The sequence below is a fragment of the Penicillium concentricum genome (genome assembly GCF_028827145.1).
Source record: "Penicillium concentricum strain IBT 3081 chromosome Unknown utg000001l_segment0_segment0, whole genome shotgun sequence".
Taxonomy (NCBI): domain Eukaryota; kingdom Fungi; phylum Ascomycota; class Eurotiomycetes; order Eurotiales; family Aspergillaceae; genus Penicillium; species Penicillium concentricum.
This window is the reverse complement of record NW_026622754.1, coordinates 6,926,130-7,193,764: the sequence shown is the minus strand read 5'-3', so window position 1 is coordinate 7,193,764 and position 267,635 is coordinate 6,926,130. Positions and strand designations below refer to the sequence as shown.

Here is a 267,635-nt window from a genome sequence, read left to right as displayed (position 1 = left end):
AAACAGCGACCCGGTTGCTCCCCCTCCGAACATATTGTTAGATGGCGGCGCCTGTGAGGTAGTAGGCGTGGTAGATGACGGCGGTGCGACAGGGGTAGTCGAGACCGGTTTCGCACCTCCGAACAAACTGCTGGGTGGGTTGGATGCTGGCGGGGGGCCAGCAGGGGTGGTGGAGTTGTTGCCAAACAGAGCGTTTCCCGCGGGAGCAGGGGTAGCTGTTGGGGCTGCGTTGCCGAACATGCTCTTTGTGCCTGCGCCACCGAACAGTGCATTGCCAGGCTGGCCAGGTGTGGTCGATTCCGTAGGCTTGTTGGGAGTCTGGTTGCCGGCAGCGGCGCCGAAGAGTGAGTTAGGCTGCGTGCCAGTTCCGGATGGAGCCTTGCCGCCGAAGCTGAAGGCCGATGTACCGCCGTTGGTCGCATTGGAAGCGCCTGCATTGCCGAAGGATGGTGTGCTTTGGCCAGTTGCGGGGTTTCCTCCAAACATCGACGGCGATGCGCTGTTGCCGGTGGACGAAGCTCCAACATTACCGAAGAGTCCACCACTGGACGCATTGTTATCCTTATTGGCCCCGAAAGCATTGCCCGCTGTGCCAAAAAGGTTTCCACTAGAGCCGCCAGTAGAGGCCGGTGTGCCGAAAGAGAACGACATGGTTGGTGATCGAGCTAGAGGATTGAAGAGGGAAAAAGCTGGATGGAAGGAAAGCACCAGCGACACACGGAGCAGGGAGGTGGCCTGCAGAATGGATCAAATGATCCAACAATGAGAGAACAGAGCTCTTGATCGAATGGGTTAAGACAATGAGCCTAAGAGTGAAACGAGAAAGGCAGGACAAGAAAGTCGAGACAATAGACAATAATAATTGGAAGGAGTTTGGCAAGCACGCGCTGAAAAGTTGATGCCTGGAATAAAAGGCATTAATAATGCCTGAATAAAGTGGCTAATTTATTGATATCTGGTGCCTAAGGCAGATGTGTTCTGGACTCACATCGATCGCAGGGAAACAAGTCGTCACTGCACACTACACACGGCCCCATTGCATTTTGATTTATTCAATCTCTGTGTGCCCCTTCTTTCATGTTAACACCCTGAATTCAAGTTGCAATCATGTCGGAGGGGCCGTCCGATTTGTCTAGTTCGCATCTAGAGCCCCCCAGTAGGACTACGGAGATTCAAGATCCAGGAGCTGGCGACCATAGTACATAACCCTGGATATACTTTAAATATTTGTTTGGCACTGACATTTTTTTAGTAACTTCTGAAAGCGACGATGAACACTTCTCAGATGCCAGTGAAGGCAATCCCCAACTCCAGTCATTTCCACGATCCGGTCGCACTTCCCCTGTCCCGCGAACGCGAGTCGAGAGGGTTGACAGCAGCACCCAACATGGCGAGATTCCTGGTACAGCAGCATTCGAAAAGAGAGAACAGGATGCAGTTCCCGATGAGATCGAGGTTATTCCAGAAGGCTCACACAGCCAGACGTGTTCGCCTGCGGGGTCAGAGGACCAAACCTTGAGCCCTGAAGACTTGCCGATTCCGCGCACAGTGGTCGAGAAGGTGGACCCAGATGAACCTAGCCATGGCGAAGTCCCCGGCACTTTGGCACGTGAGCAGCGCCTCGCCGATGCTGTGCCCGACGTGGTGACCAAGGCTTCAGATTCCGAGGCCAGCCCGACGCCGCCAGCACTTGACCCTACACCTCCTGAGCTTGATGGCTCTGCAACAGATATTCCTGAGACACGACTCGAGCGGGTGGATACAATACCCGCCGAGGAAGACTTGTCGCCACACCCACAAGCTCATAAAAGCTCAACAAGTGACGCATTACCCGACACGGTAGAAACTGTCCCGGATGTCTCAATATATGATACAGACCTGAAAAACAAAGAACTCTCATTGGAGGATGACATGAACGACGACCACGGATATGAAAAGCAAGAAGCGGGGGATGATTTTGATGAATTTGTAGAAGAGCAAGAAGACATGGGAGATGATGATTTTGGAGATTTCGACGACGGCTTCCAAGAGCCCAGTGCAGAGGAAGCTCCCACAGACGAAACTGCGAAATCTCAGCAAGCCGCACCTCCACCTCTTACTGACTTCGACACATTCAAATCCACCTCCGAACTCCTCGATTCCCTCCAAGACACCCTCAACCTCCTCTTCCCCGCATCCCAAGACCTAAGCTCTCTCACCCCCGTCGAGCCAATCCCAGACTCCGCAGCAATCTTCAGCACCGATCGATCCCTCTCGCTATGGTCTCAGCTCGTGGCACCGCCACCCCTCCAGCCTCAAAATTGGGTGAAATCCCGCATCCGCCGACTATTCCTCGTATCCCTGGGCGTACCCGTTGATCTGGATGAGATCCTTCCAGCCTCCAAACAGAAAAAGCTCATTCTCCCTTCTATTGATCTTGAAGGCAACGGCGCAAAGAGCCCCGGCGATCGCTCCGCTAGTCAAGTCCGCAAGGAAGAAGGCAACGAAAACAACACCGAAAAGGGACAAGCTCCCTCCCGACAGAAGGCTACTCCCCGCCGCGGCGCACCGCCGGCACCGGAAATAGATCTCTCGGCAGTCCGCCGGCTGTGCGCCACTACCGATGCTGCACTGAATGGTCTCACGGACTCGGAGTTGAAGCTGCATGTGCAGGAATTAAACCAAGTTACCCAACGCGCTAGTTCGGTATTGGAGCACTGGCTGAAGCGGCGGGATGGCTTGGTTGGCGAAAAAGAGGCTTTCGAGGGGGTCATTGAGAACCTCGTTAGTCATGTTAGGAGAGTCAGAAAGTAGTCTTTCCTTACTCCGGGCACTTGGTGTACTATCTAAATGCCCAATATAATATATTTTGTATAATCTAATGCCGATACCGGAGGAACTTCTTCCAAGGTTTATCTGCAATATAAGTAAGCGTGTTCTTAGTCTACACTATGAGTTTCATTCAGCATGGAGCTTTGATTTCATTTTAAGTATGCTTTCATTCTGTTCGTGACACCTTGAGATAAACAAAGAGAAAAGCTGGGCGCAACCGCAAGGCCCAGTCCCCCCAACGCCAGAAATGACAGATCATGAGAGAAGATAGAAGAGTTGCATTTGAAGGGCACGCAATAAGGGGTATCTTTCTTTTCAAATGCATGCAAAGATAAACGGAAGACATTGGAAGGCCAAAGTCGTTAGAAGAGGAGAATAAGGTAAGAACTTTTGTTGGAAAACCCGCTGAACTCATTAGTCCAGTTCAATGACCGTGGGTTCTTGTATGCGAACAGCCTGGCTGCGACTAGCATTGGACACATCGTTTCTAGGGCGCGTGGCAACAGGGCCTGGTGTATCTTCGGCCTTACGCTTCGGAGAAAAGTGTTTGTCTGCCACGGGTGAGGTCTCATCAGTGTCATACTTGGGGGTCCAGGTTCCATCAACTTTGATCTGGATTGCTCTGACCCCATAAAGTCGGTTTGTACAGGTGAGCTGGGCATGGATCTCGGCAAGGAACTGATCGACGACCAAGAATTGCGGGCGTGCATCTGCCTTACAGATCGGGCAGCGCCAGTTATCGACCATTGGTGCGGGGCCTGATACAGATTTCCTGGTTATTATGAAAGTGTCACGGTCAAAGCATTCATGGTGGTTGCAGTGACGCGAGCGAACGGGGACATCGAAGATGCGTGCCATGAAGGGGTCCACTAGGTCGATTGTGAGGTTTTCGGTGACAACTGCAAGGTCATCGTCGTTGGTGATAGGAGAAAGCCGCTTTTGGATTGCTGCACGAGAGTCGGCGGCTGAGACGGATTGGACCAGGCTGAGTATCTGGTCAAACTCAGCGATCTCCATGGCCTCCACTCCGAAGACGTATTTGGAGGTCTTGCATTCATCCTGTCCTAGGATCATATCGAGCCGTATGCTGTTCTCGCCGGTTTGAAGGTACTCAGTGATGTCCAAAGGCAGATCTTTTCCGTGATGAACCTTTCGTCGCACATAGAGCTCTGTGCCGTTTACAGTAATGTAAAAGACACTGGGCCAGAAAGTGCCCGAGGTAGACCAGGTCTGCTCCGTCACAGCATCCGGATTGCCAGGAAGACGAATGCATCGCAGGCGAATATTGCGACAACCAGGCCGGAAGGTCCAGACCGAATATTGGCCCTCTTGCCCCGGAGTTATGTGTGGGAATCTGTGGCGCTCGTCATTCGTGAAAGAGAAATTCCAGGTGTAGGTCGGCTGGTCAACGTTGATGACGGTTGGGTATACAACGAAGGTTTCGGGATAGGTAAACAAATCTGTCTCAATGTCATTCCCATGTGAACCATGTTTTACCAGCTTCTTCATAGGATCGCGAAGATCAACCAGATGTAGGCCGAGACGCATTGGATTTGGATTCACCACCATTGGTGCTCTGTAGCCAGGTACTGGGAGGAAAGCAGTGTTAGGTGAATGTTGGAATCGCTGTCTCCGGGGTGCACGTGTGATCGGTGAGGCAGATGGTTGCGAGTTCATCGAATGCTGTCGGTTGAGATGGTTATTAGGCATTTGTGGTAGCATCGGCTGCTGGACCATTTGGTTTGTAGTAGTTGATGTCGCGGATATGGGGGATGGAGCGTGGAGTGACTGCGCTGACTGTGTAGAGGTGAGAGCACTCGATTGGAGGGAGGGGTCGACGGGCACTACTGAAGTCGTGGGCATCATTGCTCGACGCTGCATTTGTTGACCATGTGGAACTTGCGGCGATTGGTGTGTCCGACAAGGTGATACCTGTCCAAGCGCTGCCTGTATGTGCATTTGCATCTGTGGGTTCATATTTGGATTCATATGTGAATTCGCAGGATACCACTGTCCTTGTCTCTGTCCTTGCCCTTGTGGCATAGGGTTGTAATAATGATGTTGTGGGGTATTCTGCACTTGTGAGTTTATGCCAAACTGAAAGGACCCAGCAGGTGGACCAACAAGAGGCCCCTGGGGTGAATTTGAGGTAGATTGCTGCAAAGGTCCACCAAGTGGGCTTAGAGCAGGTGAATGTATGGCAGATTGACTGACACCAGCAACCTCAGATCTGGGATATGGTGACGGCAAACCTGGAGCAGCTTGAGACATGCTTTGAATCTGAGGTCTGGGAGGTGCAGAGCGAGAGGAAGATGGTGTCTGTGGTAGATATTCGGATGAACGTGGGAAGTTGCGATACTCTTGGGCAAAATGACGGTTGATATCCGTCTGAGTCGTCCCGGGGAGGTTAGCCTCCATACACTGCTTAAAAGCTGTAAAATTTTTCCAAAACAATTCCAGCAGAGGTTCGATATCTTTCTCGTTGTGAAGCCGCCGTGCAACACACATAAACATCACCGACATCAAAATCGGAGACGGACAAGCGAGTGCTTCCCAAAGATGAGACACCAACGGGGGATGAGGGGCTTGACGCCAGATATCCTGCCATTCAGTCTCAAGCCGTGATAAAAACTCTGGAATTCCGGACAACACCTGGAGGTACCACTTTGTCTGCATCAACCGCTGTGGAGATTCCGGGAAATGGGCAAACCCAACGGTAGCGGCATCATGCATCATTCTATTATCTTCCAGAAGAAGCTTGAGCCATACCATTCCCATCTCAGGGGCTCTAATTTGACCCAATGTAGTTGGATCAATGCTATATCGGCAGTACAATTGATGCATCACCAAATAGAAAGCGTCCTTACGACTAATGGCCTGGCGTAACAAGTCGATCCGAGGCCTAATAACATTTGTCACCCCCGGCTGAGGATGAGGCAGTGCTCCCATTGTGCGCAAATCGACTACCAAGGCATCCAATTGAGCAGACCATTGTTGCCATGTCTTATGGGAGATGACCGCAGCCTCAACTCCCCCATTTTGTTGGGGACTAGGTCGTGACCCCGAGGCTGTGTGTTCTGTGCTAGCACCTGTACGTGTGCCTGTAGGCGGGGGTGAGTTTGTGGACCAGTCGGGTCCCATTAGAGGGAACTGGGTCACGCTTTGTGACGTGGCGAGCCCGCTGAGAGGAGGTTGGACTGCCATGCGCTCATCATCGCCACGCTGTGCTATGGATAGTGTAGGGGTTGGTGGCAGCGTGTAAGGTCTATTTGAGATGATCGCATCGGCGCCCACGGGACTTGGGTGAGAATTTGTACTGAGAACGGGTGAGGGAAGAGCCGTGGTTCGCGTGTCGGGGATTTTTGTATGAACAGGACCGCGTGAGGGAGGGGTCTCACCAGGCGTGACGGGGGACATTACAAGCTCGCGAGTAAGAGAGTTGGGAGGGACTCGAAGCTCAACGTGAGGATTTCGCGTAGCCGATTTCTCCGGGGCGTTCTGCGGGCCCATCCAGTTCCTCCGGGTGCCGCCTAAAAACAGACTGGCGGTAGTATTAGACTCTTCAATATGATCCACACTATTGTGCGGTCTTGATCTAGGTGATACCATCGAGTGATTGTCGGATGTATGTCAAGTCCCTAAAGTTTACAATTTGAATAAAGGAACCCTTTGGCGCTTAGATATCATAATATAATGATTGGAATAGATCCAAAGCAATGCAGGTACTGAGATTACAAAGAATAATAACATTTTAATTAACCTTGGGAAATATCTACGAAAAATAAATAATATAACATTTTGAATATAACAAATGCAAATGTAGATCGGGTCCATACTAGACGGACACTTGGGGAATGACCGGGTTCATCTGCAGTTGGAATTCAAGTTACCTTAATTACCAGTAATTTAATTGTAATTTAAATGTGCCACCCTCTCTAACCACGGAAAGTGACAAGTCCAGAACTTCTTACGATTGCAAACGTCACTTTTACCTTTTTCTTTTCTATTTTACTGCAATTTTTGATATTGGGTATTATATTGGTATTATAACCTGTGTCCTAATTCAAATTCTTGAAATTCCATAGTATTTTTTATCATATATCTACACTCCGTACTCCCAATATTTGCATCTGCCAAAAAAAAAAAAACCTCGGAGGTTCGTGCTCTCGGAGCCCCGCTAGTTGTTTAACCTACTCTAATCTCAATCTCTCTTTAGCTTCCTCACATTCTCTCCCCTTTTTCTCCCTCCTACCAAATCACATTGCTCTCTTCCAGAGGGATACGCGCGAAATTGCAATCTGCAATTTGCGTACTCGTTCCCAGGCCTTGCCATGTCTTGCGTTTTCTTTTGACTAGAAACACGGAATATTGAGAAATGGTTACCATGGGCCCACCACAGGGTGTTCGTCCCGGCGACATTCTGGAAGTTCTTCGTAAGTGACGTCGTGTGCGACGCCTCGATCTTGGTGACCCTTTTCCAGCTTCTAACACTCCAAACTAGATGAATTTGGCGGGCGCGGAGAAGATGAACTAATCATGTTACCCCGCGACAAGATTGAACTGGTCGAGTTGGATGAAGGATTTGGAGATGCCTGGTATTTGGGCAGAAACATTAGGACGGGACAAACTGGTCTCTTCCCTGCGAGTATGCGCCTCCCCCAGAATCCCCTCACCCCCAACCCCCCGACTATTTCCCCAGCTAATATTTGCGCGCAACCAGACTTTACCAAAGTTGGCCCCCCAAGAAAGACCCTCGCCGAGTCGCCAGTACTTGTAGAGTCGCCGACACAATTAGAATCCCCCACGCCTGATTCATCGTTCGCATCAGTCGGGAGTGGGCAAAGCACCCCTCAAGCGCGTCACACGAGCTCCGATATGCAGTCACCACAAATTGTTTCTCCTTCTCCCACACAGCATCGATCTGCCTCGTCTCCGCTGCCTCGCCCAAGCCTGGCGGCCGATATCCAGCAAGCCTTTCGTGGTTCCATGGACAATCATCTGAACGGCGAAGAAAGTCCGGTCATGAATGAGACATTGAGCGTCATTGACGAGCATATCACGGATATGAATACCCCACGTCACAGCTTGTCCACTCAAGAACACAGGACGATCAATGATTCCGGCAGCGAGTACAGCAGTCATATTGGCCATAGGGCATCTTATATCAATGGACATGAAACCGACGACGAGGAGCAGAATCATCCAACCGAGCAAGAGGTGCGGAAATGGAATCAAGCACAGACTTCAAGGTGCTTGCGCGGGCTCGGCATCGATCCCAAACACTGCGACATCTTTGAGGAACAAGAGATCACCGGTGATGTGCTTCTTGATATGGATCAGGATTTCATTTTTATGAAGGAATTCGATTTTGGAGTCATGGGCAAGCGGCTGAAGACCTGGCACAAGATCAAGGCATTCCAGGAAGATACCAAGGGCTTCAGTCAGCAGCAAGCCCCGAGAGACTCCATCTCCTCCAGCTTCTCAGGGCCTTCCGATGAACGTACATTATCTCGCGCTGGACACACCGGTCCACTTCTTCCTCGGATTCCGACCTTGTCAGAGAAGACTGGCGCTGGTCATCCACGAGCCTCTGCACCGGTGCAACACCCCCGACTGGCCAGCAACAACAGCTCGCCCATGACACCGCATACCCCTCCGTACGGCCATGATTCACCGAGAAGAATTTCTGCTGCATCGATCCGTGATCTCAACCAAGCGCGTCGGCATTCTTCCATTGACGCCACTCAGCGCGGCATGTCTGATTCGGTTTTCGTTGGTCACCATCAAAAGAAGCCCTCATTCGACCGGTCCTGGACCCTCAACTCCGGCCCTCAATCCATGCCCGCTCGGCCAGGAACCTCGGCGGGCATTAGTCCGGGTGGTTTCCGGGGCGGACCGCTGACCGCTGAGTCAGATTCTTACGCCAACTCTTATATCAGCACTCCGGATCAGATTGATGACCTAGATCGGGGTTATTTCTCGGGCACCGAGGTTGACTCGCGCCGAAACCGCCGGGTTCTACAGAAACGAGGGTCCGCCGGAGTCGGTGCAAACAACCACTCGCGAACGTCAAGCTATGCAGAAGATCCATATAAAGTGATATCCCCGGCGAAGCGTCACTCTCGCATTAGCAGCGTGGACTCGATCCGTGAAGCAGCAAATCGTGTCTCCCCCGCGGCCCAGGCCTATCACGGCACGCCACCGAAGAGTCGGCTGCGGAGCTTGAGCACGCGCGTCTCAACGGATAAAAGTCAATCGTCAATCACCGAGAACAAAACTAATAACGGTGGTGGGTTCTTCGCCAACTTCCCTCTGGTCGGCAGCAAAGGTGATTCGGAAAGCTCTTCTTCTCGCGCTTCGCCGTTACTGAAGAATGCTGGGCCCAAGTTCCGCCGAGCCATGGGTCTTCGTGCCATATCCGACGTTGTTGGAAAGAAGATTGACACATCTGCGCCGCCTGACTCACCTCGGGAGTCCGATCCCACCTCTGCTCGCACCGGATCCACAACTCCATCGGCAACGTCCAAGAGTTCGGAACGGCATAGTACAGATGGGTCTGGTAAGGCCGCCACTGACGGACAAGGATTCGTAGTCCGTCCTCGAACCGTCAAGTCCAAGAAGGAGACTAGTGCCTATACTCGGGGTCTTGAGAAGAAGACACCGCGTGAGCAGATGGATGGTTGTGACTATAGTGGATGGATGAAGAAGAGATCCTCCAACTTGATGACCACCTGGAAGCCCCGTCTGTTTGTCCTGCGCGGTCGTCGTCTATCCTATTACTATTCCGAGGACGACACCGAGGAAAGAGGCTTGATCGATATCACCGCTCACCGTGTCCTGCGAGCAGATCAAGATCCTATCATCGCTCTACACGCAACCATCACCGGCTCAACCGCGTTGCCAGCCAATGCCAACAACACCGTGGAGAGTTCTGGCGGCACGAAGCTCACTACTCCCTCGACCATTCAATCGCTGACCAGCAAGGACGGCAGTGGGCCGTTCTTCTTCAAGCTCGTGCCCCCAAAGACAGGCAACTCGCGCACCGTGCAGTTCACAAAACCGGCTACCCACTATTTCCAGGTCGACAATGTCCAGCAGGGTCGTCTGTGGATGGCAGCGTTGATGAAAGCGACCATTGAGCGTGATATGGGACAGGCTGTTGAATCCACCAACAAGCAAAAGACTATTAGTCTGAAACAGGCCCGGCTGATGAACCAGCGGCCGCCGGAGCTGATGCCTGCTTCAGGCAGCACCAAGACCGAGCAGACCATCGATGAGGAAGAGGAAGAGGCAGGTCTCCAAATCCAGGGCTTGAACCTCAGTCAGTCTGATGCCAACTCGTTCGAGGACACAAACGGCAGTCTGGACAATAACAACACAGACAAAGGCCTCGAACGACCTCTGTCTAACCCCTTCGGAGACTTTGACGGCGGCCACTCGTCCTTGCTTCCGGATCCTCTGGCCAAGACGGAATCCAAGTGAATATTCATTTGTGTGTGACCTTGCTTGAACTTATGCGAAGGATACTATATCTTGGTGATTTTTGTTTTTCTTTCTTTTTGCTGGCGTTTTATGTGATATACCCCTCGCTCAGACTTCTTCCCTTTGTTGACTCGGGCCAATTTCGTCATTGCAGGTACGTTGGTCGTCGGGGGATTTATAGTATACGATTGACTTGCTTATGGACACGAAGTTGACTGGAGCTGAGCGTTCTTCCCTATACTAATTGCGTCTGCAAATGTAGATATAATAATTTATACATGGCTGGTTTACACTTATCTCATAACCCTGGATGGAGTTCACCGCCCAATACACCGCCAACTCTTATTACAGGCAGTATGCGGCCACTACACTACACAAGTTCTACGTATATAAACAGCTTACTTTAAATATATTACCTGACAGTAAGATCATTAATTGTGAGATTGTGTATAAAAAATTGACTATGATTTGTCTATCTTGTCTTGAGTAGTTCCCGAGGTCAATCTTGTAGCCGGTGTCACCATCTATATGTGCGCGCTATCTTTATCGATTAGCCATGTCCTCCCTCCCGAGGTCCCTTTGTGTATCTTCTCCTTTCCACCATTCAAGACAACTCTTTTTCAATATGCTGTATAGTTCTTTATGACATTTATCCTTCTTCTGTCATTTTAGATCCCTCATGTCCCTCCGCTGGCTGCTCTCCCGCACCTTTGCGCTCCTTCTTCCACTCACAGTGACCGCCACTGTTTACCTCTATTTCTACCCAGTTTTCAACGGATGCGCCTTTCCTCTACCACAGTCTGCCTCACGGTCGGGTGAGAAGCAGCTATACCATAATTCAGTGATCAACACGCTTATCCAACACCTTGGCGTTTCAACCTCAGACACAAACAGTCAGCCCGCCATCTTCAGACTCCTAGTCCTCGCAGACCCCCAGTTGGAAGGCGACTCCTCACTCCCTTTCCCCGAATATGAATTATACCCCCGCATGCAGACCCACTGGCGCGCCATTCAGGAAGCAATCGGCAATGCCTCCACTTCACCTCTGCTGAACGAGGACGTCCTCTCAAACATCACAACCGGTCTCCATACCCTCGCAACTGAAGATATACCACGCGCCTTCGGCTCAGGCCTGAAACGCCTCGACCTCTTCGGAAACGACTACTACCTCGCACACATCTACCGCACGCTCTTTTGGTGGACCCGGCCGACGCACACAACCGTCCTGGGCGACTTGGTGGGGAGCCAGTGGATCTCCGACGACGAATTCGCCTGGCGCAGACACCGGTACTGGAATCGTGTGTTCCGTGGCGGAGAGCGGGTCGACGACAACATCACCAGAACCGGTGTTACGGGTTGGAGCCAGGGCGAAGGCAGCAATGCGCCGCCATTGGAACCCCTGGGTGTGGATCGAGCTTGGGCCCGGCGCGTGATCAATGTCGCGGGAAACCATGATATTGGATATGCGGGGGACATCAGCGAGGCGCGGATGGAGCGATTTGAGCGTGGGTTTGGCCGTGCGAATTGGGATGTACGGTTCGAACACCCGCCCATCTTGTCCTCGTCTGCACCTGCTGAAGACCAGCTTGTTACCCCTACTCTGCACCTGATTAACCTCAATTCCCTCATGTTCGATACCCCTGCACTTTCTGCGGAGGTCCAGAGCCATACGTATTCTTATCTGAACGAGCTGATCGCCGATCGACTCTCGCCGGTCGAGGACCGGTCGGCGTTTACTTTGCTTTTGACACATCTACCCCTGCACAAGGAAGATGGCGTGTGCACTGACGGGCCATATTTCTCATTCCGTGATTCTGACGACAAGGATGGTCCCAACGGTGTGCCCAGGTGGCTTGACGGTGGTCTCAAGGAGCAGAATCATCTCAGCGATTCACTCAGCGCTAGCGCGATCCTACAGGGCATATTTGGGCTGAGCGGCGACAAGAATGCGCTTGCTGGTGGTCATGGCCGGAACGGGCTAATTCTTACAGGCCATGACCACACAGGCTGTGATACCGTTCATTTCGTCAACCGCACTGGAACAGTCGATAACGACGGCTTGTCTCAGGCCTGGAAGTGGGCTGCGAAGCGCTTCAATAAGAGCCAGCACATCGATGGCCCTTCTGTCCGGGAGGTGACCCTCCGTTCAATGATGGGGGAGTTCGGCGGTAATGCCGGCCTCCTTTCGGCGTGGTTTGATGAGGTCGCCGGCGAGTGGAGCTATGAGATCACTATGTGTCCAGCTGGCGTGCAGCATCTCTGGTGGGCGGTTCATATCCTCGTGCTAGTGACGCTGGGTATAGCTCTGCTTTGGTTCTTATCTTGTGGTGCCCAGTCGAAGACGGCTACTCGGAAAGTCCAATCAGAACAGAAGACTCAGAATGGACAGAAGAAATAATTGGGTTGTAGATTTAAGTTTAATTGTATTAATAGCATGGGATAAATGAGCGGTTTGCATTTGGATACATATTCTGCAATATATATTTTCAACTCTCATCCAGATATCGAACCGTATGATGGCGACCTTCATGAAATTATGCCTTGTTGGACAGTTGTACAGAGATCAAGTACGTTTACAAAGGGTCTATGAAGGGACTACGTAGAGCCATTGGTGGTCATATCAGAGTTCATATATCGGACAAAGAAGAAACAACCAGGACCATGTCCCCTCCGATACAGCTTGCCTAAAACCCTTAGGCCAGCCCTCGAGGTAACGGGCAAGGCGTTGCAAAAGGATGTGATTTTAAAGTAATACTTCCAAGAGCTGCCAGTAAAGGGGGGAGAAAACACCTAGATGGAGGATAAAACCGGCTTTAAAATAAACAGTTGGATTTCGTCAAATGGACACCACCTGTCCAGCTCCCATTTTAATCCTATGGTCTCATATGCACCGCATTCCAGGTCCCAAGCAGATTTGAGGTTTGGTATCGTTCTTTTTCTTTAAAATTCGGGTTTTCTCTCTTTACATGACGACACCGGAGTTGGAGGCAATACGCTAGAAAAGTGTTAGTTTTGGATCGGAGACGTGGAAATGGAAAGGAATCCATTTCCAGGTGGGGTGTATAACGTACGGGCCAGAGCTCAGCAGCTTCCTTTCCGACGGGACCGGTAATGGCGGAACCCTTCATCTCACCCTTGGCGTTGACGATAACTCCTGCGTTGTCCTCGAAGTACAGGAAGATACCGTCGGGGCGGCGCCAGGGCTTGCTCTGACGGACAACCACAGCGGGCATGACCTTCTTGCGGAGCTCGGGCTTTCCCTTCTTGACGGTGGCCATGACCATGTCTCCGACACCAGCGGCGGGAAGACGGTTCAGGCGGGCACCGATACCCTTGACGGAGATGATGTACAGGTTGCGAGCACCGGAGTTGTCGCAGCAGTTCATCACGGCGCCACTGTTTGACGAAAAAAGGACCCGTTAGTGAATTGTTCTAGATCTTGAAGAAGTCGTGTTTCGAATGCTGAAAGTGGATATCCAATTTTCTTTTCCCTTTCTTCCCGCCGATCTTTTCGGATTGTTGCATGGTGTATGTTTTTTCTGAGGGCGTTGATCGACTGGAAATAAATTGTGGGATTCGGCGGGCAAGAAAAGGCGCATTCGAAACAGACTAGACGATAAGAAATTTGTAGACGTACACAGGCAGACCGAGAGTCATCTTGAGCTTGTTGCCGGCGGCACCGCCACGACTGTTTAACCGTTAGCGAATTTCGTTCATGTCGTTTCGTTCTTTTCCCAATCCGAGTCCCATTCTATCCTCGCGAAACAAAGGTGTTGTGTTGCTTGTCCATGCTTGCAAAATTCTGTGTCGGTTCGGAATCGAATGGGGCCACGGACGGAATCGCTGGGAGACTCACCCTCTCTTAGACATGATGGCTGATGATCACGAAACGAAGTTGGGTGAAAAAGGTTGGCGACAAGAGGTCGAACGTCAAGGATCCAAACTGGAGGTGTGCTTTCTCGCTTAGTGGGCAAAGTGCGTAAAATCTTGGCGTTGGGAGGTGATTGGCTGCTTAGCCCCATCTAGTTTGCCCTAATGCTAACCCAATTTGGAGTAGTGGCAAAGTTTAATGCCTGAGGCATCTAAAGTATACTTCTAAGGTTGAAGTGTTGTAATGTTTTGGAGGATTGCATTTCACTGAATAATACATTTGCAACCTTTAAAAAAAAACTAGGCAAAAGGAAAAGCAGATAGCACATGGATGAAGATAAAATATGGGAAATGATTCCTTGAAAGTTCATAAAAGCAACCCGCCATCCCCCAAACGTTTCGAGGTTAAACCTCGAATTGAGTCTGCTATTCCGCCACGAGTAATGCCCCTAAGTGTCAAGCAAGATGCGAGCATGCTGTTAAACCGATAACACCTTTCTGCCATTGTCCGTTGCGCCAGGTCCGATATTGTCGTCTTTGCATCACTGCCGATTACTCCTCTTTCTTGGGTTCTGCCGTGTATTCCACGTTCTCTTCCTTGGTCGCCGTTGCCGCAGTGTCCGCAGTAGGAGCAGAAGTCTCGGCAGTCTTTTCGAGGCTAGAATCGGGGGTCTCTTTTGGAAGGGACTGGGCCCGCATAGGGGAAGCAGTGGAGCCCTCGACCAGAGGCTTTTCCTCAATCGTTGACGCTTGCGCCGGGGCCTGTTCCAAGGTAGTGGGTTCAGCGACAGTAACAGCAGCATCCTCCATGGTAGTATCTTCATCATGAGGAGGATGAGATTGGCGTTGAGAGGTAGCGGAGGCTTCCTGTTCCTCACTTTCCATAGCCATGTTATCAGCATCAGTCATGGGGGTTTCGTCAGCGTGCGAAGCTTCCGGGGCGGCAAAAGGCGCCTCGGGTTCAGTGCGTGGGACATCGGCCATCTTAGCGTCAAGGGCGAAATCCATTTCTCCATCAGCCGCAGATGAGCCATCTTGCGGGGTTGCCATGCCACTATCCAGCCCAGAGTCCGGCTCGAGGTTTCGGTAGTTGACTTGGTTGCGACGACGCATGGCGCCTGGTTGGCGACGAACACCGTTGGCAGCGTTCTCCTCTTCGTCTTCGCTATCACTAAGCTCACCAGCCTTTTCCGTGCGTTGGTCGAATCGTCGTTGTGTGAACCGTTTGTCTTTGTTTTCATCCTCATCGAGGTCATCCATAACGTCATCAGCGTCGTCGTCCATGCCATCCAACATGGGGTTACGCGGCACATCCGTCATTTGGACTGAAGGAGCGAATGCCGTGCGCTTGAGGTTCTCGACAACCTGGTTGCGAATCTTGTCCAGATATTCTCTGGTGTTGGCGTTATCCATGTTGGAGGGGCGAACATCAAGCTGATAATCAGGAGCGAAGTACTAATCTAGTTAGTATGAGTTCGTCTAAAAGAAACAAGAATCTTACCTCATAATAATCATTGTATGGCAGCTCCGATCCCAGGGGTTCTCCGACAAGGATACCGGTCTCATAAGCCCATGTCCGTGCAACGTTGCGCATGGTGTAGCCACCACCGCCAAGAACCAATGTTGGCAGATCAAAGCTCTTGACGAAATTGACACAGTTGGCGTGTCCTCGCATGCTAAGATTGAAGCAGCCCAAGCGATCACCAGACAGACTGTCACCACCACACTGAAGGACCACTGCCTCGGGGCGGTACCACTCCATCACGCTCTTAATGACGGGCTCAAAGATGCTCTTGTACGTGACATCAGTGATGCCATCACGGAGAGGGAAGTTAACTGCGTAGTTCTTGCCCTGCCCAACACCGATGTCGCGAAGCTCACCGGTACCAGGGAAGTACTCGCCGTACTTGTGGAAAGAACAGGTCATGACGCGGTCAGTTGTGTAGAAGGCCTCTTCGACACCATCGCCGTGGTGAACATCAATATCGACGTAGAGTACTCGCTGTTTGAAGCGCAGCAGCTCCAGAATTCCAAGAACGATATCTACATGGATGTTAGCTTCCGAGACAGACATTTGAAGACCGAAGCACGATACCATTGACATAGCAGAAGCCACTTGCTTCGCTCTTCTTGGCGTGGTGAAGACCACCAGCCCAGTTGACGGCAACATCGCATTTGTTGCGGTTCAGTCGCGCAGCGCCTTCCATACTGCCTCCGGCGCTGATTCCGCAGAACTCGAAGAGACCGTCAAACACGGGGCAATCGTCTCCAACGTTATATCGGCTCTGTTCCTTTGCAAAGTGGTCCATGTTGTCGGGTGTGACCTTGGACAGGAAGTCGATGTATTCGTCGGTGTGGAACTGGGTCATTTCATACTTTGAGGCAGGTTTCGCACGCTGGTTTTGTCAGTGGAAGGGTTAAACAGAAAAAATAATAGAAGAGTACTCACGTAGATCTCCATTTTCTTGTAGAGGCCATAGTTCATCACCAAGCTGTGTGTCATGCGTATGCGATGAGGCTTCATGGGGTGGCCCGAGACATAGGCATAGTTGCCCACATCGGAGTCGTAAAAGTAAGCAACTTTCTTGTTTTTAGACCCGAGAAGCCTATCAGAGATAGGTTCCAAAGCCATGTTGCAGAGAGCGACTCAGGATCACTTGGTTGAGAGTGGGAGAAAATAAAGTGAAGTTCAAGAAGTGTAAGTGAGATCCGGGGAATGAAGTAGCGTTAGTTGCAGGCGCAATGCAAATATACTCCCAGGGGGGTAAATAGGCAGCGATGGCACCTATTGTCACCAGATCCCGCAATGCGAAGATTAGGTAGTAGAACTTAATCACAATAGCAAGCCAATGTCATTGTTCATTCAGGCTTTTGAAGAATAGATAGAGGAGAGAGAATCGGCCGCGAGGGAGCGGAAGCCGACCGAAACACACACCGCCTTCGTCAGGCAAAGCTCCCACGGCTTTGCTCATCATCAGTTAACACGTCTTCGACAACCTTGTTATCTTCTCGCTAATATCACATCTGTCGGGGATTTTCGCTATCTTGTATCTTTCTTTGAATACTGTTTCCGCAATACCAAGCTACTAGAGACAAATCGACTTGCTCCGGAGCTTCCAAATAGCGATAGCTTCGCCCTCTTTACTCTCGCTTCATCAAGTCTTGTCGGATATCTCTTAACTATGGATCGCCTTAACCGGATGCTCCAAGCCGCTCAAGGCATGGGGATGGGAGGCGCTGCTCCGGGTGGTGTAAGTTGGATATGACCTCTAATCCCCTTGTTGGGAGGCATTAATGGCAACACTCTAGCCTAGCTTCACCATGTTTATCTACATTGACTAACGAGAGCCGTTTTTAGGATACCCCAAACCTGATTGATAACTCCGAAACTGTCCACATCTCCTCCTTGGCTCTGCTGAAGATGCTACGACATGGCCGCGCCGGTGTTCCGATGGAGGTCATGGGTCTGATGCTGGGCGAGTTCGTTGATGAATACACAGTTCGGGTAGTGGACGTTTTTGCTATGCCCCAGAGTGGCACTGGTGTCAGTGTTGAGGCAGTGGACCCCGTGTTCCAAACTAGAATGATGGAAATGCTCCGACAGACGGGACGGTAAGCCTATCAGCTGATATATCCCAAAGGACTTCCCCATGCTGATAGTTTCGTACAGACCAGAAACCGTCGTTGGATGGTACCACTCGCATCCCGGTTTTGGCTGCTGGCTCTCCTCGGTCGATATCAACACTCAGCAATCCTTTGAGCAGCTCACACCGCGTGCGGTTGCCGTTGTCGTCGATCCTATCCAGTCAGTGAAGGGCAAGGTTGTCATTGACGCATTCCGTCTCATCCAGCCTCAGACGGTAGTCATGGGTCAGGAGCCCCGCCAGACTACATCAAACTTGGGTCACCTCAACAAGCCTTCTATCCAGGCTCTGATCCACGGTCTCAACCGCCACTATTACAGCATTGCGATTGATTACCGTAAGACGGGATTGGAAGAGAACATGTTGATGAACCTTCACAAGCACGTATGGACCGAGGCCTTGGAGATGAATGACTTCCATGAGGAGGGCCAACACAACGTGGACCGCATGAAGCAGCTTGTTCTTCTTGCAGAGGGCTACGAGAAGCGGATCAAGGAAGAGACGGAGCTGAGCAAGGATCAACTGAAAACGAGATACGTTGGCAAGGTCGATCCCAAGAAGCGTATGTTTTTCTCCCCTTTTTTGTGACAACAATCCCCCATAACAGAGACTGACTCTTTACAGACATCGAGGACGTAAGTCAACAGTTGATTGAGGATAACATTGTTGCCGTCTCGCGGCAGATGATTGACAAGGAAGCTTCGGTGGCACGGCAATCATCCAAAGAAGACACAAACGGTGCTGCCATGGAAGTTGATGAAGATCTCTAAAGAGGTAGAAAAGTGTGCCAATCAAACCACTTTAATTATTACTGATTGGTTGGGCTTTATGTTACCAAACCAGACCAACAGATGAATGAAATCTATTCAAATTTTGACGTAACAATAATAAATTCATTGTCAATAAGAATGGCATGTGAGCTATTGTTAAATGTATTTAAGTGTCTATAATTTCATTTCATATGATCTATGCGCCGCGCAATGTATATAAATCGTAACAATATGAACAATATCCACCGAACAATGGGTTATTATGACTCCAACTTGACTGTCTGAAGCGAGTTGCTCAAGGCTTCGGCAATATCAGAGGAGTAGGCTCGCAGGCCATCAAAGGCAGCATCCACGTCATTGAAGTCATGTTTCTCGTGAGTGTCATTTTGAGTGTCGGACCAGCCTCTATCAGGGCCCCAGAGGACATTTTTCTGAGCATCGCGGGTTTCCGTGAGCAAGCGAGTCATCAAAGGTCCATTCTTCTCTACAGATGGCCAGGCATCGAATTCGACCTGAACCAGACCCGGCAAACGTTCCAGGATTTGATGTAATAATTTGCCACAGAAATCGGTATAGTAATCCTTCGATTTGCGAAAGCCCTCGAATGCAGGTTGTGAAGGGTCACACTGCACAAACACTTTCAATGTGCGAACAAGCTCCATGTCATGTAACCCCAAGCCCTGGTTTACAATCCATGACTTTGGGGGTGCAGTCCAGCTTGATCCCACAATCAATTCGATTGTGGTGATCGAAGAGCGGTGGCGTCGAGGCAAAGCCCGGATTGTGGGCATGCGCAAGAAGTCCTGTACGGGGAACACACGGAATATCTGGGTTGAATAGAAGTAGTGAGTGGCTTCGTCGTGGATTTGCCTCGAGACACGGAAAAGGGCGATGCGGTGCGAGGATGGTGCTAGAGGTTTGCTCTTCTTCGCCGAAGATCCAACATTGCCAGTGGGCTTCAATGCGCTTTTCCGGGTCGGCGTGAACAGGACATAATGATAAATGCGTAGGCGGATCTCGGATGGTAGATGGAGGAAAGGGAATCGCAGTGATATCGAAGGTTCGGCGTCTGGTTCAGAGTCGACATCGGAGAGTTGCTCCTCGAAACGGAGCATATTCTTTTTGAACCCCATGATTGGAATGTATGCAGATGAGTTCTATGAGATACGAGCGAGTCTAGATTTGGACAGATAGATCATATTTCTGGTAATCAGATGGTAAAAGAGAAAAAGAAAAATGCTAAAAAGATTTGTGTCCCACGATCGGAGCGCAGCTTCACGGGAAAATCCTTTGCTGCGCTCTTGGTAGTGGGAATGAAGAATATCTTCGTTGGTCTCCCCAGCTAATACAACCCGGCATGCATAGAAGAAATGCTTGATAGGTCAAATTAATGTCTGGGTGAACTTTCTGAAGAAGAAAAGAAAAAAAGAAGAGGATTCGATGGTCAAAGGAGTCGATATATAAACAAAGTGCACGGGTGGTTCGGATGAGCCGCCGTACCGAGTCGCGCCGACTTTTAACGGGAAACTGTCGTTCATCCCATCATTCAGGACAGTTTTGTTCCAAGTCCCAATACACAATGCTGAGTCGTGCAGTCTTGCCTCTGACGAGGCCAAATGTCCTCGCTTCTGCTGTTCGGGTATCAACCCTGTCGGCGCGGCCCTCGCCGTACGCTGCTTACAAGCTTTCCCCGGGTATCCAGCTAAGGGCGAAGTCGAACAAATCCCAGAAGCCGGATACTCCCACACCATCTCAAAAAGACTTCACCGCAGAGCAACCTGAGTTTGATACAAAAGCCGAACCTACACAGCCTTCTGAACCCGTGAGACGTTCTTTCTACCCATTACGGAAAGAAATCCCCTCTGACGTTGTCTTTCTAGGTCGAACAACCCCCACAGACGCCTCTCCCTGATCTGACACAAGGTATTCCATCAACGTTGGCCGCAGAATTGGAAGGTCGTATGAAAAAGGGACCATTGAACCTCACAGAAGACCCCACCCAGTCAGAAGAGTACGGCACAGATGGCAGAGGAGGTGGTGACATCCCCAAAGGCGGATATGAGACATCTATCGACCGCCGCAAGGCCCGCATGGCCAATATAGTATACGCAACCATGTTGCTTGCTGGTCTTGCTGGTATGGGCTACCTGGGTCGCAACTGGGAAACCGAGGAGGAGGAGCGCCAACACCCTGACATCCCATCCGGATGGAGCCCCGGTCTTTGGTACAGCCGTATCAAGGCCCGCACCAGCGATCTCACCAGCTACTACAAGGACCCTGCTTTCCCCAAGCTGCTTCCGGATGAGGACGCCGAGATGCGTCAGCCATACACCCTGGTGCTCAGTCTTGAAGACCTCCTTGTTCACAGCGAATGGACCCGTGAGCACGGATGGCGGGTAGCCAAGCGGCCTGGTGTCGACTACTTCCTCCGCTACCTGAATCAATACTACGAGCTCGTTCTGTTCACCAGTGTGCCCAGTATGATGGCTGACCAAGTCCTACGCAAACTCGACCCTTACCGCATCATCCGCTGGCCCCTGTTCCGCGAGGCGACCCGATACAAGGATGGAGAATACATCAAGGTATGCCAACTTGGTTTTTTTCCTCTCTTCCAGTCATAGGGTGCTAATTGTCTTCCAGGATTTACAATACCTCAACCGTGACCTTTCCAAGGTTATTCTCATCGACACTAAGGAGGAGCACGCCCGCTACCAGCCCGAGAACGCCATTGTTCTGGACAAGTGGACCGGAGATCCGAAAGATAAGACGCTGGTCGCCCTCATCCCCTTTTTGGAGTACCTCGCTGGTATGGGCGTTGAGGACGTGCGTACCGTGCTGAAGTCGTTTGATGGCACTCCAATTCCCGCCGAGTTCGCCAAGCGCGAGAAGGCGATGCGTGAGCGCTTTGAGAAGGAGCTTGCCGAGGAGCAGAAGAAGAAGCCCTCGCGTGGGTTGGGCAACTTTGCTGCTGCACTTGGCTTGAAGTCTTCTGCCACCCTGAACGGCGAGCAGACACCCTCCGAGGGTCTGGCTCAGGGCAAGATGCTTTGGGATCAGATCCGCGAGCGTGGTCAAAAGAACTACGAGATGATCGAGTCGGAGATCCGCGCGAACGGCGAGAAATGGCTCGCTGAGATGGCAGCCGAGGAGGAGAAGGCCCGCCAGGAGCAGATGCAGAGCATGAAGGGCTCCTTCACAGGCATGTTCGGTGCTGGCTCCAAGGATCAGTAATCGGCACGAGCCAATTACTTTTTTCCCTGTCTACCAGATCATCAGGGGTTCGTTCTGATCATTAATGAACGAGTGTAAAATAGCGTTTGGGGATTTGTTTGTTTTTTGTACAAAATTTTAGTCAGAAATTTTAATATGAGAAAGACTGAGATTGAATTGATATCAAGGTCGTTGGGCTTTGGATCCCAGGGTATATTGTTGAAATAAGAATCTAGAAGCGTATCAATGATGTGATCATGTCAGGTTCACATCTTGGAAGACGGAGACATCCCATATTCCTGTCATGTCAAAGGGGAAACCGTCCATCGTTCCAAAAGTATTAGATATCGACATCATGTCGTCGACGATATCATTATTAGTTTGGGTCTCAGGCAGCGATATCGCGGCCGGGTTGACCAGCCCGCTGTCTGCCATTGTGGTTGTGAATGCCTGGTCCATTGTGGCACCAGTTCCAGGAAGCCGGTGCATAATGCGTTCGCAGTGATCCAGACACATGTCTGCTACATCCCAGTCTTCTTCTTCCCGCACACGACGCAAGACTGAGCGCAAGGTCTCGACGTTGGAAAGACAGGATCGTGCAACTTCACTGTCGGTGGTCTCAAATGCACAACGAACCAGCAATGTTGCCGTTGATGTGAGGTGAAAGGCGCTATCTGTCAAAAAAATTAGGGAAAAAAAAGGAATGACCAGAGAGAATGCTTCAACGTACAAGGTAGCCAAAACTCTGTAAAATTACTCTTTCGCAAAGAGGTCATGAATCCAACAATCTCCTCTGCTGACCTTCTGCATTCCGTTTGGAAATAACGTCGTGCCTCGGTATTTTCCGTTTCAGAGTTGTTGACTTCCTGTAAGGTTGTTAGAGATCACTCCTTTCGATTTCCCCCTCTTCGGCTTACATTTAGTTCAACCCGGCTGACAAGCATTTTGACAGCTAAGAAAGCCAGTTGCAAGCTGCTTGCTCCATATATTCGTTCTCCGGTGTGTATTGTGGGGCCTCTCAACCAGTCCGGTAGGGAGTCTTCCCATATATCTAGATCTGTTCGTATTTGTCTGAGCTTCTTGGATGTCTCGCGTGCGGGTTTGTGTTGCAACCCATAGACCAGTGGTAACAGCTCGCCCAAAGTCTCGGTCAACCGGCATAGGTAGATGTGACAGTGTGCTGCTCTCACACGCTCTGTAGTGCGGAGGTTTGATGGGACCAATACGTCCACGGTAGGTAGAGGCACGTCGTATTGGTTTTTGGAAATCTGAGGTGGGACACCATGGCCAAAGCTCCCCCTATTTATTGTCAGGTTTGTTGCAAGCCAGAAGAAAAACGGAATTATCTTACCAGCGATCGTGAATCACAACTCCCCACCATAGACGAATCCGCTGGTTTTTTTCTGCTGGTGAAAGCTTCCAATTGCTAGGATCACGGTTCAAACCAAGGCAATTTGCCAAAGATAACATGCGGCCACAGCTGACGGCGTTGCCAGTCATGGAGAAAATGGGTCGTCCAGTCAGGTCGATGAGGGCAGCGCTGATTGTGTCCAACCCGGGGGCTGAGAATTCCTCATGCAACGCGGCGACAGTCATGTTGATCGCATATCGAACGTCGGGCTTCGGATGACACGCAAGTTTTTGGGTGTGTTTCCAATATACGAGGGACATGGAATAAACTTGACACACTAGTGCAGCTGGTGGGTCGTGTAGGTCTTCGGCGATGTATGATTCCCAAAAGGATTCTCCGTCAAAGATTGGAAAAGAAACGTTAAAACGATCAATGAAGCTAGAGAGGGAGATATTAGTAGGTAGAAAACGGGGGATGGGGAAGTTAACGGTCAACATACAGCCTCACTAGGTCGTGTTTAAACGGCCCGAGTATTTGTTCGAGGACCTCCTTCTGGTTCTCACCAGGAGGTGTTCCTTTCCGCATGCCTTTCCTTCGCCGCGAGATTGTGGTGTAAAGCACTGGTTTCCGTGGATCGCTAGAGTAGATATTGTACGGGTGACTCTTGGGCTCTTCAGATTGACTCGTCCGCTCTGGAGGCATGTGTTTTTCAATGACTTGGGCATCTTCAGCTACCATAGGGCCAACAATGAGAACTGATTCATTCTGGTGATCGTCCATATCTTTCCGCCGCGGATCACTTCCTCGACGTCCACCCGACGAAGTCGTTCCATGGGGGCTGGGCCCATTGATCGGCTGCCGGGGCGGGATATTCTGACCCATGTGGGCTAGTTCATCGGAACTGCGCTTACGCTTCTGCCCAGGCATGGCATCCATCACTGTAGGTCCCGGCCAGGATTTTGAGTCCGAGGCACTCAAGATCGAAGTATCCGCGTTGGCTTCCTCTTGATAGTGACAGTCGGCACCTTGCACGCGGCATAGGAGACAGGATTGACCGGGAATATCAACGGTACATCGAGACTTGCGCTTGCGACACAAGTCACAGGCGCGGACCTTGTGGGAACGATAGGGTCGGGCGCCGGCATTGAATCCGGGAGATGGGAGCTTGGAAGAGGAATTGACTTGGGCTGGTGCAGGTGACATGATGCGCGCGCCCAAGTGTGAGGGAGTTATGCCGATTGCTAATACAGAGGAAGCAAAGGATCGTGATTTGGAGATTTTGGTCGGGGTGTTTTCGGAGTCGGCCGATTAGCGGTTGGACAGAGTGAGGGGTATGAGCACGAGGTCTGCAAGATAGGGAGAAGAGGGCAAGGATCGAATTAGGAGCTCTCAATGGCCAGTGGACTGTATGTCAAACCTACATGCACATCATTGTGTACAAAGTCTCCCCAGATATTAAAATCCGGCGATCTCATTTTCTTATCAAAAATTGCGACTGCGGGCTCCATGGATCCATCATGTGGGGAATGATGACTCATTACACGTGAAATTGCTGACATAGATTCATGCCTCAGGCTCTATCTATTTTTATCTTTGGACTTGGCATGGACAATGCAGGCGATCGGCATGAGTTAGTTCATTACTGGTGTCCCGCATTGCCTCATGGGGCGAGAAAATGCACAGCCACAAGGTCATCTATCTTCTTCTCAACAATGCCTGCGGCGTACTTGATCCGTTGTATGTAGGTACAAAGCGGTGATCATGGAGGATACCTCCCTCTACGAGGACTCTATCGTCCATCAAGCAGACTCTTCTGAATTACCTAGCCTCAACACGTCCTTTGACCGGCTACCACTTAATGTGATTGAGCAGTAAGTTTCTGTCTGATCTGGGAGTCGCAACCTCGTGTTCGTCCGACATGTGGCCTTACTGTCATTGACTGCAATTCTTACTGTTTTAATAGCATACTGTATGCTTCCGATGCCAATACATTTGCATCATTATCTTTGTTAAACAGAAAATGGAAGCATGCGTCCGATTCCGCGGCTTTGTATGTCTATCAGTTGTCAAAATGTCCATCATTTTCCTGGGCTCGCGGGGTTATTTCTGAGGCGGGAAACCTTAGTAAACTTAGGCGCCAATTTGTCAAAGAGGTCAGGCAGAACGCTTTTGATGCATTTTTACGGCCCCGACAAACTCTCGTACGACTAATTTCAAGTTCTATGAGCTCGTCTACGGCGTTCCCACAGGGTGAAGTGTTTCGATTCTCATTTTCAGCAAATGGTCAAATGGTACTTTGCATCAGCTCTTCTCGCATTGCCATACTAGACGTGGCCACCGATCCAGTCGTCGTCAAGCACGAGCTTAAGACTCGAAGGCGGCCACTGGGAGCCACAATCCGCAATGATGGCTCTCTCATTGCTGTTTTGTCTTCTACACATCGAGTTCATATCTACCGGCTCTCTAACGATGAAGCCAAGCATATTCAAGTTATCACACTGAATGACGCTCCCAGGGACATCAAATTCTCTCCAGCAGGTAGTGTGCTAGCCTTAGCCTTTGAGGATAGTATTGAGGTATACGCTGTGGGTGAAGAGGCTTTGCCAACCGACCGTCGGGCGGTGCGTTGTCTCCGTGTCGATGCACTTTCATTTTCCCCCGATGGAGCGATGCTTCTTGGCTTTATGGCTGAAGGGATCGTCACCATCACTCCTCCTTTCTATACTGAGACCGGAACCGACGCTTCACCCGAAGAACTCGAGATGCGAATGTGGACAACACAAATTCTCTTTCCTGAAACAATCGGTTGTCGTATCACTCACGCCTCTCTTATTGCTGGTCATGAGCAAGGTGATGACCACTGGGTTATGGGATATGACAAACAATTGGGGGCGTTTAGGGCGCTTCAATTAAACAATGATGCGGGAATCGTTTATTTTGCCAGTCCATTCTTCACAGACGAGTCTCGGGAAATGCGGCCAAGCATGAGACCGGCCACGGATGATGAGGGGGAGCTTTCTGCTTTGGGGTTCCAAGATTCAGAACTATGGATATATGGGATGCCTGGCCTGGGCACTAGTGAAATCACTGGTACCCAGATTGGTGGTGGTCATCATTATGGAGGTTGCGCGCCTCGCGACAATCTGGCACAGCTTCAGAAGATCGTTCAACAACCTAAAATCTTGATCCGGGGGCGACGGGTGAGTGACATGCACGGGATCACATCCGCTCATTGGGTACACTCGGACCCAAGACGCCGCCGGAGACTCGTCGCGGTAGCGCCTGGTGGTGTGCGCCCACAGGTCTTTGGCGAAGAAGATATCCCTGTCGACGGTGGTCGAATCCTTCTACTTGATTTTGAGCGCTCTACCATGAACGGCGAAACGCTTGAGCTTGATATTGAAGTCGGAGAAATGCCACCCAAGATTCTTATGGAGCCGGACTCCTCCTTGGCCACGGAAGTTGAGCTTGAAAGAAGGCGAACACGACTACATCGTGGCGATACTGCTACGACATTCGCAGACCTTGGTCATTCAGCGATTACTCGACAATCCCGAGCTCTGCCGCTTCACTTCCGCCGTAACAGTCTTGCAGTTCCTACCTCGCCAAGCGAGAATTCTCGAGGCGATGTACTTGACCTTCCATATGACAATACGCAGCCTCGTTCCAGTGAAGTTCTCCATCGAGCTGCCACTGCGGCTGCATCAACCCGGGGGCGATACGACCCTCGATATCGTAATTCCCCCAACCGTCGACACATTCCCCATGAGAGCGACGCCGATAATTGGGTGCCACCACCCCCTCCTTACAAACGTGAGACAGTGGACCCGTTGCCGGATGATCTACAGAGAATGCTTCTCTCTCCAGTTAATGTCGCCAATTCTACCCTTCAGTCTGAAAGAGAAGAAACAGCTCGTGTCGCGCAGCAACCAATCCGCCCACGCCCACAATCTGTCAATTTACAGAGACTAGCTCCTATGACTGACGCCAGGCGCAGGGGAAATTCCATTGGCAGAGATTTTAGCCCAGAACAATTGGTTCACCAAGATTCGTTCACAAACAACTTCTCACCAGAACACCATGGATCTGCTTCACATCCAGCTACAACAGGATCTCTAGCACATCACCACCCAGCGATCCAACCTACCACGCCTACATTTGCTGTGTATCCCGCCGAACTGCCTCCGCAAGAAACCAGCATGCCTCTCCCATACTTGAGGGCCTCGGCGCTGGGCGATGCACTTGGAGATGCCTACTTCCCATACTCTGTATCATCACCAAACCTTCTCCACATCCCACAGCCATATGAAGATGGGCAGGCCACTGCAGCAGATGATGAGCATGAGATACCTCAGAGACAGCGGTCTTTCCACAGGCGGGTTTCAACCGAACCCACTAGCTTACCGCCACCAACAAACGAGGAATGGCGCCGGCGCATTCAGGATTGGAACGATAACACAATTAAGGAGCGAGGTCGTAAGCGAAGGGGGAAGTGCCATGTCATGTAGCTTTCTGTGCCATATGTCCAATTCTCTATTTAGGATAACTGTCAAATTATTAAAACAAGTCTTTGTTTTTAGCATAATGGCCATGTGTCGTTTGCTCGGGTTAAATAATATACCTTACAAGACGCCATCAAGTGGCGCTGTGTATCACACTACCTAACTACCATCTATATTGCTCTGTATTTGGTCCCATGACGGGTAGCAGTTCTCATATACCGAGTGGTATCACATTGAATATGCCTGTTCTTTCGAGCCAGTGAAAACACCCAACTGTCAGCATCGTCTCAAAGCCTTGGAGCCTATACTTCCTATGTAGCCACTGCCTCTTGATAGCATCTCTCTGGGAGTCATTTTGAGCCCAGATCCCCACTTTTTGGTGGAAATGGGACCGCATGTCGTCGTTTCCCATATGACGCACTGCCACTCCTAGATATACAGAGCCTTGGGAGGAAAATACCTGGGTTGACCAGTTGCTAGCTCTCAACTGCATGTTTCCTTTCTATTTTGAATCTACTATAGCTGGAGCACAGCTACTCTTGAACATGTCTTTTTACAGGACCATTAATCGCAGCGGAACAATAGTTTTGAATTGACTGAGGCGACAAGACAGTCAAAAATCAACAAATGAGGTTATGCTTTGTGGGGTATCACTGAAACAACAAAAAATGATCCGCTCGGTATGCTGGATCTGTACAAACAAAATCAAGGAACCCCACACAACGCCCGGAACATGGCATGCATGTTCATCCCAGTTTTAATATCTCCTTGTACCACGTCCCATATTTCATATCCCTCAATGATCAGTAGATCATGCACCAAAAACGGAGTTTACCCGGTTGAAGAAAGGAAACGCTGGGAGGACGGATGAATCGATGGAAGAAGTCACGGGTCCTGGAAAACCCTAATGGTCAGCGAATGGAACCCGAAGTGATGACGACCATAACATACCATAGTTTCCAGCTTTCTCAGAAAGAATTTCTGTTTTTGTTTTGTTTGTTCCTCATCAAGGGCTTTTTGTTGCTGCCCAAGGAGGATGAATGTGGAAAATAATTCCGGTCGACATGTCTGTCCGGAAGAGATCTATTCCAAGGTCTGAAGGGAGGACAGACGTTGATAAAGATTGACGAACACAGGAAGTGGGTTTCCAGCGAAGGTACAAAAGATGATGTCCATGGTCTTCTAGGAGCAAATACCTAGTTCAAGGCCCGTGAAAAGAAAAGAAGAAGCCGGAAGACAGGCTGAATTGGCTCATGAGCATGTTGTTGAGCAGCCTTGTGATTTGGAAATCGCGCCGAAACCGCACAAAGTACAAAAGCATTAGTGATGGTTCATCTTCCAGTGTGGTCCTGCCTGACAAGCCTTGGAAGGAAAATAAGACGATTAAATCAAAATTGGATTGATGAATGACTCCTGATTTTGTTGGATTGGAGTGGAAGCATGATTGAAGTCGAAATTCCGATTGATTGTCATCACGTTCTTGATCCAGCAAAGGCTTGTCTCATAGTCTAATGGAGAATAGCTCAATTCAAGCTGATTGGTAGATGTGGGGTGATGGTAAATTGAGGTCGAATTGTTCTGTTTTCTCTCAATGTTCGTCCAACTGAAGCTGTCCCGTAAGCTCAGTGGATGTCTTTCTTTTTTTCGTTTTTAATCCTTGCAATCAAGGCCTGGAAATGACCAATGCAAAAGATGGCAAGTTGTGTTCACGGCACAGAATGTTGAATGGACAAGCAGAGCATATTGCCGCCTCAAACCACCATCAAGCTGATGAGCCAGCCGAGATCTCCCCAGATATCATGAGAGAAGTGTAGAGTTGGCATGTAGATTTAGTCGATGGTGTGCCGAGCTTGCTAGTGTAGAAGATAAAGGATATCCGATGCAAAGAATGGGAAGTTTTGTCCAGTCAGATCCTCCCCCCAGAGGCCTTTTGGAAAAACTGACGCTGTTTCCATGTCGGTTGAACGATTGATGCAAATCAGAATGACCTCGGGGTCAAGTTGTTGGAATATGGAACCAAGCAGGTTTAGTGATTGTTTTCTTGCAAAGATATGTTCGAATGAATGAACTCAGCCAGGACCTCGTTACCAAGAGGCTGTGGCGAGAAATGAAGTTGTATCCATAGATGTTGAAGTCACCGAGGCAGTACATGGAACAGTGTTCACAGAGTCGGTGTGAACCCAGCAGGGTTGGATTGAAGACCTGCGAAAGACGATCAAGAGGGCGTGAAGAGCACGATCGCGCCATAGTCTGTCCGTTTGATTGTTGATACAGACGAGGACAAGATGATCGACTGAAAGATGCAGTCGACTCGCCATGGAGAATGATTGACCGATGCGACTTTTGCTTTTGGGGATAATGGTCGCGGCCCTGGACTGGGACTCAATTGGACAATGAGGCGCAGAGAGGGAATATCTTGCAAGGGTGGCCGTGGTCGAGGCCCGAAGAACAGAAATCGAATGGGCAAGCCCAGAGCCCAGACAACAAAAAATCGAAGCAAAGCGGCGTGAGATAGGAACGGCGCAAGGGAGATCTTTCACCTGAGGTGAAATGTGAGAGAAAAGTGAGAGCAGATCTTTTTTTGGATTTTCTGTTATGTATTGTGTGTTTTCTGTACTCTGTTCTGTTCCTTTTTTTTTTTTTTTTTTTTTAATGCCTAGAGTAAATATTGTCAGTGGTGGTGTCTCAAGAGGGGCTCGGAGTTTACTTACATGTTGGCCAGTCAACTCAATCTCCAAGCCCAACCCCCACAAAAAGCTTCCGAGGACGCTTGACGCGGCCCCAACACACAGCATTATACCAGCAAGCAAAAGCGCTGCAGGACAGCCAAGAAGGACCTAAACAACCCTCCGAAGAGAGGAGTTCTTTCAAGGTGTCCCACTCAGACACTTTTGTTGCTGATACATGTCCCACCTCCATCGAAGCATCTAGGCATGATGCCGTCGACGGCGACGACCGCGGTGGGACCGCTGGGGAAGAGCGTTGTCATCGGGCGAAGTCGTACCACAGTCCGTAGGAGGATCAATGCCCACATCTGCGAACAAGGGAGCCGGAGAAAGAGGACCACTCTGCGAATCACCCTGCTCCGCCAAACGACCAGGAACAAAAACCGGAGCCGAAGCCGACAAAGACGTCGAGCTCGGAGGCATCGCAAGAGAAGCACTGGAAGCGTAAGAGGCTAAAACATTTGAATGTTGAAGTTCCTTACTTTCCTGTCGTGCTCTCTTTGCATCGCGACGTCTCTTTGCTTGCGATGGACGGTTTTTCCTTTTGAAGTACGCCGGGGTGGAATCGGGACGCTCATCTTCCGCACCGTTGCCAATCGGACTCCCAGCCGGAGCCGGAGAATCTTCATGGTCGGAGGCGTAGAGATCAGTCGAGTTCCAGGGGTGCCGAGAGACCATGTTTGCGCGAGCGTCATCCGTAGTGCTAGCCGGCTCGGTGGTATTGCGCGCCGATTCTGGGTCCAATGGCTGCTCGTCTCCCAGACCTTTGGTGATCCGGTGGACCCAGATACCTCCGGATTGAGAGAGAACAGACACATGAGACACAGACTCGGGACGATTGTCTGCAGCCATCACCCAAGAAAGAATTTCTTCGTCCGTTTCCGTTGGGCCTCCGATCAGAATATCCATCTTCTTGTCAAAAGAAGATGAATCCTCCTCAACCACAAATTGCACACGTGCAATCTGTGGTTGGCCCTCGAGAACCTTCAGAATCCACTCAATCAAGGTATCAAGTCCGGAGAACAATTGCCGTGAGTAAGCAATCAAGGCCCAGGGGACTTGAACGAAACACCAAACACCGACGAACAGCAACGTGGCAACGAAGCCTTGCCCAGGCTTGGGTCTAGGCGAGTGGAAGTCGACAAATTCCTCGGGATCAGAAGATGTCACTCTGTCACCTGCCCAAAGCGAGACTGGGATGGGTACCAGGAACGGGGTTGGAAACCAGGGCGGCATATCGTCGACCAGTCCAGGCTGGACGATGACATCCGTTCCAAGGTTAAGAACCAGAAAGTCCGTCGAGTTTGCATACCCATGGCCAACGTGAGAACGCGACTCCCATGCAGGATGCTCGCGCTGGGAAGCGTGCCCGCGCCCGGAGGCGGCGGTGTTCACCAGGTCACAGAAGGCCCAAGACTCCATCGTCAGCTGGAATGTACCAGACAGACGCCGCATGAACGACTGCTCTGGAGCAGTGAACCCTGGGATGGGGAACCACTGACTCCAGAGAGTCATGCTCACGAAGATCCCCAAGAAGGGGGATCAACATGTTTTTTTTTTTTTTTTTTTTTTTTTTCTGTACAGGGAAGAGACAATGGCGTTAGCAGGTGTGTCAATACGAGTCAACAGAAGGAATCTGAGATAAAAGGGGGACTTGATCCAAGACTGTTATTTACTAAAAATAAAAATGAAAAACAAACGCCGGCGAGGCCGGGGGCGCGGGGGGGAGTAAGAAAAGTCACAGCGCAGGAGGCGCTGTTGAAAACTGTATTGGTAACTTGAGAGAGAAGAGAGAGAGAGAAGAAAGAAAGAGAAAAGTGAGAGAAGAAGAGAATTTATAGGAGACCCTGGGTCCCAAAAGGGAAGGTACACAAATGGAAGGAACGATGGGCACATTGTTTCTCGACCATTGAACTGCAGGCAGGTGCGATTGCCAAAAAGAGATAGGTATTTTCCCTTGTTCGGTCCATTGAGCATTCAATCTACAATGGCAGGAGCTACCGGAAATGGACCAAACGACCATTCAGACTTAAATTTGGTAACCAGGCCAAGAGTCCACTGCAGGATCTAGTTTTAGTAGTTGGCTTTGTGGATTTCAGCTTTTATTCCTATATTCCAGAGCTTGCAAGTAGTGGCTTCAGTTTTGTGCCCCAGCACGCGCACTAGCATATAAGAGATACCTAAGATATAAGACATATCTAGACACATACATTGTATGCAGCTGGAGTCTGTCTAGTCAAGAGTTTCCCACCTTTGGTGACATATGTCGCATGACTCTACAGCTCTGTATTCGGTGGATTGCCAGACATGGGAAACTTTCTCAAATCCTCGGTTTTTTGCCATAGGTAATCCAATACACTCAGGTTTTTGGCTGTCTAATCTCTCACTTTAGATGGTATTCTGCTTGCCAGATTTGATGCCGGCTACCTTCCACCTTATGTGAATGGTATACTGCAATGGCAAATTCTTCGTCATTGGAATAGCCATTGCGTTGATGTGTCTCCGCGGGGGTTCGCACTGTCACCCCTGATGAGAAAATCAGACTCATTGGGAGCATGTATCGTTACTAACTGAGTCGACCAACCATGCAGCCCTTGCCAGTCATCAGTACGGCAACGGTCCAATTATCCGGTTTATCCATCACCATCTCCAGATCGACAATACCCTGTGACAATGACGGCCCCAGTTGTCTGTTACCATTGTGCCCACAATCGATTACCAATCCGAAAAACCCTGTCTGCCCTCAGCGAGTCCATCACAATGACCGAGGTGAAAATCTCACCTGTCTATTTGACGGCCGAAATGACCCTCCTGGGGCCCTCCAAGCCCATGTCAGGCGAGAACACGGTAAGATGGATTGAGATTCAACCTTGAGGATTGACGAGCTCTTCGTCCGACACGACCCGGAGTCCAAATTCCTGGGCTCGCGAAGGAGAATTCTACTGTGAAATTTGCAGCTTGGCATATCAATGATGACACCTGCAGGCAGCATATCCTGAGTGAACAGCACGCGAAACCGATATCTACAACCTCGACCGAGACGACGCCTGCCTACACATCTTAGAGAAGCTAGGCAAGATTGAAGCCCCACAGCCCACCCTGAGTTAAACAAAATGGTCGGCCGTCCTAAATGACTGGCTATAACATATAGGTCGAATCCTCCCGACCAAGTATTGTTCCAAGCCGGATAAGCCAAAATCTAGAATAATACGTCCCAAACAAGTTTTTCGAAGCAACACAACCACAGCATATCTGGGGTGCGTTTGAGATCACCAAACCATTGATATTGCGTGGAACTGGCCCCAGTCAAATGGCCATGGTATCAAAGTGATTATCGAATCCTATTATACGAGGCAGCATCTCCCAGTTGATCATCTCAGTCCCCATGGCCAGCCGCACAGCGAGGTCGATTCTTTCTGCACATTCGGCACTACTTTCTAATTGCACTGACCAGCTCCAAAGGAAGATAAATATATCAGCGTCATGGTTGGTCTTTTCTGTCCTGTGTCTGAGGGTGGCGAGGGGAAGCTCAACAGTGTCGACCCTCTACAGCAAGCTAACATCAACCTCGATTAACTTAACAATGAGCTGGCCATTTTCTCTATTTTATGACGGTATCAGGCGTGGGAACAGTGTGTTGAAGGGTAGTAAATGTCTTAAAGCTACTCTTGTCGATGAATACATGTAAGAGATGTCCCTATACAAGGATGATTTGATGAAGAGAGCTGTAGTAGACTACTCTCATACCTCCTACCATTATTTGAGCACACTTCGAACATTCTGTTACTCCTTCGATATTTTATGTTCGCTAATTTCCTTAAGCCTATTGGTCTCCATCATTCCCATTTCGTATAATGACATTGATTGTGCTTCTTGTTTCTCTTTGTTCTTCTTTGTTCCTATGTCCTGATGGCTAAAACTAGTATATAAGCATACTCGTTGCACTGCATTGTACTATCAAAAGCATCAACAAACTCTCAATGAAATTGACCTGTTGGTTAAGCGCTTCACATATACCCTCCACCTCAGCTAGTTTGGTGAGCTTAGAAACAACTTCATCGTAATGGCTCCCAAGTACCCCGAGTTTGAGCCACGGGGGAATAGCTTACGACGATGGATGGAGCGTGCCGATGAGCCCGGGTGCCCTATTTCTCGGACTGAACTTACTCTCTCAAACATGGATCCTGACGTCTGGTATGTCCTTTGCCACCCGGATCCCCTTACAGACGAGTGGGTGTACTGGGCTAATACTTTGGGGCTAACAGTTGATGGCCCAGAAAGCATACGGGAATCTATCTATCGATTTCAGTCAGTGGTTAAAGCCAAAAATGAGGCTACATTTTGGATTGGGCGAACGGGACCAGGTGTGATATTCATAGATAATATCAGGAAAGCAGATGATCCCACAAATTTTTACATGTCCGAGTTTACCAAGGCTTTATATGAGTCGCATTTTCCATTGAAAAGCCTGAAGTATGCTTTTGTTACTACTGTTGTTCAAAAGAAAACCATGCCCTTTCTTCGAGATCATATTTACCTATCCCGGCAGGGGCTTGAGTTTCCGCCCAAGGAGCCGCAAACTTGGGAGTCTCCTTCGCCGGAGTGTTGCGGTATTCTTGGTACTCCCATTGGTAAAGGTGTCGGGGCCTTTGTCTTGTGTGCATATGGTAAGGGTGTCAAACGGATTCCACGCATTGTGTCATTTCATACCGGCGAAGATCGGTGTGAATGTAACCTTCGGTTTGATATTGAAGATGTCTGAGTAACTCATTAGACATTACTGACATTGTTATTAGAGTGTTTCCATTGGTGTTCTACATGTAGTTATGACAGAAATGAATCTTGAAGTTTTCAAGTCAAAAAGACACTTCAATCCAACGTAGTTTTTGTTGTAGATATCTCATATAAAAGAACGAAAACTGATCCGACTTTCTATACCATCTGGCAATGAAAATATTGACATTATAACCTTGGATTCAAGTATAGACTCCCGCGGTCAATACCGAACTTTCGAATTGGGATTATTGTGCCCATAAATATTTTTCCGTGTGGTCCTCGGTACCTTATACCCTTGGCTGCTGCCTATTAGTCTTTGTTTTGTTTCCTTTGATGGGTATTTTATTTTCCTCTTTTTTTTTCTTTTGCTCCTTCTCTGGTGATTGAATTGTATACTGAACTTGTTCGTTCAGGTCACCTGGGCACCTACACTTGAATTGGCCAATAAAGTACAAATTTATTCTCGGTGACAAGCTTTTAACTAAACCCACAGAGCCGATAGCGAAGCGACGTAAGCTATTTTTGGGCTTTTCTCATCAATAGCGATACAACCTTGTAGTGATTGGCGGAGAGTGTTTAGACATTGAATCAAAAACATAGCCAATGGGGCGGTCGCGGTCGTTCCACGTATAGAGACAACGCATCAGATGCACATCCCGAGGTATCGAGACTTGTAGATTTGGTTAAAGTTTTCTCTTTTTCTTTCATATCCCCCTCTCTTCGTCTATCTCATTTCATCTAGTGTTAGTCCATCTCACACGAGGCATCTACGGTTCAGATCGCGGAGGCTCTCTTCTCCACCATGCACTGACCCACCTCTTACAATCCAAACTGCCTTCGCAACTGCGATTCCCCGATATTAAGCCTTCTTTCTTTTATTCACAATGGGGCTCTCCAACGCAGCCGTCATTGTCATCGTTCTCGTCGCCTGTCTCGCAGCAACTGCATTGGGAGCATCGCTCTTTAAGCACTACAAGCCCGCCGATGGAGAGACCCCGTTCAGTCCGGGCTACGAGCAGAAGCTCTACATGGCCGAAGTGCGAGCTCGAGGTTTTGATAGTCTGAGTCGGATATCCTGGGGTGGAAGAGACCTAGAGTCACATTGTACGTTCTGGTGATTTCTTGATCTGATAATTTCGCTAACTTTTATTGATGATTAGATCCTCCAGCGGGGCCGAGCTACTATCGTCCCCACACTTACACCGAAGACACCACAAGAGACACAGGGAGCTCGTAGCTTCTCTTTTTCTTTTTTTCACGAATTACATGGATATCTGCCGGAATGGCACGGGCGTTACTTACACAAGGGGAACACTGGCGTTACTTACACAAGGGGAACACTGGCGTTACACGGATTACGGCGAGTTACAGCAATGGAGGACTTCTCAGGGAAAAAAGCACTGAGATGGGAATGATCTCGCCTGGTTTCACGGGCCCATGTTTCGGGGTATTCTTATTCGGTCGGCCATGGTGGTTTTGACAATTTTTTGTCTTGAAAATAAGACTTTTTATGGTACGGGGGCCTGGATCTTTGTGCAACTCATCTCAAAATGATTACCTTACAGCCGATTTGCTTGCATCTGTATCTGATTTTCACATTAGTATTGCTCTAATCAAATCAAAAAAAATTGAAAAATGAAGCTATTGTCCACGGGTGTGATCTGGGGATAACTCCGAGCTTCAGCTAATGACGTCAAGACTCCCCCAAACCTATATATATACCCTCAAATTCATCAAAGGCATGTTCCGATCAGTCACTCACTCCAATTCGGGGTGAATCGCACAGGACGATACATGGCAGATCAGGGTGGCCTCCCTCCACCGGCAGGTCCGCTGTCTCGCGCCCTGTGGAATTTCTCATCGCTGTGGTTCATCGTTCCTCAAGGAACGGGTATAATAGCCGTGATACTCTATCGATTGAGATACCAATTCAACGGGCTAAAAACCCTCGCCACGATCGTATGGATCTACACCATTGTCCAGCTCGGTTTGTTCCTCATCCTCTACCTCTTGCGCATATTCCTACACCCAAGACATGTCCTACACCAGCTGCGGAACAAAACGGTCGAAACATCCTGCCTCTGCTGCATCTCCATCGCCTTCACCTCCATCCTCCAGATGGCCGCCCTCAAATACGGAGACACAGCCGGGCTGGCCATCTACATCCTCTGGTGGATAAACACCGGCATGGCCGTACTCGCCTGTATGGTGATACCATTTGTCCATCTCAAGATGCAGCAGTCGGGCGAACGACACATGCAAGCTGACACGTTGATGCCATTTCTTGCGGCTTTGACGTCTGCCGCAGGTGGTGGGGTTATATGTCGCGTCATGCCTATCAGCCCCCGTCTCCAGGTCCCTGCTATCATTGTCTCCTACCTCGAACTTGGGGTCGGCCTTGCCCTTGTTGCTGCGTTCGATACCATTATACTCGCTCAGTACTTCGGTCGCACATTCCAGACAACGGACATGGTGTATCAGGATATGATTATGTGCGGCCCGTGCGGACAAGCTTCGGTCGCGCTCCAGGCCTTGGGCGAGGCTGTTCAGGCCGGTAGCTTTGCGGCGTATGACCGCGGCCAGCTGCTGACTGCAAAGGCGGCTGATCCCTTTGCTTTTATCAGCCATTTCATGGGTCTTCTTATCTGGGGGTATGGTATCTTTTGGTGGTTCTTTGCTATCCTAAGTATTTGTTATACCCTATACACTCAACCTGGGGGCTTGAAACAGTCACGGTTCACCATGTCTGTGTGGTCTGTGGTCTTTCCATGGGTGCGTATGCTGGTTTCTCTGGTTGTCTTGAGAGGTTTTCTAACAATCCTTCGATTTCTCCAGGGTACTTTCACCAATGCTGCTGTTGAATTTGGGAGGCTTATGAATTCTCCTGCATTCGATGTATTTTCCACTGCCCTTTTACTGCTGCTCGTAATCGGGTGGATAATCATACAGATCTTGACACTGAAGGGCATAGTGACAGGGCGAGTATTTGGCCTGGATCACGGATGGAGAAAACGATATGATGACCGACGGCCTGCGGTCATCAAAGAAGCGTGAACCTTAAAACATCCCCATGACTGCGCTTGGGTTCGCGAACCTCACAATATCACCATGGGATATGGCAGAATTCATGTTCCACTCCACACATCTTCTATCACAGGACACTGGTTTGCATTATTATAAACGCCGTTACTCATAACTCCCGGGGCCGGTCTTTCCGAAATCCGAGCTTCCGCTGACATCATCGCCAGCTTGGCCCCGGGGCCGGACAAGCCCGCAAGTCGGACGAACTTTTGACCGTTAGTCCGGCTTTCGGGGCTACAAGTGTGTTTTATCTTGTGATCACCAAGGCTTAAAGCTCTTTCGGCCACGCTTGGTCATGTTTTGTGAGGTAATTTACATCTAAGCCGGGATTTCATCATATGGGGTGGCTATGGATATGTACTTACTCCTGAGGAGTTGAGGCTGTGAATTGACCGACCCCAATCGGGCACACGGCTCGGAAAACCCAGACGCCGAACATTAAAACGGCGATCCACAAATCCGATAGTCAATGTAACTTATAGAGTATAGAGTAAATAGTGGATAAGGACCACTTGTGCCCTAAAATATTACTTCCATGGCCTCGCAAAAAGGATTTGTAGATGCCTAGCCTCAAGACTTGTAAAACACGGCATGTAAGAACTATATACTATGTGTTAATGTGCCAGGCAGCCAAGATATGTGTCTGTTTACACCTAAATTGCCCGTATTCGTACTAGTTTTAGTTTGCAGATTCGCTGGACCCAGTTGCCCTGGCTCGTGCACGTTTATACGAGTACGGCCGTAGGGCCAAGGCTGACTAGCTATTTATTATAAAACCTTTGAGACTTTCTAGCTCTTAGCTCTCAGCCTTTTATCTTTCTGATTCTGTGTTTGTCTTGACCCCTCAAATCTGGAGACGCGACAATATGTACGACTTCGCCATGGAATCCCCGGACAGTATGCCAAACTATGATAGCGACACAACAAGCGAAGAACGGTATGTAAGAATACTTCTGGGACAAAAGAAGAGGACATATCAATTCTTTCATTCTACTGAGAATTATGTCTAATTTGTCGCCAGACCATCATCTCAACCCGTCAACACCAAAATCCAGGCCAAATTCCAAATAGCTCGGCCGCCCCCGAAATCAAGTCAACTACTTCGACTCAGCCCCAAACTACTCCTTCAAATCCAACAATTATCTCCAAATCATCGACCAGTGCCTGTACTAGAGATATGGCAGCCACCACTCCGGAAATCGAAATTGACAAAAGGTTTCCCTCAACGCCCAAAGCTTGGCACAAAGGATATCTATGCAACACTCAATGAGCCATATATCACCAATAAACAGCAAGAGGGACAAAGACATCCCCAAGAGCAAGATACACAGTCAAACAGTACCCAAGACAAAGATATCGTGGCTGCAATGTGCCAACCGCTAAGCAACAACAACAACCCCACATCATCAATCCACTTCCGCGACGCAAATTGCATCTGGCAAGCCAGCGCCAGCTCAGCAGGACCTGAGAAAAGCACTTGCTACAGATTTGTCATTAAAAAGGAGGAAACTACAGCCGCCCCCGAACAGGGCCGGATGATTATGCAGTGGGAGAAACGGGCAATCTCTACAGATGGAAATGGGGCTTCCGGGTCTCTAGATAACGAACACTTCGTTCTTGTGGCGATTGACCGCAAGGCACGCCGGAAGAGCCGTATTGCTACGATGACTCCAGGTGGGCTCGATATTACGGTGAGGAAGAGCTCGATCTTGGATCATCTTCGGACTTGTTTGGCGTTGACGGAGCCTATTTCTGAGGGCTCGGCGGATTTAGAGACTTGGTTGTACACTCTGGTGTTGACGTTGGGTGTTTCGGTGGCTTCTCAAGAAGGGTGGTTGGGTTGATTGTTTTTAATCAGGGGAAAATGCATCTACCATAAACAGTTTCTACATTCCATTCAAATGTTCTATTCACTGCGGTATTGTAGCCATAAACAGACATTGATTTAGCTACGTACTATTGAAGGGGGAAAAGGATGAGAAAGATGAGAAGAGGGTGAAATTGAGGGGGAGTTTATACTCGCAGGTGGAGACGTTGCACCTTCCCAAATACGCATAGGACAGATACATGTAGGAAGGAGCCTTCTCGATGCCGTCCCACCCCACTTTTAGGTAACTACCAAGTAGTCAACCCCTCCTCGAGCGCTTTGATCTGCAATGCCAATAGGCGCGAGTAGTACCTGCAAAGAGCGAGGTTCCCGCCCATGAACCAGAATCCAGGGTGACCACTCCGCCTCCAGATAGTCCGCATCTCACCTTCCTTATCAAGTCCCCAGATATCGCCAACCCTGTCGGCGACCTTGTCACCAAAGACCACACGAGTGTCAGTTCTCATATTCTGATACCCTGTGGCGAACACGATTTCATCGGCTTCAAGCTCGGAACCATCCGCAAATCGGAGTCCATGAGGAAGAACTTGGCTAATTTCCTGGCCATGCTTCACCTTGATCTTCCCATCGATGATGAGCTGGCTTGCACCGACGTCAATGTAGTACCCGCCTCCGCGCTGGAAGTACTTCATCAATAGACCGCTGTCCGATGGTCCCCTATCGACCTTGAAGCCTGCCTTTTCCAGCCCTTCAATGGTCTTTGCGTCGTTTTGATTTATAAGTTTATTAACTTTGACCTGTTGCGCTTTGAATAGACGCAATGGAATGCTCGACAGATAAAGATCGGCGTCTTCAGTTGGGGGACCGGTCCCATCATAGAGCCCTTTGAAGGCAATTTTCAAGGTAGAGTCAGACGATATCACACAGGTAGAGCTTCGCTGCACCATGGTCACATCGTATCCTTTCTCGACAAAGTCCTGGGCGATATCGTTTGCCGAGTTACAAGATCCAACGACAATGGCCTTTTTCCCCTTTAACTCGGAATCCGCACCGGGATACTCCGAGCTGTGACACATGCGATCTCCCTTGAAATCCTCCATGCCTTTGAAAATGGGCAGGTCTTTCTTGCCAGAGTGGCCGGTAGCTTGGATGACGTGACGTGGGTGCAAGGTGCGCGTCTCAGTTCCGTTGGCTGTCTTACGCTCGAGAACAACCGTCCATTGCTTCTTGTCCTCATCCCAGGATGATGACTTGATCTCAGTTTGGGTCCAAACATTGAGTTCTCGGAACTTCACGTAGGTTTCGAAGAACTCCGCCAGCTTATCTTTTGGTGTATAGATGGGCCAGTCAGGCGGGAAGGGTAGGTATGGCATGTGATCGTACCAGACTGGGTCATGGAGAACGAGCTGGTGATATCGCTGACGCCAGTTGTCTCCGATTCTCTCTTCTCTGTCGATGACGAGGGTGTCGACCTCGAGCATCTTGAGACGCGCTGCGGCAGTCAAGCCACCCTGGCCAGCACCTTCATTCGTCAAGTCAGATTTCATACTTCTAGAGGGAAACACTTCGTCGGCACATACCAACTATCAATACTGCCGGTTCCTTTCCATCGAAGTTGATCTCATCAGTACGTCGATCTTTCCAGTTCTTTCGTCCTTGCTGCTCGCCATTCTGGACACCAACCGGCCTCTCTGTGTTCTCTTCGTGACCCTTTAACTCAATCATGGAAGTGAAGACGGTGAAAATGTACCAGTTGCCATCCTGTTCCGCCAACCGCATAATACCATTTCCCTGTCCATTCTCGGTAGTGACCTTGAGGGAAAATTCTATTCCAAAAACATCACCAAAGGAATCAATGGGGGCCTTGTGCGGGGATTTGACGTCAGACGATCGGTCGATTTCGATTTTGCTGGGTGGTGTCTCAGTGACAAACGCAGCGATGGCTGGGCTCCCCTCGAGGGTGCGGAAGTCCCACGAATAGCACAAGTGGTCGCGCCAGTAGCAATTCTCGAGGAATAGTGGCGCAACTGCTGCCTTGTCTCTAGCTGAGAGACCCAGATTTAGCTGGTTGACTATCTTGTCTGCAATAGCGTCTGGGTCTAGGGGAGTATCCGATTCGGACATGGTCTTGGGGAATTGACCGAGCTCGATGTTGCAGGAACCTGGCACGACTCGCTCTCGCGATGGCGGTAGCTTATTGGATTTTTCCATGATGATTCGGGTCATTTTGTTTGCAATTGAGGGTATTGGGGCCTGAGAAAAGGTACAGAGATGCAATGGAAAACCCCCTTGGTTCTTATTTCACAACCCCGCATTTTCACCGACATAGCAACTGCCTGCATTAGTTTACGCCTTTGAAGTCGACAACTGAATTCTGTAATTTGCATAGAACGGGTTAGCTCTAGTTTACCCAGGCCCACTATGTTAATTCCCGGGGTCCTAATATATTAACAGGCACATATCACTTCGATGATTCATCTAGAGCTCCCTCCTTTATGGCATTCAATTACCATAAAATTCGATTGGTGTATATTGATGTGTAGAATTCAGTTCAATTTTGAACCAAACAGCCTATTTTAATCCGGAAACCTGGAGTTGAGATTAAACCAACTTACTTGAACAAAAGCGATCCGTCCATGGTATGACATGTATGATTGTTGTCAACTTTTTCCTATAATAGATATTCGCTTGTTGTGTACCTGTCGCGACAACCAGCGGTGTGATATATATACAACTTGAGTTATTTACCCGACACGCAATGCCATACCCCAACATGTTTTCTATTCGCTAAATTGTTACTTAAAGCTGTTAAAGATGTTCCTATCCCCACTTGCCACAGAATTACTAAAATAATGCTTAAAAAGGTAGGTATTACAGCTCGAAAAATTGTATGATTGCTTTCGTTGTAAAGATATGGAGAATATCTTAATAGAAATATTTTGCATAATAGTAGGCCACATTACATCAACTAGCATCATTGGTCTAGTGGTAGAATTCGTCGTTGCCATCGACGAGGCCCGTGTTCGATTCACGGATGATGCACAACAATTAATTTTTTTGTTTTTTTGGCTCTTAAGCTAATAGCATCTGAATGTGATTTCTGCATTCACTTTTTGTGCAGAATCCAAGTAAGTTAAACGGTCGCGTCACGTCGCGCGAGTTTTCTAAATTGGCCCACAGATCATCTGACCCCGGGGGCCCTATCTCCCTCTAGGGCTGGTTCTTTTGATAGATCAGCTTCAGAATTTCAGTTTTTGATTTGTGCCTGTTATTCTCGCTCTGCTAGAGAATGAACCACGTCCCAGAAAACCAATAAAAATGTTCATACCATGACTACAGGATCTCAACATGAACGATACAATTACTATCCATAGAAGCGATCGTGTTTTCTGATTATACATAATTACATATTCTATTTCTATTCGAGCATCGATTTAATTAGTAGTATATATTATGACCTAATGTGGGTATACTCCCCAGTTGACCCAAAGCACCACAAATGAACCTACTTCAACCACCGAGGAGAGGCTGGAAGATGTCATGCGTAAGCCCCGAGTAGCATATGACGAGACAAAGACGCACGCAGTGTTTTATCATCCCACTGTGACCATGGAGTGCTTCAACTATATCGAAGAGCGAGTTTGAGCCTTTTTACATCTGGAGTAGTCCACCTTCCTATGTATGGCTTTACAACACCTACAGGTAGGTACACGAAGGAGGAAGCCGCATTCCTGGCTATCTTCCTTCGGCAGTTCAGAATGTTGAATGAGGACGCCGTGGGCGATAATGCCGAGAAAAAGTGTTTGTTTGGCGAAGTCAGGGGCAAGGGAACTGTTATGTTTTTTGTTCAAGGTTTCAGCAAATGTTCCGGGAAGTCGTTCAGACTAGCACCCAACGATTCTTCATGTTATGTTCTCAACCACCACCAGAGCTCTGACATGGTAGGAATCTATGTTTTGCCTGATAAAAGTCGACATCCTTACATATGTTTGAAATACTCCTATAAAGGCAAATGGTCTCAAGCGGAGCTTGAGGCGTGATATATTGCCAAAATCGGACAGGGGCCCCGTTTAAATGTGTTATCCCATATAGGAGCAGCCTGATAAGGTTTCCATTTTGGATTGGAGTTTCTACCCGAGGGAATAATTTCCTGCAGAAGCATAATGGCCTTATTTCTTCAACTATTTGAAGAAAATCTTATCAAATACTTATTTTCCTAATTTACATTGGCATAATTAAAGCTTAAAAGATAAATCTATACTTGGAAATGAAATGTAGGACAAAACCGATATCGGAATTTAGTCTACGGGCATCACAAAATCCTCAATTTAATATATGGTACCATTCTATTCTACTGGACAATTTAACAAGCACGCTTAGTAGCCCCAAGGTTCCCCGTGTTTGAAAGGCGGGAAAAGTTTTGTGCCACTCTCTTGACACCTCCTTTAAACCATTCTGTCAATTGCTGGTCACACACGTTGACCATAATATTCCTACTGCATCGATCATGTCTTATATAACCTGAAATCCTCATGAGTCGGGCCCGCCGTCACCTCCTAGGCGCTTGCCTCGGGGCTTTCCTGTTACTCCTGCTTTACCGCTATCATCGCACAAACGACGTTCTCTCGACCCCTCCACATGATACACAAGTCATTCTGAATGGTCGAATCAACCCAAAATATCTATGGAGAAAGCTGCCTGTACGATATCCAGTTGTTGAATTTCAGCCATTACCTGTCGCCACACTGCCCCAGACGCTACCCAAGGTCCAACCAGCAGATTTCAAAGTATCCCATCTCATTTTGGACCGCCAAACTAGCAGACAGTCGGCCGCAAAACAAGCATTTGAACGATGTTGGAAGTCATATCAGTCGATTGCTTGGGGTGCAGATGAGCTTGCGCCTCTAAGTGGTAGCCCTGAAAATAAGTTGGGGGGATGGGGTGCTACGCTAGTTGACAACCTTGACACACTGTGGATTATGGGAATGCACGATGAGTTCAAAAAGGCCGTGACTTTGGTCACACATATCAAATTTGAAACTACACAGTCGCCCGAAATCAATACTCACGATGTCAACATCCATTTACTTGGAGGCCTACTGGCAGCATTTGATCTCAGCGGCGATCAGAAACTGCTGGAAAAGTCCATAGAGCTGGGCGATATGCTTTACGCTGCCTTTGATACCCCGAACAGAATGCCCATCATACATTGGAATACACATAAAGCTGCCCGCCAAGAGGAGCAGCTTGCAGAGGAGAGTGTACTCGGCGCAGAGCTAGGGTCGTTCACATTGGAATTCACAAGGCTATCTCAGATCACCGGTGACCTAAAATACTTCGACGCGGCTCATCGGGTGATGAAATTGTTTGACAGACAGCAGGACGCTACCAAACTGGCAGGTCTGTGGCCTGTCTCCGCGAATGCCAGAGAAGAACTTTTCGACGACGATGTCTTCACACTGGGCGCCGAAGCAAGCTCTATGTACAAGTCGCTAACCCTAGCATACGCTTTGCTAGGAGGCCTCGAGCCCATGTATCGCAAGATGTACGAAAATGCCACGCTCACAGCCGCCGTATACAATCTATTCCGACCAATGAATCTCGAGGGCAAGGGCGTGCTCGTTTCTGGTACTGTTCGAGTGGCAATAACAGATAATGGAAATTCGCAAACATACCTAGAGGCACAAATGCAGTACCGATCTTGTTTTGCAGGGGGTATGTTTGCACTAGGAGGCGCACTGCTCAACATCCCCACCCACCAAGAAATCGCCCACAAGTTGGTCGATGGATGCATATGGGCTCACCGGGTCATACCACTGGGGATTATGCCCGAAACCTTTGATGTGGTTCCGTGTGCATCGCAGACAAACTGTCCATGGAGCGAGTGGCTCTGGAAGCAGGAGGTCTGGAAAAAGGCGAACAGCCTCGAGCCAGAACCAAATCCAAATCTCAACGTTGATACTTTCATTAGAGACCACCGTTTGCCCAAAGGGATTATCGGAATCCCGGACACTGCTTATAACTTGCGCCCGGACGCGATCGAGAGTATGTTTACTCTATACCGCGTCAGTGGCCGTGAGGATCTGCTCGATGCAGCTTGGGATATGTTCCAGGCAATGCAAGGTGCGACGCAGACGAAGAATGGCAACGCGGCCATCTTTGCCGTCACAGATGAGGGTAGTGGACTGACCCCCAAAGACTCGATGGACAGCATGTGGATGTCGCAGACCCTCAAATATTTCTATCTCATATTTAGCTCTCCAGACCTGACCAGTTTGGATGAGTTTGTTTTCAATGCTGGAGGACACCCGCTGAAACGCCCGAAGGCATCATGACAAGGGCAGTTCAAGGAAGCGTATTTCCTTTGTACCATTACCGCTCTTTTCCCCTTTGAGATATTCGCCTTTCTGGTCTGAAGGCTCGAAGACTGGATTATTCATATTGTATCATACATAGTGTTTTATTATGTACAAAACAAGGTGTTGTGGTTGGCTAGAGCCACCCCAAATTCTTTGTCTCTAACCAATGAAATCGGCCTGGGAAATTCTAGCTAGGGATATCTTCGATATTAGAATCTGGTAACCATTTTTACAACTGGTATTCATGTAAAATCTAGTAACAATGATCAGGAAAATTGGATAAAGGGTCCTCACCAAATTCATATCCTTCATTATCTTCAGCCCACTCCTGGGGCTTCATCCTCTCCGCAGGAATTCCAGTCTTTTTGAAATGATCCAGGAGAACCATTACAACAGCGGTGTTATTCATATCTTCTGCCCATGATAGCGGCGTGCTCCCCTGTTCATCGTAGGAGTTGGGGTCGACTCCCTCAGCAGCGAGCAACAGCTTAACCACGTCTGCATACCCACCATGCGCAGCCAATGCCAACGGTGTGAGTCCTTGGCGGTCTTTAGGATCTGGATCAACATCGGTGGCAAGAAGCACCTTGACCGCTGCCACATTTCCTTTTTTGGCAGCAAATGATAAAGCCGTCTGGTCGTTGCCAAAGTTCGGCCAATCTGGCTCAAATTCGTCTCTAGCAATGATCGACTTGACAACGGCATCACCCGCACGTTCCATTGCATGCGTGAGCGGCGTATAGCCGTTGCGATCTTTGCTGCTTGCATTGAAACCTGGTATGGAGAGTGGTAATCTGACCGCTCCCTCATGGTTTTTGGCAACCGCCCATGCCAGTGGCGACATCTCCGCATTATCGAGGATTTCTGGATCGACCTCTTCCACAGCAAGCAGTAGTTTCATTATACCGACATGTCCGTTCTGTGCCGCTAGCGCAAGCGGTGTGAGGCCTCGGTAGCCCCTGCAGTGCGGATCGATACCGTCTTGAGCGAGAAGCAGCGCGAGAAGTCCCTCATGGCCCTGCGCAGCGGCTTGCATCAGCGGTATTCGGCGGTAAGTGTCCTCGTAGTCCGGATTGACATCGGCTGTAGTCAGAAGGATTTTAGCCACCGCCTCATGACCGTCATATGCCGCCAGATGCAATGGTGTTTGACCAAGTCTGTCCCTGGCCATAGGATTGGCGCCTGCTTGCAGCGCTTTTTGAAAAGTAGTCTCTCTCCCGTGTTTTGCAGCCCAGAATAACGCCGTGCTTAGAGGTCGTTTCGCATCGACTTGATAAAGGTGGGGGAATGAGGAGATTGCATATTGCGGTTGTTGTTTGAGCGAAAGCATATATATCTGCGTGTGACTTGAGATTGCCTGCTACCAGCAGTAGTAGCTCGTTGGATAGATCTGGCAACATTGTTTCGAATTTGTGTGTGACCTGTATGAGTTAGACGTGAACAGGTGTGAACAGACGTGGACACGCGACGCGATTTCCCGTGATGTTCCTAACTTTTGCCTGAGGCTCCCAGAATGGGATGTACAATATCAAATCCTGGTAGTGTTGAAATGTATGTTGTACATAAGTCCTCTACACCATACAAATATGTGGCGCAATTCGGGCTCTTCTTCTGTGCTAGTTCAAGTAACTAGGGGCTTAGCGTGGGATTGATGCATAGTGGCACATAATGACGCATGTTGACTCATGAACTCAGAAAGATAAAATGGATGAGATTGGTCTAGAAGCAATAGGCACCGAATGTATTTTACGTGAATATACAACATGACCATTATCGAATCTACAAGGCTGCGACCAGCCCACCAACTCACACCGACATCAACCCCCCTATCCATCCTCGACGCAACAGTCGCGCGCTTCTCTTCAACAGGAGGAATTTGGATTTTCGATCAGCCTATAGACTTGGATCAAAATACCCTGATCGATAATCTACGAATTTCCTTCATTGAAACTCTATCAAAATTCCCTCAATGGGCAGGCCAACTCCAATGGGCACCCGTCAACCCCCAAGGACCCCACACAGAGCGTTTCAATCGTCCATTGATTGTATACGGGACCGATACCGACCCGGGTGTTGAATGGACAGTAATGACGCACCCCCTCCGGGCAGATGAAATTGTTCCCACGGCGGAGGAAAGGGCTTCATCGACCACCGGTTCTCAGCCCGGAGCATGGGCAGGCGATGACTTCAACCAAAGTCTCTTCGTATCATCCAACCCACTGGCATTGGCCAATCTGCGCGACTATGTCGGTCTGCCAGGCATGCAGGTCCAAATCAGTCTTCTCCAGGAAGGAGGCTACGTCATCGGAATCAAACTCGCGCACAGTCTAGCGGACGCACAGTCTCTAATGGTATTCGTGCATCTATGGGCATACAACAGCAAAAAGCGATTCGGAAACCACCCCGAATCCCCGCTAATGGGTGAGCCCGTATTCGATCCCGCGTTGCTGGACAGCTGCGCCGCGGGCGATATCGATAGCGCCGAGCCAGATCAAACCCTCGTGAACACAGCGCGCAAACTGCCCTTGCATCGGTATAGTTGGTGGGATTACACCGACGAGGGCTACCCGTCATTTCTAATACCGATGACAGAGAACTCAAAGCCGCCGCTCGCAGAAATCGACAAAGGAGTTTCGCCCTCAGAACCAGCGCCCTGGCTTTCATGGGATTTTTCCAAAGCAGTCAAATACACACAGTTACACTTCACAGGCGCAGAGCTAAGAGAATTCCAAGCTGTGGCCCTCGATACCCCAGGGAGTCGACGTGATATCTCTCGACTGGACGCTCTACTCGCACACCTGTGGGTAGCCATTACGCGAGCACGGGGGTACGCCGACTCTTCAAGACCCGTATATATGGATTTAAGCCTCGGCGTACGACCACGTGTCTCGCCCGCTCTCCCTGATACCTTCATCGGATCGCCGCTGTTCCTAACTCATGTCGGTGGACCCGCTTCCTCGATATGTCGGGAAATATTAGGCGAGACAGCGAGTCGGATCCGAGAGACGATGAAGGGATTTACGGCCGATGCTGTGGGTGCGATGCTGCATGATGCTGCGCATGAGGTGTCGCCACAGCGGCTGTGGCAGGCGTTCTTGGGGTCTGAGCACACGCTTGTTACCTCGTGGTTGCGGCTGCAGTTATATGAGGTGGACTTTGTGGGCGGGACTAAGCCACGTTATGTGCATGCAATTATGCCTAAGATGGATGGGTGTGTTCAGGTGATGGATAGTGGTGTTCAGGATGGGGGGATGGATGTTGCACTTTATCTTGATGAGGTAGCTACGGGGCGGTTGCTTGACCGTTCTCGAGTTTGAATGAACGCATCTATAATGTTCATTTTAGTGGACCACGGCAGTCTCTAACCGCTAGTGCGCCATAACGGATTTTGCCTGTAAATTACTGTCTAATACTAGTATTTTCTACATCTGGATACACTAATGTCACACTAATTCTCTTTATAAGTTCAAAATCTGATTCCAATTCCCGATAATCGAATTATTGATGATTAAATTCTCTATGCTCTGATTAGCGATGCCTCATTTCTTAATACCCGAATTCTCGAAAGACTGAATTATATATAGAATAGGAAACCGACGGTGAGCCAGGCTAAAATTTACTATGGGAAAATCTGTTATGGCGCACTGGCGGTTGGAGATTGCCGCTGCCGTATAGTGAACTGAAAGTAGCTATATTATATTCACTGAGCCAGAACTCCCAAATGCAAATAGTACATATTCAAACTTTGTACAGAATAATTAAAGATAGATATGGAGAGTAGCAATACCTAAGCACTCATTGAAAGCGCCCGATGCCGTGATGTCCGTTTCCGACAATCGGCATCTCGACTCTTGCGCCCCATTCGGCCAAGAGACAAGCTTTCAAGAGTCTCGGGCTTACCACCCCAGAGCTTAGTTTTACCATTCCGCCTTTGCTGAATTGGTGGAATCCAGAAATGCGTGACTACCGCGCCAAGAACCATGCAGGCGCTGAAAACAAGGAGCACAATGCCGTGCTTGCGGGTTGATTCGTTGCCTGGCCCTGAGCCAAAGTGGTAGTATGCCGAGAAGATTTGTACAAGGATAGAGCCCAGTTTTCCCGCCCCAGCGCTGATGCCGTGGCATGTTGCGCGGTATCGGGTCGGAAAGATCTCGGCGGGGATCATATAGGTTGTTGCATTGGGGCCTGTGGGTAGTTGGTTAGAATGACTTGATGCGTTTTGTCCTGGGTTCGACTCACCAAAGTTGAACATGATTTGCCCAACAATATACAATGCCACCACAGCAGGAGGGCCGGAATAAAGACTGACGAACATGGTTCCCAGCGCGATAAACAGAGCTGCCAGGGCAAGGAACATGTACTTCTGCAATGCAACACGATCCAGTTTATGGGCAAAGATAATGAGCAGTATGCCACCGACGAAACTTCCGATATTGAGCACAATCAGCCCGCGCACAGAGGTATCCATGAACATTTGGAAGATATTGGCATTCGGTGTATCGTCGGTCATCCAGGTCGGTGCTGCCTCCGAGATATGAAGTGCGCCCCACGTCTTAGCTAAGAACTGAGGGCTCGACAATCCAATACCGTAGAAGCCAAAATCAAGGAGGAGCCATGCGAGAGAGCAACCAGCCAAGCTGCGCCAGTTCCCTTCTGTCCAGAAGTACCGCACGATGTCGGTACGTGCCAACCGCCAGTGAGAGTTGAGGGTAGGCGGGGGTAAGTGGGTGTACTCATCATCGTCATCATTATCAGTGATTGAACTGCTAGCAATGGATGAAATTGGAGGTAGTTGAATCGCGCCACCGGCACTGCATGTAGCGGTGTTTCCCCAGCTCACAGAATCAAGCATACCGGGCGTATCACTGAAAAGCGTCGTTGCATCAAACTCCGCAGTGATGGGATCGTCCACGATATCGACTAGGTAGCGAGGGCTCTCTGGGATGGCGAACCGGAAAAGAGTAGCGACTGCACCGGGCACGACTCCAATGGCGATCACCCAGCGCCACATTATATCAACAGTGCGGGTGATGTCTTCACCGGGACTGCTATTACCCCGAGCCACCGCGATCACAATCAGTGCGACAATGTTACCTGCGATCTGACCGAGTGGCTGCATAAAGAAGACGGTGGCCATCATGCGGGCTCGATGCTTGGTAGGGGCAAATCTGACATTTCAAGGTTAGTCTCTCCCACGATTGAAGATCTCAAGATCGATCGACCTACTCCGACGTGATCACTGCGCTGAGTGGATAATCCGCACCCACTCCGATACCGACACAGATTCTCCACCAAATAAGCCATGCATAGACATTCATGCTGCCGTCCACGCCTGTCGAGGACATGACCACCCCCAGGGTGGCTGTAATGAGGAGGACCAATTCAACACCGTACATCTTCTTCCGCCCATTCTTATCGGCCAAAAATCCAAATGCTACCTGCCCCAGCAGGGTTCCACCAAGTGTTGCGATATTGATGCATGTGAGTCGTAATGAGGAAGTGTCGTCTCTCCAGTAGACATAGGAGATCATCGGTAGGGCCATGTTACTGGCAAATAACTATTTCCAGTATTAGCAATTGCCGTATATGCGTCGAGTACAAAGTTTCAATATGTTGCACCTGGAGCGTGGGCTAACGCACTGTGTAACCATCGAGGAAGAAGCCAAGACCGGCGACCAGCACGACAATCCATTGGAAGCCCTGCCGGTCGACAGTCTCATAGATCTGTCGCATGCGCACATATCGATCCTGCAATTGAACTGTTAACAATCTTGCATGCCATGCTTCTCGGGAACTTCATACCTGCTCGTGGTCAAAATCCCGCGCACGGTCGGTTTTATACAACCGGGCATGGAACTTGCCCATAGTGAATATTATAACGTTGAAAGATGAAAATTTGAATGTTCTACATTTTGTAGAATATCAGAAGAGGTACCATAGGTAATAGATTAGAGGGGCAACCTTGGAATAAACCTTGTAACTGAAGGTTACAATGTCCGTGATCTCTGCACGCGCTAATGCGGGACTAAGCGGCCGAGCGAGCCAAAGCTTTGGCGTTGTTGACTCCACGTGCGGCGTCTGCTGTGCTTGACTTGTCGACATCCCTATGACCCACGAGCCACGAGCAGCCCACGAGGGTTAATTGTCCGTTTATAAGACATCTGGAACCTTGGGAAATTATATTTTTTCTTAATTTTATGGCTCTACCAATGAGCCATTTTATTTCTAATTAATCAGCCCATTTCTAAGTTTGAATCAATTGATTTCACGTGGGACACAATTCTATGCCTCAAAAGTAACGCCCGGGTATATTGGTATTATGTGCATGATATCTAGCCCCCGATTTGTCCATATTAACTCCATGCAAGATTCATAAGATAATTGATTATATCTGTCCACCCTGGTGAACTATTCACCCAATAGTCAGGTCGTATGATAACATCTGACAAAATGCTGCGCAGTCTAGAAAAGGAATAAGCGATAGTCCACGGAGAGACTCAAGTGTGCACTGACCAGCATCGTCAAGAAACTGGATCGTAAAATTTCTCATTTGAGATAGAATATCGAAGTTCGGATTTAGATCAATCATGGCCGGCCGGCCGGCCTTCTTCGGAGGTTTAATTGCCGCAATACAGTTTACTAGCCAAGCTATTAGCAACGTCACCGTGACAGGGGAATATGGGCCCGGATAGAAATGAACTCACAGGGGATGGAAACGTATCGTTTGAGCTCCCTCCGTTGCGAGTTGGCAAAGTACAACATCACACGTTTCCCGTTATATCCACGGAGGATGCGAAGATTTTGGCTGATGCACTCTTCACCTCGGCCTTTGGACTTGGCCTCGGCCATTCCGCCGATAAACACCAACTTGGAGCCGAGCAGGAGTTCTTGGAATCGTACACAATCTGCGAGTGTCAGCGAATGTTTACTTCCCAAGGTTCATTCGGTCGCGTACCATCCCAGTGATCAAATTTATATGATAGCTGCGTCATAAATATCGTGTTTGCCGTTTGGACCGTTTGCTGATCCATAAAGGACACGCGAAGAGGGTAATCGTCGCCTGATTTGGGGTGCTCTAGGTGAGGAACTGGCAGTTTTGTATTGGAGACTATACATGATTTGAATGATCAGCATGTTATCTGGAGATATGGGAGACAACTCACAGGCGTGGACAAAAGGTGTTTGCTGGCCTAGTCCTCCCCCGAGTTCGAGACATCTCAATGCGCCCGTTGAGTCCTTGCAGATATCAATGAATTTGTATTTCAGCTTGAATAGCTGGCCATTTTTGACAAAGGAACTATTAACAAGTCAGCGCATTCTTGCCTAGAGGAAGCTTTCTCGGAACAGACATTTGCACGGAAGGAGTCAGCTCGAGCCGCACGACATCATCGTAGAACTGCCAGGATTGCTTCCTCGAGCTGGACCCTGGAGATGTCGCAGGGCTCGGGAAGAGGATACTCGTTGACGCAGACGACACGGTGGAGGCAGATATGGTGCTTTGACGTCGATCTACCCACTCCTGGAAATCTCGAGGAGAGAAAGAGTTCATTCCGAGTGTTTTATAGAGCTAAGGTGGTGAGGGTACGACGATCGGGCGGATCCCGTCAGAAAAAGATCGGCCAGGAACTGAAGGTGGCATTGATAGAATAAAAGTAAATATACATATGTACTTGAGATAGTATTAAACAGAATATATCGTAAAATAATGTGGGGGGTGGAACGTGCTAAAATGGCTGGCTATCAGATCACCGCAGGTTCCACTCCCATCTTTCCCATGTGGTTTGTCAAATTGGATCTCCAGGGCTGTTTGATGGATTTTATGACCTGAATTTATATGTTTTACGTTTGCTTCTGCCACTCTAGATCTCTGATTTGTTCTCCGACTCACTAGGTACCATGTGTATATTATATACCATATGTACCATATGTAGATTATGTAGGCATTTTATTATTATTTTACAATCCCTTATTGATGAACCATTCTACTGGAACATTGGAAGCTAATTTCATCTTGCCCTTCTGGAATTTATCTAGAAATGGAAATGCCGATCAACATTATAGTTCCGATGGCTGCAGCCCTGGAGACCGATGCGGGTCGCGTAACTCGGCCCATAGCAAAAGCCATGCCAATACCGAGCTTTTACCATATATGAAGGTCACAAAATACTGCAGAAATTGAAAAGACAGCCATGGAGGTAATAGCTCCTTTCACGTCATTATTCGGAACCAAACTTTCAATTTTCCCCTTTTAGCCCTCGAAGGGCCATGGACGATCCCCTACCGGCTGAGCGGCTTTCTGATTATCTTGGCCACTGCTTGATATAGGTTTATATGATGTTTGGTCAATATACACACTGCTGGGACATTAGCTGACATTGTTCCTAGGATTATGATCAGTATTATATTGACCAGAATATTATTAGAATCGGCCTACACAAAATGAAGTGAATGGAATTGGATGGAAGATGGCCATGTTTCCCAGTTGAGGTTGACAGCACCGACTTGATCTCAGAATTGAGTCTGCCCGGGTCAGAGCAAACGAAAGTGACATGATAATGCGTCACATTCCCCTAAATAGCTTGAGAAAAAAAATATCAGGTCTTTGGCAATTGGTTGAGTTTTGCCCATCACTTATGGAAGTAAAATTGTTCGGGGACCTCGTTAGATTGCGTTGAAATTTCTTTTATACCTTTACAAAATGCTCTTAAGATTCATCTCACTTCTCTCTAAGCTATACTCAAATTATGCCTTTGGCTGTCATTAGTATGTGTTAGAGGTATTTCCGAGGTTAGCTTTCCAAGGTTGTTTACCGGAGCTCTTAGTGTATCTAATATACGTAACTTCAGTGACCCGATAATCACACACCTTTACTTTGCGGAGTAGGTACATGGTCAATTCATAGTAGGCTGTGATGCTACATATAAAAGTGAGCTCAACACTAGTCATCAACTCTCCCTTGTCATCACCCCGATACTTCATTCATCAAGCTTCTAACCTGACCAGGCGTCTATCCATGCGTTAAGGAAGCATATCTTTCAATCATCCAACTTATCTTTGACAACTTCTTTACATCTACTCCTACAACTCGCAACATTCTACCCACCCCAACAGTATCCCTTTTAGCATTCAAGCTACATCCATCGAGCGCCGCGATCTCTACTCCGTCATATCCAAGACGAAATCTCCTGAATTGAGGCCAGTACCAAGACTAATTCACGCATAGCTACACTGACTACAGCAAAAATGCTTGTCTCCGACACAGGAGAGCCCGGACCTCCATTTGAGGGCGAGCCCGTTCATTTAAACCCGACTCCAGTTATCGAGGCCCCAGCTCCAGCTCAATTTGGCCTGGGGTACTTTGGTCCTACGTCCGTTGGTCCTGTTTCTTACGGTCCTTTCCTATACAGACCGCCGCCGGTTTACCCCGTTTGGTTTGACCCTTATCCGTCGGGCCCTCCTCCCCCATATGGCCCGCCGATCGTAGATTCGTCGCTTCCTGGCTCTCAATTCTTTGTTCCAGCTCCTTTGAACACTGCTTGTACCAGTCCAAATCCTTTCATGGCATCCTTTTTCCCTGGCAAGCCTGATGATATTCCAGAGAGTGAATCCCGTGAGTGCCTTGTTGCGTATCGCAAATACATGAACTGGCTTCACACGGTGTATTACTCGTCGAATTCACCCAACGCCTTTGTGCAAGCATGGAAACAAGCACTCAAAGAGATGAAGGAGACCTTTGGACGCCCACATATCCCCACAGTCTTCCTCCTCAATCAGTTCCTTGCTGCGGCCAGCGTGAACCCTAACACCATTCCATGGGTCGAGTCGCTCATGTTTGAGAAAGGTTCTCTCCCGGCCTCGATACTCGATGAAGCCTTTGACGATTTCCTGGAGTTTGAGTCACATCGACTGGAAAACCAAACGTCAACCCTGAGTAGTCTAGATACTGCTGTTACAAACATGAAGCAGATTAAAAGTTTTCCCAAGCAATATTGCCCTTTCCATCAGCGTCTGACCAAACATCCCGTTGAGGAATGTTTCCGAAACCCGCAGAACACGAAGCGTAAGAGAAAGTGGAGACGAAAACAGGCACGACTGGCAGCGGCTCTTGAGGCCGAGAAAGAGAGGCTTAGGAGCTCTCAGATGAACTGACTGTCGGAGAGGTAACTGTGCTTTAAACGGTGAGACTTAATTTCTAGTGTGCTTATGAGGAGGCTAAATTTCTTTGTTCTATTGAGTGGAATTCGGGCTCATTCTTTCCTTCTTCGCGTTCACTATTCGCATGTTCTCACAAAGATGTTATGTCCTTGCGCTGCACATGCTTTGAAAAACATCAATGTTCACGTCCAATGGGTGCCTGATGGATCAGGTTGTGAATGGCTACATAACTACAGCCAGGCTCTTACACCCTTTCCCCCCTTGTCTTTTCTGCCTCGTACAGACTGGTGCTATGCCCTTCTTGATATGCGGTTGGAACTCGACATTGATCACCTTCCCCATATCTTTATCTTGTACCAATTCCTTGCTGCTGTCACTGCCGATCCCGAGCCTCACGAGTGGATTGAGTCCCTTGATGTTTCAATGGACAAGCCTGCGGGAGACTTGGTGATGGATGAGGTATACCAGAGCAGGTATACCAGAGCTTTCTCATATCTGAAGCCCGTCGACTCAAATACACTCTGTTGTGGGATTCCAAAAATTCTGGAGCCAGTGTTTCCACCACTGAAGTGGGACTGAAGCATTACTGTCCCCTTCACCACTGCGTAATCACCCATGGGATTCACAATTGCTCGCTCCTCTGAATGAATCTGTGGAAATCAAGACAAACGGCCAGGATAAGTAGGAGAGAAATGACTACGACAAGGAAAATAACAAGGAGATGGATTAGAACAAGCACATGGGTGAGTACACAAAATGATAAGCTTTTTATCTATGAAGATATTGCCTTGCCATTCATTCCCCAATGACATAATTCTAGTTCGTATTGCACATGTTACAATCATCAACCTTCACTGTGCAGCAGCTTGTCAGCATAGAGGAACCATATATGTTGATTCCGTTTCCTTCATTTATCATAACTACCCGTAACGTCTTGGCCCCAGTCCCCCAGCTCTATATGGCTGCAGGAAATCATACCTATACTCTAAGAAACCTGACATAAAATCATATCCATGATTTGCTAGAATTGATTGACTAGTGAATAACAAGACCATGAAACGCCACGATCGAAGAGTTACACTGCATTTCATGAATGGACAACAAACTTCAAGGTGGTTTTTTGCCTTGATGGCCCACGCGTAGCCCATGGGAACGAGGCAAGGGTTGATGCATTTCAACCCAACCACCCCGGTGTAGGATTTGAGATTGATCTAAATACGAGAAGTAAAAAGAAACTGGGGAGGTAGCAAGCTTAAAACAGAGAGATATCATACTTAACTTTAAATTGGACAGTTGCCGCACGTTGGTTGAAAAGCACGATGGTCAACAAATTCCTACGGGCCGATTCATTCCCAGGTGCAAGAATTAAGACGTTTTAATTGCCACCAGAAATCATTATCTCACTTCGAATATTCTAATTTTGGCTTTGGCGTTTGCCCATTCGGTGGGATTTGTTCTGTTCAGCCTTAGATTGAGGCTGAACAAACCGCCTCATTTCTCAGCATTAGTGACGACTCTATTCTAGGGATCGTGGAGAAATATCAGCTAAGCATTGCATTCTATGCAGCCCTATGTTGTAAATGTTGTTCAGTTCAAGAAATATCGTGGACTTATATGTGAGACAGCTACACCGTATGCACCTTCAGCCCTTAAGCTCCCACCAATGAGATGGGGGACAGGTTTGAAATCAAACCTGAGTGAGACCCCAGTCTATTTCTTTATTTCCGTATGCAAGGTGAATTTATAATAATCAAGGGATTTCCACTTTGGTTTCCCGATGGACCTTAGCGTCAGGCGGCTGTCCGGGGCTTACAGGTTTGAGGATGAACTGTATCTGAGACTTGCAGAGACAAGACCAATCACCATATTAGACTCTTTTAGAATCAAGTGTCGTTGCTAGGGCTGTGCATCCAGATTTTGAGTACAACTATATAAATACCCTAGATCGCATCTTGTAACACTCCGTACAATAGAACATTCTATCCCATTTTATCATCTGTTCAATCTATCAAAATGAAGTCCTTCTTCTCCATAGTTCTTTTCGTTGCCGTGGCCATTGCTCAGAGAGCTGCGATCGGACTCCCCGCCGAGGATCAGAGAATCAATTCCGGCAAGGAAGTCGTCGTCCAAGTACAGCGCCCTGTAAGTCCCAGAGTCCGAGCTACGTATTCAAACTTCGTCACCGCAATCTGTCTTACTAATATATTCTTCAGAACTCTCTGAGTCCGTCTAAGGAGATGGGCATAGCAATCGGACTCTCCTCATGTAAATCCTCGCCTTGTAGAGAGGCAGACGAGGTTCTTGGAACAGTTCTATACAACGGGCCTTTCAACCCGCAGTACCACGAGTCTAGCCTGCCCCCGTATGAGAACTTCACGGTCACTATGCCGACCTCGGCTACTCTTGGCAGAAGCCAGATTAATGTCGCTCATGCAGCTCTGATTGGTGTAAGTAGAATTCTTACATTTGCTGGAATTCAAGTAAGCTGATTGTTGAATTACAGGCTGGTCCTTCTGCATTCTTGGAGTCTCTCAACCAGACTGTCTTCATTGTCTAGATTGGTGACAGATCCAGAACCTGAAGTCGGCTTTGTGCTTGCTTCGTATATTTGCTTTTTCGTTCTTGTTGTAAATCGCTCCATGTTGTGAAACTTCTATAATTTGTGCATGTGCCATGAGATAAATTTGTTGATAGATATTTGGATATTGTGCTCAGTCTAGCAGATTTAATCCTGTTTATATTTAGATATTTTCAATAATAGATATTTTGTTAAAGATATGAAGTGCTCTTTGGAATTCATGGAGATATAGGAATCGCGGAGTGCATAGTGGATTTACCACCGTTAAGCATATAGCATCAGCCTCATTTATAACCGAGACTCTGATAGAATTATTTAAGATTAATGTATTATGCACAGAGTACGAAGAACGGAACTACTATCTCGGAGGGAAAGTTGGACTGTGAAATGGAGATTTTCTGAGTTTCTTTGTTCCATTTTCCCCTTCAGTCTCTTATTGAACTCTTCGCTGAGACAGGAAATTATTGGTTTATTTCTTCCGAGTCTTATTGATATCTCTATCGGGCCATCTATAGACCTCGCCCGTTCATATACTCTTTGTCCCGACTTCGACGTGAATAAGACTACAATCTCAATAAGCGTCATGGGCAACTACTGGAATTCTCCCCCAGAAAGGAGATCTCTCTCTACGATCCCACAGAAAGTTCCCACGTCGTTACTCGTTATTCTGTCACGATGGACAAACCTTTCTCTCGCGACTACCACCCGGTCCCCAAAGCAGATACTGATGGGGACAGCGATGCCACCATCACAAACAGACCTCCCCGCCGGGGCTTGCAGCAATTTTTGAAGCGAAATCTCGCCGCAATCACCATCACTGGTCTACTCATGGTCCTGTTGCTCCTGTTGATGGCCGTAATCACAGCCATCGCCGTGGAACCCTTCCGCAAAGTCCTTGTCGTAAAAGGACCATCCTCTGACTCTCTCGCATACCCCGAGTCACTTGAAGGCAAACGACAGTGCCTGACACCAGCTCCAAGAGTGAGATATTCGTGCGGTAACTCAACCAAGGAAGCTGAAGCTCTCGGCTGCGCCTACGATCCTCTTGCTGGCTGCTGGCTGCACAAAGAATGTCCACATGACTTCACGCACGAGTTCGCGCATTTCAACGACGGCAAACCGTTTGTCTATTTCTATGATGAGGCTGCCACACAGCAGATGAAAGACTACACTGAACTCGGTAACAACCCGGACTTCTATTGGACTGCTGTCCGTGAGCATCTAGTCCATTGTCTATATCTTCTTCGACGAGGACACGATGTCCACATGCGTGGTGCTCGTTTGGATAATATGCTTGGGGATCTGGAGCATGTTGATCACTGTACCAACATGCTGGCTAATTGGCTGCGGAGACCGGATCCCGCGTTGGAAGAGATAGGGACGCAGGGACAGACTCATTGCTTTATGTCTTGTGCTTGATTCTTGGGTGTATAATTATAGTCCTGGGTCTTCGAATTGAGGAGGTATAGGGGCCAATAACTCCTTTCTTAGACAGTTGTTTTATCTAAATATAGATTGACCGCGGTTTTCCGAAATTTCCCACTATTCTGTTATAGATTCTCTTAATTTAACATATACTCAAACTCCAATAGTACCCGAGGGTAAAAACAGGTAAAAAGCAGCTATAGAACCATGGAAGGAAAAGTGTCCATGTTTCTAATCTCCGACTCCGAGCTACTATGTCCGCAACCCCGGAAACAGCTTCTACCTTCTACAAAAGCCCTCAATATATTTCCAAATCTCTTACCAAAAAGCAATCCCATAATGGCTCCCAAACGTGTCGCGATAGTCACCAGCAGCACCCGCAGCCCCCGCCTCAACCCCACGATAACGCAGTATGTCTATGACGTCCTCACCTCCGACCCGACAATTCCAACAAACCACAACGGAACAACCGACACAGATCCTCGCCACATAACCTTCGAAATCCTCGACCTAGCAAAGCAATCCCTACCCCTCTACGACGAATCTGTCATCCCCGCCAGCCTACCAGCAGCAGACCCCACTCCGCACTACAGTAAAGCGCACACGCGGGCGTGGTCCGCGGTAGTGCGGCAGTACGATGCCTTTATCTTCGTCACGCCGCAGTATAACTGGAGTATCCCGGCGAGTTTGAAGAACGCGCTTGACTATCTCTTCTTTGAGTGGAAGGGGAAGCCGGCGGGGATTGTTTCGTATGGAGGGCGGGGTGGAGGGAAGGCGGCGGATCATCTGCGTGGTATTTTGACGGGTTTGCGGATGAGGGTTGTTGGTACTGCGCCTGCATTGCCGGTTAAGTTTACTGGGTTGCCTGTTGGGGTGGTACCGGAGGTGGAAGAGATGGTGCAGTTGGATGAGAGGGATCTTGTCGGGTGGAGGGAGGCTGGGTTTGAAGGGATGATGCGGAATTTGGGAATGGAATTGGTTTGTGAATTGGATAAGGAATGATTTTTTCTTTGTGTTATATAGAGAATAATGTACAGATGCAGAATCCTAAGATTGTATGTATTAATATTCATGTTTTATGTACCTTGATATGCTATATGCTATATGATGTGTAGAGATTATGTACTAATTTTTTTCAAAACATCAATCATCTCAGTCAGTGCTGAGGATGTCCTCGCGCGTGATCCCACTGCGTTCACACATGGCACGGAAGATGCCATCTGCCTTATCCCATAGCACAGCCGGTGCATCCATCTCAGCAATCCGACCCTTATCCATAACGCAGATGCGATCGTAGTGGATAATCGTGCGCAAGCGATGTGCAATACACAACAAAGTCTTCCCTTCGAAGCCCTGAGTCATAGTGTGCTGGATCTTCTGATCTGTCTCGAAGTCAACGGAAGAGGTAGCTTCGTCGCAGACAATGATACGTGCATCGCGGACCAGCGCCCGAGCAAGAGCCATCAGTTGCCGCTGGCCTAGAGAAAAGTTCAGGCCCTCATCATCGACAGGCGATTCAAGGGTGAGCTTGTTTATTGGGCGCGCTTTGACGTCACTGCCTGAGACTGGAGTTGTGGATCCGGTGGCTGGCCCGCTTTGCAGTTCCTCCCCTTCGAGTTCTTGCTCTTGGCCGATGAGGTAGGCCCTGCGCAGTGCAGACCATAGTTCGAGGTCATTGTGTTCGTTGAACGGATCAATATTCGAGCGGATCGTGCCCTTGAATAAGGCTGGGTCTTGGGGGATGATGGCAAGGCGGGAGCGAAGGTCATGGAGGCCGACGGTGGAAATGTCGATGTCGTCAATCTTGATGCTACCCCCTGATAGCTCGGTTAAACGGAATAGTGCGGACATGATACTGGATTTGCCAGCACCGGTGCGCCCGACAATACCAATGCGCTCGCCTCCTCGGACGTCCATGGTGAGGCCCTGCAGGACGAGTGGAAGCCCAGCCCGATAGCGCATCTCCACACTGCTGAACTCAATGTGACCTTTCTCGGGCCAGCTAGCTGGTACCTCAGCCTGGTGCAAAGGCGCCTCCTCTTCTAATTGAGTACCGTAGTAGTGAACACGTTCTGTAGCGTTCATGTTGTTTTCAACCTCGGCCAGCTGACGAACCGTGAACTGGAGCATCTGTGCGATAGACAGGATATAAGATAGTACCAATCCAGAAATACTGGGAGAGACATTGAACCGAGAAGTGACGACTAGAACACCGACCACGAAAACCATTACGGTCGCCACGGCATCGAGTCGGACACTGAGCCAACGCTGATTGGAGAAAGTGAGGAAATAGGCCCCGTTCATCACATCGATCGAGTCTCGGATAGTGCGGCGGAATTGGTTCTCTACGCCATATGCTCGAATGCATGCAGTGCCGGTGATGGCTTCGCCAAACTTGGCATACACCATTGAGCGCAAGACGGCCTCGTGGCGCTTCATCTCGCGAGCGGATGCTCTGTAATAGTTCGAAGCTAGAAGGAACAGTATAACCAGTGGGACAAGTGCGATGACAAACTGAAGGGGGTTAGCTCCCAATATGAAAACCAAAGAAACCCCAAGGGAAAGAGCACTCACATAATAGAAGAACACGATGACCAAGACCATGACAGAGATAATCATAGTCATCGTCAGGGCGTAGATACGCATTGCGTCCGAGAGTTCATTGTCCATCACCTGGATATCCTTCGAGAAGCGGTTGGTGATTCGTCCAAGCGGCGTAGTATCGAAGAAACTCATAGGCGCTCGGAGCACACGAGACATCGCACGCTGAAGCATAGTCCTGCTAGAATTCGTACCGCAGGTGGTCATATAAGTCGAGAAAGTGAACATCAGGAGAACAACACCGCCACCCAGGCCAGCATAAATTCCAATATATTGGCCAGTCGACAGCCCCGGGTACTTGTTAGAGGTCCAGTAGGACAGCCACAGACTAGTCCAGATGTTGGCGACATTCGTAATGGCGAGCAAGATGATTACCACAATGGCATTGAGATAACTGCCGGAGGCTCGGATATATGCCTTCCAGACACTCCAACCGACGGAAGCGGTAGCCTTTTCTTCTTGCTGCATCAGGGCTCCGGCGGGTTTTGCTGGGGCGGCCTTCTTGGGGCTTGGCTCCTTTTCATCTATTTCATCCACGACTTCGCCGACCGCCTCTTCCTCTTCCTCTTGCATATCCTCCTGTCGAGAAGTAGACATCAACCGCTTGAAAACCTCGTTGTCGCGTATCAGGTTGTCGAATGTATCAATCGCATCGATCCGTCCCTCGTCCATGACAATAATTCGATCACATCGGCTGAGAACATGGAGTTGATGCGTCGCCAAGATTCGGCAGCGATCTTTGAGCAAACCACAGATTGCCTTGTCCATGATGTGACGACCGACATGTGCATCGACAGCTGACAAAGGATCATCCATGAGCACCATTTCCGCATTGAAATATATGGCTCGAGCGATATTCAGACGCTGTTTCTGTCCACCAGACACTGTGATACCTCGTTCTCCGATCTCGGTCTGGTCTCCATTCGGTAGGATCTCAAGATCTGGGGTCAGAGCGCATGCCTCAAGCACTTTCTCATACCAAGTCTCATCATACTCCTTCCCAAATAAAATATTGTTACGCACGGTGGTGTTTTGGATCCAGGCGTACTGGGGACAGAATGCACGCGAGGTGCTCAGACGTACAGTACCATCAGTCACACGCATATCTCCCGCCAGAGCCGAGAGTAAGGAACTCTTGCCACAACCGACTGTTCCAATAACGGCTAGCAGTTCATGTCGGCCAACTTCAAAGGTCATGTCTTTTAGTTTAAATGGCTCCGTGGGAGTCTTATCGGCGTTATCGTCCTTAGTCGTTGACTTCTCTGTTGGCCCAGGGAGTGCAGCTGCCTTCTTCTCTGCTTTTGCTGCGTCCTTTTCGTTTGTCGGAAGGCGTTCCCAGGTAAACGAAGCATGCTCCATCTCGATTGCATTTTCCATGTTTTCATCCCGCTCGATATCTTCCTTTTGTTCTTCGGCGACCAAGAACTCCTGGATTCGACTGAAAGCAGTCCAAGCATCGGTCACCTGGCCGATAACCATGGGCAGCATGTTCAACGGCATCCGCAGGGAATTGAACAACGCCAACGAAGAGAAAATCGGCGCAGGGTCCAAGTCATGATTTGATAGCGCATAGGTAACGAAAGCCAGCATCGAGGCGAAAACGGGAATAGACATCGCCACACAAAGAATGCCATTTCGGATGGCAAGCAAGGTCTGGATGGATCGAATTTCTCGTCCACGGATCTCTTTCAGACGGCCGAGGAAACTGCTTTCCCAACCGAAGTACTTGACGAAGCGCACAGCTTGCAGAATTTCCTGGGTGAGAGACACACGCTGGTCTGTAATCGTGTTGATATTCTTCCGTCGGTTGATCAAGGATCGCACAGCGAAAGTCAAAAAAGGTATTCCGATTACCAGCAGTGCGTACCCAGACAAGCAACTGTAACCAATGTTGATCAAGAGAAGGACGAGTGTCACTATGATGGAGATGGGCGCTGTCCAAATCATATGGAACATGCCACAAGCCAGGTTAATTCGGTCCACGTCAATGCTCATGAGAGCAGTGATACGACCATTGTTCCATCCGCGGCCGTCGCCTGCAACGCCACCAGGTGCAGGCAGCGCAGCATCGGGCTTCTGCTGCTTCCCTTTCTCTTCGGGCTTTAAGAGAGCCTCTTTAGTTGCCTCCAGGGCTTTGACTTCTTCTGGGGAAGCCTGCCCTCCTGCCTTAGCACGGCCAGATAAACTCATAGCCTTGTTGAAGATGTGAGAAATAAGCACTGCTCGAATCTGCCCACCGACCACTTGACCCCGATACAGGAACTGATTCGTGCATAAGCTCTGCAGTGCCTGCATACAGGTGATACCAACGACGAAACCCATGCCCTTGCCGATATGAGGCGCTGGCTGGCCAGCCTTTTGTGCGACCCAAGCCTCCGTCGCGAAAGATATCAGGTACCGAGTCAAATACGGCGCAAAGACCAGCAATAGCGAACTGAAAAACTGACAGATGCCGCCAAGTAGAAATTCAAATCTGAACGTGTCGTACAACGCCCAGACAAGCGGGTGGTTAATGCCGCTCTCGGTGCGCTTTTCCAATGCGGCATCTAATCGACCGGACAATACGTCAACGGTCCGGTCGGGATTGACAGTCCAAATATCCTGCAATTCGAGTGGACGTAGATAACCAACTTTCATCAATGGGGCCATCCATTGGAAAGAAATCACACTGAAAAATGAAGCGCCATGTTCACGCGACACAGATCGCTCTGTTGGTACAGGAGGTATCTTTCGCATTCGCAGTGGATTAAGTCTGCGATACCATTTTTTCTTTGGAGGCTGCACGTCCAAATCTGAGGTCTTGGCTTCGGATGATCTCGAGGTATTGGTCTCGAGTTTATCATCCACCACTACTTCACGTAGCGGTTCGGGCGCGGACATGGCGCAGGAGTATATATTGTATCCAAACTAGCCAGAAATTTGAAAAAAAAAGAAGAAATCTAGGCGTAATAGAATGGATGTAGGGAGATGAACGCGGAAAGCGGAGATAACGGATCGGGGATTAGGGAGGAGACAGGATTTAATTGACTATATGGAGTAAAAACGGACTCACGGAAGCCGCTTTATATGTATCCACCTAGCTGGGCTAAGCTTCACAGGCTCGGACTTGAGTCTGTCAAAAAAATTCAAAAGTCGGAGATAAATCTAAAAAAGGACATTCGCTTATGGCTTAGAATTTCATCTAAGAACCCTGTATAGTCTAGTCGGCAATCGGCATCACGGGCTTCGTGATTCCGTTCGCCGACATTTTGGATTAGTAATGTTTATATGGGCCCCCAAGTAGAGGAGCGAGTGAGGATAGAGGGGCTTTATTATTGATACCCGAGGTACCTTGACTTCCAATACCAAATTGTTATGATCTATTCTTTGCTATGACATACAAGTTTTGACCTCGAAGAAAAGAAAAAAAAAAGTAAAGGCATTCCATCATCACATCGTGGGATAACAAGCAGATCTAAGACAGTTGGATGCTAGGGACATTCCGGTCGTCTCAACTTGTGTCCAATGGGGATCTCAAGCCAGCCCGAACCCGGAGGATATCAGGTGATATTGCATGGCTTATTGCAGATGGATCCCCCACGCGGCTTCTGGGGTTGCGGCTGCGATATGTGGACCTAAGGAAGTCCCGCTCTTCATAGTTGCATCTAGTTCTCAAGATCAATCTTGACCTTCTTCTCCGGGGGAGGGATAACCTGGTCCTCGGATGCGCCCTTGAGGTTGGGGAGGTCTGTCACGGCCTCCTTGATGATATCAAGAGCCTTTTGGATCTCCTCCTCCGTGATGACCAGCGGAGGAGCAAGGCGAATGATGTTCTGGTGGGTGGGTTTGGCCTAGAGAATATAAGAGTCAGCGACCTCCGAGACAAACTTAGGGAGTAGGGACTCGGATACATACGAGCAAACCCTTCTCCTTCATCAACATGCACAAATCCCAAGCGGTATGTCCATTTGTCTTTGACTCATCAATAACGATGGCATTGAGCAGGCCCTTTCCACGCACTGTTTGGATAAGCGGGCTCTTGATAGCCAACAGCCCATCCCGGAACAAGTGGCCGAGCTTCTCCGCACGCTCAACCATGTGCTCCTCGCGCACGACTTCGAGCGCGCGAATAGCAACGGCACAGCCAAGTGGGTTTCCGCCGTAGGTCGAACCATGGGTACCAGGCTCGACCGTGAGCATGACGTCCTTGCTACCCAGCACGCAAGAAACCGGGTACATACCACCCGAAATAGCCTTGCCAAGTAAGACAAGATCGGGCTTGATTCCGCTCCACTCGTGGCATAGCAGCTTACCCGTGCGCGCGATACCGGTCTGGATCTCATCGCAGATCAGCAACACATTGTGCTTGTCGCAAAGTGCCCGGGCCTCCTGCAGGTAGTCTGGGTCGGGAACAACAATGCCTGCCTCACCCTGGATAGGCTCGACGAGGAAAGCGGCCAGGTTGGGACCGGCTGCCTCGAACGCCTCGCGCAGAGCTGCCTTATCATTGTAGGCGATGGGCTTGTCGGTTCCTGGGATCGTGCATCCGATACCGGGCAGATAAGGGCCGTAGTGCTCGCGTGACTCGGGGTCGGAAGATAGGGAAATGGCGGCGAACTAATGCAAGGGTCAGAATCAGCCACTGATGTACCTCCATGGGTGTAACAAAGAGGGGTCACAATCCACTTACTGTACGTCCATGGAAGTTATTCTCTGCACTCAAGATAACGGCTTTATTTTCCGGAATGCCCTTGACCTTGTATCCCCATTTACGGGCAATTTTGATACCTGTCTCGACAGCCTCGGCGCCGGTGTTCATGGGCATCACCATGTCAAAGCCAAAGTATTCGGTAACGAACTTGGCAAAGCGAGGGAAAACGTCATTGTAGAACGCACGGGAGCTCAGAGTTACTCGTGAAGCTTGGTCTACCAGTGCAGCAATCAATTTGGGGTGGCAGTGGCCTTGGTTCACAGCGGAGTAGGCAGAGAGGAAGTCAAGGTAATGACGGCCTTCGGGGTCCCAGACCGAAGTACCCTGAGCCCGGGCAAAGACAACAGGGAGAGGGTGGTAATTATGGGCAGCATATTGCTTCTCGGACTCAATAGCCTCTGCAGAAGAGGCAGCATGGTAGTGGGAGAAAGGCCCGGTAGACATGATTGCGGGGAGAGGGGAAAGTTGGAGAGGTAAACGGGGATCGACAATGGGGTAAAGAAGAAGAGAAGAGATATATGAGAAACTTGAAGAAATTCAAAAGCAAAAGAATGGAGAGAAGTTATATAAGTAAGGGGAATTTTCTCCTTTGTACGCTATGCCGTTAAGTGTTAGACTTGAGACCGAATGTCCGCTAAGTACAGGTCGTGCCGATGCTGTTCCCTATGCGCAGGATTACCCTACAGGGCTCCATTAGCTTGGATAACCACGATTTCTGATTCGTTCATTGACTAATATATGCTCTAGGATCATCTTCAGCCTCGTAACTATTGGTCTAATTTAAATAAAAGAGACCGGGGAAGAAATTCACGTCATACTTCGGTTATTGAAGGAGCTGAAAAATAGATTTTCAATCTTGGAAATATATAGAGAAAACAAATACTGCTGAAATGAGTACATACATGTATGTATCAATTATAATGGAAACAATAAGCCAAAAAAAAAAAAAAAAAAGGAGATCAAAGTGTGAAGGAATGCTAGGTCCAATCGAGTAGGTCGAGCCTCGGAGTTGGGGAGGAACATCTTCCGCTTTCTCCTTTGTCCTTTATGCACTTTATGAGGTCAGCCTTTTTGAGCGCCATGTACAAGGGAATGAATGAATATTCTGAATATTCTTAATATTCTTACCCTTAATCATGTCTAAGCCAACTTCTCCGCGCCGCGCGCCTCAAATCCCCCCAACTCAAAACATACTCCTCTTCCTCGTCGCCTTCCGTCTCCTCAATGCGTTTGCAGTTCGGACCTTTTTCCAGCCAGATGAATACTTCCAGTCATTAGAGCCAGCCTGGCAGATCGCGTTCGGTCAGAGCCAAGGCGCCTGGGTGACATGGGTGGGTGAATGCGATCGCGTCAACACATAGCTTTAGCTAACCTCAATATCGCGCTAGGAATGGCGGCACCAACTCCGATCCTCACTACATCCTCTCTTCTTTGCCGCTATCTATAAAGCCGCTGACTTCCTCGCCTCCGCCCTCAGCGTATCTCCCGCCACACGCGCAGAGCTCCTGATTGCCGCTCCAAAGACAGCGCAGGCCGTTGTGGCGGCAATCGGTGATTTCTACACATGGAAGCTCGCAGCTCGCGTCTATGGAAATGATTCCCGTGGATCATGGACAACGGTATGTGATTATATGTCGGGTGCTTGGGATTTCTCTGGGTTGGCAGAAAAGAGCGCATGTTAATTGTTCAACAGTTGGCCGCAACCGTCCTAAATCCCTGGCAATGGTTCTGCTCAACTAGGACGCTGTCAAACTGCCTTGAGACAACAATAACCATTGTCGCGTTGGAACTATGGCCATGGCAATGGTCGGTAGGCTCTACAGCCGGCGAGGGCCGCGACAAAAACACTGGCAATCAAATGAGGGGCACGGACCGGGATCGAAGTGTGATTCTTAGGTATTACTGGACCTCCAACTTTATGACAACAGCCACTGACGCTGCTCGCAGCCTCCACAAATGCCTGCCGCTGGCGGCGCTCGCATGTATACTGCGTCCGACCAACATTATCATTTGGGCAACACTGGCTGGCCTCGCTTGGCTTCGGACCTCTTGGCCCCAGCGCAAAGTCCTCATTTTCGAGGTTATAGTTTGCGGGTAAGCAATACGACCTCCTGATCAGGAACCAGCTGACCTTTTGATCTGATAGATCGGCAATACTCGCGGTGTCTTCCGTTGCGGACCGTCTTTTCTATGGAATTTGGACCTTCCCACCGCTTAGGTTCCTATACTTCAACATCGCGCAGTCACTGGCTGTCTTCTATGGCAGCAATGACTGGCATTACTATGTCTCGCAGGGTTATCCGCTTCTACTCACCACTATGTTGCCTGCTGCTCTTTTTGGTTTATACAGAACCTTAACGACTAGGAATTCCACGGTGGGAAACAGTTTGCAGGCGGCAATCCGAGCGCAGTTGGCGACAGTCTGCCTTGTGATGCCATTCGTCCTCTCTTTGATCTCTCATAAGGAAGTGCGTTTCCTCTATCCATTGCTGCCATGCCTGCACATCTTAGCTGCGCCGCCTTTAGTGCAGTTCTTTTACCCAGCCATCTATTCGCAGGCATACCTGCGTCATACTCCCCGCAGGTTGATTCTCATCTTTCTCGTGCTTGTCAACGTGGCCATTGCACTGTACACATCTCGCTATCATGCATCAGGAACATTGGAGGTTATCTCCTATCTCCGTCAGCAGCACCAAGCACACTCGGCGCCAACAACAAAAAAAAAAACAGAATCCACCTCCGAAACCGGAATCTCTGCTGGCTTTTTGATGCCCTGTCACAGCACACCCTGGCGCTCTCATCTCGTCTACCCGACCATTAAGGCTTGGGCCCTTTCTTGCGAGCCACCCATCGATCTCAATGCAACCCAGAAAGCCGTTTATCGAGACGAAGCAGACCAATTCTACGACGACCCATCCCAATTCCTACGCCAAAACATGGCTGGCGGCCTCCGTCACCTCCCTCGCCGACCCAGCTACATCTCTTCCGCATACTATTCTGTATCAGGCAAAACCCTGAACGCGGCCCCACAGCATGAATGGCCCGACTACCTCATTTTCTTCGCCCAGCTTGAGCCAACCCTCTACACCCTGCTACGCGGCTCCCATTACGGCGAGTGCTATCGCACCTTCAACACCCACTGGCACGACGACTGGCGCCGTCGTGGCGACATCGTAGTCTGGTGCCTGGACACGGCAGAGCAGGACGCCTGGCGCTCCGAGACCCAACGCCAAGTGCAGCAAAGCCGAGATAAACAGTTTGATCGTATCGTGGAAGCATTCAAGAACGAAGGGCGCAAGCAAAAAAAGCAGGGATGGATGGGCTTTCACGTTTCTTCGATTCCTTGGTCCGCATCGCCTCCTTCATTGTTTGCGTCATGGCGACATTCAGTGCAGTCTCTTTTCTCTTCAAAATCATCAATCTATTGGCCTTGGCGTCCCCCCACTCGTTGGGAGGCCTTTGTAGCGAAGTTGTCATTCTGGAAGCGGAAGCCAGGTTGGCTTCCTTTCTGGATATCGGATTGGCTTCCCGGGTTGCCGCCTTGGTTGGGCGGAGCTAAAAGGAGGCCTACAGAAGCAGAGTTGTGGTCCTGAGATCGCCGACTCCTGGCTTCTTTGGTCTCCAGCCATTTTTGGTCATATATGTGGTGCGAGTATTTTTCTTGCCTCTCACGTTTCCTTACTTTTTACATTTTGTGCTTACACTTTGAACATATAGCCCTAGATTTACAGTACGATAATCTGTCTTGATTCACCAGTAATATACTATCAGTTCGGAACTCATCTTTAACAATAAACCACATGTATGCACTGTATTTTGACTCGCTAAACGGAAATCAAAGAAATTCTGCGATGAACAAAGGAAAAATGACGAGGGAATGTGATGAAAAAAAAATTTAAACAAAAATTCAACGAATGGCAAACGGACAATGAAAATGCGCCGGACATGCACAACCATAACACGTCTAGTCAATCTTCTACATCGAGATCAGTATAAAAGTCAAAGTGAAAATCAAAATCAATGTCCATGTCAATATCCATATTCACATTTCTCGGCCATCTATCTACTTATTATCCAAGACCGATGTCATCAAACTCAACCATAGCGAGCACTCAGACTAGCAAATGCATCAGGGCTATGGCGACCATTCTGCAGCCCGCTCACATCAACGCTTGGCTGACTCATGTGTGACCGTTGAAACGCCGAGTTCGTGGGCGGCGGGCCTGAAAAGGGGGACTGGCCTCCAGCAAATGGAGAGCTGTTCGCTCCAGCAAAGGGGGGACTGCTCATTCCCGAAAATGGGGAGTTGTTCGTTCCCAAGGCCGGAGTAGTTCCGGACGCGGTTCCGCCCCCGGGTTGGCCGTTCATGCCCCCAATTCCAAGCCCTGAGGATTGCTGCTGATATGGGTTGATGCCTGCTTGCGCAGCAAGGCCGGATCCGCTTCCTGTGGGGGCGGTGCCAAAGAATGGGTTGTTGGTGGCGGCCTGGGCGTTGGTGGTAGGTTGCTGAGGCTGGAAATTTGTGGCTTGCTGGGCCTGAGGCATGGAGGTGTATGGGTTTGATGGTTGAGAGTAGGGGTTCATCGTGGGGAGTTGGGGCTGCTGCTGTTGTTGTTGCTGCGGTTGTTGGTATTGTTGGTTTTGCTGGGGTTGTTGGTTTTGCTGTTGTTGCTGCGGTTGTTGATGTTGCTGAGGTTGCTCCGGGATGGATGTCATATTAGACTGCACAGGACCCATATTGTACAATGAAAGAATGCTGTTTTTGTCCATTCCAGTGGGCTGGGGCATGAGCTGCTGTGCCTGCTGGAGTTGGTTGGGATAGCCGCCTGCGTTATGTGCTGTGTTCGGCGCCAGCCCTTGCTGGAATGGGTTGTAAGCTCCCGGACCATTTGATTGTTGTTGCTGCTGCTGCTGCTGCTGCTGCTGCTGTTGCGGCTGCTGCTGCTGCTGCTGTTGGAAAGAAGCAGTTGGTCCAAATAACGAGGCGGAGGACATGACCGGCATGGTATTTGCATGGTGAGGGAATCCGGGGCCTCCTGGGTTCGTTCCAAACGGTGTCATTTGCTGCTGTTGCGGCTGCATGGGTTGATTTTGCGGCGCAGTGTTGAAGAAAGGGTTCGTTTGCGGCGAATTGGGGTTGGGATATGTCTGACTGGCCAAGCCACCCTGCGGCTGCGGGGTTGCCTGGTTGAATGGATTGTAGCTGTTGTCCATCGGCTGAGGCGATGTAACATAGGGAGACTGCGAGAATGTCGATGTTATCGGGGGCGTATAGGACTGTTGATATATAGAGTGCTGCATGGAGCTTGTCTGGTTCGGGTATCCACCAGTAGAGTGGGGGAACAAGGGCTGGGAAACCTGCAGGCCCTGGAAAGATGATTCTAAAGGCTGTGTAGATGCCGGCTTCGGGTTTAGCTGATCGAATGGGTTGTACGAAGCGGTCTGCAGTTGCTGGGTTTGCGACTGAGGCACAGGATTTGAGACTGCCCGGTCAAATGGATTGTTGGAAACCTCAGGGAATGTGTTGTCGGTTTTGATGGGGAATGGGTTTTTAGACGTCTCAGGCTTCGAGATTACTATGCGTGCAGATGCAGCAGTGCTGGTCCCGACCGGAGTCCTGGATCTTGATGCAGGGTTGTTGTTCCCCTCGCCCAACCTGACCAGTGTTTCGACCGCTCGATCCAGGTCCTCATGGAGTCCCTTGAGAACCATCTCGTTTCGTCGGTCATTGGTGAATCCCATCTCCTGCAATGCCGCCATTTTAGACTCGAGAGATGCCTTTGTCATATCGGTGACAGGCGCACCAAGCCCTGTCGTCCTCCTAGATGGCAGTGGCGGTGGTGACCAGGCTCTGTCGTCCGAGGTCGGCGAAGTCATCTTGGACTTGCCACCAAATCGACGGAGGTTCGAGGCAGAGGTTGACGACCGTAAACCAAACTTGAAGAATCTTCCAGTCTTGGGCGGAGGTGGAGGAGGAGAACCCTCTGGAGATATGTTATAGTCATTCTTTCTTGACTCCACGGGGGATAGAGCCCTAGGGTTGGAGTAACTCGAATCCTCCCTGCTCGGGGGCTTTGGCTTCCCATTTTCCAACGAGCGGTGCTGATACTTCTGCCGGATAAACCGTTCCATGCATGCATCGGCCTCATCAATGTCGGTGGGGATTGGTGGCCTGATACCCCGTGGGTTGTTCATTTTGTTCATAAGGATGTTACCGTGCGATTTCATGTTCTGATAAAGCCCACTTTGTCAGCTCGCGGCTTTTGCCATTGTGTCCTGGATTGTGCTCACATCAACTTGCTCTGATGTCCAGGTGTCCATGCTTAAAGATTTAATCTTGGAAATATGTGTGCCCAGCTTTCGGTGGAGTGCGGCGCAACGCATGCAAAGGAAGATGCCCATCTGTCGGAGACGAACAGTCAGTTTGTGGATTCGCTCGAAGGTATAGAAAGCAGTGACATACATTCCAGCTTGCCCATCCTATTCAAATAAGAATTAGTGTGGTCAACAATAAGGATGTCTTGGAACGAACCTGGGGTTAAGGCATCGCAATCGGCACATCGGTCATTGCCAGGAACGGTCCGGATCAGCTCCGCCAGGGTCTTTTCATTCCGCGCCTGCTGGCGCTTGCTGATGCCGGTAGGCATGATGCAAAAAAAATAATTACAAGAATAAATAAACAAAAGGAGTGGCAGTAATACAAGAAAGTGGAATAGGGGAAGAATTCTGGTTCCCGGGGCGGAGAAAGGATCGATTGACGTCCGAGGGGCAGATCATTCCAATTGAGACATACATGTACACTATTGAAGTATAGTACTCTGTAGAGTCAAGATGTGAAGAATTTAGTTCAAGTATTCTAATGGTTGAGTTGGATTGAGTTAACAAGCTCATTCTGCTACATAGTATATCGTTCATTCCGTGTTTCTTTCAGCATAGCTGTCTCTATAGGTTCTTCTAGAACAGTTCTAAAAAGTCTTAAGGCATTTATAGCCGAGCCTAGGCTCATACGGTGTTCGTCCGAAAGTCAACAGATTGTGTATATTAATAATACTAAAAAAAATTTAAATGGCATGTCCGGACAGCAATGACTCGCATCTACCAATGCGCCTAAAGGCCGAAGCCTTTTCGGAGCCGTCGAGAAGTCATAATGTTACCCAATATCTTCTAGTACGCCAATATGACCAACCATCCTATGAACGAGGAATTGGCGGTTGATTATGCGTTCGAATAAGTGTAAAGAAGAAAAGTTCCTCATTTGCGCGGAAATTTTCGATACAAAAAGGCCCGGTCATGTGATGGCGCTAGTCAAATCACGTGTCATGCAGCTTAAGATAAAAAGCTTTTCACTTCACACTTTTTCTTCTTCTTTAACCATTCGTGTGTTGAAGACTCAAGAATCCAATCCTTTAATGTCGGGGATTGTGGAGGACTTGGATCCAACATACAGATATGTAAACTTCAAACCACATAACCCGCGTGGTGCCTACCTGTGGCACTGCCGTCTCTTGGGTGATTTTATAATCGTTCGTTCGTGGAATATCAAAACCAAACAGTTTTTAGCAGAGCTGCGTCTACTCCACCCTGGTGTTCATATCTATTGAACAGCAGGACTTATTTACGACGGACATTTCCAACAAATAATGGAAATATATATATTTTTCGAATTTATTATTATCATTTTATTAGCATTATATTCCTCGTTCTAAATCATTAGCCAATATGTCTGCAATAATTTATCAGGTGACACAATCCTTACCCCAGGGCCTTCGTCTGATACGCCAATGCTACAAACAACCCATACGCAAGCCTATATTTCTGTGCAAGATAAATATGATATTTCTAATAACTGAGAACAGTCTCTAGGATATCGTAAATGCGTACCGATGCTTCAGCATATCTGCCACGTATCAAGATGTCACACTAAGTTCGAACATCCCCATTTCTGTCTTGAGGAGAGCTTATCTCGGCATGTCTGAGATCCTGTTAGAGCTATCAAAGCCTACATTTTTCCCTTTATTGGAGCTATCAGGCGGAACGATTTGGATGAATGGACTGTGCAGAAACGATCGCTCATTTTCAATATGAATCGGCTTGCCCAGTTCTCTAATATTCCCCACAACATCTTTGGCCGAGCACGTTTCGACAATGCAGCAGACTATTTCGAAGAGCTTGCTCATTAACATTTATATCATCTCAAGCTACTTGTTTATATACTTATTCCCTCCACACTGCTTATACGACAGCTGCTCTCGCAGAGTAGTAATTGATACATGTAAAAATGGGCATCTAAGGAACCACAGACTCCAGGGTATACGTACCTAGTTAGGTAATATCCATGGATATAGGTAATCAGATGGCTAGAACCATGGGTAATAAGATCGAGACCATTCAAAACGTTTAATTTTGCCAAGAGATCTGGAACTCATAAATAATGTAGCTTATCTTATATTGAATCCAATAATATAAATGTACAGAGTATCTAGACCCTGATTATTACCGAGCAAAACCTGGGAGACCGTTTGGATCAGGTAAGCATGTCGGAAGTGAGCCGGAGTGGGTCAATATTGACCAAAGAGCGCCTGGCTGTTAATAATACCTTTCCGAGGTCCACGGGTACCTTTTTACTCACGCCTCTGTCTGTCAATGTACGGGAGTATTGCTCAATAGGTATGATCTCCTAGGAGTATCCCCTAGGATTATACCTACAGAAAAAGACAACAGTTGACAAAAGTGAAAGTCTGGGGATGTATAGCGTTGTACCGGAATGCGGAGATCAGACGAAAACGCCGAGGCAATAGCATATGTGGCCCCCTTGATTGGCTGTGATTCCATCAGCTTCTGTACGATGTACCGAAGTATTGGCTCAGGGTTGTACTGCATAGAGAAGAACAGGAGAAGTACAAATCCCCCCGGTTCTTCCCTTCTCCCTTTGTACTCCTACCTTTACTTTCCTTTCCCTGAGTGATACCCATTAAGACTTCTTGTCTCACACACTCTCTATCCTATCACAATGGCTTCGGCTGCCAGATCTGCTTCTCGGGCCTTCCTGCGCTCAACCCCGACCTCCTCTTTTCCGTCCTGCTGCACGCAGCACCCGTTTCGCCATCCCCGCCAATGGTCTCCGCGCCTCTGGTCGTCGCGGATATGCTTCAGAAGCTGGCTCTGAGAAGTCTGGCTCATCCTTCGGCCTCTGGGCTCTTGGTCTCGGTGCCCTCGGTGCCGCAGGTGGAGCGTATCTCTACCTGAACGGCGACTCCTCCCCCAAGGGGCCCTTCGTCCCCACCAAGGCCGATTACCAGAAGGTGTACGACGCTGTCGCTCGCCGTCTGGCCGACGAGACCGACTATGATGACGGCAGCTATGGTCCCGTAAGTGCAGTCACCTCCCAAGCTCTGCTCGATGTTGTAATCCAAGGTCAAATTGCTAATCTAGACGTTTGTGTTGCTCAATAGGTCCTCGTTCGTCTCGCATGGCACGCAAGTGGTACCTATGACAAGGAGACCGGCACTGGAGGCAGCAACGGTGCCACTATGAGATTCGCCCCGGAGTCCGATCACGGCGCCAACGCCGGTCTGAAGACTGCCCGCGACTTCCTCGAGCCCATCAAGGCTCAATTCCCCTGGATCACTTACTCTGATCTGTGGACTCTCGGTGGTGCCTGCGCCATCCAGGAGCTGGGTGGTCCTTCCATCCCCTGGAGACCCGGCCGTGAGGACAGAGACGTCGCTGCCTGCACTCCTGACGGCCGCCTGCCTGACGCCGCTAAGGACCAGCGTCACATCCGCGATATCTTCTCCCGCATGGGCTTTGATGACCGCGAGATGGTTGCACTGATCGGCGCCCATGCCCTAGGCCGCTGCCACACCGATCGTTCCGGCTTCGACGGCCCCTGGAACTTCAGCCCTACTGTTTTCACCAATGAGTTCTTCCGACTTCTTGCTGAGGAGAAGTGGGTCCAGAAGAAGTGGAACGGCCCAACTCAGTTCACCGACAAGACCACCGGCACTCTCATGATGTTGCCCACTGATATGGCTCTTGTCAAGGATAAGGGCTTCAAGAAGCACGTCGAGCGCTATGCCAAGGACAGCGATGCCTTCTTCAAGGAGTTCTCCGATGTCTTTGTCAAGCTCCTCGAGCTCGGTGTGCCCTTCAAGACTGACGACCGCATCGTCTTCAAGACTTCTGATTCTGAGTAAGGGGATTGCTCAAAAAGTGCCTCATATTCCCGTCTCCTTTCATTTACCTGTCTTGATATCCGAGTCATAACTCACTAAGATTCTGTTTCTTTTGCCAATGGAATGTTAGATTTCCTTCCATTTTTGTATTCCAGCTATGTTGTAGGTTCTTGCCCTGGGTAGGATGTGGCATTAGCATGGCTCACATGCGGCCGTCAGGCGAAGTTTGGCAGAGCTGCATCGCTTCTAGCCCTGGAGAGAATCCCCATTCAGATCATGGATATTGTAAATAAAAAAAAACCACTTTCATGACCAGCGAGAAATTAAAAGAGAGAAAAGAGCCAACGCCTAACATCAACAGTATGGGTTCGGAAGGCCCTCTCCCAAAGTGGCGTGCAAAGGCGACCCGCCATTTTTAAATCCTACAAAAATTTCGTTATTGAGAAACAAAGCCCACCCCGCTTTGTAACACCCCTGCTACCCCAGATTATCATCATTGCCTGGAATTTACACGGTTGGGCCTCTCCGCTAGACTTCGAGGCGTCACTCTTACAGGCTGGTGCGCACCTCCGACTGGTCGCTCGAGGACTCGGCGCGGGACACAAAAACCGCGCAACCACCCAGATACGACGAACAGACATTGAACAGAAAAGAGAAAATACATTTATCGACATGACGAGAACGGTGCACGCTGTGGACCTCTATGACGTCCTGTCTTTGCCGTTCACGGGGTCTTCGTCAACGGTCCTCTCCAAGCAGCAGATTAAGATCGCATACCATAAAGCATTGCTGAAACACCACCCTGACAAGGCTGGTGCTGTCGCAAGGGAAACAGCGCTAAATCGCTCGACTGACTCTACGTCCATATCTACTCCGAACCCTCTCTTTGCCAAATCTGATGGCAACTCGTCACAACAACTGTATACCATCGACCAGATCACCACCGCCTACAAGACCCTATCGGACCCCGTCCTCAGCGCCGAATATAATCGATCTCTGCGTCTGGATAGGCTGAAGGTCGCGGACCGAGAGAAGACTGGCGATGTGTTCCATACCGGCTTGGAGATTGTGGATTTGGAGGATCTTGCGTGCGAGGAGGCGGAAGGCGGCAACGGCGACTGCTGGTATCGTGGATGTCGGTGCGGTGATGAGCGTGGGTTTTTGGTCAATGAGGAGGACTTGGAGAGGGAGGCTGAGCATGGCGAAATCATTATCGGCTGTCGCGGGTGCAGTCTCTGGCTGAAGATTCTGTTTGCCGTTGAGGCAGATGAAGGATGAAGAGATGGCTTGTCAGGTCATCCTTTTCTTGGCAATCATATCTGCTCTAGCATACCGTTCAAGCTCGTGTCCGACTATGCAGCTCATGTCTTGTCGCTGTGCGATAAATGGCATCCCGTGGCCCCATGTCTAGGTTAGTCTATGTCTCGTCTAGGGACTAGACTCGATGGTTCAGACAGGGTACAGGCCCGGACGTTCATTCTTCTTCTATTGTGAGCTTTATTTTTCCTGAGCTCGGTTTTTCTTTTGCAGATTGGGTTGCCACCAGTCTCTTCTGGGCTGTGCATACCAACCTCGTCGGACCTGGTGTAAACCAAGAGCGCACACCAAGTGGTATACTCTATTTCTCACTCTGGTTGAGACCAAACTCGAGCACCCTCACCGAAGTCCAACTCCGGCCTCTTGTCTTCGAACTGGGCCTGGCTCAAACTCATGCATCCAATGATGAGACCGAATACTGTACCATAGAGCTACTTGTCAACGTTGAGTCCTACGTCTAGATGAAAGATATACTTTCTGTGTATATATTTGTATTTTAGCTTGTGTTTTAAACATTGTTAAAGCGCGCAAAAAACGATTTTCAATCACATGGTGAGTGAGCATTGTGACTATATATATTCCGAACATCCCCAAAATAACTACACCTGATAACTTGGTATTTGAGTTGACATCGGGATAATTCTCCATTTCAAAAAAGGATCCAATAGTCGTTAGCTGAACTAAAATAATGTTTACGCCGTACATATTCCCTGGCGTGGGCCATATTGTTGATTGTGCAGAGGGGCTGATGACATATGCGGAGGCAGCAAAACACAACCTCACATCTTTCCCTCCTCTTCCACCCTCCAGTTCGCACTCATTCCCCTCCCAACATCACCATGTCTGTCGTTGAGATCTCATCGAAGGAGCAATTCTCATCGCTCCTCACCTCCTCCCGTCTTGTCGTCGCCGACTGTAAGTATTTGCCGCGCGATCCTGCCCCGCCGAGACTCTGTCTTCCGCTCCGAACCACTAGAGCTGTCGCTGACCTTGACCTGATACCTGAATAGTCTACGCTGACTGGTGTGGACCATGCAAAGCTATTGCACCTGCGTATAACTCGCTGGCGACCCAGCTCTCCCGCCCGAATCACATCACATTCACCAAGATCAATGTCGACCACCAACAAGAGCTCGCGAAAGCCTACGGTGTCACAGCGTATGTGCAATTCATCCAAACATCTACAACCTAGCCGAACCCGCGCGTTCAATTCTACAATCCTCACTTAGATTACTGACAAAGACACGATACCTAGAATGCCGACCTTTATCGTTTTCAAGAATGGCCGCGTGAACCAAACAGTGAAGGGTGCCAACCCTACACAGCTGAACCAAATCGTCCAGAAGCTTGCATCCGAGGCAAGCCAGTCGGACGACGCAGCAGGATCCGGCGAAGGAAGCAGCTCCGGCGAGCTCTGGCTTGGTGGCACAGTGGCCAAGGGCTACAGCGATATCACAGATCAGGTTGACGTGAAGGGTTTGGAGTTGCTGAACCGGGATACGGATACAGCAGAGCCCCGTGCTCTTTTCAACACCTCGAAGCCATCCGGACTAGCAGCAAAGGGCAAGGGCAAGGCCGCTGGCCAGGCCGATTGGACTGAGAGCGACACTGACGAGCAGCTGATGCTGTACATTCCATTCAATTCGACACTGAAGGTCCACTCACTTCAGATTACCTCTCTTCCTCCTGCGGATGCCGATGCCGATGACGACGAGACACCAATGCGCCCTAGGAACTTGCACATCTACAAGAATACCTCCCATGTACTTGGATTCGATGAGGCGGATGGTATTCCCCCCGTGCAGAAGGTGGAGATCCAGTCTGGTGATTGGGATGCGAAGACTGGCACTGCGACGGTCGCCCTGCGATTTGTTAATTTCCAGAATGTGACATCGCTGGTTGTGTTCTTCGTTGATGGGGATGGAGACAGCGAGAAGCTGCGCGTTGATCGCATTCGCGTTATTGGCGAGGCAGGCGCAAACCGATCTATGGGCAAGCTAGAGAAGATTGGTGATGAGCCTGGCGAGTAAACAACATAGACTCTGGAGAAAACAAGCCTAAACGCTATGGAGTTAAGAACTGTGAGATTTTCCTGTCTTATGCGACTGAGTTCTCAACAACAGAGAGAGCTTGGGCCGATCAATAGTGTCGAATTTATGCCAAGTGAGAGTACAGTTCAATGTCTAATAAAAGAGCCAGTGGGCTGCAAAAAAAAGTGTAAAGATTGGTGTATTCCATTCGTTCTATCACTATGAAGATACTCAAGAGTATATAAATAAAAGTATGTTTGACTCCTACCAGAGGGTCTCATCCTTGTGAAATCAGAAAGACCCATAAAGGTAAGAATCAATGTGCAATTCCCTTCGTCTGTGGCGCAACTGACACCTGGGGTACATCACTGAAAGCCAGACTAATGGCCGTAGATGTCCAGGCAACACGGGTTATCGAGTTGCGCCGCCGCACGAAGAAGAAAAGAAAGAAGAGGAATGGTGCTGGTTGAGATTTCCTTTTATGCTGAGTCCCGGAGATTTTGTTTTTCCGGTTGACTTTTTACGGAAGGTTCCAAGGTTTTCGGCACACACAGAAACCTTACGTAATCCATATGCGAGGAACCAATTTTTCTCGTCTGATGACTTTCCCTTCTTTTTCTTTCTTTTTCTTCCATAAACATGGTCGATGATGAGAAATATGGATTCTATGATAGGAAGAGACTGACTCCTTATGGAGTGTGATCTTAAATTTACCATTCCTGAGGCCCTTTGCTGTTTATATCTGGTTTATTTGAGGGCTCGACCTGCAACTACCTTGGTAGTGGCGAGCTTCAATATCCACTGGTTGCTTTCCAACCCTCAAGTTGGGATTGCGTTCTAGTTTTCAAACCTTGCAATTAGAGTTAGTAATGCATTTATGAGCACATTCATCTCAAATTAATATACGAAGCATCAATTCCTGCCCCTTAGCCCGTCCTAGATAGACGAAATATCCCAGTGGAGACCTAAGCCCTAAGGACAGGACCTTGGGAGACAAAATGTCAGCCGAAAGCTCGCTGTGAATACAAAAACAACATCCACCTGAGAAGCAATGAGACAATGTGACGCAAGCTTCAAAATACCACGGAGCCCCCATGTTAGGGCCGAAGGCTGGTACGCGGAGCCGTGACAATATCAAATTCGGCCCGGGTGCCACGCCGGACCGACCGGCGACCGGCGACCGGATGCACCCGACATCCTCGCCTTCTCACAACGCACACACCATACCTAGCGAGGTAATAAAGAGGACATAACAATCAGCTGTATTCCAGGATGGACATGGTGATTCCATTCGCGGGCCGCAGATGGGGTTGGAGCTCTTGGCACTCTATGTGTTTACGCGAGGTAATTTGCTTCGTCTCGTTGGCCATTTGCAGTAGGAGTAAACAGGCACTTAGCCGAGATCGCATCTCTTGTTTTTCCCCCCTCCCCACTCTATATCCATCTCCACTGTAGGTTCGGTATTTTCAAGTGGCGGAGAATGGGCTTCTGCAGAACCATTGGGCCACCTAGCCCAGGCGCACCAGATGAAGACTTGGCGTGGATGCGTTAATCTGTGTTAATCTGTGCTTTCGTGGTTGTTTCATGAATTAATATCCAATGTGGTGCTTGGAGACATTGTATGATGTATGGCATGATCGCTGTCTCAAGATTCGGGTTCGTCGGACTCCACGGTGATTTCCTCAACCCAAGATTGCTGATGAGGTTCCCTTGTTTTGTGTGGGTAGAAGATGGATACAATATTTTATGGTGGGCGCATGTGTGTGGATTTGGCATGGAGAGGCTTGTACTAACTGGATTGAGAACAACAGTAAGTCGCGTTGTTTGTTGTAGCGAGTCTTCCAAGGTACCTATACCGGTACCATGTCTTGATCAATGTTCCGTATAAGGTATTAAGACCCGCTCTAGCCCACATCGAGACGAGCACCATCCAGTGTTTTGCTGCGAACAACACACGCAGTTCAGATTGTGTACCCACTGTCGGAGACGTGTATTTCGCTCTCGCTTTTGACTGGACAGACTTAGGCCGGCCAGGTGCAACAGAAAAGACAAAGCAAGACAAGAAATCGGCTTGTCAGTGAATCGCTGGGAGGTTTGCTGGTCAGGTTTCATCTCAGCTTAGGCTGTGGTCTCAGCTCGAGAATCCAGAACCAGCTCCAAAGCCATTGCTGACGCTGCGTTGGACTCTACACACAAATTGGACCGTAAGCGACAGCCAGCGCATGCAGAGCACAGTGGTCTTGTCTCTCAGCCCAGAGTCATGGTTATCAGCTGAACTGAAAAAAAAAAAAAACAGTGAAATCCGTTACGTACCAAATACTGCGCGGGAAGAATGATGTGCTCGTGTTGGCACGGGCTGGGTTTAACGTTGGAAAAGAGCCACTTTCTTAGTCTGAGCCGCGGGATAAATACAATGAGAAATGGAACCTGCCGTCGATCCTGATAGCCCAGGGACTAATGTACATACATAGTCGCCAAAGCGGACCTCCCCGAGCTGGACATGCCTACCAATAGTAGTTACGTTCTGCATATATACTCCGCATGATTTACACGCTACGGACATCTATTTGCAGCTGTGGCCAGCGGGATTGGTGTGTACTCCGTACGGGGGAATTGGAATACGCGGATGGAGGTGTAGCCGCGCCCGTGAAAGGTGGGGACGGATGTTCACTACGGGATATAGCGCGGTGTAGAAAGTTTGCGAACCTATATGGTCATATTCGGAAAGTATGACATCTTTTCGCATGATAGGCGTTTCCTCGGGAATATGTACCCCAGAGATACACGAAAACATGCAAGATTAGATCAGATAGCGGTCGGGGGAATCACATCATTCCGGACCTCGGGAGTCTTTGCACGCTCCCCATTCGTACCAGAGATCCAGGTCCGAAAAGATACGATGATCCAAATTATTTTCCGACCCACCAGACCTCATCGGGAATCCCCCGGTAAAACTATATATTGTATAATTTATGTTGGAGTAATGGTATCTGGGCCAAGAACACTAAATTCCTTGTGATATTGGGGTCAAATGGGGACGGGTTCCAAAATTTGAAAGGGATTCGAAACCCAGCTATCTGGTTGGCGAGGGAAAAGTGCGCTCTAACGCGTATTCCCTCGGGCTGGGCAATCTACATATCTCCGCATTCATATATTTTCTTGAATCCTTCGATCGCACCTCGCTAGTTCCAATTGGTTCAATTTGTCTAATTTGTGGACTAAAGCCGATCTATGCCCTCAGTAGAAAGTGGAGATAGTGTTCGCACACCATTCCCCATTCTGTATGTTATACGGAGAGTTGAAGCTTTACAAAACTCTATGGCTGAAGATTGGAGAATGGAATATTAAGAACATCAAGAACCTTTCACTGGCCATACTTTAGCACTTTACCTGATATAGCGTTAGTGATAACCTTCCAAGGTTGGAGATAGTCGAGGAACCATAGGAAATTGAAGATAACCCCAAGAGTGGACCATAAGCTTGATGCACAGCAGATCTTACCTGAAACGAACCCCTTTCCCACGTTCTTCCAGCCACGTTCGCATTGGCCTTTATAGTTCGGTAGTTACGGTGTACCTCATTCCCAGGGACACGTGCCCTGAAGAGTTCGAAAGAGCTCCAAAGAGCAAGTTGCGAGCGATACGGCTGATCACTTGGAAGGTTAACTCAGTTTGAGATCGGATCAGGGTCTGGATACCATACTAGGTCTAGTGTCTCGGGTCCCATAGCCAGTTATACAAGGTCCTCGAACTGGCAAATTTGGTTCTTCCGGAGTATTTTAGCGGATACCGAACATGAAACACCTCGCTAACGGTTGAAGTTGTTGAATTGCCTTCAAAATAGGGTTTTTAATATATGTTTACAACTCAGTACCATGTTATTGCGGGGCCGTGTAAAATTCCTGATCAGGAAAATGACGATTTACCCGCGAACAAGGACGGTGCGCTCTCAACCATGGTGCAACTATGGGTTAATCGGGTTCTCCCCCCGCACTTTTGCTCGCTTGGAGTGTCGATGTAACATGGAGGTTTTGCGCTCCGAGACACATGTGAGAACCTTGGAAGCATTTTTTTTCGTCTATCGTTTGGAAGTAGGAGTGGCGTTCCGTGCGCAAAACCCAACAATATGGGTGGTGGCAGTGTCACCGGCCAACACTTTTGGTAGATAACTATATCTCGTGGCAAAGTGTATGATTGTTATATTAAAATCAGGTGCGGTCGGATAAGAGAGCCGAATTGAAACCACACGCGTGATGTCCGATATGGGCAGACTTAGTCTGAGATGGCGAGATTGTGAAATATCACTATGCCGTCGAGGCGTAGAAAGACCTCATGCTTCACCCGATTCGGAATCCGTCCGCCTAGAACTAATTTTATGTTATTATTAGCTTTCTCTAACATTCTACTCATTCTAGCAAATTACCATAACAGGCCATATTGAGGCCAGTGCTCTCCCAAAACGGAAGCAAGTCCAGAAGAGTGAGGTACACCGCAAAGTACAAAGTATAGGCTCCGCTCAAAATGCGACCATCGACAATAATCTCACGCCTCCAAAAAATTTGGACCCATTCTTGAAACTCGAAACTCGGCCAAAAAAGAAAAAAAAAGCCAAGAGCCAAGAACCCGGCGTACACTAGCGTCCAAGCAGCCTCAAAAACGCGTGTTCCCTACCCGTTCCGCCTAGATACCGGTGATTTGGACTGTGTTTCAGATTTTAGCCTTGCCAACGTGCGGAAGTTCCCGACAAGTTATCCTAGACATAGAGGCAATTAATTGCGAATCTAAAACAGAAACCAAATTCCCAATGTACTTTTTACATTTCTTGTCCCCACAAGTCCATTCCCGAGCTTGGGAGGACTGAAGATCTACGTCAGAAAGTCTCGCTTCTTTTCGAACACTTTCCATCGAGTTTGCTATCGGATTTACCTTCTTTTTTTCTTCTTTCTCCTGTACAATTAGCGCCAAGGATCAATTCGTTCATTTAGCGTCCACAAGCCAACGGTGATAATCCGGGGTCATTGCGTCCTGGAAACCTGAATTGGGAAATCTGGAATTGGAATTGTTTCCTTATATTCTCAAGCCCAAGGCTGGTACCCGCGCTGGTTTCGGGGCGTTGATAGCCCTACTCCGTAGCGGTAGAGGCGGTAGAGGCTGGATCTGCCCACTGAGGACCCATTTACAGATATGACATGAGAACTGGGGCTTCGAATTGAAAGCTTTTTTTCTTTTTTCCTTTCTCTTCATGGCATGATTATGCAATTCTTTCGCTTTACCCACAAACGTACGATGTGCTATGTATGTCTATGGCACGGAGTACGGAGTACTGAGTGCACTCCGAGTACTGAGTGCACTCCACACAAAAATCTTTTTTGCCTTTATCTGAAGCCTCGGTGGTCCCATGTGGATGGCCTCGAATAGTCAACAAATTAATCCCTGTAAGCCCTGCCAAGAACCGTTGACAGATACACAAGCGCAGAACAGAGGGCCGTGAATTCCTTGCGGATCTCTCCACATCTCTTTGTGACATTTACGAAATATTCAGTCTCATATGGTCTGATCTGTCCAAAGCCCGAATCCTTGTGGCGTCCGTTTGGGAAATTGTATTTTCTTTGCCTTGTGGATTGCAAATTGTGGGTTTGGATGTGTAGAATATGTGTGCGGTGAATCCTTGGTGGACCAAGACGTTTCGCTCAAGCCCACTGATGCATGGGAGATCCCAACGGTACTCCCGTACCTATCGCGACATGTAAATTTGAACCCTTGCTTCGGGCTCTCGGTCTCGGTCCCTGGGGTAAAACTAATTTGATGCTATGCATATATCGCGTCCGGGGTCAACCATGACAGATAGACAGGTCAACTTCTAATAGGGCTTAAAACTCGGATATGGGCATGAGGATCGCCAAACGGTTTCGCGCATCGCAGACGGGAGCTCTCATAAAGGTATCCCCATAGTTAGCCGCCAGCAGCTGATGATTCGTCGGGGAACTGGGAGGACGATCGCTTCCTAGACCAAGCACAGGTTTTTTTCCAAATCGCACGGTCGATTATTCGATTGCTAGCCCATTGGCTTGGGATTGGCATTTACAGATCGACTACGATCAATTGCCTCTTTGTTTTCCCTTTTTTTCTTTGACAAAGAAGAGGGTAATCTGTATATCGTACTTCGTACGCTTCATCCACTCGAGTCTCCATTCGAGAGCCACTTGGGTCCGGCTTCGCTGAAGGGCCTTCCGCGGCCTTTAGTTGGAAACTAGGAACTGCCCGCCCGCCTCCATCCCCATTTGCTCCACTCTTGTTAAAAACTGGTGTTGAGGCTAGAAGGGCCGTTAGTAAAAGCTGCCTGGAAGTAGCTTGTTTTATCCCGTGTGCAGTCTTGAGTTTTTTTTCTGGACTTTTCTCGGTCGAAGCTATTAGGGTAAAGAGCTATTGAAGGAATCCCGACGATCAGGAAAAGGTAGACTTCAATCTGATAGTGCTGGCTTTTTGCTTTTGCTTATGGCTTCTGGCTACTGTTTTCTCCCATTGTTCTCTAAGCGTCGATAGCAAGCCCGTGGGCCTCGCAAAAGCAAAAAAAAAAAGGTCGATTCGTCTGTGCGACAACGGTGGCGGTAAGGATTTGGACCATCACAAAGTAAATGGCGAAAAAGCCAAGGCGAAATTTTGAGATATTCAGTTACTAAGCTTAATAAAAAAAAATGTGGACAAGGTAATTAGCTTCAATATTAGAAAGTGGACATTAGAATTTCTCGAAGAAGGACCTGACAGCCTTCCATGCATGACCCCTGTCCAATTCCACGGGAAGTATCTAAACCCAGCAAGGAAACACTCGAGGCCCGGAGAACCGGGGATCTCCAGTGTAAACGGAGGACTTGACTGGGGGCTATCTTTGTAGAGTGGGACGGTAATGAATATCGATTAGAGACTCCCCAATTTCCCCAAGTCCACATTGGTATGATTTAATATGTTTCTGATTGGCAACGGATAAAGACCAGTCTCCGCTGGCGCTGATGCGAGCGGATTAGTAGCCAATTAGAGGGACACACTATCTTTAGAAGCGGCCAATTACGCATTGAGATGCTCCGGGTCCCCGACATCATTGTGTACCGGGATATTACTTTTACTTTTTCTGTTCTGGACTCGAGGGAGAAAAAAAAAAAACACTTAAAAGATTTCGATGATTTGGAAGAGAGAATTTGGAAGATTTGCATGGTTTTAGTGGATAGTGCATTTCTAATGTAGAGTACCACGACCTGGTAAGAATAGAACTGGACCTTGCTTGCGTGGCCACTTGCTGTATGTCATTGGGCTGTGCTAGTCGATATGTCGGATTATGCATCTGTTTGTGCTTCCAAGGTACCTTGGAGGATGAGATGGATCACAGATACATATTTTGGAAGTAATAGTAATCAGGGTATGTTTTATCGCACGACTAAGCACACTCTTTCCCCCGGATCTACAGGTCAGTTCAGTGAGACAAAAAAGCGCTATCACATCACCCTGCAATCGGAACACATCACTTAGCGACCATGGCTAGAACCTTGACCCAATAAGATGCATCATAGGTGAGACCAATAAGCATACCGCTAAATATACTGGAATTTGGGGCAAAACAAGCACACTTATTAGCTTTAGTATCCCTAATCATACTTTGGATAGTCTGGGGGACATCTCCAATCAATTGATTTAGGCAACCCGGAACCACCATCCGGTAAACCCTCGACTTGAGCTTCAAAGGAAACTGCATCAACTGCGTCAACTGCATCTGAGCCTTGCCTTTTCCTGAGAGCCAAGTACCCAATAAGCGTGTTGGATGTACCTGTGCGATTTTTGCCCCCCCACAGCTGGTTCCTGCAGTAGGCCGCACAAGTGAACTGGAATTTCGCAGCCTATTTCGGCTTGCATATATAATTTTCTTTTTATGGCATCTGGTCTGGATATTGAAATCTGATGCCATTGACGTGTACAATGTGGGATTTGTTTGTATGGGCCATGGCATGGCCCTTGCAGCGACCGGGAAGAAACACGCTGTTGACTTACGATATAGGACCCATGTGGCAACAAACTGTAAATATGCGAACTCTAGAGAATGAGAACTAACGTTATACTCCATATGATCTTTAATATGAAATTTGAGACCAATAGAGGTTAAGGGCAATTATGTTTTTTGCGGTGATCACCGAGGTATGGGCTGGATCATATGAATGTACAAATGTACAGAACAGCCAATGCCGACCGTTTTACGATCGAAGCCATAATGTTGCACGGTGGTCGCCACCGTTGATAGCCTGATCGGCAAGTCCTGAGCGACTTGGGATGTGCCCAAATCGGTAACTGATTGGCCCTTTGTTGATCATTAGGAAAAGAGGTCTGTATTTTTTCAAATTAGCTAAGGTATAGTGTACTCCGGGTGGTATGCGGTACCAGACGGGATGCGTGGGCCCTAATACTTCCGGGCTATTGGTCCCCGAAAAAGCAATGAAAAAGAAGAGTTTCTGGCATCGAGCCTTCTTATTTGTCCGACATGGCGATAAGACTAAATGAGCAATTGATTGTCGCTGTCACCATCACATAGTCCAATGGTCGTGCACCTCGTGGCCACACCTCAATTTTTAGATATCGCAATGATAATTTTTTTGACCTTTTATAAGAATTTTCAGATGTTACTACTGTCAAGTTATTAATGTATATACTTATAAACATAATTATTCCATATTACCATAACGCCATACTCCATTTGGGAAGGTACTTTTGAGTAAATAATATTAAAGGTCTCCACTAAAGTTAGGTCACTCACTAAACTCCTCAATCAATGCGATTGGTCTCTTCTGACGGGACTGAGCACTTGATGTGCACCCAGTGTCTTTCCCAATCCCGCCCCGGACTGGGTCTATTATTTTTATATTATATATTATATTTCTTGAGACAAATTTAAATAAATAATAAAAAAAAAAAAAAAAAGCACCCGGTTCCTGGCCCACACCTAAACTAGTGACCCGGCAAGTAGAAAATAGTAGTAGATCACTCATTTATCCACCGCAACCTGCTATCTTTCCCTGGTCTCTCTTATTTTATTTTCCCCGCTGTCTATTTTTCTTATACTCACACTCTCTCTTTTTTTTTTTTTGTTTGACTTATTTTGACTATTTGGGGTTTGGTTCCAGGATCCTTCTATATCACTCTCCTTCCTCTTGTCTCCCGGTTCCCAGAACCTGTCCTTCCTTTTTTCGAAACACATTCATTACACCTAATTGCTCCATTCATTCATTCGGACTCGAACTATAATCCTACTAATCTACAACGGGAACTTCAATTCGGATTCAATCTCATACAGGTATGTATATCTATCTATTATGCACTCGTTTATTCTAACTGGTATAGCACAACTCACAATGGACTCGACATACACTATGGCACCGACCTCGGTGCAAGGGCAACCATTCGCATACTACCACGACTCACAGAGACAAAGTCACTACCAGTCAGACCTCCCGTATTACAACCAAATGCAGTATGAGCAACCACTCTACTCTCCCCAGCCCATGATGAACATGCACCAGATGGCAACCACCAATGCCTTCCGGGGAGCTACCATGAGCTTGACGCCAATTGCTTCTCCCCAACCCTCGCAAATGAAGCCCACCATCATCGTGCAACAGGGATCTCCCGCCTTGATGCCTTTGGACACTCGCTTTATTGGTCACGACCTGTACTCGTTCCCATCGACTCCTCCTCTATCTGCCTCGGGAAGCACCATCAGCAGTCCCCCGTCTGCCCATGGCGCGCTACCAACCCCGATTCATGACACCTTCTTCACCTTCGACAAGGTGGAGGGCGTCAAGGAAGGATGCGAGACCGATGTTCACCAGGAAATTCTAGCCACCCCAGAGTGGGCGCGCTCTGACTCGCCTCCGATGACGCCTGGTAAGTTTTATAGATCACACTTTTGATATGAAATGTGGATATTGGGAAGCAAGGGCGAAAGGCTAATTATCATGCAGTCTTCATCCACCCTCCTTCTCTCGCTCACATCCATTCCTCAGACCTTCTGTCTGCAACTTCATGCCCCTCGCTTTCCCCATCCCCCTCACCCGTGCCTACCGACATTCTTGCCTCCCAGTCTCTTGGGTCTAGCCAGTCTTTCTGTGATCCCCGCCAGCTCACCGTTGAGCCGTGTGTCAATGTTCACGCACATGACCTCCCTCCTTTACCGAATCTCTCATGTGAGGAGGAGGAACCTCGCGCCGTTGTTGGCAGTGCGTCTGTGACGCTTCCCGTCAACGAGAACCCGTCTCCTTCCTTCAGCACCTCGACCCAGGATCCTCTGAGCTCGCTGCCGACCTTTGACAGCTTCTCAGATCTCGATTCTGATGATGAGCTGAACCGTCTGGTGGAATTCCACCCTGCCGCCAATGCTATCTACATGGGCGACAAGCGCCAGCGTATGCACGCCTACCCAGTTGAGGACGATGGATTCCTGAGTGAGCACAGCCTCGAAGACTCGGATGACTCCGAGACTTTCATGCCCAATGGTATGCCATCATTCGAGTGGACCCAGACGGCCCAGCCTCAGATTGAGAGCGAGGAGGAACATATCGAGGAGCCCAAGACCAAGAAGCGTAGCAACCGCAAGTCCCGAAAGATGGCCGCTGACGAAGAGGCTGAAGCAAAGGCGCTGGCCGCCTGCGAGTCCTCCGGCGACTGCTGCTCTGATGACGGATCGGTTGATGACTCAGAGTCTGCTCCCATCTCGGTCAACCGCCGGGGTCGCAAGCAGTCTTTGACTGAGGATCCCTCCAAGACCTTTGTCTGCACTCTGTGCTCCCGTCGCTTCCGTCGCCAGGAGCACCTTAAGCGCCACTACCGCTCTCTCCACACTCAGGACAAGCCTTTCGAGTGCAACGAGTGCGGCAAGAAGTTCTCCCGCAGTGACAACCTCGCTCAGCACGCCCGCACCCACGGCGGTGGCTCCATTGTCATGGGCATTTTGGACGCAAGCGATGCCGGTTCTGTCTCATTCGATGATCAACATGACGCTGGTGCACTTGGCCAAGTCATGTACGAGGCTGCCCGATCGACTGAAGTCACCAGTGCTCCCTCCGTGGATCGCCGAACGGCGAAGAAGCGCAAGCGTGACTTGTCCTAAGGGACTTTGCGTTTCATGATTTTTCTTTTACGAGACCAAGAGACTTCCTACTGCATATATAATACATACATTCTTCGGTCGGAGTCTTTCATTGGAAGCTCGATCATATTGGTCTTTGGGTTTGGCGTCCGGGCATTTATACTGGTGTCGGGAAACTGGATCATCGGTGCACAGCAACTTGGGTTCCCTTTTTTTATTTTATCTCCAGCGTTTTGACATATCGCACGGGGACACATACACTGGCATAACCTCGAATGGTTCTTTTTTGGCGAAGGCACATGGGCGCAGAAGAGTCCAGGGAGAAAAAAAAAACGAAATATAAAACGAATGGCATCTGTCTTCGGCAGTGCCTGGGGATGGTGTGGAATTCTTTCCTTTGTCACCTTGTTTTTCTCTTTTTCTCTTTCCTTTCTTTTGTTTGTTCTCTCCAATCTCTCCTGGACCAGCATATTCGGCGTGAGCAATGTGCCTCACACTTTTTTGAACCTTTCGGTTTCCATTCGTGTACCTGTTTACTTCACTTCTCTGTGACTTTTTTTACTCTTCGTTTTTTTTTTCTTCTACCGTTTCGTTCATGCTTTTTTTTTCTGTCTATTCGATGTAATATTTTTGGTACCTTTTTTTTTTGCTTTTTATCTGCTTCTTTGTGCTGGTCACATTCGTGTATAAGTTAATTGACCCCCATTTTTTCCCTCACCATTTCATACCCTCTTGTATTGCATCGCCTCTTTGTGTTGGTTACAGGTCACATCTCTAGATGTTGATTTATATGCATCAAATTACAAGCATAATCCTACTACTCTCTTTCCTGGTAACCCTTATCATGATAAAAGTAGAAAATTAGGGCTTTTGGTCTGTTTTCTACTACGAGCTTGATAGACAGCCCTACCATAATGTTATAGGCTGTATAATATCTATGTAAATATCCCGTGACCGTTGTACTCCATGATCTTATCGGTCTATCGATTGTCGATAAACTCACCCGGGCAAAGGTGGGGACTGTAAAAAGTACCCCCCATCAACCCGCACCCATCCAAATCTGCGAAAACTTGGACTTCAGTGGGCATACAGTTGCCATGTCTTCACCTTCAGCCCCAGGGCTCAACGTGATCGCCTTGATCTCCGGCGGAAAAGATTCCCTCTACTCGATCCTCCACTGCATCCGCAACGGCCACAAAGTGGTCGCGTTAGCCAACCTCTACCCAGAACCGCAGAACAGGAATCCAAAATCCGAAGATGACGAAGAAGAAGACATCGATAGCTTCATGTACCAAACTATCGGTCACAGCATAATCCCTCTCTACGAAACAGCCCTCCAAATACCCCTCTACCGTCAACCCATCACAGGCGGCGCAGTCGACACATCCCGCATCTACGGAACCAAAACAACCGACAAAGACGAGACCGAATCTCTCGTCCCGCTCCTCACCCGCATAAAACAAGCCCATCCAGAAGCAAACGCTGTCTCTGCAGGCGCCATCCTCTCTACATATCAGCGCACGCGAATCGAGAATGTCGCTAACCGCCTGGGTCTCGTACCCCTCGCTTGGCTATGGATGTATCCATCCCTCCCCGCACACGCTGCCAGATTGGCAGATACTCTGGCAATACGCCAGGCGGGGCTCTTGGAGGATATGGCAGCAGCCAGATGTGATGCTCGCATTATCAAGGTCGCCTCCGGTGGTCTGGACGAGGGCTTCCTATGGGAGAATGTGTCTGGTGCTGGGAGTGGCGGCCGCATGATGCGAAGATGTCTTGTTAAGGCTATGAGTCGGTTTGCGGCTGCGGAAGATATTCGTGGTGCGGTACTGGGCGAGGGTGGGGAGTATGAGACGCTTGCGCTGGATGGGCCTGGTTTCTTGTGGAAGCAGAGGATTGAGGTTGGTAGTCGGGAGGAAAGGGTTGGGGAAGGGGGTGTTGCGTTTGTTAGGTTGAGGGGTGCTAGGTGTACGGCTAAGAGTTCGTGGGAGATTGGCGATGGGGTTGCGCCGAGTGATATTAGGAGGCCCGGACTGTTAGATGCAGTTTTTGAGGGTGTGTTGGGATCTGCATTGGATCTTTCCGAGTCATTTGATGATTCGAACTGGCGCGCGATGACGAGTACTGCTCGATCGCCAGATTGGCCTGTCTGTGAGCCTTTTCATCGGCTGTCTGGTTCTACGTGGACTATTTCGAATATTGTTGCCCCCGAGGCTGGTCCTGGGGCAGGAGAGCAGATGAAAGCGATTTCAGATAAGGTTGAGAAAGTGCTCAAGTCCTTTGCCCACCCCAAGTCGGGTGCCCGATCAACGGACGACATTGTTTTCGCTACGGTGCTGTTAAATTCAATGGCCGACTTTGGATCAATGAACGATATCTACGTCTCGCTATTCAAGAAACCCAACCCTCCCGCACGAGTTACAGTGGCATGTGGAGACCGACTCCCGTCCAACGTCAAGGTGATGGTCACATTTGTGGTCGACCTGGGTGCGAGGGACCGGCGCCAGGGCCTGCATGTTCAATCCAGGTCGTATTGGGCCCCCGCAAATATTGGACCGTATTCCCAAGCCCTGTCAGTTCCACTGCAGAACGCTAGCAAGCTCGTGTACATTGCTGGCCAGATTCCTCTAGATCCAGCTTCTATGGACTTGGCGCAAATGGAGGGGCCAGGTTCGTGGCTTGAAAACTACCGTCTTCGAGCTGTACTGTCCCTTCAGCACCTCTGGAGAATTGGTGAAGCCATGCAGGTAAACTGGTGGCTCGGTGCGGTGGCCTTCTTGGCTCGTGGAGAACACGCTAATACCCAGGCGCAAGTCGCATGGCGCCTCTGGGAAAGAATGCATGCTTTGCCTGACAATGAAGATGAGGATGATGACGATGGGCCACAGCTGGATGCGTGGGATATCAAATATGGCCGCCAGGCAGAGGAGCTGAACGATGCCCTTGTGCCGGGTCTGCCCAAGTTTACTGCTCTCGTCGAGTCTCACACCTGCATTCCGCCATTCTTGGCTGTTCAAGTGGACGAACTACCACGAGGAAGTGATATTGAATGGCAAGGGCTAGGAGGCCGGTGTGAACAGGTCAAGCTGGACATTAAAGGAGGGACCTCTTCCACCACCATGGACAATCATTACAAGTATACCAATATCGAGATCGACGCGGGTTCGTCGGACGATACCTTGAAGCAAATATTGAGATCAGTGAAAGAGGCTCACTGTCGAGATTCCAGTCTGTCCCAGGCTGTATTATACATCACACATGCAGTGCCTGAAGCCTTGTGGCCAGGACAGGTTGTGCCATGCAGATCCGTATGGGGGCGAGAAGGACGAAGGTTGAGTGCAGGTGTGGTCCTGCAGCAGCTTAGTTAGGAACTATTTAACAAAGAATAAAGCAACTGGATTTGACCAAATATCAAAATAAATAATATTTAGAGACCAGAGACCGTTGAATGTCGATGTCATGCTCTGTACATCGATGTACGGCGCACTGTCCGCTCGCATGTGATAGGCAAAATCCCTTCCGCATTCAGGAAAGATAGCAACAGTGTCATTCTCCCTCTGCCACGTTTTCAATATTTCCCGACATCGAACATAAACGGGACTAAATTGTTAGGTATTCTACTTTCCTCCCGGGAGTTCTCTTGTCCTCCCATACACTGTACATCACTATCCCACCGCGACATGACGTACTCATCGACATAAGCATGGCGCCATGAGTTCGCCGTGGAAAGAAGAACAAGAAGCGACGCCTCGCAGCAGCATACCTCTGACCCCCGAAGCGCTCGCCGAAGACGTCCGATTATTCAATCGCTCCCCCCATCCATATCACAGAAGCCAGCGCCTCGGATCATGCACTCCCTCCGAGCACGGCGACCGTCTCCACCCGCTCTCCTCCTACTCCAAATCCTCGCGAACAACCAGCGACAGTGGCACAGAGGCAGACGATGAAAGTACCGGTGTTTTAAGGGGACTACCTGCCCCGCCACCCCACCCTCGAAAAGGCCTACGATCTGGTGGAGTTGGTCCCACTGACCTCGATTCCTGGCTACCTGGCATGCAACCATGGCCGTCATTTGTGCGGCCTATGTTGCGACCATCGCGGCGGAGCTCGGAGGAGGAACTTGAGGAAGAGGCCTTTGAGGAGAGACTGCGGTTTAGACGCGAGAGACGGGTGGAAGTCCTCCGGCGGCTGATGGAGGCTGCGCTTCTACTCTCTGTGGGTGGTGTGGTCTTATACCAAGACGGGGCGCGCTTCTTGGCTTGGGAATGGCGAAAGGGTATGTGGGAAACTGGCCTTGCTACCAAGAAAGTGAACTGCGCTGATTGATTTGCAGAGATTGCCGCTCATGGCCTCGTGGTCTTGGGTCTTTATGCCACCTATCCGCTCGTTGTTCGTGCATCGCAGGGCCGAAGCTGGCGCATCTGGCGCATCTGGTCTACAAAACGGACATACTTCTCATTACCCTCGAGTTTCGATCCAGCTCCCCTTCTCTATCCGATTCTTATCCCCATCTTCGTTTCGTTGTCGCTGTCCAACCATATTCCGCCACTTATCATGCCTAATATCATACTCAGCCTGTCCTCTTTACCGGCGCCTGTTATACCATTCCAGAACCGGACCAATGGATTCAATACCCTCCACTGGATGATCTCTATGATTCCCATTGTCGTTTCAGAGCATTTCTCCTTGGATCACACAGTGCCCAAACCACTGACGCTTCGCGGGCTCGACGCGGAATTTTTAATCCTTATTTTCCCTTTGCATCAAGCGTTGATACCCACTTTAGACTTTTTGTTGACGACCAGCATTCTTCCCGCTGAGCTGCAGCTTTTGACAACTGCTTTGATCAACTTGTACTTGTTTGCGGCCTCCCCTCAGATGGAGATACTCAAAGCCTTGTTATGGCTTGGAGGCATGTGTTTGTTTGCTTCTTGTCGACATATACTGCGTTGGGAGGTTTCTTTGGCCAGAATCCCTAGCTGGAAATTCCGCCGCGCCCCGCATGGCTCGCACTTTTTCCGCAAGTTCTTGAACATGATGGACCATCGACTTTGCGAGAAGTTGAGTAGAACGGGGCACGTTCCATCGGACGATGCTTCATCGGACAGTGATGGGCGCAATGGGTTCCCGTTTTCAAGGCCGCGCAAGACGAAGACTATGCGGGAGAATCGCTCTTCCCACCCGCCCGCAGAGCCGGCATCTGCAGTTGACAAGATCACGACGGAAGAGATATTCGAGCAGCATGCTCGCAACGTGCATCGAAGACGCCATACCATATCTACATTCGATGAAGTTGTTCGAGAGGAACGTGTCCGCACTACCCCCGGTGGTAGACGCAAGAAAATGATGGGTCCTGGCTTAGCCTCTTTCCTCTCGCTCACTTCAGCCCAGGCGCAGGTCCGCAAATGGCTGTACGCCTTTTACGTCTATGTTTTGTCCCTGATTATCATACTTGGACCTATCCGAAAGTACGTAGCAGAGCACGCACTGCAAGGCCAGGATCCGTTTGGCTGGGCTATCGGCTACTTGTTGGGAAATTTCTCAAAGATTCGCTTTTGGGTCCTTATGTTGAACCTTGAGTACTGGATTGAACTGCCGCCACGCCCTGATGCCGATATTCTGAGTGCGTCCTGCTTCCTTGGATCGGTGGAACATATTCGCCAGGTTACCTTTGGGGCCGCCATCACCCGTCTATTACTCAGTGGCTACTGTGCGTTGGTACTACTGACAGGCCTGGCCATTGTTGTTAAGCTCACCTTTGTTGCCGAGGTTGATACACGCCGCAAGATCTTCCACGGCATGATGGTGCTTATGTTCCTTCCTGCTATATTTGTGGATCCAGCCTTCTGCGCCATGGCGCTAGCGTTGGTTCTCTCCATCTTCCTTCTATTGGACCTGTTCCGCGCGTCTCAGCTACCTCCGATTTCCCGGCCACTCACCTATTTCCTTGCCCCGTATGTTGACGGCCGTGATCACCGTGGCCCGGTTATCATCTCCCACATCTTCTTGTTAATTGGATGTTCGATACCCCTTTGGCTGTCACTTTCCGATCTTCCTCGGACTGGCCTGGGTCCCTGGGCTGGTTGGGAGATCGCGTCACGAGATGTGAGCATGGCCAGCGGAGTTATCTGTGTAGGCATGGGCGATGCGGCCGCATCCCTTGTTGGCCGACGGTACGGTCGGCTTAAATGGTTCTGGGGTGGCGGCAAATCACTTGAAGGCAGCATCGCTTTTGTCGCAGCTGTGACCTGCGGACTGATCGCGGTTCGTGCCTGGTTGGTGCTCGGTGGTTGGCCCGTGTCTGGGGTCGAGTCAGCCAAAGGGACAGTTTTCTCCGCTCACTTCTGGGCCTGGACTTTGCTCAAGGCGGTTCTGGCGGCAGCTGGAACGAGCGCCACCGAGGCGATCCTCACTGGCTGTAACGACAACGTTGTGGTGCCAGTGGTGTTATGGTTGCTTGTGCGGGGTCTTGGCGTTTGATTTGCCACGTTGATGTGTATACATGCGCGACTTGTTTGCTTTTTATTTCCTGACTTTTTTTTTTCCTTTTTGCTCGGAGGTTTGCGCTTGATTATCTGCCTATCATATTCTGCGGCATTTGTATAGTATAGTGGGGTACATAGCCTGAGGATGCATAGATTGACCTCGACTACTCAACTAGAGACCGTTTTTGGATGCCTATACTAGCGGCGCGTTATTGCATATCTGCCTTGCCTTAGCTTTCCCCCTTTTCTCTCAATTCGACCAACCGCTGCGCCATGACTGGGACTCATAGGCTGCAGATAAGCTTCCGTCACCATACAGTTTCATCGGGGTCTGTGATCAGTCACCTTGCAACTTGAAAGTACAGGCAGATACGGGAATATTGAAGAATACATATGACCTTGACAGAGCCTAGACACTATATATTGAGTCATACCCCACAGAATACGTATATTCCTCACAAATTTCCTATTGTAACTGGGAATACTGGAGATCTCTCGGTATCTGTGCCGATCTCGGCCTTATCTAATCGATAAGCACATGACCTATATCTTTCTGATTTGGACTTCTGTTCGCAGGTTGCTGTTTTGAATTAAGGGTTGTATCCTAAATTTCTCATAATTTTGATCCCTTTGCATCTATCATTTGTCTATCTCTCCCTTGCTTTAGATTTCCAATCTTGGAAGGGTTCCCCATACGTTTTCATCTTATCGTTCCAGATCTCCCTTCTGACCGCCTTACGCGATCATCGCCGCTTGTCACTCGTTATCGTTGGGTCACACCCCCCAATCGTGGAGTATCCTTGGGTCTTGGGGCCCTCTTCCCGCGTCCACCATCACATCATCTCGCTCTTTCATGAGAACCCTCATTTCGCCCCCCTAGATCTTTGGTTCTCTATTATAATCGAATCTCCAACCTTCCCCCCTCATTTGGTTATTCTGCATCAACACCTCTCACCGCTTTAAGTGTTTTGGATCAACGTTTGTTTGCATCCTTGAAGTACATCCTCTACATCGACATCATATCTTATAATCTACCCGACCTCGCCGATCTCGTTCCACGGCACCCCTTTACAATACCTTCCCAGACCCATTCTCCCGGTGGTTCCTCGACCCTTCCAGGCTTCCCGGAAGCAGCGTCATCCTTTACATAGCTCCCCTGATGGGCCTCTCGACTCGAACGTTTACATTGCTGCTGAGGTAGTTGTGGTTGCTGGGGTGTGACTCGACCTTCATTCCCCCCAGCGCGAGTCTACCAGAGACAAAACGGGCATTGGCGTGCCCACCGCCGTTATGGCGACTCATAACTCAAGGAGATCGCGTGAGCCCTCTCGTCCAGAAATGTCGATCGGTCGCTATACGCGGCTCGATGAGATTGGGCGAGGTAGTTTCGCGACGGTCTATCAAGGTGTTCATACAGTGAGTCGTGCCTTATCTTCATGTGTTGAGTGATGGATGCTAATCGGTTGCTATCACACAGAAAACAAAAACCTACGTAGCAATCAAGTCCGTGAACTTGTCGAAGCTCAACAAAAAGCTCAAGGAGAACCTTTCGTCCGAGATCGATATCCTCAAGGGTCTGCAGCATCCACATATCGTTGCCCTAATCGACTGCCATGAATCAACATCTCACATTCACTTGGTTATGGAATACTGTGCGTTGGGGGATCTGTCGCTGTTCATCAAGCGCCGAGATACTCTTGGATCACATAAGTACACTCGGGATATGATTGCCAAATATCCAAATGCACCCGGCGCCTCGCTCAATGAGGTGGTTACCCGGCATTTTCTCAAACAACTGTCAAGTGCACTGAAATTCCTTCGTGACCGAAACCTGATCCATCGAGATATCAAACCACAGAACCTTTTGCTGTGTCCCTCGCCTTCGTCTTATCGGAATGGGGGTGCTCAGGTCATTCCCTATAAAGGCAGCGACGGTTCTTACGAGCCCATGGCAGGGCTCGAGTCCCTCCCCATGCTCAAAATCGCAGATTTCGGCTTCGCTCGATCTCTACCCGCCACATCACTAGCAGAGACCCTCTGTGGATCTCCACTGTACATGGCGCCTGAGATTCTTCGGTATGAAAAGTATGATGCCAAGGCCGATTTGTGGTCTGTAGGTACTGTGCTCTACGAGATGGTGGTGGGCCGACCCCCGTTCCGGGCCACAAATCATGTCGAGTTGCTGCGAAAGATTGAGAAGGGAGAAGACCGAATCCGCTTTCCTGAAGATAATCCCGCTTCAGACGACATCAAACGGCTAATTCGAGGTCTTCTAAAACGGAACCCAGTGGAGCGATTAAATTTCCCTGAATTCTTCAACAACAGTGTGATAAATGATCCGATTCCTGGCCTGCTGGCGGAGGACGCTCCAGGGCCACCACAATCGTCCCAGCCGAGGCAGCTTGTCACAAAGACCGAAGAATCTCCTTATGATACTGTACCTGAGGACAAATTTGCATATCCTCTCGGTCAAAGACCTATTGTAACGCGTCCAAAATCAGGAACGCCGCCGACCGCTACGCATATGCGCCGTGTGGGAAGCGCTGACCGGCCTGTTCCAGGCATTTCCAGAGAGCAACAACCGGGAGGTACACCACCTCAACGGCCTGCTCCTGTTAGCCTTGCCACTGCTCCGGGACGTCAGGAGCTCATCGATCGCAACGCAACTACCGCAGCTATGGATCGGCAGAGAAATCGAAATACCTACACTGGCTCTCCCAAAGTAAGTGAGTCAACAGTCCGTGCCCAAGAGGCACGAGATCGCGCTGCACAAGAAGTGGCATTTGAGAGGGACTATGTTGTGGTTGAAAAGCGGGCCGTGGAGGTCAACGCCTTTGCAGATGAACTAGCCCATAGCCCACGCCTTCAAGGTGGGCTTTCTCGTCCAGGGCAAACTGGCGCCGGAAGCCGTCGGGCAACAACGCAGGGTCTACCTACGGTGTCACCATCTTCTCCTCATGCCAATGCGGCTAAAGCCATGCAGGTTGTTTCGGGTCGTTCGCGAGCAGATTCCACACACCAGCGCCAACATTCCTACGAGCGACGTTACGGGCAAAGTCCTACGTCGGCGACCTCGGCAATCTCGAAAGCACTCAATATGGCCAGCGGTCGCCTGTTTGGAATGGGCTTCTCTCCTCCACTTGCCATCACCAAAGGCGGGCGATCTCCGCCTCTAGCCTATAACCCTTTCCCCGCCTATCCTGCTGCACATGCTAGTCTTTTGATCACCGGAGATGGATCCAAACCCAATGCAACTGTCGATGAAGATTGCAGAGCAGTCCAGGAAATCGAGGAATGTGCTACGCGTAGTGACGTCGTTTTCGGATTTGCTGAGGTGAAATACAAGCAGCTTATCCCGCTAGCACCTTCCGCACCGACTGACCCATCTGCGAGACCCACGGACACAAACATTAAACCAGACTCTGCCGATCCCGATGATGGCTTGACAGTCGATGCTATTGTTACGTTATCGGAAGAAGCTTTGGTACTATATGTCAAGGCTTTGTCTTTGCTTGCAAAATCAATGGATATCGCTGGAGCTTGGTGGTCGCGTAAGAACCGTGAAGAGGCCTATGGAGAATCTCCTACCAAAGACAGCATGAGCGCAGCTGCCGGTACCCGGATCAACTACGTTGTGCAATGGGTGCGCAGTCGGTTCAACGAGGTTATCGAAAAAGCCGAATTTGTGCGCATGAAGCTCATCGAGGGGCAACGGCGATTGCCGCCAGATCATCCTAGCCATCCGGATAACCATTCTATTGGCTCCACCGCCGGGTCAAGCTCAACCGCCGATGTAGTGGTGAGCCCTGGCGTAACAGCAGAGAGGCTAATGTACGACCGCGCCCTTGAGATGAGCCGGGCGGCTGCCATTAATGAATTGACTGGTGAGGATCTTGCCAACTGTGAGATTACATATGTCACTGCGATTCGCATGCTCGAAGCTGTGCTTGAGGATGACGGTACGCGGTCTATGCCAGGCAGCAATATCGAACGGCAGAGTGGTTCGCAACCTGGTGACAAGGTTATCCTAGACGAGCTGCAGGTGGAGGATCGGCAGGTCGTTATGAAACGTGAGTCTTATCTAAATTCACCCACCAAACCTATCCAAAACTCACACCTTGATTCAGTTGTATCCAGCATGCGTGGCCGCCTCGCATCTGTCCGGAAGAAGGTAGCTGTTCTATCCAGGCGATCCTCGGTGCCGACTCCGGTGGGTAGTGCGGGCAAGACACCTACATCTACCATTTCTCCTGTTGCATATTGCACGGGGGTGACACCGCCTAGATGAGCACTTTGTTCCCCAATCTCCGTCAAATCTATCCGGATTATTACGATATTGTTCAATCCAGTAGCGTCGTGATTATTTAGCCTTATATGTATAAGGCTTGACTCGCGACGCTAAAAATTGACTCTGTTTCCCGTCCTTTTATATAAAGGTAACCCCAGGCTCGCCGCTAGCCTCTAGGGCCATGTTAATCTTACCTTTTGCCATTTATCTGCCACTTATTTCTCTACGGAGATCTAATTTCTTCGTTCATATTTGTCGATCTATCTTTCCTCACGTTTTGCCATATATCCCACAGCACGAGACCAGGGGAGTTCTTATTCATGTTCTTTCTTGTCATGCCATGTCTTATTGCTTTCTTATTCCTTTACCTTTTTATTTTCTCTTTTTCGGATTGGCGTTTGACCCGGGGACCCGCGGTATACAGATTGGCACTGAGTTTCTTTTTGGGCTGGGGACACACCCGGTCACGGCGTTGGGCTCCAAAGATTCGATTATATGCAGATACTGCCAGATGTATTGTACATAGAGAAATTGAGGAAACTCATTTACAAACAAGCCACACAGTACCCCTGGTGGAGTAGGGTATCATTGAAGTATCAAACTCCAACTTGGCAAAGATCTACCTAAACGCAAATAACCCTCAAGATGGCGTGCTTGACTATGTGTCATAGCTTCACATCTTCTTCATTTAAACCTGAGATTTTGCTTGGCTTTTTCTTAGACATATATTCCCTATTCACATTTGAACATGCTTTGCTGACACGTGAGCCTAAATCAGTGACTTAACCTTTTGATGTACTCCTTTCTCATATGTCTCGAACAACCAACGGAATGATACCCAGGTAGATTTATTATGGACGTTTACCGTAGTTTTAACACGGCCCGGCCCCGATATATGGTTTCTCGGCAGCCCACTAAGCCCCGGAGTCCCCGGTATCCGAGGCTTTTCTTTCCTTTTTTTTATATATTGCGCCATGAGGGTGAATATAGGCGCCATGAATCATGTGTTGTTTCCTGTTTTCCAAGACAAATGTGTGTGTCTAATTGGGTTGCCAACTTCATGTAACGTTAGATAGTATATTCGGCCCGGCTAGGCGATGGTGCGTGATGGTGCAATTCGTTGCCTTCCCTAAAGCTTCTGGAATTACTCTAAACAGGTGGGCCGAATTTTACGGGAAAAAGCCACAAACTCAGCTAGGACCTTTGCCTCCATCTGGTGATGCCTCGCTTGCAATTTGATTTTGATTTCCAAGGGTAGTATAAGACTCTGCCCAGCCGCAAGGACCTATGGCATCACATTTAGTGCCAGCACCTCATTTTTACGCCGTCGATAGCCGTGCGAAATTTGCCTCTTGAAATCTTAACTGAATACAAATACTCGTCGATCAGTTCCACGTGTGAGTAGTGGTTTGATCTGTATTACCAACATAATGGCTGAACGGGTTGACCCTCTTGTCGAGGCTTCCAACAAGTCACCGGCACTTGATACAAAGCCAGCGGGAGATGATGGCATCCGGAGAGCGGATGGTATCTCGGGATTGTGTATGTATATCCTTATGAGGGTCGAGTGATGAATGACACTAATCGTTCCACCTTCAGATGAAGGAAATGTTTTCGAGACGACACCCGACAGCCGTCGTCAGATTGGAATTTTCAGCGCTTCTCTCCTCATCTTTAACCGGGTTATTGGCACGGGTATCTTTGCCACACCGAGCACTATCCTTGAATTGACTGGCAGTGTCGGTCTCTCATTGTTCATGTGGGTTATCGGCACTGTAATTGCACTGGCTGGGACGGCAGTGTACTTAGAATGGGGTACTGCAATTCCAAAGTATGTTATTGAACAACGAAAATATCAAAGGGAAAATATGACTGACCTGGCTGTGTATAGAAATGGAGGCGAGAAGAACTACCTCGAGTACGTTTATAAAAAGCCCAAGTTCCTGGCCACCGCCATGTTCGCCGCCTATGCCGTGTTACTCGGATGGGCAGCAAGTAACAGTGTTGTCTTCGGTCAATATATCCTCAACGCAGCAGATGTTGAGGTCGGACGGTGGAACCAGCGTGGAATTGGCCTGGCCTGTCTCACTGCCGCCTTCCTCATCCACTCCGTTGCCCTGAAATGGGGTATCCTTCTTCAGAATGTGCTTGGTGTTATCAAGTTGATTATTGTCTTGTTCATCATTGTTTCTGGTTGGGTGGCACTTGGTGGCCATACAAAGGCCGAGACGCCGCACAACTTCACTAATGCCTTTGAGGGCACCAAGGGAAGTGGATATGGCATTGTCATGGCGTTGTACAACGTTATCTGGTCCTTTATTGGCTATTCGAATGCCAACTATGTAAGGACATGAACAATCTGAGTTTCGTCTCTTGATCATATTGCTAATTATATTTACAGGCCTTGAGCGAGACAAAAAACCCAGCCCGCACGTTGAAGATTGCAGCCCCCATTGCTATCATATCTGTTGGAATTTTGTATATGTTTGTCAATATTGCCTATTTCGCCGCTGTATCGAAACAAGATATGCTCGAGTCTGGCAGCATTGTGGCCGCCGTATTCTTCAGAAACATGTTCGGCACACAGGCTGAAAAGGTCATGTCGGTCTTTGTGGCTCTCTCTGCATTCGGCAATGTGTTATCCGTCATCTTCTCACAAGGGCGAAGTATGTATTCTCACTTCTCGCTTGCACCTTTGAACTGTATACTAATATGATCTCGATACAGTTGTTCAAGAGCTCGGCCGTGAAGGTGTCTTGCCCTTCTCCAAGATCTGGGCCAGCAACTGGCCTTTCCACTCGCCAGCCGCTGGCCTGCTTGAGCACTATATCGTCTCGGCCATTATCATGCTTGCACCCCCTCCCGGTGACGCATACAACTTCCTCCTTAAGTATGTTATTCCAAAGGCACGAGCAAGATCATTACTGACCAACTGTCCCAGCCTCATATCTTACCCCCTCTCAATTGTCAACTTCTTCGTGGCTGCTGGCCTCGTTCATATCTACCTCACCAAAGAGAAAAACTACCCCAACTGGGCGCCTGGAATCCATGCTACCCTACCTGTCACCATCTTCTTCATGCTGTCGAATCTGTACCTCGCGATTGCGCCCTATGTGCCGCCCAGCGGTGGCCAGAATGTGTACGAAGAGCTGCCGTACTATCTACACTGTGTGGTAGCCCTGGCACTTTTCGCAGCCGGAGCAATCTACTACGTTGTTTGGGCGGTGTTGATGCCTCGGATTGGCGGGTACGTGCTCATCAAGGAGTCCGTTGTGGATGCCGACGGATGGTCTCGCAGTGTTTTTACGCGACTGCCACAGGCTCAAGCAGTGCACTCTTAAGAGATAATGGGTGAGATAAAAATGGGATTGCTTTGATTTCAGATCCTTATGTACTCGGGGGATAGATTTTGTCATGGTGACTTGGAAGAGATTCCCACCAGACGCTACTAGTAATAGGTAATAGTGGAATAGAACCATTGTCATTGTCATTATTGAAGAGACCTCATTATCAACTCCCCTGTCATGCTGTGACATCAGAGCAATGAACCGCGGTGCTGTATGTTCCAGTCTTCTATGGTAGCCCACCCAAGAGAATCGATTGAAACTGTCATGAGCCCCTCAAACTTGCTGGTATATTGTCTTGCAAGATAACAGCATAAAAGCCATTCCAATCAGTTGTCTGTCATATAGAATTTAGACATCCACTGGGTGAACTTGCGTGTTGAAGAAAAGAAAAGAAGAAGAAGAAAAAAAAAGATGAAAAGTAGGAGAACCACTTCTATTCACCGCCTTCGCATCTGCCGGACTCTGAGCTCATGTTTTTCTGTTTTGACCGTGTATCAAGTCCGTGGTTCAATTGTTCTCACGTTTTGGTTCTATTTTAATTATTTAATACTAATACCTCTTTATTTCTCTTTCTCTTTTTTTCTTTCCTTTTCTCCCGGTAATCGGGTTCGTGGAGCTGATGCGCCGCTTCTCCACGCGTGTGCTTCTGCAGCAAGCAAAGCCACCGCTTCTTTCCGCCAGATCCCCCTCCCCCTCTTTGTTTCAGCTCGCTCTCCTCAAGCTTCAGTCCCTAGATCAATTCAACGTCGCTCTCCTTCTCCGCTATCACAGACCTCTAAACGATACTGTTCCTACCGCAGAATGTGCAGCTCCCGCCGCGAGACCTCCGGGTCAACAAACGTCCAGGGCCGTGAGGTCCTACCTACAAATGTTAAACCTCAGCATTATGATCTTACACTCGAACCCAACTTTGAGAATTTCACATACGAGGGAACAGTTACCATCGAGTACGTCATTTGTGCACAATCACACATATCGGTCACTGACATCTACTTCTAGCCTCGATGTGAACGAAGACACCGATTTCATCACCCTCAATTCCAACGAGATTGAAATTCACAGCGCAATTGTTTCAGCTAAGGGCTCGGTGGTGGACTCCAAGCCCGAAATCTCCCTCAACAAGGATGACCAGACCGCAACCATCAAGTTCGGCCAGGCTATCTCCGCGGGGTCAGATGCCCAGGTGAAGCTCACTTTCACTGGTATTCTCAATGATAACATGGCCGGATTCTACCGATCATCATACAAGGAGAATGGCGAGACTAAGTACATTGCATCCTCTCAGATGGAGCCCACGGATGCCCGTCGGGCCTTCCCTTGTTTCGACGAGCCTGCTCTCAAAGCCAAGTTCACCGTGACTTTGGTTGCAGATAAGAGCATGACTTGTTTGAGCAATATGGATGTTGAGACCGAGACTGAGATCCAGGGTGGTGCGAAGAAGGCTGTGAAATTCACCACTTCGCCCCTCATGTCCACCTATCTCGTTGCTTTCATTGTCGGAAAGCTGAACTACATCGAGACAAAGAACTTCCGGGTTCCCATCCGTGTGTACGCCACCCCCGACCAGGATATCGAGCACGGCCGTTTCTCATTGGAGCTTGCTGCCAAGACTCTAGCCTTTTACGAGAAGGCCTTTGACAATGATTTCCCTCTGCCAAAGATGGACATGGTCGCCGTGCCTGATTTCAGCGCCGGAGCCATGGAGAACTGGGGTCTGATCACATACCGTATTGTCGATGTGTTGCTGGATGAAAAGAACAGTGGCGCGTCTCGAAAGGAGCGTATCGCCGAAACCGTCCAGCACGAGTTGGCCCACCAATGGTTCGGAAACTTGGTTACCATGGACTTCTGGGATGGACTCTGGCTCAACGAGGGTTTCGCAACCTGGATGTCGTGGTACTCTTGCAACGTCTTCTACCCAGAGTGGAAGGTTTGGCAGACTTACGTTATCGACAACTTGCAGAGTGCTCTTTCCCTTGACTCGCTCCGCAGTAGTCACCCCATTGAGGTGCCTGTTAAGCGCGCCGATGAGATCAACCAGATCTTCGATGCTATCTCATACTCCAAGGGTTCATCTGTTTTGCGCATGATCTCCAAGTACCTGGGCGAAGATGTCTTCCTCCAGGGTGTCCGCAACTACATCAAGAAGCACGCCTACGGTAACACCGAGACCGGTGATCTGTGGGCTGCTCTTGCTGATGCTAGCGGAAAGCCCGTGCAGTCGGTCATGGATATCTGGACAAAGAACGTCGGCTTCCCTGTCCTCAGTGTCACTGAGAACAAGGAAAACTCTTCCATTCACGTGAAGCAGAACCGTTTCCTGCGCACCGGTGACGTTCGTCCCGAGGAAGATCAGACCCTCTTCCCTGTGATGCTCGGCCTGCGCACAGAGAAGGGTGTTGACGAAGACACTATGCTGACGGAGCGCGAGCGTGACTTCCCCGTTCCTGACCTGGACTTCTTCAAACTCAACGCTGACCACTCTGCCATCTTCCGCACATCGTACAGCCCCGAGCGCCTTAAGAAGCTCGGACAGGCTGCTCGTGAGGGCCGCCTGAGTGTTGAGGACCGTGCCGGTATGATTGCCGACTCAGGTGCCCTCGCTGCTTCTGGTTTCCAGCGCACGTCTGGTATGCTTTCCTTGCTCCAGGGCCTCGACACCGAGTCAGAGTTTGTCGTGTGGAACGAGATCCTGACCCGTATCGGCACCCTGCGTGCTGCTTGGCTCTTCGAGGACGACAAGACAAAGGACGCCCTCAAGGCCTTCCAGCGTTCGCTGGTTGGCCCCAAGGCCCACGAGATCGGCTGGGAGTTCCCCGAGAATGACGACCACATTCTGCAACAGTTCAAGGCCCTTATGTTCGGCTCTGCCGGTATGGCCGAGGACCCGATTGTCGTAAAGGCCGCCTTGGACATGTTCGCCCGCTTCGCTGCTGGCGACCTCTCCGCCATTCACCCCAACATCCGCGGTAGCGTTTTCACCATCGCCCTGAAGCACGGCGGTGTCAAGGAGTACGAAGTCGTCCTGGACCGGTTCCGCCACGCCCAGACTTCGGACGAGAAGACCACTGCCCTGCGCTGCCTCGGTGCCTCGGAGGATCCCAAGCTTATTTCCCGCACTCTTGGCCTTGCCATGAACGAGGAGGTCAAGAGCCAGGATATTTATATGCCTCTTGGCGGTCTCCGCAGCCACCCAGCTGGTATCGAGGGCCGCTGGAACTGGCTCAAGTCCAACTGGGATGACATCTACAAGCGTCTTCCTCCCGGTCTTGGCATGCTGGGCACTGTTGTCCAGCTGACCACTGCCAGTTTCTGCACTGAGGCACAGTTGAAGGACGTCGAGGAGTTCTTCGCCTCCAAGGACACTAAGGTTAGTGACTTCACCATGCCCTCCCCGAGTTTTCGTCTCAAATTCATATTTTTGTAATATTTACTAACTCGGATCTTTCTTTGCAGGGCTTCGACCGTGCCGTTGAGCAGAGCCTTGACTCCATCCGCGCCAAGGTCAACTGGCTCAAGCGTGACCGCGATGATGTCGAGCAGTGGCTGAGCAGCAACAGCTATCTCCAGAGCAAGCTGTAAATCTAGAAAAAAAAAACTTGTTTGAACAATGTTCCTAGATCCCCTGGAACGCCAGGATTCTTTGTCTTTCAGGGCTCGCAGCGAACTTTCCTTCGACTGCACATTATTTTTACGTTGTGATCTACAGAAAGCACGCGGGATGTGCTTATTTGAGCTAAAATCATACTCTACTCAATTATTCAATATCCTGTAAAGAGCTCGTATGGACTAGCTGGATACATATACACCGGATTTTAGCCCGCGCGACATGGCTTTCCCTTTCCGTTTTAGTGCTCACCCATTGCCGCTTTTTGCTCACTGAGTAAAGCTGAGCAGCCTGATCCCACTCACTGAGCACGACCTGATTAATATATAAGCTCAAGGACTTGCTCACTCGGCGTCACCTGAGCAGCCTGAGCAAAGTGGGAGAGCAGCTAAGTCAGCAGGTCACCTCAATAAAATGCACCACACTAGCCCCATCTAAATGCAGCCAGCCGTTCACCCAGCACTCTTGACCGTTGTTCCTCAACGAAAGGCTGGTGTCATCAATTTGGCGGTCGATATCCACCCTCCATTTTTGGTTCTATAATATCTAGGAATATCTCAGAAAACCCCGGTTGAATGGTTTGTAAATCTAGTGTAGTGTTTTATTCTGATCTTTTTTTTTTGGTTGATTTTCTAATGGACTATCGCTCCTGCTGCCTGTCGCTTACTCCTAGGAGCTTAAGTGCTGGTACCTAGTCGCGAGAGCTGTGACTGTTAACGCTGAGAGTTTAAGTATATAAAAGAAACACTGATCCCTCCTAGAGTGAATATATCTAAGTTTCAAGTATTTCTCCTTAAGGGTCTTATAAAGACTGCTTATAAGTTTAAGCAACTGTCGGCATTCTGGGTCTGTATCTTTCCAGCCCCTCAGCTAGAGCAAAAGCCTACCTATTATACAGATTTTCTGATACTATAAAGCAAACCGTTTCCTATATATTACTGAGCTCTGAATTTGTTATATATGGCTAAGACCTAATGGGAAGATGTAAGTGACTCTCACTATTGTACCAGGGGGAGCGCGAGAATTTGTAGGGGGGCCTATGGCTGACTGAATTTAGTAGCATAAAATCCACTGATATTTGAGAGAGAAAAGATCCTAGCTTGATTTCTCGGTCTGATTACACGTACTAAAACCCACTTTTCTTGTATATGCTCTTTTTGTCATTTACTGTACCCAGACGTAAATAGTGTGCTTCCCTCGATTGAGCTGGACCAACGATAGCCCCTTCCACGCAAGTGTGCCTGATCCGCGACGCCCGTTCTTCTCTATTATTGCCAGACATCGACATATGAGCACCTGTAATTTCAGTGTTACATGAAACAGGTATGATCCTGTATGATACCTTTATCGTATGGTTTCGTTGCGGCTTATTCCTCATGGCCTAGTTAGTTAGTTATGATATCTATTATGAATCATGAAGCATACAGGATGGATGGAGACATGATCTGCGCAGGACCCACTTGGTGTATATGGGTTTCCCTGAACGCGAGGAAGCTACTTTTCGTGCTTCCTCGCGCTACGTCTTGTATCTAGAGTCGACTATGGCTTTTCTTAATATTTATTATTCATCTGGAAGACGCTCCGATCCTCATCTAGGTATACGTGAGACCCTCACACACAATACATCAGTTCCTAGGAGACACTACAGTTGCAACGTCTTGCTATAACTTATTAGATTATGCGCGCTCCTAGGAGCGTTCAATTTGAAAATTTCTAGCTGAGGTGATGAGAAATAACTTTAACAAGTTGGGTCTGTTGAGGTTTATGCATGTTTTTACGGCAAAGAAGCTTCCGCCTGGAGATTTGGATTTTCGTTCTAGGGATTCACTACTAATGGGAAGGGTAAAGGTCCTCCCTCCCAGGAACAGGCAGTAAGCAATGTCAAAGGGTGGTGCTTTTCCCGTCAACAACTTACGTCATTGGTATTTCTCGAACAGATATTTGACCGAGGCAATTGAACAACTCGCATGGTCTGTCCACAGCATGAACAGTAAGATTCTTTTAAATTCTATTTTCTCCACGTGTAAAATGGCAAAGATGAATTTGTAATAATAATCACAACAACAACTGCTGGCTATGATCTTGCAATTGTAGGGCTACCACGAGACAAGAAAATATTTAGTTCCTGATTGAAGCTGATGGGCAACAACAATTCTGACCATGTATTCAATCTTAGTATTCGACAAAACAAAAACCTTCAAATGTATGTATGGATGTACCGTTGTAAGATCAAGCTACTAAGCCTAATTGGGACATACCTATTTAGATCTCGGGGCCATTCAGCTTCTTACCTAGGTAGCTTCTAGAATTCTTCTCCTTGTAAGCCTCATTTCTTGTTAAGACCTCATTATTTTCCCATCCGACTAGCCCTCCAAGTCAAGCTATATCATGCCGTCAAAATTCAACTTTCGACAAAAAGTCTTCGATCTCCTTTTCGGGGCTCATCGCAATGAACTCCAGCAGGTGTCTAACATGGTACAAGACTTTCTGGATGGCCGCATGACTCGTGACGAACTCGAAGAAAAGTACAGTGACTCACGCAAAAAACCTCCCAAGCTGCCAACTCTCGCGGTCAGTGACCTTAGTACGAAGCAAGTCGAGAAGATGCTTCATCTACAACCAACCGAAGACGATGAGCTTGCACATGTCCCTCCCATCCCGACCCCGGCGGAACTTAAGAGTGTCTTGTTAAAAGTTGATGCCGCTCGTTCGGAAAGTCCACTCAATGAAGCCAGCATTCGCTGGACGCTCGATTTGCTACTCGTTTATGCTCACGCTATCGCCACTTCTGGTCAACCAGACGCCGGTCAACGGATTGGTATACAGACAGAAAGGCACTGGGTGTTTGAACCGGTCAGACATGAGCAGAAGAAGTTTGCTCTTGTTGGAAAACCAGACTATGCAGTCTGGTATGGCAAAGTCGATGACACAGCGGTAAACATCGTCGTCGTCGAAGCGAAGTCGATCGGTTCTGCAGGTAAAGGCATTCCCCAATGCCTTGGCTACATGGGTGAGTACCTCATGATATAATCGATGGCACACTATCTAGAATCTAACTGGCTTAAAGGCATGGTTCACCGACTTCGACAGCGCGAGAAGAAGAAAAACTGTACTGTGTACGGTATGGCGACTGATGCGCAAGCATTCTTCTTTCTCAAGATCGACGAAAAGTCAAAGGTTAGTTTGCTTATCTTCTAGCTAATTGCGTTATTCTAATTCTCGGTTAGTGGTCCATGGTTTCGGCTGTAGCTCTTACTGGCAAATTCAACCATGTTCTTGGCATGCTGGTATATCTTCTGCGAAAGGCGAGTGAGGCGTCTCCCACACACTCCAAGCAATCTTCCGCCCAGTCACACACCAAGGAAAGATCTGGGGGGTCTCTATATGCAACTCAGGACTATGAAATGGGGAATACGTAATTGGACACAGACTTCCAGTTCCTCTTCTCCTTGCGCTTGTTTTTGCTTTTACAAAAAGATGAGACTTGCATTTCTCCCAAAAAGAGAAGTCGATCTGTTTTGAGAGTCTACATCATGATGACCTTATTATTTTATTGTTTTCGCCCTAGTACCTTCGCTGGTAATTCGTATCCCCCTTTTCATACACATCCGCATGCACAATTCTGCACATCTCCACGTCTTCCGGTATTCCCAGCTCCTGTGCCATGTCCCTCATCCCCGTCCGGCTCCCTATGACAGCACATGTTCAATCCTGATGGTCTTGGCCGGGTGGATCGATCACGATCCTAGGTAATGGTGTCTGCTGAGGGCTGGGCTGGGTGGCTACCCAAACTCGACCGTAGTAGGCCAACCTTGGGTATACTGGGGGTACACTGACTAACTAGGAGGATTGGCAGCAGGCAGAATATACTCTTGTTGCTTATCGGCCAAGGTAGTAGCCTTTATCAGAATACCTCCTCGGTGATTTCAAGAAAATCATTGGCGTTGATAAGGATATCATGTTCCCCTAGTCCTGGGTATCGCTAAATTTATAGCTCGACTAGATATTAGATACCTTAAGGAAATCATCATAGCTATCTACTTAGTGCGTTATCGTCTTCTAGCGGCCATATTATAAAATACACTTCCTAATATAGGGGCAATCGATAAAAAGGATGGATTGTTTAGAAGGTTTTTTAATTACTGGCATATAGGTGAAAAGTGATCCACTTGTCACGTGACAAATTCGGCCTTTATTTTCGGGCGGTAAGATAAGCATGTCTATGCGCTCACTGAGCGCAGTCTGAGTACTCAGTGAGCAAGACCTAAGTGCTGACTAAGCAAACCTGAGTGCTCACGAAGCAATCACCCTGTACTATGAAATACTCAGTGAGCAGGACCCTGAGCGCCCTCATAAAGCGGCGGCACCCTGATCGGGAAATTCGTATCCGCGGCCTAAAATCTGGTACATACAGGTACATATGTAGGTATCTGCCCTGATTACAACAACTAACTACATACATTGATGAGCAATACACAAGTAGATTTTGAGGCAAATGGCATAAAAGCCTCCTGGGGTCATGAATGGTGTATTTGATTTTTAGCAAAACACACCTCATCTGGGCCATCCTGGCCGTCAAACGTACACTGAAACACCATAAGGAAAAAGAGGGGTGGTATCAATGGGAGATAATACAGAAAGAAGAGAGGCATAGCAGAGACAGAGAGAGGCCTATGCCCATCCTCCCTTGCCTCCGAACCCAGAACTGTCCTCGATCTTCTTGCCACTAAGACCGCGTGTGGGCTTGGACTGCGCCGCTTCGTGCTTGCGCAGTTCCTCAGGGACACGCGAGATAGGTGATTTGATCAGCATTTGTTTGAGATCGTACCTATAGAAGCGTTAGTAAATCGAGACTGCGACAAAGTGTAAAAGGGAGAGGAACGGGTGTAACATACATAACATCGCTATCCTCACTACCCAGGAAGGTGATAGCAACACCACTCTTTCCAGCACGACCAGTACGACCGACACGATGAGTGTAACTTTCGATCGAGGTCGCCATATTGAAGTTGATGACCAGTGATACATCTGGCACATCGATACCTCTTCCTGCAAGGTCAGTTGCGACGAGAACGTCGGTTGAGCCGTTGCGCACGGAGGCAAGCGCGGCTTCACGCTGTTCTTGAGATTTGGATCCGTGTAGAGTAGCTGAGGAGAAACCCATTTGTTTGATCTCGCGACCGATAACGTCACAGTTTCGCTTGATGTTGACGAACACAATAATCGGAGGACGGAACTCGCCCGATTGCAGAATTTCGCCAAGGCGCTTCTTGCGCTTGTCTTCGCCGGAGATCATCTCCACACGCTGTTCTACCGTGTCGACGGCTTCACCAACGCCACCAATGGTGATAATGGCTGGTCGGCGGAGGTACTTGCGAGCAATGCGCTCGACGGCTGCAGGCATAGTGGCTGTGTACATCATGGTCTGGCGGTACTTGTGTTGGCTCATCGCGCTTGAATCTTCAGCTTCCTCCGTATCGGGCTTTTGGTTCGTGACGGGGAGGGCATCCAGGATCTTGTTCACAGGCTCTTCGAAGCCAAGATCGATCATGCGATCTGCTTCGTCCATGATAACGTAGCAGCACTGGCTGAGGACCAGCATGCGACGCTCGATACAGTCGACGAGACGGCCAGGGGTGGCAATAATAATTTCGGCGCCTTCGCGCAGGCTGTATGCTTGCTCTTCAAGCGAGTGGCCACCGACAATACTGACCACGTTGAATCCAAGGGGCTGTGTAAACTTTCTGGCTTCAAGCTCGATCTGCTGTGCTAATTCACGTGTGGGTGCTAGGACAATAGCATATGGACCGTCGTTTTTGAGAGACGGATTCTCGTCAAGCCGCGGTAGCGTCGAGATGTAGACTAAAAGAGGGAGTAGGAATGCGGCCGTTTTACCGGAACCTGTCACGGCGACACCAATCAGGTCACGCGACTGCATAGCAATGGGGATTGCCGCGCGCTGAATAGCAGTTGGGTCCTTATATCCGACACGGTCGATAAGCTCCAACAAGCGCTTCGGCAATAGACTCTCCTCCCATGAACGCATGGGATTGGGCACGCTGCCGCCCTTGGTGGCAATGTTGAAATCTTCCTTGAAGATACGCCAGTCTCGCTCGCGCATGAGGTCTAAGCGCTTCTCACTCCAATGCTTGTCAATCTGCGTGCGGGTACTGTCCTCGCGTCGCCGGCGTTCCATCTCCATAATTTCTTTGGCTCGTGCGCTACCAGCCTCGTGGTCGCGGGTCACTAACGCCTCTGCGTATTTGCGCGCTACGTCATCGGCGACATCGTCGCCAAAGCCTGCCAAACGGCCCCGGCCAAAGAAGTGAGCTTCATGTCGGTGCTGGTATAGAGGATTGTAGTCGCCGCTTGTATCTTCCTCGGTATTCCACTCGAAGTTGAACTTGCGGTCTGCAGTACGTTTGCGCTTCTTATTTGCCGAGAAGTTTGACGTCTGTTCGGCTCCCATGTATCGGTGCTTGGTCAGCGTAGCTAGCGCTGCCGCTTCATCTTCTTCCGTTAGACGCTTTTCGCCTTTAGTCTTAGGTTGGGGTGGCGGCATATCCTGGTCGCGAATGTTCTGATTTTGCTGTCGACCTCCCTTCCGCATACCGCCAGGTCCAGTTGGGGGTCCGTCGCGCATCGATCGCGGTCCGGTGGGTACATTACGGACCCCAGATTCCCGGATATCGCGAGGCTCTTGAGGCCTGCCCAACGATGGTTCAGATGTGAAACCGTTGCGATCAGCGCCATTGGTGCGGGCCTTGGCTTGCCGCTCTGCCTCAACCTCTTGAGCCCGTTTCTCCAGCGCTAGTTTCTCTCGTTGGGCTTTGGATAGGAATTTAGGCTGTAAGGAGGAATGTAAGTAAAAGCCACGGAATCCTGCTTCATACATTTCATCATCCCCAGAGGAGGACAAGCTTACCTTTGCCGTTGCTGCATCTGCTTCTTTCTTCTTGCGTATCAACTCCTCTACACTCAACGGAGTGACAGCCGGTTTCTTTGCGCCCCATCCCAGCTTCTGCTTCTTCTGGGTCTCAGCAGGGGGAGGGGGTGGCACATCGTCGGGAGGAGGTGGAGGGGCGATACTGTCTGGCGGCGGTGGAGGAGCGGACAAGTCTTCTGGGGGAGGTGGAGGCGGGCTGGGCGGGCGCTCGATCGGATCTGGGGGAGGCGGAAGAAAAGCCTCAGAGCCGTTGGCCATGACTTGTGTATGTGAGAGAAATAAGGGCTAATGAAACCACCGGACTAGAGACGAGAAGGGAGATATCCAATTTCTACGGAAGATGATAAGAGCCAAACGCGTGGTCACGTGTATACTATCACGTGCATTATCTATTCACTATCTGCATGTGATCACCGCCGATAATGCGGGCCCGCTGTACGCCGTAGACTCAACTACATAGACCAAAAGGATAATACATATGTAGCAACTACAACATAAAAGTAAACATACTGAGAAATCTAGTTGCTGAGTGCAAGTCTAATAAGTCTACCAACACTGGGAGACGAATCAGTTTGAATCAATTTGAATTAATTTTCAGTGGTAAGACAAGCCACGTTAGAATACAATTGGTCCCGAAGGATCCAATCTCGAATTGGTCATAAGCCTGTCTCGAGCCCCAAGAAGGGACTAGACACCGGTATATCTGACAAAGTGAGAAGAAGCTGTCTTTAATCTGGGTCAAAATCGCTAGAAGGGAAGATTGCCCAGCACGGGCAACGGGGATGATACTACATGAAAAAGGAACTCACCCACCCAGGGAAATCAAGATGCCAGGGTAAGTAACGAAGACAAAAAACACCGAAAGAAAAGACACCAGCAGAACATCCAGAAACGAACCATTCGTGAACAAACGTATCCATACTTGCAGTCATCGGCTTTAGGGGACGGGCACATGACTCTTGCGTTTCAAGCGGCTGTACCGTTTGCTGCGGTCTGTTGGTAGTAGGCATACGCTTGTGCGGCCGCGGCGTCATCCGGTGTGGGCTGAATGTGAGGAATTGAAGCAAACTGTCCGTCTGCAGGGGTGGGAGGCACCGCCACAGTCCCGCCAGTCCGAGCAGAAGCGACAGACGAAGGGCCGTAGATTTCTCGATCTAGCGTCATGTATTCCTTCGCGGCATCCTTGGTGCCCCTTTCGAGAAGGTATGTCATGTAAATTTGCACAAGTTCCTTGACAGCGTCGACTTGCAGAACGCTCTTGGACCGGATGTCAGCAATGACCTGCTTGATACGTTCATACTGAACTGATTCGGTAGCCGCGCTAGTGGGTTGCTCAATTTCAAAGACGAGATAGCTGCCCCAGAAGGGCCGGCTGTCGAGGTAGTAATGCTGGTTCTCGTGGAAAACCTTACGAGCCTCGTCAGGGCTGCCCTTGATCTTCCACAAAAGGCGGGCCCACTCGGCAACAAGAGCAGCCTTTGTGGCCATTTCGCACTCTGGCGAATCCAATTGTGTCTTGTAGACTTCGATGGCCGCCTCAAGGCCCCCATGACGACGACACAGATTGGCGAGTGAGACAATGGTTTCGACATGGCTGGGGAGGTACATCAAAATGGCGCTATGGATATCCTTCGCCACATCCACGCGGTTTGACACCTCTTCGAAGTAGGCGTAGCGGAGTCGGACAGTGGGATTGGCAATCGGGACGTAGAGATACGAGGCACGCTGGTAGATGATGCGCACCTCTTCTTCCTTGTCAGGCTGAGCAGCCATCCAGCGAGCATATCGCAGCCAGAACTCATCGTAATGGGCACAAGTAACCAGGCACCGCTCATACAGGAACTGAGCCCGGGAGAAGGAACCCTCAGCTTCCTCGAAGTCAAGATACTTCTTCCAGTTCGTCAGCTGGCCTTCATCGAGCTCAGTGACATGGAAGTAGGGGCGCTTGATCTCCGATTCAAAAGTCCAGCGCTTGGTCGTTTCTGTTTGAGTGTTCGTGAAAATTTCTAGGTGGTAACTGTCCACGCGAAGTCGGAGATCCCGCTCGATCTCAGCTTCGGCCTTAGCGCCAGGAGCAGGCTGGGACGATGCAGCTTCGATCTCAGCGCGGAACGCGGCCATGATCTCTGTTGGGGCGAGCTCGGACAAAGGGCGGGTCTGCGCACTCTGACGGTACCGTTCGAAGTAGCGAGCATACTGGTGCATGGGGATGTGGATGACACGCCCAAGAATGGCAAAAATCTTATCGTGGGCCTCAACACGCTCCTCGAACTCAATGTACTTATCCCAGAAGGGATGGGAGAGGAAGTCAAGACCAACACTGCTTGCACCCCGTTCGAAAAGCCTGGGGGGTATTAAAGTTAGCAAGTTGCGGACACATGGGCTTGATGGCTGGGATAGGAGTGGTAAGAGACAGGAAAGGGATAATGAAGATGGCAAACACGAGCAGTAAACTCTGTCCGTTTGTGAAAACCCAAGTAATCAAATGAGTGCGGTGGATGAAGCGAAGGGATAGGTAGGCATCCGGTGCTCCGTAAAGGGCCATCGAACGAGAATATTCCTTGGCCTTCAATGCAAGAAAGTGGTGATTCGGCCAATCAGAGGAGAAATGCAGCCTGGGTGAGCTATGGGTGAGAAGTAAACTCCACTTAGGTCAAGGAAGTAAAGCAGCGAGCGGTCTCTCACCCATCAACAATGAGACCGACTGGATACCGAAATATCCAGGAAACACATGTGACCGGCATCACGAGAACTTTCGCGGGCTGCGTCGGTAACGGTTATAGGGAAAGGGAAGATGACCATTTCTACTCTCACTTACTCTCGAATGATGTCGGCATCGTGTGAAGTCTCCGCCTTGAACGAACAATAGTTGGTCCAAAGATCAACGGACGGCGAGATGCTAGCAATGCCTCGTTCATAGACCTAGAGCGACAAGATTAGAACAAAGCCATGGAAAAGAAGAGGGTGGTGCCCAAGGAGTGTGTATGCATACCATCTCAGCGGCCTCAGTGCCGGTGATGGAGAACTCTTGGTCGGCATACTTCTTCCAGTATCCAAAGAGTAAAGGGAACTTGGAGAGGAAGCGGTCATAGACTGCGCGGATGGTTGTGATGGCCTGGGGGCTGGAATTGCGATTGATTCCACCCTCGAGACCCTCGGCGGCGCGAACCAGCTTCTCCCAGGTTTCAAAGTTGTCGGGATCATCAAGCTGTAAAAGATAAACACGTCAGTCAATGGGGCGCACGTTTGTAAATGCGTCTGAAACACGTACCAGCTCGGCCTCGAGATTTCTAATCTCCGCATTCTCCTCTTCGGAGCCTCCGTACTGATAGTCGGCCATGGTCGCAGTGCTGAGGATGCGCGCGAGAAGTTGAGACCCCAGAATAAAACAATAGGTATGAAATTGTAAGTATTAATAAAATGGCAGCGATGGTAACAATGAAGATTGCGAGGGGAAGAAATTCTTGGGGCTGAAACAAGACTGAAAAGCCGAAGATAGGAAGTCTGGTGCCTGAGGCGAGCATCTTTGGTTAACTATGCAGCCACTGCCGGGGCTGGAGGGCGGTGTGGGCCAAGGCGGTGGGTGTATGTAATGACTAAGCTGGACTTTGGCGGGCCGAGCGGCCCCGGGGTACTTAAGACGCCACGGCAGAATAAACTACACACCTTAGGAATAAGGCGCCAATGCTAGTTTATGCTGTGACACCTGAGGCATCATTTCAAGGCCTTGGCGTGAGCCCGGGCGGTATCAACTTTTTGACCAGAACATTCACAAGCAACTCCGCAAACACCTGTGCACACAGGACCAAACACCATCCTAGATCCATCATGTCGGTTGCGAATCAGTCAGGCAAATTGTTGGAGAATCTCCCTCAACGTCTGGTGAATTTCTTCGCTCGGTATCCTCCACAAACCCACTCCGCAGCTGTCCGCCGCCCTGCCCCTGCGAACGGAGAGGGCTATGTACCAACGAAGGTAGAATCCCCGTATACACCAGACCGTGATGCCAAGGGTGCACCCGGAGAGAAAAAGCATGGCTGGACTCCTTCACGCGCACTCCTCGTGACTAGTGACGCAATCCGCAACCCATTTCTTCCACACAAGCGATACGGCAAATGGGAGGCACCGAGATATGGTTTGCGGCAGCAGGCCGATCTGATGAAGCTGGCCATCAAATACAATGTGGGGGCGCTTCTTCCTCCTAGTCGCAAATCACCTGAATTTAAGGAGACACGGCGCGCAGAGCGTGGTTTGCAGGTCAAGGGAACTGGTGTTGGCCATAAGGTCAAGGGTCACAAATGGGAGCGCACCATGGAATCGCGTCTCGAGGATCGCCGCAAGGCAATGGAGGGAATGCCGGAGATGGTCCGTATGTGGAAGCAGGTTAGTAATCGATTGGTCCTTCCCGTTGAAGTTATGGGAATAATGCTGACTCGGCGCAACAGAGAGGTCACGGCCGTGGCTGGAGACAATGGCCCAAGCGGTAATCGGGATGCCCCACCGCTACACATCACAGCATCACCTTTCCGTTCTTTATTTTGGCCAGTTTGTTCATTCCGGCTTTTCAGTGCTCTGTCGATTCCTACGCGAACCGGGATCGGCAATACTTGTACGAGCCATTGCAGGAGCTTGGGACGGAGTTTTGTCTTTGAAGTATACTATCAACCCCATCTGTACAATACAATCTACGGTCACATCGCCCAATGGTACCTAAGAAAATCATTTACATATATCCGGCCGGTTTATCACTCATCATCCTCAGCACCAATAAGAAACCAACATACTCTCGGCTAAACATGTTCAATCTTGCGAGCAATCCCCACGCCCAACAAGCAGCTAGGATGAGGGGTACACCCAAGAAACACCCCTGGAATAGCCAATAATAGTAGTCACAAACAATGAAGGGCCTAAGCACCCTACGAAGATCATCGTGCTGATCAATTCAAAGCTCAACACTATTTGGAATACTATAGTTGCACTACTATTCCAGGCCCCCTTTCGCATAGTATGAGCTTGGCGTGTCCTGCTCGATTTTTTGTGACAGCATTAGCACTTGAGTCAGATATGCATGGATTGTTTAGTGCATTTGACTCGACTTGTGCCTACATGTTTTCAGCCCAAGGCACAAGGAACTGCAAACTAAATTAGGCGCTCTCTTCGTATATGAATAGCAATAAAATCGAGTGTGTAAGCTGACAATGTGATGAAACTGAACGTAGTGCTTTAGCTTTAGCAGAATCCTGGAAACCTATGCAGGTTTGGTTACGCATTGTGTATCAGGGGGCGCTACTGGAACGTGTGAGATAAAATAAAAGAAGCAACTTCACAGGCAAATGGTTGTTACAAGTCTACAGCTAACAATCTGATTGTGTACTATAACATAGGAGTTTATTATTAGTTCCAATAGTACTCATCATCTTGTCGGCTGATGTAAATATATCTCACCGACGAGGCCCAGGGATGACCATGTCCGTAAAAGGTATAGGCAGTTCTCATATTATGCATGTAGTGCATGAACGTCACGATGTAGTAGTGGGGTCGCTATACGGGATGTAGATCATCGTGTATATAGTGCCGAATAGTGCGTGTGATAGGATGAGAACAATCAGCCGGCGTGATGAGGTTTGTTATGGGACCGATTATTGCCACGTCCCATATATCCCCGGCACGTGTGAGGGGAACTCTCATCTGCAGACCATCTCTCTTCATCACTTCACACATCTCGAATAGTTGAAAGCAACCTATAAAAGCTATCTACCAGACTTTGGGAATGTGCTTTTTTTCTAAACCTCCGATAGCCTATCCCTTTGAAGCGGACTGGGAATCATACCCGGGCTAGTTGATTTGTTGGCATCGGTAACCTCCGATGAGAATATAGCTATCTTATATGTGGTAAGGGCCCCCTCTTTCTCCAAATCCATTTGATATTGTATAGTCGCACAACTATACAGTCTATTTCTGGATATCTCTATTCATGGTTTGCTGATTATTGTGCTAGAAATATATACAGAAAGTCCGCTCTTTCACAATTTGCCACCTTGATTTCAAACAAAGTGCAACAAATTCTGGAGTGCATTTGTGCAAAGTTGAACTTCAGCAATGGCAGAATCAACCTTTCAGGGGTCTGTCCATCCCAGCTATAGTCAAGGTTATTCCGCCGATGTGGACATAATCCGAGAGCAAGAGTACCCTCTGCTAAATGGTACAAGTGCCCATTGCTATCACTCAATCCTCACTAACCACTGTTCTATTAGGAACAACATACCTAGACTATGCGGGGACAACACCGTATGCCAAGTCCATGATCGAGTCTTTCTCGCGTGATCTTACATCCAATCTGTTTGGAAACCCTCATTCGATGTCTGTATCATCGCAGCTTTCTACGCAAAGAACAGAAGATGTTCGAGTCCGTGTATTGCGATTTTTTAATGCGGACCCGGATGAGTTCGACCTTGTCTTTGTGGCAAACGCAACTGCTGGCATTAAGCTAGTCGCAGACTCACTCCGGGACTCCGACCATCGAGGATTTTGGTATGGCTACCACATTGATGCCCATACCAGCCTCGTCGGGGTACGAGAGCTGGCCGAAATGGGCTATCAGTGTTTTCAGAATGATGATGAGATGGAGGCTGAGATTTCAAAGTTGGCCGGCAACCAGTCAAAGGCGCCCAGACTACTTGCATACCCAGCCCAATCCAATATGAACGGCCGACGCCTGCCAATTCGATGGTGTGAGCAGGTCCGATCCGCAACAAAGGGAAGTGGAGCAAATGTATACACTCTGCTTGACGCTGCGTCGCTGGTATCAACCGCTCCACTTGATCTAGGTCCGTCTTCATCTGCCCCGGACTTCACTGTCCTCAGCTTCTACAAAATCTTCGGCTTTCCAGATTTGGGTGCTTTGATTGTTCGCAAAAGTGCTGCACGGGCCTTTGAGCGACGAAAGTATTTTGGCGGAGGCACCGTCGACATGGTCCTAGCCACTGGGGTGCAATGGCATGCGAAAAAGGAAACCTCAATCCATGAGCGGCTGGAGGATGGTACTCTCCCATTCCATAGCATCATAGCTCTGGACACGGCCTTGGACACACACAAGCGCTTATTTGGTTCCATGGCGAACATTTCGGCACACGCTGGGTTCCTCGCCAAGCAAGTCTATGATAGGCTGTCTTCATTGGCGCATTTCAATGAGAGAAAAGTGTGTCAGATTTATCATTCGCACACCTCGGCATATGGCAATCCAAGTACCCAAGGCCCGATTATTGCGTTCAATCTTTGCAATAGTCGCGGCGAATGGGTTCCTAAATCCGAGGTGGAAAAGTTGGCTACGGTGCAAGATCTGCAGATACGCACTGGGTCTGTTTGCAATCCAGGAGGAACTGCCTCGTCGCTTGGGTGGACTGGTCCCGAGCTTCGCCGGCATTACTCTGCGGGATTACGTTGTGGTGATAACCATGATGTTCTCGGAGGACGACCAACAGGAATTCTTCGTGTCAGTATCGGTGCCACGACAAACATGAAGGATATAGACTCCTTGATAAACTTCATAGAGGAGTTTTACGTGGAGAAGAGTCCACCTATAGTCGCTTTGGACCCTCTAACAGAAGACAACGAGGTCGTTGCTCCTCATTTCTATGTTGAAAGCTTAGCAGTGTTCCCAATCAAGAGTTGCGGTGCTTTCAAGATACCCGAGGGAAAGCGCTGGGAAGTGAAGAAAGAGGGACTGGCTTGGGACAGAGAATGGTGTTTGATTCATCAAGGGACTGGTGCAGCCCTGAATCAGAAAAGGTACGTTGTGCCCAAACAAAGTATCCAAATTCCCAAATTAACGGTAGTAGATATCCTCGTATGTGTCTCATACGACCCTCGATTGAGATTGAAAGAGGAGTTCTCCGTATTACTTGCGGTGCAATCGCCGCACCCGATCAAGTCAGCCTTGAGATTTCACTTGGCTGGGAGGACACGAGTCTAATCTCCACATCCTTCTGTCCAAGCTCGACCAAAAAGCCTACAACAGTCTGCGGCGACCGAATTTCTCTCCATGCCTACACGTCCCCGGTAGTCTCTGCGTTCTTTTCAGACTTCCTAGGAGTGCCCTGTACTCTCGCGCGGTTCCCTACACAGACAGCCAGCCGGTACTCACGCATGCAACGGACGCCGAATACGTGGAGAAACCGTTTTCGCAAGCTGATCATGCCAGGATCATTCCCACCTGACTTCCCTCTCCCGGCACGTGAGGGTGGCCAGACACAAATCACGTTATCCAACGAGTCGCCTATTCTAATTGTCTCGCGTTCATCTGTCAACCAACTGAATGAGACAATCAAAGCAACCACCAAACACGGCCGCAGTAAGACTGTTGCCGCAGACGTATTCCGGGGTAACATTATCGTTGCTGAACGACTTGCTCGACGTGGCGATGTGGAACAACCGTATGCGGAGGACCGGTGGTCATCCCTTCGGATTGGACCAGACCAACTTCGGTTCGATGCCCTCGATGCATGCCAGCGATGTCAAATGGTCTGTATAGATCAATTCACCGGCGTCCGGCGTGATGAGCCATTCTCAACGCTTGCCAAGACGCGAAACATTGGCGGGAAGGTCTCGTTTGGCAAATATTCTGCACTTTCTCCGGAAGAACTAGAGGGTCCTGACTCGGAACTACCTGATCGCAGGACGATGATGGTAGGAGATGTGGTTGTGCCATCATATCAAGATGATTGAGATTTTGAATGTTTTCTCTTTTGGCATTTGTGGGATTTCAATCGTATTTTTGGATGGAGTTCGGTGTCTGATAGTACCATTAACATACACACTCTGTATATAGCTGTACGTACATAGTACCAAATGGACCAGGTTGTGACTTGTCTATAGTTTGACTAAGAACACTAGAAGCTCTGCTCCGGAATATTGAGTCTTCTAGTTACTAATGTGATTGACTGTTTCCGTTTGCCTCTGTTGATACAAGGTAAATTCTTCGCCTATTGTTTTTGAGGGATTTGCCAAATATATAGAAGTCTTAGCCTCGACTTTCAAAGGTTTCCGAATAGAAATTTTGATTTTGATAAACGCAAAAGTGATATTCATGCTAGTTCCTACTAAACAACATCAACAGCTGCAGCTGCAGCTTTGTTCTGGGCTTTGGCGAAAGGCGCTGCAAAGCCATAGGTCTCGTAGCCTTTAGAATAGTCTTTGCCTTTCTCACGCTCTAGGAGATATATATCAGGAACCCGGGCCGTCAAGCAATTGAAGAGTTCAAATTTTAAAGAATAACTCACCATGCTCAGGTGGAAACATCTCCATTCGATGCTTGTAATATTGCTCCCTAAGATCCTCCCCGTCACTCCTGGAGTGAAAGGTAGCGTAAAGGCTTGACCGACTCTTATCGGTCCTATTCTCAGCCGACCGATGGGCAAGATGTGACCCAAAGATTAACATATCACCCATCTCAAGTGGGACAGAAGTCCATTCATGCGCGTGCTCCCATTCAGGCTTGATTCGCCCAGCTTCCGCAAATTCAACTTTCATCTTGTGTGACCCGCGGACAACCTCCAGACACCCGTTCTCAGGAGTCGCGGCATCAATGGCTATGTTGGCGGTAACATGTTCGATGCGGCCGATGTGGTCGTAAGCTGGTGCATCTAGGTGCGCTTGGAAGCCGTTTCCCTGGGGCTTTTTATAGTTGATCTTCTCCTTGAACAGGAGCATATCCTACAGTTAAGAGGGTGTTAGCATCATCTCCTAATAGAGCTTCAGTTTTGGGGACCGAGGGAAGATACATCGCCTGAGACTGCCTTCAGAATCTCGGCCAGCTGCTCGCCGCAAACCAATGACTTAAACTCGGGGTGGTAGTCAATGAACCTTTCTGTGCGCATCAACTGGCGTTCGCCGTTGATGTTGATTTCGTCGTAGGGCATCCATTTGCCCTTGATACGAGGCCATGCCTGGACTTCTTGCATCCACCGCTTGAGTTCTGTGGGGTCGACGAGCTTATGCTCGTTGGCGCGTAGGAGGAGGTAACCATTCTTGTGATAAGAAGCTATTTGTTCAGGTGTAAGAGGTGACATCTTTGAGTAATCGGATCCGAAATACAGAATTAAGCAGATAATATAATGATTTGATTCAAGAAATCTGACCGAAGCGAAATGTAGTAACCATCGAGCTTTTAATAGTTTCGAAAAGCGTCACATCTTTAGAATGCGGAGCCATCCCGATAACTCGGCCCTCAATTCCACTATGGGTACTCAACCCTGCGGCATTTCTCAATAAGGTCTGTTACATGGGAATTGGGTGAAGGGGTCCGTCCCGAAGCCAGACAGAAACCCTTGGGATACAGCACAGACCAACGGGCTTCGTGCCGAAGATGAATGTGATTCGCTCGAATCTTGGGGGATATCATGAGTTATCAGAGGAGGTTTAGCTTAGAACCTCATTAAATGCACGTGAATAGACGGACTTCCTGCCTTGCGAAATATCGCCAATGCTACCCATGCACAACCTTGGAAGGACTTTAAGTATGTCATCAAGACACTACTACGTAACCAAGGAATCTATTTAAGACGAGAGACTATTTCTTGAAAACAACCAAAAAAAAACTTCAAAATGAACTTGAATATGACATTCCCCCAGACTGAGCAAACTCTCACCTCGGTCGAGGAAGATACCCGAGCAACCATAAAAACATTGTTCCAATTTCTGCACGTACAGGGCCAGGGTGACTATCTCGGCGAGCAAGTAACTCAACTAGAGCACTCGCTACAGTGTGCATATCTTGCTACACAGTCTCCCAAATACAGAAATGACCCCGAAGTTATCCTGGCTGCACTTTTGCACGATGTCGGACGATTCATCCCCGCGACCGAGAAGATGGAGAAAATGATCACACCTGACGGCCAGTATATTGGAAGACAAAGTCATGAGGCTCTGGGAGCGTCTTACCTGCGTCAGATTGGGTTCAGTGAGAAGGTGTGCAAGTTAGTTGGTGCGCATGTAATGGCTAAGCGTTATTTGGTCGCGACAGATCAAGGCTATTATGATGCATTGAGTGAGACCAGTAAAAAGACATTGAAGTTCCAGGTAGGTCATCTTTCACTTCTTTTTTACTCATACTTGAAGTATATTAACGGCGATTAGGGTGGCGGGTACAATACTGAGCAGGTTCTGGAGGCGCAACAGGATCCTTTGCTTGAGGCAAAGCTTTCTGTCAGACGATGGGATGATCTCGCGAAAAAGCCGAATTTTAAAGTCCCTCTTTTGGAAGCGTATGAGGAACTTGCATATCAATGTCTTATTGGTGAGTGGGATCGCATCATTCCAAGCCTGGAATATAGATACTGAGCACTAATCTAGACTCCCGGTCAAAAGTTTCGTTACATTCGAAAGAATATATAGCCTGCCAACACAGCCCACAGTTGTAATTTGTGGTAATGGCTGAAGTTGAAGATTACGTGATCTTATGCTCAACTGATCAATCTGATATTTGCCTATCTCGATGCCTCTGGGCAAAGAGGTCCCATCGATGTATTATAATGTAGCCACCACTCGTCAATATCAGGAAAGTTGGTTTGGAAGTCAAAGCTTGCCATATTTTCCATCCAAACTGCATCAAATACTGGGGGCTGTTCCTGAGCAGGAGAAGGACGATACATTGTTTCGTGGACTGCGTGATTGGAGGCCTGGCATATACCCAACAGCCGTTCCAATCCTTCGCTGATGACTACAAGGAGATGGTGCTTATGCATAGATCGGGTGACGTCCCGAAGGGCAGCCACAGTCTCAGTGACCAGGGAAATGATCTTGCCCGTATCAATTCTGATCATGAATGCATACTTCGTGGCAACTTTGAGGAGGAAAACAACGGCGAAGGCGAGCATAGTATCGAAATATAAAGGAAGCCCATTCAGGAACGATCGAAATTCGGCATCACAGACGATCATCCGAAGGATTGACATAGCCGACAATACGCCGGCATTGGCGATCTCCTCCAACTCAGGCGACATGTATTGAGGTGAACTCTCTGATACCGGTACACCACGAAAGGCGTGCGAGCAAAGGTATAACTTTGCAAATTGAAAGTGAAAACCAACACCCTTTTGCGGATAATTTCCGACATTCTGATTCTCCTTGAAGCTTTCGTTCCAATCTGCAAACCACGTATCCAAAGAAATGGAGCATCGACGCAGGTGAGGTAGGGTCTGAGGCGCAATAGGCGTGTCGACGTCAACTCCGAAGGTGTCAAACACTCGACCCAGGATTGACCATTCTTTGACCTGACTGATTAATCTAGCATCGTCTTCTGTGGCGTGTGCAGTTTCTAGTATTCGACTAGCCGACTCGATTATGAACCCTTCTCTGGACATAGGAGGTCGACCATAAGCGATCGAAAAGTGGTGGTCGCATACATAGACGAGATAGTATAGTCGAGCTTGAAGATAGCCATCGCGGTCTCCTTTGAGGGCTTTGTAGATACCGCTATGAAGATTTATGTCCGATGCAATGCGAACAGCTAGTTCTGTTAGCTTCGTCTCGCCAGAAGATTGGAGGCACATACCATTTCCGATCAAGGCCCAAGAAATTTCATGCAGCCAAAACGCACCAACACACAGGCCACGGATGTCATCTTCATTCACATTTCTTGAGAAAGTTTGGGCTGCGACAAGGTTCTTATATTCACCGTAGCAGGCTTCAAAGAGATGGCCGAGGGATTGAGAGTGCAAAGCAGCCACGGTACAAACAGCCGCCGTTAACAGTGGAGATGCGATTCGAACCGAGTCCAAACTAATATGGTCACCAAGAATGCGGTAGAGGAAATGATCAAGTCTGAGATGATATGTTTCGAATAATGCAACGGCTTGGCGTAAAGAGATAAGCCCCGTGGATATCAAATCTGGACGACGTGCAGTTGATAAATTGTTCGATAGACCTGTCTTCCCACCTTCTGAGACGCAAGAGGCTGGGATGGAAGCTGGGCCGCCCCGGGGATCCATTATCACTTCCCATATCTGTGGTGGCTCATGGTTCTCTTTGGACTGAGATGATTGACTTGAGACAGAGGTTTCCTCCCTGATAACTTCTTCATTAATAGCTTCAGCCGGTGAGCTCAAAGAATCATCTTGTATTTCAGGAGCAGCTTGCACAGCTTGCAGCTCGGGTATGTCAACTTTGGCAGCAATCTTTGCAACGGCTTCTTCTAACCGCCGCATCTTTTGTACCACAGCGCCTTTCCATCTGGACGCTATCAGGAAATGCCAGTGGACGAGATTTGTCGTACTTACGTGACATCGTCTTCCAGTAATGTCTGCAGGCTTCGGTTCACGTTGCAGGGGAGGCCTCTCTTCTTACACCGCGAGCATGGCATTTGACCCTCCCGCATATGACATTTGACCTTCCCCGCATGTCAGTTATTTGCTTCGTTATCTCCGGCAATAAAACCTCACTTTTTGCTTTCGACATGCTACACAAGCAGTAATCTTGCGAGTGATATCGGGGGGCTTTCGATCGCCGAATGATTCTCGCAAGGCACTTACGGCCGGCGGAGAGGCTAGTTCGATGTCCATATGTTCAAGGCTGAAAGTTGCAACAGTAATCTGAAGTTATTCAAATTTGCAGTGCTTATCAAATATTAATCCCCAGTAACCTCAAACCAGAATTAACACAATGAGCATGACCTTTCCTGAATAATGCGGACTTCGCACCGAAGAGATACGGGGACACCCGCAAAGCCCCACGTGGGGGGAACGTCAATCCGGACTGGTCTCCTGTAGGTATCCCCCGTGGTAGATTTGGCGTTTCTCATTGCATCTTCTCAGGTATGACAATCCGTATACAGAAAGGCTGTCCCCGAAATACTAATGTCTTTGAGGACAATGGTATAATGTATCTCTAAGTTCACCATCTGAAAAGATGTATATCTCCCGAAATCTCGGTTTGTTTTCTTTCGATAATTTCTTTAATCCCAAGAATCATTTGATTTGCTTCAATGGCATCTCTGGGAGCCAAATTGAGATTTGTGGTCACTGCGGGCGTTGGATTCTTCGCGGATGGCTATCTCAACCTAACGATTGGACTTGGTGACTGGCTTCAATTGATGTAACAAAACCGAAGGCTAATACTGTACAGTGGTACCAATTCTGGGTTACTTATACTTCCAAGATGGCAAGGTCCCGCCAGTTGACAGCGACATCATGAAAGGTAGCCTGAGTTTGGGCATGGTTGTTGGCCAGCTTCTTTTCGGGGTTCTGAGTGACGTTTTGGGTCGCCACACTATATATGGCAAAGAGCTCCTCCTAACTATATTTGGAACCCTGATGGTAGTCTTGTTGCCTTGGAACTGGATGTCGGCCCAGTCTGTGACCGCATGGATTGCAATATTTCGTGTTGTGACCGGGGTAGGAATTGGGGCCGGTAAGTCATGTGCCTTTGGCATAGAGATATAACGGTTCTAATCCGAGGAAGACTATCCATTATCTTCATCTTTATCGGCAGAAAAGTCACCATTTGGCTCCCGTGCTATCCAAGTGTTGACTGTCTTTTCAAATATCGGCCTCGGTAATATTGCAGCCAGCATCGTGTTTCTGATCTTGCTCAAGACATTCGAGGGGTCGATAGCCAACAATCCGAGCCATCTCGAATGGGTCTGGCGTTTGCTATTGGGCATTGGAATTGTGCCGGCGGTATTCACTCTTTATGCCCGCTTGACGATCACAGAGACATTGCCCTACAAGCAATGTGAGACCACCCGCAGTGTTGTATTTTGAAGACAGCTAATGCTCTTCAGACATCTGTGATGATGCCGTTGGGCAGAAACGGACGTTCCAGCAGCAGTGGGAAGACTTTCGCGAGTATTTCGGTCACTGGAAACATGCCAAACTCCTGTTCGCGACGGCGGCCTCCTGGTTTTTGTTGTAAGTCAGAATGACCTTGGAAAAGAAAAATCCCCCAAACTAATACACATAGCGATATCGCATACTATGGTATCAATCTCAACCAAAGCATTATCCTAGCAAGAATCGGTTATGCTAATGGAACAACACCATGGAGGACCCTGTACAACACCGCTGTGGGTAACATAATCATACAGGCCGCAGGCTATCTCCTCGGAGTTTACGTCGGCATCTTCCTTCCTGATCGTATTGGTCGTGTACGCCAACAATTTTGGACCTGTATCATGGTGTGCATCCTTTATGCCATATGGGCTGGAGTCAGCACACAGAGCGCGCACACTCCAACAGCTGGTTTGATGATTATCTTTGCACTCTCGCAATTTTTGCTGACGGTTGGACCTAATTGCACGACGTTCCTGATTCCCGCAGAAGTGTTCCCAACGCGCGTTCGAGGCACATCACACGGAATATCTGCTGCAGCTGGAAAATGCGGTGCAATTGTGACTTCATTTGCTTTCGGTACTATTGAAGATGTAATGGGCTTGGAGGGTATTCTTGGTTTGTTCTCAGGGATCATGCTGCTCACTGCTCTTGTAACTTTGCTGATACCCGAGGCCAAGAATAAAACTCTTGAGGGTATTGAAAAAGGTGAGCTCTAGTTGAACAGAGCAAGCGAAGCTGTCGCCAAGCTTCCACACTCTGGCTATGTTACCTATACCAACGTTGATGTAGTGAGCAGGGGGGTGTATGCAGCGAAGACCAGCTTGGGTGGTGACAAAAAAAATGGCAAATTATCGACACAGGCAGGTTAAGCAATTGTAGTCTCACCGTCTTATGTCAAGGAACAGTCATGATTGCAAGTAAGCGACGTCAATTTCAATGCTCCGTCCCATCGTTCCTTCATAACGGCAATGATATCATCCGATTTTATCAGTTGAAGCCTATATGCCTCGCAGTAATGCAAATGGAATTCCTCCTAGACTCGAAGATCGCCAAGTAATGGCCCCATAGGTCTCGAACCTTGCATGGTTTGTTTGTCTGTGATGTTTGTACAGTTTGCAAAATGTCGTCAGGAAATGCCAGCTCCAGGGCTTCCCGAGGTCCTGCAACTCCGACATATCCGAAACTCCGAGAATATCCCTGATACCATGGAAGTTTTGAGAATATTATCTGCAGCATTCTCAATGCAGTAGATATATCCAACAAAGTCCTCTCTCTGGAGTATAAATCGACATCGGCATACAGTACATAAGATTGATATTAGTCTGTTTTGATTGGCTCGATGGTCAACCCCGCTTATGGACCCGCTTAATATGATCAACATCACCTGATGACCTCAGTAGGGTCAAGCAACATCTTGTATTTTGCATTTCGCAACATATTAACCCTTGTCTTTGACTAACCTCTTGAGGATAATTTATGACATGGCGGACCGTTTACACTCTCGCGAAGGGTCCGAAACTTCCCTCAACAATGCATCCATTGCTTCCCCGCGATCCAGCACCGAGTCCCGCTCTCCCTCTACACGAAACCAACTCCGCGTTTCCCACATACCACCAGCAAACCACCAGCACAGACAAAGCTTGAGCGAGTCACTTCGCGGCCCACCCGGTTCTCCCCGTGCACGCCGACAGCCATCTCTCCCACAGTCTGCCATCCAGAGCCTTATCGACAATCCCCCGCCACCGAAGAATAGTGACCCTGCCTTTATTGGTCGTGATTGGAGAGAGATCTCAATTGGCGAGCTGGTTAGCCCAGATGATTTGAAGTTTGTGGAGCTTGATACGGGCATCGAAGAGGCGACGAACGTGAGTACATCACAAAAGCAACACTCCCTGTCATTGGACTAACATACTCGTCCAACTAGATCTTGATTGATTCGGGTGCGGCCGTGCTGTTAATCCGCGAGACCTCTGAAGCCACTTCTGCCGTCGGCACATTTGACTATGCCGATCTCAACTCCTATCTCCTGTTGGCAGCGGGCCTGACACACCCCGACGAAGCGCACCGAGCGTCATATGAAGAGCTAGCCAAGAAAGCTCACGACGGCGTGCCTATTCCGCTAAGAGATGTCAAGAAGTTTGGTATGGAGAAGGAGCCGCTGATAAACTTGCCGACGTCAGCCAATGTCTTGACCGCAGTTGAGATCTTTGGTGGTGGTGTTCACCGGGTTGTGGTGGTCAATGAGTCAAATGACCAAGAAGTGGTTGGGATCTTCAGCCAGTTCCGACTGGTCAAATTCCTCTGGGAAAATGGTCGCAGCTTCCCCATCATTGAAGAGCTCTACCCAAAGGCTCTGCGTGAGCTGGGGATTGGATCCCATGAAGTGATCTCCATCAAGTAAGTTATTTTGGTGTTTTTTTGAAGAACAGTCTAACCGCCAATTTGTCATTTACAGTGGTGATAAACCCCTCTCAGATGCTCTTCATGTGATGAACAATGAGGGTATGTCCTCAATCGTAGTTGTTGATAGCTACTTGAACGTGCTTGGGAATATCTCCACAGCGGATGTTAAGGTATGTGACGAGAGCCACCTTGGCTGGCAAGATTTACTCACAATTTCGCAGCTTTTGACCCGATCATCTTCATTGCCACTTCTCCAAAACACCTGCACTCACTTCATCTCAGTCATACTGTCTACACGGGGGGTGATTGAGGGCAAAGACTCATTCCCGGTCTTCCACGTCAATCCTGCATCGACCCTGGCTCACACAGTCGCAAAGATCGTGGCAACTCGATCACATCGGTAAGTACTACACACTTTGGATCTAAGCAGAAGATGTACTGACTGCTGCTTTAGGCTTTGGGTCACCGATCCATTATCTCCAACCTCATCAGGACCGCCAACTCCATCGCATTCTTCAGTACACATTCCTCTTTCCAACAGCGTCAGCCCGCCTACCGGATTGTATACTGGACCTTCACCACCACCATCTCCTTCTGCACAGCCCTCTCAATACACCCCTCACCTACCGGCTCCTAACCTCCCCTACACATACCCAGCTCCAGGCGTGTCGGTGCCAGTGCCATCCCCCATATCGCATTCTGCTCCCTCGTCAACCCAAGACGGAGCCCGGCTGTCCGGTCGCCTAGTCGGAGTAGTCAGCTTGACTGACATCCTGAATTTGCATGCCCGAGCCAGCGGGCTAAACCCAGCTGACCCCGCTGAGTCACGTAGCCGCCGCCGCCGCAGTAGTTCCTCGAGCCAGAGTGTCCGCCGCAGTGGTGACATTGGCCGGGAGCTTTTCAGCCGTGGCATGTAAAAGCATAAACTGCGTTTCGCACTTGGGCTCTATTGCAGAGCATATTCTCAGTACACTTGTATTTTGAAAACCCCAACATACGCACTCGCTCTGTCCGACGTGCTTGGGTCTGTTAGAAGCCCAGCCAGTCATGAATATTTGTCAGTTCATCAGTCATACAAATAGGACGCAAGCGGATGGACCTCTAGGCTTGGCCAGCCTCTCGTTATCGTCTTTCGCAGCGGATATGATTTCCATCGTGGATTAGCATTACCAAATAACGTTGGAACTTCAATTGAATATATCCCTACGTAGCAGTCACTCGCGTACATCCCGGGTGGACCCTGTGATTTGTTGCCTCTGAATTCCGCGTCTCTACCTTACCAAATGAACCAGATCTATACATCCACAACAAGCTAAGATCGACCATTATCGGACAAGACCGAACCCACGTCTCCCCGCTAATCAGACAAACCCAAGTCCGGGCAAAAGCCGAATATTCACCTAATTCGCATGGTGCTCCACAAAAAGAAAACTGTAAAATAGCACCCTAATCCCACACTCCAACCCTCCTCCCGGAGAAACATATCCAGAATCCACAAACCAGTCTTATTGTGTCCCATCCAACACCGTCCAGCGGCGCAAGCACCACACACGCAATGCTATCCACTCCAGCACATCCAGGACCACACTCAGTCCTCGTATTCTGTCATTTAGATAGGCATTTTGCGTGGAATTGGGTTTGAGCCTGATTCAGGTAGTGGCGTTGATCAGCTGCAGGGTTTCCTAAATGTTATTGTGTTGTGCGTAGATTTGGTGTAAGCTGGTTCATTTCTGCGATTTGGCTTCCTGCCTCTCACTGGCTCGTCATCTTTTTCGCTAACACTCATGTTTGCACGGTGTCATGTGCGGCATCGCCGGATTAAGTATGTCGGCGGGTTTTGATTTTGGCTGTTTTGGAATAGAAAGATATTGCTTACTGAAATTATGCTTGTTGGATTTGAAGATAGTTTTCTATGCATGTCACGAGGATATTGTTCTACTCGACTACGAATAAGATCTAGAATAAAACGATAATCTTTAAAGAGAAATATTGAGCTTAGACCAAGATCACCCTGTAAAATCTGGGGAAGGTCAATCCCACGAACCCACACTTGTTCCCCACCTTGCCCATCTAGCCGGGTCTCGTATTGAGCCACTTTTGCTCCACCGTACCGAGAGACCAGACTAGACGCTGATCATCGACATACCCCTTGGGGAATTTCGGGGTGCATTGGGGATTGTGATTGGGTACTGTAGGGTTTTCTCAATTAGGAAAGTCTTGAAAGGTAGTTTAGAGAGGACGTTGCTCAGGTTTAGGTTTAGTTTCATTTTGAATAAGTCGAGAATATTGAGGTATAGACGGAGCACATAAGGAATAACAGAAGTAATCGACAGACGAAGATAGCGCCATTTGACCCAGTGCATTTCCAAATCGACCGACCTGGACTCCATGGCCTGATCGGTCTTACTAAATGGTGGATGCCTGGTCAGGCCACCATTAGAAAATACCTCAAATGCAGGTACGCATGCCCTAAGTCTAAAAAGGAGTTAGTCAAAAACAGAACTCGCCAATTATCCCCTATCAAAGTCTATATCCATCGCCATCACTATCACTATCCATGGACCTATCACCGACCTGAGAACTCACCCACATACTAATCAAAAAATCTGACAGGCCACCCACTGAACCCCCAAGCCACAAACCCCGCGTTGAAATCGATAAGTAAAATGGAAAAAGAAAAAAAAAACCTTGGGAGAACCGCCACCAATCACCCCTCCGCAAGTGTGCACGGGGCAGCATTGCAGTCTCAACCGCAACCAACTATAAAACTCCAATCGTTAACCCACCTGGGCAAGCATTTGGAACCCGTGGGTGGATGCTGGACCTAGCCCCGTTAGATCTGCACGGGGATCCCCTACTCCACCACGAGTTAGAGTTCTGTTGAAGGAAGACTTTTATCTTGCAGGGTTTGTGTGCCGACAATACCCATCTCTCAACCGCTGGTACGTTTCCCTCGGACTTGTCTCTCGGCCGTGGTAGAGGTGTCGATGGACTCTATACTTTTCATGGGTCAGTGCGGGCGCTAGTTTGCTGTTGGCCAATTAAATTGGCTTCCGAGGCTGATCAAGCTGCAACCTTAACCCCGCAATCTGGGATCCTGCAGGTCACTTTTCTTTTTCTTACAAATGGCTACTTTCGGGGTTTGCTGAGTTGCTGGGTTATTAATTTTAGTGTGTGAATATAGATTATATCTATACATGTTGCTCTACTTACTATTTGTAATAGCATTGCTAGGGGCTAGTAGGATATCAATATGTTGCATTGATAGAAAAAAAGAAATAAGATAGGTCGATCCTGCACGATCGCCGTTGATCCGTAATCCCGAGAACGCTTCAGCAGGGGTGGAAAGACACCAATTCCGCGGCGCACGGGGCACTTCAATCTTAATTTACTTTCCCTTAACGCCAAATTTGAAATCTACATGAGGAATCGGATCATTTACACCAGTCGGCTCAATTTGTAACTAGGCTAAGAAAGACTACATGGTCAGTACCAGTCGGAGACAATCCTGAGGTAACACACGAGATTGAGACCGAGATACGAGATTAGGGAAATTTAAAAGACCACAAAGGGAAAGCAGAGTTCCCCCTGCACCCAAGAGAAGATAACAAAAGTACATGTTTCCATTATCACGCAAGGCCTGGCCTGGGATCTACTGAAGGCTCTAGGGTTATGACATAGCACCGTTCACCCGCGGATGGTCACAGCCTGACAAAATGAAGACCGGGGTTTCCACGGTTGAAGATGGTCTGCTCGCTGGCACTAGATTAGGTACTTGGTCCATGAGGAACTACGTGGGTGAGTTGGGGCCTCAAATACTTCATAGCCCTGAGAGTCGTGTATTTTTTTAATGTGGGATGAACCTACGTAGGTAGGGCTAGAGACTTTTTGTCATGGGTGAACCTTTGTTGTGGAGTACTACTAAATGCGGTATTTTGAACGGGGAAGTGTGTGAACCCAATGGTTGAAATTTAATGCTCGAAGCTAAATACTAAAAATCATACTAGGGAAGAGAAAGGTAAAAATTCTTATGTCATGTCTGGACTCGGGAAAGCTATAGCTACAGCTCAGACAAGCTACAGCTACAGCTATAGCTGGTGGTGGAGCATAGAGTCTGAGACCCGATTTATCCCATAGGAAATGACGTACCAATAATCGCGCAGTGGGTTCTGAGAAAGGGACGCAATTTTTAGAGGGATTGAGGAATGCCGGATTAGGACACGGACATGGCGATGGTTGTTTGCGGATTGATGCAACGTTAACTCCACCAAGGTAAAAGCTTAATATGGAAATTGGAAAAGAACCTTGGGAAATGGATAGTAAATTCAAATAGTGAATTTGTTTCATCTTATTGTACATTAAAGGGAAATAAAGTAAAAATTAAATGATATATTCATCTGATACTCACAAACATTTTCAACCCTGACCCCTGTTCAGGATATTCAAATGAGAGCTAAATATGAGAAATAAATAAGATATGATACAGGAGCAAATGTGCAAAAGCCAACCCCATATATAGACGAAATGAAGATAAAGATCAAAAACAGCCAACAGCTACCTGGGTATATCAGGTATCATAGATCATAAGAGGCATGATAGACAGATGAGGCTAACAAGAGACGCTGGTGAAATCATCAATAGCGATAAAATCATCAAAGCCAAAAGGTTGATCACGATCGGATAGTGGAACAGTCGAGTTACCCAAGTGGGAAGCGAACTGGCTGAAATCCGTGAAATCAGGATCCATCCCCTCATGCGAGACCATAATGCCATCACCCCCGACCTTCCCAACCGGCGATATGGTAGTATGCACGGTGGCAGTTGTCGGCGACATCGGGGTGTTGGGAGTGGGGCAGAAGTCCGGAGTAGAGTGAGTGCCCGCCGACAGGGCCTCAATCTTAGGAGAGCCCATACTAGAGGGGGCAAGCTGGGAGTGGGAGAGGTGCGTGCTCTGCGTAAGGAGATGGAGGTCGTGGAAGTTATTCGAGGGCTGGGATTGGCCGCGCGAGTGACCATGGGTAGGGCCGTGGCCGGTGGGGCCCGACATGGATGCTGAGGGAAGCGGTGGAGCCTGGTGCTGCATAGGCAACTCCGGTGCGGACGCAAGGCGATCTCTGAACTGATGCATTTGGACTGCGGTGTCGTTCATCTGGGCCTGCTGCATCATTTGTTGCTGCCACATTTGCACGGCATGCGTGTCTGTGGGGGTTTGCCCAGGGGTTGGGTTTTGCTGCTGCATCGGGGCCCATGCGGGTACTTGGGAGTTCCAGGCTGGGGTTGAGACTTGTTGGTTCATGTAGGCTGGGACTTGTCCTGACGAGTCTCCTGAGGCTGAGAACATGCTGGAGTACGGCGTCTCGGAACCGTCCATGCAGCCCACGTAGGGCTGGGTGCTTTGGTCGTATGATGCCGTGGGCGATAGTACGTAGCTATCACTTGTTGGCATTGGGCTTGCCATTGAGCCTTGACCCTGGGAGAAGGAAGAGCGGATATTGGACAAGTCCAAGCTCATCTTGCGGGGACCACGATTGGCTGCTGGGCGCGGGGTCATGTGGCTGGCTCGCCGGCTGTGGATGGAAGATGCATTGAATTGCGTGCGAGCTGCAAAGGCGGCCAGTAGATGGTTTGTGAATTGCTTTTCGATTTCGTTGTTCTGATGTTGCAGCATAAGAATGCGCTTTTCTTGGTACCGCTCATCGACCTCTTCATACATGGCTTCTTTATCAACAATCTCCTTGGTGATGTGGAAAGCCTTGCCCGTACGCTTCTTATGCAACATAGAAGCCCGGTTCGCTGATTCCAGGCGAGCATCTAAGCTGCGATCCTTTCGCCGGGATGCAGCAATAAAGGCTCTGGGAGATTGTTAGTCAGGTCACTATTGTTTTCCCTATGTAATTCACATACCTCTCTTGGTTCTCCTCCCGCGAACGGGGGATAGGTGTGATATCTTGGTCTAGATCTGACAGAGGCATATTGGATAATATGCTTAAATGTTATGTCAGAGAATTTACAAGGGGGGAAAAGGTAAGATTAAATACTAAAAAAGATGAGGGGAATCAAAAAACTTAACAAGCTCGAGTCCAGAACCAAGGAACCGAGCCGATCACAGTTTGGGCTGCAAAACTTACGGCCGGTCCATGGTTTGCCCACTCCTTCCAGGCTCTAGAGCGCCACCGAAATATGGTGCCACTGGATCTCTAGGGATACTATTTCCAGGTTCCTAAGGCATACATATTGTTATCATTAATTTCAGATTAGGGCTAGAGGTCTAGACCATTGAGCAGTTAAGTGGGGAGGCGTTACTCTCTACTCCAGATCCCGAATGTATTCCCGATGTTACTCTATCGAGCCTGCAGATCATCTTCCTGAAGCGTTAGACCCCCCCCCCTTTCTTTTTCTTCTCTCTTCTGTGAGAAGTCTTCGGTAGCACACAGGAGAATGGTACCACGTGATAGCCGGATTGGTGAGGTTCTAGAGCTACCTATAGACCATACCACATGTTACCCAGTTCCGACATGAATTGCAAGGAAGATAGTCAAAGATCCTCTAGATCTATAGACAAGGTTACTGCACATCGGCTATGCAGTATTTTGGATACTCGATCGTCGATCGTCACATATTAGTGGGACCGATCGCTTAATACAACAGGTACATTATTATTGTCGCCTATCCAAAGGGACCACCTGGCGTAGGACCTGGATGTAGCTCTCGATCTGTCGGGTACATAGTATGCCTATCCTATTGCACAATCTGTACTACGTACGAACCGAAGAATAACCTGCAGGCAGCCAGGCAGTTATGATTATAAATAGTTCTTTAGCACTACGTAGAGTCCAAAAAAGGAGGTAGAGAGCGGTATTGAAGGAGACTGAGCTCCCGAACTATCGACATAAGGTAGGCACACGAGATTGATAGCCTAAGACATCTAGCACACTTTCCATCTCAAGAATATACGAAATCATGCCAAGTGACCATGGCAAGCACTAATAGCTGACACCGCATAATACACGATACAACATATGGGATCAACTGCCAGCTCAAATCCGTCTCCAAGTCCTTCAAATCCTCCTTCCTCTTTTGACCTCGGGATATATACCTGATATAGCTCTATCTCCCATGGAAAAACAACGCCATATTCAACATGGGGATTTGCCCTCGGTCTAAGCCACTAATCTCACCCGGCCGAGACTCGGCGATTTCGAGTTCAAATACCAACGCCACTGAATATTCCGATATCAGATTTATTCACATAAACCCCCAGCCTATTTTGTCCTAGAGACCTCGTATTGATTGAGACCAGGTGGAGACTGATCAGGCCGATCACCAAAATCCATCCCATCTCACATTCTCAGTATCTGCCTAGATCGGTAACACCCCAGATTCCACCAAAAAAGTTAAATTGGTCGATCTCTCGGAGAATCGTTGGCGTCCAGCATAGAAACCCCCACACTCACAGCCACAGTGCCCAATATCCATAAACCCACACTATAGTTCATGGTTCATACACACTTCCGCTCCGACAAGTGTGGGAAACTCGCACCGAGGTCTGCAGGCGGAGTTCCTTGTGTCCGGAGCTCCAGTCGTTACTTGGTTAGGACGGGAAGGTCACTCTGGGAGGGGTGATGCTATTAGAGTATGGCAAGGAACATCGGCCTCTCTCTCTTTCGCTTGGAGAGGACGGGGATTGGTTCATTGATTCGTTCCTGGCTACTTTCGTATCTGTATCATTGCGAATCAATCCATATCAGTCCTCTCATCGCGAGAGCAAAACAATTGCAAATGAAATCTTGTTTATAAACAGCATGAATAGGTAAAAGACGCTAAGTTCTCAATGAGTGCAAAGCCAAGGGAAAAGGACATCAAAATCAGAGAAGAGCCAAATCCGCCGATGATACTGCGCTGGAGAGTAGCCAGCATCAATACAATAAGAGCCACGGCTCAACGGGAGTGGATGCTAGATGGTCTGGGGCAAGCTCTCATCCAAACAGATCCGGAGGGAAATCTCGGACACAAACAAAAACAAAATAAAGTTCTGCGATCGGCGTTCGCTTAGGCGATGCCCAGCGGTGGCACCATCCCCTGTTCCTCGTGGGCCTCGCCGCCAAGCTTGTAAGACACCTTGAACCGAATTTTCACCGAGTTGCCCTTGCCAACATCAATTCCGTCCATGAGCATCTCCTGTTGGACCCCATTTTGCTGCTGGGGTGCAATGTCTCGGCCTGATTGCGGCCGAAGCTGTAGCGTATAGGACTAATTAATTGTCAGTAAACTCAGCTAGAAGCAGTATGGCAAATGGCTTACCTTTTCCACAGCGACCTGGAAATGAAGATCTCCAATAGGCTGGCTGGTTGTGTTTGAGAAGATGGCTACAACGTGGATTTGGCGCGGTTGGTTCGGAACCCGGCGCGCAGCAAACTCAACACGGAGCTGGGAGTTGAGGACTTGAATCTTATTGGTTGATGGAAGTGCATTACTCGCTGGCAATGAGGATGCAAAGTCCCACTCATCATCTTCCACTAGAGCTTCCCTTTGCGCCGGTTGCGGGGAAGGACCCGTGCCTCCAACCAGGTCAAGCAATGATGACGAAGCGGGAGCATGTTGGCTTTGCGCCGGTGGTAGGAAGGGACTGGATGTGGCCCGTGGGCTGGCAGAGACGAGCGATGCAAATGGGTCAGCCGCAGGTGGCGGAGGAGTCGCTTTGGATTGGACCTGGGGCGAGACCCCCATGACAGGTGTGGGAGATTGGGAAACAGGTCGTGAACTGTTAAAAGAAGCAAGGATATCATAATTGGGTTTGAAGGCTGTTGGTGCCTGCTGAGGTTGTGATGGAGCAGGCGGTGTTGAGCTTGCTGACATGGACGGGAAATTCACTTTGATATTGGTCAGTGCTGGTGCTTTGGGGAATATGGTGCCGCGATACATACCGGAAGATCCTAGAGAGATACCACCTCCGGGAGAGGGACCTTGCTCACCTAATGAAAGGCCGAGCAGGTCATTCTCCAAGGAATTACCACCCTGGGATGGGCCGGCCTCGTTACCGTTGGAGCTGGGTTCAGGCTCCGGGTCGAAATCGATAAGAGAGAGCTCGTTGTTTGCGTTTGTTGAGACTCCGGTCGTGGTTCCCAGCGTACCCTTGGGAATCTGAGATGCAGCATCCAGATCACCCTTCTTGACCAGCTTATACCGCTCGATTGTGCGGTGTATGCTGTCGTTTATCTCCAATAGCTTGTGCACGGCCTCGGGATCATCCGATTCCTCCTCGCACATTTTCTGGATTTTGGGGTGAGCGCTTTGCAAAGCACCCGCAAGTTCCTGGTAAAAGCGTCAGAGACCAATCGACTGGCGAACAAACACGCGGGATATTTGATATCATTTACCTCGAAAACATCGCCTTCGATGAGAGCTTCCCCGGGCTGTTGATTCTGCAGCATCTCTTCCAAAATCTTGGCCTTTTGTTGCACCTTAACAACCTCCTCCGCGGCCTTTGCTCGATAGTCAGTTTTATGCCGATTGTCGAATCCTGCCATAACCTTCATGAGCCGGTTCGCTTCCTGTAGATCGGCGGGAGTGCCTCTCCGAATCAACTCTTGGAGTTTGGCAGATTGCGCTTCCTTCTCTTCCTCTTCCATCTCATCGGCTGAGCGGAGATTCTAGGCAACGTTAATTTGACTCCGAAAACGATACCATGTGAGGGTCACATACATCACTTGGGTTCAAAACCGCGGCATCTTCTCGGCGGACCTCCGGGAACATATACCCCTTGTAAAGCAACAGACGATGCATATCCCGAATGAAGCCTAGGTCATCCTTGTATCGCGACGTCTGGCAGATAGTTTGGCGCCACTCCTCGATCGACTCCAAAATGCGGTGCTGGACCCTGGAGGATCGTATGGGTGGTCGCTCGGGGAATCTGCGGACCAATTCATTCAAGAATTCCTTTGTGCCGATCTGTAGATGGAACGGATATCCGCAGTTTTTGACGACAATATCGAGTAGCTAAGACCGTGGTTGTCAGTCTCCCCCGCGTCAGCTGTCATTTGAGCTCCCACGTACCGCCAACGCTAACAATGCGACATTCTGATTTCGGGAATTGATGAGATGAACGATATCGAATGCAGCTTCTCGGGGCCTAAGAAGTGAATTTATGAGTGTGCGCCATACAACATGGGTGGTTCCCACTCACGCATTGCCTTTCTTGGAGTTGATTAGATCCGCAACTTCGAGGTTCAGGGCCAGGTTCGGCTCGTAGTTTTGAGGATCGCAGGCATTTCCTGTGAATGATCAAAGCATCAGTATGAATTATTTTTTGTTACATTCATTCCAACACTATACTCACGAATTGCCCGCTGCAACGGCGAAGCGCCTGGCTCAGCGTAGACACCGAAGCGGTCCCTAGCCGCCATTCGTGCAGATGCAGCCTCCAGGATGACGGTGGACTGGAAAACAAGAGAGAAAAGGGTATTAATCGGATAAAGAGGGAGGTACTGGAAAGCACAAGGATCCAGAGGAGATGTGTACAGTCGCGGACGGGGGAGGCGGCGGGCGGAGAACCCGTTTAGCCTGCACGTGTGGCGCTTATGCTTGGCCTTGGGTCTTCTTTTTTTCAATCGCTGCGTTTACCACTACGGAATACTACAAAAAGCCTCAGGGTATTCTCGTATATTATTTTTAGATTTCGATCACATCATCCACCATGGTTCGCCACAAAAAAGATAACTTCGCGCGAGGAGGCAAGAAATTCAACAACCCCCGCCCCCGAGTGCCCCGCGGTGATGAAGAAGAAGTTGATGGCGCGACCTCCTCGAGGCCTCCTTACAAGGCTGCCTGCTGGGATATGGGACACTGCGATCCTAAGCGATGCTCAGGAAAGCGATTGATGAAGCTCGGTCTGATGCGGGAGCTTCACATTGGCCAACGGCACCCTGGCGTGATCGTGTCGTATGTTTCGCACCGCTTTTTTTGGTTTCCTTGGCTTGCATACTAACGATTTACTAGTCCAAATGCCAAGCGAATTATCTCTCCTGCGGACAAGGATATTATGGAGCAGCACGGTGCTGCCGTGGTGGAATGCTCGTGGATGCGAGTCAAGGAAGTGCCCTGGTCGCGGATCGGCGGAAAATGTGAACGACTTCGTATGTGATAAGAATTGGACAACGACGAGCTGGATCCATGAGATGCTAACTATCTTGATATATAGTTCCCTACCTTATCGCCGCCAACACGGTTAACTACGGCAAACCATGGCGTCTGAACTGCGTCGAAGCGCTCGCCGCTTGCTTCGCAATCTGCCGTCGCTTGGAATGGGCAGAAGATCTACTCAGGCATTTCAGTTACGGGCCCTCTTTCTTGGAAATCAACAAGGAACTTCTAGCACGCTACGCGGCCTGCGAAACAGAAGAGGATGTAAAGAGGACAGAAGAGGAATGGTTAACCAAGATTGAACGCGAATATGAAGACAGCCGCATCGATGGAGGTGATGATGTCTGGACCAAAGGCAACACCAATCGCTTGCCCGCGCGAACTTCAGACGACGAGGACGAGGAAAGTGGAGACGAAGAAGATGACGATAAGGATCCATTCGCGATTTCCGATGATTCTGAAGACGAAGAACAAATGGCCGAAATCCGCCGCAAGATTCTCAATTCTAAATCATTCAAGAATCCGGAAGAAGAGGAAAAGCAGCAGCCGGAGAAGATTTCTCGACCGGAGCAGCTGTATGTCGACTCGGATGCTGAGTCCGGCTCAGGAGGAAGCGAGGACGAGGCATTCGATAATATTATCAATGCGACGACGGTCACTGATCGCACTGGAATCAAAGCAATTCAGCAGCGTAAAGCAATTGAGACGCTGTCGGGCTCGTTCTCTCGGGCGGAGATTTCTGCCCCGAAGAAAGCGTGAAAGTGAGGTCCTATTGAACATCGATTGCCTTCCCACTCAATGCGCTCAAAATATATCACCATTTTCGGGAGTATATTGGGTGTTATCTCTTACAACGCCCACAGACAGCTCTAATGCTTGCGACCACTGCCCTAGCAGGTGCAGTTGATTCGTTCAATTTGAGTCTGCTATTCTGCTACCAGTATTAGCCCTCGCGGTCTCGTCATTAGGGACCATTTTTCTGAAAGTGCGTCTCAACAGCATTACCAAGTTTCCTTTTACTAGGCCATGTGACCTATGCAACTATATCCCTTGGTTAGGGCAAATATGTTTACATGCTCTATGTGTTATGACTCACGTCTCATTTTGTACTCAATATACTGGAAAGCGAAACAAATCGGGTATCATCCATGGATGACATCAAATTTACTATTTTTCTTCCAGGGTTTAGTGCCTATAGTTATAGTTTGGTCCCAAAGGACATAGTCTTACGCAGGCCAAATATGGAATCGGAGCAAGATCAAGGTAACCATGTAACCTCTGTCCTTCACTCACAGGAATCGTCCACCTTACAGATACGTATCATCACTCACAATACCTATCTTTCAAATACCCCCTTTGACGTCTCTCTCATCAACTCATTCAAGCCCATACAATAACAAAGATTGCTCACTGGAGCTGTCCATCAAACAGCGAACGCCGGCGACAGGTCAGCCCATATCAACGAAATGGACGCGAGTGTCATCCTTGGGCTCAAAGTACAAAACACAAAGATGGCATGCGACGTCGAAAAGCAGAACCAAAACATGGACTGCTTGTTCCTCGAAGAACCCAAATAGATAGAATCTGCAATTAATGCGCAGCACATGATCAATGATTTTAGACTGTCGTGGAATTCCACGCCGTCATATCATGCCGATATGCTCAAGGGGCCCCAGGAACAGAATGTATGGTTGAGGCAAACGATTAAGGAACAGGAAAAGATCATCATTAACCTCGCACAACGCCACGAAGAAGTCGCGGGCCAGCTTGAGCAACATACGGCAAAGGTTGTGTGCATGCTCAAGGAACAGACAAAGAAGATTGCCGACCTCGAGCCTGAAAAAGGAGAGCTAGTTCATGATCTCAAGGAGCAGACCAGAATAGCGTCTGTGCTGGAAAAGCGAGATACAAAGATGAAGAAAGTCTTCGGTGACACTGCCAGCATAATGTTCTTAGAGTTCGAGTATCAGGAAGAACTGATCAGCAAGATGGCACCAAACGACGGGGAGTATTTTCAGCCAACCCACGAGACCTTAGTGGATTTGGTTGAAAACATTGAACAATGGACAGCAGACGACGAATGTTCAGATATGATGTTCGAACTTGAAGATGAGCCGCAATTCGAACAGCTATATGCGGAGCTGTTGTCTCGATTTGATGAACAATCATGCCAGCTCAAAATACAGGCAATGAAGCTCAACAGACAGAAAAGCTTGATTGACGAACAAACGAGTACTATCTCCGAGCTCGAGGCGCAGAAACAAAAAATTGCTGGCGATCTCGAGGAACAAAATGGAAAGCTGGCTTTGATCCTTGAATATTCACAAGGAAATGGTGTGAAAGCTGTTGAACATTGGACCCTCTCATGATTGTTTGCTTGCACAGCAGATTGTTTGCAAGATATCAGGGTATAGATACCCTGCTTTTTACTAGATTGATCAACATTATCTTCCTCCCCTTCGTCAGTGGCCGTAAGAAAAGGCACCTCTCATCTCCTCGGCCGGATACTGGTATATAGAACCGAGCAGCATGAATTCAATTGAGGAACCGTAGGTATGACCAGTAGTCGGAATTTTCTCGCACTCAAACATACCCGGAATACCTGATTCGAACAAAGATGAAAGATTTGCAGGTTAGCAACCTGCCCGAGTCAATGAAGAATCTGAATTCAAGCGAGATTATAATCTATTTCCCCCTCACTTCACTGCACTCTCATCTATGGCCCTCCATATCTACACCCATCAAGTCTCATTGGCTCTCGTTCATGAATGTATATTAAACAACAAAGAATTAGGTTACACGCCATTCACATCACTCTCATCTCGACAGTCAATTGGCTAGCCAGGTTGCGGAAAGATATATTTAGATTTTGCCCAACCATTTTACAATCACATTGTATCCTAAAATTAAGGATCCAAGATCAAATTCTTCTCACTGCCGTTGCTGCCGGCAGAAACTGACGCTATGGTGCCGGTGGCATCGCGGACAATCGACTGCATGATGTTTGGGCCAAGAATGCGTTAACGAGTGTGAGGAAGCGTGGCGGATGAACGGGTTTGCATCAGTATAGACCGGACGGGTGGAAGTTCGACTGGGTCGGTACTTCCGCTTGGGAGCGTATCTAAAGGCGTTTTGACGTTGAGATGATGATGGGCTGGGTAGCAAGGGTAAAATCGTCGAAGGCATGTTGGAGGAACGAATCTCTTTGCCTGGTATAGATTAGGATTAGTCTCGCTCTGTAAATGTCCACAGATATTTAAATGCCTACCTGCTCACTTCTCGGGCTTCGTGCTGAATGTAAATAGATTATACAACCTGGTTTATCGACTTAAGATATTAAGTCGATTGAGCTCTGTGTTTTCTATGCCAGGGTAATCATAATAAGAAGTCTTGATGGGATGCCTAGGAAACGCAAGACCTAGAATATGCAAGGGCTAAAATAAATCCATTTTTCGAATTGAAGCTGATATGCAAGGCATAAATACAACTTTGTATACATGTCTAAGATCTCAGGCCAAAGAGACCTGATCAAATAACCCGTTCCGTGTTTAATCCTAGTAGTTCCCAGGAGATATACGGGGCTATTAGAGATGCCTACTACAGAGGCTTTATGGGGTGCATTTTCTCTTTCAGTCTATTCTTTATGTACCTGTTCTAGATCGAAGGGGCACCTTAATACGAGAGGCTAGACAAAGAAAAAGGCATCGGCCTACATAGTTTAACATAAGGAAATTATAGGCGAGACACTACTCAATAACACTATGAGTATCTTGGAGCCCGTCTAGTGGCATAGATGTTCAAAAAAACGAACAATTGTCCATTGTAAGCTATATAGACTGAAGTTTTGAATATATGTGTCGGTCTAATGTATATGAATATTGAATAGTCATATATTATTCAAGACATCATTCACTTATAAAATTCCAGGCTCTATAAAAGCACTAAATTCCGCGATGGCGGGGCAAAAGTCCGTCGTCATAGATATCATAGATACTAAGTATCTCACGCAGCAATCCTCTTCTACACGACCCTTTTAACTTAAAAATAGGTCTAATAAAAGGCCAATATTCTATCCAAGTTGAGTTCGCACACGTGGCGGGTGTAGTTCACCTTCACCGGGGCGGAAACGCTTTCCACTTTTCCCACAATCCCGCAACCCACTTTCAACCACCACCCTTGGAATACCCTTGAAAAATAGTCCAAAATGCCCGATAAAGACTCCAGCACACCCCGTGTCTTCCTCTACCGACACGGTATGTTTCAGAGCGTCAATTATTCTCTTTCCGTCTAACTAGATTCTAGGGCAGACGGAATGGTCCAAAAACGGACGGTACACCGGTATCACTGAACTTGAACTTACCCAAGATGGTGTGGACCAGGTCAATGCATCTGGCAAGATGATTGTCGGATCTGGCAAGCTGATTGACCCGGCCAAACTTGCACATGTCTATATCAGTCCTCGCCGGCGGGCTATGCAGACCTTTGAGATTGCTTTCTCTGATGCCGATAAGCAAGCGCTTAACGATGCCAAGAAGGTCTCTGAGACTGACAGACTGGCCGAATGGGACTACGGTTTGTATGAAGGTCTGTTGACTAAGGAAATCCGGGCCTTGAGAAAGGACCATGGTCTGGATACCGAGAGCGAGTGGGATATCTGGAGAGACGGTTGCGAAAATGGAGAGTAAGTCTTTTCTTATAAGGAACCTTTCTTGAATTTATGTCCAGTCACCTACGATCAAGTACATCTGACCAGGTCAATATAGGTCTGCACAACAGGTGACGGACCGTCTTGATAATCTCATTCAAGAAATTCGCACTTTGCACAAGGACAACATGCACGGAGAGAATCCTTCTGATATCCTGCTGGTTGCACACGGACATTTGCTTCGTGCCTTTACCAAGCGCTGGCTGGGATATCCTATGGAGTTCCCTCTTTCTCTGATGCTCGACCCTGGTGCCGTTGGCGTCCTCAGGTAATTCTCTTTTATCCCACTTTACTGGGGCCTGAAAGTTGACCTTTTTCCTATTTGCAGTTACCAGCATCATAGCATTGATGAGCCTGCTATGTTGGTTGGATACGGATACCCGTTGCAGGATTGATCTGAGATGTCTGGATAGTGTACATTTCAATAAAGTTCACATGACCACTAAATATAGTCATGGTATATGGTGACTAACTTATCATCGAGGGATCTATTTATGCATCTTCTTATTGTTTATGCCCTAGATAGAAACCATGTACGTAGTACCTACCTAGGTAGGTAGTGAATCAGATAAGCATGAGATCATGGAGAATGCTGCAGAGAGAATTTGATTTTCCCACGCGGCTGGAAAAGACAACGTCATATAATTCAAGAGCCTCCAAAATCTTCTCTCAACCCACATGGAGGCTGTGCTTCAGATCACCCGGGAAAAATAAATACCAGTTCATCCAGTTCATCCAGTTCATCCAGTTCATCCAGTTCAAGTTCGTCAGAAGCTCAGCCCTACTGCCAAGCCATCCCCCGCAACGGGGTGCTCCGTTCGCCTGACCAGACCAACTGATATGGCCCTGCCCCTGTCAGCCACCTAAATGCTGTGTCTTCACTCCAAATATGACATCAATACGAGAGAGCCTTCAAGGGCAGACAAGATCAGGTGGGAATAGAGGCTCTTGGCTAATGGGCACCGGATGGCACTAACACTAGATCGTCAACTAACGCGAGCTGCTCCGTATATGATCGTCGTCTCCCCTAATGAGTTTCATTTATTTCTTTGCGTCTTTGCTGACATGTGCTTTTCGGGGATTTTCCTCGGTACTGCTTCTATTACTATTTTATCATAGAAACGCTTCAACTTTCATATTGGAAGTCAAGTCGGCGCCGATACCATGCCGCACCACAAACAAGACGAGTTGTCGGTCGCTGATGCCAGAAAGGAGGTTCATGAGGCATCAACTTCCGCATCTCCACCACCAGCACAAGAAAAACGTGGCTTAGCCTTGATAAATTTCTTCTCATCCTTCCTCGGCCCTAAGAACCCGCTCGCGCATCCAGCAGACCCACGCAAACACACGGTGTGGTTGCTAAACAATACAGCGTACCAGCCCGTAAATGAGGAGACAGACGAGATTCAGCTGTGCTGGCACGCCGAGGTAGTCGCCTGCATTTTTGAAACAGAAGGCCGGAAAGACGTGGGCAACCTCGTCGCTGCGATCGCAGACTACATCGGGCTGGATGGCGAGCTGGGCGGCGACGACGAAGCACGCCAGCGCATTACAGAGCGCGTTCAGCCCTTCCTCAACCAGGTCTCGCCAGCGCGCACGGTTACACTGCAGGTACCCATATCTCGGCCGGCGCAGTCGCACGGACTCGGTCCATCCGATCGCAACGGCATCGTCAGCCAGACGGTCGATATGGGCCGAGTGGGGATCTACGATGGAGAGGTTTTGCGGCCGCGACTGCAGCATTTCGGTGACGAGGCTGTGTCGATGAGCACGACTTTTGCTGCGCCCGAGGGCTGGTTGGTCGTCTCGGATATTGACGATACTATCAAACACACTAAGACGCTTGATCCGACGGGAGTTATTCGTACGACGTTCGCGGATATCCCTGCGCCAATATCTGGTATGCCGGAGCTTTACAGATATATCCATGCTGAGTTTTGTCCTGCGTGGTTTTATCTCTCCGCGTCACCTTATAATCTTTATCCTTTCCTGCACGACTTCCTAGATGAACACTACTGCCCGGGTACGCTGGTGCTGCGCGATTACTCGTGGATGGATATCACGGGGCTTATCAAGTCGTTCACCGAGAAGACGCAGGAATACAAGGTTGATCGGATGGAGAAGATTCGGCGGTGGTTCCCGCGTCGGAGGGTGCTTTGTATTGGGGACTCGACGCAGAAGGATCCGGAGGCTTATGCGGAGATGTATAGTCGGTATCCCGACTGGATTCATGCTATCATTATTCGCAAGGTTACGGATGTGGCACATATGGAAGAGAAGAATGAACCAGAGAGGTTCGAGAAGGCGTTTGAGTATGTGCCGTCGCATATTTGGACGGTCTTTGAGGATCCGGAGGAGTTGTATGATTTTGTTGATGGACTGGGTATGGAGGACCAGGCTTTATAGATGTAATAATCTGTACATATGTAGTTGGATTGACCATCTCGTTAATAATATTTTGAACTCAAACATCTTGTTCCTTCCTCGATCTTTGATGCGAAAGTGGATATATAAAGTTGATAAATAAAAAAAGTCATCGCCTGGATTGACCGGCGATCAGAACGGTACGTCGGGTCCAGGCGATACGGAAGGCAGGCAAACATCAAAGGATAGCAGGCTGGGGGGTAAGAAATACACTGCAAGCTACCAACTCGCTAGACTAAGATGTCCACCGTACCTTGAAGGGCCAGGGCAAGTGACGATCTATAAGACTCGTGACGATAAGGTCTTGATTTTGTTATTCCATCACACTATCCGCCTTCCATGAACTACAGACTCTATATACTATATTATCATGTCAGACCAAGTCTAATAGGAGGACAAGATCAAATTGCTACTCATTGCAAGGGAATTGATCGGGATGATCAAGTGGCGATGTTGACCTAAGCTCTACTACATACGTCAAGATTAGGAAATGGCCTCCGATCTATAGTGAGATGGCAAAAGAGAAGACCCTACTTCTAAGGCGACAGATTTCTTACAACTCATTGGAGAGACTTAAAGTTCTAATTAAGAAGATGCATCAAGATCCCAACAACACCATGCAGTCAGACATACCACCCACGCAACCCATCGTGGAACGCGGGTCCCCAAAGCATCCATCGGCGCCCTCAATACGCACACCAGAAGCCATGAGGCAGCCCTCTGAACCCTCTAAACGCACATCAGAAGCAACAAGAGGCACTCCAGAAGCCACAAAACGCACCTCGGGAGCCAAGAAGCCCACTTCACATGCCCCAAAGCCTACCTCATCAACGCTGAACGACTCACCCTTCACGCCACTGTCTATGCGAGCACTCTACTACGCCCCAGATGTATTAGAAAAGGATGCACCCGACGGAATCCCAGAAGGAGAAATCAGCGATGCTACCTCAGCCGACACAAACACAAGTGTTATCCGCCAGAAAGGAACAAACCTTGTCTTCGACTCTGGCTTCCCAACTCCGCAGCCCTCTCCTCAGCAATACCTGCTGAAGATCATGACAACCGCCTTCTGTCACGACGAGATCCGTCTCGCTGAACTCCTCAACCCTCCAAAGGCCGCGCCACAGATCCCACTCCACAGTCTCTGCGGAACAGTCATCAGCACGCCGCGCGAAGACGACGAACAGGAAGAAGGCCCAAAGTTCAAGATCGGCGATGTAGTCTTCGGTGTGATTAGTTATACGCGTGACGGCGGAGCCGCAGACTATGCAGTTGCGACTGAGCGCGAGTTAGCGCTGAAACCAGACAATATCACTGTTGCTGGGGCTGCAGCTCTGGCGTTACCGGCGTTGACGGCTTGGCAGGCGCTTTTTCGGTATGCGGGGCTTGACCCGGACGTGCCTGGTGGCATGAACGAGGGCGATGATGCGTTTGGGAATGAGATGGGGCGATGGCTTTGGCAGCGCCAACGCCGTGATACTGTAATCGGCAGCAAGGATTATGGCTACGGACACCGGAAAAGCACGGTCGTTGGTGCTGGAGGCGGTGCTGGAGGTGGGAACGGCGGCTTGCTAACTGATACTACCAGTGGTGCGGGCAACGGAGCTGGGAACGGCCGTTGGATTTGGCAGTGGAATCGCGGCGGCAACACTCTCAATGACAATACCAGTGGCACCGTCGGTGCCAGTGGTGCTGACATTGACAACATCCCTCCCGCTGCCAGAGCAGCTAATACCCCTACCAATGCTAAGAATGTGCGTCGCGAGAGCCTAATCAGTCTCGTCAGCGGTAACCCCAGTGGCAAGAAAACCGTTCCTCGCGCTGCCAGCACAGTTGACCCTAATCCCAAAAGCACTGTCCGCCGCAACAGTTTGATCACCCTGATCAAAGGCACCACCGACGCTCCATCCACTCGTGGAGCCAGCACAGTCGATCCCACTGCTGGTGCTGATACTAATAGCAATTCCCGCCGCGCCAGCCTGGTCAATTTGGTCCGTGGCAGCCCTGGTACTGGACGTCGCAGCAGTCTTATAGGAAGCATAATTGGCAGCACGGATTCTAACGGCAACGGGACGCAAAAATTGCCCAAGATCCGAGTGCTCGTCACCAACGCTCGCGACAACGACATCGGCCGCGTCGCGGTGCAGATCCTGCGAGCAGATTCGCTCTTCCCCACCCCCGTCCGGCCGTGGATCTGTGTAACCTGCACGCAAGTCGAAGCCGATATCATCGAGAAGGACTGGGAAGTGGACGAGATAGTTATCATCCCGCACCTCCCATCGCCAGACGAATGTAATATCGAGAAGGTGTTCCGCGCGCGCCGCTGGCAGCCGGTTGATATCGTGCTCGACTGTGCCGGCGGCGAAGTATTCCGGGCTGCTCATGCCGCTGGTGTGGTTAAGGACTACGGTGCTGTGTTGACAGTTGTAGATGGGCAGGTTGCGCAGCAGTCTCCACTTGTTCCTGAGAACGATGTGCTGGGTGAGAAGAAGCGTGGGATTAAGAGCCGGTTTGTGCCTGTTAATCCTGACGGGTTGGCTATGGAGCGGATTGCGGAGTTGGTGGAGGAGAATCTGGTCTGCGGGAGGGAGATTACTGTCGTTGATCTTGCGCGTGCGGCGGATCTTTTGTCTGCTGGAGCTGCTGGGACGGCGGGGAGTCGTCGTGGTGGAATGGTGGTTGTTAGGGTTAATAGTATTGCTAGTACTTAGATTGTCATGTTTATGCATTTTAATAGATATCAAAAATGCCGAGGAAAGCAACCTAGTGTATCAATTTGAAAATATTGCGCCACGATCACTTACTTAGTAGGCCACCATTTGCGCAATGCAACAAGTTCAAGAAAAGAAGAGAATAAAACAAAGGGTGAAGTAAATCAAAGTTGATGAGATATCCCATACAAGAATAAGTTTTGACCCGACGATTGCATATGAAAAAGAAAGAAAGCGACGCTCTGCCCCCCAGATCACTACATGAACAGAAGAAACCCGATATTTTGTGGTCGAGGTGCAAGGCAAGAGGGTGAGAGAAGGTGAGAGAAGGCGAGAAAGAAGAAGTCGTGAACAAAAGACAATGTATTACGCGGTACCTCCGTTAAAGTAAAGAATCAAGTCTGGTAAAAACGCTCAAGCATGCGGCGACAATCTGTTCGTTGATTAGCATAGGAAGTGGTTAACGTAGGGGTGTAGCTTACCTCCATCTGAAGCTCTTTGTCCTTGTTTCGATTGATCTCCTCATTGACCACTTGAGCCAAATTAGCTCCAATCGCCTGCGAACCTCCAGCTTTCCGGGCAAACGGCCATTGCGAATACTCGGCCAGCAATTCATCCACCTGCGCGAAAGCTCTCTCGCGAGCCTCATGGCTCATGGTGACCAAAGCGTTCTCGAGGACATTGGCAGCGTATGCGGCACAGACCATGGTGATTGAACGAAGGTATCGGTATTCGGCGTCTTCGGGGAGCCACGGGCTAGGAGGTATAATCACAGTGCGGTTGCTGCAGATGTTGCGTACCCGTCGGTGGAGGTCTTCTTTCGCGCCACCGTCGGCCACGGGATGCGTCGCCATATCGAAGAGAAGGAAGTTGCGCTTTTCGGTTCGTAGAATACCCTTGTCCACAAGACCCTTCGCCAGTCGTTCCCGTACCTGCTTCAATTGATATCCGATCTTCATCAAATTCCAGGTTTCACCTACAAACCGTCCCGTCAGTAAGCACGTCGCGACCCAAATTTCTCCTTCGGGCTGATCTCACCACTCAGCAAATCAATCCATGAGTTGACACTCATCTTCTCGCTTGACTTCATCATCTTCAGTGTCTCGTCCAGCAAGACCTCCCCAGTCAGTGTATCGTCGACGACCTCGATGATGCGGTCGGCCAGGGGGAAACGTCGCCGCGACGAATCCTTCTGCATGCTTATACGGCCGCGGAGCGCGAGCTCAATTACGATACACCCTCGCAGGGCATAGGAGATGTTCTCGTTCCAGAAAGACAGATAGCCCTGTTGCGGCGCGGGGAGGTCAGCGATCGGAACCACGAATCGGCCAATCGGACATAAGATAATATCCATTAAGACTCACCTGTTTATCCTTCAGGCCCAACAGCAAGATATCCTCCATCAGAGTCAATTTGGGCTGCTTGCCCCGTTCCTCGTTTTCGCTGATGTCGCGGGGGTCAAACGCGATCTTGTGGCCATTCTCTGCATTGGTAAACGACGTCTCCGGCCCACGGTTATCCATTGCAGAACCATTTCGGGAGACTGGCGATGACACTCGGCTGTCATCTTGTTCGTCTGCCCCAGCGACTCGACCGGCGCCTCTGCGGCGAGTCAAGCCCCCGGCTGCTGAGGCCATGAGATCGGGTTGGGTGGGGGATCAAAAAGGGATCGAGAGAGATATGGCCGGGTATGACCAAAGGCTTCCGATCTATATGCCGGTGGTTTGAATGATCTGGATGGTGCGATGTTGAGAGAGACCGTGAAGACCGAGAGTCTGTGGTTGAAGTGGGACTTTCGGTGTCAGGGGAAACCAGGGACCGAGTGGGCTAGCCAAAAAGATAAAGTGTCGGTTATATTCAATTTAACCCGCCTAAATACCAGAGGAATAGGCGACTGCAATGGAGTTGTGAAAAGGGTGAAGGTCAAAGCAAGTTCGTTCGGTGAGGTGGCTCTTTGAGTATTTGCGGGTGCGTAAACGCCCATTAAAGGACATCGGGATGGTAATCTCACAGTTATGATTCTATTTTATGGCTCTAATCTTTTTTTAAATTAGCAATCTAGATTACTTGGCGTATATCTACGATCTTTTACTTCCATTCGATATGCTTATGTACGTTGTTTTTTGTCTATGTTGACTTTTAAAAGATATAGCAAAGCTAGCTCTACCTACATCTACGTACGATCATATGATATACAGAGGTAACTATGTATCTAAATACATACATGTGTATGTATCTATTGAAAGTCGCCCGATGGATCATTAAGCTGGGAACATATCAAAAATAACATATACCAAAAATGTCCAGACGCATTCGGTGATTATCACCACGTGGTAGCAATACTGCTTCAAAATTGCATGAATTGCACTCAAATGATATACACGATATAGGAAAGAAAAGCCACTGGCATGTATTCAGCATACAAAATAGCATGTCGGTTGAGCGTCACTGTGTCCAGCAAACCCCACAGATGCCAACATCCTGATTCTTTTTCTATCCGATTCTCCAACCGATCCCAAGTTTTCAAATTAAATATTTAGTGGGCTGTAAAGAAGTCAGCAAATGTCAAGGAAGAAGAGGTGGTATGGGATTCACGTACCATCGGGCTGGGCCATGATGTACTCGACGGCCTTCTCAACTATGCGTAATATTCATGTCAGCTCTGGTTGACGAGATATAAGGGCATCAAGTCCTAACGTACCACTGTGGATCTGATCGGCCTCCTTGTCGGGGATCTCAATGCTGAACTCCTGTTATAACAGTTAGATATCCATCATACAATATACAATTGATGCTTTTCCGAGGGAAACAGGGCGCGTACCTCCTCAATGGCCATCACAACCTCGACGGTGTCCAGGCTGTCCAGACCAAGGTCGTTCGAGAAGTGGGAAGCGCCGTTAATCTGTAGGTCAAACGGGTTTAGTTGATGAATGTTTTCGGTCGCCTCTCCTATAGGGTATAGCGATATGAAGGTCACGACGGTCCATCCGACAGATAATCACTGACCTTGCTGGCATCGGAGACCTAAACATGACACAAATTCAGTTAGTATTTGGCTTTTCGTCTATAACCGATAGATCGCGAGATTCCCCGGGAAAACAACATGACGCACCTTGTCGAAGTTCTTGAGCAGGTTGACTATGCGGCCCTCGGCCTCGGTCTTGCTCAGGCCGGCAGGGGCGGAGTAGAGGCGGACACCCTGAACGAAGCAGGGAGTGAATTGAGGGACCTGGGCAGCAATGGGGGAGCTGCGGATGTGGAAGGGAGCCGGGGTCTTGATGACACGGGGGGCGGAAGCCTTCAAGGAACGAGCAATGGCGGAGCGGAACATGATGAAATAGATTGATCGGACTAGCGCAAAGGCTGAAAAGATCTAAAGTATTAAAAAGAAATGGTGGAGAGTAAAAGGGTAGAGATTGGGGGAAGACGGTTGCCGCAGAAGAGGAAAGATGTGAGGTCGCGCCCAGCAAAATCCTGCGGGCCAATCAACGCCGACAGAAAGGAATGACCTAAGCCCGAAACCTGCAAACCACCACAACCTAAGACTTGCTCCCCTACCATCTCCAATTGAACCTCGACTCCCCATCCCTCCAACTCACTCTCCTCTCCAAAACCATGGCCGCCACCCGCTCGGTCGCGAGGCTAATCGCCTACCGTCGGCCGACCCCCTTCGGTTTGCTGGGCTCGACCGCAAACTTCTCTTCCTCGACGTACCGCGCAGCAAGCCCAGCGGGACCCCCTCAGGCCGGGTTCCGCCTGCCCCCGCCCAAGCGCTGGGATCAGGACTCCGAGTCCGCCTTGGACAAGGCCAGCAAATACTTCCTCATGGCTGAGATCTTCCGCGGCATGTACGTGGTGCTCGAGCAGTTTTTCAGACCACCGTAAGTCCTTGTCCCACACCTTGCCGGCGATGCGGATCGCAGTCCAAAATCAATGGCGTCGAATTATATCATCTAATTGTGTTGCCATCTTCTAGTTACACCATCTTCTATCCCTTCGAGAAGGGACCTATCTCCCCCCGTTTCCGTGGCGAACACGCTCTCCGCCGCTACCCCACTGGTGAGGAGCGCTGCATTGCTTGCAAGCTCTGTGAGGCCATCTGCCCGGCCCAGGCTATTACCATTGAGGCCGAAGAGCGTGAGGACGGAAGCCGCCGGACGACCCGTTACGATATTGATATGACCAAGTGCATTTACTGTGGATACTGCCAGGAAAGCTGCCCTGTGGATGCCATCGTTGAGAGTGAGTCCAACACCCTCCGGTCACATCTCAATTGCCATTCAGACCAGATTACTAATACTTTGTCTTTCAGCTTCTAACGCCGAGTATGCCACTGAGACCCGCGAGGAGCTTCTGTACAACAAGGAGAAGCTTCTCTCCAACGGTGACAAGTGGGAGCCTGAGATTGCTGCTGCTGCTCGCGCAGATGCTCCCTACCGATAATCTATTTTCCTCCAATCTGATTGGTATCTTCAGGCAAATCCACATCTATCCCAGATGTGTGGACACGAAGATGCTGGTCGCAATACCCATCCATTCAAGAGGCACTACTAGTGCCTTGAAAAACAAGAAAGATTTTAAGCCCCATCACATCACTGTACATAACTTGCCCTCGACTGTGTTATCATCTTGTACTAGTCAATTCCTAAAGGAGATGTCTTTCCCTGGAACACTGGCTCCCTTGTCTCTTTTTATTTCCTATGTTGTGGAATCTAGCAGCTCTTTTCTTCTGGTTGAGATTCAATCCAAAACACATAAATTCAATCAATCCGGTCTTATATCTGCGCGGAACACTTTTCCGCTAACCGCATACATATAGTACATATTGAGATCTAGAGGTTTACATAGGCATAAAGACACAAGAAACACATATACAGCTCGATAAGAAAATGATATTGTATTCACAGATAAATCAAATCGCTACCGATGCTGTCATGCATAGACATAAATTGACAGACCAAGCTGCCAAAGACACAAACGTAAACACCAGGCACCTTGATCTCCGGACGGATATTTCCCAGTTCAAAGTCTCAAAACACTTTTTTTAGTTGGTTCAGGGGCTTCCGTGTGCAATCTTGTTTCAGAGATGTAAACATCCAAGAGACAAAGACACGTTTCAAGGGTATGCAGAGAAAAGAAAAAGAAGAATCTAAAAGAAGACGGGTTGATGTAAAAGCAAGCGAGAAACGAAATGAAATTAAGCCGCTGGATAGAAGCTTGTTTATTTCTTCTTGCCACCACCCTTGAAGCTGCCCTCGAATCCAGGACGAGCAGCCTTCTTCTTTCCACCGCTGCTGGACTTCTTCTTGCCACCCTTGGTGCCCTTCTCGTCCCGACGCTTGCGAAGGTTCTCATCGCGCTTGGTCTGGCGCTCGCCCTTGAATTTGGCGACGGCGTCCATGCGGTCTCCCCACTCGCGCTCGGACTTCTTCTTCGCTGTCTCCTTGCGCTTGAGGGCCTTCTTCAGCAGAGAGGTATCGTCGCGGACACGCTCGCCGTGAGCACGCTTCTTGGCATTCAACCACATGTCCTTTTCTTCAATATCGGCACGCTTAGTAGGGTCCATCTCTTCGAGGCGGGCTTTCTTGGCCTCGGCGACCTTGAGCTGGGAACCCGGGTCACGGGCACCGCCGGTCTTCGGCTTATCGCGCACGCTGGTACCGGTGGCATCAGTCTGCTGGCCGTCTGCGAACATCACACGGCCGAAGGAGAAGTTGTTGCTAGCGGAGCTGACGGACTCGGCAGGGGAGCGGGGGGATGCCAAGAGAGATCCAGAGCCACCGGGCGAGAAGCGGCGGGCCATAGCCTCATCGGTCTTCTTTTCTTCCTCAACCTTGGCCTTTTGACGCAATTCTTGCTTGTGTGCTTTTCTTTGCTCGGCCTTTTGTCGGCGGGCTTCGATCAACTCTTGACGGTTGCGTGCAGGCTTGCCATTGAGTCCATCTGCATGGCGCTTAGCCCGAAGCTCATCTAGACGCTTCTGTAGACGCTGCTTCAGCTCTTCGGGTGTGTGCTTGAGAGGCTTGGGCTCTGAGGGTTTGGCTTCGGTGGAGGCGGAGGGAGGAACGATGGAGGAAGTGGAGGAGGTGCCGGATTGGGGATTTGAGGCATCGAAGGTAGGAGAGTCGGTGGTAGATGGGGCAGAAGAAGGGGTTTCCTGTTCAATGTTGAACTCAACGGAGAAGCCTTCCTCAACAACACCGTCATCCTCTTGGTCGTCATCCTCTTCATCCTCGGACACTTCAGTGTCCTTGGTTGCCTTGCCGTTAGGCTTGGGTGCAGATTTTTCAGAATCCTCAGTTGGGGTAGTCGATGGCTTTTTGCCCTGCTGAGATTTTTCCTTCCGGGCAGCATCCTTAGCCTTCTTTTTCTCCATCTGGGCGGCCTTCTTCTGGGCCTTCTTTTCTTCCTTTTGCTTTTTCCGTGCCTCAGCCTCTGCTGCCTTGGCAGCGTCTGGCTTATCAGTCTTCTCGACCTGCTTTTGCTTCTTGATGTTGGTGGTTCCGCGTTGCAGTCCTTCCTTAGGGGTCTCTGTGCCCAACTCTCCGTCGGACGAGTCGGACTCGAGGGTGCCGTCCTCCCGCTTTCGCTTGCGTGCGTTTTCATCCATCACGTCTTTGGCGGTCTTAGCGGCTTCGGGGTTCAGCTTCGCCCGCTTCGCCTCGCGTGCTTGTTCTTTGGTTTGCTTTTTGCGTTGCCATTGATCCTAAAAATTGAGGATGATGGTCAGACAGAGATCTTCGGAATGAACGATAAAAGCAAGAACACAAGATTGACCCCAATCCCAACGCAGCCAACTTATCAGATGCAACAAGGGCTACCTACACTTGTATCTTCTTCGCCATAATAGTATTTAGCGGGGATCAAAGACAGCAGACCGTCAAATGCCTGCGCATGGCTGCGCAGCCGTTCCTTGGGGGCAGTCAGCTCGCAATCCTTGCGGGGCATTCTCCGAGTGCACAAACCTCGATATCATCCATGATCTTTTCCCGTAAACAGAAATTGTAATCTGGAGGGTAAAGCTCGACAATCAAGCGCAACGAAAAATTTGGGGGGAGGAAATCTTGGCGCTACAATTGTCTCCGCTTCGGCTGGTTCACCGCCTTCACAAAACAATTTTGCTAGGTTGGTCTGTGCGTTGGATAGAGAGGTTACCTGGAGGTCGGTTGATTGTTCCCTCGACCTTATGCTTTCTATTCATTCCTTTTGATTGTGCTCTATTCTACGTTTCTCCTTTATTGATTCCTTGATTATATTCATTGCTTTAATTCCATTCATGAAGATATGCTCAATGACAAACAAAGTGGACATGCTTTTCATCTCTATATCAAAACTGATCCACGAGGCCAGTCCTAGCATCTAGTCCCGGGCATTCCTCGCTTTTGATACTCGTCACATTCCCATATGGCCAAGGATCTGTCCAAATAAGGTCGAATCTGAAACAGTCAGCGCCAGAAGAAAACATAAGGCAAACAAACGACCTTCTATCGAAGACAGTCGCGAGTCGAAGATTCCATGGGACAACTGTCTCCCAGGCATATTTCTCCAAGTGCGAAACTCATCCTAACAAGCCAAAGACACATGAAAATACAATCACCTACCGCTCATCCGGATATTCAATAGGCTCAAGAGCACCAAGCTCCTCCTCAATCCCACCCATTTTCGAATGCCGCCATGCAATCAAAATGTTGCCCGGTCCATCGTAGGACCTGATCGCCTTTGCCACGCATCTCACTTGGTTCCGCTTGCAATGTGTGTCAACTGTGAGACCGAGATCGTTGGCAAGGGGTAGAACGGTTTCAAATGAACGTCCATGCGCGCCATCTACATACAGAAAGCATATTGTCAGCCATTTCTATGAAACCCAACACCCCCCCCCCTCGTTCCCGTACTGTGGTATTGGCTTGCTGTCGCGTCTTGTTGCAAACCTACCCTTTTTCACACGAGGTGCCATAATATGCCCGATGCCGTACACTGAGCCTTGACCGAAAACATGCCTCAGACACTGTGCCCGTTTGACCCCGTCTGAGCTTAGACCATGCTCGTTTGGATCCTGGGGCTTCTCGCCGTGTCGAATTATATAGACCGTTGGGTGTGGTTTAGCAGATGCAATGCCGAGACAAAAACACAGAGCTGAGAGAGCCGACTGCATTAACATTTTTAGCACATGGACTAACTATAGCCCACTTATACAAGTAAGCTCGTAATAGCTAATGTCTGGACAACGAAGCAGTGAAGAATCCAGAAGAATGATCCCTAGGAACGATTATAAAAGTGCGAAAAAAGCAAAACCTCCATGAAAACTGGCCCATGCCGATCGGGTGCCCTTGACTCGAGTTATAAGTGCAGGACAACCATGATCCAACTCCTGTTATGGAGTCTCACACCGAAGAGAAAAATAGGGCTGATACATTAAAAAAAGCAAAAAGTGGATCAGCAGGTTACAAGTAACATTCCAATGATCATCCGGCAGCAGGGGCGCCAGGGCTGAAAGGGGCATAAACTGCTGGAGCTCAGATGGGCAGTTGACAAACTAGTCTCTATGTGCAGGTGGGCGTTCGTTCGATGTGCTATAACTCGGCGGTTTGATTGGTCTAGCATGTTCTGCATGTCCACTGCACTCCGTCGATCAGCTCGGGTAGGGGATGACCTAGGAGATCTGAAGTGATGTTAATAGAGATCAAAATGTCCACTGGTTTAAATTAAAAGCATATGTCAAATATACTATGTAGTTTAAAAACGTATAAATCAAGGTCTAATGACGAGCAAGACCGTGTGTTCGGAGTATATCGCGGACGTGATTCGGACTCTTGCACTTGGCAGTCAGCGCCTACGCTGTACAACGTAGGATATACATGAGAACCCTGGGGATGGATCAAGCTACTGTCATCCGATCAAGTCCCATGTTATGTATAGCCCAATGTTTAAACTAGTCATGCGTCGATCATAATCGATCATCCAACACACCAGAAATGAGACCACCCGAGTGGTTCACGGGTTCAACAGGTGGTCTGTGGTCAAGTTCTTCATGAGAAAAGGTGATTTGATGACGATCTCTTTTGCCAGTATTCATTGCAGACAATATGTATATATCATATTCTGTAATTCTTGATCGCACGTTCTTTGACATATATATATTAGTGACATCCCCGAAGTCAAATTATATATAAATGATTTACATAGGTTGTTACCTCCCGATTCACCATCATGTGAAGGTCACTTGAACATGTCATCATTATGATTTCAATGCAATTTGACTGTTTTGGGGATATGGATTAGGTATCTTTAGGCAAATGGTATGTGGGCCAATGTTGGATCGATATTATTAGGTGATACTACGGAGTACTCCGTACAGCTATATATTATTAGATTTATTCTGATGTCAATAGTCACTTCGGGCCACAGTTCGGAGTAGCAAACTCCCAAGTGTCGGAAATAAGGGCTTAGTGTAGGCAGCCACGTAAATTGCCCCAATACAGGAATGCCGAGACTGTAGCGGGGAAAGGATATTCTGGAAGATCTGTGGAAGCCGAGGGATCCGTGTAATCTATTTTGGATCATGTAATGTATAAACTGGAGGCTGAGTCTGATATAGCCACAGTTAAATACAGTAAATTAGGTATGTTGCAGTGTGGCGGTGTTAATCGGGCTGAGTGGGGGATTCGATTTCACGTTCGAACTAGTAATAACACGGTAAAAACAAAGATGTACAAGGCTGAAAGGCTGACGCTTTCTCTAAGGCTGCGCCCCTCGTTCCGTAAGTTTTCGCTTGCCATGTGGGGTTCTTTCCGTCAGCCCTGTGGTTACTCCGTACACTTGGAGTTACCTCTTATAAAAGGTTGCCCCCTCACTTCACATCTCTTCTTCACTTACTCTCTCTTCCATCTTCCATCTTCTACCAAGCCAATTCATATTACATCATGTCCGGCTACGATCAATACAACCAGGGCCACGGCCAGCAAGGTTACGGCCAGCAAGGTTACGGCCAACAGCAAGGCTACGGTGGTCAACAAGGCTACGGTGGTCAGCAGGGTTACGACCAACAGCAACAGTACGGCCAGCAGCAGGGTTATGGTGGCCAGCAGGGCTATGGCCAGCAGCAGGGTGGTTCTTCCGATTACTACGCCGGTCAGCAACACCAGCAGCAGGGCTACGGCCAGCAGCAGGGTGGTTCATCCGACTACTACGCCGGCCAGCAACACCAGCAGCAAGGCTACGGCCAGCACGACCAGAACCGCCAGGGGTATGTAGTTTCTTCACCTTTCACTTCGTTAATCATGTACTGACAGACCATAGTGGCTACGAACAGCAGCAGGGTGCCCCCGGTGAGGCCCAGGAGGGCGAGCGTGGTCTTGCCGGTGCCCTCGCCGGCGGTGCTGCCGGTGGCTTCGCTGGTCACAAGGTCAACCACGGTTTCCTCGGAACAATCGGTGGTGCCATCATTGGTAGCATCGCTGAAGACGCCGTCAAGAAGCACCGCAACAGCAACAGCCAGTCTCCTCCTCAGTACGGTGGCCCCCCTCCCAACGGTCAATATGGCGGCCCTCCTTCCAACAACGGCAGCAGCCCCTCCATGATGGATCAGCTCGGTGGCTTCTTCAAGAAATAGAGGGTTTCTGAACTTTCCTCTTACGTTTTCTGCCTGATGACACGGTTTTCATGAATTTCTTTCTTTGCTCTTTTTATCGCAACGGGTCGGCCTGCATTTTTTTCTCTTCCGCCAGATCGGTTTTATTTTTCATGGGGTTTTTTCTTCGCCCTCGAGAGGCTTGTACCATGACAGAGCTGCGTTGATATCGGAATTCACCTTTATGTGATCTGACCATAATTTTCAGAATCGCAACGTGATTACCTTGCTGAAATTTTCCTTGTAGAAAGCAGTAAACTAAACCGTAAACCGTAAATCATAATGATAATAGTCACTGCTGTGAAGTAGTGTAGCAGGCGGAGAGGCCAAAAACATCACCCCAAGTGGAATAGCGTAAGGCCTCAGGCAGCAACTGCCAAGCCCGACAAAAGTTCGAGCGGACAAGTCCCTAGTAACCTCCTTGCCAGACAACATCTGCAATTTAGCATTCCCAAAATGATTATACGGAAGCTTTGTATGCGCCAGAGTGAGTGTGGTCCAATTGCTGCTATCATCTCCAATGCCCCTGCTAACAAGATCCCACAGGCCGCCAGCTCCTTGCTCTGAGCCGACGAGCCCCGGTTTCGAGTCGCTTCCAGTCGACATTGCCCGAAACTCCAGTCGAGACATTGCAGACATCTATCAGAGATGAGATCTCCCGTCCAGATAACCCTCTCCTTGAGATGGTGCAGGCGCAATATGAGGCCAGCACACCCGCACAACAAGAATTCACATCAGACGAGCCGCAAAGTGAGCCGCGAATCCCCTCTCGGAGATTCCTGCAAGGAACCAACTAACTTTATCTTTCTTTTCTTCCCCCAGGAAGCAATTTCAAAAAGCTCGGCACAACCGTGAAATCCTCCTACAACCCCGAAGATGTCATCCGCAATCCCCCCAAGCCATCCCAGATCTCCCTGGAAATGCTGCTCGCAGCAGGAACCCACCTGGGTCACTCGACCTCGCGCTGGAATCCACAGAATTCGCGATACATCTTCGGTATCCGCGAGGGTGTCCACATCATCTCCCTGGACATAACAGCCGCGCACCTCCGCCGCGCCGCAAAAGTAGTTGAGGAAGTTGCCGCACGCGGCGGACTAATTCTCTTCGCCGGTACGCGGAAGGGCCAGAAGCGGGCCGTTGTTAAGGCTGCGTCACTGGCAAAGGGCTACCACATCTTCGAGCGGTGGATTCCGGGCTCTCTGACGAACGGCGAGCAGATTCTCGGACACTGTGAAACAAAGGTTGTCAACGCGCTGGACGAGGAATTGCCCAACTTCAAGGCCGATCTTGCTGATCGCCCGTCGCTCAAGCCCGATTTGGTTATTTGTCTTAACCCCCTTGAGAATGTTGTCTTGCTGCATGAGTGTGGCCTTAACAATGTTCCTACTATCGGTGTTATTGATACCGATGCGGATCCTACGCGTGTTACCTACCCGATTCCCTCGAACGATGATAGTCTGCGCGCTACTTGCCTTATTGCGGGAATTCTTGGTCGCGCTGGTGAGGCGGGTCAGATGCGTCGGTTGAAGATGGCACAGGAGGGTCGGACTTCTTACACTCCTATCACAGCTCAGGAGCTGCGTCTTGATCCGTTCACGGGCATGGCTCCTGGTGGTGAGGGGCAGAAGAAGTAGGGGGATGCGTTTCGTGTCTTCTGTCTTCTGAGTGCATTTTGCTTTTCCTTTTAGTATCCGGTCGATTGCATTGAAACGACGGGACTCTGTACTGTATAGATGATTCCAGGTCTTGGTGTTGAGATATGTATTAACAACTTTGAGTCAATTTTGGTTCTTTTTTTACTTGATTCCAGCTTGTGAGGGGACGATACACCAGTAACAGTTTCTCTAGGGCAAAAGCCTCGAGTGATCTTCGGTACATGTAGTTGGGCCAAAGATGGCCCTTGATAACCACCAAGCTAAATTATGTTCCGTTAGCAAACTGTATGAAAGGCATCACTTTGCCGGCCCTATAACCCGATCAAAATTGTTCTACTTCAGAATAGAAAACTAGTAGATATCATAAAGGCAGGGTATGATATTCTACTATTTCTGAGTTTACTTAAGAAGAGACCGGTATAGTTAGTTGGAAAATTCCGATCAATCTACAACCCTAAGACATTTACCCTGCCACCTTTACCCTGCGACCCTGCGACCCTGCGACCCTGCGACCCTATACGATGCTGACTTTTTCCACCACATCCCGAGGCCACTTATCATTAATAGTAGCCACTATAGCAGTGGCAAACCCCTGCTTCGGGCACTTCATCTAATTTACGATCTGATTTGGTAGGGGAGGATTAGTTTCATCTCTCTTTCTAGATTTCCTCTATTTTGTTAAAACTCCGATTGTACTATGTGCTATTCTTGATGGAAACACTGATCTCCTAGAGGTTGGTCTCAGGCTTGGGTTTAAAACATCATAAGTCATAAATATCTTAAAGTCTGCTAGTAGAAGTAGCATTCTTTGGAATGCCAAACTTCGAAAGATCCTCGGTACTCTTCCCATCAATTGCCAATTCCGCAAGAGCACGACCAAAGGCCGGTGCGAATTTGAACGCATGGGCAGCCCCCAGACCAACAATAATATCTTGGTGCTTTTCTAATGGGCTGATGATGAACTGTCGATCCGGAGTGATAGAGTATTGGCAAGTGATAGTGCGAAGCGGTTGACGGCCCTCGTCGGGCACGAAATTGCCCATAAACGAACAAAGCTGCTCAAGCAACTGCGGCGAGTGTACATAAGTACGTTGCTCAGGTGTCATGAAATTGTTTGAAGTATCGCGGGCAACCTTGATAGTCGGCTCGCCAAAAGATGGGAACCCATAGAAACAGGGATCGCCGCCCCAAATCCATACGGGAAAGCGGCTGGGTTCCCAGGCTTGTTCATCCGTCGGCTTGAAGTATGTTACTTGCTCCTGCATCACCGTCAAGGGAATGTGTTCGCCAAGGGGAGCAAGTAGCTTGTTGGTCCATGCGTCGGTGGCAAGGATGACTTTGGCTGCGTGGAATTGTCCCATGGATGTTTCGATCACGACACCCGTGCCTGATTTCTTCGGCGTCACGCGGTCCACTCGTGTGTGCTCCTTCAAAATTGCACCCTTTGTTCTTGCTAGACTTTGCATAGCTAGGACTGTCTTGGCCGCATGAGCAATGCCGGTGTCGGCCGTATATACCGTCTCGACAGTATCCGGGATATTGAACTGAGGCCAACGCTTGTTGACTTCCTTGGAATGCAGAACCTCATATGGCACATTTTTGGCGGCGAGGCTTGTCGTGAAGTCAACTCGTGGAGGGTTTGCACCCTTAGGGAAGAACATAACACCACCGGTTATCGTTAGCAACTTTTGGTCTGTAGCCTTTTCCAGGTCGGCCCAGTCCCGGTAGGCGGATTTGGCTAGGGAGACGTATTGAGGTGCTGCGTTTGCTGTTCTGACAATCCGCGATGTATCGTGGGAGGCTCCGTTCACATGGCCCAGCTCGAATTGCTCGAATGCGACCACTTTCTTGCCTCTTAAAGCGGCTTGGTACGCAGCCGCGCTTCCAAGCACTCCAAGTCCGACAACCGCAACGTCGAAATGTTCCATTGTGTATAGTTGTGTTCCGAGTGACGTTCCTGCTAGATCAACTCATGGGGATGATTTCCATTTATACTCTCGGTGATCTATAACCGGGTATGACGGGGACGGGCCGCTCACGTGCCATTGCCCCTCCCCAAAGATATTAGAGAGCCAGCTTGCATGGAGGTGGGCCCGGGGTTGACGGATTGAATATTAGAATGTTGGAAGGGGATAGGTGGGTCGAGGCAGCATTTTCTCCGTTTATTTACACATAAATACCGTGATCAGACCTCTGAATTGTGATATCAACGCTTTCTTATCTATTTCGTACATGTTATGAGATCTATCGCTTTGAAAGGAAACGGAAAGCAACGAGCTTCACAGTCTCGGTACCATCCACCTCGGTAAACTCGCGGAATCGCTCAAACCCGCATTTCACCAGTACCTTCTGACTTCCACTATTGCTTGCTTCTGTGATAGCGATAAGGTGTCCATCCACTACACCTTCTCCAATGACCATTTCTTTATCAACACTGACCTCCCGCTCTGATCGAGGTAATTCTGACCAAAACCGGAGCCAGGCCGTCAAGAACTCCGTCGCGAAGCCTTTTCCCCAAGCGTCCGTCCGAAGCATATATCCAGCTTCAGGCCACCCATGTCTTCCAGGATAAAGATGGCAGCCACCAATACCGATAAACTCGCCCGTTTCCTTCAGGCAGATGGCGAAATTGGCGGTGATAAGATCGTTTGGTGGTAGGAACGGATCCAGTTTGGATTTGGTCTTCTCAATGCTTTCGTCGATGCACCTAGCACTCGTCCATTTCATGACTTCTTCTTGTGTGCGCAGGATGTGTAACGCTTCTAAGTCGGTTGGTTGGAGGGCGCGGAGGAGTAAGCGATCCGTTGTTATTGCTGGTCGCTCGCTATTTGCGGGAAGCGGGACTGTGGGCAAGAATGCCTTCACAGTTACAAATTCCTCCTTTGTGGCCATGGTGATACTTGCTTTCGCTGATATCCTAGGAAGTGCCTGTGGTGCGGGTGACTCACTGAAAACCCTGGAATCCAATCTGACATTCAAAGTCCACCAGTGTGACAAATTCACCTCGGCCCCCGGGTCCGAAGACCCACTTGGTCTAACGATCTATGAACTGGGACTCCATATCACATATCGTAGATTATAATACTTGCTAAGTCTTATCACAGTTTATATCTTCAAATTCAAATTGTAGGCTGTTGCATATTATGGGGCTATTATGTATATGTCTCGCAAGACCTTTAGTTTGTCGAAATGGATCAGAAAGGCCCTAGATCCAAGATCTGGAATCGAAATAGTATAATGCGTTAAGATTACACCTAGAATATGAGGACCTGTGGGATTGACGCCGAAAATGACCGCTTTTGAGGTCAGAAACGGCTGCCTTTCCACCCGTAACTTTGGGACGTCCAGCCGCCCCTTGACCGCCCACTGCACTCTAACACAGTGGCACTATTCTGCACTCGCCCAGCAATGTAAGTCATCCTCCGGTCCTGATGTTGAGCAAAGCGATTACGAGCTCGGTGATTTATGGCCTTGGTGATAATTCTTTTTACTTGTCTATTCGGGTGCAATTCAGAACGTATCAATAGATTGATTGTAGATCCAGGGTCCAGTAGACGAAGCTTCATATCTGATGTTCTTTGATAGCCAACTTTTCCAAGATTAAAAGGTTAAAATTTTCCTTTTTTTCAATCTCACACAACTTGACCTCTTTGTCATTTTTCCCCATCATATTCTCATTTTCTCTAGTTAAAATTGACTCAACATTAAAGTTCATGTTACGAGGCTTCCATCCATTCTCTAATGCTTGTCTGATGGCCAGTCGCGATACGTCAGCGAAGGCATCTTTCCAACTTGCAATAAAGTCTTCTGCTTCTTCTTGGGAGCTAAAAGCCTCATAGCAGGCTTTTGTTCCTTTGATCGCTTTTTCTGCACTCCTATTCTAATTAGATATCAACTTTACTTACGAAAGGAATGAAACTTACTTCCAGTCGGTGAAAATGCCAGTAGCCCTGCCACCAGCTACAGCCCAATGTTTGCTTATACTCACTGGCATAGTATCTCGCTTGGCGGAAATTTTGATGGGCATATCGAAGTCTTTGATTCCTCTTTGAAACATTCCATTGCAAGCGGCCTCGAGTGTTTTCAACTTTTCATGATCAGCGCCTTCGCATCCTGTCACTCTTGGATGTGCTTGGCTCCTAGACAGATAAGATATCAGCGAAAAAAGCGCCACTTTCCAGATTTGATCACATTTACCAAGAACAATATATAGCAGGTTTGTCAACACGACCTTTATAAACCGCATAGTAAGATGCTTGTGGGGCCATGGCTGAATTAAGTTATTGTGAAGAACTGATATGCGAGGGTTTCGATTTCAAGTCAGCCAAGAAAATAAAATGGGATTAAGAGTTAGTATTTATACCTCAAAAGCAGCGTGGGAGAGGGGAGGGCCAGTCCCTGGGTAGCCGGCATAGGGTCCTAACTGCCAACTCATAAATGAGCTGGTGTGCCAGAGCGTTAGTGCTTAGTCGAAGCCAGAGGGGAAGAGAGCACCCGAACGGCGTCCAATCAAGAAGTTACAGCATTGAATAGTCCATAAATTACGGTGGCGTAGTTCTAGCACTGCCCTCTAGCCTCGAGTAGTTGGCTGTCCTTACTGCACACTGGACTCGCGTCGGATTCATAATGCTGAATGTATCCGTAGATGGGGACAGCGTATTCAGAACAGTAATCAATATTCAATAAAATTGTAGTCGACTCTAGATAGAAGACGTAGTGCGAGGAAGCAAAAGAAAGGCACCATGTGGGTTCCGCAGATCATATCTCCAAACATCCTGTATGCTTCATGTATATCACTGAAACAGGCTGGAATGATTCCTGTAGGAGACTTGGGGCTGCCTGGGTATTAGAAAATGGGCGTTGCTGTTTGGCCAATAATTTCAATAAACACGCCAGTTCTTTCACTGCGTTCACCAAGAAGCCGTTGAGAAGGCCCTGGACTTATAGGCTATGGCCTTAGGAAAAATGACTGCGGTTTTGGGGCCAGTATCTAGACAAGCCAGTGGTCCAGTGACGCACGTCCAATGCCGAGGAGCTATAGTGGGAGAGCTATGGTTCCATAGACAAGGGCCCAGAGCAGCCGATCTGGGTCCAAGTACTTCGGGCTGTGTATTTGAGTCCAAGCTGGACGTACGTCCACAGCTCTAGGTCTAGCTGGGCTCCAGGTCCATTGACTGACGGCCGCGACAGCCCATTTACTGTAGTGGCTCAAAACTTTCTGACTACGCTCTTCAAGAGATTGAAATCCTGTGAGTTTAGTCTCCTATAATTTATATATACTATAGCTAGTCTGTTTTAATTGCTATCTGTTTGTCAACAATCTTTTCATTCGTCGACGAGCTATGTAACGTGAAACAGTTGGCATCTCTGTTTCCGGAGTTCAGAGTAACACTAGTTCAAAAAATAAGACCCAGTCACGTTAATAGCTGCCAATCACCATCCAACACGAACGCGGGAATCTGACCAATACACGGTTCTCATACTACCGATAACATTGACACGAATCACCCTTCGCCACGTCGCGCAGTACCGGAGTACTTTTCGTTCTATGATGAACGGCACAGGGAGATAGACGTCCTAAAACAATTGAATCGCGACCTTTAAACAAGATTAATATGGGCTCTGTCATCTCTACAGTACGGTAGCAGTCCTGGGAGGGTCCATGTCAGTTTCCCCAAGTGACGGACTTCCTTGGGACTTGGCAACGAACGGGAATCGCAGTGGATAACAGAGGCCAAAGCTATAGAGAAACAAGTAGCTTACTAGGATATGTTCTCTATGGCGTCATTACAGCCTTCTTTTAGATGCAAAAGAGATTCAGACAATCAGGCACTTACCGCCATTGGCCGAATAAAACGTAGTTACCCCCCTTCGATGAGCCCCGCATACATCACGTGTATCTCCTAATGCCCTAATACACCCCAGTGTTTGCTGCGTGAAATCGTTTAATCCTCTGTCGTCAATTGACTTTCTGCCACATATTCAAAATCAGCTAGTTAAATGACTAAATAGTTGAGTGTTTATATAAGTTTTTCGGTAAACGTTCAGTGTCTACCGTTAGACTATGTCGAGCTTCTCATGGGGTGGCAAGAAGATGTCAACAGTGAGGTCGTTCCAGATCGAGTATCTCAGAGGGACTATACATGAAATGCAACGACCACGAACTTCCATCCAAGAGGAACTGGCTTTGAGGGAATCTTCTTGATAGGAAACAAAGTACAGAAATGATTGCTTCACTACGACTCTTTACTCCAACTTGGGATAATTGATGACCCTCATTGGCCATATAGGCATCAATCAACTTGTTCTGCTGATTTACGAACGCTGTGAAAGAATGGTGGGAAAGAATACTCAGCAATCCCTACAACTATATCCATTCAAAATGTTGGAATCGACTCAGATATCAAAGCCTAACAAGCTCCAAGCTTCTATAATAAAACCATAAAGATTTAATCGACACCATCCTCATTTGGAATTGGAAGACCCATTGTCTCAAGCTTGCTTATACTTTTAGTCCTCCTTTTGCGGTTGAGTTTTTCCCAATCGGCGTAAAAGGCTAAGTCCGCAATTGCGAGTTCGAAAAACGGATATTAGGGATTCTGACGAATATTCGTATTCGCAACAGCCCTAATGATCATAAGGGCTACGGCCAAGCAAACTTATGCCGGTGATTATCCTAAGTCTATGGCCGAAAAGAATAAAAAATAATTCATTCACCCATTCTCAAAAAGAAGTAGGGTGCTTATTGAATATTATTGGTCACTCAATAGCCTCCACTCCAAATCACGCGCAGTTACGAATACCCAGGCACCAAGTCAACTGCAATATTGTCACGTGCAGCATCCTAAGCCAGACATAATAAGTGAAAAGAGAAACCAAATCATGCTCAGTGAGCAAGAGCATGAGCTGTTAAATCCTCACTCCACCAGTGGCGGAATCATCAATCTCAGACTCTACGCTGGTCCCACTGGGAAAATAGGGAACGTCATAAGGGTTGAATTTCGGGTCGATGTGAGGTTTTTGAGGACCACGGCCGGCCCCATCTTGACGATCAAGCGTCTTTCGTAGTTCGTCAAGGGAGAGACAAGCCATGGATGGACTGAGGTCGGTTTCGATGTCAATAATAGTTGAGGTGCCTCCCGCTGTCGAGTCCGCGAAGCCCATCCGCTTACCGACACTGGTAGCGATATCGTTTCTTAAATCCCTCCTGACGGTGTCGATCATGCGAAACAGAACACCCTGTTGATGCTGAAAGCGCGTCGCGGCATTCTGTTCGTCCGTGCGGACATCAGGGAACCGCCAATTCAGGTAGAGCTTTTGGTGAGAAGGGGGGCTCGCATAGCCTCTCGGATGGCAAGAAATGAACAGGTGGCAGAGATAGCAGGCTGGCTTGCTGCATCCAATGTACCTGTCCCTCTCGTCGAGGAATCTGCCGCCCGTCTGCTCAAAGTGATCGAGAATTAAAAGTTCCGCATGCACGCGCGTTTTGCCTTTACAGAGATCCTTGGACAGCACCCGGTCCAGTTCCTTCTCCGAGTATATTTTTTGCAACTGCCGTAGGAATATATCTTGCTTCGCCGGATCAGAGAAAATACGATGACTAATGTTCTGAATATTGCAGGTTCGGGCCAAAAGAGGGATTAGGTTATCCCGTGACCCCCCTATCGTCTCGATGCGCAAGCCTCGCGATAACTCTAAGCGAAGCCTGATAGTGGCCTCAATTAGTCGCTTACACTGAGCCACGTGTTTCCCCAGTTTGTAGAGCAGCTTATGGAGCCGCTCGAAGTTGCGGGATAGCTGAAGGCTCCCGGTGGTGTGATGCAAGGCCCTGAACACCTCCCGGTCCCTGTAGCTGGAGAGGGCCAGACTTGGCATGTCGCTTTCCTGAAGCTGCATACTGCTCTTTGAAAGGTGCGTTGCAATCCAGTTGCGGAGGTTGATGATGCTGTCATGATCTGCTCGTGGTGGTAACGCTTCATCAGCTTTGATGTCCAGCAAGAGCTGCTCTCCTTACAGACAGGGCTGCGTACCTTTCAACTCAGACTCGGCATTCAACCGTTCCATCACCGACGAGACCAATTTGTTCACCTGCTGATAGTACTCGAATATTTTGGGAGCGTTGAGGTCCAGCACGTAGGCAGTCAAAATTTTCATCACCTCTCGGCCCTCATTCGTGTCCAGTCGAACCGTAGGATTATCGATGATCCATGAAAGAATCATGCAAACTTTCTCCAGAAGAGTAACCACCGCCGTATCAATGCCATTGTTGGCAGCCAGCAGAACCACTATCGCATCGGGGGCCTCTTCTAGGGCCGCCGCGGTGACATAGCCAGGCTTCTTCCGGTACGCACATATATAGGCGATGGCATCCACAAAGGATCGATAGCATCTGGGGGCAGTCAGCCCCGGGCCTTCGGGGGATATATCACCGGGCTTGATTCGATCCCCTCGGACTTCGCTTAAAGTGTGGAGCAAGCAGAGAGGCTCATAGAGCAACCGCATTCTCTTAGGCTGATGGGAGATCAGCGAAGCCTCCGAATATCCCCCGCTCATTTCGTCTTGCTCGAGAAAGTTTGCAAAATGATTATCACAGATATACCAAGTGTTCTTTGTCTTTGAGTTTGCCCGCCGCGAGCTTGATATATAATCTAAAGCTCATCCTCTCAGCCCCGTTGCGTTTTTTTCTGACTCACTGCGCTCTGGTAATCTCATCATTTATCTTTGCTGCCCAACGCTAGCCATTACTTTGTTTCTCTTTCGCTCCCTTTTTTTGCTTTCCAATTGTTTCCCCCCCGGTCATTTTTCTGCGGCTACCAATATGTATCCCTTTCTTTCGGTTTCTCTCACTCGCTACATGACGCAAGCCAGATTGAAGCCATGTCACACTGCGTCGATCGTCATGCAAGCCTTGGAGCTGGAATTACCGCGGCTGCTGGCACCAGACTTGCCCTCCAATTGTTGATGTTAGTACGCTGTACACAGATATACTTCTGCTGCAGTGTCAAGGTTGGGAGTTCATGTTAGCCATGCATGCGTATCTTTGTACTTATGCGGAATAAAATGAACTTGTGTCTGCCACGGAAAACAGCTGACGGGTATGGCCGACCCTGCATGGACAACACATTTTCAAAAATATGACACGTCACGCTCTACATCACTTCCTCGTATACTTCTTTCGAGGGCCTGTAAATGGATGAATGAGACGCCACGTCTACAGGCTAGAGCCTTACGGTGAGTCACAGTTGGGAGATTTGCCATGTTGTACTGGTTTCATGCTTTTGTAGGAACAATCTCAAAATAAAGGGAGTTGGGGGACCATACATGGAGTTCAATAATTCTCCAACTTCGAAAACCTAAGATACTGCTTTGCCATCAGTCCGAAGCATTAGCATGGCCAGTCGACGAGACAACAGTCAACCCACCAGTTCCGAGGGCAAGTCTAATGACCATCTGTCTCCCATCTGCATCCAAACTAACGCCACATGGTTTATAGATCTTCTCATCGGCACCCTTCTCTTTCAAATATCAGTTATCTCGTCCCTCGCCAGCTCTGAAATGTCGCGCAAGGAGACTGAGGTTAGCCCGCTAGTTCAGTCATCTCTCGCCGGCGGTTAGGCTCACGCAGTTACAGGATTATTGCAACCATTCTTTTCAAACGTTTAACTGGACGGAAATAAAGCGTTCTCTCAAAATCGCTGAAGACCCACAAACAGTTATCGGAGAAGAAAGCGGTGCCCGGAATCTCATAGTCGCCCTACTAGGGCAGACCTATAGACTCTGCCCTGAGCCGGAAAGACTTCCACTTCTATGGAACCTCGCCGACATATTCTCTCCAATTGCTCCCGGAAACGCCCATCGTGGCAGCCATGTAATGACGAGTGTGGAAACATCCTTATCGAGACCCCCCAGTCCAGGTCACTCGCAACCTGGACGAACTACTGCTCATGCAGTTGCTCTCCATCGATATACCTCCGCGTTGCATGAGAGGGGCCAGAGAGAAAGCAAGAGACTTGAGCGAATTGAGGAGCAGACAATCACACTGGATCCGCCTTTGTTCAAGGTAATTGTCCAGTATGGGAATGTCACTTGCTCTGGCATGGCTCGAACAAAGAAAGAGGCTGCGCACTTGGGCGCCAAGGAAATTTGCCGCCAATTGAATGAAACCATATGACTAGACTGAATAGCGAAGAGGGAGATGCTCAATGGCAGTCTGACAACGAGTCTAGTAGACAAGGAATCGCACACTCAGCAACGTTCTGTAGCAGTGGGAAAGCAGCAGATATCACAGAAAGAGCATGAGGTCAAAAAGAGCGTATATTTAATAAATCGATCAATCTGGCTGATGCCTGTAGGAGGTGTCTGTCTTTGTCCGAAACATAGAGAATGAGGCACCAGTAATGACTGAGCGCCCTAAAAAGCAGGCATCCGGGCTGATACAGAAGAGGAAGCAGAGGCTATTTGCAGAAAGGTTCTCGATAAGCAGCCTATTTCACAAAGATCGCGTATTGTGCTTACTCGACCTCCCAGCTCTCACGATTTCTCTGCGTTGCATTTTCCCCACTACAATAGAGAATAATTGAAAGGCTGAAGCTCAGCTCAATGATCAGAGATAGGGAGTAGACAATCTGGTATATGATTCTAGGTATGTATGAATCAAGGATCTTATGGACAATTGGCCGACTCATTACTAAAAGTAAAGGCCATGTTGATTGGCAGCCTCTCTAGCTACCAGGCATATGAATCATCAAAAATGAATTGAGATAGATAAGCAAACGTGCGTGTTGGACTTTCATTGGAGGAAATCTGCTCTATTTGAAAGCAAAAAAAAAAAAGTAAAGTTGATTTATCTCCCACAATTATCTCTCTCTCTCCCCCACCCTGAACTACGCTATTTTCCTTTTTTACTTTTTGAAATATTCAGGAACTGCGGACCCATCAATCTACAGCATGGTACTCAACGATAGGGAGAAGTGGCCGATACAGGAACGAGCCTACCAAGTGGAAATGTTACGAGCTAGTCTTCAGCAAAACATTATTGTCTCGGTAAGATTGGGAAACATTCCGTGGAAATGATTGGACAATAATGCTAAATAGGCAATCCAGATGGGCACCGGGACTGGAAAAACTCTCATGTTGGTCTTTTAGATGGGTTGACCTCCTTCTCAAAGCACTGACCGATGCTCCAGAGCGGTCCTTCGAATCCGGGAAGCCCTGAACATTAATCCAGATAAGGTAATGCAGTTTTTTATCCCCTCTTCCATTGCCTCTAGCATTCGTGCGGAGGTGGGGGCTCACCCAAAATATAGCTTGTCTGGTTTCTCTGCCCTACTATTGCGCTGTGTGAGCAGCAAGTCAATGTTCTCCGGTCCCACCTTCCCTACAGCCGCCCTCGATCCTTCACTGGCAAGGATCAAGTCGACCACTGGGGAGAAAAGGCCGTTTGGGATGCCGCCCTGTTCGGCGTGCGAGTCGCAGTCTCAACCTATCAGGTCCTGTTGGATGCCCTAACGCACGGGTTCACGAGAATTGATCAATTTTCATTGCTGGTATTTGACGAAGGTAAATGGGAATATGTAAAACCTCGGCTGTTTAGATATTAATTGCCATCGCAACTAGCTCATCATTGCACTGGAAACAGCCCGGCGAACAGAATCATGAAAAACTTCTACCATCCCTACAAACAGACGATCCCGAACATCTTACCTCGGATCCTAGGTTTGTCGGCCTCTCCAGCCCATTCGGATGTTTCTAGCCTCGAGTAGGTCTACAATTGAGAGTGAGAGGGTGTGAAAGGGGGAAGCGCTAATAGCCCATATAACAGGAAGCTAGAGAGTGATCTCGACAGCAGGTGCATGGGCCCAAATCGATACTATCAGCAGCTGTTGGATTCAACCAATCGTTCTGAGGTGTGTATTTATCGTTTCTTAGATGATGATGGACTCCGCATTAGTGCCGAACCCCGGCTATTGAGTTGGCTGCGTGGCATTATCGATCACGCAGAGAGGTATCATCATCAGTCAAGGACCGCGCAGCTTCGCCAATTTGTCCAAACTTCTGAAGCCCTTTATCACGAGCTCGGCAAGTGGGCGGCGACTGAGTACATGTCCACATCCATCAGGCACTTCAAAGAGCACCAACGCTCGCATGCCGAGACAGAGTGGTGCACTAATGCTGTCAAAGACTTCACTATGAAGACGCTCTGCGAGCTCGGCCCGCTGGAGCGGCATCCCATATCGCCTACTACACCTGCTGATCTCTCCCCAAAATGCCGGGGGCTTCTTGAAACCCTGTCCCGACTGGTGAATCGAGACTTTCGGGGGCTGATATTTGTGGTTCGACGAGCGACCGTGATGATACTAAAGTCACTGATCGAGAATCATCCCGATACCAAAGACAATTTCCGCTGCGGCGCTTTCGTCGGCATGTCAAAAATGCACGGCCTGACAGACCTTGGGAAGTGGCACGATAACATCCGTGCGCAGGAAGAGACACTGACCAAGTTCCGTATGAAAGAACTGGATTTAATCATCACCACTAATGCACTGGAAGAGGGAATCGACATCCCAGCCTGCAATACTATCATCAGCTTCGACCGACCTCTCAGTCTCAGGTCCTTCATCCAAAGACGCGGAAGAGCTCGCCAAAAACAATCCACCTTCATAATTTTCGCTAATAACAAGCAGGAAGAGGAAGAGTTGAGGAAACTGATAGAATTAGAAGACAGGCTGGTGCAGACCTACCGAGATGGCACACGAGCTGTTCCCAACCCACCGTGTGAGGCAGACTCTTATTTGTCACTAGAGGTGAAAGATACAGGGTATGTATGGCTGCAAAAAAAGAAAAAAAGAGCATGAAAGGATGTTTTATCTAATATATGATAGCGCTCGACTGGGCATGCTGGATGCTGTGAGCCATTTGAACACCTTTTGTGCAAAACTGCTGCGACAGCCATATGTCATCAATCGGCCCCTATATCATTACCAGGAGAGTCCTGATGGCCGGGTTCGAGCCACAGTCCTCTTACCTAGTGCTCTCCATCCATCTCTTCAAGAAATTGAGGGCTTGTACTGGTGGTCCAGTAGAAAACATGCGAGAGCCGACACTGCACTGCAAGCATATCAGGCTTTGCGGGCGGCAGGCTTGGTGAATGACCATCTACTACCATCTAAGCCCTCCGACCTCATCAAACCGGCCTTACTTTCTTGCAAAGCCTTCCATCTTCTACCGGAACCATTCAATCCTTGGGCTGAGGCGGCTGCTCAGTGGGATACCAGCGGGGGGAGCCTGTACGCCCATCGTCTGGAGATCCAAATCCCGGGAAGGAACAGTCTCGAGCTGAGGATGATCATCCCTCAGCAGATCCACAAGCAGACCAGGTTTCCCCTATTCTTGCATGACGAGACCACCATCATTGTCCGCCTGTGGCCAGGCTCACTAGTTGCCACTGACCAACAGAATATCTTGCTCTACCGTCGGGTCACGCATCTGATCCTCCAGTCTGTGCATGGGTATCTGCTACAGACTCAGGATCGAAAAGACTTTGTTACCCTTTTCGTTCCAGATGCTGCACCTGCTGCGATGCAACTTTTCCTGGAGACATGCTCTGGCAGGCTTCCCCTCAACGAGGCTTTGAAGAGCGAAAAACACACGCGGGAACCAGGCCTACTGCGTAGCCCTACGTGGCCTTCCTACCCGTGGATCATAAATTCATGGCACTTGGAACTCCCATGCAGCCTCCAACGCCTTCGGGCACACATTTACCCTCTACCCCGGAGGCGAAACTTTCTATCTCGCTGCCCTCCCGGAGGTTCGAAACCGGGAAATCCGGCGACAGGCCATAAAGGCCGGAAGGCGTTCTCAGAGGGCCAGGAGCTTACCATGGATCGACTACCCCTTCCATGGGCCCTGGCGGCTCTGTATATTCCCAGTATTACCCATGAGATTGGTATATGTCTGGTTGCCGAACGACTACGGGAGCAAGTCTTATCAGGCATGGCCTTCCGCCGGATGGGTCTCCTTTCCCTGGCAATTAGACCAACCTGCTCCGAGAGACCTGATCGGTTCCGGTCGTTGGCCTTTGTGGGGGCCACCTTTCTGAAATTCATCACCAGCGAGCAATTGTTTCTGCACCACCCCACCTGGCATCAAGGCCTACTATCTAAGCTCAAGGAAACTGTTGTCTCAGACCAGGGGTTGGCCCAGGCAGCCAGGATGTGCAGGCTGGGGGAATTCCTCATCACCAGACGATTCAACGGCCGGAAATGGAAGCCCGCATGGATTTCCAGTTTTCTGTCACCGCCGGGCTCCATGGAGCCACGGAAGATCAGCGCTAGAACGCTGGCCGAGATGGTAAGAGCAATTGTGGGCGCGGCCTATATGGACGGCGGCAGCAAGCAAGCGGCGACCTGTGCCGCGACTCTTGTGCCGGCAATCAAGACTTGGTATGCCGCAGCACTGAGTGACGGTAGCTTTGAGCAAACTCGGCCAAGGCCCGTGATATCGTACTTTTCAACGCTGGACGAGATGGAACAATTGCTAGGGTACACATTTACGGATCGCAGCCTGCTGGTGGAAGCATTGACGCATCCTTCCCACTATGCATCCGGAATGCCTCGGACCGCTGCCTACGGGCGGTTGTCCTTCCTGGGGGATGCTGTGCTCGAACTTGTGGTGACCCAGACTCTACTCCACGCTCCTAATCGGACTCTGGATGTGGACCGTTTGCAAAGTCTGCGAACCGCCGTGACTAATAATATGTTCTTGATGTTTCTATGTTTGATGTTCCACATGGAAGTTGAAACCCATGTCGGAGATGCTACCCAGCCAACCCTCAGCCGTGCGGAGGAGACTCTGGACGAGGTTTATCTGTGGACCTGTCTGCGTTCACACAGCATTGAGCTTACCACTGCCTTGGCCAAATTTCGATCGACGTCCCGGCGCAACTGCTGGAGGATTCAACTGGCTTTTCTGAGGAAGACGCAATACCCTTGGGCTGAGCTAGCCGCGATGGGCGGGCACGCTGTCCTGGGTGATATTGTAAAAAGCGTGTTGGGGGCGGTGTTCCTGGATTCTCAAGCCAACCTGCGGGACTGCCGGCATCTGGCCGACAGGATGGGGATTCTCCCTCGTGTCAAGCAATTTCTTCGCGATGGCGTAGTCACAGACCATCCCAAAATCCTCTTACAGAAGCTGCATCCGAGAACAAAGATCTTCTACCAAGGCTATACCATACCCGCGCCAGACAAGCCCTTCTGCTGTGCAGTCTGGGTGGACGACGAGAAATTGGTTGATATTCAGGGATGCCCCAATCGAAATGTTGCCATGGTCTCTGCCTCTCAGGTTGTAGCACAACTTCTACAAGAAAGACTCAAGGCCCGGTGAGATTTGATGGACATATAGATCGATATTGAAAAAGCTACTGAATACCTAGCCCAATTAAGATTCAGGGTGCAGAGGTATTACAGTAGATTGCTCAACAACGATGAAATGTTCCAAAAAGCTGGATGCATCGATGTAACAGATAGAATATCGAGGAAAATTCTGATCTTGAATGGTGCTGTAGAGAATATCAGGGATAGCTAGTCTACTGTAGGCAAGGCCTTACTGGGAAGTAGGAAAACACTGGAGAATAGCGCCTTATTGGCCGAACTGGATGAAAAGACGACTGACCTATCAAGAACTCCTACTATCCATCCCCTATGCTAGTGACAGACGAATCTGGAGCAGGTCGATAACGATACACTGGAACAACATACATGAGGTTGTACAACCAAAGCGGAAATTGCATCAAATCAGAACCTTTGCAATCAATAAATTTATTTGCCATGATCTCGGCCCGAGCCGCGATGTAGGATGAATCGAATACCGCTCTGATGAGCCTACGATAGGAACTTGTAGTGATACGAGCCAAAGTGGCTGTGGTGGCTGAGATGATGAAAACGGACGCTTAGGGAAGGGCAACAACTGATGCTGATGATAGAATAAAGCAGTCAAGTTTCGAACTAGTCTCAAGTCACCAGGCGTCTTTAGCTCTGAGACTTATGGCTTAGCGTCCAGCTTATAAATAAGCTCAATCGTTTGTGATTTGAACTTTTAGGAGGGCAAATTATCCTACCACCAATTTGCAAGATGAGGAAATATACCCTATAGTCCAATAATACTGGATCAGTAGATGAGATTATGACACTGTATGATTATGAGCGAGTTTATGCAGACGCAGGCCATCCTTAACCTCGTAATAAGGCAGCGCTTTCTTCTCGCCACTGATAAATACCATAATTTAGTGACCTCAAAGACACATCCACTGTAAACGGCCCGGAGACCTATAATAATAATTGTGTTACTGCGCCCAGAAACAGGAAGCTGCAGGCAGATCTGCGATACTAGGGGCTATGTAATGCAACGTTAGATTGACCTAGATATAGGAAAGCGTACCGAGCCGACAGTGCTGGTGATTTAGACTCAACATATCCACAACGTTATATCGGTTTAAGAGAGTGCGGTTCCGCATAGTGAAAGTAAGAAGACTCTAGGAGTCACGCGTAAGGCCGACCGTATATACGGCATTTCTCCCATTGGATCAAAGCGTTTCATATTCAAAAAGGTCCACAGACTACCTTACTACGCCTCGCCAGAAGAGGGCCATAGCGAAGCGATCGTCTCTAAAGCGCTACTTAGCGTGAGGATCAGCGTCTAGTCGGGTGAGGCATTATACGCAACTCTAGGGCCGAAAAAAATATAAAGGAAAACTCATATATAGTGAAAAGACGGCTAAAGACTCTTGGGATATGGTGACTGCCGGGCACTCATAAAATAAAGAAACCGGCTAGAAATCAAGGAACAAGCAAGGAGGAGAATTTGAAGGTGATTCGAATTCTAGTTTTGCCATATTGGTGGGATTGTAGCTTCTTTTATAGACGACGACGGAGGCCCGGAAGATGTAATCCTTCTTCTACTAAGAGTAATCAATCTCAAACAGAGTCTGCAATCCAACCCATTACAGTCGAGGATACTAGACGATACCAGTTTCATAGTCCACAATAAGTTATAGCTCACTAGCAAAAATTCCTATAGTTGCGGTCTTATATTGACCATAAGATGTAGTATCGACTAAGGTTTAGGGCGTGTGCGACATTTTCGCTATTAGCCCAGATAGCCAAGCTGTGATTTCGAGTTTTTACTAATTAGGTGGAGAGAGATCGGAGAGATCGAAAATAACGACAACTAGGTGTTTAGCTAGGCAACTAGAGACCATTTTATAAAGCCGGGACTATATAGTGCAACCTTAGGTAGTGCGGTAGTAAAGGGATATAAGCGTCGAGGGTATACTAGCACATTATAGATTTAAGGGAGGCCCGTATAAATAAGAGACGAAAAGGCGCACTAGCAGAGGGAGACTTAGATATCCTCGTAGTATGGTGATCAGTCACTCCCCTAGGCAAGGAATAGGATCATCGACACGAAAGAACAGGATGCTATATCATCCCAGTGGTTACGCTTCTAGGTGACAGGCATTGCAAGCTGGATATCGGATCAAGCGGCATCTCTGGTAAAAATGAAAGGTGCAGTGCGTCGGCCTGAAAGCAAATGTACAGTGGTCGGTGGGGGCCAGAGTAAAAAAAAGGGAGTGGCGATGAGTGCAAGAGAGAGAGGCAGAATAATAGAAAGTGAGAGAAAGGGAGGAGGAGCAGCGAAGACGGGGGCCTTTTATGTCGGCGGCATTGAAGGTAGGTTACATGACAGCCCATCCCTTGCGCCTGCCAGGCGGCTATAATATCTCACGGTTCCATAAGAATGTTTAAAAATGAACTTAGATTCCAATAGAGCACTTATGCCAACGTTTGAGTTTTGAAAAAGTTCGAAATCTATCACCACTATGACCTGATCTAAAACCAAAGATAAAGGTTTCCGGCACAGGTTACATCCGCAATTAGATCATTTTCGCTCTATATTTCGAGATTCTTCGAATGTTGACCTTCCCCAACACACCACTTTTACGACTTCAAGGGTTCTTTGTCATATTGTATTTCTTTTTCATCTTCTCCTTTGCTTCATTGTTTCAATTTTAGTTAATCGCATTGATCGGGGTTTCTTTGTACTTCTAGCCTCGCCTCGGTCCTAGTTATATAAAAGGCAGCTAGTCAACATTGAATCCCGTGGAAGAGACATACAATACCAATAAGTCTACAAGTCAGCATTTTTACAGACTCTTCTCTATTACTTCATCGTACTAGAGCTTTCGCTACCACAGAGCAAGATGGCCGACAATTACGTTCAGTGGATAATTAGGGGACGAATCCAACAGAAATGGATCGAAAACCGTACAGCGGGTTGCTTGTACCCCATTTCCACATTCACTTTGACGCCCAGACACCAGGACTATACTGTCGACCGCAAATCTGTGAAGCTAGATGCGAAATTGCTAACTGCCCTTAACATGGACAACGCGAATTCCACCTATCGAAAGATCAGCATCACGCAGCGTGACGAAGGTCCACCGGTGTGGTGGATTGGACGCACTGGCCCAGGAGTGATTTTCATTGATGATATCTTTAGATCTAAGAGAAGCGAGGATCCATACATTTCCGAGTTTACCAAGGTAGCCTACGAGATGGATTTCCCCCTGGATAGCCTGAAGAGTGTATTTGTTTCCAATGTCAACGAAAAGAACACCCCATCGTGTGTTAGAGAGGTGTACAAAGCCCGCGAAGGAGTACGTTATCCATCCAGCGCAGAGCAGACCTGGAAGCCTTCCTCGTCTGAGTTCCATGCTCTGCTAGGCATCGGAATAGGCAAACTCATTGCAGCATTTGTTCTGTGTGCGTGGGGTCAAGGGAGAAAGCGAATTGCTAGGATCGTTACTTTCCACATTGGCGCCGACGTTCACAAGCTGTACATGCGGTTTGATCTGGAGGAGATGTAAGAATGTTCTCAGCCTACTTTTGCTAAACTTGTGATTGAATTGTTTTATGCTTAGTTTAAGGTGAATAGATATGATACATTGATTGCGAGAGTTTGATTAGTATAATGAATCCCCCGGTAGGTTTATTTTTTAGGGAGTAGTATCTATATTGTAGAGAATTCTTGCAAACCAAAGTATATACGAAGGACACGGCGAATATAATAATAATAGTTCTAATTAAAGCACCAAACATCGAGAATTCACTGGTGGCTACCCAACTACCACACCACTGGGTAGGTGGGTGCCCGGGTGAGATATGGGGGAAAACTACTCGGGTTGCAATTACATTAACACCGCATGGGACAGTGGAAGTTTTGACATATGAATACAGCTCTAGCTCATTGGAGGTGTCATTTTTGGGCAGAATCTTGTCGGGGGTATCATCATTATTTACAAAGGAACCACCCTTTCCTCTCGGAAATACAGATACAGCAGGCCGTATTGAAATGGCCCGCTTATACTTAGCGATTTATACCCGTAGACTCTCCATCGATGTACGGAGTACGGAGTATAGCAGCAAAGTGCACGAAGCCGCAGACTTGCATGAAGTCGATAGCCTCGAACAGCCACCAACCGCACTTCGGTCTCGTGTGGGGAAGGATAACCCTGGCCTAGCTTTGAAATGGCTAGAATTAACCACAATGTATGGTAGTTTTCACCATGTTATTCTTCAATAAATATTTGTATCCTTGAACCATTGCCGCCTCCACCTCTTCCCATACCTCCACTCGAACCATGCCAAGCCAAGACAGGCCATACATAGTCCACCAATTAAGGTGAACATCCATCCCGGCTCCGTTGCATTCAAGCAACTTTAGAGGAAAGCAAGCCCGGCACCCGCAAGTGAGCACCGGACGATATTGTTTGCTGCCTGCGCAGCAACCGGGGACATGGCGTTCAGGTCTGTTAGGCAGATACTTGCATTAAAAGTGATCGTTATGGCGAACCCTATTTTAAATTGTAGAACGAGGGGAACAGCTATATGCTATATGTTTAAGGCTTCTATAAGTATCTGTCACGATTGATACTTTATAAAGCTGGGTAGATTACTTACAGATCTGGACTGTAATGCCCATCCATATCCAGCAGTGGAGATCCCTGTTGCGCAGATGAAGTACCATGTACTCCTGAAACGAGCTTTTTCAATGGGGAACGCACTTAGATCGTCGCCGTGGGTAGTATCTATTACCAGATTATGGGCAAAGGCTGTGAGGCGGTAGTCACGGTTCATGATTTTATTCTAGCCAAATAGCAGTTAGGTAACATTTACATTTTCTTCTAGTCAGAGAAAAGAAAGACAATGATACCAGAGCAGTATGCGCCAATACAGGACCCGATACCGAAGGGTAGATAAACCAACCCTGCCTTGAGCTGTGAGAGTTTATAGATGTCAATAAAAAGTGTTGACAGGGAGCCTTGAAGACAGCCGAAGTTCATGTAATAGACACCATATATGGCAGCGATGAGAAGACTGTCCCTGGATGCGAGGATCTTCAGAGTCGCGACAGGGTTCGGAATCCGGAAATTGCGGGGGTGTTCTCTTCCTCGTTAAGGGCTGGCAGGGGGATGTGATTTCTCGACTGGTGGTAGCGGAAGATTGGGCGATAGAGAACTGAACCATTTCGCGAACCATTCCCGACAATAGAACGGGCTGTTTCGGGTAGGAAAAGAGCGATGAGCAAGATACAGATCCCCGAGGCTATACAGGAACCCAGAAGATCCAGCCCAGAAGATCCAGCGCCACCCGGGAGCTTCACTCAAGGCTCCTCCGAGGATTGGGCCAATCGCAGTTGCAATATTGAGACTGTAAGACAGAAGAGTTATGGTGTGACTTTGAGATGCCTAATAATGGCGAGCTGGCTGAGGTTACTAGCACTGGATTATCTCATGGGTGATTCGCCTCGAAGAGAAAATTGATTATAGATTAGAAGACGACGAGAAAGTATTGAGAAAACTAGCCAGCTTGTCTTGTCATACATCTTAGCGTTTCTCTTTCTCCCCCCTCCCTCTTATGCTTATTCCCCGACAATTGATCTTTTCGTCTACATACCCTTGTTTCTGATTGAAGTTTTACTTGGGATGTAAATTTCAATTAGACATTCCTGCACGATCGAGATGCGTAAACTAAACCAAAGCATTCTTGTAGAATATATTCGATCGCCGGTCACCACTTTTCCCCGAGGCAAATCCCAAGAATAGACGAACTTCCCCGGCCGCAGTCTTATAAATGGCCAGTCCTTCAGGTTCACGGAACGATAGTGTTGATCCAGCTTTTGTAATGAGGGGACCTTGGACGACAGATCCAGTATTCATGTTGACCGCGGTCACATCCGAATTGACCTTACCGTCGGTCACATCATACGAGTTGCCGTATAAGAGATAGATATACTGGCCATACGCCGCATACCCCTGGAATGTATCCGATGCTGTATCCAACGAAGGATGCTTGAAATTCGCGAGAGGCTTAGAGAAATCCCCATCCGTTGCCTCATCCAAGTTGAACACATAAATGTGTTTACCGTCACTGAGGTTGGCGCGGACAATGAGACGGTTGCTCGCAGGATCAATGGAGCAGGTATGCTCTGTAGCACTAGTAATAGGGGCGAATTTCTTAAGCGACGAGGACGATGACGAGAGCGTAGTTCCGCTAACGAACTTGAACCGAGCAAGTTTCTTGCCATATCCATTCGAATTGGCCTCTACTTCTGTCCATAGGTAGGATGATGAGCCGACTGCTTGAACACCGAAGGAGACGCCGTGACCAAAACTCTTTAAATGCATGTGTCCCACGTAGTCGCCGTTAAAGTCAAGTTGGGTAATGCATAGGTCACCTGAAGTCTCGGAGGAACCATCGCGTCGCTGGGTGACAAAAAGTCGGCGATTGGTATTGTCAAATGCGAAGCCTTGCTGGACAGTCACATCATGCAGGGACTTGCCACGGAAGACGTCGTATGATGGCTTTGACAGATCAAAGCGCTGGGACGTAGGAATCGTCGCTTGCACAGGCTGGATATTGAACACCAGAACAACCAATAAAACTATAAGAGCAGCTGGCTTAAAAGCCCATGTCCAATGTTGGGCAGAAATCATGGCGAGAGTCAGATTTATGAGAAAGGCTTAGACGATAAGCGGGCCAGCCAGTACTTGCAGTATTTATAGAGAGGGGCGCCGGAGGAAGAACGGAAGGCCGAGTAGATCTTTCTCAAAATAGCATCTTGGCCCCCTCGTACTTCATATTAGGTCTGACTATGCAAGAACCTAAATACAAATCTGGCTTGAAACCAGGGGCATTGTTGAACATGAAATTTTGACTCCGAGGTCCCTTTCTGTCTAGGTAACTGCCAGCCTAAATTGCTAGTTATCTGTTCAGGTAGCTCATTGTTGTGGGAGACAAGAAGAATATATTTCTATCTACCTAACTAGCGGAGCTAAGGCCGAAGAAGATGATCATAGCCCGCAACAATTCCCCGCTAAATAATCCGACCAACATCGTCGTTGGTGAAAGATTAAATGACGAAGCGAGAATGCATCCGTCGTAGTCTGATCTGCCATAAAACACAAAGAACGCAAATAACGCGCCGAAAACAATTGCAGAAACGGAAGTCACAAGTAAAGCTGTCCGGTCCCAGATATTGACAATGATTAAATGTAGATGAACGGTTGCCCTAGGTATCATCGGACCGTCCTAGAATTGTCAGTTGACCGATTGTCGTAGGCCGACTTGACTGTTTTGGTCTGTTAGGGACCAGTTTAGTCAGACTCTTCGGTTGCTTGATCTACGAGGGATTGGGGAGACTCGCTGGTTTGTGAATGATTGTCCATGGATTCCATTCCATCATTTGGTTTGAGGTCACCAAGGTGATCGAGATCGTCAAGGCCGTCCAGGTCGTGCTCGCTGTTGATTTCATCTTCGATGGCCTCATCTGATTGTTCAAGGGTCTCTTGGGCAGTGAGCATCGAACTAGTTGTATTTGTGGAAGTCGCCAGCTCATCGTTGTCGTTGTCGTTGTCGTCTGGGACGGCGGTGGTGAGCCCAGTCGCGGTGGCTGGCACGACGGCCTGCGGAGGAACTGAGTCGACCTGTTGCGTGGGAGCCTATTTCTTTGACCATGGCAGAGGGACTTCATCTAGCACCAATTGAAGTGAGGCCTTGAGGTAGTCATCGTCCTCTGCGTTGATTCGCTTGATGATGTCGGCATATTGCACATCGTAGGCAGCTTGGCATTTAGCCAGATCTTTCTCCATTTGTATCGTGTGGCTGAACCACAGAGTGTGTTTGGGTTTCAGGTTATAATCGATCCACAGATAGTTGGTTCTCGTGTCCTCATAGGCTTCTCGAATCATCCTAATGTGGTTTGCTTTGGTTGCAATCCGATCGATAGCGTCACAAGTTTTCAAGAGGCCATCTTTGTACTTTCCGAGGCCATGCCTGATGTGCCAAGTCGGAAACCTCGTCGGCACTATAGCGGCCCTCAGCCGCCTTGACGGGCCTTCATCTAGCTCGACCTTTTGGCGCTTGGTGGCCATTGTGGTTACAGGCGAGAAAAGACGTGAAGGCAGTATAACAACGTGAAATGGGAGAATTGAGTGAACAGTGCTAGTGAGACTGTAGATTGAACGTAAATGATGTGTGAGTGTATTGGTGAATTGATATTTGGGTTAGCGGTAAGAGTACAAGTGAAACACAAGTGAAGTCGAAGGAAGGATAGTGGGTTAGTTATCAAACTGGCGTGGGTTGCTTATGAAGAAGGCAAGTTGAGCCTCTTGGTGATGCTGTCTCTCGTACCTTTGATCTTCATATACCTCAATCAACTGCCGGGGGTGGATTGGCGCATGTGCTGATCTCCAGATGTCCCAGGACCTCACTTGCGACGGATGTACTTCCCTGTCGCAATGGGCTCGCGAGCCATGTAGATCCAGCGTCTTGAAACTTTCCAGATGGCGCTTTACAGCATGTTGATACGACCAAAACTGCAGAGATATAAGTCGGGTATCATGTGTTGATCATAAGGGAGCTGATATTGTAGAGAAAACTAAACAGTATGAAAAGACATGGAGACCGCAATCTCAAATGCCGGAAATGACCATCATTCCGGCATATACAACGAAAACCCGAATATCATACCCATCGCTGCAATTCACAATTGTTCTGGTTTCTATCCAAGGAAATATCCCAATCCGTATCTCATTAAGGCATATGATCTTCATAAAATCATGAGAAGCACCTCGCGCAAAAAACAAAAACAAAGAGTCAATAGAAAGCAAAATCAAACGACATAAGGTGCAGGTCTGCGGCTAGAGCTGCGATGACGCGAGTGCGAGCCAGATCCATGACCACGACGACTGGAGTGACTACGTCTCCGCACAGTCGTAGTCTCCTTAACAACAGTCCGCTCGTTATCATGCGAGTGGTGCAAGAACAGCGCAAGCAGTGCAGTCCAGAAGAAGAATGCCGTCTCCATGATACCAATTGCGAAGGAGGCCTTCAACATGGCACAAGTCTTGTTGATGTCCAGCGATAGCGGATTATCTGTGCGCTGGCCGTAGGACCCGAATGGACCCAGGGAGATCCAGACGGAGCCGCCATGCCAGCTGGCACAGTCGGCTTTGGCAATGAAGCGGAGCTGGTAGACGGCTGCAATGAATGCGCCGAAGAAGAGCATATCCACAAACGCCACGAAGATTGCAGATCGCCTTGTTGTTGAGAAGCGGATTAGCGTGTCGAGGGCCCAGAAGATGGCGATTACGCTGACGATAAACAGGACCAGGATATAAGGTGGTGTCAACTCGTTTGCTTTGAGGTAGCCATTAACGAAGTAGGCCTGGGGTTAGAAAGATCTTGATTAGCGGAGAACTCGGAGGGGTATTGCTGATCGGACTGGATAACAATGGAGTGACATACCAGCATGCCAATGATTGGGATCAGGAAGACGATCTCAACCAGGCGGTTGAATATGAAGAACACACTGCCAATCATCTTGTCGACTTTTTAGAGATAGATTGGGTTTGAGATCTCTGGAATGTGCCACTGTCCCGATGTGCTTTGGTATGTCAGATGTACAGTCCAAGATCGTCAGGCTACACGAGCTTGCAAAGAAAGCACAGGCAGTTGGAATTACAGTGCAGTATGCACGGGGTAGAAGATGCAGAAGAATACAAAAGATAAAGTAAAAGAAAAAAAGGAAAATAGCACAAATAAGAGAGGGGGAAATTAGAAAAAAAAAAAGATATCCAGCGTCATCTTGGGCCGAGGAGGCTGGGCGACTCACAATGCACGATGTAGGTGGCTGGGGTAACCCGAGTCCTCCTGGTTAGTCTCGATGCTTTTTATATATATTGATTAGTCTAGGCACTTGCATGAGCCGTCACATTTTAATCAATGTCTTGCATTTGACCCTTTAGACTGATGGGTTAGGGCATGTAATCGTTGTCAAGCCAACCACATCTAAGTGGGGATTGTAGTACTCCGTACTGGACTTGACTTTATTGTAATTGTAAGTAAAGAGTATAAACTATTATTTCTGCTATTTCTGCTTAAAGAGATAAAGAATTAAATCTACGCTGGATCTCAGGGGCAAAAATGCATATTTTCTTTTTCAACGCCAATACGCTCATAATCATACTAGTACAGAGTTGTATCGCCAGCCACCGCAATAATGCATCGCTTATCATAAGCAAATAACTCCGGGCAATTACCGCTCTGGACTAGACTACAATCATCCATAACGCATCCCATCATTTATCTTTAGAGCGCTCGACCGGGCATATCCGTCAACGGACGCCCAGGACCCGCCATCGCGTCAGAACCATATACTCCCGTGTCAGCCGTCAGCGGCTGTGTCTGGGACACATATGCATTACTGGAGTCATATTGAGGCGCATGGTGACCGGCACCGGAATTCTGCCCCATAGTATGACCATGTCGCATCTCATACCCATTGGTAACGTCGTCCTCGCTGGATGACCAAGCACCGCCATCAGGGTCATGGTCGTGTGGGCGGCGATTGTACATGTTGGATGCATATGGGTCGGAGGACTGAAGGTAGGTCGAAGCGATTGGTCTGGTATGTTCCGAGCTGGGGAGATCCGGCGGGTCCATGCGCTCGTCTTCTTGATTGCGGAGCGCCGTCGAGCTTTCGCCTTTGGAGCCCATGAATCGAACGGTATCAGGTCCTGCAGGGTCAGTCCCCCAGGTTCGGATTGGGTAGGCGCGACCCTTGCGCCAGGCTTCGGTGATCGGTGGGAAATACTGGCGGTATGCGACAAAGCCGCAGACGATGCCAAGCATTGACCCCGTGATCACGTCAAAGGGGTGGTGGCGCGCGTCCATAATACGCGATACGGCCACCAGGGCTGCTGCTAGTAGAGGAATCATGACGAGCAGGGCCTTCCAGGCCTCACCGCGATTGTCCATAATGTGCAGCTTTCCACCTAACCAGAGGGATATGTAAACGAGACCGGCGAAGGAGGCTATTGAAAGGACGGTGTTAGTAATAGGAAAGACCTGGCGAATAGTAAAGGGGTATACACACAGCTACTGTGGCCTAGATGAATTAGGGTTAGCTTTTGCGACTCTCAAGAGCAAGTTTGTTCATACCGGACGGCCACGACCGAAATCCATCAGTCAATAAGGCGGGGTCACCTGTACATATCGTTGAGTTCGACAATCCTGGGAACAGGTCCTTGCTACCAGGGCGTGGTTGACAACGATCGATGAGATCGGGTCTGGGCTTGCCACATGCGGTCTTCAGCGCCTGTGTGATGACAAACGCGAGTCCCTGCGCCAGCAAGAGTCCCAAAACACCACAATTGAGCTCCCAAAGTCTGTCCTTCCAGCGATGGGGACCTCTCAGCTTCCGCTTCCCAGACGCCGCATCCTGTGGCTTATGGTGCGAAAACAAGCCATCGAGGATCAAGGTATAAACGATAATGAGGGCAAGTGGGAACGCAGCGGAGATGCAGAGGGCGTAAGCCATGGGGATTCGTTCGTGTACGGCATAAGGATATTGGATAGAGATGTTGTTGAGGGAGAAGTGTTGGTGGAAGGGCTCGATCGTGTTGAGAACTGAGAAGCCGATAGCGCATGCACTGTTGGAGTTAGTACGGCATAAATAAGGGGGGATTGACGTCCGTACATAATGATCACATAGTCAAAGATGTAGCTGTAGAATTGTTAGTTCCAGAGATTCGCGGGGGAAACTGGGGAAACACACGAGATAACAACACGCGGTCGGAGTCGCCGCTTGGAGAAAGGGAGTTTCGCAGGGATTTCCATGACTTCAGTACTTCCCCCAAGAAATTAGAAAGGGAGAAGATCTAAAGCTGGGGAAAAGGGAAATAAACATCTCTGCCTAGTGAAAGGCATTGCTTGGCATCGGCATATTAATAGCACTTGGCGCATGCACCTTCTAGGGTATCTGATTGGCTTCCCTCCGGTCTACCTATAAGTCCTATAAGTATTCCATACAATATACATATAAAAGGAAATAGGTAAAACCTGTAGGAGTAGCATGTAGGACATGTGGAATTCACATTCGTACTAGTAAATGATGAAAGCAAATGCCAATTTTCAATTGGATTTTGTAGATCTCGTACTTGAATAGCGGTCTAGATAAATATCCAAAAACAAGACCAGAATCAAATTAACGGAGCAATTTGTCATCGAAGTTCGATATGGGGTAGTGGTTAACCTAGCGGATTTTCATCTCTTTATAGAGACTGTCCTCCGCGGCCCCGGGTTCGATTCCCGGTATCGAAGTATCTTTTTTGTGTTTGATTTTTTTTGTATTCTTATTGCCAAAGTATGAAGGGTGAGCAAGGACTAGATGCACAGTTGAAGCAGCTTGAATGCAGTCTGGATTGGAATCCCATCCTCGCCTGGATGCAACAAATGAGGTTTAGGCTTGAATCCATCCCAGAACATGTTAATACGAATTAACTGGGGTTCTCAACGGACTCGTGCTAATTGAAATATCAAACTGAAGGAGTGAATTATACTAATACACAGGCCGAAGGAATGTTGACGCTATGTGCATCCATTACAGCATCAGCCAGATATGGCAATGTTTTCCAATCCACATCGGGCAGAGTCAGCTTTCGAGAAAGATTACTTCCCTATGCATAATGGACAAAGAAAATCAAGTATAAAAGACCAAGAAGATACGTGTCGACGTAAAAGAGACATGAATGGAAGTTTACAAGCCATAGGATATGGCCCTAGAAATCACATGTCCATAGTTGCAAACTGCCAAATTGCACAGAGGTTCCTCATTTAGCAAGTAGTGATGTACAGACCGAGACTAAAAGGAGTGTTAGCTGATATACAGACAAAATGGAAAATCGAAGGGAAAACCTACGGAGATGGGTTCCAGTCCTCGAAGAAGTTGAAGTTGGTGCTGCCAGCATTCTTCATCTCATAGGCGACAGCCTGGCCAGCCGGGCAAGAGAACGTAGAGACAAGGTATGAGTTGCCAGGGGAGACGGTGATGATGCCGAGATCCTGGGATACCGACGGCATGTTACCGAAGTTTGTCGAGGAATCGGCAGTAGAAGAGAGCTTGGCGAAGTCAATCTTTCCATCACCGCTAAAGCTGTAAGACGAGGTCTCGAGATCCTCAAGCTTAGGGAAGAGGAAGATCAGGCTGCAAGTCTTGCCGGCGTCGGCGTTCGGGATATCGAAGTTGAATAGGCTCGACTTAGTCGAGCTCACAGTACCATTGAACCCAGTTCCTGCGGTAGTACTAGGCGAGGAAGAGTCGACAGGGATGATAAGGTGAGGGATCTCGTAGTTACCGGAGAGATCGGTGGGACAAGCACCTCCAGAGGTACCAGTGGCCGAGGGCTTGGAAGTGGCAGAGGTAGCAGGGACGGATGCGCTGGCAGAACCGGTTGAAGGAGGGCCACCACCGGCGGAGATAGGAGGCACACTAACAGAGATGCCACCACCTCCGCCGCCAGAGGGAGGCACACTCGCTGAGGCACCAGGCTGCGAAGCGCTACCACCGCCACCGCCTGGAGTAGATTGTGTGCCAGACGGCTTGGTACCACCGCCGCCAGGAGCAGGCGCACTAGGAGAGGCACCGGGCTGTGAAGCACCACCGCCGCCGGGAGCGGGTTGTGTACCAGAAGGCTTAGTACCACCACCGCCACCAGGAGCAGGCGCACTAGGGGAGGCACCAGGCTGTGAAGCACCACCACCGCCGCCGGGGGCAGGCGCACTAGGAGAAAGGCCGGGCTGCGAAGCACCACCGCCGCCGCCAGGAGCAGGCACAACAGGAGAGGGGCCGGGTTGTGGAGCACCGCCGCCGCCGCCAGGAGCAGGCCCTGGACCAGAAGGCTTGGTTCCAGTACCGCCAGATGGGGCTGGCACGCTAGCAGAGGGCTGTGGCGCACCACCGCCGCCGCCAACAACACCCCCACCCCCACCACCAGGGGCTCCAGGGGCTCCAGGGGCACCGGAGGTAGGGCAGCTACAATCAGTGACAGTGATAGTGACGGTTTGAGTGCCGGGTGCGGGAGCAGGTGCAGGAGCAGGGCCAGGACCACCGCCTCCAGTGCCAGGACCCCCAGCGCCAGGACCCCCAGCGCCAGGACCCCCAGCTCCAGGGCCACCACCTCCAGTGCCAGGACCAGCGGGACCGGGGCCTCCAGTGCCAGGACCCCCAGCACCGGGACTAACAGGGCCAGGACCACCAGCGCCAGGACCAGGACCAGGGCCAGCAGCAGGGCTGGACTGAGGAACTGGAGCAGGCGATGTGCTAGAAGCGGGTGGTACACCAGCCGGGGATGAGGCACCATTGCCGCCACCAGTGCCCGTGTTCGAGCAAGCGTCGGCAGACAATTGAACATTCACACAGCCAGTGACGTCAAGCTTGTTAGGTGTAGTGTAGACATTCAGGCCACCATTTTGGCCGGTGGCACAGGCAACGAAGTCGGGGCTGTTGTGGTACTCGAGTTTACCCTGTGAGTTGACAGAGAAACCGGGTGTAGCAGACACACCCTCGTCACACTGCAGTTGAGTGGTGGGAGCTGTCATACAGTCAGATATACATTCTTTGGTAATTGATATAGAGGGAAGTAGTTGGTTTACTTACGGGTGAGGATGCATCCACGGCCGCTGGAGTCGGTGATGGCGCCATTGAAGTCAATGCAGTACTGTGCTGGCTGTAGACTATTGTCGCCAATGCGGTTCTGGCCATCACCTAGCTGGCCAAGTTTGCCGGCAGCACCGCCGGAAGAGGTAAGGCGGAAGCAGCAGCTATCACTACGGCCAACAAGGGCGTTGGAGCCAGCAGCGAAGGCAGCGAGGGTAATGAACTTTCTCATAGCTGCTGTTCAGCGAATGCGGATGTGTTTATCAATTAGCGAATGAACACAGCGCCCTTTTAGGAAGATCGTGAACAATTGGATGGCCTGATATCCACCGCTATAGTTGTGGTGGCAGATATGGCTTTAGTTGAGGAGAATGTTTTGGGGAAGAGTAAATCTTTATAAGAAGCGGTGGGTTAAAGCTCTAAACGAATCATGAAGAGATATAACAGGCACACATCGGCAAAAGTCCCCGAGATGAAAACATAAAGAGACAATGGACACTGCATGTTGTCAGCCATTCATGCTGTTAAGCATGGGTGAGACCTCCGATGGACCAACTGTCCTGGTGTCGGAGAGTAGACAGTAGTAGGTCCGAACCAGCCGGAACGAGATGCGTAGCAACCTGCACAACGTCATCTTGAACAGCGCTCCAATTCATTGAGATGTGGATTAAGATGGAGTATGAGAATGTGTTTGTTTCTCCACTTAAAACCAGTATCTGAATGATGAACAATGGTGACTGGCTGAGTATGAGAGGGATGTGGGCTTACTTTCCATGGTCCAGGCAACCTGATTGAAAGTGGCAACGTACATTTTCCCATGGATCATTACCTCTTGAGTCCTCCGAGAGGCTGAAATCGTCCAACATTGGATGATACGGACTCTAAGTCCCATTGATACTACCAGGTAGTTGGGAGAATACGGGGCAAGATACTAATATTGCAGTTTTAAATCCAATAAATATTGTCCATATATAATCAGCCAATTGTGCGTTCTTGGATACTTTGTATCTAGTGTAATATAGCTACAAACCCCGAACTTGAACCATCACATTGAGTATATTATAAAGTATAAGAAACTAGAAATAAGATTTGATAGGGCTAGATGCCATCGTAATTGACAACGGGATCTATGACTAGAGTCTCTTGTAGGCTGTGTATATGACATACATAGTACATTGTATCCTTCAGGTCATAGGGTTGAGGTAAAATTGTGACATATAAAAATGGTTGCTATGTATGTTTTACTATGTTATACAAGGCGGACTGTGTAACACATGGGTAGAGGCGCAGCACAAAGCATCAAGTTCATAAGTATGATAAAAGACGAAAAAAAGAAACAAAGAGATTGGATCGGATTGTGTGAAGTTGAAAATTAATCATCATTGTACAATGGAAGTGCCCAGGTGGAAGTGGAACCCGAACCGGCCAACAACAGTGTTCGACTATTTTTATATTTAATGGCACATTTATACGATCTCCTTTGGATTTATTACCCACGTCATGCCTGATATTTGCACTATTATACACATCGCGCCGTACAAAGTATGATGTACAACTGAGTTTACTCAGCAGTGGATATGCGTAAGATCCTACGGCGATGCGTGTCTATATTAAAGCATCTGATCTAGGTGATCATCGTAAAATAAGGCCCCCAATCGGAGATTCTAGAGTTATAGTCCTTCCATATGAGAAACATATGTTGTATAACATATGTTGTACAATATAGTCCATAGACTGATGGTATTGATAGGGTAAAGATCCCTGGAGGAGCTGACACAGAGGCAGTGTCCCTGTGAAAGGGCAAAGTAAGAAAGTGCATAGAATCAGGAAGCCTTATTACATATGCAACCCGATCAATCAATCGCAAATATGCATCGCTCATACCAGAACCGATCGCCTTGAATTTAATATTATGACATGAATTTGGATATGCAGGATAAGTTTAGGATCAAAATATCGAACTTACAATACAATATTTAGCAAGGCAATGCTTTCTTTGACCCCGTATTTATTACTATGCACTATAGCTTACGGGGTGGGTTTCTTTGCCGTTAAGCCGATCGCCTTCACCCGTTAGTATTGTAGGTCAAGTTGAACTCGACATACCACGTCGATCTCAATATGGGCACGGCCGGATAGCAAAAGTGGGGCTCAACAAACTATTATATTGTCGGGATGACGAAAGGCTATACATAAGATCAATTGACATATCATGCGTCATAATGTCGAGGGTTCCAAATCCAAGTAGACCCATGCCGAGACCGGTCATTAATTACTACCACTACTACATAGACAGAAATGCAGTATCCGACTCAGCAAAGAAATTGTTCCAGTCCACTGTTCCCGAGTCCACATTGTCATCGAATACCTGCCAGAGGTCACCTAGAGCGGGCAATGTGGGGTCCATTAGGAAGTCATCGATGTTCCTGTCTGTCGGATATACCATGCTTGTAGGCGCCGTCGAGGTGCAGGCAAGTCCCGGCGAAGCCTCGGCGTCTTGAGAAGTGGATTGTGTTGTTGTATTTTCTTCAACGGCCGAACCCGAAACACTGTGCTGGCGAAGAGTCGTCTTGAAGGTTTCAAGCAATCGTCCTGCTAAAGGGGATTCCTCTTTGGCCGTTTCTAAGATTGAAAATGCTCCCAAAATTTCCGTCAGGTCCTTTTCCTGCGAATGACCACTCCCACAAAAGTCTATGAGAAGAACAATGATCGCCACGCAGACGCAATGTAGCAAGCCTGAAAGTTTCAGCCGCGCTGAGATGAAGGGGATCATCTCTAGCGAGAGTTGGCGTTCAGTTCGGACCACCATTCGGGCTGCTTCCAGACATGCCTTCCGTGAGTAATCATATGCAGAATCCTTAGACGCTCGTGACAAGTAAGGCAAGTGAAGCCTGCACCTTTGAGCATGAAGCAGGAAATTGAGGATGTATCGTTGTATGATTATTCCCGGGGATTTCCGAGGATCGGATTCTGGCAGCTCGTCCGACCTATAGGCCAACGACAACGAGAAAAACGAGGGTAGACTCTGGGCGAATTCGCAAATTTTGCCGTCAATCTGTTTAGTGTGCTCATAGTCCGGGCTTCCTGGATCGGAAATACCAAATGGAGCACAGTCTGTGATTTCGCGGCAAAACTCGCCCAATCGAATCCGTTGGAGACAGTAGGACATCGATGTAGGTTGGGTAAGTGGCTTTCCAACCCCAACCATCCCGTCTGAAATATCTTCATCATTCGCGTTGCAAGGTTTGTTGGTCATCATATGGCGTGGATCAATTGAATATGTGCCCTTTTGTGGACCGGACATTTGCGACATCTGCCTGTTATCCAATGAACTCACATTCTTGAAAGAAGGCGAGAGAGGAAGAGGTAACTTACCAATCAGTCGCCACGAGATACCACCACACTCTTCTACATATCTCTGCTTTTGCAGAGGACGGTGGAGGCACGTCTAGGTTGGAATTATAGGGATGGTCGATCCGATGCAAGGATAGTTCTCTTCCAACTGAGATGGCAGTGGAAATCATATGCCGAGTTTGGGATGTAAACCCCACGATATTAGCAGTCACAAATCCTATAATGATCATCGCTTGGATATCCTCTATTGACTCGAAGTGTCTGTAACGCGAGTAATCAATCACATCTATCGCAAGTCTCATCCACTGAGTAGACTGCCCAACTGCTTCCTCAACAGTCGTAAAGATGGGGTTGCACATGTCGCGTTCAGTCCAGAAGGACGTGGTACTGGCAAGAATGCTGAGGAGCAATGAAACATACCCAATCTTGACCGGCTTGCTTTCTCTCAGGTCACAATAGAGTTCATCTACCATGTTACGCACTGAGGGGACATGAATCACATGCTGGAGGAAGGTGATCTCTGTGATGTATTTTTCCATAAGTATTTTCGCTTCGTCGTGGAGTGGCAGCCAGATACATCTTTTCGCCGAGTTGGCTTGATGTGCCATTGGTCCAGATCCCACTGCAGTGCGAATGGGGCAAGTTCTGAATTCAATTTCATGCTTCAAAAGATTACCCTGAACATTTTTTGTCAGCAGTCGATTTCCCATAATTTGGATCCGATCAAATTAGGCCTACCGTAGAGCCCGATGATGTGATCTCGCTTTCCAGCAAAGTCACAGCCTCTGAAGATGACTGTCCTTCATGAATCACGTATGATTGATTTGATTGTCGAGCAGGGGTAGAAGGAAGCGACGAAGCCTGGGTAGTAGCTTGTCCCAGGGGACTAGACGCTGGTGCATTTGTGATTATCTCTTCCAGCCTCCGCAAGCGGGCCAGTACACCTGTATTGTCATTACTAGACAATTCATCAGACTGATACTGAGGACTGTCAGGCAATGTTGTAGTAGGATATAGTTGACAAGCCATGCCTCGACTGGTGCAGTTGGAGCAAGGAAATAGCCGACTACACTTCAGCTTCCTCGATCGACAGAAGTGGCAAGATACAGGCCGCGAGCGTGACGATCTTACACGCTTTTTCTCAACTCGATACATTTTTCCCCTGGGTATTATTTGACGCAGTGTGTATTCAGCTCTGGGAGTTTCTTGGGGGCAAAATGGGGGTTGATGAAGTTGACCAATCAAAGGCCGGCGAATCCGCGGAAGTTCCGCGGTCTCCGTGGATTCCTACTATGTGAACCATGTGAGAGACACGAGGTATATAAGAACCTCTTTTCACTAAAGAACTCATAATAACCCATCAGATTGGCTTTCTTCTTCTCTTTCTCCTTTGATCCAAGAATATTCTTATATCATTTTTGCTAATATGGACTCCATAATTGCTCAGATTCAAGCCATCGCCGAAAACACTGATGAAGCCGGCCGGTTGGACATCATTCAGTCTCTCAAACAAGTGAAAAATGAACTTCAATCTCCGAAAGATGCAATCATGGAGCTTGCAGTACCGGTTGGTGGTCCTATACTACAATCATTCGGGGTTACCCAAAGTGCTGACAGCTGTAGGGGTTAACGAATGCAATGCTCCGAATTGGTGCAGATATGGGACTCTTTCGCTCCCTCACGAGAAGTGATGTATCCTTGACTATCATGCAAATTGCGGAGATAACAGGAGCGTCTCCTCCACTCCTAGGTAATGAGCTTTGAGACGACCATACTTATTTCAAATTCTAAAACAACTGTTCTGTCCAGAGAGAATTCTTCGTTACCTAGCCACAGAAGACGTGATCAAGGAAAGCGGAGTCAATGAGTACACTGCAAACAGCATCACTCATGTTTTGGCTGACTCCAAGGGCGAGGCCTTGATATACCACGGGTAAGCTATATAGTTTCCTCCGCCTCTGACCTAGCCATCCGCCTGGTAAACATCCCTACTGACCTAGCTTCCTTGATAAAATCTTAGATTCGACACAATTGGACCTGTCGTGCAAGCAATGCCTGCCTTCTTTGCTGAAAACAGCTATCAAGATGTCACTGTCAATACGAACACTCCGTTCCAGAAAGCCCACAACACCAAACTCACATCATTCGAGTGGCTTGTCCAGCAGCCAAAGCACTTTGAAAACCTGCAAAAGATTATGACTGCACTTCAAGGATCAGAATGGACGGAGGGATTTGACCTTTTCATCAATGATGCCCATAAGGTTCCATTCAAAGTTTCATCCGCTGCCCCGGAGGAACCCTTCTTCGTCGACGTTGGTGGCGGCCATGGCCATCAATGTATTGAGCTCGGAAAGAAGTATCCCAATCTTCTAGGTCATCTTGTCCTCCAGGACTTGCCAGAGGCAGTGAAGAATCTCGCCCCCATTGATGGCGTGAGGACTGAGGCTTATGACTTTTTCCAAACGCAGCCTATCATTGGTCTGTCTCCATCTATCAGTCTGATACAAGATCTTATCAAATGCTGACATTTCATTTGATTAAGGTGCCAAATTCTACTATCTCCGCAGAATAATGCATGACTGGCCTGATGACAAAGCCGCAAAGATCCTCCGCAATGTTCGCGCCGCCATGAGCCCCGACTCGCGGATCTTGATTGACGATGCCGTGTTGCCGGATACTGGCGCTAACTGGCGATCAGCCATGGCCGATCTTGTCATGATGACATTTGCTGGTAAAGAACGGACCAAGCATCAATGGGAGTCACTTGCAGAAAGCGCGGGCTTGCGCGTGGAACAGATTCATACTTATGTTGCTTCAACTTATACCGCTGTTCTCGTTTTGGCTGCTCAATGACCCAAACATGGCCATGGGCTGGAATTTCGGCGTATCTAACAGAATATAAGGTCGCTCTCTTCTCTTTATTTGTATCCTGCTATTACTCCGTACTTATGGATGCGGGGGCCGTCGCACAGCAACAGAGTTGTGCATACCTAGCATCTTGGACTCGTAAAATGCAGCTAAAATACCCAGTCTCATAAACAGACAAACATTAGGAGCTGTTGAACTTATTCAATCCATTAATGCTCCTGCCAGGCCGTTTGAATATAAATTTAATCTCTCAGCATATCACCCGAGGACAAACCAGACTGGTACCTAAAGGAAGTCAAAAGCATTAACGAAGGTGCACAAAGGTTATTAGAGAGCTACAGCGGACTTGAAGTTCTCCCACATGTTCTCTCGTTGGTACATGGTCTACCTTTCCCGAGTGGACAGATCACCATACACTAAGAGACTACAGCGCGATGAAGCCTTCAAAATCTACCACTACGCCTGCATCGGACAAATTCGTTTCCTATCCTTCAATCTCTCAAGCCTCCCATTCTACAACAAAGTCCTAGATCGCCTACGCTCAGACACGACAGCCGGCTTCCTCGATGCAGGCTGCTGCCTTGGCCAAGAACTTCGCTTCCTGGCCAACCGAGAAATTCCAGATTCGCAGCTCTTTGACTGCGATATTGAGCAGGTCTTTGTGGATCTCGGATACCGGCTCTTTCGAGATCGGGGGCACCTGGACGCTACCTTTGTCGTGGGGGATATGGCTGCTGTCTCGGGACAAGATGGTGCGTGTCATCTGGAAGGCAGGCTTGGTGGCAAGATTAATATTGTCTTTGCTAGTTCACTGTTCCACTTATGGGATTATGAGACGCAGGTCCGAGCTGCTGTGCGGTTGGTAAGGTTGTGTTGTAGTCAAACTGGGGTTATGATCACCGGTCGACAGATGGGGGGTGTATTGGCGGGACATCATGAACTGAAGGGGATCGAGGATGGGGCTATGCAGTATCGCCACAATATCGAGTCTATGAAGGGATTTTGGTGGGATGTTGGCGAAGCGACGGCAACGCGGTGGACACTAGAGGCGGGCTTTTACTTTGCCGAGGAGCTCGAGCAGACGAAGAACTCACCTTCGGCTGATTCGAACCTTCGCATGATTTGGTGGTGTGCGACGCGGTTGTGAATGCGTGGATCGGCATTCAACACGGGCTCGAAAGATGTGGCGGACTGTGCTCTGTACATGCGTGGGAAATGGCAAATATAAGTCAAGTGCATTTCTGCTCTCCATTTCCTATATATATTGGATGTTGTAGATACATTGATCGCAGAGATCCCGTGATATATCTGTATGGGTAATGTTCTTCGCTAACCACCTAAACTCAAAACGCCTTGCTCGCCGAGTAGATGACATGAAAGGGAAAAGGCGCTGGGGAAAAGGACAAAATCAAACGAGTGAAAGAAAGGACTAAAGCCCCCAAAACTAATGCTAATACAGGTCGTGAATCATGCTCATGCTGAGTGATATATTATGAGGAGCTTCTTCTGGTAAGGTTCATTCAATGATTGCTTGCAGGGGTAATCGAATCATTGAGGTTGGCTGGGTGGTGGAGCATGGCGGGTTGTAGTCGTCGATTCTGCTGACACCATTCGGATTCCCGACGTCTGCTCTGTCGGGGTTGGAGGTTCATCATTATTGATACTCTGGAACTGCGACTGAGTTGGCGTCACGGGAGACACAGTCATGGGGCTGGGTAAATTGACGTGGATCGAAGGCAAACGATTGATGGTTGGTAGCTGTCGCTCGTGTTCATTCTGCTCCGTAATAGGACTTTGGTACGCAGGGGCATCACCCCAGTCCAGGTGCTCATAATCGGGAGGTGGAGGAATGTTGAGCGTCCCGAGATCTCCGTCGTCAGTTTGTGATACTGGTCGGCTCGAACCGCGTGTCGTGGTTGGAGTTAACCCTAGTGGTTCAAGCTCGGTAGCAGGATTGGATTCGGTCATAATCGACGAAGAAATGGACTGTCCTCGAGAGTTGACGTTGGATAGTTCGAAAGAGGCCGCGGTGGAGCTAACAGCGTCACTTTGCAACAGCGGTCGGCGATCCGAATCGTGCGAGTCAGAATTGTGCGAGTCGGCTCGAAGCCGTGACCCATCATGGCGAACACGTCCGAGTTCAGCATAGCTAACACTAGCGATGCGTCGGTCTCGCTCTCTCGACTGATGCTCGGCTAGGACCGCGGTTACGTTGACTGCACTGTTGGTTCCTGCACGGCGACGTTGCGTTCGGGCGCGAGTTTCGGCATTCAGACGTTCTAGACGAGCGGCATCCCCACGCGCCTCGGCCTCTCGTCGCTCCCGACGGCGTGCCTCGCGATCGGCTAGTTCCTGGCGGCGCTGCAGGCGAATCTGGTACAAAGAGTCCATTTGTTCCTCGCGGCGAGTTTCCTGTTCTTCCGCAGTCTCGGGATATTCCACGACCATATCCATTCCACCCCGTTCACCCTCCCGGGCGATGACTTGTTCGGTCGGCTTTGGGCTGAGGGAATAGGGGGGTAGGGTCATAATAGAACGAATCGATGTATCGCGGCGGACGCCAGTATTGGTTTGCATCTCTGGTGCTGTGCTAGCTCCACGATAAGAGGTATCTTGGCCACCTTGATTTGGGACCTCACCGTATGAGGCGCTCCCTGTGCCCCATTGTTTCCATTTCTGCTTGAGGAATTTCCCCGGAAGGTATTTCGGTTCGTAGTTACGTTGTCGTAACTGTCGGGATAGGAAGTAGGCGCCCACTCCGACTGCAATAGCAAATATAATGCTCACAGCACACTAAGTCGAGTCAGCACAGGGGAAGAAGGTTAGAAGGAGGGGAGATACATACAATAATAAATATGTGATTCTTGTTCGTTTTGTCATCTTGACGTTTCTGTGGAATGTACATGTTGGACAGGTTGCCCTAGAGATACTTAAACGAAGGCATGGAATAAAATCCCCGGATTTCAAAAGAGTCGAGGAATGTGAAAAAAGGACAAAGCGCGTCAGCCTTGGATACTCAGGTGGCTGGCCGGCTATTATTATACGCCAAGCAATGAAACGCTGGCGTGAGTGGAGGCTGGTCGTTTGGGCTCTCCTTCAATCAAAATCAGGTTTATTTGGAGACTTGTCGATCTCTGTCTGCAATTGTCTGCCAATCACTTTCTTCTCATCCTCGTTTTAAATCGTTTCCACAGCGATCGTTTTGCCGAGAGATCCTGTTTGGACCCTTCCACTCTGAAATCTCAAATCTCCAAAAATTTATGCATTATTGACTTCACTATTGACTTTCGATCGTGGGAGATCAACTGCACGAGTCCCTTTGCAGCAAGGGAAGACGTTCAACAAAAATAGATACGCCCTTGCGTTCGGGAACAACCGGTATGAGATCGGTGAGACATCTGGAATATCAACCTTGGAATCGCGAATCGTCAAATCTCCACCGTTAGGGCTCATTAGGATCCGTTTGTGATGTCAAAATAAAATCACCCTAACCTCAGCCCGAATCGTGGGATGGAAATTCGGGGAATCCTGAGATTGAAATGTTGCTTCCTTTCAGCCCTCCTTACCATCTCTGAAACACCCCCTTCTTTACAGCTCGGCTCCACTAGCTTGTCTCGGTGGTTATCCGACAAACCGTCAAATTCCCCTTGTTTTGTGGATCGATGCCATCTCGCATCGTCTACCTCGGGAATACAGACACGGATGACAGCGGATATCCCCTTTAGTGCGCCCTCTTGCTGCTTGACTTGGTCCCGTCGCAGCCGATGCCCGCCACACAGAGGAGATATGATAACATGTGTTATCGAGTGTGAATCTCATGATACTTTGACCTTGTCCTCAACCTCATATGTGTCGCTTAGTCCAGAGCATGGCGTGATACTGGAAGTATGAAAAGACGCTAGCTCCCGAGGTCTACATCAGCATAGCATACGGAGTAATAGTAGAACGACATTATTCGGGAGCATTGTACTCCGTAATGCTTCTGTCGACAGAGTTTCTCGACAATCATTGGACCCTCATCTTATTTCCCTCGATATTTCTGAATGGATGTAGTGCTTGCGGTGGCTAGTGAGGCGCAGTAAATGATAGGCAAAGAACGTCTGATAGGGTGAGAGCCCAACGTGGCCTAGGGGGTGGCGAATCATTGCCCTAGAGGCCCTAGTAATTTTTCAGCCTCAAGTTTCACTTCTTTATTGTGAAATGGCCGTTGTCCTGTATGGTATCTAGCAGAGATGCCGCGGTAAATCCCCCCAATGAAAGAGCCGTCTCGCTCTCGACCATATCATACTTTGGTTTAACCTAAGTGTAGATAAATAGTGTGCTTTCCGGGCACGCCGCAGAGCACGCGAATTCTTAGCCTAAGCTTCATGTCCGACGTGTTAGCAAACGATGGATTTTATACTCCGTAGGTGTGCATAGGATGGAAGTCCTGGCAAGGCAGCTTGTCGAGACAAGACAATGCTAAGTGCAGACAACACGGTTGTTAGCCCGCCCCATTCCCTCCTACCTTTTGAGCTAGCCAGAATTATATGGACACACTTGTCTCCTAAGCATGGCTAAGCCCCCCGCCAGATATATTGGAGATCATGGGGGCAGAGAAAGTCCCTGCACGTCAGGTCCAAAGTATGTTTTTCTTCCATGCCCCCCTGCCCATGGATTTTAACTTCGTGGATGTAGAATGGGAACTCCCAATGTCGGTGATGACGACCCCTCGTCCACTATAATTCGAGCTACTACTGCCAAGTATAAGGCAACCCGTATGTGCTATAGTCCTGCATAGTATACGCGTCATGCCGTTCCAGTAAAGTTGATCACGATGTCTACTGTGGGCCCGCTAGACCGAACAAAGTGTGAATTTCTCATTAGTGTTGATGGCGATATGGAACTACGGCAGTTGTTATTAACAGCCGGAGTATCTAACAAACTAAATGCTCGGCGCAATTAAGATCAAATTGAAGTGTGATTATGATTCCTGACTTGGCCCTCGGTTGACCATTGTCGTACAGACACCAACTTTGATAGACCGCCACTTATCAATCTTGGTAAAGGTTCTAGGCATCACTTTACTTGAAAGGTAATCCTGGGTGGTGCGTCAATCTCGCCTATTCAGATATATATTGAGATCGACATATACTCTGGCTAAGGAATGTGCCACACTCGGGCCAATTGAGCGTATGGCTGTCGGATGGTTTTGTTTTGAGGTATGATGGCGTAAGATAAGACACGCGGAAGATAATTTCTCTCATTTGCTACTTTTGGATATTGCTAGACAATGGCATGTGAGTGAATCAGGAAATGGATTGTGGTATACTGGACCTTTGGTATATCCTAACCTGTTGCCTGAATACATACAAACGCTACAGAAAGGGTTCCAAAGAAAGTGAGATCAAATACTTCACACGAAGCTCGATAGGAGTCCTGGGAGATCGGATATTTGACTTGGCCAAGAGAGAATAGATCGAGCTGCTAGGATCTGGTCATCTTATGTCGTTTCAATGCTTTATCGCCGCGTGATAATATTCCCTTTCTCTGGCAAGGGTCCATTTCTAACAGCAAGAGCCTATTGAAGCCATCAAATCAAATAATTCTGTGCAACAATGTTCAAAATCCTACGCGTAGGGGCGTCTGTTGTGCGTGGTGAGGTTCTTCAGCCTCAGGATTCGGGGTTGAAAAGCCCACGATTAACGTCGTCATATGATCTATGAAAAGAAATTCCCTGTACTTTTTTTTTTTTTTGTTAACAAAAGTCTTACTTATCGTCTCGTGGCAGTATATGAATATCAAATGGTTAGTATTGACCAATAAAATAAATGCAAGGATGACCCGATGTTGACCCAATGGCCGAGGCTCATGCGTCCCCCTTGACTGAGCGAGAATATCGCAGGTCAGATTTCTCAACCCTCAAATATTCAGCCTTTCGATTACCCAAATGGATTTTTACATAATGTTCAGCTCAAAGTTGCCCCGCACAAAGAGGCCAAGATCGACACAGGTTGGAATTGGATCACCTGGAGACACGGCATGATCGTGCCGTTCCGCGGAGGCTTAGATCGACATTGGTATATACTGTTGTCGATATTGACGCGCAGCTTGTTCTAAACTGTGATCGACATCTCCGTTTAAATCAGGTAGCCGGCCCAATGGGGTCAAAGCTATCATCGCCGAGAAACCTGAGGTCATCGCCACGTTGCATCACAGGGTCTTGTCACCCTGCCCTACCTAATGCCATGAGGTTGGTACCAATTCAACAAAGGACCTTCAGCGATAGTATATATTATGGTCCCTATCGCAGACTAAAATGTCGATAACAGCTTCAAAACCCCTTGGCAGCCTTGTGGATCTTGATACGGCTTTCTTATTGGACTTTTGCGCCAATCATTTCAAGACCTCAGCCCACTTGAATTCTTCTTCGGACCCCTGAAGGCACTAATATCGCGCAAAATGGCAACATTGAACTTTGATCTGAAAAACAACACCGGGTCTAACACGGTCTACGCATACATCACAGGCCAGGCGCTTGATAATCACAATGCGCTTTTCCTCTTGCGATCCGATGGCAAGACGGCTTACTACCCGACCTCACCATCATCCACTATGACCAACCTAAGCCAGGAATGTGCGATTCCGCTGGGTGCACCTGGCAGTACCACCACCATCACTATTCCGCATCTTGCAGGCGCGCGGCTGTGGTTCGCGCAAGAGAAGAAATTGACATTCTATCTGAATCCTGGCCCTGCCCTTGTTGAGCCTTCGGTATCCAACCCCGCAGACCCTAACTATAATTTGACCTGGGCCTTTTGCGAATTCACCTGGAATAATGACCAGCTTTATGCGAATCTCAGCTACGTCGACTTCGTGTCCATGCCTATCGCCATGACCCTAACCAACAAAGCCGGTGCAACTCAGACCGTCAAGGGTCTGCCAGCCAATGGTCTCGACCAAGTCTGCGATGCTCTCAGGGCGCAGAACAATAAGGATAAGGCCGGCTGGGACAAGCTCATAATCCAGCGAAACGGGGTCAACTTGCGAGCCGTTTCTCCAAACACGGGAAGAACCCTCAATAATTCTTTGTTCAACAATTACTACGAGGGCTATGTGAATGATGTCTGGTCTTACTATGCAAACAGCACCAACAATACTTTGACCGTCAATACGCAGGCTAGCGCCGGTGATGTCACAGCCAAAGTCGCCTCCAATCTCTTGTCCTTCTCAGTTCCAGGTATTTCTTACACCAAGCCGTCTACTGGAGACATCTTCAGCAACAGCTCTGGGTCCTTTGCCGTTTCTGGGAATGGCACCAAAGACGCCATTACAGCTCGTCTCGCGGCTGCGTTCAATCGCTCAACCCTGTTGATAAATAGCAACCAGCCGAATGGGGAGTCGGTCTCAAACTACTACAAGAACCCTGTGACAAACCACTACTCGCGCATCTGTCATGCTGTGAGCCTTGATGCCCGGGGCTATGCATTCCCCTATGATGACGTTGCGCCTAACAATGGCCCCGATCAGTCTGGCAGTGTTTATGATGGCAACCCAAAGCTCTTGACAGTCACTATTGGCAGCGGCTCTAGTAAGTCTCTCAAGAAGTCCGCCATAGAAGAGGTTGTTACCCCAGTCCAGCAACCCGTTCCACAGAGCAAGGAGAGCGAAAAGAAGCCGAGCCGCTTCCATGAGCTGAGGAGGTTTGTGGATAAGCTGTCGCGCAGGAAGAGCGACACCTGAGATACATAGGTTTGCCTCACTGCTCTTTGGTCATGTTGTCGTATATTGTACATGCTACTGTATATACGTCCTTTTCGGTTATTCTCTCCTTTGAAATTGTTGGAAATAGCTCAATATGATTTTATATTTCTCCCTCTATGAGTAAGGTACTTGCAAATTGAATGACGGCCTGCATCATTGCGAAGAGCCAGTCCCCTCTCATTCCCTAGCATACTTCTTGATGTACGCTACCACTTGATCCGGCATAGCCAACCAGGGCGTGTGGCCTGTTTTAATTTTCTCGGTTTCAATCTGTGCCCCTCTTCGTCGTGCTCGCTCCACCAGCACATGCTGAACCGGCAACGGAGTCGCGCGATCTTCCTCGGTCAAAAGATATACAGATGGAATGTTCATGTACGCAGTACCAGTAGCGGGGGAATTCTGAGTCGCCCAAGAATGTGGCTTGAGAAGCTTAGCCCACTCCGCACCATCGACAACATCATGGAAAAACAGCACGAGTGGATCACTGGCAGTTACAGTCCCCTTCTCTTCCTGGAATAAATGTCAGCGGTCACATGGACATTTTGCAAGTTACAAATAGAAATGGGCGGACAACTTACATCGCGCACATACCACGGCGGGGGCATCCCACCAAATGCGCCGATCAAACTCTCACCAATGCCAGGAAGGAAAGCGGCGATGAAAATGAGTTTCACGACACCGCCATTTTGGTCGGCTGCTTCACGCTCTGACTTGCTCAGTCCATCTAACGCGCTACTCACCGGCAACCCGGCCCAGCTGTGCGCGATGATGACGATGTCATGGCCAGCATCTGCCTCCTGTTGAGTGATAGATCTCACGGCCTCGATATCTGGTTGAAGGTCGACAACTCCGCTGGCTTGCTGGATGGAGGGAAATGCGACAGTGTGGCAGCTATAGTCGGCGAGTTCCTTGATGATTGGGTCGAAGATGGTGGGCGGGTACCACGCGCCCGCCGCGAAAATCAGAGTTGGCTTTGACATTGTCACCCCGGTTGATGTGAAAGCTATATGGATTGGTTGTGGGCGCTTGCTTTATACAATATAAGCTTGTAAGGCCGAGAGGTTGCAGGGGGTGTAATATCGATGCGGGACTTGGGTTTAGTCAATTTAATTTTACCGCTTTTCTCTTCCTCTGGATTAAGACATCTCTGGATATTATCCACATCGGTGTTCTCTATTACACTGCTGATTACCCAGAGTAGTGACATATTTACGTGGTGTTGCGGATCTACTCAGTTATATTGTCATGACACAAATTGCAATGATATTGACCAATAGGTACAAGAAGCAGAGAAAAGAATTCGAAAATGTACATCTCGCGACTGATGATCACCGAAAAAAAAAACCTGGAAAACAATCTAAGCACCCACTTCCTCAGGGTCACTAAGCAAGGCATGCAGCTTGCCACCGTTCATTTTGGCCAGGTCCTGATACGGCCCATCCTCTACGACAGCTCCCTGGTCAAGAACAACGACATGATTCGCGATCTCGATCATTTCCTTTGCATGCGTGATAATGATAACGGTAAGCCCATGACGCACAGCAACCAGCTGCTGCACTGTCTGCCGCACTATCTCCGCACCCGCGGGATCCAAGCTGGACGTAGCTTCATCGAGAATCAGTATTTGAGGTTGACGCAAAAGAGCCCGTGCAATGACCACACGCTGTTTCTGGCCACCGGAAAGGCCAACTCCGCCATCTCCGATCACAGTATTGTATCCACGAGGGAGAGAGGAGATGAAATCATCAATCCCTGCTCCTTGAGCGGCAGTGCGGACACAATGAGATGAGGCTAAAGGCGAGTTCTGATCTAGCCCGTAACTGATATTTTCATGAATGGTGCCGGGGAAAATAGTTGGTTGTTGCGATACGATGGAGATCTGTGAGCGGAGGGTAGGAACATGCAGCCGAAGTATGTCTGCCCCGCCTAGTGTCACTGTGGGTTGTCCAGTTTGGGTGGCTGGAGCTTCGTAGAGCGATAATAACAGCGACGCGATTGTGGATTTTCCCGACCCGGATCGTCCTACGAGTGCCGTGCAAGAGTTGCGTGGGATGAATATCGAGACATTATTCAAAACCATTGTGTTTGGCCGAGAAGGGTATCGGAAATTCACGTTGGTGAGCTTGATTGGGGTGAGACTTGAAACTGTCAAACTACCCAGGTGCTCGTGGGATCCATCTTGTGGGAGCTTTGCAAGGCGAATAAGCTGCGTCGCTATCTCGCGAGAGGTGTTGATTTGGGGAACTATCAAATGGGTTAGTAGAATATTTCGAATTGGTCCAGGGCTCACTAACTCCATGAGAGAATCTGGGCAGCATATCCGATGCTGAAAAGTAGCATCGAGAATACCATCATCACGTCGTTCACGTTGAACTCGCGAGACGCTGCGAGCACCGCTCCATAATAGAAGATCAAAGCTGTTCAAGATAAGTCAGAACGACGACAAACCAGTTAAAGAACCAGCGAGCTTACCTGTAGAAAATATGACTGTTGATTCTACCATACCGAAAAGCATGCCTGTATAGATGGCACGTTTCAACCCCAGCAACAAGCATTGCGCGATGGCATTGGCTTGTTTGCGATGGAAGTGACCTTCCAATGTCAATGTTCTGACAGTACGAATCTCCGAAAAGGTCTCAGTAAAGACATCGGCAGCGATACCGTTCGCATCGTTGCATCTTCTCTCCCATAATCCATTTATTCCCTCGAAGCCTCGAGTGATGATATAAATGACAGGCCCACAGGAAAGAGCAACGAGTGTCAACTTCCAGCAAACAATCAAGCTCCAGATAATTGCCATGACGGTGATTGCAGCAGCAACAACCACAAAACCGGCGAAACGGCCTAGCAGGTTTCGCATATCTTCTCCATTCTGATCGAGAGACGATGTGAGCCTGAGAGATCCGTTGCCATCTCTCTCAAACCAGGCCCGTGGTTGATCGAGAATGCGTTGGAAGGCATTTTTCCTAAAGGAATCCATCCAAGCCTCGCCACAAATTTCTAGGAAATAATGCATGAAAAAGGACGCGAGGCCATCTCCGAAAGACACCCCTAGTACGGCAAGTGACCATGTCATTGTCAGGTGTTCACTGTTGTTTCCAGCATAGAAGGTTCCAAACAGGTGCGATAGACAATATGAAAAGATCGGAGTAGCGCTTGCATGGGCCAGTGCTGCTGCGAATCCTAGGAAGAGGATGATTCGCTGTCTGAGCGTCAAAGTCGACAGAATGGTGCCCATAATTTGAGAGAGGGGAGTCATTCGTTCTTTCGGTGTGGGCGGTTCTTTTGATTTCTTACGGCGGCCATGTGATCTCCGGCTGTGCTTCGTCTCTGTGGGATCTTTCGGGGTGTGTTCGCTGAGCCATGGATCCGACTTCAAGCCATAATCATCAATATGAACCATTTCGACTTCTTCCGCGGGAAGTTGGATAGTTGTGTCTTTCAAATCCCGTTGGGCACCAGGTCCTTGTGCCATGAAAGAAATACGTTGGTTTCGATCTTGCAAGGGAGATCCAGGGGCCTCCCCATTTCCGACCACATATTCCGAATTCCTTCTCGTCATTAAGTTCAGTGAGCCGGAGCCAAAGTTTGCCGGGATGTGGCCTTGTGCCGAGGATTGCCTCGTCCGACGATGTCCGAGGAAAGCTGATTGAGGTCTTAATGTGTCCAAGCTCTCCGATGATGAGCTCTCCCACGGAATGTCCATATTGTCCAGACCCCTCTTATTTTGGGTCTTGGTTTCCACAGAACTGTCGATTTTCGTATGGAAATACTTTTCGCTTCCCGGACTGGCCTCGATAGCATATCGGTAGCCAGATTTCACAATTGAGCCTTGTTCGAGGATGTACAGGAAATCCTGTTCCATGATTTGTGATATATCATGAGTTATGATGATTGTAGTCTTTCCTTTCCGCCACTCACGGATTGCTTTCATTACTGCAACTCGGTTGGTGTGATCAAGAGCGCTGGTGGGTTCATCCAGGATCAGAATTGGGGTGTCACGTAATTTCGCTCTAGCAATTGCAACTCGCTGCCTTTGACCACCGCTCAAAAAGCTTCCACCGGGGCCAACACAGGTGTCGAGTCCTTTGGGGAGACCATAGATTGTAGACTCAAGCATGGCCAACTCGATGGGATCTTTGACATCTTGCTTGGTGACAGTTGCATGGTCCTGGCGACCGAAGGCGATGTTCATGAGCACAGACTCATTGAAGAGAACACTCTTTTGCTCCAGAAGAGTGATATTGTTGCGGATCCAGTTGATGTCGAGTTTTTGCATTGGATTGCGGTCAATCAGGATCTCGCCCGAGGTTGGCAAGTAGAACCGCATCAGCAGTTGGCTGAGGGTACTTTTGCCAGAACCGCTTTTCCCTATAACAAACGTCGTTTCTCCAGCGGGGAAGAAAAAGCTCGACGGGTTGAGAACACATTGATCAGGCTGACTAGGATAAGAGAATGATACCTCCATGAATGTTAGTTTGTGTGGATAAAACCTAAAGATGAATTTAAATTCACGTTTTTGACCTCGATATCACCTTCACAGTGTTCCGGATACCGAGTTCCGTTTACCTCGCTCACAATCTTGTCTTCTCTCCGGCTCTGTATTATTGCTTTCAAGGCGGCACCAGCGATCTTTCCTTTTTCCATAACAATCATCTGCGGCAAGACCTGCTCGATAGACTGAGCTGCGGTTAGACAGGCCCAGAAAGTTCTGAGAACTTCTCCCGATGTGAGTTTACCAGAACGTGCAAGCGAACTGCCATACCAAAATCCCTGGACAAACATCCCGAACATCATCCATCGGATGATAGCAATTTGCAGAGAATTCAACCAAGCTTGTCGAAGATAGTGCGTGGCAGATCTCTCAATGCGCTCAGCAAAGTTCCGATGCTCGAAGGCCTGTCCATTGAGGCATTTGACCGTATCGATATTTGTGATAGCATTGTTGGCAACCTTGGAAGCCTCAGTGAGCTCAGCCTGCTGTGCTGTAATGCTAAATCTCATCTTGGAAGAAAGATATCCGATAACTGCCGAGAATATGGGAATTCCCGCAAGAGTTACCAGAGAGAGGCTCCATGATGTATAGAAGCCCAGCCCCAGTGAAGCCAATGAACGGCACGAGTATTGCAGTACAAGTCCGAGTGGCTGCGATGTCGCCATCTGCATTTCATGGATATGTCTGAAAATCATGTCATGTTAGATATATACTTCGACGAGTATAGTGGCAAACTCACGCTTGAATTCCTGACAACAAAGCCCCGGAGCCTTCGCTTTTGGTCTCAAACCACTCAACGTCGCGTTTCAATAACTCTAGGAACACTTGGCTGCGAATAACGGAGGCCTGCATTTCCCCAAATGCCACAAACAGAGCATAGTATGCACCGTTCAAAAACCAGCCAGCTACTCCCAGTCCAATCATTCCCAAACAACTTGTGATCACTTGGCCATGAAGCCCTTTGGCATCAGTCTTATCAGCACCGAAAGAGTTGAACGAGTCGAACACATTGCCAAGGAAGATTGCAAGTGCCGGCGTAACAAGACTAGCAACCAGGGCGAAGATAGACCCGAATATGAGAGTCGGCAGGTGTCTTCGAGTCGTGAATCCGAACAGCGATTTCCAGCCCGGATTGTCCCCGGAGATATTTTCTTTGTTGGTACTGTCGGTACTGTCCTGATCAGAAGTCTTGCGTCTGAGCAACATTTTGGCGAAAAGCTTGAACGTCACATCGAAGGACTGATATGACTTGCGGAGATTTTTATTGCCACCCTATAGTAGCATAGCAGTGAAGCAAGAGGGAAGATGATAAAGATCGACATGAAATAGTCATCATGGGCTATTTTAGGGTCATTTCACAAATTTAATCAACAAAAAAAGAACAATACTAAGAAATACCCCAATGGGGTAACATTGAGAGGGGTGCAGAACAAAGACACCCATGCTCCAACATTGTTGAAAGGCACTTGGGATGAATGTAACATTCATGAGCCTCAGCCTTGAGACAGCAATCACAGTCTTGAGTCCCGATGGATGATTTCTAACAGCCAAAGAAACCTAAGGCTAGATGGTGGACTTACTGAATGTTTGATGCGCGATGGCCGCAATCACCCATAATGAGGGCCCCGCCGACATAGACAATAGCGATCGATGAGGTAGAAAAGAACCATTGGAAATGACATTTTATTCAGGGTATATTTCAGACCCAATGTTGAAAGACGGTCCAAGTCCTGGCGGACAGCCAATCTACAATTGAGTCGCGATTAACGGTTCAATGCTAAATCAGAACCATATATCTATGGGGTATGATCGCGCTTCTATCGTAACAATTAACCTCAAACCATGATACTGCGAGATCTTGTAATCAGTATCACGGAGTGGTGGCCATTCCTCATCTGCGCCGCAAGGAAACAGGCAAATGCCGTCGGCCAGATCAGCCCGGATGTGGAACTGTCCTCGATTTCAAAAACAGCAGCAATGAGACACGGTTTGTAATCAAGAGCTGGCCTTCTGGGCCTTCTCGTAGATCCAATCGTTCAGACCGGCGCGGTTTCTAGAAGACTCCATCAGTTTCCATGCGTGACTCACGTAACTCCACTCAGTACTTACCGAGCGATCTCAACAGCGTAGAACTGCATGCGCACACCGAAAATGGTGGTATCCTGGTCATACTCGGCATCGGCACGGGTACGGATCATGGTGCCAAAGTTGAAGTCCTCGATCTTATCCCACTGCAGCATCCAGTTGCGCCACTTCTCCTTGCCGGCCTTGCTCTTCATCTCATCCTCAACGAGGGTACCGGCGGGATCAAAATCGGGGAATGCCTCCATGAATGACTCGTAGATATCATCGTCCTGCTTGGTCAAGCGAAGCTGGGAGCCCTTGACCTTCTCCAAGATAGACCAGTATGTCATAAGATGTTCAACCGCTGCAATGGTGAAAGCGTATTAATATTATGATCTTGTCCGAAGGTGTAAATATGATGTAAATCGATGCGTGACTGACCTTTGACGGCGAACTGCTTCTCCATCTGTTGCGATTGTCAGCGATCAATGTTCTTTAGGCCATATGGACGCGGGGTCGTACATCCTCCAGATTCTCCGCCTCCTCGGGGTTGAATGGCTTCGACATTTTGACGGTTGGGTGTAAAGTTAATACTTTGAAATATGAACACAAGACTGCAGTGATATGAGTGTGGAGGAAATCAAGTGGGAGGTGTTCGGTGCCCCGCGCATAATTTTTTTGACGGGCGGAGAGCAGCCTCCGCCTTGCATAACGTCATTCCGCCCACAACCCGTGGACGGGTATAAATCGTATTAGCGCGATATCCAACTATATTTCATTTGCTGTTCGATTCAAAGTTCCTTTTTTAGTGTATTGAGAAAAGAATTTCCCATAGATTCTGAATTGACGCCAGCATCATCGCTACAGAGCTACTATATAGGGAGACTGTGCATGCAGCTGTAATGACCAAACCCAAAAAGCTGACATTGCCAGACTGAACAAACACGTTAAAGGGTGATGCTCAGTCACTATCAGTATCATCCGGCAGTTCTTCGAATCTTCCCTCATGGAGAGCCTGGGTCACGGGGTTCTCGACATTGATGAGACCATTTGCTTTTGCCCTGTGGTAACTGTTAGCAAGTGGACTTTATAGCTCTTGTACAATGCACATACCTCTCAAATAACACGAAGAGTCTCTCTGCTTCGCGCTCCTTCTCCTCCATGGTCATGGGCGGACCGGAATCCTGTGGCTCAGCGGCCCACCGTTGTCCAGTGATAGGATTACGTGCGGATTCGGGGTCATCTTTGGCCGATGCTTCACTTGCACTCTGTGGCATCTCAATACCTCGCGCTGCCAGGAACCCAGCAGCGAAGCCGTAGCCAATATTCTTAGTGAGTTTCTCCGCATCCTTATCCGACAGAACAAACATTAGCTCAGAAATTGTAACTTTCAGATTGGCAAAGTGGGTTGTCGAGAGCTTCAGAAGTCTTGAGGAAAGTGTTTCAGACTGTCCAATTGGCAAGCTTCGGTCAGTGTCCTCGGGCAGAAGAAGTGACTGCATATACTTGCGGGGTCCATCGGGTGCCACTTCGTGGATAGCGACGAGCGAATATAGCAATGGGACTGCGTTTGCCTCCAGCTCGTTGGGGCTGTATATGGATACGGCCTGATCCAAGATGCTGATCAACTTAGCCACGTTGCAATTGGGGTCAAATGTCGGGAACAGGGGGCTGCTCTCGAAAATTTTGCCTTTCTTTTCTTCCAAATCAAGGATAGACAATGTATTCAGCAAGCCGCCAACTAAACCATCCAGGGGCTTTGCTGGGATATCAATGCGGCATATAATCTTCAAAATATGAGGGATGGAGGGGGAGAACTCGGTAGCGAGATCTGGAAATATCTTGGAAATGTTGTATATCAACTTGAGTGTGTCTGACAATGCCAGTTCGTCCATTTGTGACAATGGCTTTCTTCCTGACTTGGGGAACTGTTTCGCATGGCGGCTCAATTGCTATACTGGTCAGCACGGCACATCTAATAAATTTCGAGTCTAACAACCCACTCACGTAGTTGACGTTATCTCCCAATTCGTGGCTCTTGATCAAGTCTTTAAAGTCCAGAGTGGTGTTATAAGTCGCGTAGAACAATATCCGACTTGTGACCATCTCATCTTCCGAGTCTTCGGTCTGTCAAATATCAGCTTTAGCACCGACGTTGTATCTGCTGTGGGCCGACCTTGAGCTTTTCTGCTAGCTTTCCACCGTATCCTGTGTCTACAAAAGCCTGGCGCATTTCGGGTTCAAGTAATAGCGCATTCGCAACACATCGCAACGCTGCTCGACGTACGTCAGGGGTCTCTCCCTCAACGCCATACCGCACCAAGGTATTAATGCCCTGGAAATGATCAGAACCAATTGTAATCCTCGAGGGGGTGCTTCATCTGTTGTGCTCATACATTTTGTGAATAGATCGGTTCCGCGTTGGTAGGGTTTGTGCCGTGTTGTCGGAGCTGGAGGAGGGTCTGGACCCGGTCTAGTAGTAGAAGGGATTAGTATTAGGCAGGTATATGGTATTGCATCCGACTCACCTGCTGTTGAGAGGTTGTGCTCTTGTAGGTCTTTCTCAAGAGACTTCAGAAGCTGTGTCACTTGTTGTAGCTTCGCTGTATGCACAAGATCGAGTCAGCCGACCTGCTTGCTAGGGTGGAGCATTTCAATCTCCACAACATACCTGTTCCTTGCATCTGAAGAAACGCCATACTGATCTGAGCTCGTACCGACTCAAGTGCTGCGAGTAGGGGGATGATGTAGGACTGGTCTCACTTTCACTGATGTCTTGTGCTGAAGTAAAATCTCCTGCACAGTATAAAAGTAAGATCAGATCAGTAGCTTGAGTAGGTAGCTATTGACAAGGTAACAAAAAGAAAAAGGAGATGGAGCCACGCGGGAAAGTCAGGCAAATCGTCATAAAGTATTTTGTGTCCCGCACCTTAAGCTGCATCTCCCAAGAACTTCACTAGAAATCTATACAATATTACATAGTACATAATTATGAGAAAAGCCTCTTCCACAATTCAGTTTAGATCTTTGGTGAAACGTGGACTTTGGTGAACTCCACCGTTTGAAGAATGTGACTTTGATAGAGTGATATCCAATAATAAATGCTGAAAGCTATTATCGATTTGCTATATACACAACAAAAACACTCTCCAATGATTATTGAAGCTATAGACAATCCCATGAAAAGTCCGCGTATTGATGCCTCGTCGCCTCAGGCGGTGACACTTTACGCGCATCGCGGCGCGTCGGAAGTTGAACTTAGTTTTCTCGGCTTGACCTGGCTTCTTGATTCTTCAATCTAAAACAGATCATGGACAGGGCCTGAACAGCATCTCATTCCGCAATGATCATTGGCTATTGCTTCTTTTTCTTTTTCACACTTTTTGTCTGATCCAAATCATGGTGGAGATGCTCTCTGCTCGTCCGCCTACACCCCCAAGGACCACTTCGCGCATCGTGATTGAGAACACCGATTCACCAATAGCCGTTCAAACGCCCAAGGAGTCATCATTTTCTGCGCTGGGATCGGTGGGAGCCGGCCCATCCAGCCGTAGTTCGAAGAAAGTGAACTTTTCGCCATGGCCCAAGTACATCAAACCGCCAACCTTTGCTAGTGCTATGAAATCGGCCCCCGACTTCAAGATCCCTCCCTCCACGGACACCAAGCCTACAAAGTCGATCCTGAAAGCAACTCAGTCACCGATTCCCGTTTGGTCACCCAATGTCGATACATTCACCACCGAATCGCTTGCCATGCTGCTCGAATCGGTCATCCAACAACTGGCAGGGGAGTCAATGAGTTCGCGACTCGACGCCTACATGCAATTCTTCGGCGCGCTACGAACATACGATGGGCTTCCGGCGGGTCAGAAGATTGCCGAAAAATTAAATCTCATCACCGAGTTTATTCAACGAGATGTGAATCGGGACCTTACGAACAGCGGCCCTCTCGACACAAACCTCGCCAATCAGGCTCTCAAATTGTCAGCTGCGTTCGTTTGGCATCCGGAAATTTCGACACAACTTTCGGACGAATTCAAAATCTTTCTGGTAGACCACTCCATCACTTGCCTCCATGAGGCTAAGGCCCCAAAATCCGTTTTGACGCACTACATGTCCATATTGTCTACTCAAAACTTCGGTCCCAAGATTATGACCGGTGCTCGTGTAGCCCGTCTTTTGACGGTGCTGCAAGAAATAACCAAGAATATCAGTGGCAACGCAATTGTTTCCCATCGATTGAACATCTACCAACGGCTGCTGGGCCAAGCCAAGTCTGCTTTCATTTCCCAGGCAAACCTGTGGATGGAACACTTAATCTTCGGGCTGCTTCACCATTTGAAGGATACGAGGTCAAAAGCGATTGCACTTGGCTTCCAGGTTGCCACAGAAGCCGGTCCGAATCCTATACTGTCGAAAAACATCCGGGATCTCTTCGACCGGCCACTAGAGCATGACCGGAAGCTTGTAACAGAAGTCCGTGAGCGCATGGCTCGGATGATGCCAACGGTGGATAGCGGTGAGCATGTTCCTCAGATTTGGAGCATCATTATCCTTCTTCTCCGGAGCAAAAGATGGAATCTAGAGCAATGGGATCATTTTAAGGAATGGGTTCTGGTACTCCAAAAATGCTTCAATTGCAGCGAGCCTGTAATCAAGGCGCAGGCTATCGTTGGTTGGAATAGATTTGTATTTGCTGTCAGCCCTAACGAATCGACAAGCCGATCTCTCCTCAAAATGCTGGGCAAACCGGTACTCTCTCAGTTCGAACGCAAGAAGACTGACAAGTCAGGAGCCCCACCCACTCAGCTTGCTTTGACCAGCTACTACAATCTGTTATACTACACTTTCCGTCCTTCGGCTTCTTATCAGCATCTGGATATCATTTGGGAGGAATATGTGGCCATTCCGTCTTCAGGCATCTTCTCATCAGTCCCAGTTCTCAGCGACTGTCTTTCACGCATATTGACGAACCTGTTGTGGAGCACACAGGCTAAAATATGGACAGAGAATCGAATCAATGACAGTACCAAAATGGAAGCAGAGGAACTTCCTGCAGCCGACAGCAGATGGGTTCGATCAAGAATTATCTCAATTCTGAAGGTTTTTGAGCATATTTTCAAAGCCTCAGTTTGGATTGATGACGCGATTGGCCAATCTCACGTGGCATTGGCCTGGAACAGTCTGTCCAGTTCTCTGGCACTTGCGTCCAGCAAAGAAATCACCCCTTCAGGGGAATCGATGCAAGCTGTTGCTAGTGTTTGGAGTCTGCTGCACCGCCTTTGGAGTGCAGGGCCGCCATCGTTGAATGCCGACACCGCAGACATTTTCTTCCAAAGATTCCGGTTCCTGTCTACAACAATGATTGTTTCTATTGGAGGCATTCCGTTTACCGAAAAGTTTCTCTTGAGAAACGCGGACGAAACCGATACTACTCCCACACATGTACACCCGAATACGACCCCAGAAAGTGCTATTCTTCATCTCCTTCGAATAATCAGCAGCACTGCAGGGGAAATATCGCCGGGCCAATCTTACACACACCTTGTCTTGGGTAACATTGAAGCAGCTTGCAATGGCAGATTCTCCCGTGGGTCTCGTCTCGAACTTCTCCAACAATGTGCAGAATTGAGCACTACGAAGACCAGTGCTATCCCCCGTACGGCTCTACTATCGGAGGTGGTTTGGAATGCCACTGCCCAGGCGGCCGCAAATGCTTTGCAGTCGTTCCCCATGGAATCCGCTCGTGGGCGCGATGGCTCCGTATCCCGTGACTACGAAAATGTCATCAAGATTCTCTCGTTCGGCCTTTCGTTTCCGTCGGCCTCTCAAGAGTGGTCTCATTTGCTTGAAACTTTTGTTCGCGTGGTTCGAACAGAAAAAGGGAACCAAGCAGTTGCCACGATGATTGTGGAACCCATGGCTGAACGCCTCATGCATCTTTCCGCTGGAGATACCTACCTACCCTCAACTTCACTGCTTGGCCATTCCTTGTCTATCCCTTTCATGCAAGGAACCGGGCTAGGGATTGATCGCAGCGGCATCCAGGCAGCTGGTCATGCTATCTTTCCTCATAAACTTCTCGAGTCAATTTCCCAAACATTACACGGTGCATACGACAATTTCAGCGCATCAAAATCCAACGGTCTTGCCGACTTCATCGAGGCATTGACTTCTTTCCTGGGGACCGGTGTACCGCAGTTCCAATGCCAAATTCTTCAATCTCTCCAGTCATCACTTAGTGTTTGGCTGAAGGACGAATCTTACAAAATCCACGTTGATCGGGGTGTTGACAGCAGAATCCTGACATCGTGTCGTGCGCTGTCGTCGGCTACTATCAATATTCTGCAAACATCAGTCTCCCATGATCTTGCTTCTTTGAAAAATTTTGAGCCTATTATTTGCGCCGGTTTGGAGTCTCTGCACATTTCAACAACCAGGAGATACGTCGAACTTTGGGGCTTGACCTTTGGTCCACAGTCTTTTGTCACTCCAGCCACCATTTTGGAAGCTGTACAAACTGCCGAGTCCAGGGTCCAGACCGCAACCTTGCCTCTGCAAAACGGTAGCCAAGATACTGAGATGCTACCTCCACCCCCTCCGCAAAACAAGATAGATCGCTCATTGCATCAGCCGTCTCAGGACACTCAGCTTTCGTCCCCTGTCATACGGACCAACGACTCCTCCCTGGTCCTCAAGCCAACTGACCAGTTCCCTGAACCCCAGTTGCCAAGTAATTTTGAGCAGCCTACGGATGCGCAAATTGTTGATGGGATTTCAGTTTCTCACAAGCGCAGAAGCCATCGTGAAATGTTTTCGATGATTGAATCCCTTCAATCATCGTCACCAGCCAGTACTCCACGGAAATTGGGCTTCGATACTCCGCCCAATCTGCACAAACTACATGGGCGGTCACTGACCGAACTTCCTTTAACGCCCACTCTCGCCCCTACTGAGAATGAGGAAGGATTCATCGGCTCGTCTCCGACACCTGGGACCAGAGACCCGACACCTGCCATGACTTCCGACGCACTGAGGTCGAGCCAGCTGCCTGCAGATTCGGGTATAGACCCTCCATCATCTCCTCCCCAGATGCAATCTCGGAGCCCAAGCCCTCGGAAGGGTCGCTCGAAAAGGGCACGGCGCAGGGCTGCAAAAGCAAGAAAGGCTCTTGTTGGTACCTCCGGAAAACAGTCAACAGTCAACAGCCCAGCTACTTCTCATCTCGCGACGGAGAGCATAGACACACCTATGGGCGATGTCCATGACTATGATAATAAAAACACCAACGCTACACCTCGAGCAAGCGAAATAACTCCCAGCCGGCGACTTCGATCTGCGCTAGGGAAAGACTCGGATACAGCAGAGCCTTCTCCGGAGCTACTAGTTGACTCTGATAAGACACCTGTCCAACAATCTGATCCCAGGAGTAACCCAAGCTCGAGCTCCAAGAAGAAACGGAAGCAAAGTCAGTCTAAGCTTGCGGACGATCAACCCCAGCAAGCCATGGCCGTGCCTCCCGATAGCCTTCCGGATACTTTCATGGACTCGAGCGAGGAGACAGACACACAAATCGCATCACAACTTGGACAGGACTTGGAACTAGCAGTGGATATGGACGATAGGGCTCAAACGGAGCGAGCAAATCTTCCCAATGAGCCATCCACCAGGAAGAGAAAGCGGGAACAGGAGGAACCTACTTCATCTGCGAGAACCGACAGGCGCCGGTCGACGCGGCTGTCCACCGTTAAAGATGTTGTCAACATCGAGTCATTGCAGTCTGATGCTTCACCTTCGCACTCTGCCATTTCTCGGTCCGCCTCTACATCCAAATCATTGTCGCCAACTGCGACTCGCCGATCCACCCGTAGTTCACAACGAAAAGAGGATAGTAACGCCCTTGCGGACTCAATCCCTCCAACACAAGACTCGGTGGCACAAGAACCAACACAAGATTCTGAGACCCCTCGGCCACCCAAAAGGTCTCGCAAATCCATTCGTCTTGAGGACAAGTCTGTTGTCGATAACACTGCCCAGAGTGTCCCTCGAGATACCCGCTCCCGCAAAACACGGTCTCAGCAACATGCATTTGAGGCGTCTCAACCTCAACTTTCAAGCATCCCATCTGAGGAACACGGCGATACTGACCATTTACCACCTCATGTCGACCTTGACATGGTCCCCGAGGGCCTCATTACAGAAGACCAAGCGGAGCAGAACATCTCTCTTGTTTCTACCGAAGAGGCAACTGCCACTCAAGTCTCTGAACCGGAGCAGTCTATTGAGCCTCCGGTGAAATCAGACATCGAGATTGACATCGATACGGATGCAGTACAACAATCCGGTGAAATGGTCGAGCAAACTACAAGTGTCACCACGGGCACCCAAACCCAAGAAACTCCCCCCGAACCCAAATCTGAGATCAGCGAACGAGCCATCGCCCAATCCCTGAAAACCCTTTTTGGTGAAATGAAAACGACGACCTTGTCCCTGAACGCCTTCCGCGAGGTCGATGATCTTCTCTTCAATCTCCGTTGCGAAGCACAAAATGCATCAACGCGACACAATACTTCAGCATAGCGAATGGCGTTTACAGCGAAACCTGTTGGATATGATTTTTTTTATATTGGACCCCGTCTCATCATTATTCCCCACCTGCATCCTATATGCCTTCATAACTTGAAGCACAGCGCCTATTTTATTGCTTGGCATGCTTGGTCCCGAATCCTTTTTCTTGTACGTTATGTTTTCCGCACTTGGGGCTTTCTGCGGGTATAATAGCATCCAAACATTGAACATTATGACTATTGATTGTCTTCAAAAAGTAAGAATCCAGAGATAGACTGTGTCTAATTCACTTACTCTATCACTTCCACACGTTCTCCCAGGACCATCTGCAGTCGCCACCACTATTATAATACCCAGATTCCATATTGGCCAGTTGGCGTTTGACGCGAAGGTGCTCAGGTACAGTTTACCTGAATATCATGATGACGCAGACCGCCACTCCTTCCTAAATAGTATATCAAACCAAGTTAAATATAGGAAGTCACGATCGAGTTGCCAACTAAAACTTCATTCAAAACCTCGGCAATTATATGTACATACTAGCTCGACTGTACTTGTCCGAACAATGGCCACCCCAGGCACTCAGTATATGATGCAAGCTGGCCTAGCAGCCGGCATGTCAGGCACACAGGGCATGTACTCCCCGCACCCCAATCCGGCGGGCCCCATGGCACCGACCCGGTCAACATGCTTCCACCCGACCCAACACCCGACTCAAAAAGCCGAATTGCCCTGCGTGGTGTGGATGGCAAGGACGTACTTGTTCACTACCTAAGTATCGGCGCATGGTCATGGGGCCCCAAAGCAACCTTTAACTACAACCCAACACGAGACCTACAGCGAATCCACGCAGCATGGACCACGCTCAAGTCTGTTGGGTTGACTTTCGTGGGTACAGCGCAGTCCTACGGCGACAGCGAGAGCCAGCGGATCTGTGGAACCCTATATCAATGTCTCAAAGAGTATTGCCGAGGAGTGGCGTGTGCCTGTTCCTGCTGTTGCGTTGAATTATTCTATCAATAAGGGTGTTCTCCCACTAGTTGGCGTGCGTGATGCTCGTCAAACGGAGCAGGATATGCAGGCACTTGGATGGCGGCTGACGGAAGATGAGATGAAACAGATTGAAGGAGTCAGTCTACAGGGTAATAGATCCTCATTTATGCAGCATGGATAGGTAATACATAGGTGACAAAAGCGCACAATGTAAACGGAGGACCTGTGGACTTGCTTTTCTGGTTAGTTTTACCTGTGTGGGTTTGGCGCCCCAATACACCGTCACGTAGCCTCCTCCCGGACCTTCTCTTTTACTGTTGCATCCTGGTTGTCTGAACTTTCCCCTTGGATCGGGATTGTTTAACCTCTAGTCTCTCGCCTGCATGGCCCTTCCGTTATGTCTACCCTAGTTGATGTGATGATCTAAAAGAGACATAGTTATAGGAGAAGGATTGAGGTTGTAATATGTAATTACAAAATCCCTAGAATTCTTCGCTGTGGGGACGAAGGTATACAAAATCGGAGGTATGTACATCTATAATTGGAATTCATAATATCCGTATATGAAGGTTCTAAGTCCCAGGCATGGTTTCTCGCCGTATTGTTGTATAGCCTCGCTAACAACAAAAGTGGCCTACCTTACAACTCTCGAGAAATGATTAGAATATTTCAGAACTACTACCTCGACCCCTGCTGGATAACAGACAAGCCGAGGGAAAGAAGCCTCCCTAGCTGGCGTTTCAAAGAACCAACAGTCCAAATCAAGACGCGACAGTTATATGTGACGACCCGTCCGGTTGTGATGCGTGAGAAATATTGCATAACATTCTGCTCGACGTTCTGACTCCTCCATAAGCTGCGATAGGGCCCTCCCCAAAAACCGAAACAACAGAACAGTCACCCGTATCTATAGCACGGCAATCGCAGCCATTTAAACTAATATGCTAATCACCCCTACTGTCAGAGAATGAGCAGTCGGACTGGTTGCAATCCGAATATCTTTCCGCACCGTCCGTCTCAGCATCGTCTGGCCAACTCTCGGTGTTGGTGTTAAGATAGATAGTGCCCTTTGAGGTAGTCTTCAATTTGTATATGCACCTTGATCATAACCCAGGTTAGCTCTAATATCAAGCGTAGCCTGGCTTGATTGAACTGCTCTGGGGAAGACAAACATGATTGCTGAGAGTGAGACTGCAGACTGGTGGTATGTCTGAATTGTTTTGACGGCCGAGACTAGTCTCTGTGGAATACTTGTATAGCAAGAGGCTGAAGCAGATGCCGGTATTAGAACGAGAACACAACTGCATAAGCACGAAATCCCCTCTACTATATATACTGTTTGTATGGTAGTGCTTCGCAACCCGGTCGCTCCGGCCGCTATCGTTGGATCCCCCTAACCTGCCAATCAGTTGGGGTTCAGGATACCTCCTGCAGGAGCTGACGTCTTAGGAAAAATATCATAAATTCGAAGCCAATTGAAAGAATGAGGCAACAAGTTACAAATCGTATACAGCACAGTCCCGAGCCTCTCTAAATGCGAATAATAGGGCTTTATGCTACCCCGCAGCATCTTCAGAATCCAATCACTACAAGAGCTCTTTGACATTTACAGTGCCGAGAGTGGTCTGATGTCCTAAAATATGTGTACGCTTGTTGATCGCCGCATCGGCTCAATATACAATTGGTCCACGACTGTACATGTGTATCAGAGGCAACAAACTACAAGGATTCTGTATGTTTGAGCAATCATATTGAGGGCTTTGATCTTCCTAGCAGCCTTGTATTACAGGGGTGCCTCTTGGGGTCTTCCGTGTGACCAAAATATATAGTTTCTCCACGGCGCTGAGGCTCTTTTACTTCAGCCTCCATGACTACCTCCTGGACTAGATACGCTTAGCTCTCTGGTGGATGTTGTTTCTATTTGGACTAGCAAGATATCCTCCGTTTTTATGATTCCATTTGCCTTCTAATCCAGTTAACAGAGTAGGATTCCTCCCGAGAAGAGGCACTTGCAGGTGGGAAAGCGGCCGTTTCTGGCCCCCAAAGCGGTCATTTTCGGTGTCAACTTTACAGGTCCTCATGTTATATTTGTAAGACGAGGATCTCTAAATTTCATTTTCCGGTTTGGTTACCTCTTGTCAAGGGTCTCCTCCCCTAGTGGGCTTTTGCAGTGTCTACACTGAAGAGCCTTGGGCTATACGTCAAGAATTAGTGAGCAAAACATGAATTTAATCATAGTACAGGATGGTGGCCTGTAGGCTGCGTCCTCGCTAAACCCTATGTAGTCGCCATACATATGACAGAAGGATAGTACCAGGTATAACTATAAGCTCAGGCCGTGGCAGTTAATGTCGCAATCGGATGGAATTCGTACGTATGCTATCCTTGCATAGATGGCCATGGATATATAGAAATCAGATGGGATTGTGCAATGCCATGCCAAGAACAGCGTCCTTGGCAACTGAAGGGATTTCGACCGGTTCCTAGACTCCGCTCGGTCATATTCCGAACCCGGCATCAGCTCTCCGTGGCCATCGATGCCTACATGAGACCTCACATGACCGAGCCAAGCTGGCTTAATATTTGCCCGTAACCTTGGAATATTAATCTAGCCAACAATACCGCGACATGGCGGACCGTTGCCGCAATGGGATGCTCCCAAGACTCTTGGCGTGACTCCCTCATCGCTCGACCCGCGAATCCAAGGATCTGGGATGAGAATGCCTCCCCAAGCCTCTTGGCATCGGTCCGGCAGCAGGATGAGATGGTTGGCAAGCTCCTTGGCATCAGTCGGAGGTTATACAAAAGCGTCCATGATCTACTACGGAGGTTCTGGGCAGGCTTTTTGCTGTTAGCCTTTTATTTGATAGCTTTCATCTCGCATCATCGCATCATTCTCCCCGAATGAAGTTACAAAGGTCTCAACCGCTGAAACCTTCCTCTTTTGATCGGTACCATCATGGTACTCGCCCGGTATCTAAAGAAGGTCGTGGGCTGGATCGCTCCTCCTCCTAAGAAATCGGAAGACGGGCGTGATCAATGGCCCTCTCGAGCAGCTTTCCTGCTGGCTGCCATGGGAGGCTGCGCCGGTCAGGGAAATTTGCTGCGATACCCCTCAGTGGTCTACAATAACTATGGGCTGCAGTGGTTTATCCCCTACCTATTGGCCGTGTTCGTCATCGCAATTCCGGCCCTTATTCTCGAGATTTCGATTGGGCAAGCCTATCGTGGCGGAACTGTGATCGCGTTCAATAATATCAATCATCGGCTGAAAGGCGTTGGCATGGGCCCGATTTTGATCAGCTTTGTCGTCGTGCAATACTTCACCGTCAACTTGGCATGGATTATGAACTATTTCCGCAACTCCTTCCGTAGCCCACTACCATGGGAGGGCAGAATCGAGGAATTCTACATGGGCAATGTCGTGGCCAATGTCGATCCAGTCGTGGGCAATCTCACTGCTGGAAATGGTGCCGTTGCCCACTATACCGTGTACCCCGGTGTTGCCCTTATTGGTGAGACGGTCGGCTGGAGCGCCTTCATCTGGTTTCTAATTTGGATTTCCATCTTCCGTGGAGTGGGCCTGACGGGTCGCGTCGTCTACTGGACGATGGGTTTGCCGATTGTAACCACCATTATTATCGTCGGTCGCTCTTGTTCACTGGAAAATGCGAGCGAGGGTATCCGACTCTTATGGGCGACATGGAGGAGCGACCAACTAGCCTCAGGAACTGTCTGGCAAACTGCTGTCGGACAGGTGTTTTTTTCTACCGGCATTGGTTTCGGTTATTTCACTTCCTATGCTTCCTACAATTCCAAACACTCCAATGCTGTCATGGATGCAATTCTCATTTGCGGAAGTAACGTCCTGTTCGAAAACATTGCTGCCTTTGCCGTGTTTGGTGTTGTAGGCTACCTCCGACGTTGGCCACAGGATGGCGAGAGATTGGGTGCATTCGTGGTCGGTTTCCTGACACTCCCCGAGGCTGTGCTTCACATGCCTGGTGCGAATTGGTGGGCTATCCTTTTATTCTTTACCCTGGTGGTTCTCGGGTTTAGTTCGGCCTTTGTGATGCTCGATGCAGTGGCTACGTTGGCCGTGGATTCGGGCGTGAAAATGTCCCGACCGATGATTGTGACGAGCCTCACAATCATATCATTCCTCATGTGTTTGCCATATTGCACTCAATTTGGATTCTACCTCCTGGATGGAATTGACCGATGGATCAACAATGTGGCTTTGATCTTTGTTGTGTGGTCGGAGCTCGTCGGTGCAACCACTGTGTATCGCTGGCACGACGTGGTCAGCCAAACAGGGCTGCCTGCTTTTGTTGTGTATAATTTCGGATACTTCGGTGGCCAGATCGTTGGAGTTGCCGTCGCGCACGGTACCTCGAATCCGTCAGCTGGCGCCGGGGCCGGGTTCGGGTTGTATATCGTTTGTTCGATTCTTTCTGTCCTCATCGCCACGACCCCGGGTATCAAAGCAGCCAGCTTCTGGGGGCGGAACCCTATTCTCAGTCGACTTTGGTATCTAGCATTCTACTCTGTATGTTCCTCGCTGTCAACAAGTCTTGCACCACGAAACTAACATGCACAGGGTAATCAATTAAGACGCGACCTGAACGGCGTTGTTGGGGGTAATGGAAACTGGAACATCCCTCGTTTCTGGCCTCTTCTACTCCGGTACATTAGCGCGCCTATTCTGGCCATTGTGTTCAGCTTTGCTTATCCTGAGTTCTACTCCCTGCGCTACGACCCAATGATGATCGCCGGTTTTATTTTGGCGCACTTTTGTTTGCTCTTAGTTCTGCTTGGTTTGGTGTTTCCACGATACTACGATATATTTATTCCACCTCACCGGAGAACCGAGGGCACCGAAGTGATGATCGCCAATCAGCCCAAGGATCATGACTTTGTGCCAGAGGTCGAGGTGTTTGAGTTAGAATCTGGCATGCCGGAGTCGTCTTCGACCCGGAAGAGTGCTGATAGGATAGATACTAAGTATCCGACGGCGCCAAAGCTGTAGGCTATATATAGTATGTTATAGTCTGTTGATTCAAGGATATGCAACTTCAATCCGTATGTGTGTTTAGTCTATTTATGCTCTTCCTGGCCCACCAAGATGTTTGCCGGCGTCCCAAAAGGGCTTAGCGTATAAAATAAGTATGAAGATCCTAGTAGAGAAAAAAAGCAGTTCGTAGTACAGCTCCTTTTTCATATTGTTTTTCTCTAAATGAGGCCAGTATGAAGTTGAAAATTTTCAACGATGTAGCTTCACCTTCGCAACGCGCGGGTGCGAATACCGGCAAAGGTTCAAGCGACTCTTTGAATGAAATGGAGCAAGACAGCGACCTGGTTTTTCCAGACGGTGGTTGGCGTGCATGGAGCGTCGTTCTAGGCTCTTGGTGCGCGATGGTGCCCTCATTTGGACTTATGAATACAATTGGTGTGTTCGAGGCTTGGTTGGCAGACCATCAATTGAGAGACTATTCGAAAGCTTCCATCGGCTGGATATTTAGCCTCTACATGTTTTTCCTTTATTTTGGAAGTGTGCAAGTTGGTAAGCTCATTCAATCTATTTGCTGTGATACGCAGGACTGATATCTAAAAGGGCCTCTATTTGATGCGCATGGTCTTGCGCCTGTGCTGATCCCGGGGTGCGTTGGGCTCGTCGCATCACTGATGATCTTCAGCGTCGCACAGGGTACGATTTTTTCTAATACCCAAGCTGCCTCCGCCAGAACTGATAAGCATTCGCATAGAATATTACCAATTCATGCTAGGATTCAGTGTCCTCGGCGGTATCTCCTCGTCAATGGTGTTCACCCCTAGCGTGGCTTGCATAGCCCATTGGTTTCTTAGGCGTCGTGCCCTAGCCACCGGTATAGCCGCGACTGCTGGGGGTATTGGGGGAATCGTATTTCCTGTGTTGATCTCCAACCTCGCGGATAATCTAGGCTTCCCTTGGGCTATACGAATTATTGGATTTATAAGTGCAGCATTCTGCTGTCTGAGTGTCGCGCTTTTGAGAACGAGACTACCTTTAGATTCGGCACAAAAAGGAACAGTCGACATCAGAGCTTTGAAGGAACTACGCTTCTCATTGTTGACGGTGGCCATCGTTTTGATCGATTTTGCCCTCCTGATTCCGTTGACTTATCTACCATCCTATGCCCAATCTCGCGGCATGGGAGATAATCTCGCATACAACCTATCGTCTATCTTGAACGCCGCATCCATCGTTGGGCGGGTTGTCCCTGGTTATTTTGCTGACCGATTTGGCCGTTTCAATATAATGATCATTACATCGTTCATCTGCTCAGTGGTGACTTTCGCCATATGGCTTCCGTCCCAGTCGAATCAGGCAGTCATCTTGGCTTTCGCTGTGCTTTTTGGATTTTGGAGCGGCACTGCAATTAGTCTCGCGCCTGTTTGTGTTGCGCAAATCTCCAAAACTGAAGGGTTTGGAAAGCGTTATGGTACAACCTATTGCTTGGTCAGTATAGGTACACTCATCGCCATTCCAATTGCCGGCGAGCTTTTGAAAGTCCAGACATCCACGGGTCAAGATGACTATACTGGTGTGATAATTCTTTGTGGGCTTGTATATTTTTGTGCGTGTGTGTTTTTTATCTTATCCAGGGGTGTGAGCGTTGGTTGGGGGTTGAAAGTGTTCTAGTTACGGTCTCCAATAGTACTTTACATGGCACTTTATATACTAGGTCAGGTAAACAGCTGTAAATGGAGAGACCATTTTATATGCAAAGCACATAGGAAATATTAACTTGACGAAATATTTTCATGTACGTTTCAAGGTAGAGAGAGCTCTGAAGTCCAGTCAAAAACAAAACAGGCGGGAGCCGATAAGAACCCCCGCGCTTCAAACGTGAAACATCAAGCACCTCTTCTCCCTCTCGACACAATTCTATTTTCTAAAACCTCTAACATGGACCGATCAAACAAACCCTCAGCAATTGGACTGGGAGCTTCCCTTCCGCAGCCCACCCTCTCCATCAAGGACAACATCATTGAAGCTTCGTTGCCCACTGGCCAGTCAGTGACTGTGAACCTGTATGGCGCTACCGTGACCTCCTGGAAGACCGGCGGCCAGGAGCAGCTGTTTGTCAGTGAGAAGGCTCATCTCGATGGCTCCAAGCCTATCCGTGGTGGCATTCCGCTGGTGTTCCCGGTGTGTGAACTCTACCATCTCCCCGCTTGAGAGCTACAGCTAACCGCCCTGCTTATTGTCCAGGTCTTCGGCCCCCCTCCCCAAAACCATGCTACCTCGCCCCTACCACAACATGGCTTCGCTCGGAACTCCAACTGGGAGTTCTTGGGCAAGTCCTCTTCGGAAGCGCCCGGAAGGGATAGCGACCAAACCGATCTCACCGTGAAGTTAGATTTCGGGCTGTCGCACTCGATGCTGACCGATGAGTTCCGCCAGTCTTGGCCATATGAGTTCGGTCTGGTGTACAGTGTTACCCTCACCACGGACTCACTGGAGACAGCGCTGCAGGTTCGCAATGAGGGCCAGCAGAACTTTGAGTTCCAGGTGTTGATGCACACGTATCTGAACATTGCGGTATGATAAACTACGCCTGGTTCAATTTTCGCAATTCCCTGCTAATCTGAAATTTGACGAATAGGATATTTCCGATATCCGTGTTAAGGGCCTCGAATCCAAGACCTACCTCGATAAGACCCTCGAAGGGACTTCTCACACCGAATCGTCCCCCGCATTGGCGATCACCCAAGAAACCGATCGCATTTACCAACAACTTGACCCCGCCGTTCCTATTGTCGTTGCATCTGCGAAGGATGACCAGCCTTTGTTCTCGATCACTCGGGAAGCCTTGACTGATGTTGTGGTCTGGAACCCGTGGATTGAAAAGGCCAAGGGCATGGCCGATTTCGGCCCAGACGAGGCTTACAAGAACATGATCTGTGTGGAGGCTGGCTCGGTGTCTGGTTGGCAAACCCTTGAAGCTGGAGAGGCCTGGGAAGGTGGACAGAGCATTAAGTCGCGACTATGAAGATGAGAGGATACCTTGTCTCCTACTAGTGATCTCTCTGCATGATCGTTATGACCTAAAGACGCCTATTCCCAATTCCAAATTGAAGGTCCGCTAATCATGCGGCCATTTTGGTCTCTAGCCTCGCTTTGTTTGACGATAGCGTTTTGATCTAAATCTTTATTATATTCATCCAAAATTGGTCCAAGGTACAGATATACATGCTTTGACAAATTCATCCACAAGCAACAATAGTCACAATTCGCGCCGCACCCATTTTCATTGTTTTCGGTGTCAATTTCTCGTTTATCATGAAGCATTCCCGCGTTCAGTACTAACAGGCGAAACACCCCCAAGATCAATAAAAGATCGACGACCCTCCTTGCCTTCTTGGAAAGCAGCCAACCGCTCAGCAGCCTCAAAGCTATAATGCGGGCCACAGTATTGGCGTCTGCCACGGAACACCCACCAGAAGGCAGTAAGAACCATCAAGCCGACGACGATCACGCTGGTATAGTTCATATTTTGAACTGTCGCCGGCAACACCAAGGGGAAACAGAAGAAAATAACAGTAACAGAAATATACAACAAAGAAACAATATTAACCGCCATCCCAAGTTTCTGTCCCATATAAAATGGCCCGGGAACCATGTTCCCACGACCAGACAAAACATGCGGAAAGATAGCTCCGAAGTAGGACAGCGAGCTTAGTACAATAAAGGACGAGATCAACGCTTGGAATGCTGTCGTGCTACCGATATATATACACCCCAGACAAGTGACGAGCGCGCTCATAGCAACTGTCGCACGCACGGGGCAGTTCAGTGTCGGGTGAACTTGAGCGAAATAGTTCGAAAAGGGTGTTGCGTTATCGCGTGCTAGACTCCACCACATTCGACCGCCTGTCACGAATGTCCCGATTAGAGTTGGGAAGGTCGCGAGAAATAGCACCGCAATCAGACCGATGGCGCCTGCGTTAGAGCCTGTCGCTTGTCGATAAATTTCCGCTGTTGGGAAAAAGCCGATGTTACTTGCAAAGACGGCGTCCAGATCTTGAATGGAGTAGAATAGGGCGATCAGATACACAAATGATGTGACGAACGCTGTGAGCATTTGCAACATTATTCCTTGGGGGACTTTGGTCTCAGGTTTGGGGACTAGAACGCGTTGTTAGTTGGTGGCTTCCGTTTCTCACATGTCCGACGTACCCTCTTCTGATAAATGGCTAATACAGTCTGGGACTCCAACTGCAAACGCAGCATTCAACAGACCAGTCATGAAACAGACTCCGTCCGACCATCCGCCCGTGTTGTTGTGGTATTCAGTCCACACCTGGGCGCTGCTAGCATGCTTTTTCGGCATTACCGTGAGAACTACCACAGTTGTAACGAGGCCACACATCGAAAGAGTAAGGGCAACGCGGTTAAGGAGAGGAATAAACCGATTTCCTAAACAGACAATGGCGCAACACGTCCAATTGACAATCTGGAATACAATAAATACTTGCCAGGCTTGCCACTTCACAGTCGGATATTTGAGCAGATACATGGCCACGCCCTCGTTCCCTAACATGGAGCTCATCGATGACGCTGACAGCAACCACGCGCAAGCATTTAGATATCCAGTGAAGAACCCTGCTGTGCGGCCTCGACTCCGGCTCAAGACTGACGACCAATAGTATACTCCACCGGCAGAAGGCATGGAGGAGGCGAGTTCGGCTAGAGAAGCTGAGATGGTCGCGTAGAAGACGCTGACTAGAATCAATCCGTATAGAACAGCCATCGGACCGCCATTCTGGAGCGCAGCGACGATTGTACCCCCTGTTGAAGCCCAAGAGCTTGGTCGCGTTAGTCGATCGAAGTTTGATCAGTGCAATTTCCGCTTTATGGAGGCCTTACTTTGCAATCACAATCCCCAAGCTGGTCAGACTCCACAGTCCAAAATTCCGCGCCAACTCTTGCTTATGTCCAAGTGTAGATTCTAGCCGTACCTCGTCGATTCCGGCATGGCCCTTGTGGGATTTTTCGGTGTCCTGGGAGGCTTGCCTTGAGAATACCACCATTTTGCCGTGCGTCGTGCGGTGTTGGAGCGAATATTCAAAAAAAAAAAAAAAAGGACTCAATGCATGGCAGCTACAAGATGAGAAAAGAGGAAAGGAGGTACGGAGTACACCATATCCACTAGGTTTGACAGAACGTACAGGGCGCACAGGAACAATCGGGCGTGTCGCAATAGGAATGTAAGATGTGAGGGCCAATGCCCTCATGGCTGCCACATGTTTTCCACAATGTCCAAGCATTCATGCAAGGATACTAGTCGATAATTTTCTCCGAAGGAATGCACATGTTTCTATTGTTACCCTAGATGAAATATGGAGCTAGATGTGTTATTGGCAATAGTATCACTGTTTTTTTTACAGAGTACTCCCGTAGAACAAGAGTATTACTGTGTGAATATATCTATTTCAATCCTGCTTTTAATTAGACTTGTACAAATTCCTTCTCTTGTGACCTCCCCAAATCGAAATGGAGTTGATACATCCCAGGCTAAGCAAGGGGGGTTCGTGGCGAATGCGGCATTTGAGGCGTCGATCCGATGGGCTTAACCACATACAACGTACGAAGGACGTAGCTGGGTGTGGACTTCATTCAACCTCTAGGGCAACGATTGCAATATGGTGCTAAGGTCCAAATTTTGAGATTTCGCAAGTTTCAGTTGTTCGCCAGCTGAATATATTCTACATTCCAGCATTGTGAGGGGTCTGCGCAACATTCAATTGGTCTGCGCCCTGCATACGATCGCGATCCCCATGATGGGGCGCCCACATGGCCTCGTGTGATTAATCATTTGCATCGTGAATATGTGAAGAGCAAGATTACCAGAGTGCTCCATAGTGCTTCGCTGCTTGAATGAACAAGATATCCTCATTTCTTCGTTTGGAGAATGTATTTTTTGACTAGTGCAAGTATTTTGGAAATAAACAAAGCATATCAATTTGATTCCCCGAGAGAGCCGAATAGCATGGAAATAAGATTGAATATAATCCAACGCTATCGACTGATAATCAATATCACAACACGAAGTAGTTTGGGAACCACCAGTTCTATCTGCATCCATTTGAGGATACAAGAGCCTCCAAATTATTGAACCCATCTAATTTGAGTAGCCTTCTTACGGTGTCTTGCCCAATATGATGGCAATTATCCCGCCACCGACGCCCTCTAGATACCCTTCGATTGTCCCATCAAGCGCACCCCTTTTCAATAGATGTATGTGGATGATGAATATTATTAAGCGGAATACGACCACCTCTAAGTTCATCAACAGTATGCGTACTACCGTGTTGCAGTATGAAAGGCTGACTAGTAACTTGCTTTCAGCAGCCATAGCCTGTTAGCGTACGTAGAAAGTTAATAACCGGATATAGGGGTGTTCAAATACGCCATCAAAGACCAATAGAGGGCATAGAGCTATGATAACATCCTAAAAGTTGACATCCCGAGGCCGGTCTTAGAAGACATATGTCCCACGAGTAGGCAAGGCGTGTTGAAAGTCTTAAAGAGAGTATCTGTGGCGTTTAAAGTCGCTCATTCAATGACGCAGCTCGTAACTGTCGCCCATGTGTTTGTGGATGGGCTTTACATCAATGAAGGGTGGATGCTGTGGATCTGGCGCGTGTACGTATGCATGGTATTTTGCCTGGGGTAGCTTGATATCTCTAATCTCCAACAATCTTCATACTGACGAGCTCCGGATTGGCTACACTGTATATCTTTGCATTATAAAATCATCACATATTCATGCAGGATAGGGGTAATGCCGTTAGACTTATCGTATTCGATACTGCGCCAGGGGACCTAGGTTTTTCTGGCTTTTCGCGTGGCTAGGTACGGAGTACTCCGTAGTTTCAACTGGGCTGATAATAAGCAATTGTATCCATATCATTGCATTAGTTCTGTCATTAAGTGGAGTATATCACACGCCAAAGTTGCAATGACGTCTCTGCATGCTTCCTCCTTGCCGAGTACGGGGTGCGGAATACTCTGTATATTGTAGTAAAATCCTGCTCCTTTCTACATGTGCAATCATCAGTCCTTCTGCCACCTTCATATATTGGCTATGGACTTATTTCTATTAAACTACGATAGATCGGATACAAAAAATCTTTGGGTTACCCTCTTCTCTATAATGATACCTTAAACGCCGAGTCGCCGTTCTCGATTAAAAAAACCTGCCCATTGGCTACTCAATTTGGCGAGCTGTTGCCCCCTAAGTGCCGGGTAAATGGACCGGTCCGATAGTAGCGAAGGTTGACCCTGTCGTCCCTCTCTAGAACTCCTAAGGAGCACTAGATCGTCGCATTCATACAACAGGGCATAGCCAAACAGAATGGAGATACTTCGTACAAGCTCACATATAAACACTAGCGGCTTTTCGGCTTCCGAAATGACCAAATTACCTGCAAAACTTGATATTGTGAACACCATTTAGGAAACAAGGTTCCCTAGGGATAAAATAGAGAAGGTTAAACATTCATATTAGGCATGATCTTCGGTCACGATTGGTCTACCATGTGAGTTTTTATTCACCCTTTCTTTAGCTCGCATATCGCGCAAGTCTATTTTGTATGGATCACTCTGCCCAAGAGCTATTGAATATCGCTTGGATCGCCATGCAGATCAACGTCCCGAACTCCCCAATAATATCAGCCGCTCGGCTACTAAGTATCCACTCTGTAATATGACCTGTCAAGGGTTTGTTTGCACTCGAGGCAAAGCTATCGGCAACGTGCATACGGGGAACTTTATCCCCAAAATAAGAATACCAATTGAATGATGAAAGGATGCGATTAAATATTGTGTGACACCAATCTCGCCAAACCTATCCTATTACAGATATCGCGCACAGCTGCGGCGCAGTTTGCACAACATTGGGCATTTATTGGAAGACTCGTCCGGGATGTCACAAGCAGCTTTATCAGCCTCTTGGCCTGGCCAGCAGAAGGACTCCAAGCACAAGCGAGGAATGTGATGCGTAAAAGCTTCTTCCCCTATCACTATTCCGTACTTCGTGTCTACCTACTTTGTACATTCCAAACCTGACTGCCATCGATTGGATTGGCACTTGGAGGGAAGCAATCCCTTGCATTTGCGCCCCATTCTTCCTTGCTTGTCAGCCAAGTCTACCCCAGCACTGACATATCACGGACCAAGACGCATGATGCGACAGCCCTGTCCTCGGTTGGTACCTTTAAAATCCATCCCCGGGCCTTAGCTTAGCCACTTTCACCGAATCGCTCTCCTCGGCCCAGTAGCCTGTTCCGAATACATCATTCATAGATTAACCCGGGCTGCCGGTCAACAAGCCATGGCACGATTTCAAACTTTTCACTGATGCTCCTCATCAAAACGCTTGGATAAATTGCCATCTCTCATGTATGGCAGACTCGTGCTATAATCTCTTGGCATTTTGAGGTTCAGTTCAGGGCGGAGACCGCTCTATCCATCAAGATGGGGAATGAGTCGCCCACTCCACGCCAGCTTATTACAGAAGCCATAGTCTTCTGGGCTATAGGACTTGTTATTTATGTCGGGAGGATGTAAGTTTGAGAAGCAGTTACCGAATTAGAGCAATGCTAACTGCAATAAAGCTTGGCTCGTATCATTGGCAATGGAAATGGAGTCAAACGGTTGTTTTGTAAGACATCTAGGCTCTAATCCTTTGATTCTGCTAACGAGTACCTCTTTAGTGGACGACTATGTAATGACGGCGACCTTCGTGAGTATTACCATCGATAATCAGGTTACTTCGTTCCGCTGACCCGACGGCTCTTCAAAAGGCAATATATACTACAATGCTAGTCTTGATTCAAATATCTGCCCGCTACGCAACGAACCTCATGGACCCGAAGGACTACGACAAGGTGTTGGCAGACCCAAAGCAAGTCAGCGATCGGGTCTATGGAAGCAAAATTGTCATTGGGCTAGAGCAATGCATGCTGGTCTCAACCTGGGGCGTCAAGACATGCATGCTGATGCTTTATTGGCGAATCACGCAGAATCTGAAATCGAACCTTTATATCAAGATCCTTTCCGTCTACGTCGCTATCGGATTTGTCGTCATAATGGTCACATACTATGCAGTCTACTGTCGGCCGTTCTCACAATACTGGGCCATGCCCGTGGATAACATGCAGTGTGCGACATACCAATACTACTCGATAACCCAAGCCGTCTTCAATATTTCGTCCGATGCCGCCATGTTCGCCGTCCCGATTCCCCTCCTTATCAAAGCCCAACTCAAAATGCGCAGAAAGGTCGTCCTCATCGGTGTCATGAGTCTGGGGTTGTTCACTATCATTGCCGCTATCCTGAACAAATATTTCAATTTTGCCTCCCCGCTCACAACTACCTACCAAATCTGGTACATCCGTGAAGCCAGCACAGCAATCTATGTTGCCAACCTCATGTGCTGGTGGCCCCTCCTGCGCAAGTTGTTTGGCGTCAAGGCATTCCAATATAACAGCAACCGAGGCAAGCGACCTGGAAACTCCGACAACCAGAACAACGAATACTCCAACAAATCACATTCTCATCCTTCATTCACATTCTCTCGCTTATGGAACCACCGAGGAAACAAAAACACAACGCCTGGCAAGTACAGAGGAGCCAAGCGCTCGAGTACCGAACCCATCAACAGGTCCAATACAGAATTCATCAACGATATGCATCACGTCGAAGCCGTCCCCCTTGAGGTCTGGACTAAAAAGGAGGATATTGGAAACGAGACTTCGATAACCCAAGCGTCACCAAACTCGTTTGAGAAAGAATGTGACGTTGAATTTGACCAAAGGCAGCAGACACGCTCGCCTTGTTGAAATCAAAATGTTCCTATCTGTTTGCAATTGCTGTTTAGCTTGTACATTTTACGACACCACGCCTTGGTGATTTTTAGGTATCTTTTATAGCGGTTCTTTTCAGCAGTCTTCCCAGATATTGCTTTTAGTAGACATTTTCCCCGCCTTCTCAATTTTATAGCTAAATGGCGGGAGAAGGCCGTATAGAGGATCTTCTAGGAATACCTAGGGGCAATGAAATAGATCAAATATAGGTTAAAAGTCATGATCCTTTGTTGGAGATGGGGTACTTGGGAACCCACGAATACACACTCGGGCACCTTCCAACCTTGGAAGGTTCCGTTGAGACTCTGCCTCGGTGCCTGACTCGTCAGGTTCCAGTTTTCCACCAAGCATTCAGAGAGCTTCCATTTGTCGTGGACATAACCTTCTCTCACTCTCATCTTTGATCTCGCGTCTCTCTTGGCACGGTCTCTTCCTTTTATCCACTTAACCATCATGGATGTTATTACTGTTTTTGTTGCCCGGGCCAGTGTTGAAGAAGCAACTGACCAAAGCCTTACGCGAGACAGGCTGCATGAATTCCTAAATCCAGTTGTTCAGAGCTACGAGACGACGTCTGGTCGCGCCTGTCTGTACCCTCGATTTTACACCTTCATCCACGATTCCGATCGGCCACTGCGCTCTGGGGGATCTGCCTTGCAATACTTCGCCAACCTCCTGAGTGAAGGTCAAGACAAATGCTGTGATGTGATTATTGTTTTGAACGGTTGGGACGCCCTGACCGTGGATAAGATGACATTTGTCCGGCTGTTTGGCCGTGTTTCGATTTTCGACATCGATGTGAAGGTCAAGGTCTTCGCCAGTCACACTAAATCGACCACCCGTTCTCAATTCTTCGACATCAATCCTAGTGCAGCCTGCGCCATTCTTACTGGCGAACTTGATCCGACAACCGAAATTGCTCCCAATGATGACACACAACTTTTTATTTCTACCATGGAAACCATCAGCGCTGATATGTACCTGCGGTGTCACCCTAAAGAGGACATCCGACGGCTGGCAAGTTGATGTTCTATCGGTCGCTGTCTCAAAGGTCACGATTCACATATTTTTCAGGTGATCGACGATGAAACACGCAACGACCATCCTGGCTGGTCTGGGTCCCGCAAATATTTCATTCAGGAACGTTGGGGGTGGATAAGATGTGGTCATTAGGGCTGGGTCATGGGCCGTGTCTAAGCTGTTTGAGAACGTGCTCAAAATTTGCATACATCACCCAAAAGATTTCCAACTTTTTCGCGCGGTCAATGATCAACCATCTATCTTTGATCTTCTTCTTCTTTTTCCTCGTCTCCGCAGGGCCCCAAGAAGCCAGATATTCTCACTTGTCTGGTTTGATATAGTACGTGTTGCATATCAGCATGGCAACTGCAACTACTCAGAGTCCATTGCTCGTGTTTGTCGCCTGAGAAAGCGCTGTGACAGGATGGACACGAGCAGAGTACATTAAATGGCTTTCCTGGGAGTCTGAAATATGTATCAGCCCAACAAGGCGCCTCATACGACACTATTGGATGACAGTTGCCGAAATCCTTTGCATTTATCCACGGTGCCAATGGCCCCTGGAATTGAATGACTACTTGAGAGTCTGAAGCATGTATCGGCCCAGCATACTTTAACTGCAACACCATTAGATGGCAGCAAGGAAAGTTCTTTGCCTTCATCCACGGCCCAAATGAGGCCTGGTGTCCTCGCGCTAGGCATACGATGTATATGATGGATCTCGTGGCTGAGGCCACGAGCCTCAGCTGCCCCGTGCTTCTTATCATTTCCGGATGGAGTGGGCTCACAAATTGTCCGCTAATGTGCGGCAAGATCTTTGGTTGGTTTGGGGATGCTGGCGCCCCGGTGATGGTACGGGTTTACGCTGATACACCACGCCGGTTCTTTGACGTGGACCCGCAACAAGTGAAGGCCGTGTTGCGTGGAGACATCACCCCTGGCGAGAGTGGAGAATTTGACAAGCTTATTTGTTGAAAATTTCAGGCTCCCGCACTTTGCTAGGGTCAAAAAGTACGAAGCACAACAGGCTGTAAGTATATAGAATTATCTATCGTTTCTACAGATGACCGATGTTGACTACCATCGCAATTGCTATCTTGAGAAATTGTTTTTCGTTGCTTGTACATTTTAAGGAAACGGTTTGTAGGTATAAGGAGAGACCAAAAATATCATCACCGTTTTACTATGTATGATGCGCACCACAGTACAATAGCCGTGAAATAAAATCCCTTGGGTTTGACAATGAAAAGGTCGAAAGGGAATAGTAATATATCGAAGAAATCCTGTCTATCGTATGTCTTAGTTTTCGAATGTATTAAAATAAAAAGATACTAAAAGAATAGGCTGTCATAAATCTGTGGAGACAAGAAAGTTGTATCTCCTCAATCATACTCCCCACAAAAGTAAAAAATAGACAGTTTACCCCGGACTTACAATTTAACCATGGTTTGTGTCGATCTTATACCTAGTGAGTGCAGGTGAGTCCGGTGAATTTCACTTCGGCAAAATAATCTTGAAATAAAGCGCCGATAGTGTAGCGGTTAACACTCCGCTTTCCCAAAATGGAAATTTTGATCAAGCGGCAGCCCGGGTTCGAACCCCGGTCGGCGCATATATTCCTTTTTTAAAAAAATTTGTCTCTCCTACAGACAGCTCTTTCTCTTTTTGCATCTCCCTTTCTTTCTCTTGTATTTTTTATATATCTTTTGAGTTTATCGCACCTTCTCTTTTCAAGTCTATTTATTGTTCTTGACTTGTATCAAACTGCAGCACGCGCTCAAACCAGCCCAGCCCCCAACCAACACCTACATACCCTGCCAACCACCCAAGCTTCCTTGATGAGGCAGGCTCGTCAACGAACACGAGAGATGCAGATCTACTGGAAGTAGGACGCCAATATGCGAGACTATGAAGCACAACCGGTCTGAAAACCAGGCGACCATCGCCTTCCGCTTGCAGAATGCTCTGGCAAACGCAACAGACCCCGTAGCCACCATGGTCCAGTTCCACAAGAACGGTAACTTGATCCCCCTGTCCGCAATGCGTGCGTCTTTGACGAGCTAGCTTGCATGGCGGTCAAAAGGCTTACGAACAGGTTGTTCCACATACTGTACCCGCCCGACTTTGACCGACTTTGACCGAGAGGGCAACATCGCGGGACCCGATGGACGCTATCCGCTCGACGCGTTCCCTTGTAGGCACACGGTTCGCCTTTGATTCCGATGTCCCGGGATGTGGTGCTTTCGCACAGCCGGTCTTTTGACGTGAACCCCCAGCAAGTGAGAGCAGGGTTGCGTGGTGATATCACCCCTGGCGAGGACAGAGTCGGGTTAGAGGACTCGACATGGGTTTTCGTAGAGAACTTCCGGCTACTTCATTATGCCAGAGTGAAGATGTCACGGGCACAAACAGTAAGTATCCATGTACGACTATATGTGATGTCAAGAGAATGCGACTGGACTGAGACACGATCCTGCCAATTGCGCAAGCGCGCGGCTAACAATATCGCCTCCGAGAATAAGGAGGACGGAGAAAATGTTGGCAGGTGTCCTCCATTACGCTGAGAATTCACTGGCGGAAACATTCTCACTGAAGGTACGTTGTATCTTGGATATCATAGGCGGCACGGTGCTCGGTCCAGTGTATTTGGCGCTGCTTAGATGGAGTTCGAAGCTGGCTTTATCACTTGAGACTGGCGTTTCAACGCATCGATGTCTGTTAATTGCGGAAATGTCGTGAAGGGCGTTGGCAACTCTCAATATGCGGCAAAGAAGTGATTTTTTGTTTCAGCCCAAGACCGCTGTGGCCTACATATACGGGGGGCAGAGAATAAGCTAGTCTAACACACCCTAAATGTATTTGTCTTATTTGCATATATATTTCGAAGTTCTCAGGTATATGCTATTCTAGTAGCAATCCTGTTGATCCTATAAGCTCCGTAGCGTGTCAGAATGTCGCAATTGTTCAGGGTATGTTAGGCTTGTTAATACTTTGTCGGTTTTATAGCTAGAAGGCGGAAAAAAAGGAAATAGTGTAAACCGTACAGACGTACATAATTTTGGCCTCGCGGTTAACTCGGCAACATCTCCATCGTATCGACCCCACGCAAATGTGGGGTGAAATGGTGTCATAACTCATTTTCCACTCCTATTTTCTCTTTCTCTCTGAGTAACAAGATTCACTGCTATACGGAGTGCGAATATAAAGCTGTGCCAAGGTAAGATCACGTACGGCAGTGTCCTCCCCGGTATTTACGCCCGTCGCGTGGCTTCCCGAGCCGGCTCCGTTGATGGGGTCTTCTCCGCAAACTCAGAATGGCCACCAGGACCGAGATGTTCATCTTGCCTCTCAGGATGCTTCTGACTTGATCGGTCCTCATGCAGAATTGTCGAGTACTGAAAGCGACACAGATCTCGAGAGCGATGACACCGCAGTTTTTGAAAGTGACTCCCAAGCGACGAGGAGATTGGAGTCCGCGCCGCTGATAACCAATCACCGACGATTGCGTTCCACAGATGAAGGTGATGATGATCATGACGGTGTGCTCGGGCCGGTCGAGGACGAAGAGAAACCAGTGACTTGGAGTTCGCTACCGAAGAAGGGCCAATTAGCGATCTTGACCTTAGCGCGACTTTCAGAGCCGTTGACGCAGACCTCTCTGCAGGCATACATGTTTTATCAGCTCAAATCGTTTGATCCATCATTACCTGACTCAAAGATCTCCGCGCAGGCGGGTATCCTTCAGGGTAGCTTTACAGCCGCGCAATTTATCACCGCTATTTGGTGGGGACGTCTTGCTGATGCTGAATGGATGGGAAGGAAGAGAGTGCTGTTGATCGGATTGATGGGCACTTGTCTGTCTTGTGTAGGCTTTGGCTTCTCTCGATCTTTTGCGACGGCCATGGTCTTTCGGACACTGGGCGGGATATTGAATAGCAATGTTGGAGTGATGCGGACGCTCATTGCAGAGATCATTTCTGAGAAGAAGTAAGTCGATATGATCACACAATACGCCAAATTGCCTTAGGCTAACCATTTAGATATCAATCCCGCGCATTTTTACTCCTACCCATGTGCTTCAATATCGGTGTAATCATAGGTCCAATCTTGGGAGGCTCTTTGGCCGATCCGATCCACAGCTTTCCACAATTCTTTGGCCCGGGATCTACCCTTGGAGGTAAAGAAGGTGTCTGGTGGATGCAGCATTGGCCCTATGCATTGCCGAATCTTTTGAGCGCAGTCTTCATATTCGCATCATTTCTTGCAATCTTCCTTGGGCTCGATGAGGTAAGATCATCACTGTCCGAATCCATACGGCCACTAACAACGAACCCGTTTAGACCCATGAAATTGCACGTTATAGAAGGGACTGGGGTCGCAAACTGGGCAAGCGGCTCACAAGAGCTTGGAATAGACGACCCCGGCACTATCATCCACTGACACGCTCCAGAGATGATGACTCCATTTACACGGACGGCAGCGTCGGTACTTGGTCCACTCCTTCAAGTCCAGCCCGCTCTCGCGTGCATCCACAGCCACATAAAAAGATAGGGTTCCGCCAGATCTGGACACGCAACGTTATCTTGACTTTAGTGGCTCACTTCCTGCTCGCTTTCCACACAAGTGCCTTCAACTCTATGACATTTGTATTCTTACCCGCACCCCGTGCGCCAGAGAACTCCCAGCAAGGTCTTTTCCATTTCGGCGGTGGACTAGGTCTTCCATCATCCCGAGTTGGACTTGCTACTGCTATCATTGGATTCATCGGCCTGCCACTGCAGATCTTCCTCTATCCACGGATACAGACAAAGCTTGGCACACTCACGTCATTCCGAACGTTCCTTCCCTTTTCGCCTATCGCATACGTGCTGATGCCCTTCCTTGTGATTCTTCCACGCATACCATGGATTGTTTGGCCTTCCTTCACGTTCGTTGTTAGCTTGCAGGTCATCTCGCGGACATTCATCCTGCCCGCTGCTATTATCCTGGTGAACAACTGTGTCACGGATCCATCTGTCCTGGGCACAGTCCATGGAGTGGCACAGAGTATCTCTAGTGGAGCTCGGACACTAGGGCCATTTTTGGGTGGCTGGGGGCTAGGGTTGGGCCTCGAGAATAATATGATTGGGGCTGTCTGGTGGGCACTGGCTGTTGAGTCATTGTTTGGTTGGGTTATGCTGTGGAGCATTTCCGAGGGCAAGGGAATCGAACGGAAGAAAGATGAGACAGAGGATGAGGAGTGATCTGATTTTATTTGACATGTTGCAAAACGTCATTTTCTAGACTCCTTAAACGTGGCAATCCAGACCTAGCATAAAGAGCGACCCTTTATATGTGGAAATGAAGTTTTATTCATATCTGTTTTGTTCAGACACAATTCATCAAATTTGGAAAAACTAGCAGTCAATAGGCTATGTGATCAAGTCCGAATAGACGGGGCAATGAATGCCTTCATTGCCTTGGTGGCATCCCCATCATGAGCCTTGAGCAACTCCGTGGCCTTGATCTTATTCAAATCCAGCTGCTCAACCTAGATTCGCATTAGTAAAGCCACAGAAAGATGGGCATCAAAGACATAGACATGGCAAACATACCAGCAGTGTAACATCAGCCGGAGCAACCTTGACTATCTTCTTTTTCACCACACCATCAGTCTTCGGTCCCTCGGCCGTTTTCTTGTTACCCACGTCTTTCCCAGCAGCTATCTCGAGCCGACTCATGGCCCTTCCCAAAGCCTCTTGGTTTGCACTAAGCGGTGCCCCAGCGGAGGTACCCTCTGTTGCGATCTCATTTGTGTTGAGGGAGGAGAGAGCGGCGGCGGCTTTGCGGTCTTCGGCGTTTGAAGGGAGGGTTTTTTCGACATTCTCTGGGTCAGCAGTTGCGGAGGGAATCAGATCAGACATATTGTCTTTGTTCAAGGGGTGTTGGATGTGAATTTAGTCTTGACTTGAGCTGTGTTTTGACAACACGACGTCATTGATAAGCCCCGAGTTTCAGATAAGTGCTGACATAATTGTTTGTTCGGAGGTCCCGAGGTCTCGACGACAAGTCAATTTTATTTCTCTATTATCAGTCCTCTCTTTTCTTTCAACGTTTTGATCCTCATATTCAAATTAATACCATATGTTTCTAGATGCTTTGGAACCATTCGCAGCTAAGACCACTTTCGGGTGACTTCACAGCTTATTATCTCCACTTTGAGGCTCCGCTTTTGAACACTCCGAAGAACCTCGGGATGCTAGTTGCTATAATCTGTCCCATAACACTACAAGAAAAAGGAAGTGCACAACAAGATCAATCCGATATACTCACAGCATGGTGGAGACCTGGCTGAATGGGTTCAAGATGAGAAGACAGCCAAGTTTTAGGCCTGGGGTATGGCTCCAGTCTAATGAATCGATCATCCTTAGGCTCCAACTTGCACCACTCTTGACAGAAGTTCAAAGCCCTATAGCGAGTACTTCTGTTAGGATACAGGCTAGAACTCCTAGACACCTAGAGCATACATGTAGTGATTAGCGTCTCCAACTCTTGCCGGCTGGGATAGATAAACACTGGGACAAAAGGCTTGAACAACTGCCTTTGTCTGCTTTTATCGCTTTGAATTTAGACCATATCAGTCTCGGTTCAGACAACTAAGCCCTTGTCATGTCCCTAATCATTTCCAAGTGCCTCCGCGTAAAAGATAATACGCACAATCGCATTCATAAATGTCATTGTCAGCTCTTGACCTATGCGATACAGTCGATTTTAATTGTCAAGCCTATAAAAAGCTTTGCTCCAACCACCACCACCACCTCGAGTTATTCTCTCCGTCTATCTCTCATCTGATCCTTTAATCGACTAACAGGTTACATCGTTATCTTCTCTTTTGACCTCCGTGGTCCTTTTTGGAGCATTGATACACCTACAGTCACATATCACACAACAAGTGCACCATGAGCCCCATCCTTCACGATGCCTCCAGCCACGGAAAACCCCTCTGCTGACAGTGTGTCGATCTGGGAACAGGCCTATCACAACGCGTGGCGTCACTTCCAAACCTGCATTGTGGAGGTACTCAACAGGCTACGCTGGCGCAACCCATCCCCCGAGAATCGCCAAACGACCATTGAAAAGCTAGGTCGACTTCCAATTAAGGTGGAAAATATCCAAAGCACAGGACAGGCCATGTTTGAGCATGATCCAGGCTCTCAGACTGTGCGAGAGAAGGCTCTTACTTACTTCGCCACCGATTTCATCCGGGACTGCCTCGAGCTCCATTTCAAGCTGAATATGTTGGCATGGAGGCTCATGAATCACCCGGGGAGTGTTAGGACAGTTTATAATCGTCTTCTCAGGCTGCTGGACTCTATCAAGGATCGGGTGCCGGACTGATAGCTGGATGGCTTGGTTTGTCGGGATCTTGGATTATGAATATCGAATGGTTCCAACGCCTAATTTGACGGGCTCCATGGTTTGATCCTTTACATTGCGTCCCTTCCTTGATTGACTTTGAAAATGCTAACATCTTATCTTTTACACAGCCCACGAACTGAACGAGCGATACGAGCGATTTACCATTTATTTCAGAATCTCAGAGGCACTTGGAATCGAACAAAGACAGTGAGAGTCATACTAGATGCATAAATTTTGGATAGTAGACAAGCAATATGATCGGTTTACATCGTGCAATACAAAGAGGGGATGTAGGCTATAATTTATCCCATCCTGTATCTGTTATGAAATCAAGTAGTTACAGATTAATGAAATAAGTATTATAAAGACGGATTTCTTTTGCACAGGGAGAGTTCATTATAAACTGCCAAGCAGGCAAATGAATTATGTAGAAAGGCTCTAGAGGGCAAGAGCCAAAGCCAAAAGACCAGCTGCACCAGCAACACCCATGGCAACGGCCCCGGTAGGAGCAGGAGCACCGCCAGTAGACTGCGAAGAAGAGGGAGAAGACGATGCAGAGCTGGAGGTCGAGTCAGAGCTGGAGCCCGAGGTAGAAGAAGCCAAAGTGGTCTCGGCGGCGTTGGAGGAGGTTTGGGTGGCAGTGATGCTGTAGCCAACGAGGCTGGAGCCAGTTTCGATAGCGCTGCTACCAGCAGACTTAGTTTGAGTGGCAGTTGCCGAGGCACCACCCATGAGGTCGGCACCGAAGTGTCCAGTGGCCCAAGACTTAACGTCGCTAGGCAACGCGTTGTACCAGGCTGGGTAGGTGCCAGCAGAAGCAGCGCTATCGATCGCGGAGAGGGAGGCCGGGTCCAGGAGGTCATTGTACCATGACTCCGGAATGGCTGTTGCCAGAACACTCATAATGGAGCTGGGAACATCCTCGAGATCGAAAGTGTCATCGCTGCCGGTAGTCTCAGTGCCTGATGTGGCAGTAGAATCCGCAGGGGCAGCCAGGGCCGTGGCGGCGAAGAAAAGAGTGGCAAGGACCTTGTACTGCATGATTAAAAGAGCGTGGGGGTATAGAGGGAGAATAAAGAAAAACAAAAGCAAAAGATTTAAATACCCTCAGAGCTAGGCGAAGAAACGGGGCAACTGGGGCTCTTCTGCCTGAAGGGCCCACGTTTTACTTCTATGGTCACGCTAGTGTCAAGTAAGCAAAAGCCAACCTCTTGGAATCGATATGGCCTCGCAGCCTGACCAATCACAGCTGGAATATCCCTTGCGCTCGGCCCGATTAGACTAAATTGTCTCTACGCTAGTCCATTCTCGACCCGAAAGTTGCCTGTTCAAATTATATAAGACAAGATTAGACACAGAGGACGCCATGGCGTATAATTCATTTCGCAGCATTTACTCCATTTTTGCCCCTTTTTATTGTTTCCGTGCTCCGTGTTTCCAAATTTAGCTGGTTTTCTATGCCAAGTCTGGGGTAGTGAGAAATCTTCACATCTGAGTTTCTATCCTACAGTGGGAAAATATACCGATAAAAATTATGTTGCCAACATTATTAGTCTATGAGATACTCCATATAACGGCCTTGGGATTATATTTATTCCCAAGGTCTTACTTCTGCCGATCTTATAGCCAATAATATACCACAAGGGTTTTAGATTCACAGCCTGGAACTGGTACGTATTCCTACCGCTAATCTCCCAATATCTGTGTTATGGCTAAGTAGGGTTAGCTCGTCGACTATCTATTAGCTGCCGTTGATGCTAGAAAAATACTTTAATCCTCGCATCATATATCTGTCACGCTTAATAACAATATTGAAAAAACTTCGAACTGAGCATATCTTAACCAAGATGTTTATCCTCTATACTACCCAGTCTTATTGCACTCAGGGTTCAAACCCCCTTTTTAGGGGGATTCTTGATGCCTGAATGCCTTATTTTAGCACCGCTCTCCACACCGCTCTATACGTCGTATTGTAATCATTCATACACGATATGAAGGGTTTGATCTCTATACAAATGGAGATATCTCCATGTTTTTGAACGGTTTGCAAGTGTCAAAAATGAAGCTTTTCATCTCATACAAATGCAGATATCTCCACTTTCTTGGACGGTTTGCAAGTCAAAAAAAGAGAGGAAATGATTACTCAGTAAAAAGGCTTCAACGCCGAGAAATGGCTGCATACGTGGATTTGTACGCAGATGAAAAGCTTCATTTTTGACACTGGTCAACGCCAGCAGAATCAGGCTACTTTGATTACTAAGGCATATACAATAATAATTCAGGTATCTTGATTTTCTGCCGTTCTAAAAAAACGTATTCAGGCACCAAATCCCGGTTTTGAACCCTGAGCGCTATCAGACTGGGTACTCTATATAATTGATCCCGCTCATATCGTCCAAAATCAAGATTTTAAGAAGATTACGGTATCTTTTATGCTCAACGTATGTTATACTCTTCCTATTGTCGAACACAGCTCTATAACTATTTCGCCTCTTTTCGAATTCGATAATCTTACATGCTGCAGATGTGATATATCACACTACCCTGCAGACTGTATGTTGTGTGTGGTGCTGTAAAAAAGGCCCGTATGGAGTACCCCGTACTTCACAGACCATTTATAAGGTTCGGGCACCAAATGAGAGATCTCTGAAACTACCAGAGACATCTCGAGACATTCAGATGATACTTTACGTACCACCTACGAGGAGCTGTTCATCATTCCCAGTCCTATCCCGCATAGTTATCGAGTCAACTGTGAGAACTTCGCTGTTGTTTGCAATAAGGCAAATTGCGTCACTCGATGCATCATATAGGCCAAATTCGAGAACAGACACTCATCCAAATTATCATAGAGTCCAGTTCCCGAATCCACAGCCTTTCAAAGTCGTTCAGATCCCAAACCAAGAGCAGAACACACCTGGGTCATGACAGCTTCTCCATCCAATATTGCACATGTCAAGGATATCACTTATTAACATTGAACATTTTTGTTTTATTTGGGCCCTGAGGAATGGAGGTCAGGAGGTTGCTGAGAGTTCAATTGGGCCAGTGGTGCATACTCAATGGGATTGCCCTTGTTTCCGGTCAAATAACACTGTTTGATTTTGAAATCCGCTGTATGGAACTCTCAGCCGCAAACCTCATGACCTGTATTCACACCGAGGGAGGTCACACAATGAGGAATGTGGGATGGAAATTATGCCCGATGGCTAAGGCATCAGAATGAGTCATCCGAGTCCCGGGGATAAGCGGCGTATCACGTCGCAATGTTTTTCTTTTGTTACATGCCCTTGATATCTGTTCACTCAGTCCTTTGTTGCCAATTCCCACTATTCCACTGCTTATTCCGACCAATTCCTCATTGAATTTTTTTGGTTACTGCTGGTCAAACGGAAGACTCTTAACTCATATCATCCCCCCACCTTTCGGGATCAATTGCCCGCACCATGGCCGAATGGAGCCCTAGTTGTAAGAGCAAAAATCTATAAAATCTCTTTGATCTAGCATCACTAACTATATCTAGCTTGGACACAAAAGCCCATCAAGCAAGATGTCATCTACGAGGATCTTCAAGGGTTGAAAGACTCACTACAGAAATTACAGAAGCTTCCTCCACTTGTGACCACACAAGAAGTATGTCTTGTCTCTAGACTGGATCCTAGCTATTATATTGACCTGTTCTACAGATCAACAATCTCAAGAAAAACCTACGAAATGTCGCTTTGGGCAAGGCATTCGTTCTACAGGGTGGTATGTTGCACAGGAAAATATCCGCGAAACATAACTAACCATTTTGTTCAGGTGACTGTGCGGAGCTTTTCGACTATTGCAGCCAAGAAATGATCGAAGCCAAGGTGAAGCTCTTGTTGCAAATGAGTTTGGTTCTCATCTGGGGTATGTCAGACCCCCACAAAAAGCAAAGAAACTGGCAACTAATCCAACCAATAGGTGCTAACAAGCCGGTCATCCGTATTGCTCGCATTGCAGGCCAGTTCGCAAAGTAAGTTCCTCACTCATTAATCCATAGACACGAAATTAACAACAGAACTAGGCCACGCTCAAGTCCAACAGAGGTCATCAATGGAGTGGAAATGCCCTCTTTCCGCGGTGACAACATCAATGGCTTCCCAGCAGACCTTAAATCCCGTCAACCAGACCCATCACGTCTAGTCTCCGCCTACTTCCACTCCGCGGCAACTCTGAATTATCTCCGTGCCTCCCTCTCCTCAGGCCTGGCAGACCTCCACTCCCCACTAGACTGGGGCCTGGGCCATGTAATCACGCCCTCGATCAAAGAGCAATACGCCAAGACCGTAGGCGCGGTAAAGGATGCCCTACGCTTCATGCACACAGTAGGAATCGATAAAGACCGCGGCTTCGAGACAGCCGACATCTACACCAGTCACGAAGGCCTCTCACTGGAATACGAGCAGAGTCTTACCCGACTCCTTCGCCACCCAGCGTACCCAGGAAGCACCACCTCCCACGAAACAGGCTACTACGCGACATCCGGCCACTTCATCTGGATCGGCGACCGGACACGTCAACTCGGCGGTGCGCATGTCGAGTTCTTCCGCGGTATCGCTAACCCCGTCGGAATCAAGATCGGACCTAGCATGGCGGCGGATGAGCTGGTGCAGCTGCTGGATGTTGTTAACCCAGATCGCGAGGTCGGTAAGGTGACTCTGATTTCCCGGTACGGCGCTTCCAAGATCGCAGATTTCCTCCCTGGTCATATTGCCGCTGTGCAGGCCTCTGGTCATATCCCCGTCTGGCAATGCGATCCTATGCATGGCAATACCCAGAGCACATCATCTGGTGTGAAGACCCGTCACTTCACAGACATCTTGTCTGAGTTGAAACAGGCGTTGGAAATCCACCGCGCTGCTGGCTCATTCCTTGGTGGTATGCATCTTGAACTTACTGGAGAGGCTGTCACTGAGTGTGTGGGTGGTGCTGCTGGACTGACAGCAGATGGGCTTGGGGAGCGTTATACGACATTCTGTGATCCACGATTGAATGAGAAGCAGGCTTTGGAGCTCGCTTTCTTGGTCGCTGGATTCTATCGTGAAGAATCTCAGGAGTAATATCATCGTTTTGGTAAACTGGATACGACGTATGTGAATGTTGAAGCGGGACAGCGAAAATATTCCGGGTATTACTATCATCGAGTTTCTGAATCAAAAGTCATGTGTTGCAAGTTTACCACAGACATAAGTAATATTTAAATCATCTGGGATTGATTTATTTTAATTGAGATTCGAACGAAAAGTAAGGCCATTAACCTCGCACAAAAACAGTCCAACCTGTCCACCTCGCCGTCGTGGGGCAAAATTAGAAAAACGCCAAAACAAAGTGTCCCCATATTTACAGTGACTGGGTATGAATTCACAAAAAACCGGCAATGCAATGAATAAAATCAAGGAACAAGAGGGCTACCGACAGCAGGCTTGTATACGAGACTCTTGCGCCTGGCAGCCTCCATACGGAAGCGGCGCTGTCTCCTGGATTCTTCGTCTTGTCCCTCGTCCAGCAGGATACTAGAAGGCTTAGCACTCGGGAACAAACCTCGGTTGCTCTGCTTTGGGGGGCAAGATTGCTGAACAAGCTTGGAGCGATTTCCAAGGAATCCTGGTGTAGCGGGTGACATGCCAATGGCATCAAGGTTGGCAAAGTTGTATCCCGGAGTAGCAGGGAATTGGTAGCTATCAGTAGAAGATTGTTGTGGGGGTGTGGACGGCATCTTCTGCTGGTGGGTCGGGGGTGTGATCTTGCGGAAACCCTCAACGGCACCGGGATTGACACCACTGCGACGACCGCCGGGAGATGGCGCGGGAGATTCGGAAATGCGCACGAGTGTTCCGTTCACATTGCTGAGTGCGCGAGGCTCCATACTCTTGCGGCGCTTGGCACCTCCACGTGGGATAATAGAGCTGTCGACCGCATACGGGGTTTCATCGAGCCATTGGTTTTCCCGTTCACAATCGAGAACCCAGCCAACTCCAACACACTTGACGAGACCCGCGGCCTTCTTGACTTTCTCCAGAGTCCGTAGGCCACCATCCTTGTACACAACATGGGTGATGCCAACTCTCAAGTCCTTGGGCTCTACACCATCAACTGGCGAGAGACTGGAATGAGGGTTCCAGGACCAGGACTTCACACACCGGGCGCCCATTTGGTGCAAAAGTTCCACAAAAATACCAGAGGCATCCTCGCCCTCGGTGGTATGAACATCCACATGCACGACGGCGCCGTGGAGAGCCTTCTGTTCAGTGCTGATGTTACGACGCGGCTTCTTGGAAGGACTGGCGGTTGCGGTAGGAGTACTGGGCGCAGCCATCACTGGTACCTTTACGCTGCTGCGTCTACCAATGATAGACCGGCGTTTGGGTGTCGGACTTCTGCTCACCCGTGGAGATTTCCGGGAGGGAGACAAAATCGGTGCACTATCATTGAGTGCCATCAAGGTTGGCTTGCGAACACGCGGAGAAGACCGAGTGGGGGATGTGCTCGAGAGGGACAGACCTCTCTTGCGGGACAGCTTAAGAGGTGATACCTCGCCTTCGGCTTTCAAAGGCACTTTTGACACTGTATGAACAGTGCGTAATTCGTCGGGTTGGACTTGAGCCTTCATTGGAGTTGACGGGAAGACCGGACCACAGTTCTCTTTGTCATCGAGTAGATCTAACTCTTGACCCTGATCTTGCGGGACTTCAGCAGCAGGATTATGCTCCGGTTCAATCTCCAAGTCAAGATCCTCGAAGATATCCGTGGTTGACCTTGGGGAGTCAATTATTCGGTGGTCTTCATATATGGAAGATGGCCGTGGAGTCCGCTCATACTCGGGGCTCATGCAAGTAGCATCGCTTTGAGGCTGAAGTGGCAATTCGGCAAACAAAGAGGGAGTTTGTGTCAAAGGGCTCTTTGGCAAATTAGGATACGACACACTATCAGAATTTGTCGGAGTTTCCGTGTTGGTGCGGTCCAAGGGGCCTACTAACGAGAAAACTCCGCGGCGACGCGGTCGGAGTGATCTAGCTTGGGAAGGGGTATCTTGTTCCCAACGGCCAAACTTTTGTGCCAATGGCGTAAAACCTAAGCTAGCCTCCGCACGGGATTGGTGCTGGTCAAGAACGCTTGGTGTGTTGAAGAGACTTGGTGCCATTAAAGCAGGACTATCAACCTGAGTGTTTGGCGCCAAGCTATTTTCTTCATGCAGGGGCGTGTCAATGATCACATTCTTGGCATTCTTGGAATCGAGGGTGGAGCCATGATCATTCTCTGAGTTGTCTGGGCGATTCAAGGACAAGGGAGTAGATTCACCGCCTGTGGACTTCGGCTGTGGTGAAGTAATCGCTTGAGTTCTTTGAAGCGGTGTTGCAATATCCTCAAGGTCGTTGCTCTCATGTGGTGAAGCAGGCTTTGGCGAGATTGTAGCAAACTCAGACCCGGCCAGGATAGACTCAGTATCTTCCACCTCGCTCTCCTGGTCCATCACTTGTTCCTCTTCCTCGGGAATATGAATGGCCTCTTCTTGCCATTCACGGTCACTGTCCAAAGGATATTCCATGTCGAGCGTTGACTGGGCTTCGTCTCCATGGATTGAGTTCAATGGTGACCTGGAGGGCAGATGAAGTTCATTCTGCTGCTCAACCATGTCTAATTCTTTCATATCCGTAGTTTGCGAGGGTTCCGGGGTCAATTCCTGGGCCTGGGATCCCGTATCAAAAGTTTGAGTCTCTTCCTCCTCAATCTCAAGCTCCAGTGCCGCCAGCTCTTCGTCAGGATAATTCGTGTCTTCCATGACTGAGTCTGCCACCTGATCTTCTTCGTCAAGCTGGTTATTCTCTCTGGAGTGTGCATCTTCCATGGCGTCAAAGCAAATTGTTTCAATCTCCTCATACTCAGATTCAGTGTCGTTGAGATCTTCACCGTCTTCTATGTCTGAGGCTTCGTCGGTTTGTTGGTCGTGAAGGTCATGAGCTGCCAGTTGGGCGTCTTCCATGGCGTCAAAGCATATTGTGTCAAGCTCCTCGTACTCAAATTCGCTCTCGTCTTGGACATCACCGCCTTCTTCTTGGTCTGAGGCTTCCTGGACTTCTTCGTCATGAATATCATGCAATGCCACATTGGCCTCTTCCATGGCGTCGAAGCAAATAGTATCGGCTTCTTCGCGGTCAAATTGGCCCTGGTCTTCGGGTTGCTTGCGAGCTCCGGGGCCTAAGTCTTCCTGAGGCTCTTGATCATAAAACTCCTCTGTTGCCATATTGGCCTCTTCCATGGTGTCGAAACAAATCGTTTCAGGCTCTTCGTACTCGAGTTGAGCCTTATCTTGAACATCTTCAGTCTGGTCTTCTTCCAGGTCAGATTCTCCCTCGGCCTCCATTTCCGCGGGGAGAGAGTCAGTGTTTCCATGATCGAATGAGTCCTGCGCTACTTCCGAGGCAGCAATATTTTTCTGTGTGGGAGAAATTGATGATGACTTTCCATCAGAAGATAGCTCAATGCCAAAAATGTCTCGAGCCACATCCTCGACCATTTCAGAATCCCTTTCAAAAGCCGTATCGTCGTATTGGCTTTCCCTTGGCGATGATTTGGGGGTGGTGGATTGTAGGAATTCAACTCCCTTGGAAGGGGTTCCATCATTTTCCGTAGGCATGCATGTGCCCACAGATGCATGAGCAGAGAATATCGAGTTTTTGAATGGAGAGGCTATTCTCTTTGCGGGACTTTGAAACAAGGGAGTTCGAGCAGGGGCTGCTGATGTAGAAGCCTTGGATGGCGATTGCGAGAGAGAAGCACCCAAATAACCACCCTTCTTAGGTGACATCTTGAGTGGAGAAGTGCGTCCGGGTGTGAAATCAGGTGCGGAGATCGCATTCACACTGTCCCGGAAGAGGGAACCCCCACGATTCGGGGTCTCTCTCATGGAGAACTGGAAGGGAGATGATGGCGCTGGCCGTCTCGCAGGACTCGACATGAACATAGAATCACTAAACTCAATTGAATTGCCAGGTGGAAGAGCGAGATGACCATTATCTGTGACTGCGTTCTGGCTGCGGTTCGGCGCAAAGTTGATTTTCCTGACTGGTGAGCTAAGCCCGATGCCGTCTGATCCGTGTTTTGGTGTCGGTAGTTTCGGTTCGCCATTCTCGTCCACGAAGCTGGACGCCTTCTTGGGAGTAAAGTTGATCCTCCGTACAGGAGAGCTCAGTCCAGTATTCTCCAAGCCATGCTTAACAGGTGAGTGAACAACAAGTTTGAGCGGATCATTATTTTTGTCCTTGATGGTGTTCAATTCATCCTCTTCTCCGTCGGAGCTTGCGTATGCTGATAGAGACTTGGCTACCTGCTTGGCCTTTTTGGGAGATAATGGTTGAGTCGCATCTTTCTTCGCTGCAGCTGGCTTCCTTCCGCGAGTACCGGTTGTCGCAGGCTTCCGAACTGCGGACGCTCCGAGGCCGGTCTTTCCAACGCTCGCTCCCTTGGTCGCTACTCGTCGACGGCCGACAGCAGGAACCTCGGGCACAGATTCCTCGGCTTCAGAATCCGAGACATCCTGGAATTTCACGGTCTTCTTCCTAGCGGGTCCACGCAGAAGATTTGAGCGCATGGTTGTCGAGTTGGTCGCAATTCTAATATGGTTCGGTTTCGTCTCATTCACTACGTCAGGTACCGCTCGCGTCCGCCTGCTCGTGGCCGCCGTTTGGATCTGAGGGGCCTTCACTGTTGTTCCCGCTCTTGGTCGTCCCCTGGCTTTGGGTGCTGCCTCAGGCTTGGCCGCAACAGCTTCTGCGGGCAGCGGAGTTTTTCTCGGTCTTCCAACGCGCTTCTTTGGCGCCTCAATTTGTTGTCCTAGTCCATCTTCGCCGGCGTTGTTTTGGGGTTTTGACTTGTCGGTGAGAGACTCCGAGGCCTTCTTTCCTCGGGCAGTCGCAGTTGTAGTCACTCTTGGTTTGGTAGCTGGGCGACCAGGAGGGCGTCCACTGGGTTTCGCTGGTTTACTTGTGATACATCCCAGCTCATCATCGGACTCAACATCGAGAGCCGGGGGCGCAGTCCGTGGTACTGGTGTTGCTTTTCGAGGGGCTTTCTTCTTCGCGTCGGCAGCAGCTGTCGATTTGGTTGAAGATCGTACCCGTTTTGTAGGGGATTGTGGGATTACCGCAGCGCGCGCCATGTTGATATTGCCGGTTGTCGTTGATCGCAGTTAGTGTTGGCACGCGACGCTCATGGCGGGTTTGGGCGGTCAAATGTGATATCGGCCCAATGTCGTTAGGTCGCAGGTTACCGAGAGTGTCGAATTAGGTGCATGGAAAAGGAAGCAAGGCAAAGCAAATAACCCACTGTGGAGGTGGCGGTCGATCCGAGGTTGCTTGTTGTGGCGTTTCCCATAGCAACACAGGCACGTGATATGATCGACGCCTCATTCGGAAAACACATCAACAAGGATCCTACATCGGATTCAAGGGCAGATTAGATACAAATCATGAGAAGGCAACAGGTTCAAAACCTATTCGTACATGCATCTAGCTTATGACATAGACTCCATAATTAAAATTTTCAAAATTGCACCATAATTTGTACGCCGTGCGATATATATATCTACTAGATATTTGTATAGTTTAGTTCTAAATAATTTCCAACCCGCTCTAAATGTTCTTTCCCTGGTGGTAAATATTGAATTGATCAATGACCCAAACCAGTTGTGAGCACTTTGCCCTTCTTATAATGTAATATAGCACAAATTCAAATTGTAGAGTATAGCATGCTTATTGAGGGACATAAGACTTCCAACGGTTTATTTGCGATTGAGAGCAGGGAGGGACAATACTGCATTGAAGTGCAAACATGTTTCTTAAATGGGAAAATATGTGCATTACTATTGAATTGGATCTCATGAGATCTGAAGAAAGTTAGGCAAATACCAGAAAAATGAAAATGACACGAGGATGGCTCAATGGCACATCACCCGTGCCTGAAAAGAAGTGTATCAAATGGCGAAAATACAAGTTTCGAATGTGAAGAGCTGCAACATGGCAGCGGAAAGAAGGAGAATTCATAATGCTCTGTTACACCAGGATGAGCATTGCCAGGCCGGCTGCGACAACCGTCGACAGCACGGTGGGCAAATTCACCGAGGCCATACTATCAGCCACCTGCAGGTAATAAGCTGGATCGTAAGATGTCGGTCTGGTGGAGTTCACAGTGCCGTTCCAGCAGTATCGGTCAAAGCATTGGTTACAGATATCTGGGAGAGTGGTACCCGTGCGCTCGAACGAGCGGCTGAGGATAGCACAGCCAACACAGGACGTCCAGTCGGCGTCCAGGGTGCTGTTGCCCATAGTGGCAACCTCGTAGCCATTGAGGATGATCTTGTCACGCTCGGAGTCGTCGGTGCTGAGTTGGAAGGTTGAGATGTTGGAATGGTAGGAGTAAGGGGCATTGGGGATGTACACGACAAGAGGCGTGGGTCCGGTCTGGTTGGCACTATCACAGCCAAAGAAAGATGGACGGGTGCTGAGGCCCAGGTTGATGAAGGTGTTCTGATCTGGAACCGCAGGGAAGGCAGTTCCATTGCCGATACCGCTGGAGTTCAGACTACGCTGGTAGGTTGTAACCAGCGATGTGCCGTTTGGCCAGAAATAATCAGTATCGGCCGAGGAGTCGACGGCGAAGATGACATCGACATGGCGCTCGGGCTGGATAAGCGGATGCAAAGGAACGTTCTGTCCATCCTCGCCACCGTCGACGACGTCCAGCATTTCTTGCGCAGCATACGGCGACGAGTGCGGGTTGTATTTGTAAAAGGGGTTGGGATCGTACGAAGCGATGTCGTTTTGATCTTTGTCTAGCCCGTGCAAGATGCTGTTGAACACATTCTTCACGAAGTCGGGGAGCGAAGTGGTGTTGATCTGGAGAAGGAACTGGTTGAAGAGTGTGGAGGAGGTTCCGATCACAAAACCAGCGTTGTCGAAACCGCTGATGCAGCTCTCGTTTTTCGGGAGCAAGCCAGCCTCGAACTTGGAGCCCAGGTACTTGAGGGGAACGAAACCAAAGATAGTAGGATCAAAGGTGCCAAACTCCCACGGGTTGAACTCATAGACGGTCGCATTGCCGCCAACGACCAGCTCACCGGGGTTACGGCCATCGGCGACAACAAACGGCATGGGGTAATCTCCATCCTGGAACGCGGGGGTGTCGGCAATGGAAGACCAGGTATAGCTGATTCCACCATTGGTAGCATTGAACATTTGATAGGAGAGTGCGCGGCCCCTGTACCCAAGTTAGCAAACAGTCACATGCATTCCGAAACAGCAATAACATACCAGATATCAGTCAGAGAAGTATCAAAGCCAGCCTTCTTCTTCGAGTCGACAGCGTCAGCAAGTTCCTTGTAATAACTGGCGGAATCCAAAAGCTGGATACCACCAGTATCAGGACCCTCGAGGATCGAGTTGCCAAACTGCCAGACGGCACCATCCTTGTGCGTCTGGAGCTTGTCGACCGTAGTGAAGTTATTGATATAGATCGAACCCAGCAACCAGCTGCCTCCACTGAGACCAGAAATATAGGTAGCAGACTGCAGCAGACCACCCAGATGCCCAGTGGCCGACGAATTGTACGTCCGGCTGTCGAAAGCCTTGACCGCACCAGCGCCGTTCATCAACGCACGCCATCCACCACCCGAGACGGCAATGCCGATATTGGGAAGACTCGACGAGTTCCCAGAGTGTTTATCGAGGTAGCCGGCGACGTCATAATCACCGACCTTCACATGTCCGAAGAAATCCTTCATCGCCGACAGGGTCTTACCGCGGCGGATTTTAAGCCATAATGTCTCGTTCGAGGACAGCTTCTCTGCGCTGCGAACTGTCGGTCGGTCCGCTGGGCAGCTGACAGATGTCGGCACGTACCCGTCGGGCGCATTGGGGAGGGCTCGTTGCACACCCGCGAATGTGATATCATCGGAATTAAACCCACCAGCAGCGATCGCGCCTGCGGGAAGATGGTGATTAGTGTGGAACACATATTTTACGCGTGTAAAGGTCCAATTATGCCAAGAATGGTCCCGTGAAAAATAAACGCGAGAAGCACTTACCGGGCAAGCCCAGGGCAATCGAGATCAGCGCAAAAGTCTTCATGACTAAATCACGATGATAGATCGTTGAAGAAGAGAAAGGAATGAATTCCTATCTTCTAGGGGGTCTTATGCACCAGGGGGGAATACTTATGCGCCGGGCCCGCCGGAAGGTTAGCCAAGCCCCCTCATTGTTCCAGAGTAGTTCTCTTGGTACGGTGAGTATGTTCGTTGGAATCACGAATCATAGCTGCCTAGTGGAGTGGATGTGATGTAAAAGATTGCCGGTGGCTCCGTCTTACATAGCAAAACATTAAATATAGACGAAATATTTTGAGGCGCAGACTTCAGCCCCAGATAGTACAACCATAGGTAAGGCTACCCAAATGGGCTGAAGGCTGATCCTGAGGTTGTCATGTGACGCACTGTGCTTAAATTGTAAATGTAATATGTATCAGTTTGATAGGCATCCGCATTTTAGAAGTCATTATTGGAGGGTTCATGAATACCTAAAAGTGGATTTCAAAATTCTCCAATTAATGATTCTGCAGGATCGGGCAAAACGGGGATAACTTAGGTTCCGAGGTGGATATGGCATAAAAAAATCAAGAGAGACCGTAATTGGATCAGATCAAAATTATACAGTACAATTTAATTACATTCCAAGGTTTCAGGTACAATGTTGTACTAGGCGTTTGTGGCGTGTAAGCCTATATGGATGTTGGTCACGGATCAAGGCACTATTACAGTGTGGAGTTCAGTATAACTACTATGACAAGAGAGAACCTGTGAAATTATCAGTTGAATTGAAATATTCGATAAGAGTGTTGGGCTTAAAAGGCGTCACCCCAATACACAGTACCAAGCCAAAGCAAGGTAAAGATTTCTTTCGCACTCCATCTCAGCCACAACCATGGCCAATCTCGGCAATCTCAAACTGTGCCTGTGTCTGGCCGTCTCGGTTCTCAGTAGCCTGCACATGACCCTCGGGCAAGTTGTTCAACTCGTCCTCCTCCTTATCCAAACTCCAGAACTGGATAATGAATATGAATCCACCGACAAAGGTCAAGATAGCGAAGACGGCGTAGTTCCAGATCAACAGAGGGTCCTTGGAAAGCGGTATCAAAGCCTCAGCAATGGCAGCGGAGATAGCGTTGGTGAACATGTTGATAGCTTGGATGAGGGAACGCATATTGCGAGGCGCCTTGGAATAGGCATACTCCATCGAGGTAATCAAGGCAAAGATCTCCGAGAAAGCTACGAGCACGTACGAACCAGTCTGAGCCCAGACAATGATAGGAGTCGGGTTAATGCTGCCGTCGTCGTTGTAGCAGTTGTTAGCTCGATACCCGCAGGGCGAAGTCTCGTAGATGTAGTACTGGATGATAGCAGCCCAGATCATGGAGAGCGATGCCAGCCAGAAACCAAGGGTAATCTTCTTGATCGCCGTGAAACGAATGCCCATCCTGCGCAATCCGGAATACAGGAACGTGTCGCAAAGCGGGACGAAGATGAGCAGCGCCAAGGGGTCAAGATTGTTCACAACGTCGTTCGGAACACCGTTCAAGGTCATCGTACCAGCCTGTGCGGTGAGGTTACTTGTCAATTGGTTGTAGGCTAGCCAGTAGATCGGGAACCAGCAAAAAACGGCACAAGCGGCAAATCCACGGCGCACTTCGTCCACCCACGCATCGTCAAAGGTCATCCACTTAGGCCGGGATTGCGGCTCGATGTTAGAGGGCTTCGCGGTGTCCCAGAGAGTTCCATCGTGAGTTCGCTTCCAGAGGATGTATGGGTTGTAGTGCCAGCGACCACGCATACAATAAAAGAATGTCTTGATGGCCTTGCAAGTTACCGAACCGGCTGGGGGAGACTGACGATAGCGGTTACGGCCCCACCACATGACGAATGGGGTAGTCAGGAACATAACCGTGGGCAGCAGGAATGCCAACCAGAAGCCGATATACTTCTCCGCATATGCCATGCCGATCTGACCCATCAATGCGCCAAGGTTGATAAACACGTAGAAATAGTGGTAGATACGGCTCTGGGTGATAGTAGGGTCGATGATAACACGCTCACCGGATTCGAGCGTACGTACCTTGAGGTTGACAATAGGTATCTGTTCGACAACCAGGGCGGATATGTTAGGTTTAAAGCCACCAGTGCCCAAACCCATGATTATCACACCCAGAACGAACACACCGAAGGAAGCGTCAGTGCTTGTGATCACTGGTGGGATGGCAGAGATAACTAGAATGATGTGACCTAGAATGGCGGCCGCAATAGACCAGGAGATAGTCTTGTATCGTCCCCAGTACTCGTCGGCGATGTAGGCACTCACGAGAGGAAGGCAGTAGCACCAGAAAGTGTTGAAGGTATTGATAGCGCTCGCAGTTTCGACACCCTGGCCCAAAGCACCCGATACACCCTGAGAGCTAGGCCCACCAGCTCCGGTCGCATGGTTTGATCCGGGAGGGCCATCCGGGGCAGGACGGGGAAGTGCATGGTTCACGAAGTTAGAGTCTATGTTGCAGTGTTAGCATCATTTCTCACGTGGTTCCACATGGGGGCGTGGTCGTCTTACAAAGGACTTGGCTTCCGTAGTAGGAGAAACGCTCGCACAGTTCGACAAAGGCGACGGTGTAGACAGCCCAGGGAATTGGGGCTGACACGCGACGCAAGGCGTTGGGGCCGTGAAGTTCATCTGTGGTTGGGTCCTCATCACCAGCACCAAGGTTGTAGGACTCGGAGACGATACTTTTCTGGGGCTTCTTCTCATCGGAAACTGGCTCACTTTGCCCAGTGGGCTTGATGGGCTCGATATCATGAATATCGAGCTCGTCCGAGCCCAGGGCTGTGGCCTTAGTCTCCATCTTGGATAAAATAGGGACCAGTGCAAGATATGGGAGGGGAAAAAATGGGAGGAACGCGAGTGAAAGAGAGGAAAAAAGATGAGAAGAGAAAAGTAAACAAGCGAGATAGAAATTCACATGTTGGGACTGAACTCGGGATGCTGATGAAAATGGGGCAACAACCTACAGATTCCCTCACTTCAATTGCCCATAGAAAAGCAATGGCTCTAATAGTAGTCATGTATTTTATTTTTATCCCCTGATGCCATTACGACAAGACAAGGCTGGCCTTGACCAGGTCGATACGGCTCAATATCAGGTGAAGTAATGAACCAAAACAGCAATTCAAGACTGTGATAGATGCAACATGTGCGGTACTATGTAACCTGCCGTGCTATGTAACCTCGCCAGGCAATAGCATAGTTCATTCCTTTTTCTCACTACAGAGAAGGGGAAATGACCACTAAACTCAGTGGCGCGAGCATTTTATACTACACAATATTCTCCTGAGGTCAAATTGGGCCCGATACAGTTCGGATATGAGATACCAGGAAGTAGT

The 267,635-nt window shown here is 48.8% G+C and overlaps 103 protein-coding genes across 103 annotated transcripts in view; 58 read left to right on the top strand and 45 right to left on the bottom strand.

Annotated features, from left to right (window-relative positions):
- Window positions 1-651, bottom strand: part of N7517_002771 (putative nucleoporin Nsp1) — a gene marked incomplete at both ends in the record, with an annotated part of 2,106 nt that extends 1,455 nt beyond the window's left edge. Inside the window, one exon of the mRNA XM_056720501.1 lies at window positions 1-651. This exon is cut by the window's left edge and continues 998 nt beyond it. Within this exon, the coding sequence (XP_056584636.1) occupies window positions 1-651 (651 nt within the window).
- A 456-nt stretch (window positions 652-1,107) lies between these two features.
- On the top strand, window positions 1,108-2,793 carry N7517_002770 (DUF5102 domain-containing protein; the record flags this gene model as incomplete). Its single annotated transcript, XM_056720500.1, has 2 exons — window positions 1,108-1,198; window positions 1,253-2,793. The coding sequence occupies 2 exons, from the start codon at window positions 1,108-1,110 to the stop codon at window positions 2,791-2,793; spliced, it is 1,632 nt and encodes a 543-aa protein (XP_056584635.1).
- A 432-nt stretch (window positions 2,794-3,225) lies between these two features.
- N7517_002769 (MIZ zinc finger domain protein) lies at window positions 3,226-6,420 on the bottom strand (the record flags this gene model as incomplete). The annotated part of the gene is made up of 1 exon (XM_056720499.1): window positions 3,226-6,420. The coding sequence occupies one exon, from the start codon at window positions 6,418-6,420 to the stop codon at window positions 3,226-3,228; it is 3,195 nt and encodes a 1,064-aa protein (XP_056584634.1).
- Window positions 6,421-7,186: 766 nt separating this feature from the next.
- N7517_002768 (putative polarized growth protein (Boi2)) lies at window positions 7,187-10,293 on the top strand (the record flags this gene model as incomplete). Its single annotated transcript, XM_056720498.1, has 2 exons — window positions 7,187-7,244; window positions 7,313-10,293. 2 exons carry the CDS (start codon window positions 7,187-7,189, stop codon window positions 10,291-10,293), a joined length of 3,039 nt encoding a protein of 1,012 aa, XP_056584633.1.
- A 679-nt stretch (window positions 10,294-10,972) lies between these two features.
- Window positions 10,973-13,045, top strand: N7517_002767 (uncharacterized protein; the record flags this gene model as incomplete). The annotated part of the gene is made up of 2 exons (XM_056720497.1): window positions 10,973-12,649; window positions 12,899-13,045. The coding sequence occupies 2 exons, from the start codon at window positions 10,973-10,975 to the stop codon at window positions 13,043-13,045; spliced, it is 1,824 nt and encodes a 607-aa protein (XP_056584632.1).
- Window positions 13,046-13,255: 210 nt separating this feature from the next.
- On the bottom strand, window positions 13,256-14,163 carry N7517_002766 (60S ribosomal protein uL14; the record flags this gene model as incomplete). Its single annotated transcript, XM_056720496.1, has 4 exons — window positions 13,256-13,288; window positions 13,365-13,689; window positions 13,931-13,981; window positions 14,150-14,163. The coding sequence occupies 4 exons, from the start codon at window positions 14,161-14,163 to the stop codon at window positions 13,256-13,258; spliced, it is 423 nt and encodes a 140-aa protein (XP_056584631.1).
- A 552-nt stretch (window positions 14,164-14,715) lies between these two features.
- rpdA (histone deacetylase RPD3) lies at window positions 14,716-16,795 on the bottom strand (the record flags this gene model as incomplete). Its single annotated transcript, XM_056720495.1, has 4 exons — window positions 14,716-15,618; window positions 15,665-16,206; window positions 16,259-16,559; window positions 16,613-16,795. The coding sequence occupies 4 exons, from the start codon at window positions 16,793-16,795 to the stop codon at window positions 14,716-14,718; spliced, it is 1,929 nt and encodes a 642-aa protein (XP_056584630.1).
- A 385-nt stretch (window positions 16,796-17,180) lies between these two features.
- On the top strand, window positions 17,181-18,666 carry N7517_002764 (proteasome regulatory particle lid subunit RPN11). The gene is made up of 4 exons (XM_056720494.1): window positions 17,181-17,414; window positions 17,522-17,775; window positions 17,834-18,369; window positions 18,432-18,666. The coding sequence occupies exons 1-4, from the start codon at window positions 17,346-17,348 to the stop codon at window positions 18,575-18,577; spliced, it is 1,005 nt and encodes a 334-aa protein (XP_056584629.1). The 5' UTR covers window positions 17,181-17,345; the 3' UTR covers window positions 18,578-18,666.
- Window positions 18,667-18,837: 171 nt separating this feature from the next.
- N7517_002763 (uncharacterized protein) lies at window positions 18,838-19,710 on the bottom strand (the record flags this gene model as incomplete). Its single annotated transcript, XM_056720493.1, has 1 exon — window positions 18,838-19,710. One exon carries the CDS (start codon window positions 19,708-19,710, stop codon window positions 18,838-18,840), a length of 873 nt encoding a protein of 290 aa, XP_056584628.1.
- Window positions 19,711-20,156: 446 nt separating this feature from the next.
- N7517_002762 (protein translocase subunit TIM50) lies at window positions 20,157-21,808 on the top strand (the record flags this gene model as incomplete). The annotated part of the gene is made up of 3 exons (XM_056720492.1): window positions 20,157-20,399; window positions 20,458-21,159; window positions 21,218-21,808. 3 exons carry the CDS (start codon window positions 20,157-20,159, stop codon window positions 21,806-21,808), a joined length of 1,536 nt encoding a protein of 511 aa, XP_056584627.1.
- A 234-nt stretch (window positions 21,809-22,042) lies between these two features.
- Window positions 22,043-24,341, bottom strand: N7517_002761 (putative C6 transcription factor; the record flags this gene model as incomplete). The annotated part of the gene is made up of 5 exons (XM_056720491.1): window positions 22,043-22,461; window positions 22,518-22,653; window positions 22,705-23,086; window positions 23,139-23,576; window positions 23,638-24,341. The coding sequence occupies 5 exons, from the start codon at window positions 24,339-24,341 to the stop codon at window positions 22,043-22,045; spliced, it is 2,079 nt and encodes a 692-aa protein (XP_056584626.1).
- Window positions 24,342-24,850: 509 nt separating this feature from the next.
- Window positions 24,851-27,646, top strand: N7517_002760 (F-box domain protein; the record flags this gene model as incomplete). Its single annotated transcript, XM_056720490.1, is given in 3 exon segments — window positions 24,851-24,875; window positions 24,892-25,009; window positions 25,102-27,646. The coding sequence occupies 3 exon segments, from the start codon at window positions 24,851-24,853 to the stop codon at window positions 27,644-27,646; spliced, it is 2,688 nt and encodes an 895-aa protein (XP_056584625.1).
- Window positions 27,647-30,567: 2,921 nt separating this feature from the next.
- Window positions 30,568-31,881, bottom strand: N7517_002759 (uncharacterized protein; the record flags this gene model as incomplete). Its single annotated transcript, XM_056720489.1, has 1 exon — window positions 30,568-31,881. One exon carries the CDS (start codon window positions 31,879-31,881, stop codon window positions 30,568-30,570), a length of 1,314 nt encoding a protein of 437 aa, XP_056584624.1.
- A 1,158-nt stretch (window positions 31,882-33,039) lies between these two features.
- Window positions 33,040-33,240, top strand: N7517_002758 (uncharacterized protein; the record flags this gene model as incomplete). Its single annotated transcript, XM_056720488.1, has 1 exon — window positions 33,040-33,240. One exon carries the CDS (start codon window positions 33,040-33,042, stop codon window positions 33,238-33,240), a length of 201 nt encoding a protein of 66 aa, XP_056584623.1.
- A 1,189-nt stretch (window positions 33,241-34,429) lies between these two features.
- On the top strand, window positions 34,430-34,736 carry N7517_002757 (uncharacterized protein; the record flags this gene model as incomplete). Its single annotated transcript, XM_056720487.1, has 2 exons — window positions 34,430-34,560; window positions 34,676-34,736. The coding sequence occupies 2 exons, from the start codon at window positions 34,430-34,432 to the stop codon at window positions 34,734-34,736; spliced, it is 192 nt and encodes a 63-aa protein (XP_056584622.1).
- A 1,290-nt stretch (window positions 34,737-36,026) lies between these two features.
- N7517_002756 (uncharacterized protein) lies at window positions 36,027-36,379 on the top strand (the record flags this gene model as incomplete). Its single annotated transcript, XM_056720486.1, has 2 exons — window positions 36,027-36,246; window positions 36,303-36,379. 2 exons carry the CDS (start codon window positions 36,027-36,029, stop codon window positions 36,377-36,379), a joined length of 297 nt encoding a protein of 98 aa, XP_056584621.1.
- A 557-nt stretch (window positions 36,380-36,936) lies between these two features.
- N7517_002755 (putative malic acid transport protein) lies at window positions 36,937-38,196 on the top strand (the record flags this gene model as incomplete). Its single annotated transcript, XM_056720485.1, has 1 exon — window positions 36,937-38,196. The coding sequence occupies one exon, from the start codon at window positions 36,937-36,939 to the stop codon at window positions 38,194-38,196; it is 1,260 nt and encodes a 419-aa protein (XP_056584620.1).
- An 893-nt stretch (window positions 38,197-39,089) lies between these two features.
- On the top strand, window positions 39,090-40,067 carry N7517_002754 (uncharacterized protein; the record flags this gene model as incomplete). The annotated part of the gene is made up of 2 exons (XM_056720484.1): window positions 39,090-39,160; window positions 39,245-40,067. The coding sequence occupies 2 exons, from the start codon at window positions 39,090-39,092 to the stop codon at window positions 40,065-40,067; spliced, it is 894 nt and encodes a 297-aa protein (XP_056584619.1).
- A 271-nt stretch (window positions 40,068-40,338) lies between these two features.
- N7517_002753 (flavin-containing monooxygenase) lies at window positions 40,339-42,262 on the bottom strand (the record flags this gene model as incomplete). Its single annotated transcript, XM_056720483.1, has 2 exons — window positions 40,339-41,573; window positions 41,632-42,262. The coding sequence occupies 2 exons, from the start codon at window positions 42,260-42,262 to the stop codon at window positions 40,339-40,341; spliced, it is 1,866 nt and encodes a 621-aa protein (XP_056584618.1).
- Window positions 42,263-44,583: 2,321 nt separating this feature from the next.
- On the top strand, window positions 44,584-46,386 carry N7517_002752 (glycoside hydrolase family 47 protein; the record flags this gene model as incomplete). The annotated part of the gene is made up of 1 exon (XM_056720482.1): window positions 44,584-46,386. One exon carries the CDS (start codon window positions 44,584-44,586, stop codon window positions 46,384-46,386), a length of 1,803 nt encoding a protein of 600 aa, XP_056584617.1.
- Window positions 46,387-46,663: 277 nt separating this feature from the next.
- N7517_002751 (ankyrin repeat domain-containing protein) lies at window positions 46,664-47,740 on the bottom strand (the record flags this gene model as incomplete). The annotated part of the gene is made up of 1 exon (XM_056720481.1): window positions 46,664-47,740. The coding sequence occupies one exon, from the start codon at window positions 47,738-47,740 to the stop codon at window positions 46,664-46,666; it is 1,077 nt and encodes a 358-aa protein (XP_056584616.1).
- Window positions 47,741-48,173: 433 nt separating this feature from the next.
- N7517_002750 (transferase family protein) lies at window positions 48,174-49,727 on the top strand (the record flags this gene model as incomplete). Its single annotated transcript, XM_056720480.1, has 1 exon — window positions 48,174-49,727. The coding sequence occupies one exon, from the start codon at window positions 48,174-48,176 to the stop codon at window positions 49,725-49,727; it is 1,554 nt and encodes a 517-aa protein (XP_056584615.1).
- Window positions 49,728-50,197: 470 nt separating this feature from the next.
- Window positions 50,198-52,275, bottom strand: N7517_002749 (phosphate transporter; the record flags this gene model as incomplete). The annotated part of the gene is made up of 4 exons (XM_056720479.1): window positions 50,198-51,578; window positions 51,637-51,968; window positions 52,051-52,158; window positions 52,213-52,275. The coding sequence occupies 4 exons, from the start codon at window positions 52,273-52,275 to the stop codon at window positions 50,198-50,200; spliced, it is 1,884 nt and encodes a 627-aa protein (XP_056584614.1).
- Window positions 52,276-52,822: 547 nt separating this feature from the next.
- N7517_002748 (uncharacterized protein) lies at window positions 52,823-53,959 on the bottom strand (the record flags this gene model as incomplete). The annotated part of the gene is made up of 6 exons (XM_056720478.1): window positions 52,823-52,872; window positions 52,924-53,049; window positions 53,115-53,315; window positions 53,366-53,518; window positions 53,574-53,707; window positions 53,760-53,959. 6 exons carry the CDS (start codon window positions 53,957-53,959, stop codon window positions 52,823-52,825), a joined length of 864 nt encoding a protein of 287 aa, XP_056584613.1.
- A 1,694-nt stretch (window positions 53,960-55,653) lies between these two features.
- Window positions 55,654-56,559, top strand: N7517_002747 (uncharacterized protein; the record flags this gene model as incomplete). Its single annotated transcript, XM_056720477.1, has 1 exon — window positions 55,654-56,559. One exon carries the CDS (start codon window positions 55,654-55,656, stop codon window positions 56,557-56,559), a length of 906 nt encoding a protein of 301 aa, XP_056584612.1.
- Window positions 56,560-56,703: 144 nt separating this feature from the next.
- N7517_002746 (uncharacterized protein) lies at window positions 56,704-57,144 on the top strand (the record flags this gene model as incomplete). Its single annotated transcript, XM_056720476.1, has 1 exon — window positions 56,704-57,144. The coding sequence occupies one exon, from the start codon at window positions 56,704-56,706 to the stop codon at window positions 57,142-57,144; it is 441 nt and encodes a 146-aa protein (XP_056584611.1).
- Window positions 57,145-58,578: 1,434 nt separating this feature from the next.
- Window positions 58,579-59,122, top strand: N7517_002745 (uncharacterized protein; the record flags this gene model as incomplete). The annotated part of the gene is made up of 3 exons (XM_056720475.1): window positions 58,579-58,707; window positions 58,779-59,012; window positions 59,069-59,122. The coding sequence occupies 3 exons, from the start codon at window positions 58,579-58,581 to the stop codon at window positions 59,120-59,122; spliced, it is 417 nt and encodes a 138-aa protein (XP_056584610.1).
- Window positions 59,123-59,818: 696 nt separating this feature from the next.
- On the top strand, window positions 59,819-60,562 carry N7517_002744 (uncharacterized protein; the record flags this gene model as incomplete). Its single annotated transcript, XM_056720474.1, has 1 exon — window positions 59,819-60,562. One exon carries the CDS (start codon window positions 59,819-59,821, stop codon window positions 60,560-60,562), a length of 744 nt encoding a protein of 247 aa, XP_056584609.1.
- A 345-nt stretch (window positions 60,563-60,907) lies between these two features.
- Window positions 60,908-61,570, top strand: N7517_002743 (flavin-dependent quinone reductase; the record flags this gene model as incomplete). Its single annotated transcript, XM_056720473.1, has 1 exon — window positions 60,908-61,570. One exon carries the CDS (start codon window positions 60,908-60,910, stop codon window positions 61,568-61,570), a length of 663 nt encoding a protein of 220 aa, XP_056584608.1.
- Window positions 61,571-61,720: 150 nt separating this feature from the next.
- Window positions 61,721-66,049, bottom strand: N7517_002742 (ATP-binding cassette transporter YOR1; the record flags this gene model as incomplete). Its single annotated transcript, XM_056720472.1, has 2 exons — window positions 61,721-63,082; window positions 63,143-66,049. 2 exons carry the CDS (start codon window positions 66,047-66,049, stop codon window positions 61,721-61,723), a joined length of 4,269 nt encoding a protein of 1,422 aa, XP_056584607.1.
- A 764-nt stretch (window positions 66,050-66,813) lies between these two features.
- car2 (ornithine-oxo-acid transaminase) lies at window positions 66,814-68,303 on the bottom strand (the record flags this gene model as incomplete). The annotated part of the gene is made up of 3 exons (XM_056720471.1): window positions 66,814-66,999; window positions 67,064-67,765; window positions 67,839-68,303. 3 exons carry the CDS (start codon window positions 68,301-68,303, stop codon window positions 66,814-66,816), a joined length of 1,353 nt encoding a protein of 450 aa, XP_056584606.1.
- Window positions 68,304-68,995: 692 nt separating this feature from the next.
- On the top strand, window positions 68,996-71,452 carry gpi10 (putative glycosylphosphatidylinositol-alpha 1,2 mannosyltransferase; the record flags this gene model as incomplete). The annotated part of the gene is made up of 4 exons (XM_056720470.1): window positions 68,996-69,190; window positions 69,248-69,478; window positions 69,553-69,953; window positions 70,006-71,452. The coding sequence occupies 4 exons, from the start codon at window positions 68,996-68,998 to the stop codon at window positions 71,450-71,452; spliced, it is 2,274 nt and encodes a 757-aa protein (XP_056584605.1).
- Window positions 71,453-71,954: 502 nt separating this feature from the next.
- Window positions 71,955-74,506, bottom strand: N7517_002739 (uncharacterized protein; the record flags this gene model as incomplete). Its single annotated transcript, XM_056720469.1, has 4 exons — window positions 71,955-74,090; window positions 74,151-74,261; window positions 74,323-74,339; window positions 74,392-74,506. The coding sequence occupies 4 exons, from the start codon at window positions 74,504-74,506 to the stop codon at window positions 71,955-71,957; spliced, it is 2,379 nt and encodes a 792-aa protein (XP_056584604.1).
- A 2,117-nt stretch (window positions 74,507-76,623) lies between these two features.
- N7517_002738 (peroxidase) lies at window positions 76,624-78,055 on the top strand (the record flags this gene model as incomplete). Its single annotated transcript, XM_056720468.1, has 3 exons — window positions 76,624-76,699; window positions 76,887-77,227; window positions 77,312-78,055. The coding sequence occupies 3 exons, from the start codon at window positions 76,624-76,626 to the stop codon at window positions 78,053-78,055; spliced, it is 1,161 nt and encodes a 386-aa protein (XP_056584603.1).
- A 651-nt stretch (window positions 78,056-78,706) lies between these two features.
- N7517_002737 (uncharacterized protein) lies at window positions 78,707-79,312 on the top strand (the record flags this gene model as incomplete). The annotated part of the gene is made up of 1 exon (XM_056720467.1): window positions 78,707-79,312. One exon carries the CDS (start codon window positions 78,707-78,709, stop codon window positions 79,310-79,312), a length of 606 nt encoding a protein of 201 aa, XP_056584602.1.
- Window positions 79,313-79,478: 166 nt separating this feature from the next.
- N7517_002736 (uncharacterized protein) lies at window positions 79,479-79,812 on the top strand (the record flags this gene model as incomplete). The annotated part of the gene is made up of 2 exons (XM_056720466.1): window positions 79,479-79,524; window positions 79,565-79,812. The coding sequence occupies 2 exons, from the start codon at window positions 79,479-79,481 to the stop codon at window positions 79,810-79,812; spliced, it is 294 nt and encodes a 97-aa protein (XP_056584601.1).
- Window positions 79,813-80,190: 378 nt separating this feature from the next.
- On the top strand, window positions 80,191-81,381 carry N7517_002735 (thioredoxin-like protein 1; the record flags this gene model as incomplete). The annotated part of the gene is made up of 3 exons (XM_056720465.1): window positions 80,191-80,266; window positions 80,362-80,509; window positions 80,607-81,381. The coding sequence occupies 3 exons, from the start codon at window positions 80,191-80,193 to the stop codon at window positions 81,379-81,381; spliced, it is 999 nt and encodes a 332-aa protein (XP_056584600.1).
- A 9,388-nt stretch (window positions 81,382-90,769) lies between these two features.
- On the top strand, window positions 90,770-92,523 carry sebA (putative C2H2 transcription factor (Seb1); the record flags this gene model as incomplete). The annotated part of the gene is made up of 2 exons (XM_056720464.1): window positions 90,770-91,301; window positions 91,379-92,523. 2 exons carry the CDS (start codon window positions 90,770-90,772, stop codon window positions 92,521-92,523), a joined length of 1,677 nt encoding a protein of 558 aa, XP_056584599.1.
- Window positions 92,524-93,599: 1,076 nt separating this feature from the next.
- N7517_002733 (diphthine--ammonia ligase family protein) lies at window positions 93,600-95,870 on the top strand (the record flags this gene model as incomplete). Its single annotated transcript, XM_056720463.1, has 1 exon — window positions 93,600-95,870. The coding sequence occupies one exon, from the start codon at window positions 93,600-93,602 to the stop codon at window positions 95,868-95,870; it is 2,271 nt and encodes a 756-aa protein (XP_056584598.1).
- A 343-nt stretch (window positions 95,871-96,213) lies between these two features.
- N7517_002732 (putative phosphatidate cytidylyltransferase) lies at window positions 96,214-98,982 on the top strand (the record flags this gene model as incomplete). The annotated part of the gene is made up of 2 exons (XM_056720462.1): window positions 96,214-96,778; window positions 96,836-98,982. 2 exons carry the CDS (start codon window positions 96,214-96,216, stop codon window positions 98,980-98,982), a joined length of 2,712 nt encoding a protein of 903 aa, XP_056584597.1.
- A 1,343-nt stretch (window positions 98,983-100,325) lies between these two features.
- Window positions 100,326-103,275, top strand: atg1 (serine/threonine protein kinase ATG1; the record flags this gene model as incomplete). Its single annotated transcript, XM_056720461.1, has 2 exons — window positions 100,326-100,403; window positions 100,465-103,275. 2 exons carry the CDS (start codon window positions 100,326-100,328, stop codon window positions 103,273-103,275), a joined length of 2,889 nt encoding a protein of 962 aa, XP_056584596.1.
- A 1,430-nt stretch (window positions 103,276-104,705) lies between these two features.
- N7517_002730 (high affinity methionine permease) lies at window positions 104,706-106,616 on the top strand (the record flags this gene model as incomplete). The annotated part of the gene is made up of 6 exons (XM_056720460.1): window positions 104,706-104,817; window positions 104,875-105,106; window positions 105,167-105,617; window positions 105,677-105,941; window positions 106,003-106,165; window positions 106,217-106,616. 6 exons carry the CDS (start codon window positions 104,706-104,708, stop codon window positions 106,614-106,616), a joined length of 1,623 nt encoding a protein of 540 aa, XP_056584595.1.
- Window positions 106,617-107,240: 624 nt separating this feature from the next.
- Window positions 107,241-110,204, top strand: N7517_002729 (M1 family metallopeptidase; the record flags this gene model as incomplete). Its single annotated transcript, XM_056720459.1, has 3 exons — window positions 107,241-107,569; window positions 107,622-109,992; window positions 110,079-110,204. Coding segments are annotated over 3 exons (2,826 nt in total), but the record flags the coding sequence as incomplete, so codon positions are not given.
- Window positions 110,205-112,617: 2,413 nt separating this feature from the next.
- Window positions 112,618-113,648, top strand: N7517_002728 (uncharacterized protein; the record flags this gene model as incomplete). The annotated part of the gene is made up of 3 exons (XM_056720458.1): window positions 112,618-113,239; window positions 113,297-113,406; window positions 113,457-113,648. 3 exons carry the CDS (start codon window positions 112,618-112,620, stop codon window positions 113,646-113,648), a joined length of 924 nt encoding a protein of 307 aa, XP_056584593.1.
- A 1,252-nt stretch (window positions 113,649-114,900) lies between these two features.
- prp28 (mRNA splicing protein PRP28) lies at window positions 114,901-117,433 on the bottom strand (the record flags this gene model as incomplete). The annotated part of the gene is made up of 2 exons (XM_056720457.1): window positions 114,901-115,057; window positions 115,125-117,433. The coding sequence occupies 2 exons, from the start codon at window positions 117,431-117,433 to the stop codon at window positions 114,901-114,903; spliced, it is 2,466 nt and encodes an 821-aa protein (XP_056584592.1).
- A 708-nt stretch (window positions 117,434-118,141) lies between these two features.
- Window positions 118,142-120,515, bottom strand: N7517_002726 (putative mRNA splicing protein (Prp39); the record flags this gene model as incomplete). Its single annotated transcript, XM_056720456.1, has 4 exons — window positions 118,142-119,519; window positions 119,994-120,097; window positions 120,168-120,383; window positions 120,447-120,515. The coding sequence occupies 4 exons, from the start codon at window positions 120,513-120,515 to the stop codon at window positions 118,142-118,144; spliced, it is 1,767 nt and encodes a 588-aa protein (XP_056584591.1).
- Window positions 120,516-121,003: 488 nt separating this feature from the next.
- Window positions 121,004-121,662, top strand: N7517_002725 (mitochondrial 54S ribosomal protein mL59; the record flags this gene model as incomplete). Its single annotated transcript, XM_056720455.1, has 2 exons — window positions 121,004-121,558; window positions 121,621-121,662. 2 exons carry the CDS (start codon window positions 121,004-121,006, stop codon window positions 121,660-121,662), a joined length of 597 nt encoding a protein of 198 aa, XP_056584590.1.
- A 1,612-nt stretch (window positions 121,663-123,274) lies between these two features.
- hxB (putative molybdenum cofactor sulfurase protein (HxB)) lies at window positions 123,275-125,899 on the top strand (the record flags this gene model as incomplete). The annotated part of the gene is made up of 3 exons (XM_056720454.1): window positions 123,275-123,377; window positions 123,430-124,963; window positions 125,014-125,899. 3 exons carry the CDS (start codon window positions 123,275-123,277, stop codon window positions 125,897-125,899), a joined length of 2,523 nt encoding a protein of 840 aa, XP_056584589.1.
- A 374-nt stretch (window positions 125,900-126,273) lies between these two features.
- N7517_002723 (phytanoyl-CoA dioxygenase family protein) lies at window positions 126,274-127,242 on the bottom strand (the record flags this gene model as incomplete). The annotated part of the gene is made up of 3 exons (XM_056720453.1): window positions 126,274-126,383; window positions 126,454-126,886; window positions 126,955-127,242. 3 exons carry the CDS (start codon window positions 127,240-127,242, stop codon window positions 126,274-126,276), a joined length of 831 nt encoding a protein of 276 aa, XP_056584588.1.
- A 535-nt stretch (window positions 127,243-127,777) lies between these two features.
- On the top strand, window positions 127,778-128,592 carry N7517_002722 (HD domain-containing protein; the record flags this gene model as incomplete). The annotated part of the gene is made up of 3 exons (XM_056720452.1): window positions 127,778-128,251; window positions 128,309-128,468; window positions 128,567-128,592. 3 exons carry the CDS (start codon window positions 127,778-127,780, stop codon window positions 128,590-128,592), a joined length of 660 nt encoding a protein of 219 aa, XP_056584587.1.
- Window positions 128,593-128,658: 66 nt separating this feature from the next.
- N7517_002721 (Zn(II)2Cys6 transcription factor) lies at window positions 128,659-130,731 on the bottom strand (the record flags this gene model as incomplete). Its single annotated transcript, XM_056720451.1, has 4 exons — window positions 128,659-129,680; window positions 129,726-130,402; window positions 130,450-130,559; window positions 130,612-130,731. The coding sequence occupies 4 exons, from the start codon at window positions 130,729-130,731 to the stop codon at window positions 128,659-128,661; spliced, it is 1,929 nt and encodes a 642-aa protein (XP_056584586.1).
- A 422-nt stretch (window positions 130,732-131,153) lies between these two features.
- On the top strand, window positions 131,154-132,716 carry N7517_002720 (uncharacterized protein; the record flags this gene model as incomplete). The annotated part of the gene is made up of 5 exons (XM_056720450.1): window positions 131,154-131,244; window positions 131,294-131,578; window positions 131,630-131,902; window positions 131,952-132,078; window positions 132,131-132,716. 5 exons carry the CDS (start codon window positions 131,154-131,156, stop codon window positions 132,714-132,716), a joined length of 1,362 nt encoding a protein of 453 aa, XP_056584585.1.
- A 765-nt stretch (window positions 132,717-133,481) lies between these two features.
- Window positions 133,482-135,320, top strand: N7517_002719 (CBS domain-containing protein; the record flags this gene model as incomplete). Its single annotated transcript, XM_056720449.1, has 5 exons — window positions 133,482-133,865; window positions 133,925-134,397; window positions 134,456-134,573; window positions 134,625-134,803; window positions 134,858-135,320. 5 exons carry the CDS (start codon window positions 133,482-133,484, stop codon window positions 135,318-135,320), a joined length of 1,617 nt encoding a protein of 538 aa, XP_056584584.1.
- A 3,692-nt stretch (window positions 135,321-139,012) lies between these two features.
- N7517_002718 (uncharacterized protein) lies at window positions 139,013-140,387 on the bottom strand (the record flags this gene model as incomplete). The annotated part of the gene is made up of 2 exons (XM_056720448.1): window positions 139,013-140,255; window positions 140,308-140,387. Coding segments are annotated over 2 exons (1,323 nt in total), but the record flags the coding sequence as incomplete, so codon positions are not given.
- A 2,065-nt stretch (window positions 140,388-142,452) lies between these two features.
- On the bottom strand, window positions 142,453-144,806 carry N7517_002717 (VHS domain protein; the record flags this gene model as incomplete). Its single annotated transcript, XM_056720447.1, has 7 exons — window positions 142,453-142,653; window positions 142,705-143,715; window positions 143,781-144,053; window positions 144,106-144,399; window positions 144,457-144,532; window positions 144,587-144,674; window positions 144,740-144,806. 7 exons carry the CDS (start codon window positions 144,804-144,806, stop codon window positions 142,453-142,455), a joined length of 2,010 nt encoding a protein of 669 aa, XP_056584582.1.
- A 290-nt stretch (window positions 144,807-145,096) lies between these two features.
- On the top strand, window positions 145,097-146,301 carry N7517_002716 (ribosome biogenesis TSR3 family protein; the record flags this gene model as incomplete). The annotated part of the gene is made up of 3 exons (XM_056720446.1): window positions 145,097-145,341; window positions 145,399-145,535; window positions 145,601-146,301. The coding sequence occupies 3 exons, from the start codon at window positions 145,097-145,099 to the stop codon at window positions 146,299-146,301; spliced, it is 1,083 nt and encodes a 360-aa protein (XP_056584581.1).
- An 845-nt stretch (window positions 146,302-147,146) lies between these two features.
- On the top strand, window positions 147,147-148,667 carry N7517_002715 (uncharacterized protein; the record flags this gene model as incomplete). The annotated part of the gene is made up of 2 exons (XM_056720445.1): window positions 147,147-147,637; window positions 148,613-148,667. 2 exons carry the CDS (start codon window positions 147,147-147,149, stop codon window positions 148,665-148,667), a joined length of 546 nt encoding a protein of 181 aa, XP_056584580.1.
- Window positions 148,668-149,746: 1,079 nt separating this feature from the next.
- N7517_002714 (histidine phosphatase family protein) lies at window positions 149,747-150,642 on the top strand (the record flags this gene model as incomplete). The annotated part of the gene is made up of 4 exons (XM_056720444.1): window positions 149,747-149,795; window positions 149,845-150,223; window positions 150,306-150,515; window positions 150,576-150,642. 4 exons carry the CDS (start codon window positions 149,747-149,749, stop codon window positions 150,640-150,642), a joined length of 705 nt encoding a protein of 234 aa, XP_056584579.1.
- A 769-nt stretch (window positions 150,643-151,411) lies between these two features.
- On the top strand, window positions 151,412-152,653 carry N7517_002713 (phosphatidate phosphatase App1 family protein; the record flags this gene model as incomplete). Its single annotated transcript, XM_056720443.1, has 1 exon — window positions 151,412-152,653. The coding sequence occupies one exon, from the start codon at window positions 151,412-151,414 to the stop codon at window positions 152,651-152,653; it is 1,242 nt and encodes a 413-aa protein (XP_056584578.1).
- A 611-nt stretch (window positions 152,654-153,264) lies between these two features.
- On the top strand, window positions 153,265-155,382 carry N7517_002712 (uncharacterized protein; the record flags this gene model as incomplete). Its single annotated transcript, XM_056720442.1, has 1 exon — window positions 153,265-155,382. One exon carries the CDS (start codon window positions 153,265-153,267, stop codon window positions 155,380-155,382), a length of 2,118 nt encoding a protein of 705 aa, XP_056584577.1.
- Window positions 155,383-155,764: 382 nt separating this feature from the next.
- N7517_002711 (GOLPH3/VPS74 family protein) lies at window positions 155,765-157,019 on the bottom strand (the record flags this gene model as incomplete). Its single annotated transcript, XM_056720441.1, has 4 exons — window positions 155,765-155,815; window positions 155,865-156,358; window positions 156,421-156,667; window positions 156,747-157,019. The coding sequence occupies 4 exons, from the start codon at window positions 157,017-157,019 to the stop codon at window positions 155,765-155,767; spliced, it is 1,065 nt and encodes a 354-aa protein (XP_056584576.1).
- An 899-nt stretch (window positions 157,020-157,918) lies between these two features.
- On the bottom strand, window positions 157,919-158,713 carry acpA (acyl carrier protein; the record flags this gene model as incomplete). Its single annotated transcript, XM_056720440.1, has 6 exons — window positions 157,919-157,926; window positions 157,982-158,020; window positions 158,084-158,132; window positions 158,204-158,284; window positions 158,389-158,406; window positions 158,495-158,713. The coding sequence occupies 6 exons, from the start codon at window positions 158,711-158,713 to the stop codon at window positions 157,919-157,921; spliced, it is 414 nt and encodes a 137-aa protein (XP_056584575.1).
- Window positions 158,714-158,997: 284 nt separating this feature from the next.
- N7517_002709 (NuoI/complex I 23 kDa subunit family protein) lies at window positions 158,998-159,825 on the top strand (the record flags this gene model as incomplete). The annotated part of the gene is made up of 3 exons (XM_056720439.1): window positions 158,998-159,263; window positions 159,359-159,624; window positions 159,695-159,825. 3 exons carry the CDS (start codon window positions 158,998-159,000, stop codon window positions 159,823-159,825), a joined length of 663 nt encoding a protein of 220 aa, XP_056584574.1.
- Window positions 159,826-160,603: 778 nt separating this feature from the next.
- On the bottom strand, window positions 160,604-163,540 carry N7517_002708 (putative 60S ribosome biogenesis protein Rrp14; the record flags this gene model as incomplete). The annotated part of the gene is made up of 6 exons (XM_056720438.1): window positions 160,604-162,088; window positions 162,208-162,294; window positions 162,348-162,452; window positions 162,725-162,818; window positions 162,984-163,206; window positions 163,315-163,540. 6 exons carry the CDS (start codon window positions 163,538-163,540, stop codon window positions 160,604-160,606), a joined length of 2,220 nt encoding a protein of 739 aa, XP_056584573.1.
- A 1,762-nt stretch (window positions 163,541-165,302) lies between these two features.
- On the top strand, window positions 165,303-165,991 carry hel10 (putative high expression lethality protein Hel10; the record flags this gene model as incomplete). Its single annotated transcript, XM_056720437.1, has 2 exons — window positions 165,303-165,625; window positions 165,679-165,991. The coding sequence occupies 2 exons, from the start codon at window positions 165,303-165,305 to the stop codon at window positions 165,989-165,991; spliced, it is 636 nt and encodes a 211-aa protein (XP_056584572.1).
- Window positions 165,992-166,465: 474 nt separating this feature from the next.
- N7517_002706 (mitochondrial 37S ribosomal protein uS2m) lies at window positions 166,466-167,643 on the top strand (the record flags this gene model as incomplete). The annotated part of the gene is made up of 3 exons (XM_056720436.1): window positions 166,466-166,496; window positions 166,556-166,759; window positions 166,832-167,643. 3 exons carry the CDS (start codon window positions 166,466-166,468, stop codon window positions 167,641-167,643), a joined length of 1,047 nt encoding a protein of 348 aa, XP_056584571.1.
- An 800-nt stretch (window positions 167,644-168,443) lies between these two features.
- N7517_002705 (putative sarcosine oxidase) lies at window positions 168,444-169,592 on the bottom strand (the record flags this gene model as incomplete). Its single annotated transcript, XM_056720435.1, has 1 exon — window positions 168,444-169,592. The coding sequence occupies one exon, from the start codon at window positions 169,590-169,592 to the stop codon at window positions 168,444-168,446; it is 1,149 nt and encodes a 382-aa protein (XP_056584570.1).
- A 316-nt stretch (window positions 169,593-169,908) lies between these two features.
- On the bottom strand, window positions 169,909-170,556 carry N7517_002704 (GNAT family N-acetyltransferase; the record flags this gene model as incomplete). The annotated part of the gene is made up of 1 exon (XM_056720434.1): window positions 169,909-170,556. One exon carries the CDS (start codon window positions 170,554-170,556, stop codon window positions 169,909-169,911), a length of 648 nt encoding a protein of 215 aa, XP_056584569.1.
- An 846-nt stretch (window positions 170,557-171,402) lies between these two features.
- On the bottom strand, window positions 171,403-171,691 carry N7517_002703 (uncharacterized protein; the record flags this gene model as incomplete). Its single annotated transcript, XM_056720433.1, has 2 exons — window positions 171,403-171,544; window positions 171,588-171,691. 2 exons carry the CDS (start codon window positions 171,689-171,691, stop codon window positions 171,403-171,405), a joined length of 246 nt encoding a protein of 81 aa, XP_056584568.1.
- Window positions 171,692-174,573: 2,882 nt separating this feature from the next.
- Window positions 174,574-176,166, bottom strand: N7517_002702 (nucleic acid/nucleotide deaminase domain-containing protein; the record flags this gene model as incomplete). The annotated part of the gene is made up of 2 exons (XM_056720432.1): window positions 174,574-175,619; window positions 175,695-176,166. The coding sequence occupies 2 exons, from the start codon at window positions 176,164-176,166 to the stop codon at window positions 174,574-174,576; spliced, it is 1,518 nt and encodes a 505-aa protein (XP_056584567.1).
- An 888-nt stretch (window positions 176,167-177,054) lies between these two features.
- Window positions 177,055-177,835, top strand: N7517_002701 (uncharacterized protein; the record flags this gene model as incomplete). The annotated part of the gene is made up of 2 exons (XM_056720431.1): window positions 177,055-177,274; window positions 177,378-177,835. 2 exons carry the CDS (start codon window positions 177,055-177,057, stop codon window positions 177,833-177,835), a joined length of 678 nt encoding a protein of 225 aa, XP_056584566.1.
- Window positions 177,836-178,611: 776 nt separating this feature from the next.
- Window positions 178,612-183,045, top strand: N7517_002700 (uncharacterized protein; the record flags this gene model as incomplete). Its single annotated transcript, XM_056720430.1, has 5 exons — window positions 178,612-178,707; window positions 178,971-179,210; window positions 179,258-179,379; window positions 179,486-180,481; window positions 180,546-183,045. The coding sequence occupies 5 exons, from the start codon at window positions 178,612-178,614 to the stop codon at window positions 183,043-183,045; spliced, it is 3,954 nt and encodes a 1,317-aa protein (XP_056584565.1).
- Window positions 183,046-185,920: 2,875 nt separating this feature from the next.
- Window positions 185,921-186,586, top strand: N7517_002699 (uncharacterized protein; the record flags this gene model as incomplete). Its single annotated transcript, XM_056720429.1, has 1 exon — window positions 185,921-186,586. The coding sequence occupies one exon, from the start codon at window positions 185,921-185,923 to the stop codon at window positions 186,584-186,586; it is 666 nt and encodes a 221-aa protein (XP_056584564.1).
- An 853-nt stretch (window positions 186,587-187,439) lies between these two features.
- N7517_002698 (uncharacterized protein) lies at window positions 187,440-187,856 on the bottom strand (the record flags this gene model as incomplete). Its single annotated transcript, XM_056720428.1, has 2 exons — window positions 187,440-187,573; window positions 187,784-187,856. 2 exons carry the CDS (start codon window positions 187,854-187,856, stop codon window positions 187,440-187,442), a joined length of 207 nt encoding a protein of 68 aa, XP_056584563.1.
- An 893-nt stretch (window positions 187,857-188,749) lies between these two features.
- On the bottom strand, window positions 188,750-189,715 carry N7517_002697 (putative FacC-like extracellular signaling protein; the record flags this gene model as incomplete). Its single annotated transcript, XM_056720427.1, has 1 exon — window positions 188,750-189,715. The coding sequence occupies one exon, from the start codon at window positions 189,713-189,715 to the stop codon at window positions 188,750-188,752; it is 966 nt and encodes a 321-aa protein (XP_056584562.1).
- A 660-nt stretch (window positions 189,716-190,375) lies between these two features.
- On the bottom strand, window positions 190,376-190,870 carry N7517_002696 (uncharacterized protein; the record flags this gene model as incomplete). Its single annotated transcript, XM_056720426.1, has 2 exons — window positions 190,376-190,705; window positions 190,760-190,870. The coding sequence occupies 2 exons, from the start codon at window positions 190,868-190,870 to the stop codon at window positions 190,376-190,378; spliced, it is 441 nt and encodes a 146-aa protein (XP_056584561.1).
- A 1,022-nt stretch (window positions 190,871-191,892) lies between these two features.
- N7517_002695 (uncharacterized protein) lies at window positions 191,893-192,602 on the bottom strand (the record flags this gene model as incomplete). Its single annotated transcript, XM_056720425.1, has 2 exons — window positions 191,893-192,447; window positions 192,528-192,602. The coding sequence occupies 2 exons, from the start codon at window positions 192,600-192,602 to the stop codon at window positions 191,893-191,895; spliced, it is 630 nt and encodes a 209-aa protein (XP_056584560.1).
- A 768-nt stretch (window positions 192,603-193,370) lies between these two features.
- N7517_002694 (phosphatase PAP2 family protein) lies at window positions 193,371-194,900 on the bottom strand (the record flags this gene model as incomplete). Its single annotated transcript, XM_056720424.1, has 5 exons — window positions 193,371-194,095; window positions 194,158-194,169; window positions 194,223-194,713; window positions 194,761-194,787; window positions 194,839-194,900. The coding sequence occupies 5 exons, from the start codon at window positions 194,898-194,900 to the stop codon at window positions 193,371-193,373; spliced, it is 1,317 nt and encodes a 438-aa protein (XP_056584559.1).
- Window positions 194,901-195,977: 1,077 nt separating this feature from the next.
- On the bottom strand, window positions 195,978-197,950 carry N7517_002693 (uncharacterized protein; the record flags this gene model as incomplete). The annotated part of the gene is made up of 3 exons (XM_056720423.1): window positions 195,978-197,094; window positions 197,359-197,653; window positions 197,719-197,950. The coding sequence occupies 3 exons, from the start codon at window positions 197,948-197,950 to the stop codon at window positions 195,978-195,980; spliced, it is 1,644 nt and encodes a 547-aa protein (XP_056584558.1).
- A 2,052-nt stretch (window positions 197,951-200,002) lies between these two features.
- On the bottom strand, window positions 200,003-200,977 carry N7517_002692 (fungal specific transcription factor domain-containing protein; the record flags this gene model as incomplete). The annotated part of the gene is made up of 1 exon (XM_056720422.1): window positions 200,003-200,977. One exon carries the CDS (start codon window positions 200,975-200,977, stop codon window positions 200,003-200,005), a length of 975 nt encoding a protein of 324 aa, XP_056584557.1.
- Window positions 200,978-202,498: 1,521 nt separating this feature from the next.
- Window positions 202,499-203,925, top strand: N7517_002691 (O-methyltransferase family 2; the record flags this gene model as incomplete). The annotated part of the gene is made up of 5 exons (XM_056720421.1): window positions 202,499-202,639; window positions 202,696-202,822; window positions 202,882-203,005; window positions 203,093-203,550; window positions 203,615-203,925. The coding sequence occupies 5 exons, from the start codon at window positions 202,499-202,501 to the stop codon at window positions 203,923-203,925; spliced, it is 1,161 nt and encodes a 386-aa protein (XP_056584556.1).
- A 376-nt stretch (window positions 203,926-204,301) lies between these two features.
- Window positions 204,302-205,087, top strand: N7517_002690 (class I SAM-dependent methyltransferase; the record flags this gene model as incomplete). The annotated part of the gene is made up of 1 exon (XM_056720420.1): window positions 204,302-205,087. One exon carries the CDS (start codon window positions 204,302-204,304, stop codon window positions 205,085-205,087), a length of 786 nt encoding a protein of 261 aa, XP_056584555.1.
- Window positions 205,088-205,488: 401 nt separating this feature from the next.
- Window positions 205,489-206,845, bottom strand: N7517_002689 (uncharacterized protein; the record flags this gene model as incomplete). Its single annotated transcript, XM_056720419.1, has 2 exons — window positions 205,489-206,733; window positions 206,786-206,845. The coding sequence occupies 2 exons, from the start codon at window positions 206,843-206,845 to the stop codon at window positions 205,489-205,491; spliced, it is 1,305 nt and encodes a 434-aa protein (XP_056584554.1).
- A 3,536-nt stretch (window positions 206,846-210,381) lies between these two features.
- N7517_002688 (glycoside hydrolase family 64 protein) lies at window positions 210,382-211,662 on the top strand (the record flags this gene model as incomplete). Its single annotated transcript, XM_056720418.1, has 1 exon — window positions 210,382-211,662. One exon carries the CDS (start codon window positions 210,382-210,384, stop codon window positions 211,660-211,662), a length of 1,281 nt encoding a protein of 426 aa, XP_056584553.1.
- A 198-nt stretch (window positions 211,663-211,860) lies between these two features.
- On the bottom strand, window positions 211,861-212,663 carry N7517_002687 (uncharacterized protein; the record flags this gene model as incomplete). Its single annotated transcript, XM_056720417.1, has 2 exons — window positions 211,861-212,193; window positions 212,262-212,663. The coding sequence occupies 2 exons, from the start codon at window positions 212,661-212,663 to the stop codon at window positions 211,861-211,863; spliced, it is 735 nt and encodes a 244-aa protein (XP_056584552.1).
- Window positions 212,664-213,040: 377 nt separating this feature from the next.
- On the bottom strand, window positions 213,041-217,621 carry N7517_002686 (ABC transporter ATP-binding protein; the record flags this gene model as incomplete). The annotated part of the gene is made up of 6 exons (XM_056720416.1): window positions 213,041-213,927; window positions 213,978-214,100; window positions 214,156-216,145; window positions 216,199-216,862; window positions 216,918-217,450; window positions 217,577-217,621. The coding sequence occupies 6 exons, from the start codon at window positions 217,619-217,621 to the stop codon at window positions 213,041-213,043; spliced, it is 4,242 nt and encodes a 1,413-aa protein (XP_056584551.1).
- Window positions 217,622-218,173: 552 nt separating this feature from the next.
- Window positions 218,174-218,809, bottom strand: N7517_002685 (polysaccharide biosynthesis domain-containing protein; the record flags this gene model as incomplete). Its single annotated transcript, XM_056720415.1, has 4 exons — window positions 218,174-218,231; window positions 218,288-218,606; window positions 218,684-218,708; window positions 218,765-218,809. The coding sequence occupies 4 exons, from the start codon at window positions 218,807-218,809 to the stop codon at window positions 218,174-218,176; spliced, it is 447 nt and encodes a 148-aa protein (XP_056584550.1).
- Window positions 218,810-219,203: 394 nt separating this feature from the next.
- Window positions 219,204-220,941, bottom strand: N7517_002684 (synembryn; the record flags this gene model as incomplete). The annotated part of the gene is made up of 7 exons (XM_056720414.1): window positions 219,204-219,303; window positions 219,356-220,194; window positions 220,250-220,369; window positions 220,419-220,577; window positions 220,639-220,715; window positions 220,771-220,845; window positions 220,914-220,941. The coding sequence occupies 7 exons, from the start codon at window positions 220,939-220,941 to the stop codon at window positions 219,204-219,206; spliced, it is 1,398 nt and encodes a 465-aa protein (XP_056584549.1).
- Window positions 220,942-221,641: 700 nt separating this feature from the next.
- Window positions 221,642-226,822, top strand: N7517_002683 (uncharacterized protein; the record flags this gene model as incomplete). Its single annotated transcript, XM_056720413.1, has 1 exon — window positions 221,642-226,822. One exon carries the CDS (start codon window positions 221,642-221,644, stop codon window positions 226,820-226,822), a length of 5,181 nt encoding a protein of 1,726 aa, XP_056584548.1.
- Window positions 226,823-227,497: 675 nt separating this feature from the next.
- Window positions 227,498-228,738, top strand: N7517_002682 (Aldo/keto reductase subgroup; the record flags this gene model as incomplete). The annotated part of the gene is made up of 2 exons (XM_056720412.1): window positions 227,498-227,744; window positions 228,701-228,738. 2 exons carry the CDS (start codon window positions 227,498-227,500, stop codon window positions 228,736-228,738), a joined length of 285 nt encoding a protein of 94 aa, XP_056584547.1.
- A 2,024-nt stretch (window positions 228,739-230,762) lies between these two features.
- Window positions 230,763-232,832, top strand: N7517_002681 (sodium:neurotransmitter symporter family protein; the record flags this gene model as incomplete). The annotated part of the gene is made up of 2 exons (XM_056720411.1): window positions 230,763-232,352; window positions 232,404-232,832. 2 exons carry the CDS (start codon window positions 230,763-230,765, stop codon window positions 232,830-232,832), a joined length of 2,019 nt encoding a protein of 672 aa, XP_056584546.1.
- Window positions 232,833-234,752: 1,920 nt separating this feature from the next.
- On the top strand, window positions 234,753-235,839 carry N7517_002680 (D-hexose-6-phosphate mutarotase; the record flags this gene model as incomplete). The annotated part of the gene is made up of 3 exons (XM_056720410.1): window positions 234,753-234,995; window positions 235,059-235,388; window positions 235,453-235,839. The coding sequence occupies 3 exons, from the start codon at window positions 234,753-234,755 to the stop codon at window positions 235,837-235,839; spliced, it is 960 nt and encodes a 319-aa protein (XP_056584545.1).
- Window positions 235,840-236,127: 288 nt separating this feature from the next.
- N7517_002679 (putative choline transport protein) lies at window positions 236,128-237,880 on the bottom strand (the record flags this gene model as incomplete). The annotated part of the gene is made up of 3 exons (XM_056720409.1): window positions 236,128-236,975; window positions 237,027-237,655; window positions 237,717-237,880. The coding sequence occupies 3 exons, from the start codon at window positions 237,878-237,880 to the stop codon at window positions 236,128-236,130; spliced, it is 1,641 nt and encodes a 546-aa protein (XP_056584544.1).
- A 3,448-nt stretch (window positions 237,881-241,328) lies between these two features.
- N7517_002678 (uncharacterized protein) lies at window positions 241,329-242,695 on the top strand (the record flags this gene model as incomplete). Its single annotated transcript, XM_056720408.1, has 4 exons — window positions 241,329-241,417; window positions 241,469-241,515; window positions 241,568-241,596; window positions 241,658-242,695. 4 exons carry the CDS (start codon window positions 241,329-241,331, stop codon window positions 242,693-242,695), a joined length of 1,203 nt encoding a protein of 400 aa, XP_056584543.1.
- A 477-nt stretch (window positions 242,696-243,172) lies between these two features.
- On the top strand, window positions 243,173-244,714 carry N7517_002677 (uncharacterized protein; the record flags this gene model as incomplete). Its single annotated transcript, XM_056720407.1, has 2 exons — window positions 243,173-243,696; window positions 244,372-244,714. 2 exons carry the CDS (start codon window positions 243,173-243,175, stop codon window positions 244,712-244,714), a joined length of 867 nt encoding a protein of 288 aa, XP_056584542.1.
- A 2,314-nt stretch (window positions 244,715-247,028) lies between these two features.
- On the top strand, window positions 247,029-248,982 carry N7517_002676 (putative MFS multidrug transporter; the record flags this gene model as incomplete). The annotated part of the gene is made up of 3 exons (XM_056720406.1): window positions 247,029-247,726; window positions 247,780-248,026; window positions 248,080-248,982. 3 exons carry the CDS (start codon window positions 247,029-247,031, stop codon window positions 248,980-248,982), a joined length of 1,848 nt encoding a protein of 615 aa, XP_056584541.1.
- Window positions 248,983-249,158: 176 nt separating this feature from the next.
- Window positions 249,159-249,642, bottom strand: N7517_002675 (huntingtin-interacting protein K; the record flags this gene model as incomplete). The annotated part of the gene is made up of 2 exons (XM_056720405.1): window positions 249,159-249,269; window positions 249,334-249,642. 2 exons carry the CDS (start codon window positions 249,640-249,642, stop codon window positions 249,159-249,161), a joined length of 420 nt encoding a protein of 139 aa, XP_056584540.1.
- A 1,054-nt stretch (window positions 249,643-250,696) lies between these two features.
- On the top strand, window positions 250,697-251,116 carry N7517_002674 (uncharacterized protein; the record flags this gene model as incomplete). The annotated part of the gene is made up of 1 exon (XM_056720404.1): window positions 250,697-251,116. One exon carries the CDS (start codon window positions 250,697-250,699, stop codon window positions 251,114-251,116), a length of 420 nt encoding a protein of 139 aa, XP_056584539.1.
- Window positions 251,117-251,575: 459 nt separating this feature from the next.
- On the bottom strand, window positions 251,576-252,178 carry N7517_002673 (uncharacterized protein; the record flags this gene model as incomplete). Its single annotated transcript, XM_056720403.1, has 1 exon — window positions 251,576-252,178. The coding sequence occupies one exon, from the start codon at window positions 252,176-252,178 to the stop codon at window positions 251,576-251,578; it is 603 nt and encodes a 200-aa protein (XP_056584538.1).
- A 2,405-nt stretch (window positions 252,179-254,583) lies between these two features.
- Window positions 254,584-256,224, top strand: N7517_002672 (3-deoxy-7-phosphoheptulonate synthase class II; the record flags this gene model as incomplete). Its single annotated transcript, XM_056720402.1, has 6 exons — window positions 254,584-254,605; window positions 254,661-254,770; window positions 254,824-254,887; window positions 254,939-255,031; window positions 255,086-255,137; window positions 255,189-256,224. 6 exons carry the CDS (start codon window positions 254,584-254,586, stop codon window positions 256,222-256,224), a joined length of 1,377 nt encoding a protein of 458 aa, XP_056584537.1.
- A 332-nt stretch (window positions 256,225-256,556) lies between these two features.
- On the bottom strand, window positions 256,557-261,320 carry N7517_002671 (uncharacterized protein; the record flags this gene model as incomplete). The annotated part of the gene is made up of 1 exon (XM_056720401.1): window positions 256,557-261,320. One exon carries the CDS (start codon window positions 261,318-261,320, stop codon window positions 256,557-256,559), a length of 4,764 nt encoding a protein of 1,587 aa, XP_056584536.1.
- Window positions 261,321-262,212: 892 nt separating this feature from the next.
- N7517_002670 (lysophospholipase family protein) lies at window positions 262,213-264,285 on the bottom strand (the record flags this gene model as incomplete). Its single annotated transcript, XM_056720400.1, has 3 exons — window positions 262,213-263,416; window positions 263,470-264,139; window positions 264,243-264,285. 3 exons carry the CDS (start codon window positions 264,283-264,285, stop codon window positions 262,213-262,215), a joined length of 1,917 nt encoding a protein of 638 aa, XP_056584535.1.
- Window positions 264,286-265,122: 837 nt separating this feature from the next.
- On the bottom strand, window positions 265,123-267,097 carry N7517_002669 (uncharacterized protein; the record flags this gene model as incomplete). The annotated part of the gene is made up of 2 exons (XM_056720399.1): window positions 265,123-266,747; window positions 266,809-267,097. 2 exons carry the CDS (start codon window positions 267,095-267,097, stop codon window positions 265,123-265,125), a joined length of 1,914 nt encoding a protein of 637 aa, XP_056584534.1.
- Between the last annotated feature and the right edge of the window lie 538 nt (window positions 267,098-267,635).

Excerpts from the sequence above, each read along its gene's own strand:
- N7517_002764 (XM_056720494.1), top strand. The coding sequence starts at position 17,346 with ATGGATCGCCTTAACCGGATGCTCCAAGCCGCTCAAGGCATGGGGATG. Across the intron at positions 17,415-17,521 it reads GAGGCGCTGCTCCGGGTGGT|GATACCCCAAACCTGATTGA; the intron begins GTAAGTTGGATA and ends AGCCGTTTTTAG. Across the intron at positions 17,776-17,833 it reads ATGCTCCGACAGACGGGACG|ACCAGAAACCGTCGTTGGAT; the intron begins GTAAGCCTATCA and ends AGTTTCGTACAG.